Source organism: Diadema antillarum, unplaced genomic scaffold, assembly GCF_040938485.1.
Source record: "Diadema antillarum isolate AM-2024a unplaced genomic scaffold, OU_Dant_1.0 scf00000142, whole genome shotgun sequence".
Lineage (NCBI taxonomy): Eukaryota > Metazoa > Echinodermata > Echinoidea > Diadematoida > Diadematidae > Diadema > Diadema antillarum.
The window spans coordinates 384,304-672,661 of NW_027271031.1; the positions used below are offsets into that span (position 1 = coordinate 384,304).

A 288,358-nucleotide genomic window follows, 5' to 3' on the forward strand; every position below is an offset into this window, starting at 1 on the left:
GACGTAAGCAAGTGGCACATTTCCATCGAAGACACACTAATAGTAATACCAAAGATGTCGAAGCAGAGACAACTGTCATTGTGACATGCAGTCCACTGAGCGATAAGCCAGTTTGCATCAAGTCTAGGGACAATGGCAGAAAAGCAAAATGTTACACTTAATTACACTTCGTAGTTATTTCAATGACTGTGGCACCAACTTTACCCTTATATATATTTGGTGATGTTGTTTTTTATTCGTATCATGGCTGTCGGCTGAACTGCAAATTTTTTTTAATGCATGCAACAAATCTACAAAAAAATACGTTGACCGTTAAACGACAAACATCTTATTTCATTCAGCAATCACTTCTAATCTGCCATGTGATAAAATCTCAAATTTCGTTCACTTTAAATTTTTTGACAGTGTTTGCAACATGATATACGTCTTGTTTCCTTTGATCCTGTCTCTGATTTAAATCGTCCATGAAGTAAATATGGATGTAACTCTTTGTAGATATTTATGGAAAGAAAAAGTAAAATTGAAATTAACTGAACCGTCCCTGAAATGAGTGTTCAGTTTACTTATTTGTTCATTTCTGCACATTTCAAACACAAACATAACAAACAAAACTAGACATGATACCAAGACAAGTAACACTATACATACCTTCGAATCATAAGTAAATACGAGATACAATATAACATACATTGATACATGATTTTATTGGTTGACCACCATACCAATACCTTCAGTGAAAAGACTAGATGTGGTCAACGGTATATCTTCCTGTGCTGATAGCAGCTGAGTTGTGTTTTGCCGAGCTGAGGAAAAAATCGAAATCAATAGATTATCTAATTGCGATAGATAAAAGAAAACTTACGGATGTTAAAGATGTCTGAAGTTTAAATATAGCTCAGCGAGAACAATCCAATAGATGAATCTGGTATTTGCATGGCTCATTTTTGAGAGCTGTATCATTTGGGCAGTAGATTGACTCTCATCATTAACTTATTCAATATATTTAACCATATTATAACGTTATCACAATGATCTTATCTGACTACATATCTCCTTCTTTAGAGTGGGTTGCCTACTCGTGCTGTACCATGTCACACGGGTAAAGGCATAATTTTCTTTTCTTCAATTCAGTTGAATTATCTGAGAGTGCCTTCTGCCTATAATGCTTTCTCTATATTTGAACTATTTGTAGTTCCGTGAACTGACATTATTTTGGTTGATCATGGATAAACATAAACTTGGTGATACTTACAGAAAGGTGAGCGCATGTAAGTAGGAACTGGTACTGGTCGACAGACTGGTGCTGTTCCATTCCAAACGGGTACATACACCGATCCCTCTCCCTCAAGACACTGTAGAGTTGAAGTCGTATTGTCTTCCAGTTCGTAGCCTGTGTCACACTTCACAGTGACATTTGACCCATACCTTGTGTCATTTCCACGCCATACCCCATTAGTGACGTCATCAGGTTTTCCACACAGACCTACTGAAACTTTAAATGTTGATGTCTTTTTTATTGATCCAAACATTTCATAAAACAAAACCTGAACACATGCAAGTTTGAAATATAACAAGAAGTGCATGGTATAGAAAACACGTTGAAAACACACAACATAATAAAGATGATATCGATGATGTATGGAAACAATGTTGAAGTAAGCCTAGGGAAAGAGGAATTCAGATCAGGTTTTAGTGTTTGGAAATGCGATTTTGAAACACTATTTTTGTCGCTATATAGCGATACATCATTCCTCATCAATGTATGGAATAGCAATACACAAGTAAGAAAATAGAGTCAAGTATTAGGACTACTTATTAAACAAAAGTTGACCTTGGATACTGCAACCAGGGAGGTGAGAGGAAATCAAATATGCGTTTCAATATTTCTTTTTAAATCAAAAGTCTCTTTCTTTGACTCTTGTACGAAAGAGTAAAATGGTGAAATGTTGATAGTGCAGAAGCACATTTTCAATTGCGTTGCTATAAATGATACAACTGTGTTATTCATTTCTTAAAGGGGTGGTATAGTTTTGGTTGAGATAGGAGTTCATGTTTTAACTCTTTTGAGATAATTAAACACCAATTATATGAACTATTAAAGAGCATACCATTTTAAAGGGAATTCAAAATGTATTTGATTAAAATAGTTTTGAAATGGGATACGATATCTCGGGCATTTTAAATCGATTTTCATCAAATAAGCTTTGAATTCTTCTTAGAATTGTTTGCTCCTTAATATTTCTTTCAAGTGGTTTTTGATTATCCCACAAAAAGTTAAAACCTGAATCCCCATCTCAACCAAAACCATAGCATCCCTTTTGAACACAGGGAAAGCTTGTTGGATTCCATTTATTTGCTCACAAAAATGAGTTTACTTCTTACGGTATTGGGAAAAATGTGTGGGTCTTTATGTCAATGAATGTAGTGAACATATAGTCACGCAATTATTTCCACCGTTGGATATCATAGCTCTCCTGCGTTCATTTCCTTGAAGAAAAGTTAGCTGGTAAATAACTAAACCATTTTATTAAGAATTTTCCCCGAATGAATACATTTATGTTACTTTTGCATACATATCTTTGAAATAAAAAAAAATGAGCGCCAAAGTGGAAATGCATTACGATATGTTAGCATTTGCATTTACCGTTGTACACGACAGATTTTGAGCAGTCGTCACAGTCTGAGATCGATCCAAGTCCTTCGTTTTCATCGAGACCAGGCCGACAAAATTGATAATAGTTTCTGAGATCGATGTCAGATTCCTTAACGCAGTGACATGTATTCTGCCTGGTGTGTATGGCTAGAAGGGAAGTCTCTTCTCTCCTTGATTCACAGTGAGATATACAGGCTGTCACAGTGTCGACTGGTTCCCCCTCTGGAAGTTCGGTGCTCATATCAAAACAACCCAAGTAGCCAGGTTCTGCAGGAAGAAGAATACCATCATTATCGAAATCATCCTTAGATACCTCACCGGTTTTTGAAATGATGTAAAGATCCACAATTGAATGCATTCGTCGACACCTTTAAATTTTTTTATGATTTATATATCAATAAATATTTATATATAAACAAAGTCGTGTTTTTTTTTTTGATGTTCTTTTGTGTATCTTCTGTATAAAACTGATTTATGATTTCTGAAAATAACTTAGATTCCAATTCTACATGATTTGTAACAACGGTGTACGCGCGCCTACGGGCCTTATTGGCTTTTTATGTGTACACCATTTTCCATTTTACTTGTTGCCTGTTGTAATCTGGAACAATTTATGACTGTAATTCTGATGTCGTTGTGGTTTCTTTTATATGTCATTGTTTTGTATGTTCATCTGTAACACTGAATGCTTCATGTTGTTTTTATTGTGATTGAAATAGAAATAAACGAATTGAATTGAATTGAAAGAAAATAATGATAAGAGTAATTATATTAATAATGTCTTCTTTATCCAGGGTAGCCTCCTTAGTGTTGATACATTACCAGACGGCCCTGCTATTATTATTACACAGGCGTTGCCAGGTACCCATTTATACATCTGAGTCGAGAGGGACATGGTAGGTGAAAACATCTTGTCCAACATTGTCCAAGGGCGTAAGCACTGGGATGGGATTCCAACTTTAGTCCCCCGATTGGAAATCTGGAGTTTTATCCAACATTCGCCACTGTGTCTCCCTCCCCCTCCCCACTATATTTGTGAAATCATAAGAACTATAACCTTTTGCATGTTATCTCAATTTCAATTTGTTTTCATATTCTCGATGAAAAAACCCCCATCAAATATAACAAAATTAAATAATACATGACATCCAGCTGGGAGGCATAATAGAGTATTGCAAACATATAGAACATAGTGGTCGATCTATGAAAGTTGGAATCTGAGAGTGAATGCTAAAGAAATATGATGGAACCTAAAAGCAAGCTTGTCGAGCGTAGATCCCGCGTTGGAACGCTTGCCTTGTTTGATCTGGATTTATACTTATGAAAGTCATGTGCTATAGCAATGTTGCGCTGGTTACTTAAAATGTCATTTGTGCATTGTAGTCTGAGCAATAAAAATATTTGCTTGAATAAATGTGACACTTGCAATTGTATAAGTATACGGGCCATTTATTATTATTATTTTTTTTTTTGGGGGGGGGGTTGGGTATTGGTTAGTGTCGTTTAAATCCTCCATATATTTCACTGTGTCTAAGCACATCTTTGGTATGTTTGATAATTATATGTAAATATAACCATAAAGATGTAAAATTTACGAATACGAGCGCAAACTTAACGTTCACACAGTTATTCTAACAAGCATGTTGTTGAGGAAACGGTTTGTATAAATGCAATTGTCGAAAGTTAACTTACTTTGACAATAAATGTCGACAGTTTTCCATAATACATTGCACTGGCTGGTGGCTTGGGATGTGCAGTCTTGTAATCGAAAGGTGTCTGCGTTGAATGTCGAGGATGAACATGATGAAGACATATAATTCATACTTGTCGATGAAATTTCAAGTTAATAATGTAATGAGAGTGATATGAATGATTATATAATCATATAGCATGTATCAGTGTGAACATTACTTATTAATTTCATATGCATATCTACATATCTACATATGTATACATACATACATAGTACATTATACCAGGGAGGTGTCTCACCTCCCTGATTATACATATATATGCATATACATGTACGTTCATATCAAAAAGATATAGCATCTTCTGATTGATCACGTAAAATCACGTAGAAATTCATTAAAAATCAATAAGTATGATAATCGTTTAATATAGGTTTTCCCGGTCAATTTCATACTTTTGTCATTCAAGTTCCTATTCCGAGCATTCTATTTCACGCATTCCACGCTCGCAGCACTGAATCAGCAATCAAATTCAAAATCCGGTCATTCGAATTCACTTTCCGAGCATTCAAATTCACTGTCGGAGCATTCAAATTCACTATCGGAACATTCAAATTCACTATCGGAGCATTCAAATTTAAGAGAGGAGCACGCATTTCATCAATGAGCAGTCAAATTCATGTCAAGCTGGCGACGGAATCTCGTTGGTCATTCAAATTCGTGAATAGGCAACCATGTTCCAAATAACTGCATTCAATTTACAAGAAGTCCTGAATTTAGTTGGTTTGGAGTCGTGTGATGTATGTGTTTCTCATTTGGCTTTCAATATATTGGGATTTACGATGATTATTTATTTTGCAGTAGAGGTCCACCTGCTCATTGACAATTTTGAACTCGCGCTTAGCAAATAGGAATATGCAGGCACATGTCCCTCGGATTGGACATAAAATGGAGGTCCCATGTGTAAGAGAGTCACAACTCATGCACGTAAAAGATCCCACTTCATTTATTCATCGCAAAGAGCAGAACATCAAACTGGACCCCATCTTATGGAAGACCAGCTTTTGCAGCTAAATATGGGTTATCCAGCCATCTTCTTTGATGGAAAACGAAACAAACAAGCAAAAATTAGGCACTGTATAGGCCTACAGACGAGCATAATACGGAGGGTTGGTTGACACTTTCGAGGAAAAAAAACAACAATTTCGACTATATTGAAACTGATACTGAACATTTTATACGTGTTGTTTGTTGTGTATTGCTGCCTTGATTTACTTTTGCGGGACTATGTGAGATCATTGTGTGTCAGTTTGTCTTTAAATTGATGAATTGTCATTATCATGATTATGTGGTTGGTGTTTGGGCGTTGTCAGCATGCAGTATCACCAAGAAATATGATTACAAGTCGTTGTGTTGTTTGGATGCACTGCTGATTGGACATTGCAATATGAAATTTATTGAGATGAAAAACAAAGAATACATGAACAGTGAACAATGTAGAACCTGTAAACAACCATAATTACACTATATGCAAGCCTTTATTGGTTGTGTCGGCCCTTTTCCCTTTCTTAAAAGTCTACTCCATTTTCCTCGTTAAATTGATCGCACGAAGTAGGAATTTGATCGCCTAAAAATGAATTTGAACGCTCCAAACAAGCTCATTAGGACTATCGCGTGACTATCGCATGAATTTGAATGCACGAGTAGGAAAGTCAGTGCTCGCATTTTGAAATTGAATGCCCAATCGTGAATTTGATTTCACGAAAACGAAATAGAACGCACATAAATGAAATCGATCGCTCGGATTCTGAACTTGAAGCCCAAATATTTTCGCGTGCGTGCGCTACGTGAATTTGAATGCACATTAATGAATTTGAGTGACAAAAGTATGAAATTGACCGGGAAAACCTATATATACAATAGGTAAATTATTGCATCACTGAAAGATGAGATTATTTTGAAAGACATAAGTTCCTTCCTTTGCAATCTTTGAAGGCTTGTGCCTTTTTTATTTTGGTGTGATTGATCCGAATGTTCAGTTTGTCAACACGCAATATTTTGTGGCTCGATTATACGATTTTACAATACAGTCTAATAAATTTGATTTAGTCGCAGTTTAATCATCTAAATGATTGCATAATATCACATAACGTAAATATTTACGAACTTACGCTTAGAACATGTCACGTGTGTTACCAGAGGTGCGTCGTCATTCCGGTACCCACAACGTTTTCTTTTACATTTCCAGCTGTGAATAGCACGTGCTCCAGGGTAGCCGAGCTGGTTACACACGGTGGCGGCTACGAGGAGGTTAGCACTACAGAGCTGGATGATGTGTGTACCGTTTCTGATAATCAACTGACCTTCATCTGGAGCAGCACCGCTGATAAGATCAGGCGATAATTTTTCATCTGGGGAAATAAGATTCGAGGGTTTGCTTGTTTGTTTGATTGTTTTGTGTGTGTGATAATTTTGGGGAAGGGGGTGTTTTTTGTGGGGTTTTTTTGTGCTTTTTCTTTCATTCATGGCTGCGATATAAGCGAGTAAACCTCAGTAAAGCACTTTCTCCCTAATGATTATTTGTGACCGTGCATCTCAAAACGAAAAAAAAAAGTCGCACACACTGATTTTGCGTGAGAACTGAAGGTAAGTGAAATGGGTCAACCTAGCCGATCTTGATTTTTTCATATTTTCTGAAAGAACAAGTATTCTTTTACATTATGCTAAAATTTGGGATCATAAAACGGACAGAAAAGTGTGTTTTTAAGCAGTTTATCTCGGAACATTTTTGGTAGAATAGTGCGTCTTTCGAGTCCCCTTTTCATTTCTGAAAACCTTGTACACACTCTTCACTTTCAACTCTAATAACTTTTGAAAGGATAATGCTACTGCTTTGAAACTTATCATTTATTATGGACAGAATGTGTTAATGAGCTATGCTCAATTTCAGTGTAATCTCATAATCCCTTCATTGTTGTTACTCCAGTGGTTTACTTCCTGTCTTTTGTCCCATTCATCGCACGGCCAGCACGGCTTGGTAAAGATTAACCGCTTGAATAGACACTGTACTTCAGAGCCTCTTTTCGTAGTTCATACTTTTCCTGAGTTTGTGCTTTCTTTCCAATATTTAGATAGGTTTGGAGAGTCCATTTGATTTGAATTATACACCATTTTAAAGCTTAAAGTCTGCTCTTTCAGAATATGGTCTTAACTAAAAATCCATGTCTGGCGACTTTATGTTCGTTTTGAGGTGCAGGGTCTCATTTGATAATGAATAACGAATGAATGTACCTAATATGTTCCCCTGCATACACCCCCCCCCCCCCTCAAAACAAACAAACAAAGACACGACAAACCAACGACAAGTCGCCAGACATGGATTCTGTTTTAATAGATAGGGGCAGGTTCTGAAAGAGCATGCTCAAATTTTGAAGTGATGTACAAGTATAACTCAGTAAAAATGGACTTTTCTAATCTGCCTAATAATGGAAAGAAAGTAGGACCTATACACTCTGGAAAAGTGTTTACTGAGAAATGAGGCTTCACCAGGTTGTTTTGGGACAATGGGACAAAACAAAAAATAACAACATGTAAGACTCTATAGAAACCACAATAAAGGGGTTGTCAGATAAACCAAAAATTAATGATGTACTGGCCCAATTTGATCAAAGCAATAGCATCATAGTTTCAAAAGTCATCAGAGTTGAAAATGAAGAGTGTGTAAACGGTTTTTTAACCATAGTTGATCATACTATTCTTCAAGAGCAGATGTTGTAAAAAACACCCCAAATCACCCATTTTTAGTCCTCACGTAAAATTTGGCGGCGCATATGTGACTTTTTGTAGGTTTTTATGATGCACGGTTAGATATGAATGCTATGCGTATATTAGGAGATCTCCTGTAATGTAAATACTTTAAATCCCAAAACAGATGATTTATCAGAACCTTTACCGACATACTCATTTTATACATCAAAACCATTAATAGGTAAAAACAAAACAAAAACAAAGTGAAAAGGTTTCACATTTCGTGTGAAATGTGAATTGTCGCGTTCCAGTTTCCTTGATTCAAAATAAGGTCTCTCTAGGATCATCCCCTGCCTTTTATTACCACCACCAAGAAAGACTACCCACGAAAATTAAATAGTTCACTGATTTAATTAGAATTTTTGATGCGATTTTGATGCAATTTTTAAATATATGTATAGTTGCTTTATAATACGCTTTGCAACTTTGCAATCATGTTATGAGTGCATTCCTTAACTGTTATCTTTATGTCATTTTATGTGAAGTCACATTGTTAACATATAGTATTCGGACTCTTGGTGAGTAAGAACAATAAAACCAAAATGAATGATCTTGATAACCAGACCATCATTTTCATAGAATGAAAAAAAGAAAAGAAAAAAGAATCGGTCCCTGAAATTGAAAATAAAAATCTCAACAGAGGTAGATTTCCACAAACACTTGTAAACTGCATGATTGGTTGCCTACTAGTATTAAACACAGTTCAAATTTTCGGGGTTTTTGCAGTTGTTTGGGGAGAGAACTAAATGACCTGACTAATATGACATGAATAAGACAACGACACACTACAACCCAACCTCAAAAGTCAATTCAAAATGGCACTAGCAACTCGTTCCAAAGGTTAGAACAAAATGTTATGAACAAAGATCATTTTGAATAGGACGCTCCCACACGGTGATATACCATCCCACAACATATTCGTCTACGTAACACAGATAAATTTTTGTACATCGACTATCCAATTTATAAGAGTTGATCCTTTAAGGTAGTAATTAGGAGTAAGTTATGTATTTTTTTGTACATATGCTAAACCAATATGATTTGTCAATTTGTATGAATTTTGTACCGAAACCACGTAGATAACATCAATCTGTTATTATGTGCAGATGGTAAGCATTAATTCATTATATATATATAATTATTGTTATTATTATCATTATTATTATTATTATTATCATCATTATTATTATTATTATTCTATCAAACACAATGATACTGTACGATTTATTTTATCCGCTACTATGTTATTGGAAATGGATTAAAGCATTCAATATGGCCCAAACGTTTTTGAGCAACTGAAGCAAGCCTGTACTTATACCAATGTCCCATGATAGCCACAACGCATTAGCAATGTGTATTGCACTTTTGAAGTGGAACTGTCGGTTGTTATAGTAAGAATATATTATACTAACCTCGCGGGCTGTAGCAGTCCACAGTTAGGTTGAAACCAGTCCTTTTGCCACTGTAGTCGGACAGAAATCTGAGAGTGATGCCATCTGAAAGGGACAGGTACGGTGGGAAGGACATCTGAACTCCAGTGTATGTTGTCTCTCTGCCGAAGCGATCGCGGATTCGGAGGGAGTCAGCACGTTCCATGTCAAAATATATAAATCTCACGATAAGTCTTGAGGATGGAGTGGCAAAAACTTTCCAAGTCCTATCTTCGTTATCATTGTAGCGATTTGGGAAGTTCGGTGACTTGATGTTCATCACACTATGTTTGTTGCAGTTGAGACGGTGATCTATTTGAAGTAAACGGACAGAAAACAAACCGACAGTGAGCAATGGGTCCTGGAAAGTTTCAACAGTCAACAATAGTTTGGATTCTCATGTAAGAGAAACTTGAATTATAGACAATTATCACACATGATGATTAGACATATAATATCTTATCTATATACTTTTTATGATATTGATGTATTTAGTTTCAGATTGTGACAAGAGTCATGTATCACGGAGTTCTTTGAAAAGATTTAAAGCAGAGTAATAGATGAGATAAAAAACCAGATATTTAGAAGAATGATGGTAGAATCTAGAAGATCACATAAAACAAAAATAGCTGAATGGCAGTCAACAATGGTAGCCACTTCTCAGGAAGTTCTTTAGAGAGATATCAGACTGAATTTGCTTAACGCTTCCTGAATGTCATGTTTTACTTTCTTAAAAGGTAGCATGACTTTACCGAGGCTTTTAGTAATATATTATTTTATTACCTTCTCGCATATTCTTGACAACATAATACAATACACACTCTCCATCCTACATATTTACGGGCAATCTGTGTGTGTGTGTGTGCGCGCGCGCGCGAGTGAGAGAGAGAGAGAGAAAGATAGGAAAAACAGTTCAAAATTGTTTGAAATTACAGTCATCCCATTTTCTCTGAATTTCCGCCGACTTCGTCTGGTTACACTTCGTTCAAGTATTATCATTCATTTATTTATTTCATTTATTTATTTCAATATTCTTTTAGCAGAGCATCCCTTTGAGTTGGTGAGCTCTTTTACCAAGGGGCCCTGCCCACATTATGTACAAATAAAAATGCCATGAACATCAAAACGGAGTACAAATAATAAAATAGCGTACACTACGAATCAACCGCAAATGCCCCACGACTAAAATACAAACAAACTCAAACACTATTACAGCTTGGTAGGGCAATCATGAAAGTATTGCCACTTTACCTACCCCCTCCCCCTCACAAAGTAGAGGTAAATATGCCAAGTTTGTGTTGTATCTACTTCTGTATCAAGAAATATATTAACTAACAATTTCCGTTTTTTGCCTTCAAATTAAAACTGCAGGTTAAAAAAAAGGAAACGCTAAAAACACACTGAAAATTACATTTTCCAAACCCTTGCAACGGTTTTTTTTAAATAATTTTTTTATAATTAATTTTATTATTTTATAATTTTATATTATGATCTTATAATTTCTTATTGATTTTTATTGATATGTTTTAAATACTAGTTTACTGCAAACGTCTTAGCACTACATTTATATCTAAATAATATAGCTCACACCTGTAGAGATGAAGGTTCCCGGTTGAAACGATGCATACACGATGATCGCTGTGATCAGTAACGTGTGACTCCAAGAAGTCCAAGACATGGTGCCGATTCAAGCTCTACCTACCATCTGATTAAACAATGAAATTCACAATGCCGTGTTGTATGATATCATAATGGTGTTACTTTAATTGCTGTATATATGTTTAAGTCTCTATTCCCCACTCTGTATACCAATATCAAAACAAGGCATTACCGATTTTTAGATTCAAAATCATATTCTACATACAGACATCTAAGCTTATACCGTTATGATTGTACAGGCAATAGTTTCAATGATTAATATTGTATGACAAAGGTCAAGAGTTCCATGGTCCGTTGCATAATAGCTGTTTTGTGAAAAACGCTTTTGAGGTGGCTCACTCGGAAGCGTGTCTGCCTTTCAGTGAAATTGCTAGGGTTCGGGCGCGGGTGGAGCGCAGGTTTGAATCCAATTGAGTCTTAACTGAGAGATGTTTGTGTTATCATAATGCCGTCTCTTCTAGTAGAGACAACATACACTGTCCCTCGGATTGGACGTAAAGGGTAGGTACCGTATGTGAGAGGCACAAAACATCAAATTATACGTCATTCATCGTAATGTGCTCAACCCGGCAAGGCTGTCTGCACCAAGCACCTCACAATAGGTAGGTAGGTTGATTAAACCCTACGGTATAGCTAGTGTAAAAATGGGCAATCAAGCCACGATTATATACACGTCAGATGTAAAGTGAAACAAACAAACAAACAAACAAACAAACAAACAACGTTTCCTATTATTTCTTTTTTTTTTGTCCTGAGATAGCCTTGTTGCTTGTTTCTCTTCACGTTTTCACTTTTTTTTTCTCTCCACTCCTTGACCATTCCTTCTCTTCTTTATTATATGTGACCGTGCATTACAAAACAATCAAAAAGTCACCTTCCTTGATTTTACGTGAGAACTCACAAACTGTGAAAGGAGTCAAGCAAATCAATATTAGGTTTTTCATATTTTCTGAAAGAGCTACCCTTCTTCTACATTATTCTTAAGTTTGGGATCATAACATGAATGGGAAAGTGGGTTTTCAGCTTTTGTAGAGTAGTGAGATTAGGTATGTCTTAGAGGCCCCTTTTCAGTTCTTGATAACCCTTTGCACACTCTTCACTTTCAAGTCTAGTAACTTTTGAAGGGATACCGCTACTGCTTTGAAAGTTGGCATTGATCATGGACAGAATGTGTTAATAGAGCATGCGTAATTTCAGCCTAATCTGATAATCTCTTCATCGTTGTTGCTCCCGTGATTTCACCCTATTTTATTGTCCCATTCATCGCACAGCTAGCACGATTTGGTGAAGATTAAAGGGGATGGCTAGTAACCGACCAATGGGAATCAGTGGGAATGCTGAGGGACGATTGTTCCAATCCTTGTGTGATTCATTTAAGAGTACATTACATATCTATTGTTGTGTGAAAATTGTTTGCTTCAGAATGGTCTCATATGCAAGTAACGTGCAGATTAATGCCCCGTCACTGACCAGGCACGCTCACCTGGAAATATCAAACTGCACATTACTTGAATATGAGATCATTCTGAAGCAAATAATTTTCACACAACAATAGATATATAATGTAATCTTAAATGAATCCCACAAGGAATGGATCAATCATCCTTCAGCATTCCCACTGATTCCCACTGATCAGTTACTAGCCATCCCCTTTAAGCGCTTGAATAGACCCTGTACTTCAGAGTCTCTTTTCTCGGTTCACACTTTTACAGAATGTGTGCTTACTCTCCAAATATTTAGAGATTTACGAGAGTCTATTTGTGACCGTGCACCTCAAAACGAACATAAAGTCGCACACACTGATTTTGCGTGAGGACTGAAAATAAGTGAAATGGGTCAACCTAGCCGAACTTGACTTTTTCATATTTTCTGAAAGAGTGGGTCTTCTTTTACATTATGCTAAAATTTGGTATCATAAAACGGGCAGGAAAGTGTGCTTTTAAAGCAGTTTATCTCGAAAATTTTTGGTAGAATAGTGTGATTAGGTGTGTCTTTAGAATCCCTTTTTCATTTCTGAAAAACCTTGTCCACGCTCTTCACTTTCAACTCTAATAACTTTTGAAAGGATAGTGCTACTGCTTTGAAAGTTGGCATTAATTATGGGCAGAGTGTTAATGAGGCATGCTTGATTTTAGTTTAATCTGATAATCCCTTCATTGTTGTTACTCTGGTGGTTTACTTCCTGTTTTTTGTCCCATTCATCGCACAGCCAGCACGGTTTGGTAAAGCGCTTGAATAGACACTGTACTTCAGAGCCTCTTTTCTCAGTTCACACTTTTCCTGAGTTTGTGCTTTCTTTCCAATATTTAGATAGGTTAGGAGAGTCCATTTGATTTGAGTTATACATCATTTTAAAGCTTAAAGTCTGCCCTTTCAGAATCTGGTCTTAACTAAAAATTCATGTCTGGCAACTTTTTTTTGTTTGTTTTGAGGTGCAGGGTCACATTTGACTCGAGTTATACATCATTTGAAAGCTTACTAGAGTCTCCTCTTTCAGGATCTGCTCTTAACTAAAAATCTGTGTCTGGCGACTTTTTGTTGTTTTTGTGATGCAGGGTCACATATTGTTTTATTTTGTAAATGATAATTAAGGTTAACTTTATTGTGCAATAGTTATGTTTTTTAATGTATGTTTGTATGTATGTGAATGCATTCTTGCTAATCTTTGTAAAATGTCCGCAATTTAGCCTACGGGCTGCAATAATCAATAAGACCTTCAATTCAATTCAATAAAGTATAAAAAAGTCGGCAATTTTAATGAAGACCGGTTGCATTCTGTCTACGATTGGTTGTTAATGACCGTTTGGCGCTTGGCAACAGTTTAAACAGTACTACATGATTACAGAATAAGACCCTGTTTTAACAGACCTAAACACGACGACATCCGGAGAGCAAAATTCCTTGCCTCGAGCAATAAAACCTGCAGGAGAAAGCGGGGGATGCGGATTTTACAGACAGACACCGAAAACCTTCTCCAGGAAGGTTTCCCTAACAACCTACCGGTTCATGCGCGAAGAGGGTGTGGTTGCAGTCCATGCATGTGCTCGGCCTGCGCTGTGTTATTCTGATTGTCGGGGTATTGTCAGGGTAATATCGGGGTAATGCTCCTGTAATACCGGGGTAATATCCCTAGCTGATTATTGTACAATTTGGCAAAAGATACCGCGACAACGTCCGGGGACCGTTTTAACAGGCAGGGTTAAAAACAAACAAACAAACAAACAAACTAAATCAATAAATAAAAATCCCTGACGTCACGGTAATTATAGTTTGAAAGGCTCTGTTTTAACAAGGGGCTTTAGACTGCTCAGAAGTATCAATATTCCACAAGCTGTCAACGAAAAGTGAGTTTGGTTTTGCCAGAGCATGTCAATGTCATGTATTTACTGAAGCGTTTGATCAGGAGGAAGACGATACCGCGGTAGACGGTACCTCGGTATAGACGGTACCGCGGTAAACGGTTGACCATTTGCAGATGTAAACAAAAAACAAACACCCCCTAACAAAAACATGAAATAAACTTCCGACAACTTACTGCTGATTTGCGATTTCAGCTATCTTGGAATGGCTGGCGACAGGTCCTGGCTTAAATGAGAACTGGGCTTAGCAATGCTTTTACATTTTACGATCATGTTTTTATACAATAACTTTGGAAGAAACGCATTGCCACACATTCAAGTTGTTTAAATTAATAATATCAAAAGATTGAAAGAAATGAAATAAGAAACGGATTTAGAAAGTTTAACTTACCAGACGGAGAAATTCCAAATGATCGTGGTAATCCACATCTGCATGCCACGAACTGGTGACCGTAGTTCGCCATAAACAAAGACATAATGATATCACTTAATCCTTGCCAATGTTTGTGCTGTTATGGTTTTTGCCACTTACATGCATATGTAATACATTTGTTCTTTGGGTGTCATTTGACACAATTATATTCTAACCGTATCGAATAATTAATATCTCCTGTAATATGCCTCTTTCACTTTCTTTATTGTTTGCCCCACAGTCACACGTACTTTCTCGTTAAAGCCCCCGTTCCACTATGCCGTTCTCGCTACGATTTGACAATTTTCTCAGGTCGGGAAGGACCGGGTAAAACCTGACCCGATCTGGACACAGTATAACATGTTAGAACGCTTTAAGTACGCGGCAGTTACGACTACCAAGTGCTTGCTACGCTCTTACTACGATGATTGGGAATGAGACATTACGATCTCTGCCGCTGCCGGTAAGCTTTAGAACAATGTAGCTACGCTGTCAGTGCGATGTTGCCGATGTTATCCGATCGATGCACGCTGTATCTACGCTGTGAACGATCTATACGATCTTATCACGCTTTTACCCCGTTCAGAGAGATGAAAAGTGCCCGATGTGCCCCGATGTACCGCGATTCGACTGTCGGTCTGCAGTCAGCCAACTTATTAGCATGCAGAACCGAAGAAATATACTGTGGACCTCGAAGAGGCTTCTCAACTCACGGTTCTTTTGCAGCAATGCATTGTATAAACAAAGACGTGCTGATTTTTTCCAAGGCTTTTTCTTGATGTCCTTGCTTTTATAGTCCGTCTTCCTCTAGTTGTAGATGATTTCATATTCTTCAAAATTCTGCTATGTCCTTTTCCTCCTCTTTCAGCATCACGCGCAGTCTCTCTTTCTTCGCCTTTTGGGTAGCTGCTTCGCTGCTTTCTTCTCTTCTTTTTCTTCATCTCTTCTTCTTCTTCTTCGAAAATTACAGCTGAAATTACTTCCCGTTCTTGTGCCGATGTTACTACGCTCAGAAAGAGCTTGTTACGCTCATCCATCTGCGTTTACGCCGTCACTACGCTCTCCCCGCTGCGTTTACGCTGTCACTACGCTCTCCCCGCTTGCCGTACGATTAAAAATATGTCAATTTTGAAGATCGGGAAGAAATTTTGAACCGGTTCAAGATTTCTTCCCGATCTGAAAAAATGCCCGCTCCAACCCCGACCTCCACACGCTGCTGCTACGATGCTTCCGATCCCCGTACGCTTTTGCCGCTCTCTCCCGATCTGCTAGATCGGGACAGATCGGGGTCCAAATCGTGATAGTGGAACGGGGGCTTTACAAATACACGCACACACATACATTAATATCCACATGCGCACGTGCGCACGCAAGCATTTGCTCTTTACTTTTATTTCTGATTTATCCTTTCTTGTTAATCTACGCTGCTCGGAATCTCGTAATCCCCACCATGTCTCTCGCACATCTCGCGCACAAGGCTCGAGACAATTAGCTTTTGTCCTTGTTTTTTTTTTTTTTTGTATTAGCTTTTTTTTTCTCCCTCAATGCATCTCAAAGTTTGATACACCAAAGACGACATGATTGTAAACTGAACTTAATATCAAACCCGTAAATCTAGAGAGTGGGCAAGTCAGAAAGAAGATAAACATCGAGTATAGACTAGATGATGGGCTCTAATTTCCTCGCAATCAAGTATGACTTGTAAGGTTCTGGTTTCGTAAACTAGCGATCCTATATCCGAAGAATGCCCGTGGACGCTCCAGGACTGTAGGAAACTATGCACACGTCGTGTAAGCGAGACCAAGTGGAATACAAACAGAAATCGATGTTACATGAAAGGTAACATGATAGTACGATACCCTCTCGAACCTTTCATGGGTATTCCCTGCAGCAGCTCGTACTACTGCTAGACTGAGATGGATTGTGCGATGGCGACATGGCCGACCACGCCGGCGGTGCTTGGAAGTACTTCCACAATTATTTACAATAAAATGGTAGGTGTGTTCGAGTACAATCGGGCTAATAGCATTCTAACCCTGCAGGAGGCTGCAGCCTTCTGATGATTGGAAGGGCAGCCCTCTGGAAAATGTCAACAGTAGGTAAGGTGACAACATTGCGTGGTCGGTGATTCCAGCCTTGGGTAGAAGGAATATTTTTGGGTGCACGTCACGAGGCCGACACCCACGAGTCATACAACCAATGAGTCATACAGCCCACGAGTTATACAGCTCACGAGTTATACAGCCCATGAGATCGACACTAAGCTAACAAAGCCCACGAGACTGACACATTAAGCCCCGTGTTTTATCTGTCGAACTCGTGGGCTGTTTTTACCTAGTGTCGAACTCACGGGCTCTAATTGCCTAGTACCGAACTCATGGCCTGTATGACTCGTGAGCTGTATGACTCATGGACCTGTTTTCAATGTCGAACTCGTGGGCTGTTTGACGTGGGTGTCGGTCTCGTAGGGTTGACCCCATATTTTTTAGTGGTCAATTGAAGCATCATCATAGTATTCAATGTCAATTTCAGTAATTATTATCAATCGTTATCTTCTCTCGATTATTGATTGTTAGAAACTATCTCGTCTTTTCTTCTTTTTTCTAATTCAAGTTAAGGTTACTGATCTTTCACTCTACCTGACATGCTATCTATATCAATATTATCTTACTCATATCCCTCCTACGCATGGACACTTAGGCATCTTTTCAGTAAAATGCAAAGGCATTCACGTATCATGTTGTCACCGACTGAGACTATAATTGTTATTGTTTGGAGACATCTTGTGTGTTTGCGCGCGCGTGTGTGTATGTGTGTGTGTGATGGAGGGAGGGGGGACAGTGAAGAATACGTTTATAGTTTCTGTCAAACTTGAGCAAAAACAACAGCAGCAACAACAACAACAACAACAAAATACAGGTATGAATACAAACATTGGTCATTGTCGAAATTACCATTATACGCACTTTTAAAAGCGCATCAACACACCTATATAAAAAAAAATATAACAGCAGCATTTGATGAAATAGCAAAGACGGAGAATGACAAGCCGGATGTAGAGGGAAAAAAAAGAGAAATGCAAGCTCCTGGGGAAAAAAAAAACACAACCAGAAAGCATTCATTTAAGGAAACAAATACCTGCTTTATTTCTCACCCGAATGGAATCATTATGCAAACGGAATTCAGTGCACAAACTTGCACGCACAACCTAGTATTATTTTATTGCCTCTATAGTAAAGCATTTTTATAATCTTAAATAACAGCATACATTATCATGCAATTCGTGCATGCTGTGTGTCATGCACTATACTGGATTAAAGAACGACAAATAGGACCTACCAAATAATCCGGTGTGCCGTTTTGTTTCACCGAGCGGCTGGCCGATGTAAAATAGAACTGCACGAGAGATAATTTAGTTTTTGAAGCTCTATTGTCCAATACTGGCGTATCAACGCGAATAGAACATTCACTAATTGTTATAGAATAATATAAAATAGACCCTTCGGTTTACCAGCATTTTCCGTAGGTGCGGACCCTACTTCATCTACTACTGATTTCGTGTAGATCTAAGACACATATGTTTCTTACCTTTCATTCAAAATTAACTCTAAAATCAAAATGTCACTTCTTCAATGCTGGAACACTCACACCAAAAACCTGGTATTGAATGCTGTGAATGGGATTTCCCATGCCAAAATTAAGCGTATAGGGTCACGGGGCGTGCGATATACCGAAATCACAACGCATTTATCGTACTTGACCTATTTACTATAATGCTATAATCATGCATGTCTGAGTAGATATCTTTTAATTTTCACTTCATTTATTAAGTTTCCACACATAGACATTTTGTAACATACATCAACAGTTCAATCAAAAGTGATAAGCATCTGAAAATTAAGTGTATACAGACTGAACTTTACAATTAAAATTTAGTGATTCAAAGTGATTTAAATCAGTTCTGTATAATGAAATATTATCTAATAATGTTTCAAGACACAGAACTGATTTAAATCACTATAAAGTATGTCATATTCATATTGGAAAACTGAGATAATCTTGCGCGTAGATAGCGATGAGCGTTCAGAGGAAGAAAATGATGTAACTAAATACATAAACAGGCGTTTAGCATTCTTATGCTGAAATGTTTATACTACTTACTTTTAGTTGCAAATCAGCTTCAATTACTCTAAGCAGGTTGTAGTTGTGCTGTCAGAATAATGCAAAACGATCAACTTCAAACTGAAAGGTAAAAAAATCCACAGGTTTTGCACACAATTCTCTTCTTGCTTGAAAGCAATGTCCAACTCATCGAAACAGTGATGTCTCTACTTATCAAGTGGCATCGTGTCTTCGATATGACGGTAATAGACATGCCCACATAGAATAGCGCATAAAAAAATGCCTCTTTTGAGGTACAAGTACATTATAAACTGTTTCGTAAGTGGTAAGTTCTTAATTGTCGTAAAATTTGGCGAACGATGTAAATGGGACTTTCATAAGTTCGGTGTTTTCCCAGTAATGACACTGGCACGTACAATGGTAGCTAACTCTTTAGATATAACATTTTTTCTTACCAGCCTTGACGATGAACAATACAAATAAGAAAAACAAAAACAAAGCAACATAACCACTCAACAATGACAGTCTCATGCAAGTTTGAGCACTTTAGTGAATGGTCATGCCAAATATGCACTGACATCACATTGCACGCCAGTACACTTAAGGTACTTATCAGTGTATTAAAGACCGGACACACAATGTACAATAATGAGATGCAGTCTGATTCAGTTAGCTGGAAATAAACGCTACACTAAGTATCGAGCGGAAGAGTATCGGTGTTATTGTGATATAATTGTTGGATCAACACAATAGTGCATTGTCACACCACAGAAACCGACTCTCCTACTTTGAAAAGTTAATAGGATGAGTTAATAGGATGTGAGTAACAGGAAACATTGATGAGTGTTTAGCGTTGGATGCAAAAGAAGAAGCTTATGAAGCAGTAGTTACTGGAAGTCCGTTAAAGTCACTTTATGGGCTTATAGATACAGAGTAAGGAACATTTGTTGTGTGTGTGTGTGTGTGTGTGTGTGTGTGTGTGTGTATGTGTGTGTGTGTGTGCTTGTTTGTTTGTTTGCTCATCAACACTTTTAGATACTTACTTTACTACCAAATCTTATCTCGCAACATTTTCTTGTCGCGTGACGCAATGTCACAACAATCATTCATCATCATACACGAAAGTCAACTAACTTTCTCTTCGATTTGTGATATTGTGTTGTGACCAAATGTTACTATACCGTATGTCCCCCCCCCCAAAAAAAAAAAAATACAACGGGATACTCCGCAATGATAATTTTAAAGATAGTGAATCAATTCAAATACAATTTCAGGGTACGAAACTATAACTCATTGCCCACATCTTACAGAAAACCCCATTCGATTTGCTTCAGTGGTCAAAGAGAAAATAGGAATTTGGTAGAGCATGTCAGGAATCTCTTCCCTCCAAGTTCTGTCTATTGTGTTCACACACAAGAGCATCAAAGTGCTAAACTTGAAGAATCATACTCATGACATGCTTTACAACAATCCACATTTCTCTGTGACCGCTTATATGGGGTTTTCTGCAAAATAGAGCTAAGATGTTATATCTTAAGACCCAGAAGTAGCATTTAGACAGTTTAATCACATTGGGTGTTATCAATGCGAAAATCTGATTGTAATTTATTTATTTTTTTTTTTATTTTATCTATTTATTTATTTATTTATTTATTTTTTTTTGGGGGGGGGGACATAATGTAATGTTGCGTCATTCACTCTCGCATCTGTACATGTTGCTAAACATGAAGTCAGGGACGCTTGCGTATCCATCTTCGTCGCCGCACGATTGCGCACTTGAGTGACGGAGACTTGGTACGCGTAGACGGGATACCTCATCAATATGACCTGGGGTTTCTGCGGTGAACACGCTGCTGTCGGCCTCACACGAGAAGTCACCCTCGATGCAGTAGTACATTGCGTCGTCATTGTCGCTTGCGACGTCCTGGTCGTCCAGGTAAAGAGAGTGGCAGCGGTGCTCATCTTCGTGTTCGATTCCATACTGCCTTTTCAATCTCGTCATGTACGTAACGGGGTTTGCCTGCAGGACATTGTTATGATATCAAGTTGAATGTTGTCTTCTCTCGGAAGTAAATTTTTATATTCCAGAAGTGGATAGTTGCATGTGTTCATATTTTGCTTTACAAACCCTGCTGTAAAGAACACGGTGCCCACAGTGTGGTCACATTGTGTTCACATAGTCGACGACGTCAAAACGCTGTGAAGATTATTTCACACTGTTGTGTAATTTTTCACGGGGTATTCAAAATATAGTAATGTTCTATTTCACACTCTGAGTTGATTGTTCACAATGACTGTGTTCACACAGGTAAATTCAACATTGTGATGAGATTTCATACTGTGCTCTAAACGAGTTCACACTGTGTTTCACATCGTCTTTCACAGTGTGGCATACTGCATCCTTTTCAGTAGGGAATGCTTTATCATTGTATTCTCCCTAGTTGTATTGAAACTAGGGCAATCTGGTTTACTGTTATTGTTTTTTATATCCATTTCATAAGCATGGTTTAAAAGAAAATAGAGGGAAGAGGAGTCTTACGATTGCGCTTCGTCGGGTTACTTCATGTCGCAGTACGAACGCCCTACGCAAACCACAAACCAGTACGGCGAAGAAAACCGATGATAAGACGGCTATGAGAATAATGTGGAGAACGTCAAGTGAAGGCTCTAAGACGAAATGAAATAATCAATGTACCCTATTAGAAGAAGAGTAATTAAAGTTGAGGAAAGTGTGTGTGTAATCGTGCGTGTGTGTGTGTGTGTGTGTGTGTGTGTGTGTGTTTATTCATACGTATGTGTGCGTATAATGTGTATGCAAGGATGTATGCATGTATGTGCATAATTGTAGTCCCCTCGTCACGAGTTATTCACTATGACTGTACATTATAATATATGAGAGGCAAGAGTAGGTGATGATGTAATCCAACTCTTGACGGGAGTCGGGTGTATCATGGCATGTACTATCTGTTTCCGAATTCAAAATGATATACAGTGGGGGGGGGGGGGGGGGGGGGTGGCACCTTGTCTTCATTTCATTATAGGGAATGTACAACTCATCACAAATAACTGAAGCAATTAAACTATAGAACACTTTTGTAAGGCTTTCTGATACGTCAAGGACGTCGAAACTTTAACTCTGAGGCTGTAGTTAGCTTATGTTTAATCGTTCTTTTTTTGATTTCGATATCATAGTTTCTTTAGTTATCTACAACGCTAAACATGGCTCGCAGTATAATTATTCAAACACAAAAGCAATACCTTCAAATACACATACACTCAGACATATACATCTACAGTGTAAAGGACCGACTCACAAACACTCCTCCCATTTACCACTTTTTAATTTACACCGTAGCAACTAAATCGGAACATCAGGCATTATTGGTCAACATCAAAGAAGGAAAAGCGCACACACACATACCAACAGAGAGAGAGAGACACGCACACACACACACACACACACACACACACACAAAATGTGTCCTTTAGAAACTCATTTCGAATCCCCTCTCCAAATATTAACTGGACCTTTTCCGAGATCCTTACACAGCAACACACAAACGCACATCACCACATATTTTATCTAATGCTCGTTATTTACTCTCTTTCTCTACTTTTGCAACCTTTCAATCGTTCAAGTGTTCGCAATTTCCGAAACACTACAGAAATTGGTATTAAAGCACTCATTCGAAAAAAATATACATTTAAAAAAGTCGACAATGTATTCTAAATTACATTACCACAGATTAAGATAAAGATACTAGGTAGGCTAACACTAAATTGCATGGACATATAAGATATCACGCGTGCTCCAGGACCAAGTGTATACCTTGTGGAGTTATGGGATTGCCGAAAGTTCCCACTGTTGAGACGTACTCCACTGTTGCCGAACCTGATGTCGAAGAGATCCGAGCTAGAAAGATGAAACATTCACAGCTGCATGATTTGGGTTGCTATTGAGGACAACAGAATATATGAATTTAGATGGAAGTGACACTGAAGCTAAAACATGAACAAATTTGAATCGGTTATTCTCCAAAATGGAGTAGTATACCTTGTGGTATCTCAGCCGAAACCATAGCATCCCTTTTAAATACAGGGAAAGCTTGTTGAATTCCATTTATTTGCTCACAAAAATGAGTTTACTTCTTACGGTATTGGGAAAATGTATGGGTCTTTATGTCAATGAATGTAGTGAACATTATAGTCACGAACTTATTTCCACCATTGGATATCATAGCTGTCCTGCGTTCAATTCCTTAAAGAAAAGTAACTGGTAAATAACTAAAACCATTAATTTCATTAAGAATTTTCCCCAAATTAATACATTTATGTCACTTTTGCATACATATCTTTGAAATAAAAACAAAAGTTGAGCGCCAAAGTGGAAATGCATTACGATATATTAGCATTTGCATTTACCGTTGTACACGACAGACTTTGAGCAGTCCTCACAGTCTGAGATCGATCCAAGTCCTTCGTTTTCATCGAGACCAGGCCGACAAAATTGATAATAGTTTCTGAGATCGATGTCAGATTCCTTAACGCAGTGACATGTGTTCTGCCTGGTGTGTATGGCTAGAAGGGAAGTCTCATCTCTTCTTGATCCACAGTGAGATATACAGGCTGTCACAGTGTCGACTGGTTCCCCCTCTGGAAGTTCGGTGCTCATATCAAAACAACCCAAGTAGCCAGGTTCTGCAGGAAGAAGAATACCATCATTATCGGCATCATCCTTAGATACCTCACCGGTTTTTGAAATGATATAAAGATTCACAATTGGATATATTCGTCGACAGCTTTTATTTTTTTTTATGATTTGTATATCAACAAATTTCAACAAATATTTATATATAAACAAAGTAGAATAATAATAATAATGATAATGAATATAATGATAATAACAATAATACTAATGTTTTCTTTATCCAGGGTAGCCTCCTTAGTGTTGATACAATATCCATTCTACCAGACGGCCTTGCCATTATTATTACACAAGCGTTGCCAGGTACCCATTTATAAATCTGGGTCGAGAGGGACATGATAGGTAACAACATCTTGTTCAACATTGTCCGAGGGCGTAAGCACTGGGCTGGGATTCAAACTCTAGTCCCCCTATTGGAAATCTGGAGTTTTATTCAATTCGCCACTGTGCCTCCTCCCCCCCCCCCCCCTCCCAAATTTTGTGAAATCATAAGAGCTACAATCTTTTGCACGTTATTTCAATTTCATTTTGTTTTCATATTTCTGGATGAAAAAATACATCAAATATAACAAAATTGAAGGTCCTGCTTACCTTTGAGAGCAGTGATTTGAAAATGTTCAAGATATCATTTTTGATGCATAATTACGTGTAGGTCAGTTGTATCACAAAACATCACACCATATACAATTTTTTCCAATAAAGCCTAGAATATTATTATTAAAGGAGATATCATTATTTTTCTCTTTAAACGGTAATTGTAGACGGTTTAGTCTGGAAAAATTTGTATTATAACTATTGTTCACATTTAACAATACATAACATCGATTATACAGGTTCAAATTTTTACAGTGGTTGTTTCTATTCCTAACTCACATTTAAGAATCATTTTGAAGCAGTATAGCTGGGTTCTTGTTCCATCTGCAAAGGGAAAATTATGCCTTTAAATAACACATGATATCCAGCTAGGAAACATGATATTGCAGAATGAAATAATACATGATATCCAGCTGGAAGGCATAATAGAGTATTGCAAACACATAGATCACAGTGGTCGATCTATGAAAGTTGGAATCTGAGAGTGAATGCTAAAGAAATATGATGGAACCTAAAAGCAAGCTTGTCGAGCGTAGATCCCACGTTAGAACGCTTGCCTTGTTTGATTTGGATTTATACTTATGAAAGTCATGTACTAAAATAATGTTCCGCTGGTTACGTAAAATGTCATTTTTGCATTGTAGTCTGAGCAATAGAAATATTTGCTTGAATGAATGCGACACTTATAAGTATACCGACTTTTTGGGGGGGAGGGGAGTTTGGGGATTGATTAGTGTCATTTAAATCCTTCATACACTGTATCCAAGTATACATCTTTGGCATGTTTGATAATTATATGTTAATATAACCATAAAGAGGTAAAATTTACAAACACGAGCGCAAACGTAACGTTCACACAGTTATTCTTACACCCATGGTGTTGAGGAAACTGTTTGTGCAAATACAATTGTCTAAAGTTAACTTACTTTGACAATAAATGTCAACAGTTTTCCAAAATACATCGCACTGGCTGGTGGCTTGGGATGTGCAGTCTTGTAATCGAAAGGTGTCTGCGTTGAATGTCGAGGATGAACATGATGAAGACATATAATTCATACTTGTCAGTGAAAGCTCAAGTTGATAATAGAGTAATATGAAAAATTATATAATTATATTGCATGTATCAGTACGAACATTACTTATTACTTTCATGCACGTCTACATATCTATACATACATACATACATAGTACATTATACATACATGTACGTTCATATCAAAAAAATATAACATCTTCTGATTGATTAGATTAAACAATCATGTAAAGATTCATTAAAAAATCAGTAAGTGCAATAATCGTTACAATAGGTTAATTAATTGCATCACTGAAAGATAAAATTATTTTGAAAGAAATAAGTTCATTCCTTTGTGATCTTTGAATGCCTGTGCCTTTTTTATTGGGGTGCGATTCATCCGAATGTTCAGTTTCTCAACACGCAATATTTTGTGGCTCGATTATACGATTTCACAATACAGTCTATTAAATGTGACAGTGCACCTCAAAACGAACATAAAGTCGCACACACTAATTTTGCCTGAGGACTGAAAATAAGTGAAATGGGTCAACCTAGCCAAACTTGACTTTTTAATATTTTCTGAAAGTGCGGGTCTTCTGTTACATTACGCTAAAATTTGGTATCATAAAACGGGCAGGAAAGTGTGTTTTTTTAGCAGTTTATCTCGCACATTTTTGGTAGAATAATGTGATATGGTGTGTCTTTAGAATCCCTTTTTCATTTCTGAAAAACCTTGTCCACACTCTTCACTTTCAACTCTAATAACTTTTGAAAGGATAGTCTTTTCTCATTTCACACTTTTCCTGAGTTTGTGCTTTCTTTCCGATATTTAGATAGGTTAGGAGAGTCCATTTGATTTAAGTTATACATCATTTTAAAGCTTAAAGTCTGCTCTTTCAGAATATGGTCTTAACTAAAAATTCATGTCTGGCGACTTTTTGTTTGTTTTGAGGTGCAGGGTCACAAATGTGATTTATTAGCACTATAATTATCTAAATGATTGCATAATATCACATACCATAACATCACGAACTTACGCTTAGAACATGTCACGTGTGTTACCACAGGTGCGTCGCCATACTGGTACCCACAACATTTTCTTTTACATTTCCAACTGTGAATAGCACGTGCTCCAGGGTAGCCGAGCTGGTTACACACGGTGGCGGCTACGAGGAGGTTAGCACTACAGAGCTGGATGATGTTGGTACCATTTCTGATAATCAACTGACCTTCATCTGGAGCGGCACCGCCGATAAGATCAGGCGAGAATTTGTCTTCTGGGAAAATAAGATTAGACGGTTTGCTTGTTTGTTTGTTTGGTTTTTGTTGTTGTTGTTGGTTTTTTGAGGGGGTTGTTTTGTTTTGTTTTGTTTTGTTTTTTGCTTTTTCTTTAAGTCATGGCTTCGATATAAGCGAGTAAACCCCAGCAAACCACTATCTCCCTGATAATCATTTGATAATCATTTTTGTGCCCCTGCACAAACAAAAAGACTCAAAACAAACAAACAGAGACACGAAAGACCAACGACAAGTCACCAGACATGGATTATATATATATATATATATAGGGACAGGTTCTGAAAGAGCTTACTCAAAGTTTTAAACTGATCTACAAGTTTAACTCAGTAAAAATGAACTTTCTTAACCTGCCTAACAATGGAAAGAAAATATTCACTCCGGAAAAGTGTTTACTGAGAAGGGAAGCTTCACCAGGTTGTTTTCCGTGCAATGTGACAAAACAAAAATAACAACATGTAAGACTATATAGAAACCACAATAACGGGGTTGTCAGATGAACCAAAAATTAACGATGTACTGGCCCAATTTGATCATGACTTATACCAACTTTCAAAGCGACAGCATCATAGTTTCAAAGTCATCAGACATCAGAGTTGAAAATGAAGAGTGTGTAAACGGATTTTTAAGAAATGAAAATGGGCCCATTAACCATACCTGATCGTACTATTCTTCAAAAACAAATGTTGTGAAAAAAACTGCAAGTTTTCTCCCATCAGTTCTAAAAAGTTCAAACTTTAGAATAATTTAGAAGAGAAGTTGTTCTTTTATGAAATATTGAACAAACCCACATATTGAATAGTATGACCTATATCACCCATTTTTAGTCCCCACGTAAAATTTGGTTGTGCATATGTGACTTTTTTGTTTTTATGATGCACAGTCACATACATAGATATGAATGTTATACGTACATTAGCAGATCTCCTATAATGTAGATACTTTAAATACCGAAAGTGATAATTTATCAAAACCTTTACCGACATATTCATTTTACATATCAAAACCATTAATAGGTAAATTAAAAAGTAAAAAGGTTTCATATTTTGTGTGAAATGTGAATTGTCGCGTTCCAGTTTTCTTGATTGAAAACAAGGCCCCCTAGGCTTACTTCGTTTCATCGGGTGATCGCGTTCGGGTCGGGTGGACGCGATACACAACCTTTCGTAGATTATGTGCCCGAATATACGAAGGGTCGGGTGGAGCATTTGAGAATTAGACCCCTATTATTTACGAAGTATCGGGTACAGCTTACCCGAATCTTCGAGAAAAAGCCAGTGCAAATTTACGAACAATCGCGTGTTTTATCTCCGAATACGCGATTGTATTCCTACGTTTTTAATCTGAAAAAAAAAAAATTATCACGAGCGTTTGTATACAAGGCTAGCAGCACATACTGCTCGCCGTGCATAACTATGGCAAAGCGATACGCTCGCGTGCGATAAAGTGATAATGCAGGTTTCAATGGACGACCATTCATATTGTACAGTATGTGCGGCGAAAGTTTTAGTCGTCTCGACTCGTGGATCACAACAATCTGGTCCTTTCTGTTCTATCTGAACATCTTGACAACATTGTTATCGGCATTATCGTGGTTTCTGTCTCCACACATTTCTTCACTGCTGGTGACAGCTAGCTCATACCACCTCCATGGACTTTATTGGGCTGAATCGTGATATCGGTCCCCTCTAGGTGCGTGTGTCTTTACCATGTGCAAAGTCTATGGAGGTTGACAGCAGTCACCGGCTGCACTACGACGAAATACAAATTATGTACACGGCCTGCGGCCTGCATGGTTTAGGACCCCGCTGGAATTTGACACCTGAGCTCCATTGTCCTTGTGTGTATATTTTATATTCACGACAAAATTCTTTTAGCCCACCTTCCATTTATGTATTTATGCCAATTGTTACGTCATCATCTATACCTCCACACCCACTTAAATCCTTACAATCTCAGTCGTTGTTCTCTCAATGTCCTTACTTGTAGTAGGTTATAGTTGCAACATGTGACCTTTCAGTGTTTTATTCTGTATTTTATATAGCAACATTTGATTTGATCTTGTTCGTTTTAATCGGATCCCCCAATTATAGTATGGTCTAAAAATATCTGTACTTCCCCTGCTTCCCCTAATCTGATTTTACCACGGGACCTGCGGCTCTATACAAGCTTGCTTTTACGCAGGCCCCATCATATTTTTTTCGCATTATGATCTCAGTTTAACTCGCATGTATACAGACCTTGTGTATACCAAGACAAACTTTTGAACATTCCGGTGAAGTTCTATTTTGAATTATGTTCTGTATAGATTTCGTATCAATTTATTTTATATTGTGATATATGTGAGAAATATGAAAATAAATTGAAATGAAATGAAATGAAATGTACACTGTCTTGTACGTGTACTGAATGGCGGTGAATGGAGTGGGGACCTATTTCAGGATAAATGTCCTTTATTGTACAAAACCATTATAGTATCGATATGGAGACATTCTTTTAGATCACTGCGAATACTTGATTGTTTGACTGAAAAGATGGAATTCTTTTCAGATAGATCATGTTATTTCATGCACCGGTAACCAGATTCTGATCATATTATGATCAGAATCTGGTTACCGGTGCATGAAATAATCCTTTCAAAATCTGATAAGATTGTGAAACCTTTTTAATCCCTTTCTGAAATATCATTCGAAAGTGAGTAAGTTTGTTTAGTTGGTCAGAGTAGACTCACACAGAACTCTGATTAATTGGTTCAGTTCATGTTCTCTGCTTTACCATGTAATTCTATGTTTTGTCGACCCTAGAGACTGTGCAAAATGCCAACTTTGGGATTGAATGAGGATAGCTGATTCTGTGTACCGTCGTGATCTTGTTGCAAACATTTTAACATAATTTAGCCATGTCCATATATTTATCTGGTTGCCATAGCGAGCGTACACTGACAACCATGTCTGTAAGTTGTGTTTTACTGTTCCATAGGACCTAATAGAGGATGTTTTCGGAAGTTTAAATACAATGTATTTATATTCTCCATCCTGTAATGTTATTGTTTTATTTAGCCATGAAATTATGTTTCTGAGGATATTTTATACTCTTTTATTTGTTATTGCCATTTTTGTGCTATTTTGTGGCCTGTTCGATGTCTTTTGCTTTGGTTTATTCACTGGTTTCGCCGTCCCTGATTCACCCGATACTTCGTCACTTGAATGACACTTTTTTACGTATAGTCGCGTTAAACGATCAGCCTTATGTCAAGGATTATCTGTATTAAATTGTGATTTTTTTACCCATCCTTACCCGACCCTTCGTAGATTAGGGCACCTAATGTACGAAATGTCGGGTAACGCGACCACCCGACGCGAACGCGACCACCCGAAGGAACGAAGTAAGCCGTCTCTGTAGGATCGTTCCCTACCTCTCAATACTGCCACCAGGATCGACTCCCCATGAAATAGTTCACTCATTTCAAATATAATGTTTGATGTGAGTTTGATGTAATGTTTTAATATATGTATATTTGCTTTATAATTATGCTTTGCAACTTTGCAATCATGTTATGAGTGCATTCTTTAATTGTTATGTTTATGTCGTTTTGTGTGAATTCACATTATTAACATATAGTTCTCGGACTCTTGATGAGTAAGAGTAAATACAGCCAAAATGAATATATGAATGAATGAAGTTGGTTTTATTTTTCTCATCTTGATAAACAGACCATCATTTTCATATAATGATAAAAAAAATGAATCTGCCCCTGCAATTGAAAAAAAAAAAGAATATCTTAACAGAGGTGGATTTCACAAACACTTGTAAACTGCATTGTTGGTTGCCTATAAAAAAACAGTTCAATTTTTTTTTTTGGGGGGGTGCAGTTGTTTAAGGGGGGTGCTGTTCGTTATTCCGAAGGTTCGCTATTCCGAAGGTTCGTTATTCCGAAGGTTCGTTGATCCGAAACACACAAATTCCCTATACCTAGAGGTTCGTTAATCCGAAAATGAAAAAGGGTTCGTTAATCCGAACATTTGTGACGTTATTCCGAAGGTTCGTTATTCCGAAGATTTGTTAATCCGAAAATGAAATTCGGAAAAACGAACCTTCGGAATAACGAATCTTCGGACTGAAGAGCCTTCGGAATAACGAACCTTCGGAATAACGAGTTGTAACCGTTTAAGGGAAGGAACTAAATCACCTTGACCGATATGATATGATAAGACAACGACAAACTCCAACCCACCTCAAAAATCAAATCAAAATGGCACTAGCAACTCGTTCCAATAGTTGAAACGAAATGTCATTGAAAAGATCATTTTTGTATAGGACGCTCCTACATCATGGTGAAATAGCATTCCACAACACATATATATAATATTCGTTTATGTTACACAGCTACATTTTTGTTCATCAACTAATCAATCAAAATCCACTTGATAAGAATTAAACCTTTAAAGTAGTAATAAGTAGTAAGTTGTGTATTTTTTTTCTAGAGCAACATAATTTGTCTATTTGTATGAATTTTGTACCAAGAGCACGTAGAAAGCATTAATCTCTTATTATGGGCTATGGTAGGCACTAATTCATTATTTTTTGTAATTCATCAAACACAATAATATTGTACGATCTGTTTTATCTACTGCTATGTTATTGGATAATGGATGAAAGCATACAATTTGGCCCGAACGTTTTTGCGAAATCGAAGCAAGCCTGTACTTATACCAATGTCCCATGATAGCCACAACGCATCAGCAATGCGTATTGCACTTTTGAAGTGGAACTGTCGGTTGCTATAGTAAGAATGAATTATACTAACCTCGAGGGATGTAGCAGTCTACAGTTAGGTTGAAACCAGTCCTTTTGCCACTGTAGTCAGACAGAAATCTGAGAGTGATGCCATCTGAAAGGGACAGGTACGGTGGGAAGGACATCTGAACTCCAGTGTATGTTGTCTCTCTGCCGAAACGATCGCGGATTCGGAGGGAGTCAGCACGTTCCATGTCAAAATATATAAATCTCACGATAAGTCTTGAGGACACAGTGGCAAAAACTTCCCAAGTCTTATCTTCGTTGTCATCGTAGCGACTTGGGAAGTTAGGTGACATGATGGTCACCCCACTACGTTCGTTGCAGTCGAGATGATGATCTATTTGACGTAAATAAACGGAAAACAAACCCTCGAAAGAATACTGAAAAGTTGATAATCAAATAATTTTGATTTGATTCTTATGTCAGAAAATCACTTCATTATCTAGAATTATCAAACATGATGACATATACTTATTACTTTTTAATCTTTTATATAAGTTTTATGTTACTGTAGTAGTTTAAGATATTGACCACAAGGTTGTTTGAAAAGATTTAAAACCAGACCAGAGAGATGAACGATAGAGACCAACATATCTAAAAGTATGGTAAAGACCTAGAACATCACTGTAAAATAAAAATGGCTGAATTGCAGTCATAAATGATAATCATTTCTTATGAAGTTCTAGAGAGATATCTGACTGCATTTGTTTCATGCGTATGCATATCATGCGAGTCAATTATATCTTAAATCTTTATCCTAAAGGGTAGCATGACTCTACCAAGGATTTCAGTGATTATGTCTTTACCTTGCATATTCTTGACAACATAATACACACGCCATCCTACATTTTTCTCAATCTCTCTGTGTGTGAGAGAAATAGAAAGAGAGAGAGAGAGGGAGGGAGAGAGAAGAAAACACAACGTCCAAAATTGTTTGAAGTTACATCACATTTTGTCTCAAGCCCCGCCGACTGATTATATTTTATTACAAGTGGAAATGAATATTATCAAGTTTGTGTTGCATCTACTTTCTTATTGTAAAACATATTCATTTACACTTTTTACATCATATGGTAATAAAACATGATAATTGGGGATCAAGCTCCCGGTCCGTCACTTTGTAGAAAATCTAAGCACATTCAATTTACAACTGCAGGCAGAAATGAAAAAGAAACACTAAAAACACACTGAAAATGAGATATTCCCAACCCTTGCTCACGGGGTCGCCTCTCAACCAAATTTTCTTTGATAGGTTTTAAACAATGATTTACTGCAAACGTCATAGCACTACGTTTATAGATGATATAGCTCATACCTGTAGAGATGCAGTTTCCCGGTTGAAACGATGCATACACGATGATCGCTATGATCAGTAACGTGCGACTCCAAGAAGTCCAAGACATCGTGCTGATTCAAGCTCTACCTGCCATGTGATTAATCATTAAAGGCACGAAATTCACAATGCTGTGTTGAACGATATTATAATCATGTTTTATACTTTAATTGCTGTATATATTTTTAGTCTTATTCCACACTCTGTATACTGATATCAAAACAAGGCACTACCGATTTGTAGATTTAAAATAAAATTTTACATTTAAACAACTAAGCTCACGTCATCTTATATCGTCATGACCGTATAGGCAATAGTTTAAATCTTAATACTGTATGACAAAGTTCAAGAGTTCCCCGGCCCGTTGTATATAGCTGTTTTGTGAACCATGCTTTTGAGGGCGGCGAGGTGTCTCAGTCGGTAGCGTGTCTACCCCTCAGTCAAATTCTCGCTATCCCCAATACGCGAAAAAGTACCCGGATGTGGCTTTTTCGTCAAGATTTAGTGCACTTCCGGGACTCGGGCATTTCCGGTGCGGGGCATATAATTGCACAGCTCTCGTATAGCGTGCGCGTACGAGTACGTATCTAGCGCCGTGCCGGCCACGGATAGGCGCCAGTACCCGAGCCAGGCCTCTGATAGCTAGCCCCCGTATTTGCCCTAGGCCGGCCCGGCCTTGCATACAAGCTATCGGTTAGACATACCGTATGTCCTAAAAAAAAATTACAACGGGGCCCTACACAATGATATCTTTAAAAATATTGCATCAATCTAAATACAAATTCAGGGTATGAAACTATAACTCATTGCCCACATCTTACAGAAATGAAAAATTTTGTAGAGGATGTCGGGAATCTCTTTTGTCCAAGTTCTGTCTATTGCTCACACACAAAATCATCGAAGTGCTAAACTTGAAGAATCAGACTCATGACATGCTTTACTACAATCCCCATTTCTCTGTGACCGCTTAACTAAATCGAATGAGGATTTCTGCAAAATAGAGCTAAGATGTTATATTTTAAGACCCTGAAGTAGCATTGAAAAAAAAATAATCATATTGGATGTTATCAATGCGAAAATTTTATTGTAATTTTTTTGGGACATACTGCAGTATGTCCCTCAAAAATTACAATCAAATTTTCGAATTGATAACATCCAAAATGATCGACCTGTCTAAGTGCTGCTTCGGGGCCTTAAAATATAACATCTTAGCTCTATTTTGCAGAAAACCTCATTCAATTTGGTTAAGCGGTCACAGAGAAATGTAGATTGTTGTAAAGCATGTCATGAGTCTAATTTTTCCAATTTTAGCAATTCAATGCTCTAGATAGTGCGTGAATAAAAGACAGAACTTGGACAAAAGAGATTCCCGACATCCTCTACAAAATTCCTCATTTCTCTTTGACCACTGAAGCAAATCGAATGGGGTTTTCTGTAAGATGTGGGCAATGAGTTATAGTTTCATACCCTGAATTTGTATTTAGATCGATTCACTATTTTTAAAGATATCATTGCGGGGGGTCCCGTTGTAATTTTTTTGGGGACATACTGTATACTGCTTGATCATAGCGACCGACTTGTATATCAATCATCTCTGCATACCCCACGACAAGGCTAAAAATAATACTATAATAAAATATTCACCCACCTGGATATCGTCATGTAATGTCCTTCTCGAAACTTCGACAGAATGGCCGTTCCCCAGCTGAAAGCGTTTTTGACCGAAAGAGGTAATTCTTGTCATGGAAAACGCAAGCCTGACCTCGAATCACTGACAGTGAAAGCATCTGAAATGTACAGTGTTCATCCGGAAACTTTACCGACGTTACTTCTCGCATCCAGGGCTATTTCTGTTGATTTTTTTTATCGTTTATTATCGTGCGGCAAACACATAGCAGCTTCGCAGTAACGACCCATAGTCGTATTTACAGCAATTTCTCTAGAATGGAGAAATTTCAAATCATATAAACGCTAAAAAAGCCGAGGAAACAGTGAGTATGCTTGGGTGACCCGCACCTCGTCATAGTTAATGTTTATGCATGTTTCAATCACACTACCTGAGCTACCAAGTCTCACGCATTCTGCGTGAGACTCAAGCATCTAGGGTCTGTCTCACGATCTCACGCATGGCACCCATTTTTCTCACGCATCTGGTGAAGTCTGCAATTTGGGCCAAAAATAAGGAGCATATAGCTCAAAGGATCAAAATGATAGTTGCAATTGAAGGTATATTTCCCTTTTGCCTTTCAAAATTAGTAAAAAATAGTCACTTAAGTATGCACCAGATCGCATCATTAAGAGCTAATATACACATAATTTAAAAAAGCTCCATACCATGGCAGGGGGACATCCCCCTCGTTCGCGCGCGCATGCGCGCTAGCGCCGAGATGCCGAGTCATAAAAATCTCACTCATAAAAGTTTTTTGAACTTGGCATCTCTGCACTACGTCACTGAAATTCTATGAAATCCCACTCACATAATGGAAAAAAATGCTTAAGATTGTAATGGAACCACAAATTCAATGATCGATACCGGAAATTTGCAGCAGTCGTCGTCAAACGCGAACGATGCGGGATTCATGTGCGCTAAGGAAAGGGCCCGCACCTCGCCACCCCGCTCTCCCATAGACAAAGCACGTAAAAGACGTGTGCGGGTGACCATGATTTTCAAGAAAAGCTTTATGGTTTTTACCTCAGTTTGCTTGGTTGTGGTAACCCTGCAAATTTTCAAGCGTACTGAACACAGTCCTGGGCGTAATCCTTTTTTTTTTTTTTTTTTTTGTTTAGTGCGCTTGTAGCAATTTTAAGCAGGGTGACGGTATTCGGGCCCCTGACGAGGACTCAGTGTGCGAGCACCTCACTATACACGCAAGAATACAGTCGGCCGGCTGTATAGCTGTGAGCTGTATGTATGTAAGGAGCATTCGCGTATCACGCGCGTACGAACGGAAGTGACTTGGCTCCCCAAACTATCCCATAATGCACCGTAAATTACGCTTAAATCAACATCCGGGTACTTTTTGCGTATTGTTGATAGTGAGAATTGCTCGGGTTCGGACGCAGGTTGGAGCGCAGGTTCGATTCCAAGTGAGTCTTACTGAGACATGTTTTGTGTTATCATGCCGTCCATTCTAGCAGACCTAGCAGAGACAAAACACTCTGATAGGACATAAAATGGAGGTATCGTGTGTGAGAGAGTCACAACCCATGCACGTAATACATCAAGCTACGTCTTTCATCGTAAAGTGCTTAACCCGGTAAAGTAGTCCGCACCAAGCACTTACAATTGGCAGGTTGATTAGACCCTATGCGGTAGCTAGATATAGTGCAAATGAGTATGGGCAATTGAGCCAAATATATTCACGTCAGATGGAAAGTGATACAAACAAACAATGTTTCCTATTCCTCTTTTTGTCCTGTTGGCCTTGTTGCTTGTTTTTCTTCACGTTTTCACTCTTTTTCTCTTCACTCCTTGACCATCCCTTCTCTTCTTTATTGTAAAGTATAAAAAATTATAGTATTCGGCAACTAAGTTTGACGCTTGGCAACAGTTTAAAGAGTACCACATGATTACAGAATAAAGCCCTGTTTTAACAGACCTAAACGCGACAACATCCGGAGAACAAAATTCCTTGCCTCGGGCAATTACACCCGCAGGAGAAAGCGAGTAATACCGTTTTAACAGACAGACACCGAAAACCTTCTCCAGGTAGGTTTCCCTAACAACCTACCGGTTCATGTGCAAAGGGGGTGTAGTTACAGTCAATGCACGTGCTCGGCGTGCGCTGTACATCATTCTGTTTGGACTATTGTCAGGGTAATATCGGGGTGATTATTGTAGAATTTGGTGAAAGATACCGCGACAACGTCCGGGCAACATTTTTCGGGGACCGTTTAAACAGGCAGGGTAAAAAAAAAAAAAAAATCGCTGACGTCACGGTAACTATATTTTGAAAGGCTCTGTTATAAAAGGATGCTTTAGACTGCTCAGAAGTATCAATATTCCACAAGCTGTCAAAGAGGAATGAGCATGGTTTTGCCCAAGCAAGTCAATGTCATGTATTTACTGTATCAGGAGGAAGACGAGGAAGACGTAACCGCGGTAGACGGTCGACCATTGCCGACTTTAATAAAATACAAGCACCCCCCCCCCCCCTCGAAAAAAAAAATAGATTAAAAATGAATAAACAAACTTCCGTCGTAAAATGGGTGGCGACAGGTTTTCGCCTATTCAATGAGACCTGGGCTTAGCAACGCATTTGCATTTTACGATCATATTATTATACAATAGATTTCGAGGAAACGCAATGCCACACATTCAATTCGTTCAAATTACTAATATTAGAAGTTTCAGGGAGGTGAGAAGAAAATCACCTCCCTGGAAGATTGAAAAAAGATAAAATAAAAAACGGATTTAACTAAAGTTTAACTTACCAGATGGAGAAATTAAAAATGATCGTCGTAATCAACATCTGTACGCCACAAACTGGTGACCGTAGTTTGTCATAGACAGAGATTATGATATTACTTACAGTAATCCTTGCCAATGTTTGTGCTGTTGTGGTTTTGCCACATATATACACATGTATTTAATTATTCGGGGTTTCATTTTGCACAATTATATTCGAACCGTATTGAATGATTCATCGCCTGTAATATGCTTCTTTCACTTTCTTTATTGTTTGCCCCACAGTCACACGTACTGTCTCGTTTACACATACACGCACACACATACACCAACACCCACACGCACGCACGCATTCGCCTTTTACTTTAATTTCTCCATTATCCTTTCTTGTTCGTCTACGCTGCGCGGAATCTCGTAGTCCTCTTATGTCTCTCGCACATCTCGCACACAGGGCTCGAGCCAACCAGCTTTTGTTCTTGGTCTTTTTGTTCTTTTTTTTTTTTTGGTCTTAGATTTTTTTCTTCCACACTGTATCTCAAATTTTGATACGCCAAAGAGGAGATGATTGTAAACTGAACGTAATACATGAAGTTCGCAAACACAGTGAGATTGAGTAGGTCCTAGATGATGGCCTCTCATTTCCTTGAAGCAATCAGGTAGGAACTTGTGCGGTTCTGGTTTCGTAAACTAGAGATCCTTTATCCGTAGAATGTCTATACATCAAATGGACGTTCTCGGACTGTAGGAAGCTATGCCCACGTCATGTAAGCAGAGACCAAGTGGAATGTAGACAAAAGTTGATGTTACATGAAAGGTAACATGATAGTATGATATCCTCTTGAACCTTGAATGGGTGATCCTTGCAGCAGCTCGTAGAAGCTAAACTGGGATGGATTGTGCGACGACACTGGCCGACCACGTCGGCGGTGTTTGGCAGTACTTATACTATTTACAATAAATATATTAATGGCAAGTAAAATCAAGCTATTAGGCTGATAGCATTTTAAACCCTGCAGGAGGCAACAACCTTCTGATGATTGGAAGGGCAGCCCTCTGGAAGATATCAACAGTAGGTACAGTGACAACATTGAGTGGTCGGTGATTCCAGGCTTGGGTAGAAGGAATATTTTTGGGTGCACGTCACGAGACCGACACACACGAGTCATAAAGCCCATGAGTCATACTGTACAGCCAATGAGTCATACAGCCCACGAGTTATACAGCTCACGAGTCATACAGCCCATGAGATCGACACTAAGCTAACAAGGCCCACGAGACTGACACATTAAGCCCCGTGTTTTATCTGTCGAACTCGTGGGCTGTTTTTCCTAGTGACGAACTCATGGGCTGTATGACTCGTGAGCTGTATGACTCATGGACCTGTTTTTAATGTCGAACACGTGGGCTGTATGACTCGTGGCTGTCGGTCTTGTGGGATGAACCCATATCTTTTAGGGGTCAATTGAATCATCATCATAGTAGTCAATGTCAACTTCAATCATTATTATCAATCGTTATCTTCTCTTGATTATTGTTTGTTAGAAATAATCTCTTCCTTTCTTCTTTTTTTCTTATCGAAGTTAAGGTTACTGATCTTTCTCTCTGCCTGACATATCTGTATGAATAATATCTTACTCATTTCGCTCCCACGCATGGACACTTAAGCATCTTTTCAGTAAAATGCAACAGCATTCACGTTTCATGCTGTCACCAACTGAGACTGTATCTTGTTATTGTTTGGAGATATGTATGTATGCGCGCGCGTGTGTGTATGTGTGTGTGTAATGGGGGGGGGGGGGAGTGTGAAGAATACGGTTATAGAGTCTGTCAAACTTTGGCAAAAACAACAACGACAACAAAATACAGGTATGAATAGAAACATTGGTCCTTGTCGAAATTATCATTGCACTTAAGCGCATCAACACACCTATACAGTAAAATATACCAGCAGCCTTTGATGAAATAGCCAAAACGGAGAATGACTAGCCCGAATGTAGAGGGAAAAGAAGAGAAATACAAGCTCCTGAAAAAAAAACACAACAGGAAAGCATTTATTTAAGGAGAGGAATAGCTGCTTTTTTTCTCATCCGCATGAAATCATTATGCAAACGGAATTAAGTGCACAAGCTTGCATGCGCAACCTAGTATTAATCTATTGCCTTTAGTAAGCATTTGGATAATCTTAAATAACAGCATACATTATTATACAGTTAGTACATGTTCTGTGTCGTGCACTATACTGGATTATAGAACGACAAATACTAAATCATCTGGTGTGCCGTATTGTTTCACCGAGCGGCTGGCCGATGTGAAATAGAACTGCACGAGAGAAAATCTAGTTTTTGAAGCTCTATTGTCCAATACTGGTGCATCAACGCGAATAGAACATTCACTAATAGACCCTCCGGTTTACATGCATTTTCTGTAGGTCTGAACCCTACTTCATCTACTAATGATTTCGTGTAGATCTAAGACACATATGTTCCTTACCTTTCATACCAAAATCAATTCTAAAAATGTCACTTATTCAATGCTGGAACGCTCTGAGCACCAAAACCTGACATTGAATGCTGTGAATGGGATTTCCCATGCCAAAATCAAGCGTATATAGGGGCACGGCCGTGCGATATACAGAAATTTTCACATGATCACCTGATGCAACCTTACCAATCACACCGCATTTATCATACTTGACCTATTTACATCATCATGCATGTGTGTAGATATCTTTTAATTGTATTTATTAAGTTTCCACAGATATACATTTGTAACATACATCAACAGTTCAATGAAAAGTAATAAGTATCTGAAAATTCAGTGTATACAGACTGAACTTTAAAACATGTTAAGTTTAGTGATACAGAGTGATTTAAATCAATTCTGTATAATGAAATATTGTTTCATAATGTTTCAAGATACAGAACTAATTTAAGTCACTATAAGGTATGTTACATTCATATTGGAAAAGTGAGGTAATCTTGCGCGTAGATAGAGATGAGCGTTCAAAGGAAGAAAATAATAGACTTAAGATTACATGATGTAACTATTCATACCGTAACAGGCGATTAAAGCATTCTTATGCTGAAATGTTTATACAACCTACTTTTAGTTGCAAATCAGCTGCAATTACTCTACGCAGGTTGAAACTTTGCCGTCAGAATAATGTAAAACGATCAACTTCAAAAAAATGAAATTAAAAAATTCACAGGTTTGCACGCAGCTTTCTCCTTGCTTGAAAGTAATGTCCAACTCATCGAAACAGTAATGTCTCAACGCATCAAGTTGCATCGTTTCCTCGATATGATGGTAATAGACATGCCCATAATAGAATAGCACATAAAAAGGGCTCTTTGAGGTACAAGGACACATTAATTGTTTCGTAACGATAAGTACTTATTGCATCAATAGCGTGCAATCGGAAAACAATGGAAATTGAACTTGATGTTCATCACTTCGGTTTTTCCCAGTAATGACACTGGCATAATAGTAGCTAATTCTTTGGATATAACATTTTGTCTTACCAGCATTGTCTATGAACAATATAAACAAGAAAAATAAAAAACAAAAAGGCATACACACTCAATGTTAACACACGGAGAATTATAATCACAGAGGCACGAGTACACTCATGCGTACACAACACGTATACTTATGTAGGTGCAAACTTTTTTAGTGATCTCCAGCATTAACGTTAGCTCATCTAAAATTGCAACTTCACACAATATGATTTATCACTCTCTTGCACAATTAGCCTCTCACGTTACTTATTTTTTCCCTTCCCCACTTGCTATTGAAACTGAATATGGGCTATCCAGTTATCCAACCATCTGAATAATGGGCTGTCCAGCAATCCAGTCATCTTCCCAAATGGGCAAATGAAACAATCAATCAAACTCACCTCAATTGTTTAATCATTGAGTCAGTACAAGTCAAGTTCCAATTTTACATTTCCCATGTCTGCATGTATTCATTTTTGTCTACGTGATTTTTTAAACTCAATTTTGTTCATTATCAAGGCCCTGGTAAATATGGCAGACTCCTACATCGTTTTCTCTGTCTATAACTAGAAATGCGTATATTGCTGGTTACACTTTGATTTCATCAAAAGTCTTCAGATTCTTTTAAAGATTATCGTGATTATCATACTGTGAATTTTTTATGTACACTTTTGTTAGGAATACACTGTACATGTACAATATGTATGATTTTCTTGGAAATATGCAGAAATAAAATAAAACGAAATCGAACTGATCTGAACAGCTGTGCAGGCCGGCTGAGAAGGGAAAATGTAATCATTTGATTTGTGTGGTGTGTGTGTGTGTGTGTGTGTGTGTGTGTGTGTGTGTTCATTTCTTATTGCTTTTTTGTGATTGGTATTGGCTATTCCTACTTCCACCACATCATTATGTTAATGTTATTCCCCTTTATTTTCTAGTCTTCAAACAATACATTTGACAATGTATGATTTTATTTTTCTCGGTAGGTAACGTAACAGATACATACAGATGCATACAATATATCAAAAGAAAAGGTAAAATATCATACAAATCAGTCTACGATTTCTGAATGCCGTACCATCAGTGACCAAGGTAAAACTGTTGTGAAAGAAATAACATATAAAAATACCGATAATATAAATGTATTATTACTTAAAATAAGTGAGAGAGAAAACACTACAGGACAGCTCAACCATTGTTCCGAGAGAGACAGGAACAGTGAATTGGACTTCAATTTTCTCCTGTGTCTTGCGTCATCCTGCCATCCTGTTCGAATAAATTTTGTAGGCAATCATCACTTATAGTCAAAAGATGCACACCACACGATGAGTTTTGAAAGCAGATTGGCTTGAAAACTTTTAAGTCATGATAGCGTTGCAGGGTTAAAGTTACACATGGCAAGGTTGGTGACGTGAATGTGCACCTCACGATAGGGGTGATGAACTTTTCGAGAGACAAGATGGAAAACAAACTCACGTATGCAATGATTATGACGAATGACGTAATTGGCATCGTCTATACAAGTTTTTAGCACTGTAGTGCCTGGACATGCCAAATATACACAGCCATCACATACTACGCCAATACACTTAAAGTACTTATCAGTGCATTCAAAACGAACACACAATATACAATCATGAGATGCAGACTGATTCAATGAGCTGGAAATAAACGCTACACTAAGTATCAAGCGGAAGAGTATCGGTGTTATTGTGATATAATTGTTGGATCAACCCAATAGTACATTGTCACACCACAGACACCAACTCTTCTACTTCGAAAAGTTAATAGGATGAGTTAATGGGATGTGAGTAAAAAAAACATCGATGAGTGTTTAGAGTTAGACGCAAAAGAAGAAGTTTATGAAGCAGTAGTCACTGGAAGTCATGTAAGTTACCTAATATGAGCTTATAGATACAGGGTAAGGAATATTTATTCGTTTGTTAGCTCATCAACTCTTAACAACTTAGGCCCTTACTTCGCTATCAAATCTTATCTCGCAACATTTTCTCGTCGCGTGACGCAATGTCACAACAATCATTCATCATCATAAACGAAAGTCAACTAACTTTCTCTTTGATTTGTGATATTGTGTTGTGACAAAATGTTACTGTATATGACGTGATAATGCGTCATTCACTCTCGCATCTGTACATGTTGATAAACATGAAGTCAGGGACGCTTGCATATACATCTTCTTCGCCGCACGATTGCACACTTGAGTGACGGAGGCTTGGTACGCGTAGACGGGATACCTCATCAATATAACCCGAGGTTTCTGCGGTGAACACGCTGCTGTCGGCCTCACACGGGAAGTCACCCTCGATGCAGTAGTACGTTGAGTCGTCATTGCCGCTTGCGACGTCCTGGTCGTCCAGGTAAAGAGAGTGGCAGCGACGCTCATCTCCGTATTCGATACCAGACTGCCTTTTCAATCTCCTCATGTACGTAACGGGGTTTGCCTGCAGGACATTGTTATGATATCAAGTTGAATGTTGTCTTCTCTCAGAAGTACATTTTTATATTCCAGAAGTGGATAGTTGTGTGTTCATTTATTGCTTTACAAACCCTTATACAGTGTCCACAGTGTGTTCACAATGTGTTCACGTAGTCGACGATGTTAAAACGCTGTGAAGATTATTTCACACTGTTGTGCAGTTTATCACGGGGTTCTCAAATTGTAATGTTCTATTTCACACTCTGAATTGATGGTTCAAAATATGTTCACACAGTTAGATTTAACAGTGTGGTGAGATTTCACACTGTGTTCACAATGAGTTCACTCTGTATTTTACATTGTGTTCACAGTCTGGAATACTGTATGTGTTGTCTCCAGTAGGGAATACAGTAGATCATTGTATCATTCATCTCCACTTGATGTATTGAAACTAGGGCAATCTGGTTTACTGTTCTTGTTTCTCATATCCATTTCATGAGCATGGTTTAGAGGTACAGTTTACCTTTGGGAACAGTGATTTTAAAGATTTTCAAGTTATCACATTTGATGCATATATTATGTAGTCAGTTGTATCACAAAACATCTTATCATATAAAATTTTTGCAATAAAACCTAAGATATAGGGAGATATCCCTGTGTTTCTCGTTAAACCATAACTGTAGACAGTTTGATCTAGAAACAATTTTATTATAACTATTGTTCACATTTCGTATATTTAACAATACTTAACATTGAATATACTGGTTCAAATTTTTACATTGGTTGTTTCTATCCCTAATGCACATTTAAGAACTGTTTTGAAGCACTAAGGATGGGTTTTTGTTTCATCTGCAAAAGGTAAATTATGCCTTTAAAAGGGAAAAAAGGAGGGGGGGGGGGAGTCTTACCATATCACTTCGTCGAGTTACATCATGCCGCAGTACGAACGCCTGACGCAAACCACTAGCTAGTACGACGAAGAAACTCAATGATAAGACGGCTATGAGAATAATGTGGAGAACATCCAGTGAAGGCCCTATATGAAATGAAATAGTGTATTCACTATTAGCAAAAGAGCAATTGAAGTTGAGTAATGTGTTTATGTGTGCGCATGTGTGTATATGTATGTGTGTATAAAAGTATGTGTGTGTGTATGTGTGGGTATGTGTGTGTATGTAAGTAGGATGTAAGTGTGTATGTACAGTATGTGTAGTCCCTTCTTCACGAGTTACTCATAATGACTGTATGAGAGACACGAGTATAGGTGATGATGTCAACCAATTCTTGAAAAGTGTATCATGACATGTGCTACTAGTATCTGTTTCCGAATTCAGAATACCTGGGGGTGGGGGAATGGCACATTGTCTTCATTATTTTCATTATTAGGAATCGCAACTCATCACTTCAAGATGAAGCGATCTAATATAGAACACGTTTGTTTAGGTTTTCTGATACGTCAAGGACGTCGAAACTTTAACTCTAAGGCTATAGTTAGCTTATGATTATCCTCTCTTACCTTTTTCGATTTCGATATCATAGTTTCTTTACAGGACAAGTTCACCTTCATAAACATAAGGATTGAGAGAATGTAGCAATATTAGTAGAACACATCATTGAAAGTTTGAGGAAAATCAGACAATCCGTTCAAAAGTTATGAATTTTTGAAGTTTTTGTGCAGTAACCGCTGGATGAGAAGACTACTGCAGTGTATGAATAACTTAGATGTCACATGCGTACAACAATATAAGGAAGATATAAAGAGAATTTCAGAAAATTCCATCTTTTGAAAAAAGTACACATTCCCCCGACTCGTTACCGACAAATGTTATGGGTAATATTATTCCCCCTGCCTTTAGAAAGAGGCAAGTCAAGTGCTCTTTTATTATGCGAAAAAAAGTGAAAACATGTTGAATTTTCTGTTACATTTTCTTTATACTGCTGTACGCATATGACTCACAAGCTGTAATAGTCTCCTCATCCAGCGGTTCCAACACAAAAATTTTAAAAATTCATAACTTTTGCATCGATTGTCCAATTTTCCTCAAACTTTCACTGATGTGTTCTACTAATATTGTTGCATTCTCTCACTCCTTATGTTTATGAAGGTGAACTTGTCCTTTAAACATCTACAACGCTAAACATGGCTCGCAGTATATCTAAACACAAAAGCAATACCCTCAAATACACATACACTCAGACACATACATCTTATAAAGTGTAGAGGACCAACTAACAAACACTCCTCCCACTTACCACTTTTCAATTTGCACCGTAGCAAATAAATCGGAACATCAAGCATCACTGGTTAAGATCAACGAAGAAATAACACACACACATACCAACAGACACACACACACACACACACACACACATGCACACAAAATGTGTCCTTTAGAAACTGATTTCGTATCCCCTCTCCAAATATTCACTCGCCCTTTCCCGAGATCCCTACATAACAACACAAAACGCACATCACCACATATTTTCTCTAATGCTCCTTTTTCCTCTTTCTCTGTTATTGCAACCTTTCAATCGTTCAAGTGTTCTTAATTTTCGAAACACTACAGAAATTGGTATTAAAGCACTCATTCGAAAAATTATACATTTACAAAAGTCGACAATGTATTCTAAATTAGATTATCACAGATTAAGATAAAGATATTAGGTAGGCTAACACTAAATAGCATGGATATATCAGGCGTGCTCCAGAACCAAGTTTATACCTTTTGGCAACCGACCTGGAGTTATGGGATTGCCGAAAGTTCGCACTGTTGAGACGTACTCCACTGTTGACGGGCCTGATGTCGACGAGATCCGAGCTATAGAGAGATGAAACATTCACATATGCAGGACTAGGGTTGCTATTGAGGACAACAGAATATATAGATTTAGATGGAAGTGACAATGAAGCTAAAACATGAACAAATCAGAAATCGGTTTTTCTCCAAAACGGAGTAGTATACCTTGTGGTGACGAGTCTGGAGATATGTGGTTGCCGAATGTTGGCACTGTTGAGATATAATCCACTGTTGCCGGACTTGATGTCGACGAGATCTGAGCTGCAAAGATGAACCATTCACAACTGGAGGATTATAGAGTTGCTATTGAGGACTTTTTACCTTCACGAAATGCCAGTTCATATATAGAATTTATACTTATATATATATATATATATATATATATATATATATATGTATATATATATATATGTATGTATATATATATATATATGCATATATATGGGTCAGAATTTTGAACGATGTACAATTGAGCCAAAACGAGGCAAAATTTAAAAAGTAGGAAATTCTTCAAATCATTCATCTTACCTGAAAGAGTATAACTCAAGCTTTAATATGAACCCAATTATACTAGGATTTTCCCAGAGGAACAAGTTTTTATTCACCGCTGAAGTTTACCATGTCCAGAGCAGCGAACGTCCGTGAGGAATAGTACTGCACATACATTTGAATACCATTTAACATAGTTTCCAAAGATCGGATTCAGTTCAAAATCCTAACGAAATATCTTAATGGACATGTGTACGTGATTGCAGAATATTAAGCTTGTACTCTTAACCTGTACGTAACGGTAGACAACTGATGATTTAACTCAATTCGTCATTTCTGTGGAAATATTGCTCTTCCGCTAAACACTTTCTTAACTTTACGCGCATTTTATAGAAACTCAATATTTTCACCTCTTATTTCACTATCCCATACTTTAATCCTCACTCCAAAATAATAATATGCCTTTTTAATATGTATCTCATCTGGGCAGTCTCTATAACCCAACAAACACAGCATAGTTTTCATCACGGAGGTTCGCATGCAGCTCACGGACGTTCGGTACAAACAAGATATTGAACAATGCAGCTCTCTTGAGTTGGAAACGCATTCTACTCACAACAAACAGCAATTTCATGTCGAGAACAAACTCCTCTGCAAAATCCTGAATAGATATTATCAATTCTCAATATAAGCTTGTTTATCTTTTCACACTGAGGAATCAAAAAAACAATTTTTCCGTCTCTCGTAAATGAACGTACAAACGTACGTGTAATCTCAGTGACGTAGTCCATCCTTGAGAACGAATATATTTATCAAAATTTCGTTATCATGAAGTAAATATTCAGGTCCTAAACTTGTTATATACTGTCTACAATGCAAAATTTGCTTTTTATATAACGAACATGATCACAGCTAAAATTATGACAAAGAATTGATAGTGAAAAACAACAGAAATGTGCTCCGTTATAGAAATACGAAGTTTAGCTGGGGAGGGCAAACGAATACGTTAGGAAGAAATCCCTCTGTGTTTGCTCATTGCGTTACACACTGTTACCGAGGAGAATTTGTGTTATTATATTAGTCAGAAATGATAATAGGTTCGATACTGCGAAGTTTCGTCATAACAAGACACAATAAGTCCATATAACTTGGATGGATGTTTGTGACTTCGATATTATACAATATGGTTTGTTATAACAAACCTTTTGTAGCGCGTCATTTAGGAGGCTCGTTATTCATACAGTTTGTCAATACGAAAATTGATAGAGTTCGTATAATTATGAAGCTTTTTTATTCGGTAAATGATAGGAAGCTCCGAAGGTTAACCAAAAGGCTTATTAATTGGAACATGAAAAATTATGTTCGCTTATCCAAATGTGGAGAAACAAGTTAACAATTAAAATCCTCCAATTTCAAAACCTCATCATAACCGTTTTCACTTAAACGAATATCAGGCCCATTCCACTTTTAGAAGAACGGACCTAAAAATAATAATCCTTAATATCTATTTTTCGAAGAAAATTTCTAATAACAAGCCTCCTGAATTAACTACAATTTTTTTTTTCCATTTTGGAATAACAAACCTTTGGACATCGGAGTAACGAATCTTTGGAAGAGCGAACGTATCAAAGTGCAACCTTAAACCTATTCTTAATCATTACTTTTTTTTAACATGTGTTTTCAAAGTAAGCACAAAAGCACAAACAAATTGACGATCTCTCTGTCTCTTAAATGGAAAATGAAAAAAAAAATCTTGGAAAAATTACAAATGAATATTGCTTTTCATTGATGAGTATGAAACAACACCATGTGATGATAAGCGGAGGATTTGTGTGTTTTCATCAGACAATAATTGTATACTGCATGATTTGTGTTCGCTTGTGACGGCATTTCGATGAATAAAAAACATAAACAAACAAACAAAAAATTATCCAGAGGAATTTGGTATAACGGGAGTGCACTGGCAATTCTTTTTTCTGTGTGTTGGAGCTCGATCCCTTCTCTGTTTCTCAGTCATTTCATTCAGCTGCCTCCACGTCCTTTTGAAACTTTTCCTTTTCTTATTCGACACATGCTCATTACAGACTTCTTCCGTCATTATCCTGAATGTGATTGCGTAGCGCTTTTCGGATTTGTTTTGGTTTGTTCTGTTTTGTTTTTGTTTTCTGTTTGGTCGCAGCATGTTCAGGCTATTGAGGGAATGAGAGAAAAATTGTCATGAAGAGAAAAATAAGAATGAATTAAGGCATTTAATATCATGACAATTACAGCGAACGTCCGTTATGGAGACCAAAACTGGATGTGTTCTATTTGAGACGGCAGCTATCATACTCAAAAGATAAACACTTAGAGCACCTGTCACTAAAAAGTGGCACTGATCCTCTTTCTCCTACTATGTAATCCACTGACTTATTCAACCAACGAACATCCGTGAAAAAAAGTTTTCCGTTTGTTATGACAGGTAAATTGAGTGCTGAACGCTATTCACTTTCGGGTATGAGCGGCTCGGTGATTCGGTAATATTTTCAGCTAACATTAATCTTATGTGCAGTGATATATTTGTAATTGTCAGAAATTTCCTTTCTCGGACAGAACGTCCGTGAGCGAAACTTTCAGAACCTGTAACAGAACAAATTGTCTCCAGAACCTCAGTAGAAAGAAATTTAAACGCACAGAAATTATAGATTACGCAAAATTCCATTTTCCTATAACTTTGTTTTAAGTGTTTAGCTGTTTTTTGTATAATTAGAGGGAAAACAAGCGTAAAATTGTGAGTAAATTTTCAACTGTTTGTTCATCATGATCATATAACGCCTTAAAAATTCTGAAACTATTGCTCTAAACTCATTTTCTACTTTGTAAAACTTTATTTGTCGATATTCGAGCCAAAAGTTTTAAAGAATAAAGGACACTTTCGGGACAAGCTATCCCTATCGGAGGGATTGCATACGTCACGGACGTTCTCTGGAATTATCACGGACGTTCGTTCTACCACTAGGGTCATGTTCCAGGACGGATAACTAATCGGCAGAGAGTACCCAGCGTTCCTAACTCTTTCAAAAATTTGAAAATGTATTGTCAATGCAAATTATAAGAAATTTGACATCCTTACAACATATGTATTGCTCAGAGGGGGATAAGGAGGTGAATTTTCAGAGAAAATATTAATTATTTGCTTGGTTTTTGGTGAATTGCATGGTCCAAAAACTGCGGACGAACCTCAGTCCGCTCCAAAAATGGCATGCAGCTCCTCGGCTAGAGAGCCAAAGGTAAAATGCACCATCGCCATCAAAGCAAGATGGTGTCCCACTCGAAAACGTTTTAATCATCACGGACGTTCTTTTCTTCTTGGAGGTTCATCTAAAAATATAATTTCGGTTCCTATTTGACAAAGGATGGACAGAAACTCAAAACAAACATATTATCGTGTTGCTAGATCTTAGTTGATTACGACTCAGAACAATATCGCCAATAACGTTTCATGGGCTATGATCTTTATTAGAAAATAGCGGAGGCACGTCCGTGACGAAAACTGAGTATAATTTTGCATAAAAGAATATTACGTCCCACGTACAGCCAGCAGACGTACAATTTTTGCAGGATATGTTCATTAGGTGGAACACCAAATTTTCGTATACGTTACAGTTGGGACAACAAAGCAGAATTTGCAGCAGCGATAGAAATAAAAGCATCACGGACGTTCGTCTGTTTAGGACTTTGATATTTTAATTGTTCTCTGTAATTTTATACGTGCTCATAAAGTTCTTATAATTTTGTGGTACATACCCATGATATGTCAGATCCAGAACATGGTCAGATATTAAATGCCACGTACCATTAAAAATGCACATCATTAATTTGAAAAACAAAAATAATTGTGAAAATAGCGTTTTTACCGTATTTTTACGCTTTAAGTCCTTGTGAAATGAAAAATATCAGGCAAAAGTCAACCAAACCATATATTTCCTGAAAGGAAATTTACCAATCTTTGAGATGACATGAAAAAATTTGGTTTCTTAGATCATCCTGGCGTGTTCTAAGGGAAAGAATGTCATAAGGTACGAAAATTGGCAATTGTACATCGTTCAAAATTCTCACCCATATATATATATATATATATATATGTATGTATATATATATATATGCATATATATATATATATATATATATATACATATATATTGAAACAAAGAAAGGGTAAACTGACCAGATACAAATAATAAACAGTGAAAACTTTGAGCAAAGAAAATGGGTTTTCAACGGGATTCGAACCCGAGACCTCCGGATTACTAGACCGGTGCTCTACCGACTGAGCTATTGAAAGCCCTAGATCGGTGTTCGTCCCAAACCCTTAATTCTCTTTGCTCGTGTGGTCAGAAGCTATAGTGTGTGTATGTGTGCCACACACACACACACATTAAAAAACGGGTTAACCTGACATACAAATGTAAACCCAAAGGATGTAAATCAAGTTTGGAATAAATGCGAGGGATCACCGAAGCGATGCAGCTTTTCATCTTTTAACCCATGTTCTTTGCTCAAAGTTTTCACTATATATATATATATATATATATATATATATATATACATTATAATATAATATATATACATGTGTATAATATGTATGTATATATATGTATATATATATATATATATATATATGTGTGTGTGTGTGTGTGTGTGTGTGTGTGTGTGACCGTGAATCACAAAACCAATAAATTGCCGCACTCACTGATTTTGTGTGAGGACTGAAAATAGGTGAAATACGTCAACCCATCCAATGTTGAGCTTTTCATATTTTCTGAAAGAGCAAGTCTATACTAAAGTTGGGATCATAAAACGAACAGGAAATTGTGGTGGGTGGTTTTTTTTTTTGGTATTTTTCTCGAATACTTATTGGTAGAATTGTGTAATTGGGCGTGTCTTTTAGAGTACCCTTTCATTTCTTAAAAACAATATCCATACTCTGCACTTTCAACTCTAATAATTTTAGAAAGGATGGTGCTAGTGCTTTGAAAGTTGGCATCAATTATCTATATAATGTGCTACTTTATTTCAGCTTAATCTGATAATCTCTTAATTGTTGTTGCTTGAATAGTCCCTGTACTTCAGAGCCTCTTTTCTCAGTTCACACTTTCCATAGTGTGTGCTTTCTTTCCAATATTAGGATAGGTTAGGAAATTCCATTTGAATTGAGTTATGCATCATTTTAACGCTTAGGGTCTGCTCTTTCAGAGTCCGGTCTTAACTAAAAATCCAAGTCGAGCGACTTTTTGTTGGTTTTGTGATACAGGGTCACATATACTGACAATAAAGCCTGACAGCATGAACAAATAAGATCCCATTTAATATCAAAGATCGAGTATAGATACCTTGTGGAGACGAGCTTTGACTTATGGGATTACCGAATGTTGATACTTTTGAAGAGTACTCCCAAGTTGCCGGATTTGATGTGGACGAAATTTGAGCTAGAAAGATGAACAGTTCACAGTCGCAGGATTAGGGTTGCCATAGATTTAGATGGAAGTACATAGAAGATAAAGCTTGATAACATGAACAAGTGCATATTAGTTATTCTATAAAATCTAGTTGATTCCTTTTGGTAACTGGCTTGGAGTTTCGAGATTGCCAAATGTAGTCACTTTCGAGGCGTATTCCACTGTTGCCGGACTTGATGTCGACGAGATCTGAGCTGCAAAGATGAAACATTCACAGCCGAAGGATTAGGATTGATATTGAGTACACTACAATATATTAATATAGATTTAGATGGAAGTGACGCTGAAGCCAAAACATGAACAACTTAGATATTGGTCATTCTCCAAAATGGAGTTGTACATCTTTTGGTGACCGGCCGGGACTTTCGAGATTGCCGAATGTTGGTACTTTTGAGGCGTTCTCAAGTGTTACCAGATTTGATGTCGACGAGATCTGAGCTAAGGAAGATGAGCCATTCACAGCCGGAGGATAAGAGTTGCTATTGAGGACATAATACTTTCACGGAATGTCAGTACAATGTATAGAATAATCAGTCAATATCCACGGACAATAAAGCCACAGCATGAGCAAGTGAGATATCAGTTAACATCAGCTAAGATCGAGTGGATACCTTGTGGTGTCTGATCTGGAGTTATGGGATTGTCGAACGTTGGCACCGTCGAGGCATACGTCACAGCAAGTGTTGCCGAACTTGACGTTGACGAGAAATGATCTGGAAAGATGAAGCATTTACAGCCGGATGGTAAGAAACGTCATTATTGATATCACTGATTGATATAACTGTCAATGTAGATCCTGAAGACAGAACTTAATGAACCGGAACTATTTCTGTTTCAGGGATTGCCGACACCTTGTACACTTAACAAGTTTCCTGTGATAACAGCATTTCTACACAGAAGGTTAACTTTCATAGCATATGTGTGCAATTAGGGGGAGGAATCGGTGCACTTCCAGGAACTGTTTGCTTTCAACAACAACAACAACAACAACAACAACAACAACAACAACAAAATGGAAAAAGAAAGAAGACAAACAGGTAGATTTACCCGAAATATTAAGTGGGTAACAAACTGGGGATGTGCCGTTCCAAGCAGGCTCATAGGTTGACGTCTTCCCAGGCAGACACTGTAGAACAGAGCTCTTGTTCTCACGCAGTCCATAACCCGTCTGACAGACGGCCTTCAGGAGAGAGCCAAAACTGGCGTCAGAGCCATCCCATCGTCCATTTATGACGTCATCAGGATTCGGGCATTGACCTGCTGACACTGAATTTTAGATAAAAGTTTGTGTAAATAAAAGGTAAATTGTTAGAAACCAGGAGTATTGCAAAGTTTTGCATGATGTCTAAAAATGTGCATTCAAAGTAAGGACACACAAGTTCAAGTTCAAGTTTATTTCTATTTCCATTGAATAAACAGGGAAAATAATATACAATGCATTAACAGAACATATTTCTTACAATTTCAAAGAAAACGTACATGTGATCACGAGTAACAACAGAAATTCCTTTTCTAGGGTATATACATGTACATATACATAATACAAAGATTAGAATGGAAATGGAGGGTCCCACTAAAAAGCAAAGCTTGTAGGGTAAGTCCTGCTACTCATAAGTCTTGCTAGTCACTGGAAAGTACCAGTAATCTTGTTCGAACGGCTCAGAAATGAAACCTTTATCATCAAACCCGTTCCCCTTCGAAATTCTGAGATCCAAGTAGACTCCTTTTTAGCAGGGCATTGAGACCAGACCAGACGATTTTATTGGTTTATATGGTTTTGCTTTGGGGAAAGACATGAACTGAAATAAACTTTCACATTATCTATCCTAAAATCCTTATTAAATAAACAGACCAAATTTGGGTCTGTCAGTGCTGTTTGGTTCATTTGTTGGTCTTTCTTTGTTGTTGTTGTTGTTTTTCACACTGTGATATCCTTGGCATAATAAAAAATGAAATAATGTTCTGTATTCGGGATAGCCTCTTCCCTCTTTAGTGTTGCCACTGCCAGTATTACTAGTACTATCCTATGATTGCGATGTATCCATTTTCAACACTTGGGTGGAGAGGGACACTGCCGAGGACGAAACCACTTAGCGGGATTCGAATTAAGGACCTCCGACTGCGAACAAGTAAGTAGTCATGGTAATATATCACCAGATGATAATACCTCCTTTTGCAGGGGAAGAAAATCAATCAAAACTGCGTTAAACATTCCCAGTTCAGTGTTTCAGCACTTAGCAATACTGAATATTTTATTTGGCAATGTTTGGACTTTACTGAGGATATCTTCTATTCAACTATATGACTTAATACTGAGGGCCTCTGTGAATTACAATGTTTGTAGCCACTGTCATTAGTACCCTACTGAAAGAAAACAAACAAATTAATAAAGAGATGAATAGATGAATAAATGATGTAATGTTCACTATGTTCAGAACTTTAAAAAAAAAATGTTCTGCCAGTATCTGCTTATAATGTGTTTTGATTGAAGTGATATGATTTAACTTAAAAAGTAAACATCAAACCGGATAGTAATTTGATTTTTTTTTTCAATTAATTGTGATAGCCTTTGTTCAGATGCCAAAAACAGCGGGCTGTTGCTGTGAGTGGAAATAGAGAAGTTGTTTGTTTGTTTGTTTGTTTGTTTGTTTAGCCTGGATGCCATCACACTTGGGGGTGGGGGGGGGGTGCTTTATCTGAGGGTTATGTTAAGTAACTTATGTATGGGGTAAAGCTTCAAATAACCCGTATCCGCAAGGAAAACGTGACCATTGATTACGGGGTCTTTTTTCTCTATTGTGACTTTAATGCGATTTTTATAAAAGTCTGAACTCACGAAGCTACAACGATAATGCCAAGATAAGTACAGGAAGGAACTGGAATGGTGCTATATCACAGCAAATAAAAACAAACAAACAAACAAACACAATGCACGGATCAACATGTTATATTGGAACTATGACCATTTCAAAGGGTGAAAAACTATGTCTGTCATTTTGATCTAGCTATAGATTGTCGATAACACATGAGTAAACATACGTTGTTGCTCAAGGAATACTTTACATCTACACGTCAGATATCGAAACGGATCGTTGGTGAAAAACAACGTACAAAATGCTCCTGGAAGAATTTGACTGATTACCATCGTAAACTGCAGATCTCGAGCAATTGTAGCACTGTGAGAGGTCCCCGTTTCTCTCACTTTCGGCAAGCCCCGACTGGCAGAGCCGATCGAAGTTATTGAGATTTACATCGGACTCCTCTATGCATGAACAAGTTATTGGCCACGTGTGTACTGCCAATATGGAAGCGCTATTACTCGTCGACTTGCAATAAGAAACACATTCCTCAGGTGTATCTACTGTCACGCCATCGTCAGCAATTGGGGAGCTAATGTTGTAGCATCCTTCGTAGCCAGGTTCTGTGAGAGAGAATATTAAAGGCATAATTTACTATTTGCAGATGAAACAAAAACCCAGCATTTAAAGTGCTTCGAAATAGTTCTAAAATGTGAGTTAGGGATAGAATCAACCAATGTAAAAATTTGAATCAGTATAATCGATGCTAAATATTGTTAAATATACAAAATGTGAACAATACTTATGATTAAAAAAAGTTTTCAGACTAAGACGTCTACAGTTATGGTTTAATGAGAAAAATAGTGGTATATCCTAATATTTTAGGCTTTATTGCAAATATTTTCTCTGCTAGGTTGTTTTGTTATCCAACTGACCTACTCATAAGCATCAAAAGTGATATCTTGAAAATGTTTAAATCACTGCTCCCAAAGGTAAACAGGACCAATAAAAGGCACAAGCATTGTGAGATGTTTTACCGAAGAGTTAAAGTTTGACGAGATAGTCCAGCTTGTCAAGTAAACTTTCTATTCATATCATGCCATCGTGTATCTAATTGTGTTCCAGTGTAAATTTGTATGAAGGAAATTTGAGAGGTACAAACGTCAGAGTAAAAAAACTACTCCTAAATCTCAGAAGTACACTCAGAGGATAAAATGTGAGATATGTCATTAATGTAGGAACAACCTTCCGTGCAGAGTTTTAGGATGGATACCTGAAAACCGTATTCAGTTGAACTGACTGTTATCAGTTCTGTAGGCCTTTATTTTAAAGGCTTGTAATAATTTCCCTTTTTTTCCCCTACATTTTACTTTTCTTTGCGTGTGTGTGTGCGTGTGTGTGTGTGTGTGTGTGTCGGCTAAAAGCCATCCTCTATGCTACTATGTCTCAACAAATACACTTATAAGAAGAAACAGTGTGTACTGTATACCAGTGATGTAAGTTGACAAAGACACTGACAAAATGGGTGCATTTCTTCCTTTCCCTTGTGATCAATTTATGGTCATATATTTCTCTGCATAATTTGTCTTTGGAAGGGAAAATAGTGAAGGAGAAAATATAGTGAACTATATTCTTCAGCACTTGAACACTCGGAGAGCAATAACTGACAGAAATAAAACCACAAGACGAAAACCAACCCACGAACAAAGAAAGCAAAACAAAAACAAAACTCGAAACTATATATTTGACTCACTGTGGCAATGAATGAAGAGTTCTCCCTTTGTTTTACAAGATTGAGTGGGCTGAAAGACACAGTCTTGAAAGCGGAAGCTGTCTGTGGGGAGCCATAAATCAAGTTGGAAGCGCAAAAAGCAAGAGTTATAGACTTCAAAGCTTGTAAGATGACAGCGACAGACGATTTTATTTAATATAGAAGAATCCACATTGCTTTCTTGAAGCCTAATTAAAACACTATATGGCAACATGACAACTGCAATAGTGTCTGAATCTTTTCTTTCTTCGTGTACCGTAGGTCTTTTCCTACTTGCCTTCACTTTGGTAATCTTTTTTTAATTTCAAAGTCAACCAACTACGTTCAAATCCTAACATGCTTTCTCTGTATTGTCTTGACATCATTAGTTTTGGAGAATTCCTAATGGGAAAGAGCAGCATACGGAAATTTCAAAGATGCAGAGGATTTGACTGGATTGTCCAATTGTCCGATAAGGAGACTTCATCAAAAAGATACCTTCTTTTACTTTTTCCTCTTCTCTTCCCTCCACTACGCTTCAATTTCACTTCTTCTTCTCTTTTCACTCTCTTCTTACTTTTCTTGTCTTCTCTTATGTTGCTTATTTGCTCCTCTTCTCTTCCAAACAGACTCCCGAAAACAGACCTGTTCATGTCTACGCACATGGTGAACCATTATACCCTATAACGTTACATTCCATCTGTCATAACTCCTTCAATGAACATCTCATCTATTTATCTTCTGTCTACTATTTGTTGTGTGTTGGCATCATTATTAAGAGCGTGATGAGAAAGAATTCAATAAACCCACGTTGCTTGCATGTGACCAGCCAGAACGGGTCGTCATTTTGGTCACCACAGCCGGTCGCCGGACAGTTAGCCTGCAGGATCGAAGCTGCGGCGGGATAGCCGAGTTGGTGGCACACCGTATCGGCCAAGACGAGGTCCCCGCCGCATAGGCGGAAGGTTCGACGGCCGTTTCGGACGATCAGTCTACCTTCGTTGGGAGCAGTGCCACCCACGAGCACAGGTGTTAGTGCCTCACCTGAAATGAACATTTTGTGTTGATTAACCCTCTCAAATTGGAAATATATTCTGATTATACAAATGTGTGAATTAAATGTCAAATACAGTATCCAGGCTATGGTTGAATGTACTCATATCTGTCATATAAGAAAATGATAATAATCCATAATCCGGTAGAAATGTTTAAATCTTGGAAATAAACGAATTATTTCAGCTCACGATGGTCTGTCAAATTGTGGTCAAAGTATAGGGAGAAGTAAGTGTCACACTATTTTGCATGGATTTGAATAAGGTTGATCGTCCATCTATAGAGATTAAATTGCATATTACGTGTTAGATGGGATAATGAAACCAGACAAGCTTTTACTCACTCATGGATAGAAACGGAAAAAAAAATAAAGAAAATCAAAACGATCTACATATTTCCAAACAAATTTTTCATAATTGTTTGCTTTCAATTTCGGATTTTTGATTTGATTTCACTGGATTTATTCACAAAATGCATTATACGTACATTATGATATAAGAATATAATAGTTTGTATATGAGATATGTCCAATACATAGGTAGAATAAAGATTCAAAACATCAAAAGCTAAAAATCATTATTGTTCAACCCAAATGTTTTCTTCAAGCCTACTAGGGAAAAAAATCAGTGCAACCGTCCATGGGTTTGTAGGTAGGGCCACATCTATTCTTATTTACAGTTTTAAGTTAACTTTTCCTACATCACTTCAGCCTTCTCACCTTCTGACTGATAACATCTTGCGGTGATGTTGAAACCTCTTCCTGAGCCGCTGCTGACCAACAGGAGCACGAGACGATCCGAAAGGGACACGTACGGGGACCACGATACCTCATCACTTCTCCCTTCATAGGCTGTATTCTTGCCATCGCGATCAAAGATGACAAGTCTATCTGGACTTGGGACATCGAAGGACTCGAAATTTACACGAAGTCTCCATGGCGACTCCGCGGATATCATCCAAATTCTCCGGGTATTTTGCTCGTACTGTCCCGGGTAGTTTGGGGACCTTATACTCAAAACATCTCCTCTACTGCAGTCGAGGTGGTGCTCTGAGCGGACATTCAGTGCATAATGGAGAAAAATTAAGAGTTAAAGTCCAAAGAAGTCCAGTTTCCTAGCCACATTTTATTAGCCACAGTTTCTATACTAGCCCAAGTGAGATGAATGACTTGAATGAAGACATTGATTTTGAACTATAACTTCCGATATCTGTAACGCGATAAACATCAAACCTCTGTCGCTCTGCTGCCAAAGAACACGTTGGCAAGTTGATGTACAGAAACAATCGATATCAAAAAGCGTTTGTATTCAGAGCCATGATTGTATTTCAGTGTAACTCCTCCGGGTCAAATGCTGGTAAAAGACATCCCTCTTTTCCTTCCCGATTTTTACCTGTCCGCCGTAAAAAAAAAAAGAAACAGAAAAGAAAATATCCTTGCAGCTTGTGGCGCATGCCACTCTCTCATAAACTGATGTGGTTGTTGTTTTTGTTGTGGTGTGTTGGGTGTTGTTGTTGTTTTTTTTTTCTTATTACATTCAAATATTTATGCTGCTTTTTTTCTATCAAATTTGTGGCTGTTTTGCGGCTGCGTTTGTGTGTGCACACATTACATTTAACATCAATGCAGAATTTAATGACACTGAGTTTGTCGTTAGACGTAATACTAAATTACAATTGTCTAAATAATTGTATATACTATCACCGACGCTAAATACTATTTTACAACTCACCAGTCGCAAAGGAGCTGCAGGAAGTCAATAGCAATACTACTGTCAGCATCACTCCCCTACCAACGAATTTCAGAGTGGGCATCATGTTTGCCGTGCATCTCAAGACAAGATTTAAAACATTAGGTAACTACCCACATTATCTTTTTTTAAAAGAATCAAAGTCCATCTCAGTCAAGTGATGACACTGATGGTATCCTCTTTCATCTTGTTCCTTCCAGGCAGTGCAATTTGAGGAAAGAAAGCGAATCAATGTTATAAAGCGATTGGGCTGATCCAGAATCTTGCACGTTTATAGCCGAAAGATAGCCCAACATTTCCCTTCAGATTTTCTTCATCTGTCGTTATAGGCCTGAATGTTTTCCTGAACCATCAAACTCAAGATGACTCTTCTCGCAGCGGGGAGGGAAAGAAAGGGATTGATCCATTTTATCTTGTGGTATTCATAGAGTTCTGAAAACTCTTTGTTCAAAGGGATGACCCATTCTATTCTGTGGTATTTACAGAGTTCTGAAAAAGTGTTTATTCAAACCACAATATCTCACTTTCGATTTTTTTTCTTTGTCTCTTTCTTGAAGGCATCGTCTGGTATTTTTGTTTCTTTTCAGAAGTGGAGAAGTATACAGTAGGCTGAACTGTCCACAAAGAGTCATCTTCATATCAGGCACTTGCAGTTAATTGCTTGTCATGATATTAGTGTTTTGTTTCATTCTCAAACCTTACATAAAATCAAATTGCGCAAGTCATAGCATGAGAAGCGTGATGCCTATTTACGTTCGACTGCACTTCTTTTCGACATAATAACTCCTTCATTAATGCTTAGTGAATTTTGTCCTAATGTACAAGTATTGAATGAAAGCAAAATAGAAGACTAGTGCAAAACATTAGCTAAACTAAGTGGGCCTAAATCACATTTATTGCACAGTTTCATGTGTAATTTTTTCAGGACGTCAGAAAGAAGCTTCTTAGCTTTCTCTCTCTTGGTTGAGGACAGGTTTTAGTCTCCTACCAATTTCTCATACACAAAGACTTTATAAAACAAAATAGATGGGAATATATTGAGATCATATATACACACAAAAAAAAGAATATGTTTGTAGCCATGGGTACATAAAAAGAAATGTATGTAACAAATCATATATATTCAAGGCCTCTTCATTTCGACTCTAAAGTGAATGATTGTTTGTTGTTCTGTTTTGTTTTGTTTTGTTTTGTTTTTTACTTCAGTCAATTTTTAGTTTTACGTTGGATTTTTCTGCTCAAAATCAGCACAGGGGCAGGCATTTAAAAGTGAATACGTGTGATTTTCATAATTTGTGTGGCTAAAAAAAAATCAATATCAAAACTATTCTTGGTGAGACTTGCAGCATCAGGGAGCTTTAGATTTTAGACGCACGGACGTTCAGAGGGGAAAAAAAAAAACATGTTCTGAGCGTGCGCAGAAGCGCGCGTCAAGTCCATCTATTTTTAGCTTGCGTCGCCTGAGTTTTACACTACGCGTATACTTGGGTGACCCGCACCTCGTCATAGTATACGAATAATTTATGAGTTGTGAGTGCATAGGGCACGAATATCGCACGAGGCGCGAGATGAGCCACTGGTCTATTCAACAAGGCGCGTAGCGCCGCGTTGAATAGACCAGTGGCGAATCTCGCGCCGAGTGCGGTATTACGTGCCCCAATGCACGAACAAAATCATAAATTATTCGTTTTATACAACACCTTGTCCACAATCACAGTACTAAATTAGTGACCGCCAACTCAGGAAGGCCCAAAAATAAATGTAACAATCAGGCAGAGAATTGTAAACCACCCTGTGTACTGCTTTCAAACACTCGTCATGATTCGACCACACAGTCACAGGAATCACAAACTCCGCAGGGTCTATACCCATTATACGCTTACGTTAGATCGAGTTAGGCCTGACTGTTAGGCCGATCTGAGATGTCGGTAGATCTAGTAGTAGGCCTAGGTCTAGACTTTGTCTATTTCCGAAAATGATTTTGTATAAAAACACAGAAAAGTCATCAAATTACGGTTTCTCAACTTGAAATGAAGTCTAGATTTTGGGATCACTGTGGTCCACGTAGCAGATCAGAGTCAAAAGTAAAAACACAGCAGTAGGTGTAGGGTCGCGATACATGCAACTAGCTAGGTAGCTGCGCGTACACGTTAACGTTGCAACATGCAGTACTCCGCCGCGCCTGGTATGTGAGACTTACCGGCAGCGCATCAGCGCAGCCGGCCATCACGTACAATGTACACAATGTAGTTTGCTGGAGCTTTGCTACGGGTGGGTGTGAGCCACAGAACTCAGCTCTGTGAGCGGCCATGCATTAGTAGCCCCCGCGAAGCCGTGCTATAGTACCTTCGAGCCATGCAATAGGCCCATGCCAGGGGCCTATTGTATGGCTGTCACTCTCAATGAGTTTGATAGGTATTTTCTATTGAATGTCATGTGACATGTTCTTGGCCAATCACAATTCGACATCATTCTGAGGTGTTGTATAATTAATATTATATCCCTCGTGTAAAGCTTCTTGCCATAGGATTGTACAGAGCACGAACATGGTGTAGTTTTACTAGCTAGCTACGAGCAGCTGGATGCGGTGCAATTGGTTACTAGCCAGCGGGATATAGTACTTTTGGGAATCCACGATCTGCACCCAATCGTGATCGTGTGATCGATATCAACATTTCTCACTTAAGAATGTACGCAGTGCGCGTAGTAGCGATACTTTTGAGCGACAGTCCTGTGCGTGGCTTGTAGCTAGCGCTAGCAGCGCTTTGAAATTGCGCGACGGCATTACAGAAATCTGTGGTGCGATGGCGTGTGTGTGTGTGTAGACCATTCGTTAGTGTGATCAATGCAGTTCAGCTCATTATTGACAAAGTGACTGCGCTTCAAGTAACGGAGGAATGATTGCAGCAGAAGGACACCATATCAGATCAGGTACGAATTAGGAATAAACTAAAAGCGATTTTGAAGATGATGTGGGTAACCAAGCCGCTTTAGACCTACTTCTAACGCTTAACGTAGTCCTGGACCTCCTCGATCTTTCGGAGTTTTGCACGCTGTAGTGTAGCTCGTGTGTAGGAACCAACGGTGTCGTTCGGTACGCGCTGCACGCACTGCTGCTGCACTGCTACGGCCTAACGTTAGATTTAACGTCAGGAAACCTGCACATTTTTCCAAAAGGGAACCATCATAACTCTAGTAAAATGCTCGAGAGGGATATAAAACAAATATCGACTGCTTTATTTCGGGCCATGGTAAAACTATTTGACCTCGGTGATTTCTCAACAGTGCCATGTCCCTCGACTTCGTCTCGGGACATAGCACTGTTGAGAAATCACCTCGGTGCAAATAGTTTTACCATCTCCCTCTGCAGCAGTCGATATTTGTATATTTGCGCATATTTGAATCACATGCCGCCACTGAAATTCGTTGAAATCCAACTCACATACAGGAAAAATGCTGAAAATTCCAATGGAATCACAACTTCCACTGATCGATATCGAAAATTTGCAGCTATCGTCGTCAAACGCTAACGATGCGGAATAGTTGTGCGCTCAGGAAGGGGCCCGCAACTCGTCACCAGCGCTCCCATATAGACTTAGCACGTAAAAGACGTGTGCGGAAAACCGTGATGTTCCCATAGACAAACACGTACAAGATGCGTGCGGGTGACTTATAACACGTATTCCTATTAAAATTTCAGATTTTCGCGAAAACCGTTCGGTTTTCACCACAGTTTGCTTGGTTGTGGTAGCCTACCAAGTTTCAAGCGTACCGAACCCAGTTCCCGGCATAAGTTTTTGTTTAGTGCGCTCAAAACAATTTTAAGCGGGGTGACGGTATCGGGGCCCCTGACGAGGTGCGGGCACCTCACTATACTGGGCTATTATTACGTCCGCACAGTTTGCAACGTAGAGAACTACTTCATGCACCGCTCATATGGGGGGGGGGGGGGGGGGGGGCGATTTCATGTTTTATACGTTGCGTCCCAGCGTAATCTAAAGCTACTTTTCAACGCGACGCAGGGGAGAGGAGAACGTCCAGCGCACTCGTCTCGAACGTCCGCGCGTCAAAATCTAAATCTCCCTAAACCCAACGGTACAGTGACCCGTCAGCTCGTGCGGTATCGCTTCCTTGTTTTCTTCGACGAGGCTATGGTGACGAGAAGTATCGAAACAATGGTTGAAAGTACTTCCCCAAAGCACTTATTCAGATAATGGTGTCAGCAACAAACGGATGGTTATGCAGAAGGGTTGATTGGATTCAAAGGAATATTATGGTACGTTCGAAACCTTTTCAGCAAAAGGGGTGGAATAAACCTTCTTGTGTAAATCAAACTACCATTTTACCAGAGAGAAAAAAAAAGAGAATAATTTGTCCAAAAGACAACAGTTCCCTAAGTTGTAAAAATAACTCTCTGAGCTTTCGTGTTCTTTGTATAAAATGGTGTGTTTATCTGTACTATGAAAAGCGTTTCCCAGTTCATAATGATAATACATGTAATGATAGTAATGGTAATGACAATGATAATAATGATGATGATATTGATGATGACGATGCTAATCTATATTGTTACTACTACTACTACTAAAAATAATAATAGTAATAATAATGATAATAATAATGATAATAATAACAATAATAATAATGATAATAATAATAATAATAATAATGCATGTGATTATTGTTATTATCATAACCATTATGATTCATTATTTTCAACATTATTATTACATCATGTTGAAGGATGTCTGTGAATTTCCGATGATATTGTTGTATGGATGGCTAAAGTCGTAATGTCAAGACAAGTCATAATTTCTTCTGCATATTCACGCCTTTACAGCTCAAATACCTCGTCCTTTCAAAAGGTGACAGAATGAACTCAAATGTGGGACTCTGTGGCCCGAATTCACGAAAGTGGTACAATTGAAACCATGGTTTAAACCATGGACAAAGACCGTTGTTTTGTATGAGGCGCCAAGTGTCGCATGGCCTATTTCGTTACAAAATCAGTCATTTCGTCAATTTCGTCGACGAAATGTTAACATTACGTGGACTGGGTTTTTGCACTCTTTATTGATACGTGTCAATATCATTACTCTTATCATAATCATCATAATTATCATTTTTCTTATCACCATTATTTTTATATAGGTATTATTATCATGATTGCGCCATAACGTAACCCTACCACTGTCTTCACTACCATCTCTGACGGAAATTAACAGGTCAACGAGGAACATTCTCTGAATTCAACCTAGACAGGGGATATTTGTGGCTTTGTCGCCCTCTCGTGACAAGACAACTCTTCCGTCGTGCAACGTCTTGTCTGCTTGCCATCAACTTCGCGCGGCACAGCCGTGGGGTGCACTGAACTCTTGACTGTGGTGGTGTCCCCTAGTTAATACTTAAATGTCAGGTTATAGGAACGATAGGGTGGGCATGTTTGGCGCATCTGAAACAAAAACAACATTCATGGAGTAAGTAAAATAAAGGTTATTTTTACACCAGCTGTTTTTTTTTTTTGAAACTGAGTTTACTGCTAATCATAACCATGACCAGCTGATGACATTAGGTTCTTTCCAAAGTAATGAATCTATCTCATCTATCTGTCTATCTTTTATCTATCCATTTGTCTATCCATCCATCCCTCTATCTACTTATCTCTCTATTTATCTATCTATCTATCTATCTATCCATCTATCTATCTATCTATCTATCTATCTATTTATCTATCTATTACACTGGCCATTCCCATTTATCTATAATTTTGTCAGGACAAGGCATGTCATATAAGATAAAAATGATGATTCCTATGGAAGACAGGATGGACAGTTTTTTAGAAAAAAAATACACTCAATCAAATCAAAAACAATTTCCAGATCACCGTTAGTGATGATAAATAGCACTACACTCGCGAAAAAAAAAAAGAACCCGAAAGGTATTGAAACGGAGATCTTCATAGATTACAGATGAACGTTACAACTTATTTAGACGGGAGTTTTTCATTTTTCCGGTTGTCGAAAGTCATTCTGCATAGTGTAAGATTATCAAGACCACAATAGAAGTTTTGACACCTTTACAAAAATCATCAGCACTACACAAACTAGATATTATCATGTTACATAGAATATAGGCCTACTATTATTTCGTAGTTTGTAATATACACATGTATTGTTGGAAAATAAAAGTAAATATGAATGAATGATGAAAATTGCTAATATATAAATGGCAGATACAGAATCTCTTGCAACAAAGTCATTTCAATTCAATTCAATTCAATTTACTTTTTGCGCTCGCGCGCGCGCGCACACACACACACATACACACACACACAAACACACACACACACACACACACACATCAATAAGTACATTATGTATACAGTAAAAACAATAACAATACCTGGGCGATACATGCACTTGTATAACAAATCCAAGCCGGGACTCCTTTGAAGCAACTAGTGCATGCGAGTGGGTCCAAAACAAGATTTATACAAGGTCGATGGCTGAGTTTGAACGTCAAAAGAACGGAATTAAAATAATGTCCGAGTGGCCTTTTAGAGAACTTTTGTGTGTTGTCTGCGAAATGTTTAGAGGCGATATCTAATCATTTTTCCCATGTTTTTGCTTAACATGTACTAGACAGCACACAAAGTCATTGTTATCTTTTTAATGGGAAATTATAATGCATTTCACAAGAAATTTCCGAGGAAGTTTATTATCAATACAAAAACTACATGACTAAAACACAAACATATTTTGTCATTCATCTGTGTTTCTAAGCAGTTCTTCAATAGATAGTTTATTACTGCACTTTCAGTTTTTTTTTTAAATATCTTCTATAGGAACTGCATGCCCAATGTACCTTTTATATATTTGTATTTTCCTCTTCTTTTTTCCCCCCTAACATTTCGTACACCTAATGTTCCGGAGACAAATTGTTTATTTTTGTATTTACTTATAGATATATTATGTATATATTCATTAAATCTTAATTAATTTTAACTATTTATTTTTATTTATTTATCTTATTTTTTATTTTTCTTAAACATTTTTTCTTATTCATTATTCATTTTAGTTAAATATTTATTTATTCATTTAGTTTGTCATAATTAAACAGAGTAGCCCCCTCAGTTAATCAACTGTTTTCCAGAGGAGCCCTGTGTACAAATACACGATGAAACACTGGAATGCAATAGACTTCATAAAAATAACATGCAAATATAACACACACAAAAAATAACATGATTGCGAGCTATAAAAAGATACTGCAGTATAGGCCTACATCGATACAAGCCTCATAATCATATGTATAGAAATTAACGTAGACGAATGAATTATTCAAAATACATCGATATTTGTGCTCCAATAGGTTTCTATTTACCTTTTCCATTCCATACTTTCCTCCTTTCATCGCTCCCTTGGCGGATTGATGTGGATTGATACCTCAACACGACTTCAAATCTTTCTATCTCCCTGCTTGGATTCCCTTTATAAATGTGCAGAATGGATTGCGCTGAAATAGCAGGCATTTTTTGGCGTTCTCGTGTTTGTCTTGTCAACTGCTGGAAAGTGCGCCGACTTCTTACTTTGACGTCATCTGATACACCCTAGAGGGTAAGTCCTGATCGCTGTTATATACGTCGACATACTTCTTGTAGTTTGCGTAAACGAACTGTAATTGAGTCCGCTTATACTTGACGACTGCAGAGCACAAAAAAAGGCGTTTCGGGAAATCTTTATGTGAAGAAAGTCCATTTCCTTGATCCACTGTGTCTCTGCTTGTCTGTCTGTCTCTCTTTCTCCCTCCCCTTCTTCCTCCCAAATTTGCCAATTAATTTGTATTATTGTATTCACTTATTCATTTATCTATCTATCTATCTATCTATCTATCTATCTACTATGTTTATGTCTTATATCTGACTACCTGTATGATCATTAACATGTTATTTGCAAAAGTTCTCATGTAGCTGTCTATAGTTGTCTTTTAGGCAATTTATTTTTGTTTTCCATAGAAAGTGTTGGTTTTAATACACACATACACACAAACACACACACACGTTTTGATACATGCACACACACACCCATGCACAGGCATGCATGCACATCACTCAGCACACACGCACCTAATGAACACCCAGTTTTTACCGTACCTCCAAATGATTACACCTGTCTGTCCAAGAAGATATCTTAAAATGTTTCAATCAGGGTATCATGGTATCAACGGATTACAGTGTATTGCCATTTCGACTGACTTCTGTGCTGACTCGCACATAATCTGTCGGGTTGAGGGTCGGTCGAGAGAGGGCCTACGACATCATAAAAAATGGTGCTAGTACAATTTTACGGGTTATGTTTCGGCCACCTTGTCCAACAACGCTGAAATCTACAAAAAATTGCAACAACTCCTCATAGTTTTAAAGAGAATGCCTGATAGGACAGATACGTAACGATCACTTGTCAAGAATATCAAGTGAGTGCGGTTTTACTTCTTACTGTTGGTACAGCATAATGATTACGGTGCGATCGAGACAGACAACCTTGTTTGAGAGTACAAAATGTGTATGTGTGTGTGTGTGTGTTTGTGTGTGTGTGTGTGTGTGTGTGTGTGTGTGTGTGTGTGTGTTTATACAAGAAGTCAGGGCAAAATGTTATTAAAGAAGGTAACGGCAACAGCACACACATAAGCACATAAGGTGACTCAGGTTTTACTTTTTACTGCTGGTACAGCATGGTGCGATGCAGACAACCTTGTTAAGAATACAACATGTTTTTTAATACAAGAAGTCAGGGCAAAATGTTATTGAAGGTAACGGCAACAGCACACACATAACACATTAGCACAAAACGGCTGGAATTGGACACATAACTTCCTCTGGGGGCATTCTCATTCTGATTAGCCCCGTAGCATGCTTTCTCTAATCTCACAGCATACCTTGCAAATTCCACAATATTCTTTTCAAACCCAGTGTTTGGTCCGATAGATAATCGGAGATAAGCCGTTTTCAAGGTGCCGTTAACTACACGTAACATGAAGAAAAAATAATAATCTCTATGGAAACTCCTAAAAAACAACAATGAAGACCGGTTTCTCTTTGTACTTATCTCTCTCTCTCTCTCTCTCTCTCTCCCCCCCCCCCCATTTCTCCTCTCCGTCACTACCCCTCCCGTCATTCTCTTCGAAGGTACACATCTTCATAATAACAGAATTGACACTTCCCCACCCCTCCCCCCTAGTACATCACTTTCTTGACAAGGTAATGTCCCATGCTTTCATATACGAAAACATAAAGATCTCTACTCAATTTTTGTTAATGACAAGGTTACAAAGATGTTAGAGTCGAGGCCAATCTCGAAACATTCTGCCGATTTTCGAGAAGGAACAAAACGGTGTGGCAATATTGTTCCTGGAATGTATAACTCATTCCAACAAGACTTGCGATTATTGTTAAAGAAAAACAAGAAAAGGAAAAGAAAATGAAAACATTGTTTTCGTGCTATACTTGTCCCTTGCAGCTGCTGAAAACATGAACTTGAAACAGCGTAATGCGTAATATGGCAGCCTTCCTAATACTCAATGATTGTCATGATTTTACCCAAAACATACACTGGCCGGATTCTTAGATTGCGGAATTATAATGAGAACACAAATATGATATTTAAGGAAAGTCTGTCAATCCACTGGAAAGTGATGACTCTCTAAAGGTTTGGTTTATTTCATGGGAATTCATGCTATAATATATGATAACAATGAAGCATGTTTGGAGTAAACGATCATTTAAAGGTATTGTTTGCCATTGGGCAGTGATTTGAAAATGTTCGCGTTATCACATTTTGATGCATAATGTGTAGGTCAGTTGTATATAACAATAACACATTCTACCATGTATAAATTTCGCAATAAAGCCTAAGATATAAGGAGACATCACTATTTTTTCGCAATAAAGCGTGCTGTAGATGGTTAACTGTGTGTTTCTATCCCTAAATCACATTTTAGAACTATTTTGAAGCAGTAAAGCTGGGTTTTTGTTTCATCTGCAAATGGTAAATAATGCCTTTAAGTTTGAATGGGACAGGGAGCCAAAAGAGCAGCTGGTTCGCCAGTCTAAACATAGATGACCTGACTTGTATTAAGACAGTATGAGTACTTCCCAGATCACTGTCACAAACCGATGCCAAATGAAACCTTTGTAGACTGTGTCATGCTGTGGTTTGATTGGAAATCTATGCTTTTGTCACTGAGGAAGTCAACGTTGGAGATGGAAGTCTTGTGTCACAACTCAGACACGAACTTTTCAGACGTGTTTCATATTTCTCTCTCTGCACGCATGCTGTAGGGCTGCATGGTTGAAAAAGAAGAAGAAGAACGGGTCACATTGAGAAAAACGTAAAAACAAAACAAATGGACGCCGTGAACTTCCCATGACTCATCCAGTGAGATATCCCCTCTCTGCAATAAGAAGATAAGAGTCGCTGCTGTGAGCAAAGTCGATTCATTCGAGAAAAGCTGCTCAGGGGAGAAGGGGCGACAACTGCAGGAATATATTTCACAGCGGACCAAGCGTTTCACCTGTCCTGTACTTAAAGCTCTTTTTTTCTCCCCCCCCCCCCCTTTTTCCCCTATGATTTCGTTTTCCACTGTGTCGCCCTCTCGCTTTGGTGGGCACTGATGCGCAGTGGGCTGGTCAGCTAGACAAAACAAACTGCACGGATAATGAAGACATTTTCAGCGCACTTCCGAGCTTATGAAAAGTTTTGGGATTATCTGTCTGTTTGCGAGGCAATTTAAAGACTATCGCCTTTCTCTAACCTCCCTCTCCTATAAATCTTTTACACGCTATTAGGTCGTGCCTAGTACGCGTTCTACTTGTGGTTGCGGTTTCTGCCAACTTGCCATCTTGCACTTTTTTTTTAACACCGGCACCCCTGCCTGGGCTGAAGATATAGGGGACACAGGCATCAGAAGAGATAGTTTCACACAAATCCGTCGGGGATCTGTGAAGGGACCTTATCCGGCAACCTGAAGAGGTTGCGAATCTCTCCAGACAGGGGGATAATCCGTCCACAGTGTTCGAACCTGGAGCCGGGGGATTTCCTACGAGCTTCTCCATTGTAACCAGATGTAATAGGAACAGAAACCGCGTTCCTCATCGTTCCTCTGCGTTATCGTCCTCCGTCGAAGAGCGAAGGGGAAGGCCGGGGAAACGAAGGATTACCTCCAACTGCACGGAGCGCAGCCGTGAGGACCTGGTTTAGAGATCAGACACATTGTGGGTGATTCTTCACCTGTCATCGGCAAGTACACCCAGAATGATCTCTCTGCCAGATAGGCGAAACCCGAGCCAACTGCGCGAGGGCCGTCGACAGCTCACACCGCTGTAACCAGCGAGGCGGGAGAGTTAGAAGCTTGGGGAAAGGCAGGGTGGGTCTGCGGCGAACATAACTGAGCTCGCGCGAACACTTTCATGGACTATTTTTTTCTTCTTTATCTCTCAGCTCAGTTGGACCGCGAAGAATTTCTGCGATGTGACGCAGAGCGAATGTGCTGAGAGCGTTCTACAAGTGGAGAAAAGTCGGATATTATTGCAATAGGCGTCTCTTTCAAACTTGTCTATCGACAACTTTCAGTCAATGTGATTGTTGAAAACAATGGCTCTCTGCGGAGCGGTTACATTGCATTGCCAGCACTTCTTTACAATTTTCATCTAGTTTATGCCCAAACTAAAGCAAATTTTCAGTTTTATTTTCTTTTTTTTATACTCTTCTTCTATTTGCAACATAATATACCTTATATCTGTGTATGTGGTCTTCCAAGTTCTGTTCAGTATTTCTCACCGCAGTTTTCGAAAACATGTTGGCAGGGATTACACAAGGACGACTTGCAACGTGAGCATTTCAACCGGAATATATGTAAACAGAAACTGATTTTGTCACAGAAATCCCATGAGCAAGCCGCGAGGACAGTTTTGTATAACGTGAAACGCAGGTCGCTGGTATATAACGTTGTTTCAATTGACGAAGACGTGGAGGAATATACAGTATATATATATATATATGGCGTGCTTGTGAAAGTGAGGGGCATTTGATCAGCCTTTAGTTATGTTTCAAAATTTCCCGACGACTACCGAGGAGTTATTCTTACAGGGACTAGTAACCCACATCTGATCTCTTTATTGGCGAGGCCAACCAACCAGTGACTATCGTTTTCTATGATGATGAGCTTTATAGGGAGCAGGCTTGCGCCAGCGGACACGATGCGTCAGATCGCCCCAAGCCGTCGGGCAAGCGGTGACCCAGCGGTCGCTTCGCGACGGGAGGCACAACCCACGTGGAAACTACTACTTGTGTCGATTGTTCTTGTTTTGGTTTCGTCGACTTCCCACACCGCCGCACAGTCTGGTAAGTTGATAACAGGTCCTCCTTGCAATCTTTCTGACGCGTGTTTGATGCTCTTCATCATAAATGAACAATGACTAATTAGACCTATTGCGAATTGGTGAACCTTTGCAAGTTCACCCGTCTTTTGCTTCTGCCATTATGCATTTGAACTAAATTTTGTACGTCATAATATGCTGTGATAATACATGTAAAATGTATTAATATTAACTGTGTGTAAAGATCATTACGCAGTAAACACGATGTGTATGTATTGCACGGAAGTGAAGAGCCTAAACTATGTGCAACTTATCACTGTGTCATCGGGTACAGTCACAGCGTAGGACAAACTGTGCGTGATTTTGACGGCTGTGTAAAAGACTGCCTGCATGCTGTATCCGTGATGTGAAGCCCGTGCGCATATACCGCATTATGACTTTTATGTGACCTTGCCACAGTTATGTTGAAGTCCCCAAAATATCACCAAGTTCGACGATGCGAGGAAAGGGCTACGGAGGTAGGGAGAGAGGGGTGGGGGAGGGGAGTTCTGAGGGGAAAGTGACGCATAAGTAGCGAGCAAAGAGAAAGGGGGAGGTGAACGTCGAAGGTTGATGAACAGGATACACACTTGCAACGGGCTGGATCAGCTCGGAGAGAGGAAGCAAAGGGAGCGATAATTATGAGATAATTGAGCAAAGCGAATCATGGAATCTTTTCGGCGAAAGGCGAGCGTCGCCCATCACCAAGAGAGTAATCATCTTCCAAAATGCAGCACGTTCAGCGCACAATATACTACAATACCAATAGAATCGAAACAGAATAACACCGTGCACATCTCCCAGTGCCATAGGCCTAAGTTACTATACAATGATAGCGAAATCTTCGCTGAATATAAGTAGTCTTTTTATTTCCACGTTTGGTGAGATTTGCTGCACTTGTAGAAGTATGGGGCTTGTAATTATTGTTACAGAAAATGTGACTAGACACACGCTGAAAATACGGAGTTGGGGTCTTGTCGCTTCGCGTCTCTCCCGTCTCGCGGCTGTCCCTTCGCCCCCCCCCACCCCCGTCCCCTCCCTTTCTTCTCACACTTTCATCTCACATTATCTTTCTTACCTCCGCCCCCCCACCCCAACGCGCCAATAGTAATAGTAACGAATTCAATTAAGCAAACATTATGATGATAAACACCAAAATGTCACACCAACCAAGGATGTTTACACAGGAACATTCGTTCCATTCACAGAGCGTTTTTTTTTTTCTCTTTCTCCCGAAGGTTTGATGGTGTGAGGTCTGTCAAACTATCCCTAGAATCCACTGTAACCTCCAGCAGATTTCCGGGCACAGTAAAAATGTTTAGGGATTTGCCACAATGGCGGGAGTAAGCATGGATCACAATAGACAATTCATTAACTAGTTATTCATGCGGAGGAAACACATGTGATGAACGCCTTAGGGTCGAGAGGGTGAGAGGGGGAGTGGAAAAAAAGAAAAGTGCTCTAAATTTTGAAAGTGAACATTCCTCGCCACACATTGAGAATTCTTCGGGACCACAATTGCCGGTAATAAAGCGGCGATTATAAGATGAGAAAGGAAAGTCGCGAAAATGCGAGATAATTACTCGAGAAGGCGGATCATAATGGGACAGCGGTAGAGCTCGAGAGCTAACAGAAAGACTGGACTGCTTTTGTTGCCAATTTGCGCCCAATTACGCTGAGAAAAAAAATGGTGCAAATTGAGCTTGCGTATTGGTCAGTTTATGTTGCGTGAAATTACAAGGACGTGAAAAGATGTTTGCGAAACAGTAAGGATTTCTGTTAGTCGATCTTCTTACATCTCATTGATTTTTATTCATTGAAAGTGAGATGAAAGGAAAGTGGGGCATCTAAACGGGGTCCGCTGCTACTGGTGTGGTACTGGTCAACAGGTTCTCGCGTAAAGGAACGTCAATGAAACCAGGGAGGTGAGGATGAAACCCAAAACAAACGCAGCGACTGTGCATTGTGTGTGCCGTGCCACCAAGGAAGCACGAAAACAGAGTGTTTGTGTGTGTTGTTTGTTTGTTTGTTTGTGAGGGAGAAAAGGAGGGGGGGGGGGTCGAGGGATGAAGAAAGTTCAGGCAGGTTGAGTTCTTGTTCTCCTTCCGTACTGCTGGATTTGCTTGAAGTCACGTTTAATGAGTATCTCAAAAGGTTGAGATGTAAATTATTTCGCGTTCTACTCTTCCTCACAAAATGACACGTTTTGCTTCGGTACAGCTGTAGCATTCAAAACCACAAATTAGAAACAGACATTTGAAAAGGTATATCATCTAGATCTACTTAGCATTAGATCAGCTAATGTTTGACCACACATTAATTATGGTTCGACCTTTTGATTAATAAGCAAGCGCTCATAAAGTTTCATATCATTTAATTGACTTATTTTATGGTGCCTCTGGACTTTAGTCCTTTCACCATATCTTATTTATAAAAGGGGACATTTCCTCCCCACTATTAAAATTGTTCAAGGGAGTCAAGTTAGATAACCACCAGGATCATTGTCATTTATGACGACCCGATTCGAAGTATGATCACTATCCCTTTTTTAAGTTTCACGACTTTTACTGAAAAGGTTCCTTCGAGAATTCCCGTTGATTCTTCGCGTTCAATGACATATGCATTGCCTCGTCAAGAAGTAATACTGCACCTGTACTTGGTCTTATCAAAGAACTATGGGCTATGGGTAGTAGCTCTTTGGTCTTATAACAATGCCTTTATTTTGTATAGATGTATTATGATAGACAAGGAGGTTATAGGCGGATAATGGCAGCAACGCCGTGGTATGTGTAGCAAAGTGAACTAAAACGTGGAACGGAAGTTTTTGCTCTTTAAAATGATTCTGTCATCGCCCGGTCACTGTTCCCACGAACTGTCCGACCCCGTCAGGGAACCGTGTCGGCCCCTGTCATATTTTATTCAGCTGCCAAGGAAACACTCGGCGCATAAATGGAGGAATTCGTCCTCCGTCAGAAGTCCGCCCGATGGATAGCCTGAGGAGGCGAGGGAGATGTTCCATCGACACTGTACCAATCAAGACGCAGAATAAACATTTTCGCCGCACATCCCAAGAATGTTTACATGTTGATGATGATATTGTACCACCTCGACGAATGCGAATTGATCGCTAGTAGTCTGACGAATCAGAGTCCGCCGAAATGAACTAACCCTGAACTTTATAGACGGGGGATATTAGTTCAATGAACAGAGTTTCAATGAACAACTAGGCCTACACATTGTAAGTTATGTACCAGTTGATCTTACCAGGGAGGTGATCACCTCTCTGATCTTACCGTAGTTTTAACATGGAGCTTGTCTAGTAGCTCCCTATTTTTAACGAGGAGGTACTAAGGCTTGGTTTTAATGGGCTTATCTCGATACGGTGTTATTTGCACTGTTTGCTCTCTGGTAGTGGTAGTATGGATATTTATACTGCACTGCAGTTATTCAGTGTACTACATTGTACGTTCAACCTTGTTTTTTGTTAAGAACATGTGTAATTGGTTACCGTCCCTTTGTGCGGAGTTTCAACAACTAGTCGAGGACATGGCCACGTAGTCACTGGCAGTGACCCTTGACCCGTAATGAGTAATCCAAATGTTGAAATGAAAGATGGGATATGTCCCCACCTACAATTTTTGTTTTCCAATAACGTTAGTCTCTGCATCAGTCGCGCTAGCCAGTGAGATACGTTTAAAATCAGCAAGGAGCTTCAAACAATTTCACGCAATGTTCAAGTTGGCTGTGATTTGTGCAATACAATCAAACAAAATGGAATTTTGTTTGAATCTAATTTTGCGGAATCTTAAAGTGGGCATGTTCCACGACACAGAGATATTTGAAGCTGCAACATATTAGTATGTAGAGCTAGTGGTTATTTGCATAATATTTACATGTTACGCTGATACGGAATGACATGTTCCAGCACGACACAGGGATGTTTGTAGCTACCACATGTATAATATTGTGGTAGCTATTGCATGATAATTGTATATGATTTTCATCTTTTCACTTCTTCTCCATCCTTGTTATATTCATATGTTCCCCTTTGTGCTTCAAATTTGTTTGCATTTTCTTTTATTCTCTTCTGGTGACCGTTGAAACTAAGTAGGCCTATACAGCAACAAAACCAAATTCTTTCGTTCTCTCGCACCTGTCATCTCCGTCGTGCGAAAAAAAAAAATAGTGAAGATAAATTGCCTGATCAAGATGTAATTTTTGAATTCCAATCGGAGTGCAAATATCCGATGTGTTGATCTCCATGGCGATTAGATAAAGGCATGTACGAGATAAGATAGCTGAGGTGTGAAGTGGGCCGCGCATTGAAAGGTTTCCTTTATGGATCTTACAGAATGGTGCTTAAAGTAAAACAATAAAAAAAACCGCAAAATAAGAAGAGATAGATAGATAGAAGATAGATAGAGAGGGACAGACAGACAGATGGACAGACAGACAGAAAAAAAAAAGGCCTTGCAGTTAGATACAATTAGCAGCAGTCAATTAAAAAGTCACTCGGTTTCTGCATGGGCTGTCCTATTTGCTGTGAAGTTGTGTTTATGTGCATCTTTATGAGAACGAATATGTTTTATCTATGCAGTTTTTGTAGGCCTAATTATTACTTCGCATTTTTCTGTTCAAAATGACATCTTCCAAATGATGATCTTCTTGCTGAAACCATCCCATCCGTCCTCTGCTTACAATATCTGACAGTTTACATTTAATCAAGATTTGCGTCGATTTATGCATCATCCATATACCGCTTTTATCACTACAATGAGTACAAAGTCGTCATTACTAAGGATGTTTTGATGTGTGTGCATTTTGTATGATTTCGAATGCGTATGGCCTCCGTGGTCATCACATTTTTACGTCATCTATTAAAGGAAACCAAAACCTAAAAAGAAATGTGGATTGAGTGAAAGCAGCAACATTAGTAGAACAAATTAATGAAAGTTTGAGGAAAATCGGGCAATCATGCAAAAGTTATAAATTTTTAAAGTTTTGGTGTTGGAACCACTGGACAAGGAGACTACTTGAGTTTATGACATCATGGGTGGACAACCATATAAAGAAAATAAAGAAAATTCAACATGGTTTCACTAGCATAATAAAAGAGCACTTGACTAACCGTTTTCAGAAAACAAAGGGGGAATAATTATTACCGTTAACATTATGTCAGTATCAAGTTGATGGAATTTGTAATTTTTATGAAATGAACTAATTGAATTTGTGGAATTCTTCACATGAGTGGGGGCTTACATATTTCAGAAATTTAGCAATGTAATTCCATTACAATACCGCTTGCTAAACTACAAATTGAAGGTCACCTGTAGAACTTATGCAATGTTTTCTTCTGTTATCGACTACTTCTTTGAGCCTCCATCTCATGCAATACTTATGGTGAGGCTGAGAGGTGAGATGTCATCATCCTCGTCATTGTGATTTGTTATAAATTTTGAAAACTTTCTTATTCCTTATGCCAATTACTATAATTTCTGAAACTCTGTACGCAGTATACTATACCAATACATAGGTGTCCAATTATGTAAAAGTCTGAAAACGCGTGAAGCTGAAACCAAACGACATTTTTTCCGAGACTTTAAAGGTCCTGCTTACCTTTGGGAGTAGTGATTTAGAATTGTTCAAGATATCACATTTGATTCATATGTGTAACTCTGTTGTATCACAAAACATCTTACCATATAAGATTTTCGCAATAAAGCCTAAAATATAGTTCGGAGATAACAATAAACCATAACTGTAGACGGTTTAGTCTGGAAACATTCTTATTATAACTATTGTTCACAATTTTGTGTATTTAACAATACTTAACATCGATTATACGGATTCAAATTTTTACAGTGGTTGTTTGTTTCTATCCGTAACTCACATTTTAGAACTATTTTAAAGCACTAATGCTAGGTTTGTGTTTCATCTGCAAATTGTAAAATATGCCTTTAATGACACTTCCACGGCCATGTTTGTTTTGTTTTACTCTCCTTATCAAAGTCAAACTTTGAAGTAGAGTTCGCGGAGTTTGTCTTTAAATTGTTACATTTTGTGTATTCGGGTAAAAGGTGAGGCAGATTGTTCTCACCTGAACATGGATGGTATCGCAGTTCGATGTGTGACTAAGTTATCTCCTTTGTGATATCATATCTCGTGTAAATGTTGACTGACATCCTTAACCGATGATCGTTGTTCGTCACTTTATCTTGAGATAGATTATGTGACAAACGATTTCGAAAGACAACATGAACGTAATTATATTAATGATATTTTTCCTGTCTTTTTGAAATATCAAGTTGAGTGTGACGACTGGGCGGTATTGAAACAGTGGTTACTATCAGTAAAACCTATACTTCACCTCAAAAAAGAAGAAGAATAATCTCTATTTCACAATGTGGTGTGAATAGATAGTAACCTTTGCTTGTAGTAGCCCCTAACCTCCCTTCCAGCTCCCTCTCCCCGTCCCCCGTCCTACAATATTTGATTATTTTCAAGGCATACCGTTCGAAACAGGACATCTCCACCTATACCTGATAAAACGTATTGCTAACAAATTGTACTGCTAGCCTCCAGCTAACTGCAGTAACACTAGGATAATCAGCTTTGTACAAGGTATAGTAAAGGCTTAATTCAGAGTCAAATTGGTACTAGCATAACTTCTCTGGCTTAATCCAGTAAAATCAGCGGCAATGACAAAAGAACAAAATGGCAGAACGACAACAACGAACAACAAACTCAACAGCAGGGGCATCCGTGGCGACGACGACAACAAGAACAAGAACAACAACAACAACAACAACAACAACAACACCACCACAACAACAACAACAACAACAACAGCGTTTTGATTGAATTGCATAGGGGACATTTCTTTTGGCAACGCTGCTTACTATAACACTTCCAAAGAAAGGACTTGCGTAATCATCCCAGCCCCACCCCCCCCCCCACACACACGCACACACATCCCGACTATCTTTAGACATGCGAATCAAAATACAGCATCGACGAAATCTTGCCATCTAGCCAGATGAGATGGTGTTCTCCTCTTGTTGCCTGGTGATAGGAATGACCTCCCTGGTGCTAAAACGAAGATAATTCAAAGGTGATGCGTTAAAGAGCAGTTCTAATGACTGGAAATGAGTGTTCCTCGTCTTCACACTTTTTGTGGAGCGCGTCAGTTCGTGCAAAAGCGAAGTCACGCCATTTCCACTGAGACGGCTAGATTGATACGGGGCGGTTTCAGCTGGTCTTCTTGTTTTGCCTCCAATCTACGAGACAATTAAACGAGAGTGGAATGTCCAAATAATCGACTTTTCCGGATCATTAATTCGGCTTAGAATTTTAAACGATGCCGTTCACCCTTGTCAAATCCGTAGAACCCGCAACCCAAATGGCTGCCGCCGGAACTTGTGACCAGCCAACGAACCATCCCCTCTACCATAAATAACGTTTTTCCTTTACTTGCATCGCCAAGAAAATCATCAGAATCTCAGAACATACACTTGTCGTCCGCCCTTCCTGTCTCCACTCCACACCCTGTGATATTAAACTGCAATTCCACATTATGTATGTTGAAGTTCACTTCAATAGAGAAAGTGAAATTGGACGAACAGTATGATGGAAGCTTCACCAAAAATCGGACATAGCAGTTTAATGGGAGTTGAAAATCTTCAAGAAACAGTGACAACAATATGTAACGTAGATGAGGTGATGACATGTCCTCACAAATCTCCCGCTGACTTATGTAAAAATCCTTAATACAATTTCCTCTTTTTGTTGTATGATGTTATCAATAAAACGCAGACAACTTAAGATTGATGATTTCTTTGCTAAAGGTAGGTAGAGAATTGCTGAGTCATCATGATAGTTCAATGATGTATGTGTTTACAAACCAAGAATGCAGATATATTGTATAGGAAACGGAATGGGCTGGTACCTCTTTGGTAATACCAAGTACTCTCGAGACAGCTGTTAGAAGATAGAGATAAAGTACGAATACATGTATGGTCATCAAATTTATCATTGGTTATTCCTTTAGTTTCATAGTTAAAGGATAGGACATAAAATGGAGGTCCCGTGTATGAGAGAGTACTGGCAACTCATGCACGTAAAAGATCCCGCTTCATTCATTCATCGCAAAAGAGCAGGGTGTTTAACCCGGTGAAGTGGTCCCACCTCACATCCAACTGGACCCCATGGAAGACCAGCTTAATGTAGCTGAATATGGGATATCCAGCCATCTTCGCAGATGGAAAATGAACAAACAAACAATAAAAAGATGAATCAAACTCCTGTGCCCTTTTTAGCTCACCTAAGCCGCGAAGTCTATTTTTCACGGGTAAGAGTCTGCAAAAAAAATTAATGCATGAAAGGTGAACTTGCGATACTCAGGTGAGCGCGAGACCCCCGGGTCCCTTGTTTACAATTTGAATATATGTCACACTGATCTAACCTGCAATTAGAATGTTGTCTTGATTTAAAAAAAAAAAAAAATACGGCAAAATTATATTCCTCGCTTGTACGTCGCTTTCTAAAGGGTCTCGTAAGTGTCTGAGCTCATTCTTTTGACGATGCGTATAGTTCAGGTAAAAAGAGGAGGAAGGCTGAAGCCTTTCCGTTCGATATCTTTGGACCCATAGGGTCTACCTGAAGGATATCTCTTCCAGGTAAACGTTTCTCCACACACAAGATGCGTAGAGTAACTGACCTCGCCAACAGGTCAAAGGTGACACGCGGTAACCAGCACGTCATACGTATTCCGTCGGGGCTTCCCCCGTCATAGTCTCAAGAAACAGACCCGCATTACCAAGTTTAGAGTTGTTAGACGTACAGATTGTAAACCAGAAGAAATTATATACTTTGAAGGAAAATATTTTTAGTTTGCTTTTCTACTTATTTTTTTTACCTATTTCTCCGAAGTAAATAGAAATATAAATATGTAGGCCTATAGAAAAGGCTAAAGGCAAAACCCAATCAAAAGTAAAGACTATATTGCAAGGATTCCTTTTCTTGATCCGGCAGGTTTCAGTTTTTGAAACTTCCCCAGGTGCGCGATTCATTCCAGCAAATTCATAGACTGCCCATCCGTTACTTCTTGAAGACTAATTCGTGTTCGTGCAAAATCGGATTTTTGAAAGTTCGCCTGATGGGATTTGCAATAGATGTATCCCTTCAAACTATAGTTAGGAAATATTTACCTCTGTTTTCCTGTAATCGTAACGTCATGTGTTTAAATTGTCTAATTATTTGTTTCCTTCTTCTGGTCCCCTCCCCCACCCTCGTATGTGTCATCACACCGCAAACCGATAGATATTGTCATGATAATTACCATAATGATACGTGGCAAAGAGTCTGATCTCTACATTTGTCTGTTTCGTTCATTGTTGCGTATGAAGTTACTTGCTACTAATATTGTGAGAAATGATGTCGACTTTAGATATTGTCGTCGTCTTTGTTTGAGAGCTGACTTTGTATTCACTGCTGAAATGTTGGAGGGAAATTAGAAAAAAAAAACAGTTTTCATAATAATAGTCAAAATTTGATTGGGGACAAAACCCCTTTGAAGACATAGGCCTAGATGACAGAAGTTATCCACAAAGGCAAATGTTTTGGTTGACCTTTAACAGTGTAAGCATTGTAGTCGTCCAAGTAGCAAAGAAAATAGGAGAAAGAAAATGTTAAACGTCTTCTTTCCAAATCATAATCACTATTGGTATTAAATTTTCATGGGAAAGTCTCAACAAAGTATTCGTGAAATCATGTTCTTTGGGCCGTCTCTCCGAATCCTATACACTGTATAAAGAACTCATCCGTCAACACACTATCAAAAGCCGGTACAAACAGATTTCTCTCAAAAGAGTGCATGTTATTTTTGTGGCCTTTTTTGTTTTCCCCAGGGGATGGGAGTGTTTTTGCTTTTCATAATCTCGCTCTTTGCACGATTTTCGAACCGAGGGCCTTAGTCGTGGGGATTAGTCTCCGTCGGCTTGTGTCAGTTGTTTGGCTCATATTCCTGACTTTGAATCCCCCTGAATTGACTCGTCGAGTAAATCCCGAATATCTCTCCTCACACTCGAACAGGGAGATCGGGGGGGGGGGGGGGGGGGGGGGGGGGGCGTCATGCCGTCGATCGACGTCGCCCATAAAACGTCAGAGCCGCGATCAGCGAGTTGCGTTCGTTGCTATACTGCCAAACCGGTGACAGACAACAGAAGACGTGATCAGCGTATATGACTTTTTAGATCTAAAATCTGTCTGTTTGTTTGTTTGTTTCATTTTCCCTTTCCTTTCAAACTCTGTCAAACCTTGACAACTGATTGATATTCCCGAAGGACGTTTGGACTTATAAGGATGTTATCATTTATATTTCTATGTTGTAAAATTCACTGGGTAGAGACCCCTTCATATCGTATACTGTTTTTGAGGTTTGGAAAGAACTTATTCCTTGACGACTCGCTGCAGCTGTTAAAGTTACTAGAATGTCAGCTTACGACCCCCTTCAGATTACTTACTTTTTGCGTATTTGTTATTCAAACACTTAAAGTGCAATACTACACGATGTTCAAGTTGGTGTTAGAGAGAGATTAAGACTGAGATTGAGAACAATAGATATAGTAAAAATTTGACGATCAGAACGTTGGAAAGTTTCAGCAAAATGAGTCATAAATTGAGAAAATCGCAGGATTTTAATGTTTTACACGTTTTCACTGATTACCTAATACAGCTCGGAGGCGATGGTATATATGATCACCTCACATATTTCACATTGGTTTGAGCACAACATAATTCTTAAAAGTGTAATGTATGTGATTATGGGCCTATTTTATGTCGATAATTTAGCAACTGCCACCTCTGGCTTTACAAAACCGCAAAAATTTGCGAAGAAAGCATCCTAGGTATCATGTTAATATCATGTTAAGAAATAATATAGTGATGGTATGTGCACAGCTGAGTGGGAGTTCAGTTTGAGCATGCGGTTTCGAGTAATATCTCTGACTTTTGTGGAAAACAGTGGACTCTTCAGAATTCCACACAGGGTTCTTAACTTCATATAGGTCCGATAATGATATTACTCGGAAATGAAAACTTGACCATTTAAGAGCGTATTGCCCTCATCTGTTCGACGAAGACAGGGAAGTAACAAAGAAAATGTATCTTTACATTCATGGCAGTTACATTGTGGTGTAGCATTTTGGATATTTCTTTATATTTGACGACTGAATAGAGTAAGAAATAGTGAATTGTAGAATACAGAGTGAGAGCTTATACGTTCTGCGTGAAGTCCGTGTCAAATGAAGAGGAAGGGAAAGAACTGAGAAAGTGACATACAATTGTTTAGAAGACAGACAGACATCAATGATGAAGAAAGAAAGATAGAATGAAAGATGGAAAGAATGGAAGGTATCTAATGTACGAGAAAAATAACATGTCTGTCGGTGTCAGAACGCCAGCTGAATTCCGAGTAAGAAAATAATTATTTAAGGACATAATTTCGTGGGGGGTGGGGGGGGGGGGTTGCAGTTTGTGAGCGAGAACGACATTTTAAAGGACAAGTCCACCTCTATATACATGTGGATTGAGTGAATGCAGCAATATTAGTAGAACACATCAGTGAAAGTTTGGGGAAAATCGGACAATCCGTTCAAAAGTTATGAATTTTTTAAGTATCTGAGTAGTCACTGCTGGATGAGAAGACTACTACAGTGTATGATGTCATATGCGTACAACCATATAAAGAAAATAAAAAGAGAATTTCACAAAACTTTACTTTTTGAATAAACTGCACATTTCTTCGACTTGTTACTGACATATGTTAAGGGTAATATTATTCCCCCTGCCTTCTGAAAGAGAGAAGTCAAGTGTTCTTTTGTTATGCAAGAAAAGTGAAAATATGTTGAATTTTCTTTATTCTTTCTTTATATCGTTGTACTCATGTGACATCACAAGCTATAGTAGTCTTCTCATCCAGCCTTGAGGGAGCAGAAACTTCAAAAATTCATAACCTTTGAACGGATTGTCCGATTTTCCTCAAACTCTCAATGATGTGCTCTACTAATATTGCTGCATTCACTCAACCCACATGTCTATGAAGGTGAACTTGTCCTTTAATGTTGGCATTTCTCCTGTTTCGCATACCATCTTCCTCTTCCCCTGCTGGCTGTGTATTCATGTTGCCCTATATACTTACCTTTCAAGATTTGACAGACGTTTTGTTGAACGACCCACTTTATGCTAGGTTTACGAAAAGGCTTATAGATATCCGAGATGGGTTTAGTGTGTAAATCCATGGATCTGTGGTAAGAACATTGAGACTGTAATGCATGTACAGCTATCAGAAAAAAAAGGAGCAGAGAATTCCAGCATTCCCATTTTCCACGAAACTTATAGCGTTTATTTTCGATGAAGAATTACGTTATTTTTTTTCTTCCTCTTCCTTTGAATGCGGTATTTATAGGCGTGTTAACGTCTCACTCTCTAGATCTCGTATAATGCCGAGATGAAATACATGGAATATTCCTGTTTCTTAGACTCAACACAGGTCTTTATCCTGTCAGACTACATAGCTCAAAGAATAATATCTGGGACTTGTGATGAATAATGCAAGTTCAAGAAGGTGACCGACAGATGTTTGGTTTTCACCCGTTGTTGTTTTCTTTCATCTTTCCGCATACTACACTTGCATTAAGGAATACATGCAGTATACATCATACGCTTTCAATATTTGCAGTCTAAATATGAATCATATTTGTAATTAGCGCATGGTGATGATAGTGATGGTAAAAGAGATTCGGATAATTGTCATCTGGAGAATTAAAGGTCGCCTTGTCATTATTAATAGCACCATCTATATTTCTTAGCATTGATAATTATTGTTATTGCTCAGAAGATGAAAAGTAATTATACAAGTAAGATTGATGATAGTTATGATCATAATATTTTTATTCTTATTATCATATCCATCATTGTTCCTTTATTGTAAAAGTAAAGGTAGCATGCATGAAAAAAAAAAATATGGTATCTATAGTCATGTTTCCAGTATTCCTTACTCTTCTTTATCACCTTGTTCTCTTTTCACTGTCAACTTAATGCAACGCCAGGGAATGTTTCACAAAGAATTGAAGTCGATCTTAAAACTTAAGGACAACTTAAAATCATGGAATACCGTGTGTGTCTTTAACGAAAGCCTAACTTCCAATTGACATTTTTGGAGGTTATTACATACAGCCATTGATATGCAAAATAAACGAAGTGATAGGGAATTATTCTGTAGGTCTTTATTCTGATAACAATTTGAAGTGAATTCTGAAAACATTAAATGAAACTGAACAGGGCAAACCAACGGCATACCATGATTTTAAGTTGATCTAACTTTTAACATCGATTCAATTCTTTGTGATACACCCTTCTGGACTTTCACATCGTTTTCAATAGAATCTGCAAAAGGATAGTTGGCTGTGTGCCCAAATGTACGTGATTATCAACACCCTGTTTTTGTATAGGCCTACAAGTGCACAAGAGCTAATACAGTATTATATTAACGTGTAAGCTAGGGAAGACATGTTGAGGCACAGTTGGGAATCTCGGCATCGATACAATTTACCTGGAAAAAGCAAGCAAACGAACACACAAACAAACGAACACAACTTTCAGAACACTATAGTTAAAAGCAAATAGTATGTCCGTCTATGTGTAACATGCTATGTAAGTATTTGAGGGGTACTGTTACCCTCTAGCTAAGTTACTATACCACAGTTGATTTCTGTGCAAAGTTAAGTCATCATCTTGGAATGATATTAAAAAAAAAAATGCAGCGCCACAATTCTGTGTCCTTTTCGTCAACCTCTTGTGTTGATCGCGTTATTTCCAACCGAACAGTAGTGCGTCCGAATTTCTAAATGGGCCACGGTTCCGCGTAGTGGCCGTAAATGGACACAAAGGCGAGGGGAAAATCTGATTGTGTGGCTTAATCCGTCGTAGCTCAGCTATCATGAATATGAGGCAATAAACTAAGGAGAGGTGAGCAGGAACAAGTCTGTTTTCAAACTCTCTCTTTTTTTTTTCTTCTCGGCGAGAGTGTTGGCAGTGATTAAATTGCGCTGCTTTTCAATGCTTTTCGCTAATCCCCTCCAAACGTGAGGGAGACTGGAATTTTAAAAGAGAAGAAAAGAAAAAATAGCTGGTCGTGTGCAGAGATCACGTCGGTGCCTCTCACGAACGTCTACGAGCTAAAGAAGAAAAGGGGGAATTGAAAAAAAAAAAGGAGAAGGGAGCACAAATTTCCGGGGTGTGCAAAAAGTCAACCGTCTCAATTGTTCGCTCGTCTGGGAGATCGGAATACATGTGTTGTAAAACCATGGAGCTACTAAACAGTAGTTCCATGGTAAAATCAGACATTCGCGGAATGAAAATGTTCGCATATTGGAGCTGATGGCTTTCTTCTTCTTTTTTTTTTTTCGGGATGAAATTTACACGAATTTCAAGCGACATTCAAATGCATTCTGTAAAACGGGAACTTAGCGTTTATTCCCGTTCATAAACTTTCTTCACAATATCATAGACTCTGGTAGCATGTCTGACCATGTACATACTGTAGATCAAATTTTGATAACTGGGAAGCATTATTCGGCAGCGCCACTGAAGAACAAGCAGAACAGGAGAAAATTATGTCTTAGGGTAGGTAGCCTATGACTTCATGTGCGCCTTTAAAGGGATCACACAGTTTTGGTTGAGACCTAATTTCAGATTTTTAACATTTTTTTTTTTTTTGGTGAGATAATGAGAAACCTCTTATGAAATATGAAAGAGCGTGTAATTCTATGAGGAATTCAACCTTTATTTGATGAAAATTGGTTTTGAAATGGCTGAGATATCAAAAAAGAGCGATTCTAATAAAGTGTGGGACCCACACTTTATTACGATCGCTTTGTTTTACTTTGTTTTTGGATGTTTCAGTCATTCCAAACCCGATTTTCATCAAATAAACTTTGAATTCCTCTTAAAATGGTATGTTCTGTACTACATCATAAGTGTTTTCTTGGTATCTCGCAAAAAGTTCAAAGCCCAGTTCACATCTCTACCAATACTGTACTATCCCTTTAACAGTTGTCCCTGATAGCGCAAGTCTAGCGTAGTAAAGTATGAAGAGCATGTTTAGTTGTTGTACATGTGTATGGCTCTGACTGGTGTGCCAATTTCAGTAATATCACAGTGCATCCTTAACGTTCAGAAGAAATATCCGGCGGTTTTCTGAAAATGATGACTCATTAGCTCAAAGTGCAGAAGGGGGTAAGGGGAGAAAAACAAAAACAAAGAAAGAATGGGGACTCAGTGGCGTGCTGAAACAACACAACGCGTGAAAAGTCTGGTGGCGTAGACTATTGAAGCTATTGGGTCCTGTCGTCGGAGCAGAGTGCCCCTAGGTTTCCGGAGCGGGATCATGGAATGTGTCATCCCAGCTAATCGCCTCTTGCCGATGATGAAACCGATGACGACATAATAAAGATGATGGGCTTTGACAGATTCGAATCCGCCGCTGACTTTGCACTGTGTAAACCCCTGATGGGTAGCCTATATTGCGGGCAAGACGTCGAGGGTCAGAGTTTTGTTTCCAGTCATCAAGAGTACTCGTCATCTTTTGAGGAGGGGGAAGAAAGTACGAAATAAATAAGAAAGGGAATAGAAATGTAGAAGGTGTCTGCATGATGACTGTATGAATAGGCTGACAAATATTACATGTAGTATTTGTGTGTGGAATACATATGATAGGCCTATATGATATAATATGATATGATATGATATGATATGATATGATATGATATGATATGATATGATATGATATGATATATGATATGAGATATGATATGATGTGATATGATTAAATATGATATGATATATGATATCTGATATGAGATATGATATGATATGATATGATATGATATGATAGTATGATAGATTACATTATATAATATTAAAGTAGGCCTGTAATGTAAAACATGTCTGTAAATGTGTAATATAATGAATTATATGAAATATATGCATTTTATGTGCGTTTCGTTTCACTCTCAGTTTTGAAGCTCCTCTTCTGCTGTACTCGATTGTTCTCATGCATGTCTTGACAATCCGACGTTTTCGCTTTGTGCTATGTTGTTGATTTCATGAGCAAGCTTACGTATTAACCTTGACAGACGTGCAGGTAGCTATCGGTTGTGTTGTTATTTTCTTTTCTAGCGTTTTCCATTCAGAGTAAATATATACGGCACACAACGTTGTTATTAATTCTGATTCTGTAATTTATTAGACAAATATTCACTATTTTCGGATATATAATCCCCCTTTTCGGCCTTGAAGCTTCAGGCGATCGATCTAGTCCTCGTCCAGTTTGTGTTGGATTTTTTGGTGTCAGTATAAAGTTCTTCGGTAAAGCGCTGTATAGGGAGATCTAGAATGAGCGAATAACGGATGTTTCTTTAATTGCTGTTGTTGTTTTGTTGTTTTCTTTTTTTTTTTTTTTTTTGCTTAGTAGACACAGAGAGACATAAGGGAGCTACATATCAGAACATCGTCATTTTTTTTTTCAGTCTTAGTAGCAAGCATTATCGATGACGATCTTAGCATAGTCGGACGGAAATAAGGAAGTTCCGTTGTTTTGTATGCCAGTATTTCATACGTGACAGATTAGCTACGAGACATGACATAAAGAACGTGCGATCATCAAGTGACTTCAGACTTTACAGTTAATACGCTTACTTCTTTAAACTGCCCCTGCATTAACCCTCCGTAGTAAAACAAACACAAAAAGAGGCCCGAATTCACGAAGGTGGTACAAAATATGAAACCATGGTTTAAACCATGGACAAAAACCATGGAGCGCCAAGTGTCGCACAGAATATTTCGTTACGGAATTGGTCATTTCGTCGACAAAATGACTGTTTCTTTAACGAAATTATCATTTCGTGGACGAAATGTTCATTTATTTACAAAATGTTGTCATTTCGTTACAAAGTAATCATTTCATCGACAAAATGACTAATTTCGTATATAACGAAATATTCCATGCGACACTTGGCGCTCCATGGTTTTTGTCCATGGTTTAAACCATGGTTTCATTTGTATCACCTTCGTGAATTCGGGCCAAAATGTAAAAACTAACAAACACAAAATGTTAATGTTTTTTTTGTTTTTTTTTTTGTTTTTTTTTTTTGGGGGGGGGGGTTGTTCAGTGATATATAAATGGTGAAAATTGATAATGAAAAAAAAAATGGATCGGATCGTTCTGCCCGTACCACGCACGCCAAAACTTATACAACCAGGTGCTCAATGTGTTTGTATAATTATTATCTATTGTTGCACCTCTTCAGCAAATAGATACTCAGTAAAACCTGTACAATACTTCAGCTCCCGTGTTAAAACTGCAGCCTTGTCTTACATTTGGGAATACAACAGCAACAACAACAACGACAACAACACTAAAAAAACACTTGGCGGGAGAGGCCCTCGCCTTCCTGGATACATGAATAATAATGATAATAATAATAATAATAATAATAATAATAATAATAATAATAGTGATAATAGTGATAATGTAATAATATAATAACGATGATAATAAGGTTATTATTATTATTATTATTATTACAATCATTATCATTATTATCATTATTGATGTCATTGTTATAGGGGTAGGAACCTATAATTTTAGTAGTAGAAGTAGTAGTAACCTCATTACTGTCATTAGCTTCATATCTTTAAGGATTTTTAGTGTTTTGTCATTTTCCTCTTTCGCGAAAAGTGTCTTGGGGGATTTAGGCCCACCACCCCCCCCCCCCCCCCCCCCCCAAAAAAAAAAAAAAAAAAAAAAAAATCTGCGACAGAGTGGGGACAAGACTAATTATCACGAGAGTCTCTGTTCATATTGCGTGAGAGAACACCAATCACAGGCCCTGTAAGCTGTAATGAAAAGTTCTGTGACCTGCAAACGAGAATAATGTGCATAATGTAAAGCGCGAGCCCCATGACAAATTGAAACCTCGACTGTCCCTGACCACTGGTGTTAAGGGTCAAGTAGAGGCCCCTCATTCGAGATGTTCACACGCTATGCATGTCAGGTGACTCTTTCCGGAAGCAACAATTTTAATTAGGTGATCCGAGTATCCTCTCGGATCACCTTCTGTATCTGTACGGATTCTTTGTTTTTCTTCTTCTTTATTTCTCCTCAAAAGTTGTGCAGAGGTTAGCTCAGAAAGTCCGCTGCCTGTCAATTTCAAAATTATATCATGTATGCATCATGTCCCAAAGACGGCAAATCTAATGTATCATTGTGATCAGTCGACCGTGACGTCACTATGACGTCATTATATGAAAACACATTCTCAATCATATCTCATTAATGAAATAGAATTTTTCAATGAAATTTACGTCACATATATTTAAAGTTATGCGCATTCTACTCATGTTCTCAAAATTCATATTTTCTCTTAAAACGTGCGCGTACGCGCGCGTTGAAATATTTGTATGCTCCAATCGAGCTCAAAATTTTTTTGCACACGTTTCAGACCATTTGGAGCATTTTTTGAAAAATTGAAAAAATCGGACGGACGCGTACGCGCGCGCGCATATACGCACGCACAGCTCATATGCAATTGAAATTTCCAGTTTTTTCACTTTGATCGCATGTCTGAAATGTCAAGGAATATTTATACCACGTTTCAAGTCAATCCGACTCAATATGACGTCATACGGGGCCGTCAAAGTTGAAATTCCGCGCGCGCGTCAATGGCGATATACAGTGCAACTATGCCAAAAAACTGCCAATTTTAAATCCGATTTTACTCGTCAGGATGGACGGTGACCCCCCATTTTCTTTACATATATTGAAAGCTGATGAGTTGTACATGTCATTTCATGGGTAGGCAATGCTGACAAAATGATTAAAAGATATCAAATTTCTTAATAAAGTAAAAAAAGTAAATTTTCAAAATGACGTCATCAAATTACAAGTCTACTCGAGCGTATCTCACTTATCCTCTGCCAATTTTCTCCCATATTTCAGTATGTTGTAGCTTATGAAATGTTCTTTCATTAATGTGAAAACAACATTTTGATTGGATGACGTCATCGCCTCGTAAAAATGGATTGAATGTATCCTTGTAGAATTTGACCAGTTTACGTGTTATCTCTATGGGAGAGCAGTTTTTCTGGCAGTGAAAATTGACATGACTCTCTTTTTCGAGCACTAGCTCACTTTTGCTTCGGTGAATTTTTCCCAGATTTTAGTATGTTGTAGCTGAGACTTTGGGCTATCGTAAGTGTGCCCTTCATTTTTTCATACGACGTCGGCATCACGTCGAAAAACTTGGTTGAAAATGGCACGTGGCTTCGATGCAGCGTCATTTTGCTTAATACACAGGGCCTATGGAGCATGAAATAGGTCATTGCATAGCGCATCCGCCTCGTAATCCTAAGGTCCCTGGTTCGAGGCTCACCCCTGCCAATATTTTTTTTTTCATTTTTTTAAACACTTTTTTTCTTCTTTTTCTTTAGTTAGTCTTAATCTCCCTTCCTAACTTTATCTTTTTCTGATTTTTTTATGCTTCTCCTTCAAATTTCTATAAAATAACATATTTTTTTTCTTTATTTTTCTTTCTTTCTACTACTTTCTGTGCAATAGATGAACAACAACAATGGCTATCAATCCCATATTTTGCACATGTTTAGTTCATGTCACGTACATTATTTCATAAAATAACAACTACTTGATCAGACACCATCTGGGGTATGTAAATTAGGGTCAAAGGTCATAAATGTTTCATCCTGTATCTTGGTGAATACATGTCCTATCTTTCCCATATTTTGCACACACAAAGACCATGTAACAAGGATCATTTCACAAAATAACCACTTTTTGCTCAGACGCCATCTTGGGTGTGCAAAGTGAGGTCAAAGGTCATATGTACTTCTTTCTGTATTTTCGTTATGACGTGTTATCTCTATGGGAGGGATTTTTTTTTAATGTGAAAATCGACATGCTTTTCTTTATCGAGCACTAGCTCTCACTTACCCTTCGGTGAATTTCTCCCAGATTTTATGTTGTACCTAAGACTTTGCATTTTGCATCTTTGTGAATACATGTCCTATCTTTGCCATATTTTGCACACGAATATAGACGATGTCGCAAGAATCATTTCACAAAATAACCACTTTTTCCTCAGATGCCATCTTGGGAGTGTAAAGGTGGGTCAAAGGTCATATGTATTCGTTGCTGTATCTTCGTTATTCAGTGTATACAGAATTGGTACCAAAGATGGCAGATATGACTCCCTTTTCTAAATGAGAATCCAAACCTCACACGGCCAATGTCTCTAAACACAGATGAAACTTGTATTGTCATGCCTATTACGATCAGGACTCGAATCATTGATTAAAAAAAAATCGGATCACCTTAATTTGTCAGTGATGACAAATTACAATCTCTAGTTATTCCTTGACGTTGTCGTTTGTTTTTTTAGATCAAAACAAGCAAGCAATAAACTTTAATGGGCAAAGTCAGGAAGTATTAACCAAGCTGCAACCAACAAACTCATACTCTTCAATGGAGCCGTAGTTGGCCAAGAGATGCGGGTAATTAATTAGATGTTTTATCGCCGTATTCACGTCACCTGTTCTCGAAATCTCTGCCAAGATGGCTGCGTTTTTGCAGGCGTTTGTTTGATTGTTTGTCTTTTAGCAATATTATTGCCCTCTGTCTCAAATCTGTCCATATCGTGTGTTTAGTCCTGTGTGGCAGGCAACATCTTGTAGTGAATTTAAGAGTCGAGATGTCAGTACATGTATAACGATCAGTAAAAAAAAAAAAGAATCGTTAGACAATACCTTTTTTCTGGCACCAATAAGGAGCAGATGAAAGATCAGCATATTATCTCTGTCCATCTCACGGACTATAGCATGCAGACGGAAAGAAAGGTAGGCCTAATTTCAGTCCATCCCAAAAAGGGAACTGACGACCCAAAGGGATATTAATCAACCCTTGCCTCCATTCAGTCTTATTTAAAGCGGCTTCCGTGTCAGATCCACATGGTATTCATGTTTGCTGTCAAATAATCTTAGCTTAGGCGGAAATCATTCATTTTTTTTTCTTTTTTAGTGTGTTTCAGCCCTCTGAAGGCGATCTGTAATTTATCGGCCGGATTTGCACGACATCACCTTTTGTTGGCGGAGATCTTTGCCCCAACGTGCCAATTCTGTATGACACGACTTTCCGACGCAAAATGCCACGTAATTATCGCTGATGATACAACTAAGTCACTTGTCCTACATAACACGAATGTACATGCTTTATTAGGAAAGAAACCGTCATATATAAGGGAGAGCTCAGTCGCGTGTGTGAAAAAAAGAGATAAATTTAAGGGAACGACGTGTAAACATTCAAGTCTCCTGATTTTCATTTAAAGTGCATTATGATATATCATGTTCAGAATGTCATGGAGTGTACTGTGGACTGAGTAAATGCAGCAATATTAGTAGAACACATCAGTGAGAGTTTGAGGAAAGTCGGACATTCCGTTCAAAAGTTATTAATTTTTCAAAATTTCTGCTCAGTCTCTCTGCTGGATGAGAAAACTTCTACTGCAGCTTGTGATGTCACATGTGTACAACGATGTAAAGAAAAAATGATATAGGAAATTCAACACATTTTCACTTTTCTCGCATAATAAAAGAACACTTAACTTTCCTCTTTCAGAAGGGAGGGGGAATGATATCACCCTTAACACACGTCAGTGATAAGTCCAGGACATGTGCAATTTTTTCATTTTTTTTTTACAATTCTCTTTATGTTTTCCTCATATTTTTCGAACGGATTGTCCTATTTTCACCAAACTTTTACTGGTGTGTTCTATTAATATTCCTGCATTCACTCAACCCACGTGTATTGTGAACCTGGACTTGTCCTTTAAAGAGGACCAGACTGGTAGAAGTTTTCCTAAAATCACTTATGAGACTCGGAAGTTGACCGCCCCTTAAATTTACCCTTGTTTCCCGAAATAGTAACCTGAATAACCATTTGTGACCCTGCACCACAAAACAAACAAAAAGTCGCCAGACATGGATTTTTAGTTAAAGGACAAGTTCACCTTCATAAACATAAGGATTGAGAGAATGTAACAATATTAGTAGAACACATCATTGAAAGTTTGAGGAAAATCAGACAATCCGTTCAAAAGTTATGAATTTTTGAAGTTTTTGTGCAGTACCCGCTGGATGAGAAGACTACTGCAGTGTATGAATAACTTAGATGTCACATGCGTACAACAATATAAGGAAAATATAAAGAGAATTTCACAAAATTCCATCTTTTGAAAAAAGTACACAGTCCCCTGACTCGTTACCGACAAATGTTATGGATAATATTATTCCCCCTGCCTTTAGAAAGAGGCAAGTCAAGTGCTCTATTATTATGCGAAAAAAGTGAAAATATGTTGAATTTTCTTTTACATTTTCTTTATACTGTTGTACGCATATGACTCACAAGCTGTAGTAGTCTCCTCATCCAGCGGTTCCAACACAAAAATTTAAAAAATTCATAACTTTTGCATCGATTGTCCAATTTTCCTCAAACTTTCACTGATGTGTTCTACTAATATTGTTGCATTTTCTCAATCCTTATGTTTATGAAGGTGAACTTGTCCTTTAAGAGCATAATTATTGTGAAAGAGCAGAGCAGACTTCAAGCTTTAAAATGATGTATAACTCAAATCAAATGGACTCTCTTAACCTATCTAAATACTGGAAAGAAGGCACACACTCCAGAAAAGTGTGAACTGAGACAAGAGGCTCTGAAGCACAGGGTCTATGCAAGCGTTTAATCTTCACCAAGCTGTGCTACCTGTGCAATGAATGGGACAAAAACAGTTTTGAAACCACCGGTTTAACCATAATGAAGGGATTATCAGATTACGCTGAAATTAGGCATGTTCTCTTAAGACATTCTGACTATAATAAATGCCAACTTTCAAAGCAGTAGTATCATTCTTTCTGAAGTTATTAGAGTTGAAAGTAGAGAGTGTGTAGGTTTTTTTTAAGAAATGAAAGGGGGACTCTAAAGACACATCTAATCACACTATTTAAAAAAAAACGTTCCAGATTATCTGCTAAAAAACACACTTTCCTGTTCATTTTATGATCCCAAACTTTAGCATAATGTAGAAGAAGATTTGCTCTTTCAGAAAACACACAAATGCCAAGATTGACCAAATTGACCCTTTTCACCTATTTTTAGTCCTCACACAAAATCAGTGCGTGCGACCTTTTTGTTCGTTTTGTGGTGCACGGTCACATTTATTGTCATATTATTGTCCAGCTATATAAGGTGGTGTCATCACCTTCCATCTCTTTCATCCGTTTGTGTATACAGAATTATTACAAGTGTCGTGTCTTTAGTCGAGAAGCTTATAGCAAGAATGACTCTCCTCACCACAACCATCCCTTTTTATTGCCACCATTCTATCCCAATATTGGAACCTATGAAGCTCTGTAAAAATAACACTGGGACTCCATGTCTAAAAGGAAACTGACAAGGTTAAAGGGATCGTATAGTTTTGGTTGAGACCTAATTTCAGGTTTCTAAAAATTTTTTGGTGAGATGAGAAACCTCTCATGAAATATAAAAGAGCATGTAATTCCGTGAGGAATTCAACGTTAATTTGATGAAAATTGGTTTTGAAATGACTGAGATATCCAAACAGAGCGATTTTAGTAAAGTGTGGGACCCACACTTAATTACGATCGCTTTGTTTAACTTTGTTTTTGGATGTTTCAGTCATTCCAAACCTGATTTTCATCAAGTAAACTTTGAATTCCTCTTAAAATGGTTTGTTCTGTACTATTTCGTAAGTGTTTTCTTGGTATCTCACAAAAAGTTAAAAGCCCAGTTCACATCTCCACCTATACTGTACTATCCCTTTAAAGGGATGCATGCAATCATATTTCTCATTTGACTTTTAAACATCATAAATGTGTTTTTGATGATATTTGCACTTACATCATATGGGAAATTATCCATTCAAGGGTTATAAAGCTTCTCAAAGGGACACTTTTGAATCTCATGCCCTTTGAGGTTTTTTAAAAAATAAAAATGTAGTGTTGATCAGTTCTTCATAAGATGAATACCTAGATGCAGGCAGTAATCTTTGATAATGGGGGTGTCATCATCACATTATTGCCTACAAAATACTTGAAAAGAATTTGTTTTGTCAAACAGACTAACTTTATGAATTTTGACCTGTTTCAGTGGTAGCCAAACAAAGAAATACATTAAAATAACACAGTCATTCAAAGTTGTGTGGTACTGATGACTGCTATGTACAAAGATCTGTCTGTACCACAACATAATAAGAAAACAAATTGTAGCCAAACAGAGTTGGGGGGGGGGGGGTAGATGAGAGAGGTAAGGGGGGGGGGGGTAGGAAGGGGAAGGGGGTAGGGAGGAAGAGATCTGACACAATAGATCAACATAAACCAGCAGAGTTTGTATGGGATGAATACTTCCCATAGACTTGTGTGCATTGCATGCATCCTCTATAGGGCTCACACCCATAAATATTTCCCCATAGGGATGTGTGTTAAAAATCAAATTTCAAAAAATTCTGTAAAATAGCTGGGAGAAATAAGGTGTTTCAGCTTCACTAACCTGGATAAGTTAGATATACCCTTTCATCCATCAAATTCTCAGGGTGGATAATTCAGTTCAAATTCTGTTCAGGGGTCCGCAAAGCCAGACTACGAGTTCTTGTCACTCAAAATATCACCCATTTTCCGTACACGTACCCAATGAAATATAGTCCCCTCAAATTCCACCAGAAAAGCTTTCATCTTCCAACCAAAATGCAATTTGTAGAGGAATTCATACTCAATATCTACAGCTATTCAGTTTTTTGCCAAACTACATCATTGATTTTTAATTAATTTTTTTCTTCATTTATTTTGGTATCTTTGGTACGAATTTGTGAAGGGGTCTGGGACGGTCCATTGTATTTACGGGTGTGAGCCCTGTAGGCTCTTCGGAAGGAACAGGTCCGAGCAGATAATTGTGAATTGATTAACGCTTTTAACCGACTGTTTGTCTGTAAAGGTTCTTACTTCTTGTCCTACCTTTTCCTTCCTTTCTATTTCTTCCTTGTGCCTCATTTCTAGATAATTCTTCGTCACGGTCTTTCCTCCACCTATCCATTTCATCTCCAATCCTGTCCTATTGCTTTCTTCCTCAACTTATACCGTGTGGCTCTTTCTCTGTCCTTTCTGTACGTACAGCTGGAAATTGTAGAACTCAAAATGCAATTTCGAGGAGACGTGTAAAACAGCCACGGATAATAGGGACTGGCTGTTTTTACTTTGCTTTGTTTTATTTGATTTTTTTGAGAGAATTTATGAGAGGATGCTTGTATGACCGTTTGTTTGTTTTTCATTGCCTTTAACAATTATGGTCTTTCCATTCAATAGTGGTACCCCTGCTTCGCCGAAAGTTCCGTGAGGGCATCCTTACGAATATCTCTTTAGATGGGGTTTCCTTGGCGTGGTTGTTACGAGGAACGGAACACGGGTTGGGTTTACCCATGGAGCAGTCGTGGAGCTTTAACAACGCAGTCTCCCTGGTACAGGTCTGCTCTGTTTCCTTCCCCATCCCCCATCACGTCACCGCTCGGTTCACACACAGTGCAAGCAAAAGAGTAGGACATTCGAATAGAAGTAGGTCGGGCGAGTACCAAATGATATACGCGGTCCAGTCCAGGATACAGTGTGCCCAAAGGGACTTTGAACCCCATTTACAACCTACACACATCGTGCCGTTGAACAATGCTGGACCCCCTAACCGCAGCGACCCGGAACGGACCCGTAACTGATGCTGTCCCACGACAGGAGGGACAGGGGGTGCGTTGACCGCAGGCGTGGTTTCGCATCGCTGTTCGCCAGGGAAGCCATCCCGGGACATTGCTCATTCAGGTCGTACGGAGCCCGCTAGTGAAAGACAGTAATCACCCTGTCGTATTCATGGTGACACTCCATTGACGGGAGTGGGGAGAGAGAAGGGGGAGGGGAGTGAAACGAGCGATTTGTCGAGAGGCCGTGCGGATAGCCTCACTTTCAGCAGGGAGGTGTCCCACCTCCCTGATTTCAGGCATCTTTCGTCACTCACAGTCAAGGCTGCATTCACACACTGTTCATAGGCCTACACTTGCAGTCCAGAAACAATAATTATGCGTGTCTGTTCAGCTGCCAAATATCAGCATATTAGTCTTTATTAACCAAAGTTGAATGACATTTAACTTCAAATACTTCTTTTTGGAAGATGGATCTAGTTATGGTGTTACATGAGGTGAGGTGAGAGAAAGAAAAGGGGAACCGATTAAAATTCCTTCCAAGAAACATAAAACAAGTTTAACAATCTTGGAATGGTAGGGGGAAACACATGAGAGCACTGAATAATGGTTGTAGTTCAACAATATGAAAAAAAGGTCGTTGTATTAACTTTCCCTTCGCAAAGTTGAATTTAAAGAGTACTAAAGCCTAATCCTATTAAATCAACCATACACTGCTTCAAGGGGGTTCCGCCTTTAATGTGCAATATACCATGAGGTCAAACTGGGATGACAAGCTATCGTGATAGGCCCTACTCGCAAAGAGGGACGACATCTATTTTTTCTGCGACTCTGCAATTTCCGGGAAAAAATAATGTACTCTCAAAGCTACGAAGCAACTTCTTGCCCGAATATCGCTCCTGGGGTTAACCGGACATTTCAAAGCTCGCTGTGCCTGGTCGGTTGGGTCACTGTTGGACACCTCCCGGTACTTTGCTGCGTCATGTTGCCCAATGTAAAAAGGCGCATTAATGAGGCCCACATTCCCTTAGGCGTGCTCCGCCCTAACTGCCGCTACATTAAAACCACCTTCCAACTGTTTTTGTTCCTTTTTTCCTTTTTTTTTTACCTTGTGCGAGTCTCGAGTTATCAATAGCTCTCAGGAACCTAGGATTGTTAATAGCAGGAAATTATCTATTAGAATGAAATGGCATGTTACAAGACAGAATCGCATGCCTTTGCGATTACGAACTGACGTCGGGTATCGTGTCGGAGCGAGAGAGGGAGAGGAGAGAGATGGGAAGAATATGGCAGAATTTAAATGATACTAGAGGATAACTGTCAGAATTTTCGCATAGTCACGCCTGTTTACGTCCTTGTTTTGATAATATACAGCTGAAGCATTACAGTATTGACTGCTGAAACATATCAGGGAAAACAAAGGAGCTAACATTTGAAACAAAATGAGCCTATTAGAGCTGCTGTGTGTGGCCCGTAGCAGTTGTGAAATCATCTTCAGATTTCAAGCGGTATAATGAATAGGCCTATTCGCTTTAGATGATAATTATTTTTTTTTTCATTTCCTGGACTATGTACTATGAATGAACAAATTAGGTTGATCATAATTTTTTTATTGGTGCCTTCACTGTCATTTGGAATTTGATAACTACCTTCATTTAAATTTCCCCCAATGAAACCGATACATTTAAACCAAGAACAGTCGAAACATTTCAAATTTTCAGAGTGGAAGTAGGCCTATCTTCTTCTCTCTCTTTTTTTTTTTTTTGGTTGTTGTTTTTAAGGCGTTATGCGCATCAACATTGTTTACTCTCTACTCAAGATGTCTAAAGTCACTATGTATCAAATTGTTTACAGACGTGGTTTTACACGGGTATATCAAAATCTAGTTCTCTTATCTTGATTACCAAGATATCATACATTTTTTTTATTATTTTTTTTTAAAGTAAGACTAAAAGATAGGAAAAAATACAAGTGGGACTGGAAGGAAGGCTACGCGACTTCGGCAAATGCCATCAGAAGAGAGCTGATCAGTGTCAACTGCGATTCGGTTTTGATCGATGTACTACAATAAAAGCCGTGATAGCGCATACCGCGAATCGTTCAGGGTTTAGACTTGTTTTTCATCCGCGTCGTCTCCGTTCGGCGGCCTCAATATGACGAGGGGCGTGTCGGGATATGGACACGGCTATGAAAATCGTTTCGACGGACTCGTCGTTGACGAAAGAGCAGACTTCTCTGGCGATGTGGGTGTCGACCTCCTTTAATATTACTCCCGCTTGCATTAACTCGGTCATTGCCGCTGACACTATTGTACGTACTAGTATCTCATTACGCGGCATAATAAGTCAAAGGAATCGAAAAATCATTGGTTTTGATAGGGTTAAGTGAAACCGCAGAGTTCAGCTCCAGGAGTACTCATCGAGGTTCACATCCACTTGTATGGTATACGGGCATGGACAACAATTCCTTTCATGTACAATCATGCACTGCAGGGGCATCCCAAATATTTTAGAATCTGTAATTTGCCATTTTTTTTTTTTGTTTTCTCTTTTAATTCAGATACCGGAGGTCTCACCTTACGATTTGGATTTTATCCGATGCCGATCCTGCTTAAAGGACAAGTTCATCTTCATAGACATGTGGGTTGAGTGAATGCAGCAATGTTTGTAGAACACATCAGTAAAAGTTAGGGGGAAATCGAACAATCAGTTCAAAAGTTATTAATTTTTAAAGTTTCTGCTCAGTCACGGCTGGATGAAAAGACTACTATAGCGTGTGATGTCACATGAGTACAACGATATAAAGAAAGAATAAAGAAAATTCAACATATTTCCATTTTTCTCGCATAACAAAAGAACACTCGACTTCTCTCTTTCAGAAGGCAGGGGGAATAATATTACCCATAACATACGTCAGTAGCAAGTCGAAGAAATGTGCACTTTATTCAAAAAGTAAAGTTTTGTGAAATTCTCTTTTTATTTTCCTTGTATACAATTTAGTTGTACGCATGTGACATCATGCACTGTAGTAGTCTCCTCTGCCAGCAGTGGCTGCGCAGATACTTAAAATATTTGTAACTTTTTAACGGATTGTCCAATTTTCCTCAAACTTTCACTGATGTGTTCTGCTAATATTGCTGCATTCTCTCAATCCTTATGTATATGAAGGTGGACTTTTCCTTTAAACACAGGACTAGTGAATGTTAACAGGGGGGTGAGCTCGTCTCACCTCCCTAATGCTAAGCAGTATCATGGAGCTATAAAACCATTATTTGTAGCCTCAATACAGACTATTGCTTTAATAGCGTTGTGTACAAAGGGATGGATAAATATTCTAATTAGATGTAGCTACTATCATGGGTACAACATGCAGAGACCGCAGTGGCAGTGATGATTATAGTAACAGCAATAGTAATGATAATAGTAATGATAGTGGTAGTATAGTAGTAGTAGTGGTAGTAATGATGATGATGATAATAATAATAAAAATAATAGCAATAATAGTATCGATAATAATACTTCTCCTTCCGTTTTCCTTTTTAATAATGTTACTAGTATAAAATGAAGGGTAAATACTGGCTCTGTCAATCCAATCATCCCAGTCCAGTTTCATGAAATAGAACGATAAAATGCAATTGCAAAAGGAGTGAAATGTGATTGCTTCGATAAACCATGCTTGCCGAGAAGGTAAGCATTAGATTTGTAATAAAGTTATATTGAGGAATAACAATTAATGATTGACAATAATAACAGAGACACTATTATTATTATTACTACTCCCACTATTACTATTACTATCACTATTACAATTACTATCACTATCACTATCACTATCACTATCACTATTACTACTACTACTACTACTACTATTACTATTACTATTACTGTTAGTATTACTGCTACTACTACTGTTGCGATTTCAAATGATTATAGAGATAATGATAATAATGATCGATGGAAACCCGATAGGTCCCTAAGCCCAATGCCCACTGTGCGACCTGAGCCTGCGAGCTGGTAGCGAGCTGGTACGCGCTGTATGGGGCGCCAGGTGTCGCATGGCCTATTTCGTTATGAAATCAGTCATTTCATTACGAATTTACAGCTCGCACCAGCTCGCCACCAGCTCGCAGGCTCAGGTCGCACAGTGGGCATCGATCCTTAACTGGGCGGGGCATTCGAGCACCGATGGCAATGTAGGCCTACAGCGGTGTGCAGGTGTTAAGCGTATATTGATTCGTCATGTTTCGGCGGGAAATTGATCAAACGCGGACACCTTCCATTAACCTCATCTGATCCCATTTTGCTCGGCTCCTTTCAAACCGCTTAAGAAGTTTCCTTGCCTAGAAAAGAAGCTGGTAAACTTGATACTGAGAGGAAGTAGGTCGCACGTCAAAGCGCCATGAAATATGCACTAGTCAAATCTAGACATTGGGTTTTGTTTACCGCGTCGCTCCCTGGCGTTTTATATACCCGGTGCGCCTCGAAAAAAAAAAAAATGTGCCGCGTGAAATTCGAGCCAAAATGTATTTACCGCCCTCCTTTGCGCAGCGTAAATATACGATGCGTCAAAATGTTACAGATCCGCATTCCTTTCCTTTCCTGTCCTGTTGATATCGTTCATACATGCCGCCATTATTATATTTGCTTGTAGCTGTCATTACACTTGGCATGACTGGGTCAGCCTGTTAAGAATGTCCCCGCCGTGTAAGGTCGCTGACCCCTTGTAGGGACAACTGCGACCTTCGCTGTGTGATGATGCGTGGGGCGTCCTTCGGAATGTCGGATTTCAATTTTTCCTGTGTTTATTTCGTTTTTCTTCTTTTTCTTTATAACAAAGGGCTCTTCCTCGTCCAAATAGTCATCGACACTTCGCGTTCAAATCTAAAACAATACTAGTATTCCATATCATACCTAGGACAAACTAGAGGTACAGACATAACAGTGCAAATACGACCAAGAGGGAAATAAAACAAAGAGTGGTTCACCTCACATCGCGAAAGATGAGGTCGCAAAGTACGACGTCGCTTGAGGGGGAGTAAGTTTGCGCCTGTGCCCAGCTTGTCAAAGAGTTGGCGAGATTATGATTACATTGGAATAGTGTGTGGTCGTCTGTCAGTAGTGTTTCTCCATGACACTTTTCAGAGAAGTTCCTCTTTCTCTGTTTTCGTTTCTTCCATTGTTCGTTTCTATAATACTATACATAATGTATGATGTATATATATATATATATATATATATATATATATATATATATATATATATATATATATTATTTGTGTGTTTGTGATTATGAGAGAGTGTGTGTTCGAAGATGATCATATCACCCGTCAAGTTATGAAACATAGATCGACAGAAGCCACCCACTGTGACTGGTATAATCTTTCTAGAGGATGAAACAGGAAAAAAAAAAGTTTCCAAACTTTGTGGACCAGAGTCTTTTGTGCTTTCCTTTGTATCTCTCTCGAGTGGTTGCTCCAAATTAACATGGGATGTCAACTCCCCGCCATCACGGACATGCTTTATCGTGGGAATCATAATCATTATAGGAATATTGTTGACACATAGCAGCTGTGAGATCGTGTTTTCACTCTCTCCTCTGCCCAAGAATAATTATCCTTTTCCCTCTCCTCTCTTTTCCTTTTTTCCTCCCTTTCTGCCTCTACTCAAAAATGTGATGATCGTTTGCGTAGTATTTGAAGGCTCAGCCCGAGCTGGGTTAGGGGCCTGTTGATTTTAAATCTTGAGATTAATTGAATTTAAAATCTTGGAAACTTACCCGCACCCTTCGTATCTCCTGAGATTCATCTTGCAAAGTTCATCATAATAAGAAAACAGTAACACAAGGAGATTGTTTGTTTGCATGTGCAAACGCCCATGTTGTTACACTGTCACGAATTAAAAACTCACCAGCATTGAATACATTTAGATTGAATTAAGAATTTAAATGTATGTTAACTGATTTAAAAACAAATTGGAAAAGATAAACAGCATGCTGCCACAGCGTCTTTATCATCTTGAGTTGAGGCAGGAAGGAAATGTACACTTGATGAAGGTAAAAAACTAAATTTGTTCTCGGAAACGCCAGTTGAACTTTGGGGTAGTCATGACCGGTTCTTGTTCAACCTTGAGACCATGCGTATCTATTTCGTGTACATCTTTGATACCCTTTAGAATTGAATGATTTTACTCTCCGACAACATCCTTTTTTGAAATTTGGACTGAAATTGTCATGTGACACTTACATTCTGATTGAGACAATGTTTTGCCACTTGGCTCCGGGCACCGAAATGGAAATCTCTTTTTAAATGTCACGTGTGTTTGTCATTCAGTCCTCAGAGACACGGTATTTCCCGCCAAATGCACGTAGGCCAAGATTAGGCGCGATTTGCTTCACGTTGCCATGGCCACGGACGAATGTTCCGCAACGATGGCGAGAATGATCATGATCTTGGTTGAAAATGGCTCGCACAACGTGGGAGAAGCGGGATGGGAAGAGTGACTATGCTGCGATGTGTCGGTACTGTGCGTGTAGGACGGCATGTGTGCACGCGCCTGTGACTTACAGTATAATGTGTGATCGAGTCTGTCTGTCTGTATGTGTGTCACTGCAATCTCCATATCATTATCAAGCATCGACCGATTGTGGTTAACTGCGTAACAAACTGTGGACAGCAATAAACCAACTTCAATACTGACCGTTACTTGTTTTATAATAATTATGCACATTTTGTTATATATTTATTCATATTTGCACACACACACACACACACACACACACACATACCCTTGCTGTCTGTCTGTCTGTCTGGCCCTCCCTCTCTATTTATTTTTCTTTCTCTCTAATTATATTTCACCTGCCATCAAATCAGGTGTTCATCTCGAATGTCTTTGTGATTGCAGCTGACGGACGCGCGATGGCGAATTGTCCTGACGAACCCCCAGCAGCGTTGCGTGCTCACATCGAGTAGCCAAAAAAGCACCTGTCCCTCTGATCGTGACGGTTCAGACGTCACGTGACCCACATGTTCTGTGACGCTTTACTACCTCAAGTGACACGCATTCTCGGGTCATTGAGTTCACACAGTGTACCACTGTTTTGTTTGTATTTGGTTTTGTTTTCTTGTTTTTGTTTTTTGTTATTTGTTTAATGCATTCTCCCCCAGAAAACTATCATCAGCTGAATGACCGAACTTGTGTTTTATTTGTTTGTTTGTTTCTGTACGTGTTGTACCCAGTTTATAGTTAAAGACCTTTCCAATATAAAATGCCTTGTATCTCCGTGCTTGTAACATGATCATGAGGGGGGGGGGGGGGAGAAAGAGGGAGAGAGAGAGATAGAGAGATGATGGGGGGGGGGACGCAATAATTATTTTAGCTCCATACTCAGTATTTAGGAGGAACATTAAATTGATAAGTAGAATCCAAATTTAATTATCTGGAGAAAAAAAAAAGGAAGTGACTATAAGCAACAGTCGCGTGAAATTAGCGTGCAAAGTAATATTTTGCAGTGTTTGGATGTAGATGACTATTCGATTCCCCAAAAAAGGGAGGAAAAATCAGCCGCTTTCATGACGATCGCTTCACTTCCAAAGATTTTTTTTCCATGATTCTCTTTATGTTTGGGTGGGACGTAATGGTGAACGGGGAAGGGGAGTGTCAGATTGGGGTGCAGTAAAACACGCTGAAACTGGACGGGGGATCCCCTCGGAACCCAATTAGCTACCTCTTGCTCCTTCGACAAACGAATTGTATTTTTCATGAGAACACTCTTGTTCCGTCATGAACACTCGGCGGGTTGGAGTATGAAATTAAACTCGTGTAGTACCTCCTTGATTTAAGATGGTACATTTATTTTCTTATGGTTTCACGTGGGAAACGAAGAATCACACCGTTTGGATAGTGTATATCCTTCTTTTCAATCGGAATTTTATGTGCTGTATATGTTTCAAGAATTGCGCGTTTTCAATACAGTTCAAACTTTATTTTCACTTTTTTCAACTCAGATTCGACGACACTATCATGTTATCTTAATGATGTCTTCACATTTTTTTTTTACTGTTTATAGTATGTGATTTGGCAAATACGTGTAGTTAATTTCTGGTATTGTGAAATAATTGTTAGATATCTATATCTATATACATCTCTATCTCTATCTATAAACACAGTTGGCTCTGTAATATATCTGCGTGCTTCGAAATACTTGAAAAAGTAAAAAAAAGTACAAAAAGTGCACTTCAATTCACGTATCTATGTCCCCTCACATCAGCTGTCTTGTTAACTCGGCCAATACTTAAAATATTCTTCATTTGGTTTTCTTATTTTCCGTTTGCTTTGTTCGTTTGTTTGGTTGTTTATATTTAAAGGGTAGTCACTATTCTGATGTGTAATGCATAGTTTAGTAAGCCTGAGGACCCACTACCACCCTGATTGCAAACTTTGACAATTACCTTGACCTCTAACATGTCTAAAGACACGTTATAATAGCATAATAACAACCGACACCCTGATTACAACCCTTTACAATGGCCAATTTGTCATGGTGTGAAAGGTTGATACTTCGGACCAATGTTTTGAACATTTCGATCTTTGGAGCGTTACTGCATCACGTTTGTAACGACACAATGCTTGTAGCCGCATACACCTCCGCGGTATGAAGTCATGTCGTCACACCTATCTTCCCCACTTGACAAAACTTTTGTTCCAGTGAGATATAACGACAGAGCGAGAGAGAGATCGCTGACCCCAATCACGCCTGTTGATGTCTTCCGTAATTGCCAATTTTCCTTTGCATCAGCTGTTCACCCGTCACGAATGTGGCATCGGTGGTCGAGCACGGATCCAGTCCAAACACAAATCTGACAGCTCACAAACTTAAAAGGCATAATTTATCATTTGCAGATGAAACAAAAACCCAGCTTTAGTGCTTCAAAATAGTTCTAAACTGTGAGTTAGGGATAGAAACAACCAGTGTAAAAATTTGAACTAGTATAGTCGATGTTACGTATTGTTAGATATACAAAATGTGAACAATATTTATGATAAAAATGATTCCAGACTAAACCGTGTACATTTATGGTTTAATGAGAAAAAAAAGTGATTTCTGCTTATATTTTAGGCTTTACTGCAAAAATTTCATATGGTAGGATGTTTTGTGATACACCGGACAGTCACATATGCATCAAAATGTATATTTTGAACTTTTTTTTTTAATCACTGCTCCCAAAGGTAAAAGGACCTTTAATGTAAAACGTTGTCTGTCACGGTACTTTTTATTTCCACAAGCAATCAGTTGGCTGCGTCGTGCAAGTGATCTGAAATATTTACAATTTCTTCACAATACTAGTTTGGGGGGTTTTGTCGCTGAGGGACATTTGTTTGTTTTTGTGTTTGTTTTTTGGTTTTGTTCTCATGTTGAGCCACGAATGGGAAGCAGTTATGTTTCAACCCCTCCCCCCCCCCCCCCTCCATCCAACATTGAGTGCATTGAAAACGGGCGTTGCCAAGAAATGAGTTCCCACTTGCATGGTTCCGTAAGTCTGTATGTCCTTGTGATCTGTATCCGGAGAGTTAAATCGACCGGTTCGCCGCGTCTTCTCCGCGCGTCGCCATTCCGTCAGCTTCGCTTCGCGTGCTCACTGGCTGACTCCAAGTGGTGATTTTTCCTTTTATCCACGTCCCAGACACCGTGGAGAGAGCATGGTGCATTTATTGTTGTGGTCCCTTAAATTCGACCTTCAAGTCCTCGTGTTAATGTCCTTATTTTGCTAATAATTAAAGGATTTCTATATATTGTCACTTTTCTCCCTCAAAACTAACGTTTCACGAGTAAAGGAGAGGAAGAGAGGGAGAAAGAGGGGATAGGGAGGGGTGTATGATAATGTGCTCATTGAGGAGAAATAAGAAGGTTCAACCATGTCTCACTAGTAAACGCACTTTCTCTGACTGTTCATTTCGATCACCTCGCCCTACCGAGTAAACTTTTGAACTCGCGTGCCGTTCCTTTACAGTGGTAACTATTGAGGAAGGTGCCATGCTGGTTCGGGCGTGACTCCCTGGCGAATGCCTTCATTGAAAGGCCACGCTTGTGATAAAAGTGAAATGGACTCTGTGATTGACAGTGGGATCGAATTATCGTAGAGTTATAGCATGTTATCTTTTATCATAACCTGTAACAGTGACTGAGTTGATACACGTGGTATACACTTCCAAATTCCGCGGCTTTTGAGAGATCACGGGAATGCAGCTGTATCTCGCTATGATGAAAAATGCATATTCAACAAAAGCCTTTTGGAGTCCAAACACAATCGCTTTAAACTTCATTGAACTACAATTTGCATTATACATAGTAGGTCTATAATGAATATTGAATATATCACCTCATATTTTTGGAACACTTTTACATTTCATTTCAATTCGCTTATACTTTATTTCCATCAAACAAAAGGTGATGAATAATACAAAGTATCATTGGGCAAATATTGCTGAACAATATTTGTAAGAAATAAAAGTCATAAGATATAATGCAAAATGTATATACGTGTGAATGGAAAGGGAAAACTCATGCTTTGAAGTGAGTGGTGACAAATAGAACGGCAATACATTTACATGATAATGTTGTATATAATTGTCATGTATGATTTTCTTAACTTTAGTTTCAATCCCTTTCAATGCAATAATACTTTATATACGTAAAAACGGTTATGCATAACACAAATTATACATTTGACAAATTATATTGTTTGACAAATAGAAGAAGGACAAATCATAGGGTATAATTACATAACAAAAGTATACGAGTGAATGACAAATGCATACTTTGCAATTGTAAAAAATTGTTTTACTTTGCGGGATGTTGAGAAAGAAAATGGAACGTATTGCGTCACAACCCAGAAAAATCTGAATGTATACAGGTATCATACCAGTCTTTCTCGAAGGCCCTCTCGTTTTAGTACAACTGAATGAGAAGCAAGCAGGTATTCGTCTCACAAGACGGGAGTCGAGCCGCCAGAGAGAGAAACCAAGGGGGAATCCTGGGGATGCTATAGTTGTTCCGCTCTCTTCGCTCATAAACGCTCCTGACAAAAGCTGAAGGGTCTTTGAAAAAGACTACTTAGCACTTTTAATCTTAAACCTTACTATTCGATAATACTTTATGCTATGTTATACCTATCGTTTGGTTTTGATACAGCGTATCAATTTCTTTATTTATTTGTGGATTCAGTTTGCTTAGTTGTATTTTTTTTTTCAAGATAGTAAAGGAGAAAAATAGATAAGGAATGACTAGGGATTGTGATGATGGTTGTTTGAGAAGTGCTAATGGCGGGGGAATCGGGTGCAGAAGAAAATGACAACAGACTGTGGCAACGCGAAACATTATGGCCGCAGGGAGATGGTGATGTAGGCCTATATAGGTGATTGACCGGTCACATAGTCAGGATAAACATGATACACGTATAGGTGCCTACACTGCACATGATGAGAGTCTGTTTTTGTTTTTGTTTTTGTTTTTTGTCATTTTCCACATGTCACATTATTCACAGCATATGATATTAGACATCTTCGAGATATGGTTGGAGGACATTAGTTGCATGATAATCTCTGTGTATATGTCATTCCACTTGTTGTTCTAACTGTTTCCTGAATTTGTTGATGAGGTATATGTTTAGTATATTAAAATACACATGCGCTCGTGAGTTTGAAGATTTTTCTAATAAGTCATTCGTCATCCCATTTTGTTCACTTCCACTCTGGATTCAATTTATAATCTTTTCATCAAGGTATAATTCATTCATGTATATTTTTATCTTATAGCCAGGTTTTTGGAGTTAGGGTCACATGGGTTGGGACCACGTCTGAGTTACGTAAGGCTGTGACCATTTTAAGAGGCTTGAATCGATTAACACACCTATACAAACAAACAAACAAACAAACAAAAGGACCACTATAGTATTCATCATCATTAAAGATTTACCGACCATAAATTATTTTACTGACATCGGAAGATCCTGTTATCAGCGAGATTCCGTTTGACGGGGTGCTTTGAGATTAATTACCGGAAACACTGTTATCGATACACACACATTTTGAATTTTGTTTATTTGTGCTTTTGTTTATGCCTTTGGGAAATACTGTTGTAGTACGGAAATGCATTTGTTTGCCACAATGGGTTGTATTTCCCATGGGATGCATTAGAATAATGGGAAGATGTATAAATCATTAAAAAAAAAAATCGCACGTGTTATACCCAAATTTGATGACACACAACCCGCGTCAAATGAATAGCAATTTATTATTTGTTGTTGTTTTTTTTTTCGTGCGAACAGGTTCCCCTGTCCACAGGAAACCGTATTCCCAACATGTAGGCCTACAAAATGTTGATTGTCACGCAAGAAAAAGGGCTCACCGGGGTGAAATATGGTGTACAGGATGAAGAACAGAGTGAAAGCATGTACATCATCATCTTTTTTTTTTTTATTTCGTTCATCTTTCCATCAAAATGTATGTGACCATGTATATTACACAATTAGTGCATACATTATTGCATTTTATGGTGCTCAACTATGTAATCACAGATAATCCAGACGGAAATGCAATACCACTCCATACACATCGACTGTATTATGGAAGAGGTGTCATCAAGGCGGGAGTTGTCCTTTATATCCTATATAGGCCCTACATAGTTTGTAGCGAGCAGTGATATAATAATTATTACCATATTGCCCATATTGCTATATTGGTATTGTTTTATGCGTGCAGATGACGTAATGTTGCCCTTACCTCACAAAGTAACAAACATGGAAAGAAAGTTCCCAACAAACATCAATGGTTTAACTGCACATAGAATATTGTACGTTCATCGATGTGAGATTGATATGATATTTTGAGAGATGAGCAAAGTTGAATCGTTTAATCATCGTAAACCGGGATCTCTTTAAAAGCAGGTCTCCCGGAAAAGAACTGTAAATCATTAAATATCGCCCCTTGGAATTAAGTATATGAGACGATTATTATGTAGACCCCAAACTATAGGCCTACTAGATGACATGAAATCGTATTGCAACCCTTCACTAGTTTCACTAAATTCGATCTCTACTGAGTCTATGTACGGGTTGTGAAAGAATCCTCCTGCCTTTTGGGGAAAGAGCGCGGCATTGAACGAAAGAGTGCGACCCTGAGAGGCGGAAAGCACTCGGAAGTCAATATTGGAATCACGTCCATGGGAACTCATTGCACGCCAGGTTTAATGGATTAATTTAAAGGCGGAATCAGCATTTTTTCTTCTTTCAAGGAGAAAACATCCGGGTTACTCGTTCATCTCAACACACACGAGCGTGACCTCGTTCATTAAAGGTGTATTGAAACTCTTATTGTTGATGATTAAAGGGGATAGATGCGAGTATGACAAAAAAAAAGTTTATAAAGCAAATCTTCTTTCATTTTGTCACACATTAGTAGCATTTTATCAATAGCCTATTATTGCCACTAACTGAATGGGAAGCAAATAGAGCAGACTACGTTACCTTCTCTAAGACCTTGTTTAATTTGATTAAGACATCGAATACCATGTTGCAGGACTGACTGATATTTCTTATTATATCCCTCATGTAAAGCTTCTTGCCATAGGATTGTACAGAGCACGAACATGGTGTAGTTTTACTAGCTAGCTACGAGCAGCTGGAGGCGGTGCAATTGGTTACTAGCCAGCGTGATATAGTACTTTTGGGAATCCACGATTTGCACCCAATCGTGATCGTGTGATCGATATCTACATTTCTCACTTAAGAATGTACGCAGTGCGCGTAGTAGCGATACTTTTGAGCGACAGTCCTGTGGCTTGTAGCTAGCTAGCTAGCGCTAAGAGAGCGCGCGGTGTGATGTGCGACAGCATTACAGAAATCTGTGTGGTGCGATGGCGTGGGTACCGGTCGGTGTGTAACGTGTGGACGTGTGATACGTGATCAATGCATTCAGCTCAATTGACAAAGTGACTGCTTCCAGTAACGGAAGAATGATCGCAGGAGGACATATCAGGTACGAATTAGGAATAAACTAAAACCGATTTTGAAGATGATCTGGGTAACGAAGCCGCTTTAGGCCTACTTCTAACGTAGTCCTGGACCTCCTCGATCTTTCGGAGTTTTGCACGCTGTAGTGTAGCTCGTGTGTAGGAATCAACAACAGCGCAGCGGTGTCGTTCGCTACGCGCTGCACGCACTGCTGCTGCACTGCTACAGCCTAACGTTAGATTTATCGTTCACGAAACCTGCACACTTTTCCAAAAGGGAACCGTCATTACTCTAGTAAAATGCTCGAGAGGGATATAAAACAAATATCGACTGCTTTCTTTCGGGCCATGGTAAAACTATTTGACCTCGGTGATGTCTCAACAGTGCCATGTCCCTCGGCTTCGTCTCGGGACATAGCACTGTTGAGACATCACCTCGGTGCAAATAGTTTTACCATCTCCCTCTGCAGCAGTCGATATTTGTATACTTTCCCAACATGTGTTTCGTTTCGTTCCTTCGTTCCTGCTTTTCAAATCAAAACAAAACATGATTACGTGGTTGTGAAAAACTGAAACAAACATAACCAAATAACAAAGGATCAATACAAAGTGCAGTTTATACTATAGAATGATTATCATAAAATATTTCCATTTGCATAATATAAGTCAAACAGACAGTTATACATTTGATTCAACAAGGAAGCAAGAGACCGTCAGCGTAGGCAGGACTTGACTGGGCTGACGGCCTCATTGGGAATGTAGCTCAGGTTTGCTTGTCACAAAACGACTAGAATTCAACTGGTGTTTTTATTGTTTCACTGTAATAAGCTTCGCTCCATTCAAATGGGAATTCCACCCCAAAATCTGCTTCTTTTAGCTCTCTGTCATAAAATACCAAGGCATGTTACCGTAAAATTCTTTGCGTGCCAATCTTCCCCCTGACTGTCGTAAAGTTACTTATTGTGGCTTTTGTTGAGATTGCCATGAATGTCACCGCGGTTATTTTTATGCTTGTCGAGATTCTAAAAGTAACACTCTCCGTGAGTTTGAGTGAAATTCATTCTTGTCACGATATGATTGCCGTCATGAAGAAGGCATTACCTCATCAATGTTTCTTTCTTTGTGAGAGTTAAAGGCCTTGTCAGATTGTCCAGAATTGTAATTGTTCTTTAAAGGCATATAGGCCCTATTTACTATTTGCAGATGAAACAAAAATCGAGCTTCAGTGCATCAAAGTAGTTTTAAAATGTGAGGTAGTCAATAGAAACAACCCACGTAAAAATGCAGTAAGTACATGTATAATCAGCGTTAAGCATTGTTAAGAATACAAAATGTGAACAATAGTTATGATAGAATTGTTTCTGTAATAAATCGTCTACAGTTATGGTTTATTGAGAAAAAATAGTGATATCTCCTTATGATATTTTTTTTTTTGTATAGTTGGATGCTTTGTAAACGGTTGGATGTTTTGTGATACAGCTGACCTACACATATGCATCAAATGTGATAACTCGATTTTTTTAAATCACTGCTCCCAATGATAAGCAGTACCTTTAGAATATATTTCGTATCGACTTTACTGTTATTTGCCTTTGCGGTTGTGGAGTGAAAATATATGCAATGACAGAAGCGAAGTTGAACCCAGCTGACATTGACAACGGGAAGCGTAACGGAAATTGATTTCCGGGAATATCCCGACTTAATGAGAATTACACCCCTCGGCGAGCTAGGACTTCATAACATTATTAAAAACAGAAAAGGAAAAGACAGTCTGAGGGTGAAAATAATGTATGCATAAACATGATAAAACCCAAAGCTATGTAATGTGAGTCAGCACAAATACAAGCAAGATACATCAAAACATCACATTCTTTTTTTCCCGAAATATTCAGCTGTTACAAACGTACTAGCAAAAAGCACCGTTTGTTTGTTTGTTTGTTTGTTTGTTTGTTTTAAAGGGATCGTATAGTTTTGGTTTAGACCTAATTTCAGATTTCTAACATTTTTTGTGAGATAATGAGAAATCTCTTATGAAATATGAAAGAGCATGTAATTCTATGAGGAATTCAACGTTTATTTGATGAAAATTGGTTTTGAAATGGCTGATATATCAACAAAAAAAAGGGCAATTCTAATAAAGTGTGGGACCCACACGTTATTACGATGGCTTTCTTTTACTTTATTTTTGGATGTTTCAGTCATTCCAAACCCGGTTTTCATCAAATAAACTTTGAATTCCTCTTAAAATGGTATGCTCTGTACTATGTCATAAGTGTTTTGTTGGTATCTCGCAAAAAGTTAAAAGCCCAATTCTCATCTCCACCAATACTGTACCATCCCTTTAAGCGTAACGCCATGTCAGCAATAATGTGAATATCGACATGATGTTCATTATTGTTCACAAAAATCAGAAAGAAATGCCGTGTATTGTTTGTTGTTGGCGGGTTTTCTTAATACCCATCACGACAGACAGCTTACCACCACCAAGACCACGTTTTTCTAACGTACCCTCCACCTCTCCCTCTCTCTCTCTCCCTCTCTCACCTCTCTTCACCTCAGAATGTTCCCCGGAAGAACATCGTATTCTGGACAGTCCCTTCCGGAGCGTGGAGTACGCAGCATCCGCCATGACCACCAAACTGTGCGATAAATCGATAGAGATGGGCTGGTATCGATTCACCATATATGGCAAATCGGCCGAAATGCCGACTGAGTGCGTCAAGGTATCGTTTCTCTGACTCAGACTAATCTTCTTTACATTAGACCGCATTCATTACCCCTTCGCCTCCCCCTTTCCAGACACATGTATGACTCGTCAACACGTTACTCTGCATTGCAGACATTTAAGTTGAAAAAAGAAAACACCTTCAAACTGGAGGGGGTTGTGCTTGGTCTTATTTCGTTTGTATTGCACCATTGTATTCATCATTCTAGTAAACGTATTATAAATATGAGGTATCATGAGTTTTTTTTTTTTTTTTAAATTTACCTGCCCCCTGCATTTCAATGTGTCACTGCCGGCAACCAGGGATAGCCTGGTGGTAATGTCGCTGTTCGGAAAGCAGTACATAACAGGTTCGATTCCCGCTGGTTCCCTTTTTTTCTCCGACATGTCTGTTAAGAATGTAGATCAGCAGTTGCGATCTAACAAATTGCATTTGTAAGATTTGTATTTTCGTTTGATATGACACATATAACGCAGCCTATGTATATGCATACAACCTTGTGAAATATTTGTAGTGAGATGTATCAATAGATTAAGTGTATTTTAGTCTTTGTGTATATTTTTCACAAGATGTTGTCGGTGAGGTTTAAGATTATATTCCTTTATCGTCATGATTCATTGCAAATTTGATACCGCTTTTGCCTGAAATCTGCCTCTCTACTGCTTCATCGATGATCAAACGCGTTCGGTTGTTGTCTTGATAAGCAGGCCAAATGCAGAACTCCAAACTGAAAAACAAGAAACAAAACAAAACAAAACAGAAAAACAGACAAGAGAAAAACACAATTTAGCCAACTGGAGTGGGCCAACAATGCAAACTTGATACTACCCATCCAGGAAAGCCCCTGGCAGTATCAAAAAATATCCAATGATATTTAGGTAAATGTCTCTATCTTCTTGGCCTTCAGATTTACGTCCTTAATTTATCAGCAAACTAGCAATAAATGCCCGATTCGTTTCATTCTTATTGGGTTGTCGAGAAAAACCTGGACCAGATGCGACGGGCGGAAATTGTGAATTTTTACTGATTGCCAAAGGAATTAGTGGCCTCTGAATTAGATTATTCTTGGCATGAAGACGGACTGGTTTCTAAATGTTCTACAAGTATACCACGGGAAATGCGGTACTCCTTGGGGCAGGTTGAATTTCAGTTGCCTTGCGAGAAATTAGCCCAGGAACCTATACAAACCTTATCATGTCGTCAAACATGCGGCACTTTGTGATTGTTTCATATTGTTGTTGTTGTTGTTGCTTTTACATGAGGACACATGATAGGGGAAACGCACCTATAATGAAATCATGTCAGAAGTCGGATCATTTTTCTTATCTTCCACAGATCAGATTGAGAGTTGTCCTTATACGCACGATATATATTCAAGACTATTCGTTACATGCAGAAGTTATATCATGATCTTTTTAAAGTAGACGTGATGTCATAGTATATTTATGGCGAAATGACGTCACAATCTGCTCGTTGATGAAGTATGTATGACGAGTCATCAATTTGTCGTTTAATGCCTGTTTTATACTAAAATGGTAATATTGTACCATCAATACCAGTTCTGTCATCGAGGGTTGTGTCAATCTTCGTCAATAATTTTTGTTCCTCAGTAAAGTTCTGCTCAATTTGTGGTATTTAATGATTAGGCCTACATGCGAATATAAGGTTTTAAAAAATATCCAACTTCCTCTGTAACAAAGCAAAGATAAAAAGTAAATTCATACTGACTGTACACGAAGAGAGGAAGTATCATTGTAACGTTTTAAGAACATAGCGGGCATACAAGAACTATCTTCATTTAAAGCAAAGTTTGGCTAGGAATACGGATGCAAAGTAAAATAATTTTGTTTTTACGTTTTAGCAGCTAAACAGGTGTCTCCGTGATTTGATGTTACAAGTAAACTTACAACTGAAGAGTTTGTTTGCAAAAACCTATAAGTCCATATTTGCCAAATGGAGTTATTTGCGATTAAAGGTCAAGAAAAATAAAGAAAATGATAAGATATTTTTGCTTCTAGTGGCCATAATTCAAAAATGTACCTTTATATGTAGTGACCAATATATCATTTAAAAGGTATTATTTTGTACTTTATGACAGAGACGGTACTTCAAAATTTTCAAAAATGGACTTATCGGTTTTTGCAAACAAACTCTTCAACTCTACTTCAAAGTATTATGATTACAAGAGTTCGATTAAATTTATAAATACAACTTTTTGTGTATCATATGATTATGTTATATAATATTTATAAATGTAATTATTTCATTTAATATATTAATTTCCTGGCCAGTTAGATAATTACGAAATCCTTTTTTTCTTCTTAATTAAGTCATGTCCAGTTGGAAATCAAGTAAGCCAAATGGTAAAACATTATGCTATTCCATCAAGCACATAGTTTTACAGAAACACAGCCTGACGGCTGAATGCTATAGTTTTCATCAGTATCAAACTAGATTAAACAAAGAAATAAAACAAACCATAATATGTTAATGGAAATAGGAGACATCATAGTTGACAGCATTGTCACTCTAGCTATATTTAGGTTAATAATGATTGTGGTCACTAAAGTTATTCTTGAGATCTCAAGATTCTAGCAGTTTCTCATTGTTTAATCCGATATTAGTGAAACTTCTGGCATTGTTTATACCTACTCCTATTCTTCAAAGTCCAATGGAAGATTGAGTGACGATCTGAGAAGCAATCACAAGCTTGACTGCATGTAAATGTTCTGCGTCATGTGAAACCTAAAATCCAAAAATGCTATCTAAGTGTAAGACTGTTTTGCGATGGAAGAGATGCACATTCAAAGAGGCACCCCTACTTAACCCCTCCCCCCATGTGCCTTTGTCGCTCAATTCAATCATTTCCATTCGCATCAACAATGCATGTATTTAAAGTCCAATGCCGATGTTCTCTGCGTAAGATCAACAGTAAGTCTCTGTGCTTTGTGGAAAATCATACTACCTTTTCAACGCTCATATTACCTTCTCAACGCTCACATAATACCCGGTTGTCTCCCCCAGGTTAATCAGTGTGGAACCGAGGCGCCCATTTGGCTGGACACCAAAGGAGACAGCCTACCACCCCCAGGGGAGAGCGCCCGACACTCGGCCTGCGTTTCGTGGACACCGTCGACCACGCAGGCCTGCTGCATATTCACCTTTCCCGTATCCGTCACTAACTGCGGGGACTTCTTCGTCTACTTCCTCCAGCCCGCCCGGGGATGCAACCTGGCCTATTGTGCTAAAAGTGAGTTCCAGACAGTTCAGATCGAAACCAATCAAACGCACAGGAGACAACGTGCGTTCAAAACTTTATTCTAAAGGGCTTTTTACACTTGTAAATTTTTGCTTAGTCCCGTACCAACGGTGGGGCTAAGCCCCCCCCCCCCCCCCCTTAGCCCCACCGTTGGTACGGGACTATCCTTAGCCCACTTTCTGTTTACACTCGTTTTTGCCAAAGTGGGCTAGCCCCACCGATAATCCCATACTATCTGGCCCTACAAAATAGCAGGGTTAGCACCGCAATTGCGGTGCCAAGCAAGTGAGTGTAAACAGAACGAAAAAATAATCCTGGGCTAAGCGACGGAGACGAAGTCCGACCCTCACTGACCAATCAGAAACGAGGTAATCAAGTGCTGCCGGTGCGTGCGTGTACGTGTACAGTACACAGCGTAATCATGAATATTCATGTGGTTTGGAAAGTCCGGGGCTAAGAAATACGAGTGTAAAAAGGTCAGTTTTCTCCTTAGCACCGGACAAGAGATAGTACGGGACTAATTGGCGAGTGTAAAAAGCTGAAAAAATTGGTACGGGACTAACGATAGTCCTGGGTCAGAGAAAGTCCGGGGTTAAGAAACACAAGTGTAAAAGGGGCTTAAGAGAGGGTACAAAGAGAGAGGAGGGGGGGGGGAGGGGAGGGAGAAGGGTGTCTGCTAGATCGATATTCGATGAACTAGGATAACTTCATCAGCTGTATATAGCTTTTCAGTTTTAGCGCGCTGCATAATTTAGATCACCAGAACAAAGTACGTCCTACATTTTACTTGTTTCCAACTGGTAAGGAACTATACATCCCCAGAAGATCTGTGAAATTTCCTGACAACGTCGTGAGGCGCCGAATAGAAACTTTTTTGTTTGGTTGTATTTTTTTATTGTGTATTTTTTTTTTTGTAATGCAGAGGTGAACTTGAACGGAGAAAGTTTGTGCTTACTTGGATAGATAACATTTTGTTTGTGTTGCTGTTCAAAAAATGCTACCCGAATGCAGCCAAAGCGTCCTTCTTTGGCACAATGAGGAAAGAGACAAAGTTCTATAATGTCTCATGCCACATGCATGGCGCGTGGGGAAAATGCGTCATAATACTTTGGCATCACTGCCACATGATAATGTCTTGGAGATTGAGAACATCTGCCCAAACCTTGTCATCGAACATGTCATTGTCTACCTGCTGACACTCGGTAACCCATATTTCGATATTTTTTTGTTTCCCCAGACCAAAGTACAGCAGGAAATCTTTGTAAGGGCAATTTGCTGTCTGCTGTAGATGTTAAAGTCGGGATAGTCATTGGGGCATAATTATATCCTTTTTGCTACCTCGCAATTACTTAACCACTATGACAAGGCCTAAAGAGTCGGTCATGAATAAAATTATATGCATATCGTTACCTTTATTTGCCTGTTGATGGGGGTATTCTGTCAATATTTCATACTTCACACTAAAGATTTTAAAAAAAGTAGATATGACTGCTTTCTACCCAGGATTAATAGATATAAGGATCCTATTCGTATTTGTGCGTGTTTCCTCTTCTATACACTTTTCTCGCATGAAAACAAACAAACAAATAGAACACCTTTGATGTCAGTGGTTGTAGCGTAGCACCATCGACGATATCAATTTGCGACTTGACACGCCGAACTTAAACATCTGCAGCAGTTTTGTACATATTGCACTTAAATTGTACTTTTCCTAATTTAAGCAAGTTCTACAAGTCGCGGTGCGGATACTAAAGGCGTGGAAGTATTTGTCTTTAAAAACAGACAGATATTGATGAACACTTTCCTGGTGCTTGTGTTTGTGGGTATACATGTAGTTGTATGCATTGATATCGATGTTTACTAATGTGTTAAAAGAGGATGGGCGGAAAGTTTTGCGGATGCCAGTGTATCTGTTTTTCGTATTAGTTTATGTTCATGCGCGCTTGAGATAGGGGAAATATGTCTGTGTCTGTGTGCTTGCGAATGTTAGTGGGTGTGTAGTATGTTTGTGAATCCACGTGGGCTGAAAACAGGGAGGTGAGCTGCCACCTCCCTGCCCTGGTGAATCAATGAGGCCGACATGTCTAGCTGTTCTAGGCTACACATTGCAGGTCACCAGACTTTGTATTCAGACGGTATCCCACTCTGCAATGGTGAGAGAGGGTAACGGCCGATGATCACAGTTATAATAGTGCCAGCAGACTGAGTTGGGTTGGGCAAGTTTTCACGCGGTCCCTCCGCTCATTAAAGAGACAATAAGTCGCAGATGTGATTCTGTGACTAATGGTGTGGAAAGCTGAGTCGCGTCATGCTATTTCTCTCACTTGTGTGTGTGTGTGTGTGTGTCCGTCCGTCTGTCTGTCAAGTTTTACTACAACCTGGAGATGACAAAGCTGCCATGACATTGCAGGTTGAGTCCTTTTTACCCACCCTCACGAAAGAGCTCATTTGAGACAAGGTTGAAGGACAATTTGATGATCCATGGGTACAGAAGATTGATTCATTATAGGTTGAGATGCAGAGGGCCTGAATTTATCATTATACTAATTCTTGATTTAACTTGTAATAACGAAACACGTTTGGGTTTAATGGCTGAGTTTCGGTTTGAATCCTTGAAATGAAATGAAGTTTATGATACAACCTACAAAAGAAAAAGAAGACAAAATATTTCAACGCGCGATAGGCAAAAATACAAACACATTAATGCATTAATGGGTCTGTGAAATATGATGATAACACACCCTGGTCACTTACTGCAGCAAAGTTCTTGGTCATTATCCTCTGTCTTCTGCATTGCCAAGTATTGTTTCTTCTAAGAAAATCATAAAACATAATGGTGCCGCAAATGGTTCCAATTTCCTTGACATGGATTTGCTTGAAAGGGTATTAGAACGTGAAGCTTAGGGCTCTGAACATAACTTATTTAACAACGAAGCTTTCGCATGGGCCAGGTTGTTTAAACGCTTTTCAGGCTTGATAATGATGGAAAGCGGTATTTTTAAAAGGTGTCGTATCCTCCTCCTTCGTTGAACTTCAAAGTCATTTTTGTTTGTCGTTCCCGGAAATTTGTGGCATATTTCGGCAACGGGCCTGGTATTCTGTCCCCTGTGCTGTTTTTGTGTGTTCGCCTCGTGTCCGTTATTTTTACATTCTCGCTGTTTGTGTATTCGGAGTGTCTTTGTTGTCTTAGCCGAGTTGACACTGAGCATTTGTTGAGGTCTCATGTCAAATTCAAGTGTGATAGATGGGTACACTGGTCGTGAAATTTACACACAGGGTCAACCGACAGGACCGCAGCATATCATGTAGCCTCCAACGAGGATTTTGGAGGAAAAGTCCTCGAAATAAAGAGTTATACCTCCAAAACGCACGGCAATATACTTTCTCCCGTTGTTTAGACTGAAATATAAATCACACTATCTTACGCTCCATCTTATCTAGTCTAACATGATCTCCTTTAGGTCCTAAGATTAGACTTTTTTGATAGAAGGTCAACCCCCCCCCCCATATTTCCATAGAGTTTGAATTTAATTGAGTTTATGTATTCTGTAAACCCAAAACTAGAGCAATCTGCCCATGATACAGGCGCGAGTAGTAATGCAATTTTTGAAATTTTAGACGTCGTCACTTTCAAATACTCCTCATGCAAGATGCAGAAAACGTAGTTTGACTTGGATCAGTCTTACCGGGGATGAATTGATTTGATTTGATTTTAATTTGATTTACTTATTTTCTGTATGACACATCATTTACACTTCATTCTTCTTTTTTTTCTCCAGCAATATCATCAAAAATAATACATGCATATGATGTAAAGATGGCAAGGATCTTTACATTCGTCGTATAGTAGTTTATTTTCTTTTTATAAACTTCTTTCCCCCTCTGGTTTTGGAATTTCCTTCAGACAGACGGAAGAGGAAAATACTGTTGACGCTAGTTGTCCTTGATATTTCCGCTGTAGGCCCACTTCTTTACAGATTTCAACGACTAATGCTTTCGTTGTAGTGATTAGCATAATAAATAAATATAGGATTTAAATATTATTCAAATCCAATGTAAAACAAAATAATTACAAAGTGGTTGTTTGTTCTCCGCACTTTTATTATGACTTTCTGGATAAAAAAAGAAAGAAACAAGCAAACAAACAAAGCAAAACAAAACCAAAAAACAAAAACTGCCCTAACATATCGCTCCGATACGTATTAACTTTTATTATAACTTAAATTGTTCTATAGGATCATTCAAGGAGGTTGGTTCAATTGAAAGAGTCCCCTGAAATGGTAATGCAAGCATTCTTAATTACAACTTGCAAGAATGGATTAGGTAAGAAATAATGGGATTTCAAAACTTATTTAGCACTCTTACCCTCAATTCTCGATAATACTTTCTAGTCTAACTTACTTGTATTCCTTTTTACACTCTTTTGATTGCTCTTATGCAGTCTTTTGGAACTCAGCAACCTTTTGCTGTCGTATGAGGTTTGGAACAAGAAATGTACCCCATTATCTATACACAAGCTATTCAACTGTACAGCTGCTGTTGCTTGGCTTATATTTTCTTCTTCTTATTTGTTGTTGTTGTTGATGTTGATGTGATTTAATTTAGTTTTTCTCTCGAAAAATTACATCTGCGCCGGTGTAGTAAATGCATGAGCTCACTTAAATGGCTGAAGGCGCCAAAAGCGATAACCTGTTTCCTTCAATGCTTTTACATGGCTCGGCAATCACGCCTGACCATTAAACAGTGAGCATTCTGCAAGTACTGCGTTTGTACAAGTTTTATAATGGGCTAAGCACCATTGAAAGATAAGCGAAGAAAGTAAGTCCTTTGTCAGATCTCACTTGAAACATAAAGAATAATATTCTTCAAGTTATGATTGAAAATATCTTATAGGCCTATATTATTATTCATTTCAACACGACTAAAGTTCATTCGTTTTGCGATAAAACTCTTCAAAATTTGAATTGAACAAAATACTAAAATAAAAACACAATTTAACAAAAGGACAGTTTTTGTCTGTGCTTTGTATACATACAGTAGGCCTATTCAATTTAATTCAATTCATTCAATTCATTTATTCTCATTCTCATTTTCTTCCAACAAAACATAACAGAATAAATCAGTATCATAAGCATACATACATTAGATTGTGCGAAACGATAATTAATTCGGTGCCTTAGCTACAGGTATATACGCCAGGTTGCTGATGTTAGGAAGTGTTTCAGAGAAATATCACTGAGTGCATGTTTTCCTTGAAAGCCTTGTAGATGTCTCTGCTCCCATGTATTATTATTATAAGATTATCCTTCACATCAAGCATGTTAGAAGGACTCGAGAAGAAACGGACATACCTGGTACCATACAGATACAGCAATGTTATTGCGTCCTTTTAGAGGGAAAGCGTAGTTAGTCTCGATCCCTGTCTCTTTGAATATATCAACAGTGTTATTACGGCTACCACAGGACACTGAAGGCCTACTCCTGACAGGCAGACCAGTGACGGGCAAGAAACTTGTGACAGGACAGACTAGACTAATAATATGCAGTGGCATAATATCGAAATCTCGATGTGCCAATCAGATTCTCTGTAGGCTCAACAGGCCGTATATTAACTCGAGGTTACTCACTGTAATGAAAGAATACATTATGTGAGAAGATTAAACTGCTTTTTTGTTCCGTTCAGACATGATTTATTTTGTTCGAACTTCTTTTCAGTTTGAAGAGGATCTGTTATGAATGAATTGGAAGTAGAGCACTGTAAAAGTAACTTAAAGAATGTATGTAGCGTCAATCTAAGGCACTATCAAAATCTTAAAAATCACAGCTACTCGTACACAAACCCACAAAACAAACAAACAAACAAACAAAACGAAACGAAATATGTCGCCTCTGCTTAATAACATTAGGTGTAGGTTTGTGAAACAACTGGACGGAAGACTAGCAGCAGCCCAGCCTGAGCCCACCGCTCGCGGGTCAATGGGGGGTTGGGAGTTCAAGCCCCAATTTCCGGGCTTGTTAGGCGTTCGTCAACAGTGTAATTGGGCTTCGCTTTGTCCCCCACTCTCGGGGACCATTCCCGGGTCCTCCCCGGTGCTTGGCACAAGGACTGCCATGCGCGTGGTTCCTGGAATCCCAGAGATGCTTTAAGAGAAACATCAGCCTATTCTATATAAATAGCAAAACAATCCAACGACAAAAATAACCAATCAATTTGTGTGATATCAAAAAGACAGACCTGCATTAAGCCAAACAAACTATACCTTCTACGGAATTGTCACGCATTTTCCCCAAAAATACCAAATTAGGCGAGGCAATAATGTTACAATCTCAACACCCTCCAATTTGTCGAAAACATTTTGTCGCATAATCCAGTCATATTTATTTGCAGTTTGTGATTACGCAACTTTAACCCTTTCCCCGGAAAGACATCCTTTATAGGTTCTCAAAAAACTACAATAATTTTACATCAGAATAATGAAATGAAACAGAACTTACTCGTATGGATCAGATTTTCCCTAAGAATGATAAATGAAGATATTTACGCAGTTACTGGAAAATTTATGAGATGATAACATTATTAATCTGTCAATTTATGCATACCATTGTGACTGATGTCATGAATTTGTGAAAACATAGGGAACTCTAGGGAAGAAAATCGAACCCTATCATGTTATCAAGTCCGCTTGTGATTGAACGCATACCATTTTTTGTCTGATTCTACTCCTTTCATTAAGTCCAACTTGAACATGATGTGGAATTTCACTTTCAATGACTGCATACCTTCCCTCGATCAGTATTGCTAAGATTGCAAATATCAGGATTATTATAGTACTACAAAAATGAAGTTTGAACGATACGATGGATGCGGAAATAATCTCATTGATTTCATTAAGATAAAGTGAATGGAATATTGCATTCATGTCAGTTGGAGATTTTTGAGGAGTCGACATTGCTATCGTTGCGTGTAGATTGTGGCCTATATTTGCGGCTTGGTAACAACATGTGAAACTTCAAAATGTCATAACTCGACTCGCATTGTCATGAATATGCAAAAGGACTGTCATGCAAATTGGGAAGGGTTCCGAAAAATGGCGAAGTTCAGTGTAGTTGACATTAATTTTGCTCAACTCTGCAAATCCGCCTCTAAGTCGTTAATCTGTGACGTCCATCAAGAGATGGTTTTGACTGGTGATCGTTTGTTGAATGATTGTCCGGCTTGCTATAATCCCCGGACAAGCCCCCAATTACTAGGTTCGGGATGGGGGGAGAGGAGCAAGTCCCATCCACTTCTCTTTCCCACCCCCCCCCCCCCCACACACACACCTTTTGTGAACATTTCTAATCAAGTCTCTCTTGGTGACAAATCTGTGACAGCTCCATGTCCCATGGTCCTCCCTAGCCACCCCGGACGCGGGGCTTCGCGCCGCCCGAATAATTGAACTCAAATTGCAGACGACTCCCCTGTAATATTGATGAAGTAAGATAAAAACTTTTTTATGTAACTTAAGGAGAGAGAGAGAGAGAGAGAGAGAGAGGGAATGATGGCAAAAGGTGGCGTATGTCTGTATGTAGTTTGGGGACTTCTGTTTCTTTTGGCGGTTGTTGGGAGTATAAGCCACGGCTGCTGCGGTGAGAGAGAGATGAGCAGGACAAGAAGAGAAAACGTAATTCGGTCTAACAAGCAAATCGGCTGAGTAATCGGCAGGATGGAGGCGGTTTATCACCGTGGTTGGAGCTAGTGATGGAGTGGACATGAACTCTACCGAAAGGTCAGGGACAGGATTTGTCGTGAACTGTCAGTGGAGAGGGCTACAGAGCTGACGTTTTACTGTCATTGCCAGAAATCAAAAGTTTCAAATTTCTCCAAACACTCGTCCACTAAAGTGAAAAGTGGAAACAAAGAGAAAACAGATACGTCCGTGACATCAGGGAAACCTCAAACTCCCTGCGCTTTAATTTTAGGTACATAAGAAATTTGCTTGAAGAGAAAGGATGCCAAGGACAGAACAAAAGCCTTACTTGAGAGCAAGGGGAGGAGGAAGGAATGAAACCTTTTCTCAGATAATTCGATGGAAGTCCAATTTGCCGTTTTGTTTGCTTTTCCTTTTACTCCTCTTGTCTGTGTTCATCAAATGTAAAGTTCAATTCACTTGCACAGGTTGATAGCGTGGGCGAAATACAACTTCCTTAAACACTCGTCCCTTGTTCTCGTGAAGTAATCTCATGAAGCGGATCAAAGATATCAATGGTCGTCAACATTTTCAGGAGGATATTCGTGTTGAATTGACTTCATGTAGCATGGAATCATATGATAGGGTATAATGATATATGTTTTAAAATCATTTGCAGACGAGTCATAGTGTTAAGTGTTACTCAGTTTTCTTCCATCTTCGGTGTTATCTTTTACTCTGTTGTAAAGCTGGTGTCGCATAGCGACAAGACGTATGAAAAGTGGGTTTGGATGAGACGTTATTATCGAGAAAGACTCATTTAATACGGTGAAGTCACTATGGAGAATATCGTACTTATTGGTGATGGTATGTTGAATAAGTTGAGGCGTATTTTAGAATGGAATGCATGTATTGAACTCTAAATTACTTTCCCATCATGCATTCGTAACTATCGAAAGATTCTCCCTAAGGAGTTCATTCACCCATGCATGCGTTGAGGCACTACCATTATTCAATGCTTGCAATTACTTAATGAATACAGTCAAAAGAAGACTGAAAGACTATATGAAAGAGGATTCTGATGGGAACTTCTGAAGATCAAGAATTTCAACGTTTGCAACTTGAATTTGCAATTGCGTTCTCTTTCCCCGAGAATGGTTCGTCGCTTGTTACTAGTAGGCCCAGCCTGTATCGGGGCTACGCATGTCGCGAAAATAAAACGTACTGTTATCTTTTTTTTTTGTAAATAGTCATGACAGTTGGTGAAAATGATACACAGTATTAGAGTAAGTGGTAAATGAACATGGTGTTGAATTGCATTTGGTAATGACATATGCCATTCGAGAGAGATATATATTGCGAATAGTAATGTTTCGTACTCGCATTGTCACATTCTCTTGCCAAGCGAGTTACGTGGGAAGTTTGGAAATCGAGGGTACTGTCTGTTGCCTTGTGTCAATGTCCTGTAAGTGACATGGACGGGGTCCCGCAGATTATGATTTTGACACGCCGAGGGTATGTGTGGTTTGTAAATTCCCAGAGACCTCGAGAGCGTCATCGCAACATGAAAGCAGGACCATCAATCGGCCTGACAAGACTATCGTACAACTGCTAGCTTCATTGCTTTGAACCCAGCCAGCCTATGTGCTTCTATTTAAGCCATGTTGAAGTTAGAGATAATCGAAGTAAGAATGATAGAGATTTCGTCTCAATCGGAAGGAACATTATTTTTGTTTTCGTATTTACTTTCTAGTACATGTAATTATTTCATCCAGCTGTGATATTGGACCCATTAATAATTACGGCAATCTAGGAGCAGTAATGACATCATTTTACCCTATTCATTATCATCATTGGGAGATGGGACATAATCGTACGTTAGACTGGAATGAGCTAGAGATGGTATAGTTTTGGTTGAGCTGGGGGATTCAGATTTTGATTTTTTTTTTTGAGGTGATTAGAAACCACTTGTGAAATATTAAAGAGCATACAATTCCAAGAGAAATTAGAACTTTATTTGATGAAAGTGTGTATTGAAATGGCTGAGACATAAAAAAAAAACAGAGTAAAACAAAGTTTATGGTCTTAATATGACCTCTGTATTTTTGGATATCCCAGCCATTTCAAAACAGATTTCAACAAAAAAAAATACATGTAATAAAAAAACACCATTGAATTCCTCTCGGAATTGTGTGCTCTTTGATATTTAACAAGAGGTCTCTCGTTATCTCAAAAAAAGAAGTTAGAAACCCGAAGACCCATCTCAACCAAAACGATACCATCCCTATTACTATTGCAAGGAGAGGACAGGTTGCTGGAACTTTTGTGGGCGTGGTTTTGTGTCCCCTTTCAGTGGCTCTCTTCAAACAAATTAAATGGAGTTTCGGATCGATTGACCGGGCTTCGCCACTTGCTTCTCAGCGAGACTGGAGAGTGACCCACAAAACGAAATGGCGTTGACCTCTCCCTCTCTCCGCCCGGGGTCAGGGGTCATTGCAACCGCTGACTGAGATTCGGGTGAAAAGTAGGTCGCGTGCGTCGAAGGATAGCACCTAGAGCTAAAGAAAGTGAACCGTGACAATTTTGACAGGCCGACTTGTCATATTTATGTACATCTCAATTTGCACATGAAATGGTCTTCACCCGTCCCGCTGTCTGAATAACGTAAACATCTTCCGGGTTGTTTCTACTTGTTTAACTTGATGGACGCCATTTATAGTTGAATTCGTCAACAGATTGGGCGGTCTTGTTATGGACGTCGTGACAGGAATAGTATACATCTTCATATTTTGTCCACGTGTTTTTTGACCTAGATGGCACCCCCATTTTTGTTGCGAAGAGGTTTTCATGCTGTTTTGTTGTCTGAAATAGCCGGTTATACGTTAGTTTCGTTTCACAGTTCAAAGTAGAGAAGGCAACATTCAAAAGGTGGCAGACTTTTGGATAAATGAATAAAAAGTAAATGAATAAATAATAATATAAATCTCTCTCTCTCTCTCTCTCTCTCTCTCTCTACATATATATGTATATATATATATATATATATGATATATATATATATATATATATATATATATGATATATATGTGCATATATTAATTTATTTATTAGATAACGTTGGCCGTTTTCTGCTACTTCGAGTCGACACCGTTCGGTGTTGACCGTTAATGTCGTCATCTGGCTTCCCTCTGTCATCTTCCCTTCTGCGGACTGGTGTCCTCTCAAAGGGCACTGTCATCCTTTACTCACAACTCTACATCCGAAAGAGAAAAAAAAATGAAAGGATTTTTTTCGTTTTGTAAAAGTAATCCCAAGCGAGTGATTAATAGGCGGCCATCAGTGGTAATTAACGAGGCGCTGTATGTGTCACGTTTGAGTAATTATTGCGCGCTAACAGGATGTCTAAAATACACATAACATAATTCAATTACGTTCTAATTACTATACCGAGAATCCGAATACGTGTACAAAGCAATGACGTTGCGCGAATCTTTTACGATCGTACCGGGAGACACCAAGTAACCAGCCGATCGTTAGCCGTACAATAAAATCAAAAGTGGTTTAGTGTGTTTTATGTTGATATATGTTTGCGCCTTACCAATAAAGACGTATGTAAGTGAGCCAATCTGTTATCAGCGAAAATGTTTTCATTTCTTTCTTGATCATAATGGTCTAGTAAAAAAAAAAATCCTAAATAAGACAAAGTTTAAAGATACGCTTAAAAAAAACAGAAAAGTAAGCGAGATGCTTTAGTTGCTGATCATTATTTATGCAAACTGTGGTCAGCCAATATGGGTAACCTGTAGGGCCTTTACAGAACAAATAGATTCTGTGAACGTGACTCCGCGCAGTAGAGTGTCTTGTGTTAAGCTGTGACGGTTGAGACCCATCGGTTCTGCTTTGACAAGTGTATAGACGCAGAGTGTTGATCGTGGAGGCGTCCGACTATTTTACTAGACATCAGGTACAATGTATCTACCTTCCGTCTAAGTATTTGCCCCTCTGGTCTTCAAAGCCATATCGATAGTGGGTAATTGTCGTGATGATTGTATGCGATTTATCTATCAAGTCTGTTATTGTTATTTTGTGGGGGTAGGGGATGAGGGAGTATTCCCTTTATACAGGATTTTGCAGTAATGACTTTCGATAATCTCATTACTGCAGACATTGAGTCCCTAAAAGACAGTGGGGTATAGTTATAGGGGAGTAGTGTTCATCATTTTTTTTTTCAAAATACAAATAACGAGTGCCCAGCTTTTAAACCAGACTCAACAAGTTTAATTTCTCCCACGCATTGTTTGTCCGCCAATGAACTCCGCCGTGATCCGACTATTACAATATTATTACGCAATGCACCTTGCACAATAGGATCCGTTATGCCAAAACACTGAACGTCTGTCTTTCGAATACTCCTGGATTATTTGGATATTTTTTGCATGAAGGGCGAGAGAATTTGACCGCTCAAGAGAAAGGCAAAAAGGAAAGAGCCTGAGAGATGAGGGGAAAAAAATACCCCGAACTAGAACGGTGCAAGCTCTTAAATCTCAAAGTAATAGATAATCTGCTCAAGATTTAATCAAAATTTCTGAAAATTTATACAAAAGAGTGAAACAAACACTTCCGTAGTCCGAAGCTTTATAAGAAGGGCCTACAATTTGAGACCTGCAATATTGTTGAAATATACAAATTTGCAATTGTGATCCTGGGGGCTTAAACTGTGTCAGTTCAATAGTAATATGCATGCTCTGGTTGTTCCTCTGTTCTGGGTAAGAGCCGTTTTTACTCTCTCCCACTGTCCATCACTATATCTTTCTTGTTGTTGTCTCTTTCCCTCTCCGTCCCTATCCTACACGCTCCACCTGCACTTCTCTTCTTGGCGAGACGAGCTTTTACCCTATAGGGTACGTTGTTGTTACTGTTGCTGTTTTGTGTTCCTATAAAAACTTTGGTTTGCTTCGCAAACCCTGCTCCACCTGTCATATTAAGCAGATAGATGAAACATCCGCATGACGAATACGAAACACACAAGGAATTGTCAAATTAATCATCGAAATCATCGGAAATGCCCGTCTCACACCAGTTGTATAAGTCATGCCTCGGCCGAGTCTCCCCGACCGAGGGAGGTGAAGTTTCGGTGAAACGACATCGTTCTCTCTATTTTTTGGTCGACCTGGATTTGTCATTAGTGTGTATGGAATAGTCGGTCACGAAATCTGTGCGCGTGGGCCGTAAAGCTGAGCATATGTAGTTACTTTCAAAAAGGAAAAAAAAATATTTTATCGACTCTTTATTTCTTTTATTTGATATATTTTCTTCTTCCTCCAGTTCGTCCCCTCCTGTCATTCATTATCTTTTCTTTCTTCTTTCACCTCTTGTGAAGTTCTCCCCAGAAAAAAAGAAAGAAAGAAAGAATAATGTCGTCACATTGGTGACTATATACAGAGAATCGAGTGTCAATAATAGCAATAATAGTAATACCTTATTTATCCAGGGTAGCCTCTTCAGTGTTGCCACTGTTCTACCAGAGGACCCTGCCATTATTATTACCTTCTCGTTGCCAGGTACTCATTTATACACCTGGGTCGAGAGGAATATGGTGGGTAAAAACATCTTGTCCAAGGACGTAAAGCAGTGGTACGGGAATCGAACTCGGGTCCTCCGACTGGGAGTCGGGATTCTTATCCGCTAAGCCACCGGGACTCCCGCATCGTTGTTCTCTCGATATTTCACGGCGAGGACTTATTGGAGGAGTGATGATATAGCCTCACATTTCTTCGATTTTGATTTGATTTGATCTGCTTTGACTGTTGCACTTTCTGACCACACCATCAAATTATGGAAAGAAAACGAAAAAAAGAAAAGGGAGTGTCCTTTAACCAGGCATTTTCTAGACATCAAGGATTGGCCATAGACGATCAAGGTCTTTCTTTTATATTAAAATGATGCAGCTCTGCCATCCAGCTCACCTCTTATTTCCTCTCCTACTCCCCACCTCCCTGGCTTCCTGTATAATTCATCCCCCAAGCCCTTGATAAACCATTCAGTCTGCATGAACATTATCACTTTGTCGTATGTACCCCCAAAGTAGTTGTCAAAGAGATTGAAGCGCAATGCCTCTACCACGAGTTGCATAAACCAGAACATGCATCAATAAGACACCTCCCTGAACAAAGGTTGCGGGTGGCTGGTTTGTAGTGGATGCTGTAGTAGTAGTAGAAGTATCTGAAGCAATAGTGGCAACATTGAAAGCAACAGATGTGGTATTCGTGGCTGCTCTAGTCAGTAGTAGTACTATCAACAGCGGTATTATTTTTACTATCATTATTACCATTGTCATTATTATTACCATTAATTTCGTAAATTTGTTATTCTATCAGCATCGTCAAGATTGACATTATTGTCATTATCATCACTAGTAGTAGTAAAAGTAGTAGTGGTAGTACTAAGCGTAGTATTAGCAGTAGAAGTAGATTCATCATCGTTATTTTTGTTGTGTCATATCTATTCAGATGCACGGGAAAAATGTGGACCAGGAGAAATCTCGCCTGATGGCTTCGTGCCGTGTAGGGGTAAGTAATGCAGAAATTTAACCACTCAATCTCTATACCACTCCGATGACTGTCTCAATTAGTTGCGCCTGTTGTCATGGTAATTGTATGAACGTAGTATTCATCCTCCCTCATCAACCTCCACATGAACTCCGCTTTCCCTCTTTACAAGTTTTGTGTTATACTCTCTCCACTTTGTTCTATCAAAGAAATTAAAGACAAAGAAATATACAAACTTTTTTATGGGGGGGGGGTGGGTATCATTATGATAACGATAACGTTGGTGGCATTGAAGAGTGAAACGAAAAAAAAAAGAGAAGAAGATAAAGATAACCAGGAAAGAAAAGGGGAACGAGAAAAGGAAGACGAAAAAGGAGGAGGAATTAAGGAGAGGAAGGTGAACAAGAAGACACAGTAGGAGAAGAAGAAGAAGAAGAAGAAGAAGAAGAAGAAGAAGAAGAAGAGAAGACAAAGGCGAGGATGACGAAGAAGAAAGAGAAGAAAGCAGGAGGAGGAGGAGGCGGAAAAGAAGAAAATGATGACGAAAGGGAAAATATTGGCCGAGATGGTGGAGATAAAGTTAAAGCAGGAAGGAAAAGAGAGGTGATCATGATGACTACAATGATAGCACAAGGCTACATCCTTGGTGTTGTTGATGACTATTCTCTTTGACAGTGATGACAAAAATGGTGATGCTAGTAACGTAGGAATAATGATATAATGTAGGCCTTCAGGTAGGATGTAATGAATGATGTAGGGTAGTCACGAAGTTTATGTTGGAATTGAAGCTTCGAAGCAGCTTGCGTTCGTGTGACTAAGAGAGAACAAGCCTTTAATGGAAGTATCAAAAATTATTTACAGGCGTCGCTTTTTATCATTTCAAATGTTAACTGGAGACAAAATAAAATCTTGTGGAGGAGTTATCAGCACAATCTGGGCATTTTTTTTTTACGCAGTCGTAACATTTGTCCACTCTGCGACGACAAGATTTTTTTTTTTGTCAGGAACGTGGCTTACAAATCACAGGAAATTGCACATAAACCAGAGAACCGTGCCGCGTTTTACGCTATTTTGGAACGGTTGATACGAATCGAAGCTGGCATTATTCGTTATCACATTACGAGTGTATTTTCCCCTTTCGTTTGTTATCTGGCAACGAACCAAATTTTGCGAACACCCCGTTGAAAAAGAAAGTGAGATTAATAAACTACGCAGCTTGTGCGTTCACAATATGCTAACGAATGCACTGAGGGTTACATCAGGAAAGTGAAATCAATCGCAATATTCATGATATCTTAGGAAATTATCACCCTCAATAGTACATGATATCAATGTCTGTGGGCAAAGTGCACCATCCCAATCAACGGTCTGAAACAAAATTTGTAATTTTTAGTTTTAGGCATAAGGTTGATTTCCTTTTTTTATTCTTCGGGTGTCATCACATTTGATTCAGTTTGATTGACTTGATTTATGCGTTTTCAAAACGAGAAGGAAACATTCAATACGCTTTGATCAAGATTTTAAAAAAAACCCAAAATGAACAAATCTGCCATCTTGAAAAGACAATACATGCGTAGAATATTTCACTATCTAATATCTTATCTTATATTATATTTATCTTATCTTATCTTTTTATATTTTGCTTTACTCTGTCCAGAATTTTCATTAGATAAAACATGCGCCTATTTTCGTCTTCGCAGTCATGCACACACATACTTCATCCTCTTTTTCTTTTTTTTCTCTCTTACTCTGTCGCTCTCTTCTTCCTCTTTTTTTCTTTTTTTTCTTTTTTTTTTTGGAAGGGGGGGGGGGGGAGAGTGGTTCCTTTCCATTCGTAATCCGAGTAATGTATTCTGAATAAAGATCGTGCCTCGTGGCGGAAATAGCGTTTAGAATACCTTGAAAGGAGTCTAAAAATGCATTGACAATGATGACCTAGAGTAAACCGTCTCCGACGACGGATTATCCGGGCTTTGCGAGCAGGTGAATGTGACCATGATTAGTCTCTAAAGAAGTCAGAATTTAGTTTTCTCACAACAGACCAGTCAGTGTATGTCTGTCTGATTTCCCCGTACAATCATTATGGCTTATTAACAGCTATGCTCCTCGACTGCAAACAACAGTTAAAGGGATGGTTTAGTTTTGGGTTGAGATGGGGAGGTTCTCATTTTTTATCTTTTTTCTTTACGAGATTATAATGTAGCTAGAAACCACTTATGAAATATGAAAGAGCATACAATTCTAAGAGGTATTCAAAATTCATTTGATGAAAATCTCTTTTGAAATGGATGTGATATCCTTAAGCAAAGTGAAACAAAGATGTCCTAATAAACGGTGGGTGCCACCTTTTATTAGGACCTCTTTGCTTCTAGATAGATATCTCAGCCATTTCAAAACCAATTTTCATCGAATAAACTGAGTTCCTCAAAGAATCGTAAGTCCTTTCGTTTTTCATAAGTGGTTTTCCATTATCTCACAAAAAAGTTGGAAACTGTGAAGCCCCATCTCAACCAAAATTATACCATCCCTTTAAGGGACAAATTCCTTCGAGTACTTCCGACTATTATGAGTTTTGAGGTAACTTCAGTGAATCCTGAACAAAGAGAGAGAAAGATTTGAAATGAATGGGTGGATTTCTGTTTTGTGTTTTTGAAGGTAAAAAGAACAACGAATGTACTGTCCGCGGCAGTTTTTATGAGTCCGCGTATGTACAGTGTCCGATACAGTTTTCATGTTAATCCACTTTTGTATGGTGCGTGGGATTAAAGCACGTGGATAAAAGCAAAAACTTCTGAGCAGAATGTCTAACTTTCCTCAAACTTTCCCAATGCGTTAGATTTTGAGTCAATTGATTTCAAACCATGGAGCTACATGTTCAAACGTCGATAATCAAGGCACTGGAGATTTCCAAACAGAGAAAGGATAACATGGGGGGGGGGGGGGGGGGAGGAGGAGCTAAACAACACTCGTAATTGAACGAGGTAATCGAGGAAATCAAGTAGAGAGCGGTTGCATAGACGAAGGGGGTGGACATGGTGAAGAATAAGGAGTAATACAAAAAACACGGATGGGGGTTGCTGGACATGGTGAAATCCCCGCGCGAAAGTGATTAATTTGGTGAGACAAGATTGGAAAGAGACGAGATATGCATGGGAATGAAAAAGAAACAATAGATAAAAACAGAAATTGGGAGAAGACAGAGCTATGGTTAGGGAGACATCACAGCAAATATCGTAATTCGTGTCATTATTATTATTATTGATCAATATCATCATTATTATGTTTAATAATAGTGATACATAATTACTATGTTAAATTTGTTATGATGATGAAACCTTCGTCTTTCACATTTTTCCTTAATTATTATCATTGGTATTATTATTGTTATTATTATTATTATTATTATTATTATTATTATTATTATTATTATTATTATTATTATCAACATCATTATCATCATCATCATCATCATTAGTAGTAGTTGTAGTACTGTAGTTATCATTAATGTTATTCTTTATGGTAGTGAGATTTTATTTTATTTTTTTCCTGCTTGCTATGGATGTTCTCATTGCAATTATTTGATTTGAAAGATGTGGGTTTCTTTTTTTTTCTTGAGGATGTTTGTATCTTTTATATTTTACGCTTCAATGTTCTCCCATTCTGATATTGGTTGTAGAAGGAATTGATGCGATTCCGTTATCAAAGAGAGATTGGATGAAAGTATCTGAATTCGATTTCTGACCTTACCATACGAACAATAATTCCAGAGGAGGTAATTGTGCTCTAACAATCAAAACACATCGCCACAAAGTGAGATTATCATTTGGCGAAAATCGGCGTCGCCTGATCTTCCTTCTAGTTTTGCAGACTGCTACTACTAGTACACGCGGATGTTTCCTTCGCAGCTCACACATTTTTTTTTTTCATTTAAGCGAGATACGACCTTCTGCAATGCAACTGAACGGACGAAAATATAGAGCGCGGTACTAACAAACAAACAGACAGCAGACAGGGCTCTCACAGGAGACAAGTTTCAGCCAATCAAAGCCATTGTTACATGACTTTAACCCAGCACAAAGAGGAGACGGTACAAGGATACCATCTTTTTAACATTTTTTTTTTTCTGAGGCCCGCCCCCCTTTTTTTTGTGTGTGACATTTTCCACCCTCCAAATGCCATAAGCTGTTTGACCTCTTTCAGAAGCACCGAATGGATGAAATCCGGAAAACAGAGACAAAAGTGTGTCACTACTGGCAAATACAAGAGTCAATCAGAGCCTTCACGGAGGTAGTGTATGATTATTGGCTTTTGCAGCCACTTAAGTGCAGCAACTTTCTCTATGAGACTGTGAGAAGGGGAGAATGGATAGTCTAGAGAGTTTTGTGAATGGGCAAACTGGCATCGTTGAATAGAAAACAAATTGCCCAGAAATTGTTTTGCCAATTACGCAGTTTATAACTTTGCCTACTTCTCTTTTCAGAAATCTTGTTTTTCTTCCACATTTCTGACCAAATGGAGGGTCCATTGTAGAATGTAAAAAACAAATTGCCTGCAAAGAGACAGTTAGACATGTATAATATGCAAGTAGCAGGTTTTTCAAATCTGAGCGAAATTGAACGAAATAGAAGGAAAATCATGAACGTTTTAATCATGTCAATTTTGTTTGCCATATTTGCTTCCAGTGTCCATGATTTTGTGAAGAAACCAAACCCATAAAAAGTTGCGGTTAAATCTAATCGGCAAGCGAATGATAATAACAATAATCTTGATAAAACATGTAGGTGAGTAGCCCGTTGAGGTAGGATAAATAAATACTTAATTGCGTTATCATGGATGCGATATTTGTGTATACTCCATATTTGTCGGCGTAACTATTTTTTTTTTCAGTGGCTGGTATACGTCGTTAGCCATTCATACATCATCTAGCAGTCAGCTAATGTGTGTGTGTGTGTGTGTGTGTGTGTGTGTGTGGTGTTTTTTTGGGGGGGAGGGTTTTTTTTTTTTTTTTTTTTTTTTAACCGGAGAGTCTTCTTTCTACCAGCCCCATCCTCATCAAAATGGTTCGACATTTTTTTTTTTGAGATAACATACAGTGTAGCCATTCACACCGCGTTGTTAAAAAGTATTAATGGTGTTGTTAGTTTGCTGCTTTCGTGATCTGTGTGCGATTGGTGTGCGTGCTGCATGCAATACTCAAGAAATGAAATACTTGTACAAGCGGAATCCTGACTAGTCGCAAACTTGGAATGATTGGCAAAAAGAGCAAATATAATAATATATGATATGACTCCGTTGCGGACGTGTTTATCCCTCCATTCCGTCGATTGCTCTGAGTCTCATACCAAACCGTGTTTGATTTATGTTCTTTCGGATATTCGGCTGGTAACGTTCCAAGCTTGCGCTCCCTCAGGTGGCGGATATTTCGGATATCCTGACCCCGATCCCCCTTCCTGCACGGTCTCACGATTGTCCCCTCCAGACCTGTTTTGTCTAGCTTGATTGGTAACCTCCTCCCTTACCCCCTACACCCCATCCGAGACAACCCCCATCATCTCCATGCCTGTTCCTCCATTAGCAACATTTCATCGCCCCCTTTATCCCCCGATCTCTGTATCGGCACCCCTTATCACCCCGCTGAATAAAACCCGTATCTCTTGAAGCCACTCGCAGATTCAATCTCTCCCGAATTTTGGACACAATCAATTAACGAAATCACTTGCACGTTCAGGTTTAAATTCAATCCGGCCTCCCACTACTCATATTGATTACCTTCTTCTCACCTCCTTCTCACTTTCTACACGTTTCCTGTTTCAAATCCATGTTTATCTCTTACTTTGCTGCTCTACATTTTTTATCTCTTTCTTTTTAACCTGCAAACTCTTTTAACTACGTTATCTCTCGTGAGACACAAGTGTCAATGCAGTTGCAAACAACAGTAACTGTTCTTGTTTTGTTGTTTTCGCGAGAGATTTGAAATGTTCTCCTGGTATGGTGTCGTTTCTAGGTTGTCTGGTAAATTGTATGCAGGTGTCTGCGATCAGATGGCGATAACAGTTCATTTTACGTTTTACACACGAGAGTGACATTAAAATTACACCAGCCGTAAATGTGGACCTCATTCGAAAAGTGATTAGAAAAATCTTCAGAAGGGTAGATGGGAGAGTGTGTTTTTCCTCCTTTGTGCGGCCTAATACGAAGAGGCATGTTAACCAGCGAAGGAAAATAATAATTTCAGAGGTCCTTGATTGGCGGTGCCAAGGACGTATCACACCTCCTTTGTAGTGCAGTCACCCCAGCTTAAGGTGCACTAATTGTGCTCACCTGTGTCATGAGGAGCGTTAGTGGGTAGAACATCCCGTCAGAAGATGTAGGCCCACATGTATCAGCGCGATTCGAACCCAGAAACACATATTCATTTGTCTTAAAAGGGTGCTCTGGACCAGTTGAATGTCCGAAAGGAACTGGATAAGCACAACTGTGACAATTATATTTTGATTAAAATCGGACTAAAAATGAGGAAGTTACAAGTTGTTTGTGTGCTTGTTTGTTTGTTTGTTTTTGGTTGTTTCACTAATTTTCAAAACAGTTCTCTAACAGTTGATATGAATATGCAGTGAGTGAACTTGTGATTCATCACCACAATTCTTTTGATTATGTACAAAATATTGACGAAATGAAATTATCCTACGATAAAGATGTAAAACATACTGATATTCCTGGCTGAATAACTTCAAAATAGTGATCAGTCAACTATAGGATTTGAGGCTGAAATATGATTGCGTTAAAAAAAAAGACAATTCAAGATTTTATGTACAAACACTATGGCAATTTTAGTTATCAAAGCTTCAGCATTTCCTTGATAAATCTTTGTCCGATTTCCATCAAAGTTTACTGTTGTATTTGCAAAACTTTAGCCCCCTACTCTTTATTTTCAGACTAATATTTAATTGGTTCAAACGTCCTCCGCACAACATCGCCTATCACCATTGCGTGTTTTCATTCATTTGTTTTTTGTTTGTTAGTACTATATTGTTGTTTATCAGGTCTTTCTCGAGCGGAGTTTTCAAACAGAAATTGTTCTCCTGTGTTCTAGAACTGATTCACTCTCATCACATGTTTCATGTTTACTTTCGCAATGCGAATCATGATTATGACTATTAAGGATATGATAGCTCCAGGGGGGTGGGCCATAAGGACCATGTGAGGACGGGGTATTGGCGGATGACTGAAGACAGGGAGTGGGAGGGAAGGGAGGGATGGGAGGGAATTAAGGGAAAAGAGGAGGTTCTTATGAGATGTTGCAGAAAGAAGATGAGATGAGTTTGAGGCGGGAAGGAGACGGGGGAGGAAGAAGACTGCATCACGTTCGTCATTCCCTTTCTCTGGAGTTGGGCGCTTGTTGATTCCGGTGAAGGTTTTTCCTGCCCGACGTGACTTCCCCATCCTCCAAATACAGCCAAGCCACATTAGTTTTCACGCCTTCAAATAGAATCAAGCCACGATAGAATAAGGACGAGTCCATAAAGTGCCCTCCAGAACATTACGTCTGTATGTTGGAATAGCGCTAAATTTTTGATAATTAGCTCAGAAAACAGACACCCATGCATCTAATTTACATGATTTATGCATGTATCACCTTTTCGTTGTTGCTCAAGCGAAAAAAAAAGTTGTAGAGCTTACATTTTATTAATGTACATACATCATGTGAGAATATTATTGTGAAGTTTGAAAGTCAATGGCCATTCTATTCCGATTCCGTATCATTTCTTTGGACACAATTTGATAATTCTGTTTCATTTTTTTTTTTTTTATAATGCAATCTTGAACATGCGGTTTATTGTTCGTGATTATCTTAAAGGGATGGTACAGTATTGGTGGGGATGAAAATTGGGCTTTTAACTTTTTCGCGAGATACCAAGAAAACACTTATGAAATAGTATAGAGCATAGCATTTTAAGAGGAATTCAAAGTTTATTTGATGAAAATCGGGTTTGGAATGGCTGAAACATCCTAAAACAAAGTAAAACAAAACGATCGTAATAAAAGGTAGGTCCCACATTTTATTAGGATCGCTCTGTTCTGAATATATCAGCCAATTCAAAACCAATTTCTATCAAATAAACGTTCAATTACTCATGGAATGACATGCTCTTTCATATTTCATAAGAGGTTTCTCATTATCTCACCAAAAAGATGTTAAAAACCTGAAGTTAAGTCTCAACCAAAACTACATGATCCCTTTAACGCCCGGAGAGGAAAGAGTGGCAAATGTGAACCTCAGAAGGGAATCGAGTCAACCTAGTTATCTTCTATTAGTTGGCTACAGTGGGAGGAAGGACATTGTAGATACTATTCGAGATCAGTTGTAGGGGGAAAAAATGGTGGATCTCGGTATTTTTAGATTCGTAACTTTCATTCATCTCGAATAACAGGAGAAAATGTCAGCAATTGCTTGAATGACGCGATATTTCCACTCTCCCGCACTTTTGTTAACGCCCAAGGTGAGAGATAGTGAGATTTTCTTGCCCGAACTGGGTCAAAAAATCAGAGACGAAAACAGCGAGTGGATGCCAAGACTTGATAGTAGGCCCCTCGGTGACATTCAATACGAGAAACTCTTGAATTGGAAATTCGACGACTGTTCAACAGTTTTCTTTTTCTTCAAAGAAGAAGATACACAAGAACAAGAACAACGAATCGCGTGTATCATGTATCCCCCGAAGATGTTTTCTGCAGGAAATGAATCAATACGCAGACAGCTTTCTGTACATGGAGAATCGTTACTCATTATTTCTTTTTCCTCTCTAACTTTGAGAGAGAACGCAAGAAAACAAACAAAATGCCAGTCGAACATCATTCAAGCCGAAATGTCTTGGGGAATTGACGCGCGCACACATTCACGCACGCATTCGCATACGGACGCACTTCCATAAAATTATTCGCCCATTACTGGGAAACACATTCGTTGATATGCATCATTACACACAAAAGCGAGATGGACAAAGGTGGGAAACAAAGGTGGGAAAGGACAAGATATGAAAAAAGGAATCGTTTGACCATAGACCTAAGTCATGTATACTAAGTAGGTCTATGGTTTGGCAGTGCATGATGGTAGATGGTTAACAATGATTTTCGATTTGTTAACGTACACATTGTGTGTGGGTGGTTTAGATTATCTGGTAGCATATGCAACATGATTTTTTTTTTTTTAATCCGACCGATATTTCGCCAAGTCGGTCAAATGGGAACAATGGAGTCACTTTTTTTCGAGTATCGTTTCTAGCTTGAATAGTTTCAATATAACGATATCAAAATACAAACAGCTAATCTTATGAATGTCATTATTCAAATCATCAGAACCATGTTCATATATTTAATCACAGTTGTAAGTATTGAGATTATAAATTGTATCTAAAGTGAACACGACAATGAAAATAGTGAGAAAGAACGGAGTGCATAGGGTTTTGACTTGTCAGTGTTTGAGTGATATTTTTATTGCGGTGAGAGGGAGAGTATGTATGGTACGAGTAAGTGCAGGGTCGTGATAGTGGGTGCTGTTCGTTATGCCAAAGGTTCGTTATTCCGAAGGTTCGTAATTCCGAAGGTTCGTTAATCCGAAACACACAAATTCTTTACCTAGAGGTTCGTTAATCCGAAAATGAAAAAGGGTCCGTTAATCCTAACATTTGTGGCGTTATTCCTAAGGTTCGTTATTCCGAAGATTTGTTAATCCGAAAATGAAATCCGGAATAACGAACCTTCGGAATAACGAATCTTCGGACTGAAGAGCCTGCGGAATAACGAACCTTCGGAATAACGAATCTTCGGACTGAAGAGCCTTCGGAATAACGAACCTTCGGAATAACAAGCTGTAACCGTGATAGCAGTACTCAGTGCAGGTAACTGAATCTTCAGAAAGTTGTGAATGTCATTCATCTATCATGATCCTTCTCTTTTCCTTTTTTTTCCCCATCTCAGAAAGTTTCCCGGCAATTCTAGGTCTTCCCCAAATCACTCCAACTCATTTCGGACGCACGGTGGAACTGCGATGCTCGTTCAGGGGCCTCGAGTCACGTGAGCACTCGACCAAGGGATACACCGTCACGTGGTTCAAGGTTTGACAGTTCACTACATCCTGCTTAACTCTTACCTGTAATGTCTGATTTGACCTTTGACCTCGCAATCTCATTTATCCTCATATGAGATTGCAACCTGCAAGCATTAGTTAAGATTTTATTCAGTTAGTGACAGAGATGGTATTTGATACAGGTTACTTTCATGCAAGACCTTGGAGCTTAAAGGAGACCTCCGGATGATTTTCAGATTTTTACATTTTGAACAACTATAAGTTAGTTATACTGAGGAAAGAGTTTCAGAATTTGTGATAATTGGGATGAAGAATAAGAATATTTTCAAAATTTAGAACAAATTGCAATGAACAAGGATGATGACATGGCAGAGTCACCATGAGAATGCATGTCAGAGTTGGGGCTCAAGGTAAGCAGAACAAAAGAAGAACGCATGCATAGATTATTCACAGGTGAACTCGCAAGCAAGCGGTATTGTAATGGAATTACACTGCTACATTTCTGAAATATGTGAACCTCCTATGTCATCATCCTTGTTCAGTGTAATTTGTTTAAGGTTTTTCAAAGTATTGTTTCTCTGCTCAAGAACCACAATAAATTCCACAAATCTATATTTTATGCAGTTGTCGATTTATGTACTACATTATGTTAAATTATGAAAATCGTCTAGAATGTCACTTTAAAGCGCATAACAACAGTTGTAAAAAAAAGATTCATAACAAGATAAGAATTATAAAATTGAAATTAACTAGCACAGTCAATTTCAATTCAATTCAATTCAATTCACATTTATTTCGGATATAAAACAAGGTAAATATTACAGGGATTCATTTGGGTGACACCTATAAGAAGCAAACGCTTGTCGGGTAAGGTGCACCCTATTGCAACTGTATAATAAACATAAATAATGATATAATATACAACATAAAAGCGACTAAAAATAAAAAAGATACATGCGTACATACATACAAAATACATTCACAATACAATTTTGTAACGGAAGACGCAGCTGGAATACTTCGAAACGAAAAGATCAAAGATTGTTAGATTGTTGGTCTTTTTTGTCAGTCCATCAATGTGTGGTTCCTTTCGAAGTTGTACGCATGTCAGAAATAGTCACGAATACAGGGAGAGAGGCTGAAATAGTGAATTGGTTTATCATTGCTGCTGTAAATCCATATCCACTGGTATCGCTAGATGCATGTACAGTAATAAAATCAATTCGGCATAAACAACTCTTACCATCATCATTGTCTTTAATCGCATGATTATGGCGAATGGTGGACATTGATTTGGGATTTGAATTTTTTCGTGTGTGTTGGGAGGAAATGGTGTGCGAAACACTGATTACACTTTCCTAATGTTTGCAGACATTTTGTAATAAATGCCTTTCCGCACGGGATTAACCGTCTGCTAGTGCTGCTCGTCTCTTCTTTAGGACAAAAGCCTGTCGGACCGTTCAGAGAGGATCACATTTATTCGTCGTCAACCGTAAAAAAAAGAGCTTAAATCCTTTCTGACCTTTGACAACAAACCGTCCTCTCCCTCTGTCTCTTCCTACCAGATTTCTTTTCATGGAAAATTGTTCTTTTGTTGCCCCCTACTCTTTCTGATAATTTCATTATGATTACCAGTTTGGAGATTGTAAGGTAAGGCGCAGTCGGGCCCAGACCTGCTTAACCCTACCTAGTTCCCCTTAACTTACTACATGAGTGGGAGAGGGGTTACAGCTGTATTTCAGAACTGTAAATCTGAATTAAGTTACTTACGCTGGAGAAATGCGTAATTGTAGTTGTCTTTTTTTTTCTCACCATGTATATCTTTCCTTTCTTTTTTTTTTATTGTAGCAAGGAAAAAGGCAACGTTTGCTTGTTTTGCACCAAGAAAATCTCAGAGGAAAAGCGTATTTGTCAGAAATCAAATTAGAAAAAAAAGCAAGGTGGCACCTGTGATATTTTGATTTGTTTGTTTATTTCATTAGAGCCCCGACTTTTCTTGTTTCTTGATTAAAAGGGTATAGGCCTGTAGGGGCAACTCATCCCGTCGAAAGAAAAAAAAAAGTAAAGCGTGACTGTCGATTCCGTGAAGCGGGACTGTCGATTCACTTGTATACCTTTTACCCTCAATAACCAAACCAGTGCCTGGCACAAATTGAAACGCTAACCAGCCAAGTAGGCCCTACTTCTACAGTTGGTTGATAACTCAAGAGGTATAATGATTGCTTGCGTCATGGAGGTGTTCGTACTGTCCCAGATTATTTTGTTTACGATTTCTTTTTAATCATGTGCTCATTTGCAAAATAATCATTACATGGTTTGCGTGGTAAATACCAAACAAATCCATTTGAAAATATGGACACCTTGGCACTGATGATATTGATGAGAACTTGTTCATCTTCGTTTGGTCAAACCAAAGCTATTTTCCAAGCAGACACAGTAGGCTTATAATATAAGTTTTTGTAGCGGCATTTAAAAAAAGTTTCTGCAAGTTGTCCTTGCTGAAAGTTTCTCGTTCAGTTTATCGTAAAGGAATTCGCTCTTCTCCTGGACTTTTAAGACTTGCTAATTAACTTACCAATAACTACGGAACTCCTGCAACTAACACCGTTAATCGCCTCAGAAACTAAGCTTATTAAATCAGTGCAATTCCAAACTTTGTTCAAATTGGCCTTAATTTGGGTGTGTGATGAACTGACTGGCTGAGATTTTATCACAATCGGACTCTTTGTATTTCACGAATTAATGGGATGAATCGCACGCACATAATCGTACTCTATTAGCAGAGGTGATTAGGCCTATGTCATCAACTCAGAAACCCCATTAAAGTGTAGGCCTACTCAAATCTAAACTATCCCTTTTTTAACATAAAATGAGTAAGATGTATTCTTGACTTGATCATGCTTTTGAATAGGCCTACTTACTGCTGGAAGAGTTGTGAAATGATGGCATTATTGCCTCTCGTAAAGTGCGTGTGCCATTGCCACTAACTGACTGTGATACCTCCTTAATATTAGCGAGTTTTCAGATCTGCGACTCTTGTGCTTATGACGCGCCTCCTCCCCGGTTGGAGGATGGAAACACCTACCATGGACTACGCATGTGCAGAATAACATTTGTATTTTTTTTTCCTCACAGCCAGCCGCATCTTCATTAGCATGTGTTTCAAACATCTTAACCAAGGCTGCACACTAACCCATTTTTCCCCTACTTATCAGACCTTTCTGTCGGATCAGTTGGTACCCAGTTTTTTTCATTTTTTTTTTTGCTGGTCCATTAATGAAAAAAGTTACTGGTCCGAAAACGATTTTACTGGTCAGGAACTGTCCGACCAGTACCAATAAGACAACACAACTACTAGCCATTTTGTCTTAGTTGGAACGTGATAACGAATGCCAGTGATGTTTCCTTTTCTGCTGACGTTTGTGTACATTCCCAATATCCCTTATGAGCTCGTTAAAATCCTTTATGAGAGAGAGAGAGAGAGATTCAGTGGGTGGATTTTGTGCATAATACGACAATCATTTGGCACCGTGATGATGGATTAACAGAAGCCGCCGGTTGATATTAGTGACGCTTTTAAACTTCTTATCACCAGAAATTGCTCAATTTTTAATAGAAACTACCCTCCCCCGCTCCTCATCTATTTCCTTTACTCTCTTGATGTCCACATCACATTTCCTGCGCAGTCCTGATGATATAGATGTGATTTACGTTGGGGTGCGATTTCCTAGTACTTTGGCGAGTGACAACTTAAACCTGCGCCTTGGAAAATTGGGACATGCTGTCTCTCTTGGGAACATTTTTATGCTTTCTTTGCTCCCTGAGTTGATTTACTTACAGATGATGTAGAATGTGTCACGCGATAAATTGTTATCATAAATTCACTCCCTTGTCCCCCGAAACAGAAGCAATTAGTGTTGAAGAAATTATCATTCAAATTCATTCAATAATGACTAAATATTAGTAACTCGTATTTTTCTTAAAGGGACGAAAACCTGTCATCAGGGAAATGAATGTCATCTGGTATATAGATCGGGAAATTGCATGTTGGTATGTTGGCATCGAAGCTGGTAACCGTAAATCTCCTGCTCCATATAAGCTTTACTGGTTGGATCCAAAAAAATGTCAAAACGGACCTCGGAGTTAAAGGGTCGGCCTAAAGAAGCCCGGTTTCATTTGATTTGTTGTGGGGGCTTTCCAATCGAACCTCGTTTTTGTTTTTCAACCTGAAATTGCTTGTCCCATATTTCATGCCATCGTCATCTATTTCAGCGAGCTTACTCTTGCGTATAATTTATTGAAATAAAAAGAGAAAGAAATGAAATGAAATGAAATGAAATGAAATGAAAGAAATGAAATGAAATGAAAGAAATGAAATGAAATGAAATGAAATGAAATGAGATGAGATGGAATGAAATGAAATGAAATGAAATGAAATGAAATGAAATGAAATGAAATGAAATGGACTGAACTGAACTGAACTGAACTGAAATGAAAGGAAAGGAAAGGAAAGGAACTGAACCGAACTGAACTGAACTGAACGGAAGTGAACTGAACTGAACTGAACTGAAATGAAATGAAATGAAATGAAATGATAACACTGTTTAAACGCATTAGTCGTAATGATACTGCTCCTGCTAAAAATCATCGTCATTATACTCATGATTACAGTTACAAAAATGTATGCAATGTATGTAATGATGAAAATCGTGCAGTCTAAGGATTGATTAAACGGGCAGGACTCGAATGATCCAGGAGCACTACCCACGTCGCTTACCCATCAGAGAGTTTCCGGAAGCGAGGGGTGAAAGTTCAGGGAGATAATGTATTACTCAGAATGTCACGATACTGCCATGAATAGAAAACATGCTGGGGGCGGTGGCACTCTTTTTTAGACTTCTCTTCAATAGATTACCGTAATGAGCACTCCCCAAGGTCTTAGTAATCACAAGATACCAGGGGGATATTACATCATTTCCCATTTACCGGCCCTCTCCCGCCGTCATATGTTAAAGGGGGTATGTCACGCCATGTTCATTCTCCTTGAATGGACAGCGAATAATCAGACATTTATATTTTTGAAAGTCCTTGGAATACGGAAGTTTCTGGGGTTTACCCAAGGCGGTACTACTAGTACCTCCTTGGCTTAACGAAGCTGTGATGGTACTCACAGTATTATTGGTTAACGCCCCATTGTGACGAATGCTTACTTGCCCAGTTATTTCTGTTTATTTGTTTGTTTATTTGTTTGTTTGTTTGTTTGTCGTTTAGGGGTGGGTAGTTTTTTGTTTTGTCTCATTGACCTGTGTTTGAAACTTCACAGATCTCATGTGTGATTTTTCCTGTATTGGTTATAGAGTCGACCTGAACTTCAGTTTTATATAGCAAGTTTGTAGGTTTTCGTACTAAACAGGTGTTAAATCTACGAAGACGTTGCTCCGTGACGATTGTCGCTTTTATTCCTTTTGCTCTTGATGTCTAGTTGTTCTGGCTGTTCGATAGCATCACCTGATAGATTTGTGTGATCATCACCTGTTGTCTAGACGGCCACCTGTTTCTCGTTCCTGGTCTCGTATAGTTCTGACTCTCACCTTTTTCCCCTGTTGTCCTCAGGCTGGGTTCGTCCCCTCGTGTGTCTTTCCCCGACAAAATAAAAACAAAACAAAAGTGCTTCGTCGATTACAATTTGATTTTGGATTGTTGACAACACGTTTGAAAACCAAATAAGAATCAAATCCCCAGGTGGTTTACGGGGAACCGAGGTGACAACTGCAATTACAGAGTCATATGCTTCAGTCAAGCACGGCCGGGTAACAAAGCCCTTTCAGTAACTCATGCATTTTTGGCCAGCTCCTGGCCCGAGCTAATTTGGCCCGTGCCAAGCAGTAAAAATTGCGTTCAGTAACTACAGCAGAGCCGCGCTTTTACAATGACCCATTCACGAACTTGGCCACGTAAGGGATAACTACCAAGGCAACTGAACGCGCGCTCCGGCGGAGGGCATGGCCAGGTAATTGTGACCTTTGACCGTGCAAGAAATTTGGTCCGAGCCTGGTACTGCTACAGTTATCATTCATAAACTCTTCGATTGGCACCAGGGCCGAGCCTGGCCCGTGCCTGGTGCTAGCTTCAGCTGCGCCAAAATTGTCCGCTCCTTGCACGGGCCACTTTGGCCCGACCCATTCATAAACTCAAAATTTTACGACTTAGCTCGGGCCTGGCGCTAGCCAGGGGAGTTTAGGGGTATTAACTAAAATACGTACTTTTGATACAGGGCGTTGATATGGTTGTTGTGTAAAATCAGTGTATGACAACGTACTTCAACTATACACCAGCCATACGCATACTCAAATCTGTCCGTTTCTTTATTCCAATGTTGAAACTGTTACGAATGGATAACTAATGAATAAGTAAACCATTATGTCACAGACTGAACTATTACTTAACTCATTAAGGCGAAGAATCAATAATAACAATGAAAGATTGAATGGGTATGTCACTGCATGGGTCAGTGAAAGACCTGGTATATGTTTCATCATATAAACTTTAATTCTTTGGTATTTGCTACATGAGTTATTTATAGCAATTACGTCATATTATCTCTTCACCCTGTCGCCTTCCGCCTGTTTCCATGACGATATTTTTGTTTTTGTTTTTTCTTTTTCTTTTGTCAGGCAGGACCAGATGAAATGTACCAAGAACTGACGTCGAACGACACCTATGATAACTTCGCCTCGCTGGACCTCAGATCTCATTTCTCTCTTGGGGACAAGGTAAGAATCATGGGGGCAGATATAATAATGACCCTTCTCCCCCCCACCTCGCTTTCTTTTTCTCCTCTTTCTCCACCCCCCCCCCCCCCTCCCAGCTATTTCAGGGGATCACACAAGTACATTCCCATGCTCTAACACGCACACACACATGAAACTATGGCACTGAAAAATACGTAAATGAAAACTGACAGAGCAAGAAGGTGACACAGGATATTGTGCTGACATCTGCGACAGATTTTATAAGCAACATGTCATTGATATTTCCCTATTTATGTGTGCTTAATGCGTTAATGAACTTCTTGTGCCGTCTACACGAAAGTAGTCATGAGATGTATCTGTCACTATTATGATCATGCGTGCAATGATGCTCGGACCTTCTCGTGGCTAGTGTATAGTGATACAAACCATTTTCATGTTGCTTGTCACGCGTGCTAGTCTTTCCAACTCGCCTTCTTTATTTCATTTTTTACTTTTTGGGGGGAGGGGGGGGGGGCATTGCAAGTTTAAGACAATGCAAATTATATTGTCTAAGACTCTAGGGAAGAATTCCTTACGGGAAGAATTGTAGCACTTTGTCACCACGTCCTCCAAAGACGTCTATAGTTTTTTCTTTTCGCAGCAAAACCGCATACATCACACTTTTGAGAGAATGATGACTTTTGTCTATGATTGTTGTTTGAGTGGCCCCCACCCCTCTTGAGACTACACGTGTTGTCTTGTCTTCCTAATCACATTTAGACACGGTTTCGCATTTGCTTCTCATTTCGCACTTGTCATCTTCGTTTACTCATGCGCACATCCTATTCTTCCATCATCCCCACCACTTGCTCTCGAGCACACTCTCCTCTGATTTCAAACCTTGGGCTCCATTTTAGAGTTTTGCTTATAATCACACTACCTGTATTCCTTTACTTGTTTCTGTTGGTTTTTTTCTGGGTGGATGAAAACACATACGTACCTCTTTTGTCTGTCTGTATGAACGTTTCATTCTGCCATGAGGAGGAAGTGAGAGGGTAAGAGGTTTTCTTTATTAGGTGAAAATAAAAAATATCATTAACTTTATATTGAGAGTATAGTACATTTTTCCTCTTATCCCGTACCAGAATGCTGTAATGAAGCTTAAGGTGCAATAGTCGACATCGTTGGGACTAACCAAATTCCAAGTATGGAAAATTCATATCGCATTGTTTCAAACTCTTTCTGCGTTGGGTGTTGAAACACGTTCCGGAGCTTGTTGTTGTTATTTTCGTTTTTAATACACGAACACGGTCCTTATCCCCTTCCCAGTATCCTTGGACCCATTTCACTGCATCATACTCACCTGGCAGTGTGTAACGCTGCTACTTCTTACCCCTCATCTCCAAGGACCTATGGTTAGGGTCACGGTTGTGATAGGGTTTTAGGTTTAATATCATGGGAGGATTAGGATTAGGGTTAGGATTATGTTTGTGAGGAATAACTTATGTTTGGCTGAGCGTGCAGATATTTCATTGGAACAATTGTCACAGAAGCAAATGTCATGGAACCATCTCTCCCTACACATTTCAAAACGTGTACCTCTCTGTTCTATTCAATTCTCACACTCTTGTGTTCATTATGCCTTAATCAGAATTATAATCGGGTTTTTCACCCCGACCTTCATCGTCGCTATCGATGTTGTTCTTGTCATCGTCATCATTCATCACTATTATTGATCACCTCAATCATCACTGATATCATCATCGTCGTCGTCATCAATAACATCCACAACTGCTACGGCTAACGTAGCAAAGGCATTCGTCCAACTGTCCTGTTTTAGCTCTCGGCCATTCGTCATCCAGGTTACCATGGTAACGAATAAATCTCACTCTCTCCGTTTCCTCCCAGGTGATCTGCACGGTCCAGGCGTTCTTCAACGAAACGCGGCAGCTGAAAAGCCCCCCGATCGAGAGCGATCCGTTCCACATCACGATCACGGTAAGAACACTTTTCCCTCCCAAGGGAGAGTTTAGCGTTTCATTGATACCTCGTCACACCGAAGGTCACGTCAGTTGCATCATTAGATGAGTGAGCTATCCGAGATACCTTCCACTTGACCTAAAAAAAAAAGAAAGATCGCCAAAGGAGCCGTAAGGACTCATTTTCTCTCCAAACGAACTAAATAAGGTAATGACGGGATTGGAATATTCATGATGACATGAGTGTGATGACTTCTTCATAGTCAATGGTAGTTCAGATGATGTGTTGCGCATTACCCCAACAGTAGATTGTAATTACAATGTATGACTTGTATTGCGACATACTGTTCGGTATTCTACCATTTTTTTTAGGCGAAAGTCTCTTTTTCAGATCTTGTTGAGATCGAAAAGCCTGATGTGAGTTCACATTTCTCTGAAATTTAACTTAACGTCGTTTGTGTGTTTGTGTGTGTGTGTGTGTGTGTGTGTGTGTGTGTGTGTTTCCGAGACAAAATGAGACTGTGTCCTTATAGTGTCATTGATAATAAGCGGCGCCTTCTTTCAAAAAAACAACAACGACAACAGTCAGTCTCGTGTCACACAAACGGTTTTTCAGTGAGAGTTGAAGAGCTTCAAGAAAACACCTCGTTGTTTTACTTGTTATTGAGTATATCTGTAACTGTAACCATTTGGTAACTGTCATTATTTGTAGTTTTGGACGACGGCCCCATTCAATACAGTAACACATTGTATAAATCCCTGTGTGTTTCTTGAGCGAGAGTTGCATTGACTGCTTTCTGCACTCTAAATTTGCTTCTAACTTTGTTCAATACCAGCCAACAAACAACAAACAAATTACAAAGCAACAAAAGCTATGCAGCACACCCATGTGCACGTGTGTTCCAACAAGGGGGTCAAAAATCCAAAATCCCATTCCTCCACCACCACTGTCACCACCTTACCCTCCCATTCGGATTGTGTGTGCGTGTGCGTGTGTGTGTGTGTGTGTGTGTGTGTGTGTGTGTGTGTGTGTGTGTGTGTGTGTGTGTGTGTGTGTGTGTGTATGTGTGCGTGTGTGTGTGTGTGTGTGTGTGTGTGAGCCTGTGCAGTCGTGAAGGTTTCCTTGAGGTTAATTAACTCGTCATGACGAAATATTCAGGCTCTAATGGGTTGCTGGTCCTGAGTTAATCAGGGTATTAATGAGTCGATTTCAAAATGAGAATTTTCGACTGGAAATCCGTCGTGGTCTGGTATGTGCAGCTTTGCCACGAGACAACCTTGGTGAGATTACATCATGACTGTTTCTCAGATGTCCTGGTATTTATTAACAGTGGTCAACATGGCATATTACATTAAAAATATCATGCAGTATTTCCTATGACATACTGTGCTGCCAGCTAGTCACCGTAGGTTCAGATATTTATATAGCCATAAGAGTGGAGACTGGAGAAGACATGCATTGTGCGTGCGTTGTTATGATTATACCAAACGTATTCGGAAGTACAGAACACGTAGAAGCAGCTACCACCTGTCAACAATAGCACATACAGCCTTGGCTTCTGCGAGGCCACAAATTACCATGCATTATGAAGATATTTCCTAGACAGAAAGCAGTACATTCCGAGAATATATACCAAGGATATTAATAGTCCTTCGTTTTCCCTCTCTGTCTCTCTTTCCCTTCCTCTTCTTCTTTCTTTCTGTCTGGACTATCCGTGTATGAACCTTAACAGTTTACCCTCCCCTCGTCCTCCATTCTGTGTATCCATCTCTCTATAATATCTATATGTCTGTCTGTCTATATTCTCTGTTTCCCTGCCTTCGGCCTTGGCGATAGCGTTAGTTTTTACAATGGTAGTCCCATCAAGTTTCGTCTTCCTTGTGTCTTTCGAGGGACTGTCAACTTCACTATAATGTGTCTTCTCACCTACATTTATAGCACAGTTAGCCTTCCATCGCCACACTGGTCAATTCATTGTACTTCCACCACCTTGCAATGTGTCTCTCTGTACAGGTGTCCCCCGGGACGCTGGAAATTGCAGAGGATGGACAGCGCCATCTAGTGGCGTTCGAGAGCACAGTACCCATCCACTGCGAGGACGCCAGTCGTTCGTGTTCGGTGCTCATTCCGCTTTCGACTATTAGTAATGGTAACAGAAAATAAAATCCATACAAATCACTCCCTTACGACATCAATAGATCCCCATATATTGCTTTTTGTTTTATTATTTTTTTTACAGGACTCTCAAAGCCATGCTAAGAACTACGACATAAAAACTGAGTTGTAATATCTGCAATTCGACGGGATGTGTTAAACATCTTCCAGATATGGCATTCCCAAGTGTTGTTAGTCACGTGTCAATAACGTAAATCAGGGAAGTGATGAGTGATTCGAATCCACAAATGATGCTAACAACGGTAGAACTGACTTCAAGTTCTTTAAAGTGGCCTGGTTTGCATTGAATGATAAAAACTAATGATAACAGTCATTTCCTTCTAATTTCTCACCCCCGACGAAGACGCCCAGGGTGGATACGATATTGCGCTGTCGGAATGTTTCGTCGAGTTTCGGCCCCGATCGTGCGGCTCTTCGGACGCCAGATGCAGGCAGGCCTTCATGTTCGTCACGGCCGTGACAGATTTCCAGCACGACGGAAGAACTCAGAACGAGATCGTGACCGGCCCCGTGATTAGTTCGGATCCCTTCTGGAGTGGCTTTTGTTGTTGTTGTTGTTGTTGTTGTTGTTGTTGTTGTTGTTGTTCCTGCTGCTGCTGCTGTTGTTGCTGCTGCTGTTGCTGCTGGAATCTGCTGTTGTGTCGATGACGTGCATGATATTTTGAAAATGGATTGAGGTCACACACATAAAGGAGAATGCAATTTACTGAGAAAAAAAAATGAGACGCGGTCTTTTCCTTTGAAAATCTAGTAAACAAAGCTAAACATCAGAGCAATAAGAGTAAAATGAACAACAAATAAAAAATAATAATTTTGAGCGTCAGTGTCTTTTTTTTATCTGTGTTAGTTCAGCTAGAGAAAAAGAAAAAGAATCAGGGTTGGAAAAGAAAGAATCAAGGTTTGATAAAAGAAAACAAACCCGAAAATATGCTTCCAAAAAGAGTGATAATTTTCAAGTTACTCAATTTCCCGTAGTCAACATGGTCAATATATATTCCAAAGACAATCGAGAGCATTACAGAATGAATCAATCAGTATTCACCGTTCAATAACATGTTGGCATCTATTCATAAAGCTCTTTGGAGGGACAATACCATCATCAAAAACTGGTAGATTCTAAAGTGATTTCTAATTATATGCATTCGAACATCATTTCGCTGCTTGCGTTCTCGAAAATGGCCACTGCACTTTTAAACTGGGTGTTTATATCTTGAGTTGCATACTTTCAGATTGCAAATTTTCTGTTCTTTTTATGTCTTCAGTGTTGTTATGTGTTTGCTGGAGGGGAAAATGCGGAAAGTCGAGAGTTTTCGCGGTAGTATTCTGAACATACGTCAATCAATTCATGCATTGAAATCAAGGGCATCGTTAAACATACAAAACACAACAACGAACGTGTTCGTGTCAAACTGCTCATGTCTGTCTGACCTTAAGGGATGAGGTCATACAAATGATTTGTGTGTTGATGATATTCAGCTCTATTCTTCAAGTTTTATGCATGGTTTTGCTCTAGTTCATTAGGTTTTATTTTCTACTGCGGGGGTTGGAAAAGTTTGATAACAATTTAATTGGCCATATTCGCAGGCCCTGAAAGACCGCCATGAGATTTGGATGCGGTTTCCATGGCTGCGAGGCATCCTGCGTTCCCTGACCTCACTCCCTAATGAGTTGGTTCTCCCCCCTCTTGTTTTCTCTTCCCTTTCCTCCCAGGTTCTAGTGAGTGATGTACCCACTGCGCAGTGCTACTCCTTCACCGACCCGCACTTCATCACGTTCGACAGAAAGTAAGTGCCGCAGTGGGACCCTCTGTGTGACTTTCACGCACCGTTTGCGTGTCCCTTTCCACGATGCCCTAACTCTCTGCACTCCTTCAAGAATGCTCCTACCCCACCCCTTCCCCTCTGTTCCCCTCTCCCTCGCACTATCTACATGTACTTAGTTTTCCCCCTGTTTTATTTTTTTTCCTCCCGTTTGCTTCAGCCAAATTACCTGCCCCGTCTCTATTTCCTTCCATCTTCCTTCTTGTCATGTCGACACGAATGTCTTCGTTGAGCTCATTCGTGTTTGCACGCGATTCGTCACGGCAAACCTTCCAGACGAGCCGGGCTAGACCAAGACATGACCCCCTGGCCTGTAAACGTGTTGCTTGTTTTATCAATATTTGTCAGACGCGGCAGACTTCAGACTTCATCGCTACTCCCAATTTGCTCCGCCTTCCTCCCAATCACGGTTCATTTGATCGTCACGAAAGAGAAATATACCCTAAAATAAAAAGCAAAAATATATAAGTGTATGTTATGATTGCATTGAGATGAGCTGAAAAACAATGTCGCCCTATCGCTGCGCAAAACGTTAGTCGAACAAAGGTAGTCACACACGTTTGAAGAAACTGAATGATAGAAACTTATGTAAGATTGCATGGGAGACTACTAATAACAACCTTGTTCAAGCTGCCTGTGAGCTATCTTGCCCGAGTGTTTCATGTTTTGCATAGTATGAAAGAACCACTTGATAGATTGACTTGGATGAAGAGAAGTCGGTTCCTCTTATTAGGAGGATTATGGCCTCAATTTTCTCTCGAACTCCTAAGCAGATGAGTATCGAGACTTGGGCATAATGAGATTTAATACATAACCCTCCCAAAATTTAAACGAAAGTGCTGCATATGCGCGGTTTCAGTTCCGCAGCCTCTCTTACTCTGTCGAGATGACCAACTAGGATGGGTGGATGGTCAATAGCTCATCAGACAGTCGCGGAACTGTGGTGGTATTTGTTTTGAATTCGATCACATTTTGACTAATTTGCTTCTTGTAGTCCTCTGCGACTAAAGCTAGTTGTAACGATCACCTCCATCATATCATGGTCACAAGTGTACACAGATTTAGCCGGGATTTGACTTAGGCTAACTAATTATTCTAACACTAGTCTGCCTCAAATACGATGATGACGAATGTGATGTATGAAGATGAATAAAAATCACTGATAATGCTGGTGATAGCAACAATGCTAGTAGTACAACCGTAGTAGTAGTAGTAGTAGTAGTAGTAGTAGTAGTAGTAGTAGTAGTAGTGATAATAACAACAATAACAATAATGATAGATGTAACAGTTATGATATTAAGAAAATGAAGAAGAAGATCTTAAAATCACCATCCCCCCCAAAAAAAAATGTAAACATATTGATGATATTGATAATGAATAGTGAATGATGATAACAAGAATTAATTGGTATCTGGAAAATGCTGTCATATCTCCCTTACCTTACCTCTGTCTTTGTTCCATCTCTAGATATTTTTTGTTCCAATATCTCACTCTCTTTAAGGTCTCGTTCTCACCGTATTACCTCCCAAGTCATAAATTCCGTGCAGTGACTTCACCATATCCACCATCCCCCTGTTATTTTTCCGTAACTCCTTACTCACCATTCCCTCCCTTTGATTTCCTCGATCACCACGTTTAGTTAAGTCCCGTTTCCCCCCGTAACATCCTTCCTTAGTTTAGAATTCCCCAGTGTATTGATAATCGACGTTTGAAATTAATTACCTCATTCCATGGAAAGTTATCTGCCGCTGCTGTAATTATTAGACCGGCAGAGTTCATTGAACCGGGCCGTGTGCAAACTTGACGAGGTATTTAAGTACGTTGCATCTCGCGGTGCCAAAGGGGTAGTGATATAGAGTACCCCATTGCTTCTGTCTGGCCGCTAGAAGAACAGAATTCTGGCAAAATGTCCAAGCAGTGGTCTTTAAATAAATTATTCGAAATATATGCAGTGAATTTTTTACTTGCTTCGCAACATCACTGACTTCTCCTCACAATGATTCAACTGATGTGAAGGTGCTCTCTGTGATGTCAGAGAAAGATCACATGTTGATGTCTGTGATATTTGCTCATGTTGTTCTTAACATCCTTGACATCAAGTCTACGTAGACATCACAGTGTCATTTAAGGTCAAACTCGATGACAATTGTATTTCAATCGTGAACCGTCTGGTCTCTTTACATTAACCGAAATAATGCAGGGTGTCATCAAAACAGCGAATGATGGATGCCATGACAAAAGATTTATGTTTTCATTGTCTTTGTTAATAAATAAAGAGAACATCTGTTGTTTTCTCTCTTAGTTTCCTTGGTTTGGCAGGGCTATGAAGCAAGGATACAAAATAAAGCTGTTTTTCAATAAAGAGAGGAGGCACATCGTCCTTCTTCTACAATTCGCGAGGTCATTTGGGAAATTGGGGGTATCCCCTGGAATTATCACGAATCTTCGTGTTGATCACAAAAGTGAGCCCTTCATTGCCATTCGCCCAGGTGAGATTACGCAGAATATGAATCGCAGCCGGGCGCGTCTCTCATCGCGACCGGCCAAGAAGTCGCCAAATGTCGTCAGGTTGCTCCGCGAACGAATCTGACCTAGGTGTCGCCGGGCAATTTCCCCCTGTGCTGCACGAGCATGGTCAGCGGATGCTGCCCGATGAGGAACACGCGAGCTCGACGCAACGTCCTATTTTACCGCATTTTAAGAGGAAGAACCAAAGCATCTTAGCAAGGAAGGGTGCTCTATTTACTTGCTTGCGTTTCTCCACGAATTCACGTTTCTCTCTCCTCATCCTTTTCAATCTTCTCTTTATTTTTCCCCTCCTCCACCCTAGCCTTTGTCAAAGACCATCTTACTCTTAACGGATGGTATAGTTTTGGTTGATGTGGAGATTCAGATTTAAACTTTTTGCGAGATCGTAAGAAACCACTTTTATTAAGTATGAATGAGCATACACAATTCTAAGAGGAATTAAAATGTTTATTAGATGAAAATCCGTTTTGAAATTGGCTGTGATATCAAGTTGTAATGTTAAGGTGGGTCCCACCTTTTATTGGGATCTGTTTGTTCGGGCCTTTGTTGACAGATGCCACCGCCATCCTTCCCCGACACAATTTCCAACGCAAGCTCGGTTTCAGCTGGAGGCCTTTTTATGTTGCCACGCCAGTCTTTAGGAGTTTCCCGACTTTGAACACTTCCTCTCCAGCCACCGTCTGTTCTTGCCCAAGAGGCGCTGATCCCCCTTTTGTTGTTTGTCCGTTTTGCTTTCAGTCACCGTTCCGTGCGAATGTGGAGCAGCGAAATATGCCTTTGCCGAAATCCTGTGGTTATTGTAGGATAGTAATAATCATATTATTGTACTTCTTTCCTGTACTTCGATAATCATGGATTTATGCAATTTTGGTTTGGTCAGGATGTTTTTCTCCCTAGAGAAGTAGTTATTGTCTAACCTCATGGACGTTCACCCGGTGAGCTTAATCCCAAGTGCGAGTAGTTCATATTAAAAACGATCAACGAATAGAGACGAGACTAGAGCGATTTTACCAACCTTGTAGGAGACCTATTATAGTAGATAAGTTCTTGTCAATTAATGATTCTCCCTGTGCTAAGAAGCAAACGAAGCACACACACACGCACACACACACACACACACACACACAAACCTTTCTAGATATGTCTAAATTTCAGTAAATAAAGTCGCGTTTACGCGTTCTTCTCTTACCAACGAATTCATTCTCACCTCGTACTCAATGTGTCATGACAGTGTAGATGGGAATCTAGGTTGTGAATAAAACAACAAGTTGGCGCTTTGCTCTAATAAATCATTTCGACTCTTCCTCTCGATGATCGTTAAGTTCAAGCGACATGTAGGCATGCTATGATGAAAACCTAAAATGGCATTAAAACACCCCATCCTGTTGGATTCAGGTTTTCCTCACAGTATTGATTGTATATATTTATATTCATATTTACACTGTTGTATATAGTCTTGTTTGTGTGTTTGTACCCAAAAAGTAATAAACATTTTATCACATCGGACGGCCTCTGGAGATGGGGAAATTGATGGCGAGAGAGAAGGAAGGATGTTTTAATTGATCCTCAAATTCTTTCACCTTCTCACTTTCCACTTCCTATTTCCACCGCCCTCGGTATGACGGTATATAGACAACATATGGTGCAAAAGGCCAGTGTCTGTGCTTGGATAGAAAGGAAGAAAAAATATCCGATGCATAATGGATTAAAAAAGAAAATCTTGCTGGCAAGGTGTCACGACAAGGTCAAAATGTGGCTGCATATGATGAAACACATGCCCCAACATTTGATTCGCGGTTAATTAATACGAACGTGTGTGCGCGTCTCATCTGAATCTTGATACGCACCTTCTCTCCCCCCCCCCCCCCGCCTCTCCCTCTCTCTCTCTCTCTCTCTCTCTCTCTCTCCCTCTTGTCATTTTCGTATCTTCCTCTGTCTCCCTCTCTCTTTATCCTTCTTCTTTTTCTTCTTCCTCCTCTCTCTCATTCTGTCTCTTTCTTTCACAATCTCGCCATCTTTTAAGTAGTGTTTCGACAATTTCGTGTCTCGATCATCGACGTTTCATAGGAAGTTCTAACCCCAACACGTACAGGCACTTTGAAAAGGGGTCATCCCACGAGCCCGCCACCCACGAGTCATACGACCCACGAGACATCGACATTGAAAAGAGGTCCATGAGTCAGACAGTCCATGAGCTTCACACTAGGCAAATAAGGCCCATGAGTCCAACACTAGGCAAGGAAGGCCCACGAATTAGACACAAAGCAAAAAAGGCCCATGAGTCCGACACTATAGGCTAACATGGCCCATCACGAGACGGACACTGCGTACATAAAGCCCCGTGACGTAATGAGTGTCGGACTCATGGGACCTATTTGTCTGGTGTTGAGCTTGTGGGCCTTGTTTGCCTATTCTTAGAGGGATGGTACAGTTTTGGTTGAGATGGGGCGTCGGGTTTCCAACGTCTTTTGATGATTTTTTTTTTTTTTTTTTTTTTAGATAACGCGAAACCTCTTCTGAAATATGAAAGAGCATGTAATTCTAAGACGAATTCAAAGTTTATTTGATGAAAATTGAGTTTAAAATGGCAGAGATATCCAAATCAAAGCAATCCTAATAAAAGGTTGGCCCCACCTTTTATTGGGATCGCTTTGTTTTACTTTGTTTTTGGATATCTCCAAATATCCAAAAAACCTCTTAGGATTGTCTGCTCTTTATTTCATATGTGGTTTCTAAGTATCTCACAAAAAGTATAAGGCTGAATCCTCACCTCAACCAATACTATACCATCTTTTTAATGTCGAACTCATGGGCCTTATTTGCCTAGTGTCGAGCTTGTGGGCTGTATGACTCATGGGTGTCGGACTCGTGCCGTGCACCCCTTTGAAACAATGTTTTCAGTTTGAAAAAAAAATCTGAGCTGTATGAGTCTCTGATATTGTGTTAACATGTAGCTATGGAGCTATGGAGTTAGAAATAATTATTATGCTATAAAATGCTTCGAAACATGAAAATTAAACAAAAAGGGAAAAGATCAATAAACGGTTTATTAGCAGGAAATTTGTGCTCAAATCTTGTGGTAGTGGTAGCATAATTTGTGTGATGTAGAGTTTTGTCATGCATTTCATGTCATATTTTGCGCACTGGAAACAAGCACAGGGTAAATGCATTAAAACATTTCAGACCTCGCAAAATACACAATACGATTACCAGAACATGTTGTCTTCATGGAAACAGCTTTTCAAGTCAGTGCAAAGACTTTCTTATAATAAGATGATCTTGCACGTAAGGTAGAGCTTCGTCCTTTCTTATCCCGTTGCCTGGGTAACCACATTCCGGAAGCAAACCATTCACACGTCATCTTGCAATGCCCAAGACTTCATGTCAAGCAACTACTTCACTTGTCATCATCCAAACAGTCGCTCTCGTAATATTGGAACATGAAACACGCAACAACATATGACCCTTTTGTCCGTTGAGGTCACGACGAGCTGTTGTCGGCGTTTCCGGCTTGTTGTGGATGTGACTGCTTTAGCGCTGTTGAGGTTGTCATTATTTATTCGTTCTTTTCAGGCGTGATTGCCTATCGGACTGCCTCAGTCTATTACTACATAACCGACGATTCTACAGCAGGAAATGATACTTGAAAAATGATGATAGCAAAGAAAAGGGCGATGTTAAGAGGTCGAGCACACGATGTTGTCACTCTTGTTAATGATTCATTATTTTTTAATTCTTGCGTATCCCATCCAGAGCAGTTGTGTCATCACCTATTAGTCCATGCCGTATCAAAATGCCGTATTTGTCTCGGTGATCTATGTGTGTTCAATGCTCAGCGCAGTACAAATTGTGTACATATTTGTTTTCATTGCAAGATTGTAGGTTGCAAGAAGTGGACCCCTTTGAAAATCAGCCTTGCTGAAAGGGCTGTCCACCCTGTTGCTGGAAATAAATAGATCAATTGTTGTCTTTTTTCACATCATTTTAGTGGCGCACGTATTCGCATCCATTTTCACACCGTCTTCATTTCCCACCTCATCCTCGCTGTCCTCACTTTATTGATAGCCTTTCCTCTATTATTGCCGTCCTCTCCCTCCTTTCACGGTTCTTCAACCACTTTGAGATCTTCTCAAGAAAGCGTGCAACGTTTATTGTTCGAGCATGCAGGTGTATCAGAAGTAATCGCGACCGATCAAGAGGCTCTTTTGTATTATGCTCTCCCCAAGGCATACTGAAGTAAATCCCGCACCTGAGAGGTGATCATTAAAATCCTCAGCTCTCGCTTTCTCCACCATTCCCATCCCCATCCTTTACTCCGAACCATCCCCCCCCCCCCCCCCACACCAACAGCCCTCCCGTTCCCCCCGGGGCCGTCACCACCACCTGTTCGCTCTTTTCCGACTCAAGACCACAAAACGCGCCATTATTTTGGCAGCGGATTCATGGAACATGTAATTGATAAGATTTTAAAGGGCCGGCATTTTCATATTTGGTCGACAAGAAGGCCATAGAGCATTCTTCATTGGAGGATAAAGAGATTACACGTATTGGTAATATTTTGGTGGAGAAATGATGGTCGAACGTCTATTCTTCCTTTCGTTTCTTTTCGTGTTCTCTCTTAACCACCGTCGTGAAGATGCCGATTCCTGGCATTAGGCAGCATTTTTTTTTTTTTTTTTTGCGCAACATTTTTTTTTTATTTGAAAGCCTCCTCAGCGAGATTATTTTCCTTTTCAGAATGAACACAAGTCTTTGATCATGTTTGATATCTCCAAGGAAAAGATGACTCTCACCTCGCACTTGAGATGAGGGAACGAAGACTATGAAAATCTACACCCGTTTCCTCCCATGTTAAGAGATTTTGTTTTACAGTTATTACATGCTTTACAGTTATTACATTGTCATCCCTTTGCTACACTCCTCCTCTTCCTTTTACTACTTCTTTTTATGATAAATAAAGGTACAAAACTCTTTTTATGATTGCTGTGTTGCTGATTTATATTCATTTTCACCGTTGTAATTATTTCAAATAATATTACAGTTATCAATATCAATATTCAGATTAATTATGTGGTAATACGGATATTGGTAGCAGCAGCAGCAGCAGTAGTAGTAGTAGTAGCAGCAGCAGTGTAGTAGTAGTAGTAGTAGTAGTAGTAGTAGTAGTAGTAGTAATAGTAGTAGTCGTAGTAGTAGTGGTATCATCACCATCATCTTCATCATCATCTTCATCATCATCGTCATCATAAATAGCGTCAGCATTAGCCTACTTTGAGATGTTTACACCAGTGAAGGTCATTAATTAAAGACATAGGTATTCATTCTTTGCAGGTATATGCGCAGAAACGTGACAGAGAAAGAACAAAGCAAAACAAAAACAAATGGGCCAACACCTTTCCCCTTGGCAGGTGTTTCGTATTCCCTTCAGCGTCACACTTCACCGTGACATTCTTTCGTGGTACGTCAGTTCCCTATATTTATATGGAGCATTTTCTTACAGATACATTAAGGGTGCCAAAAACGATGTCGTGCCAAATTTGTACCAAGGACGCACGACAGGAAGGCGCTCTCTCAAGTTGAAAGCTTTCTCAACTGTGAAAGTGAATAAAGCAGCTCAAGGAGAGATGACTCTAAAGATAATGTCATGGATGCATTTTTACTCGCAATGTGGTGATAGAGAAACGCGGACTTCAGATGCATCTTGCGAACATGTTCATTTTATTGTTGTCCATGTAAAACACACACACATACATGCACACACACACACACACACACACACAAACCCACGATAAAGTTTTGACTTCGTTATGGGACAAAACAACGAAAGTTTCATGCAAATATGTTTGTTTTGGGGGTATTTTTTTATAGAACAGATGCAGGTATGTGATGCAAACATTATGCTGTGATGATATGATTTTCTCTCAAATCGTTTATTCGCTGACACGAAATTTTGTCCCTAAATGTCCTTTTTGGCTCTGAATTTCAGAATAAGAAATCATATCATGCACATCACTCTTTACTAGCATTTCGACAGTTAAACGATTAGCGTGTTTACGTTTGATTTTAGTTGTATATGTGTGTGTGTAAACCCTGTGTTAGTGCGTGTGGTGTGTATTTTTTGTACTTGTGATAATTTCAATGAAGTTAAACGATGTTTCTTTGTGTCTGCTCTCGCTTTTTTGCAGGAAGTATGATTTCTACAAAACTGGTACCTTTGTTCTGTACAAGAGCTTAAGTCGAGAATTTGAGGTAAGTGTTTGACGTATGTTTACGTAAATGACTTTGCAAAGATGAATTATGATCATGAATTTGAACATTTATTATGTTGGCACATAGGAAATTCCTGAGAGAGTATGTACTGTCATTATAATTGGAATAATTGAAATCCCGCGTGTTCTCAACGACTCATTTGAATGTATTTATATGGAAAGTCACTACCAGCAACGCGGGCAACGTTAAAGTAGAGCTTGCCGGTGTCTATAACATCCTCTTCATATTAATACGACTAATGTTAATATACTTTCTCTTACAAACTATGAGAGAATGAACAATCAGGATTGACATACTAAAACCGTGAAGACTCACCACGAAACATGCTACAGGGGCACGAAATACAAGATGATGAGGTAGTACTATGTTTGGATGCACGTCACGAGCTCTACACCCACGAGTCATACGGTCCACGAGTCATACAGCCCACGAGTCATACAGCCCATGGGTCAAACAGCCCACAAGTCGTACAGTCCACGAGTCATACAACTTACAAATTATACAGCCCACGAAATAGATACTTAAAAGTCATCAAGGCCAATGAGCTCGACATCAAGTAAAATATGCCCACGAGCTATAACGGTCCGCCAGCTCGACACTAGGCCGTATGACTCGGGCGCTGCATGACTCGTGGTTGTCGAGATCGTGAGATGGCCCCGTGTCTCTGTACCATTTACCGGTTGCACACTCCGCACATCTCTTTCCAATGGATCACCTCATCGGCCTTATGCCAAAAGGGCCTTAACACCATATACTTTGTACACTATTAGTTCCCTTTTGGCATGAGGCCGACGACCTGTTCTCTGTGGTGTATCGCTTTACGTATTATATTGTGTGGAGGAGTTACATACTCAGAGGCAATATAGAGACAGGAACTTCACCCGATCGTAGTTGGGAGGATAAGTGATCTTTATTGGTGAATCTTTCTGATTTATTACATGTCTGTACAGGCAGTTGCACAGAGGTTCAATTTAGTTAAATGTTAGGATGAGGGGGCGAGGTGATGTGGTTAGTCTACTTTGAAAGTGGTCAGCGATGCTTATGCCTTATGTGATGTCGTTGGTCAAGAGGTAGTGGTTGGATAATAGTCCTGACAGTGGAATGTGTGCTGGCGTGTGATTGATGAGGAGTGATGATGACAGAATCACAACATTCAATGGTCAGTGGATATTACACTCTCCTCGTGCGTCTCTCCAGATCATGTATTGCCTGACACATTGCATGAAACTCATCTTCATAACAATGACATGACATGGTATTGGTGTTCTCTTCCACGTCATTGTCTGAAATGTCAGCGCATGCGTAATCCCACGTCGACGACGACGATATCAAACTCTGAGCAGGTCGTGGACATTTTCTCAGTCTTTGTTGATAATCGTGTCGACACTGATTACTCATTGCGCAACGTCAAGATCATATTTCAGGTTAAATCATTTTGAAACAGACGCTGTGTCAAGAAGCCAATATTGTGTCAGACGCGAATTAGAAATGGAACGTGTCCTCGAATACCTCTCGAGTATTACAGGGTGTCTTATGTCAAATCATTCCCACGCAGTGGGTTGACAAGTCTACCCCCCAAAGCAGAGATAACTCATGTATGTACCCTCTTCATTTCCCCTCCCCTTCCGTTCAAAGAAAGAAAAGAGCAAATAAAACACATGTTCTCCGTCATATTACAGACACGCTGTCCGTGAACACGCACGTACGCACGTGCAGAATAAAGTGTTTGGCCTTGTAAAGTCCAGTCCAGCAATCCATGTCCATATCTGAGTATTAACAACGTCCCTACAACATTCTTATAAGTTATTTATGAGTTATCTTTGATCTCGTCGAGATTATAATACATTGTTCATGAATATGATGTCAATGCCGTGAAGTCCACCCCTTCCCCATCCGTCCCTGCTCACCCTGTTCACAGCTCTGTCGTCTTCACCATCTCTACTTTCCTTTACTAGGAAGATTGTTGCGTGATCTTCGGTGCTTTGTCTCGTCTTCTCATGGCCATAAACAATCCTGTCATATATCTTCCCACCAATCAACACTTTCGTTTCACGTTTGTAGGTGTTTATGTTTTTGTTTTGTTGTTCTGTCTAACTCTGTTTGGTCCTTGGGGTTTCGTCAGTGGCAAGTCAGCAAATTCTCAGAGGAAGAAGGCATGTGGCATGACCAAGAAGTCGTGAATTTAACCAATCAAGGCTACCGAATTGAAATCAGGTCTGATAATCGGTGTGTCAATGGCCCCTTCTCTCCTCGTAAACTCGCTGCAGGTGCACAGCCGCATCTGGAACTGCGGAGGAATCGGCGAGCAGGTGTCCTGCAACTGCGGCTTCGTTGCTAAGGAGGACAATGACGTCATCTCGGTGGACATGTGCGACGGCAACCTGCTGGAGACGCGAGCGGAAGTTCGGGTCAAGAGTCCGCTTCCGCTGACGGATGGGGTCAAAATAAAAGAGGCGAAGAACGGAACTAAAATTACGGTGAGCTGCTGACGAACAGCTCTTTCTCTCTCGAGAGAAGGAAGGGAGTTCGTATTCCGCACCAGTCTGGGTGAATAATAAAACCTTGCGATGGAGGACGGTCAGCTGTATTTTGGGCGACTGGTTGATAATTTCCTCTAATGGCTGATTTAACTTTAAGCCGAGACGTTCGCGACAGCTCTGAGATTAGGTTCAGGCTGGATTCGTGCGATAAGGGGGCACAGAGAAGAGCATCTGTTGTGCGTAAGTGCATCAGGTTCAGCAAATACTGAAGCAAATAAATTGAAATGAAATAGATGAATTCAAGTAGATAAACAAGTAGGTAAACGAATAGATATTATGATAATGATATGTAAATAAATATATTCAATTTAAAGGAAATCCTGTTTGTCAAGATGATTCATTCCTGTGTAAAATTATGTCAAGCAAGATTTGATTTTTAAAATTCTAATTAAACTTCTACATATTTCGGATGATTTGGATTCAGGGTTTGGTGTGTGAAGAAGTCTATTTTTATTCAGAAGGAAGAGATAGAAAGTAAATGGTGGCAGGTTATGATGATATTTTATATGTGATCTCAGGTACATCGCAGATTGTTGAGCATTTGTTTTCTACCTCTCATGTTCCAACCATCTTCCTCCTCTTCACATAGCAAATCAATGTTCTGATTTCGAACAAACATGTGGCTCCAAATCACGCGTTGTTTAGCATAATAGCTATAAAGACATTACGTCCATGTGTTATGTCATTACCGATGTTTACTGCAAAATCAAACTAATGAATCAAAAGTCAAAACATTGCTTAATAGCTTATTGTTTTAGAAATCCTCTTTCTCGGAAGTTAGATGTTAATACCTGGTGAGAAAAGGAAAACCAACAAAACAAAAAGCAATGGCTTGGCATACTTTTCCTTTTACAGGTGGAGTTTTCGTCTGGTGCCTTCGTGCGCGCCGACATCTCCGATTGGGGAATGAGCATCACTGTGCAGGCGCCCTCTCTCGACTTTAATAGGACAGTCGGCCTGTGTGGCACGTTCGACGGCAATCCAGACAACGAATTTCACGACCAGACGGGTCGGAGCTTCGCCATGGCGATGCGCTACGGACAGATAAACGAATTCGTAGAAATATGGAGGTCAGTCAAGGGGAGTCGTTGCGACATTATTGTTGTTGCATTATTAACTCCGAAATGTCTTATTTCTGTTTCACTTTTCTATATCTCTATCACTTTGATGTATATTTTACTGTGCATGTTAAGAAAATGAGATGAAAATCACGGCAGGCGGTTTTACATAACTCAGAGGTCCATAGTTTGTTTTTAGAATTTTGAAGCAAGAGAGGACAGCAAGAACTTTTTGATTTCAAATCATAGAATTTATTGATTTCTCGAAGCAACACAATTTTACAGAGGATAAATTAATTACAAAGTTATTACTTCAACACAAAATCATTTCTTTGGTACAAACAATTTAAACACTTGTCTGTGTTTTTTATGGGTTTTATTTTCAAATATTTAAATAACTCCTTACTAACAAACATACTATAAAGGGTCGTACATGCGAGAATACCCACTAAAGCAAAACATGACTGTATATACCCAACCAAAAATGGTTTGGCAGAGACCTCCAAAAGCATCTGATTATGACAGCCCCCCCCCCCCAATAGTGTAGAGAAAAGTATTCTTCATTATCATAATTATTCAATTCCATTTCGAAAATAGGATAAAATAACTCTTGGCAGTCCGAAAGCCCGCCCAGGCCCGCCCGACATGGCGACGACGAGTGCACATTGAATAACTTCCACAGGACCATTGCAATTGTAAATACGAATAGGCCCCATGGACAGAAAATTTAGAAATTAGCAAACCACATTCACCCGCCGTCCCCACGCTCAGGCAGGCCTCCAGCGGACTTCCGGCAAGCCATAAGAACTTAAGCAAGAACTTAATTGATATCGAAGGATGTTGTTTTAAAGATGTAGCCCTATGTATCCTTTGTAATATCCCTTCCGACCAGGGAATGAAATGTTTTGAATGGTATTCTTTCTGTTGACATCAATTAGGTTACGTAACGGTGGTATGTTCAACACCGTCCCGCTCCCCGTGCCGTACCAGCTACGCTTGCCCGCCTGCTCATGTCTGTCACCCATAGTTCCCTCTAGCGGCGACCTTTATCCCATTCAGAGTATTGGGTGTCAACCAGGTACCAGCTGTATGCCTCGGTGCAGACGGTTCGACGACGTGAACAGGCGGGAACTCGTGCATTCCATGGATCTCACATCGTCGTACTCGAACCTGGTTGAGTCACCACCGCCGTTTGGGAGACGGAAGAGAGCGGCAGACACCCTATTCGATGCTTCGGGAGACGGAAATCCATCGCTCCGAGAAAGAAGCAAGCGACAGCAGCTCTCATCACCTGACTCTTCGCTTGACCCAACGTCACTGCTCGACTTTTTGAATTTGTTTGATTTGGATATCCCCGCTGATTGGATTAGCCCGACGAGACCGTCGAATGCGCAGAACGGGTACTTGTTCCTACCAGACCACAGGATCTCGGACCTGCGACCTCTTCAGGGAATGTGGCCAACGCCGAGTGGAATCTCCCGGCAGCAGGCGCGGGAATTTTGCGCGCAGACGATACGCAACACGACCCTCGCTACGGCGTGCGGGCTGAGCGGGTTGCGGACGAACATGTACATCGACGACGCAGTGGAGATGTGCCTCAGCGACGTTCAGCTCACGGAGGACCTTACCTGGGCCTCACAGACGCTGCCCCTGATCGAAAACCAGTGCGAGGCGGCCTACGTGTCGAACAGGACGCTATGGCGACCCGACGCCAATGCCGGAAACGAGCTCGGAGAAGCGCTTCCTCCACAGGGCGTGCTGAGAGCGCTGAATTGCCCGAACGAATGCAACGGGCATGGCGTCTGCACCGAAGTCGGCTGTATTTGCGAGAATGGCTACGAAGCGCCGGACTGCAGATGGACAAATGGTGAGAGCGTCGTCATTATACTTTGCAGTTATCGAGGAGATATTGATAATGACAATAATAAAGAACATACGCATATTGTGCACCAAACAGAACACATCAAAGCTGTTTAGGATCTTATCTTTGTTTTCTCTTTTTATTTTCTTCTCTCTTCGTGTTTCCCCTACTTCCAGCAACAACCCCCCCCCCCCCCCCTCTTTACATTCGAGATGTCCTATATAATGGGGCAGATGTGAAAAAAAGATGTTCACTTCCGGCGAAGAGTATGAACATACCAAGGGTATTTTGGGGCACTGATTTATTTTGTCATGACGATCATGTTGGAATTCACGATGGCGGCCGACCCAATGGTCAATTCCCTTGTTTCCAGCAACCTTTAAAATCAGTGCCCCAAAATACACTACCCTACAGTAGTCATGCACAATGTCATATTCCCCTTCGGATGTGAACATACTACTCTACCATGGGGCACTGATTTATTTTGTCATGACGATCATGTTGGAATTCACGATGGTGGCCGACCCTATGGTCAATTCCCTTGTTTCCAGCAACCTTTAAAATCAGTGCCCCAAAATACACTACCCTACAGTAGTCATGCACAATGTCATATTCCCCTTCGGATGTGAACATATTCTCTACCACTTTTTTCCTACATTATCTTCCCCACCAATAGGCATTTCTATTGAAAAAATGCTTCTCAAGAGATGTACCTGAAAATCTTGTGAATTCACATATAGATAGGCATCAATTTCATATTCATGAAATCCTGCAAACCCAGATGCCGCAAGGTAAGACGTAATTATAAAGTGGGCTTTAGAATCTCTGCAATCTGATTGGTCAATTGTCATGCATTGATTTTTACTGATCCACACTGAGCCATGCGTCCGGTAAAATCCGACTGCATGGCCATGCGTCCGGCATATGTCCGGTAAAATCCGAACGCATGGCTCAGTCTTGTACAGTGTTGTAGGTGTACCGGATGCATTATGGGGAAAATGGTTGTATTTCATGAATTTATGGGGCCATTTTATAACACAAATGATGCACAGACCCATTTCGTGGATCAATGAGAATTGGATGCTCTTGTTAAACGTCGGAACAGTCTAAAACCCACTCGTTGCGCTCATTGGTTTAAACAGTTCCAAAGTTAAACTCGCGCCTCCAACTCACCGATCCACTCTGTCCTGTGCATCATTTGTATACTGACTCACCAAGAGGTCAGTGACAGAAATGACACGGTTTTCACCGGTTGGGAACCAGTGCTTGTCTCGTCTCATTTTAGTGTGTGTTTGTCTCACTCTGTACGTGTCTGTCCCTCTCTGTCCCACAGGAGCCGCTCCGCAAATCGTACGTCTCGAGAACAACGGTTTGTGCGACCGGGGAACACAGCGGTGCGACTCGGTTCGAATCACGGCACGCGAATATCGCGAGGGCAAGTCGGTCACGTGTCTCTTTTCGCTGGTGAAGGTACGTACTTGTTTGTGCGGTTTGCTCCCCATTTTGATATCTTAAGAGCAATGAAGAGTGAGTCAGCGGAAGATTCCTTTGACGCCTGCTTCAGTCTTTAATTGAACAAGAAACCCAAGAAAACGGATTACAACGGAACCAAAGATGGACTGAGCTCTTGGAAAGCGATGATAACTAGAGATGTCTTTATTTATATAACTTGAACTGTTCCGTGTTTTTGAGAACTATCTGTTTGTTTGGGTTTTTTTTTCCACCAAATTGTATAATCAGGACGAGCAGGGGACGAGTATAATTGAGGCCAGGTTTGAAGCAATCTTATGAAAAACATACAATGAAGATGATTATTACCACCATTCTACCATCATCTAATTATGGCAATGACAGAAAATGAAATGCAAGGAGCTAGAATACGGAGAAATGAATGTTGACGAAAATGATGGTGGGATTTTTTTTTCTCAATAAGAGCAGGGCTGTTATTACATTATCATCCCCCTGTACTTTGTATGTTGTAGATTGGCGATGCATTCTGTAATTAAGTCTTTATCAAATGAACATAGAATGATACGTGAAGTACAATGACGCATCGTAAATTTCAAGAAGTGATCTCCAGAGTGTTATATTTTGTGACTTTCACTCCGAAGGACGGACTCAACGATGTATCTTCTGTAATCTACGCCCAGTCCATTGCAATACGCGTCAACCGAAAGACAGTTCTGTGCAATGTACCAACAATAGAGGGCGCTGCAAATGAAGACGGCACAATGCGTTGGGAGGTTCAGGTAAAAACCGTCCAGAGATTTAATAGTGAGGGTCGACTGGCTAGTTTATAGTAGACGCACATCACCGAACTATTATTGGTATCATGGAGCGTGCCTTTCGAAATTGTAATTGGCATTAAAACAGTTAAGTGTCCATATGTTGCTGTATAACTGGTTGCTATACATTTCTTTGAATAGGCCCGCTCTACTCCAGATATTTCACATAAAAAATAATATCCCGCAACGCTGTAATTCAAGATAATTTTCATCATGCATTCTCGTAGGTTATCACTGGCGCATGGTTAAAATGGTAGTTCATCATGTAAACTCTTCCACAGTGCAAACTTTAATATTGAATTTGTGGTTTTGATTCTGGTGTGGATGTGTCCGTTTACTTTATGCAATAGTCCCCCTTTCCACAATGATGACGCTCATGTGCTGTTCTCCGTTAACTCTCTTGATACAATAGACAACCTGTTCTAATACAATGCCAATGACATTTGGTTCTTAGAGAGTTAATTATATCGCATTCCATTCTCCTTGCTGGGCAGGTGATGTACGCCAGCTCCTCGCCGAGTAACACCATGACGTTGATCCACTTTGATTCCACCTGTCACGTGTGTAACTGGCTCGGTGCATGCATTGTGAAGGTAAGCGCACTTGACACATCAGGGCCCCGTTTTATCAAAAGATGTAATCGATTATAAATTTCCTTTCCACACAGACTGCCGTAGACTTACCATAGAAATCAACTGTATAATCAACCATAACTCTTCATAAAACAGGGCCCAGGCTTCAATTCTGTTCAGTGTGTAAGGTGTAGGAGTCTTTAAACAGCTTTCACATAGAAGATACAATCGGACCGCGTTAATCGCTGTCAACGCAGCAATGACCGAGAATTCATAGCCAGAATATCCAACAAGGAACAACTGATGCAATTTTTTTTTTCCATTGACTTCAGTGAATATTAGTGTATTATCGTTGTTTTGTTGCCTATTTGAAGTATACATACCCCTTATAAGTTGTCATCTGTCCAAAGGCAGATATGAACAAATGAATAATGTATAAATAACAAGTATAACATCTTGAGGGCACCGCACGGTTATAATGACTGAGTGGATATTTTGTACCGACGCCTACTAGAATACAGTAGAAGAGTAGAAGAGGGTATTGGGCTAATTACCAGACCTTACTGAGAATTAATCACACGAACATGTACACCTCGCTGATTTTTACCATCTTCGGGGTAGAGATCTATGGTAGACAACCATGCCGCAATAGTACCTGCTTTGAACGTTTGTGTGTCTGCAATCTTGGTCAGTAATTCCAAATCTGCTTACTTTCCCCACAGGAGAACGCATGCATCATTGACAGACGGTGTTTTGCAGCTGGTCAGCACAACGACAGGGATCGGTGCAAGCAGTGCCGGCCACTGGTCAGTCGGGACGAGTGGTCAATATCGGAAGGTCTGTCCGCGCAGAAAACTCTGCCACTTCAGTCTGTACAGCCTCGTACAGGGATAGGTTTACTTCTGAGGTCTTATGGAGAAGAGCGGACGTTTCCCTTTCTATAACTTACTTAAAGATTCTAGGAGTTTCTGAGCCTCTGATTGGTCAAAGGTGCAGTCACTATTTTTTGCTAAACTGCCCGGCAGTCAGCTAGTATTAAAGATGCGCGAGTGTATCTATTGCACATTGTGAAATTTTACTTTAATAATGTATTTTGTCTGACCGGTAGACAAACTTAGTACAAAATAAATGCCTTCTATAGAATAGCATAATTGTTTCAAACTGTTAAAGGGGATGCGGTATATAAAAGTTATATTGACTGCATCTTTTCGTGCCACGGTTAGACTGTTTGCCCTCGTTGATTTTTCGACTGTGCTATGCCCCTCGACTTCCTCCCGTGGCATAGCACTTTTTAGAAATCACTTCTGGGCAAAAAGTTTTAACCACACTCGTCGGAACAGTTGATATTTGTTTTATATACTCCACCTCCTATTACACTTACCACGCCCACCGCATTTGACTCAAGTACATACTACACTAAAACTACAATGTAACACTCCACACTTCACTGCAACACTCGTAACACTTGCCCGTACCACACTACACTCCACTTCTTCTTGGCTTTGCTTCGTAAACGAAGATTTAGGGGCATTGACGTCCACGTCTGGAGCAAGCTCGCTGGTGGCTGAAGAGGCCAATTCGTGACAGGCACAATCGACCACAACGGCTGCAAGGGAATGACAAGTCCGGGTTTTGTGTTGTGGCAACACGGTTCTTCCTCCTTCTTCGCTTTTCTTCGAGAGTAGCCCTACGGTTGTTCTCAAAGGAGGACACTGATTGGTGGACTGTTTGTCGTCAGGACCCTCGGTCAGCGGCAAGGGATGACCACTGCCGATAGTCGATGTTGCGGGTAGATAGAGACTTTTTCAGAGAGTCTTTGTACCTCTTCTTTGGTGCTCCTCTGTTACGGTTCCCAGTGGAGAGTTCACCATAGAGAGTGATCTTGGGTAGACGGTGATCCTCCATTCTCGTGACGTGCCCTGCCCATCGCAACTGCGTTTTCAACAGCATGGCCTCGACACTGGTGATCCCTGCTTGTTGAAGCACATCCAGGTTTGTGATGTAGTCGCTCCAATGGATGTTGAGGATAGAGCGCAGACATCGTTGGTGGAAACGTTCCAGGAGTCGTAGGTGGTGTCTGTAAGTGACCCAGGACTCAGAGCCATACAGGAGGGTGGTAAGTACCGCAGCTCTGTAAACACTGATCTTTGTGACACTCCGCTATACACTACACAAATCACCACACTGTGCATAATACTGATTTTTCACACACTAACTTTAATCTTATTGAGCACAGATCCCCACCATTCAGCATTTTAATGTTTGATGAATAAGAAAACAGTCGGCAACCTAACCTTCAAGGTTTGGGAGCGACAAGTAGACATTTATTGAATTCAACTATTTTCCAGGCTTGATTTTTGTTTTGATTTTTATGTTAGACCATGTGAAACTTTCTCCTTTTATGTTGCTCTCTTTGTTCGGGAATTTATTTCGTTTTTGCCCGTTGTCTGAATTTGCGTGTTTGTGGGGTTTTTTTTACTGTGTTTAGACAACGTGCCTCCTGTGCTGGGTGTCGACACACACTTGACAACATTCACGCGGCGAGTCTTCACCCACCAGCTCGACGCTATCGACCCCGACGGTTCGGCAGCAGAGGTTGTCGAGTTCACGGTGCAGGACCACGCTCCGGGTGCACCGTTCCAGGTCAACATCTCAACATTCGGAAGACTGTCCTGGTATTCCGACATTCCCGGCGAGTTTACCATCCCTGTGCGTCTGACGGACGTGTGTGGCGCTAGTGTGGCTTTCGAATTACAGGTATACCACAGCGAGACGGATAGCTTTGCAATCTAGCTGATTTCTCTGCATGTGTCGTTTTGCTGTCTGCTTGTATTCTGGACTTAACAAGACTCTCAAACAGCATGACGTCACAATATGTTTGTGTGTTTGATTGGTTCATTTAGATATTCTCTCTGAATGTTAAGGAACTGTGGCGATGAGAAATACAAGAGTAATTTTAGATCTTTCGTGTGGTAATGAAGATGATTTTCATATTATTCCCTACATACAGTGAACAGTACTCTTATATGAAAGCATGAAATGCAAGTATGCTGGTATGTACTCTACATGAGAGACATTTCACGTGTTCTATATTTCGTAATTGCCGCTGTTGGCTATGTACATTGTAATTGAGAACTTCTGAAAGTTGAAAAGGACGTTTAGATCATCGATACCTTGAACACTGGGATATCGACTTCGTTGGTATGAGGAGCTAAAAAGTTTGTAACTTCTTTAGTCAACACAACTTTGCGAGCCATATCTATGTAATTTGCCATACAAATGAAAAAGTAGATATAATGCTGGTAACGACATACAGATCAGAGGAATAGTCTACTCACAATCAAACGTCATTCGTTTTTGTCGTGGTTTAGTATAGTATGCAATATTTGCTCTCATGTCGCCAATCCCGTATCGAAGTCGCAGTTACGATACTGTTGTTTTCATGGAGAAGACACATCGTGTATAGGCTTGTGTAATACAGCATTCACCAAAATTATTACATAACAGGGTATTCCTCGGAAAAACAGGTAGTGCCCAATACCTTTCACGTTTGCATGACACCCTTTTACTAGGTGTAAGATCGTAAGAAATGCACTCTCTCTATATTCCTTACCTTTAAATTTCTCTGAAGTATTAAACTATTTTACCTGACCTCGAACGTTTACCATGAAGGCGCTTTGGTCCCTTGTTATGTGAATGTTGCACAATGAATGTCTGACTCCTTGTTGTTTGGTCAGGTAACCGTGCTGGACTGCCCATGTCAAAATGGCGGCGAGTGCTTGCCGGCTTCCCAATCGAACGTTCTGACGAATCCTACGCCGTACTTGTGTTCCTGTCCCTCGCCTTTCACGGGCGAGCTGTGCAGCGTTGATATGTCACCTGGACCCGGCAGCTGTGTGTCTAACCCATGCATGCATGGGCGATGTGTCGACAACGTGAATGGATTCATTTGCCTTTGTGAACAGGGTTACACAGGTGTGTTACCAATTTTTTTAGTAAACTGTGGATAGATTTTGATATTGTCGCCTTCTGCGCTTGATGATCAGACCATGTGCATATGAAATGTGCATGCGCACAATGCGAGTGTAATCCAGTGTGTTTGTGCGTGTGTGTATGATCTTTCGTGGGATTCAATTCGTGGTACCCACCCCTTCCCCGTTTTAAACTCTCTAGATGAAAGATAAAGGAAATGGGAACCGAATGAGACGTTTTGTAAGTTTTGAAGAGGAGAAATGAACAGGGCAAGAGGGTAATGAAAGCTCAAAGGCACATAAAAAAGGAAAGAGAGAGAGGAGGAGGAGGACGACGACGAAGAAGAAGAAGAAGAAGAAGAAGAAGAAGAAGAAGAAGAAGTAACCGAAAGATAAGACAATGACTGAAGGATGTTATATTCGTTGCTGCCAGATAACTCAAACCCGGGTCCTTAGGATAGATGGGCTATCTAATTAGATTAGCCTCAACACATACTGACCATTGACTCGACGGTAAACGGGCAATATATTCAAGCGTCTTTGATTGCATCGTAAAACATTCTGAAGATTAAAAGTGGATTGCCAACTGATTTAGATGAATTGAATAATCTCAATGGGAAAATGATGCAGTGGTTGAGGTCAAGACCAAGATTGCCCTTGTCATCATGAGTCACTGACGACGTACGTGGAAAATCATAAAACTGTTACAAATAGTCCAGGGGAGTGTTTCATAAAGTTTTCTTAAAGTTACGAACGACTTAAAGAACGACAGGTGATCACTTCCTGTGTTGAATTGTTGAAATTCTGGTAAGTATGGCACGTTAGAACATGTTCCAGTTGTTCTTAAGTCGTTCGTAACTTTAAGAACAGCTTTGTGAAGCACCCCTCTGATAACTTTATCTTGTCATGTCATGTCAAAGGAGGGAAGTGTGAGGATAGATGACTGTCATCTTTTCTTCAGAAGATGGGTTCATCTTTTGTATCTTATACCCTTTTATGTGTGTCTGGGTTTGTATCCAAACCGTCTTTGTTCATCTTTCACCAGGCTCTACTTGTTCCATCATGGAGAATGTGTGCAAGGACAATCCCTGTTTTCCTGGAGTCAACTGCACGGTGCAGGGCTTTGGATCGTTCTCGTGCGGAAAGTGTCCCGACGGTTACTATGGTGACGGCATCACGTGTCGAGGTCAGTCGCATATTATGAGGAGAATATAACATTTTTATTTGAAATGCGTGTTTGTTCTTTCATCTGTGTGTGTTTGGTTGATATCTTTATTTAGGTTTTGTGCGCTCTTCAACTTCGTATAAAGATATACGGTATTGCCACATTTGGATATCACCTATACATTGATTGTTGGGCAACATGCAAACTAGGGCATTTGCCAATGATAAAAGAATTTAACTATGGTACTCAGTTTCAGTGTATGTACAGCAATATCAATCCCCTACGGTATGATAAATACTCAGTACACTTTAAGTGTGTTTGCAATAATCGGAGCGAATTCCGTTCATGTTACAGAAAGTTGCAAATATTGAGTGATACCGCTGTGGTTTGACAACTTAAGTTCTCTAAGTACTTCACACTCTGGTTTTCCCCCTTCCGATATCTCCTGATTATACTCCTGAGTGCCATGAATTCCCGACTCCTTCCTGTTAATAGCATATTTTCTTTTGATGCCTCTTCCCCTTTTCTAGTTGTTCCCCATAGATTCAGTGATAGTCCAATCTCATTTAGAATGTGAAAACATGACGCTGTTGCTTTCTTAAGATTTGCCTCACGATGTAATGTTACTGATTAGTAGAGAATTGGTAGAGAAAACTCCATGGCGTTATATATACACTGGTCAAAGTCTTTGGCGCAGAAAGGGTTAACCCCATGTTTTGTTGCGTTTTGTATTAAGTTACTATTTTTGTTTACCTGCCACGCAGAATCGAAGTGTAAAATTCCCTGTCCGAGAAACATGGAGTGCGACCCCAACGTCGGATGCGTGTGCAGGGACGGTTACCATGGATACGCGTGTTACAGACGTGAGTAAATTAATGGATTTCCGTTTGCGAAGTGCACCGAAAACCTTTTAAAGATGGGAGATTCACGCAACGCATAGAATGAAATGCTGCTTCTAAGCATGAACACTATGGAATCCAATCACTTTCCTTTTCAAATATTGACGTATTGATGCACTCCATTTCATATTTCTGTGAAACGAGACTATGTACACTTCATTAGCTTTGCCCTTCCAGGTTCTTGAGCACACATGAAGGGCATTAATTGCCATTTGCAGATGAACCAAAAACCCAGCTTTAATGCTTAAAAAGAGTTCTAAAGTGTGAGTAAGGGATAGAGACAACCAATGTAAAAATGTTCATCAGTGTAATCCATGTTGAACTAAAAGTATTGTTAAATATACAGAATGTTAACAATAGTTATGTTAAAACTATTTCTAGAATAAACCTCCTACTGTAATGGTGTATTGAGAAAAATAGTGATATCTCCATAAGGCTTTATTGCAAATTTTTTACATGGTACGACATTGTGTGATACACCTGACCTTTACATGGGTTTCAAATGTAATAACTCAAACACTTTTTAAACCATTGCTCCAAATGGTAAACAATACCTTTAATTGACTGACGTATGAACTTGTAGGCTTTTGATGTATCAGAATGATAGTAAAAGTATACTAGTGAACATATAGATCAAAATCAAAAAGAAAAATGCTTAGACAAGATGATGAAATTGGAAGTTTCCTGTTGGTGATTATAATAATATCGTAGTAATGAAAAAAAATCGTGCTTATGTCATTTATCCCTTTTATTTGAGCATAAATTGTCATGACAATTTTAGAGTGCGAGCATTCGATGATGTGCTACATTGGGGAAACATAATATTCGTAATCGTAACTTTTTATGAGAAAAATGAACCACGTGGATATTCCGTTTTTTATATGACAGTGACATACAAATGTCAATTTGTCAATTTTCCCAAGTAGTTTAATAATTTTGTTTACATTGCTTTTGTATAAACTCTAGAAGCGTTATTTTTTTTTACATCACATATTTTACGCACAGCTCTATGCAGTCCACCGTGCCTAAACAACGGACGATGTATACGACCCAACACCTGCGAATGCCCCGTGGGATACGCGGGCCGGAGATGCGAACGAGGTATGGGAGTCTGCTGATCTCACAAAATTGAATTTCTTAACCTACAAAGTCATCTCCTCTTTAGCGCTTTTCTACTGCTTTCCTACTGCTTTCTACCACATTTTACGATCTCTATCTAAAGCCCATATCAATCTTAAAAAGGATCTTGATATTCTACTTCAGTCATTTTAGAACACAGAATCAATATTTCAATCTATTTTGTAGAGACCAAAAGCCCAGATACCGTGAAGTGGCTGGTAAAGCCTTTCAATTTGATGTTTGAATGTTATCATGTTAGCCCATGGAAGACGGGCGGATTTTGCGACATCATACATTTCCCCTTAGACACAATATGGCCGAGTATACGCGGAACTAGTCCCCAAAAAAACGGGTGAACAGTATTGTTTCATTTTTCCATCTCAGAAGATGGCCGGATAGCCCATATTCAGCCTAAATAGCAGGTCTTCCATGGGGTCCAGTTGGATTGAGGCGGGACCAATTCAACGGGATAAACACCCTATTCTTTGCGATGGATAAATGAAGCAGGATCTTTTAGTTGTTGCATGAGTTGTGACTCTCTTACACACGCGACCTCCATTTATTGTTCAATGTGACACGGGAATCGAACCGGGGTCCTGTGGATCTTGAGGCAGACGCGCTACCGACGGAACTAACTCATCGCCCCATTGAGGATACTTGATATCAATATTTTCTATGATAAATCCCACAGAAGTAGTAATGATAGTGGTAGCAGTTTGTAGTAGTAGTAGCAATATAGGTAATGAATAAGGATAATGATAATGATAATGATAATGATGGCTATGATAATGATGATAACTAACTAATAACGATAAAAACAATAACAGCATTCGAATTTGTGGTAGTAGTAGGAGGCTTGTGAGTATTAGAAGTAAAAATATGTTGTATTCGCAATGCTTTAACACTTTATACCGAGATGCCCAAGGCGCTGCAAGAAATAATTGATACACAGTTCAAAATTTAAAAAAGAAATATCTCTATGTGGCGTGTATCATAGCTGTCTGAAATATCAAAACACCAATGGAAGGTTTCAACCAAAATAATTCAGTTGTCATAACTTATTTTTTAATCGCGTCTGGCGCCCTCTATACTGTTCCTAAAGCTGAAGATTGGGTTCGAGTCGTTTCCACGTGGATCTATCAGACGTAGGCCTACAATGTTGCGACGTAAATTCTCGATTTTCTGCTGTACAACAGTGTCATGCCTGTCCAACCCCGCTCCTCTAACAGTACCCATCTCCTATTTGAATGTAATACGCCTTAATCGAGTGCAAACAGAAATAGGGTGTTGTTGTGGGTTTTTTTCTCTCACTAGATGGGTAACTGTTTAATGTTTGTATTACGTTGTATCTTATTGTTTTGTTTTTTTTTGTTTTGTTTTGTTTTTAAGTGACAGAGACAATTGATGTTGTTATTGATGGCTTTCTTGTGTTCTGAAATAGTGTATCCACTGTTACATTGTTTGTTTGACTGTTTATATTTTTGTATTTGTCTTGAGGCATTGCTGTTATTGCTTTGCACGTGTTACAATCATGTCAATTCTTTTGGAAGCCCAACAAAATGTATGAGCAGCCCGGTGTGACGATTGATCAAATCGCCTTTAATATTCATAACTCTCGCTGGCGAGTGAACTCTCCTTTTATTCTTAAAGGAGTTCCAATCAACTTGAAGGGACGTGTAGGCCCCTCAGCATAGAGGCAATTTGTTTATTTGTTTATTTGTTTGATTGTTTGTTTGTTTTGTGTTTGTTTTTGTTTTTTGGGGGGGGGGGGGAGGCACTAAGCGTATACTGTCAGTTTACTATAACCCTTGCAACTCGGCCACCTTGAAATATCATTTGCGCTGTATTCAGACAGCTACTTTTATGGTACTGGAGGAGTTACTCAAACATTCGTATACTGTAATACCCTGAATTCCTGCAACGCGATTACCTTACAATGGAATTATAATCTTGGCATTTCAGTGGCACCAGCCTTTTAATGCGAGGAAATCTAGCGATCGAATTACTCGTACAATTCGAGCTCGATGAATCGCGGCATTAAAAGCAACAAACAGTTACAAAATCATGTCACAGTTTTTGCAGACTCTGCAGTCCTTAGTCCACCCTCGGTAAGGTCATTTCGAGTTACTCGTCAACGTCCACCCTCAGATGTATTAATGGTCCACTGCATTTCAATCATAATGTCGTTTATGTCCGTATGATATCTCTTCGTGGGTCGAAGTTTTCTGTTCTTATCGCACAATCTCTTTGTATAAAGCTCTATGATAACAATCAGCTTTTATTTAACCATAGCGTCTCCTTGTTTTCGCTGTTAGATTTTCTTGCATTTTTTCGTTGCTTTGTTGTGTGCTTTCTCTGTCGCCCTAATACCACTACTGCTCTTTGCCTTTTCAACCTACGACGAAGAAGAGAAGAAAAGGGAAGTATATGAAAAGGTAGAAAAAGCTATATCATGGAGTAAGAAACAAAACTGTTATAATATCAATATAATGATATCCATGCGAATTTATTCACACTCCACTACAGCACTTTGTGAACCTGCGTGTTTAAACAATGGTCGCTGCACAGCTTTTAACAGATGCCACTGTTGGCCTGGGTTTTCGGGACGCACGTGTGAAATTAGTAAGTGCACCTCATAAAATATTTAAATGAAAATTATAAAACATATATCGCCCAAAACGACATTCATCAAATATAATATTCACGACGGCATGAGAAATCCATGCATTTTACTTCTGTCATATTAGTCACATCTAGCTAGATTTCAAAGCCATATCCATGCATGCGCTATCAAAATCTTATAGCAGCTTCACTCTCTCAATTTTGCGCGCTTGAATCTCAAGATGATGTTAGTTATTCGTTTTGATATCATCTTTTACTTGGTATGCTAGTCATCAATCATCATAAACCAATGATTACACTATTAGCACAATGGCATGATTCAAAAATTCCATAGCATTTATATGATAGGACCGCCCCGTGAGTTAAACGTGACAGTTCAAAAGGAGTTTTTGCCAACAAGCAACACTGAAGAAAATGAGGTGCTTTGGAATACGCACCCAATACACACGCACACAAACACACGCAATGGATAGAGATAGTAAAGTATATTCGGTTTGCTGCTCTGAGTAAGCGTGTAAGCTAGTGAATTCACCATTTAGAAGACCATTTCCGGTTTCATGCATGCACTCTGCACTAATTCGCACGTTTATTTTGCTGTTAGTTCGTTTCTTTAACTCCTCGTTACCATAACCAACCTGTCCGTATTTAAAGACAATAACATGCTTGAAATATTGGTGCTGATCTTGTTGAACCGAGCGTTTCGTTGGCCTCCCCCGTGGATCCTTTCTATTGATGTACACAACTATTACGCGGCCTGTTCGCATGCTCCTGCTTCTTGCTCCAGCTTTTTCGAAGAATTGTTTCCCAACGAATGCGCATGCTGCATCCAGTATAACGATCTCTCTGATTGATGCATGTGCAAGAAAAAAAAAAGAAGAAAGAAGGTTGAGCCAACTTCATTCCGAGAGAAAACTGTCTATCTTTGAACCATGTTAACCCCATTCTAACTGGGCTATTTGAGACCAAGTTTTTACTGAAGGGGGTCAATTTGACCCCCCCCCCCCCTTCAGATCTCGGCCGCTGATGGCGCGATTGCCGCAAAATTTTGCCTGAACATATAGAGCTGGATGTCAACTACAAGATTGCACAGTCATACAATCAAAAAATATTGAATTTCTATTTTTAGTAAATTAATTATGCAAATTTATGCATGAAATCATATCCCCCTGTAACTCCATTAAAAAGACTGAAGGATTTCTAAATTTTTGTGTCAGAATTCCTCAAGACACATTAAACAATTTTCTTGTAAAAAAAAGCACAATCCAAATCAATTTCTTTTGTTTTTTATTGTTTTTTTAAATTTCTTATGAATTTCAATGTTTTTTCAACCTTTTGTTTTCTATTGTTTTTCCCCAAAATTTATTGCAGGCACTCTTTCAAGCTTATCTACATTAGAATTTATTAATTTCAATGATTTAAAGTTGAAATAATCTAATTTATGTCAATTAAAAAAAAGACACACAATTTGCAATGGATTTGCACACGATATCATGAATTAGAGCTGTTTTCGGGTTGACATGCATGTGCAAAATATTACGTAACATCAGAACAAAGTACCCGGGCGTCGCAAATTTGGTCTCAAAATATGCGGGAGACTTCAATGGAAAAAGTCATGAAACGATGCGGCAAAAACTTTGCGCGTTGCGGAATCATGGCGCGAAACGTATCAATACGAAAAATCAAGCAATGCGACATGAGAACTATGAACGCTCGTTCTTACCCAACCGACTTAATCAGCTGTGTATTGTTGGCTTTGATATCATGGGATATCTTCTTTCGTGCATTTCAAAATATGTAATTAAGTCACTTTGGTAGATTTCGTGTGGTATTGTAACACCGGATGTTGGTATGATTATGAACTCCTTAAAAAAAATTTAAAAAGGACTCCAAAACACTTAGTCTAACTTTTGATTATGTTCTTTTTTTTTCTTCTTTTTAAGTGTGATCTGGAAGCAGACACACGCTGTGATATAAAATAAATTCAGCGTCTTAGATCATGGCAGACGTAAATTCTGAATGTTTTAGTATGAACCGCCTTTTTCTTTCATCTGATGAAATAATGCTATTGGCAAGATTGGGTTACGTAGAAAAGCGGTGTTTCCTCAGATAAACTTAATACATAAATGCATGGGCGTCACCAGGGGGGTGCGCTGGGTGCGAACGCACCCCCTTCAGAACCTTAAAAAAAAAAAAAAAAAAAAAAAAAAAAAAAAAAAAAAACGCTTCAGTCTGCGAGCGACCTCAACGCCGGACACTAAAAAATTGTTCTTTTTTCATTTTTCTTCTTATTTTTTTTTTCCACCAGGAGGAAAACTAAACAAAACAAAAACAAAACAAAAAACAAAAACAATCGCACCCCGGCTCTGGCAGCACTGATGCTATACATGTACATCACGTGTTTACTATCTATCGCCCGTACTGTATACGTAAGGTATATTTCATTCATTGTGCAACGGATTATCACTTCAGAAAATACAAAAGCTCCGTCGCATGGTAGGGAGATACCACGCCCACCCCCTCCCCCATTATAGGTCTCCAATCAGTGGCGTAACGGGGGGGGGGGCGGCGCTGGTTGAAAAAAAAAAAAGATCAAAATGGTAATTCAAGGGTTGGTAAACTGCTTTTGAAATTGACATGAAAGGGTGAGCAAGAAATTATTTTTTTTTTCTCTAAGATTTCTTTTATCCATAATTAAAGAGGCATCAATAGTGTGAAACATTGTTCAAAAAGCCCGGAGCCGACAAAAGATTGTGATTCAGCGTGATTTCTGGTTGGCATTCTGAATGATAAGCAGGATGGAGCAGTGTACTCAGAACATCCGAACGGCAAAGAGTCGCTGCAATGTTGCGCCATGTGATGTAGAATGTACACCTCTGTACCTTACACTTTGTTATATCAAAGCTAGATCACTGAGTGTTGTTTTACATACTATAGTCTATAAAAAAATGCCTTGCATTGCCAATAATAAGACTTGACCTGGGCTATTTCCCAACTTTTCCATGTATAAAACACACACACACAAACACAAACAATTAGGGGATGCTCTAAAGTGCAGATTTTAGACGTCCTTCCCCCGCTTGGTCACTTCGACGCCCCCTCGCTGGTCATACCTCCCCCAATCATGAACATAAACCGACATCCTTGACTATCAGTGGCACACCGCCTCCCCCTCCCCCCTAATTTCCAAAGCGAAAAAACATAGTTACAAACGGCAGTTTTGGGACTGTAAAATGTCAAAATTTTCACGCTCGCTCGCTCCGCTCGCTCGTTTTTAATCGCTGTGCCATTCTCCTGATGTTGCTGCCAGTATTAAATTGCCAGCAGTTGCGCCCGGTGCGCCACCCCTCCTTAATTTCCAAAGCGAAAAGGAATAGCTACAAACGGCAGTTTTTAGAGTGTAAAATGTCAAAATTTTCAAACTCGCTCGCTCCGCTCGCTCGCATTTTAATCAATTCAATTCAAACTTTATTTCATTTTTCGAAAAGAACATAAACATTTCACTTTCTTTGGTATCATAAAATAAGGTTGCATAATCAAAACAAAGTAAATTGAGAAAACATAATTGCGGAACCTTGGGGTGACAAAAACGTTGTAAGGAAAATTGATTGACTGAAGTGATACAGACAATGTAATCGTTATGCCATTCTCCTGATGTTGCTGCCAGTAATTGCCAGCAGTTGTGCCCTGTGCGCCACCCCCCCCCCCTTAATTTCGAAAACGAAAAAATATAGCTACAAACGGCAGTTTTTTTGACTGTGTCAAAATTTTAAAGCTCACTCGTTCTGCTCGCTCGCATTCAATTTTATGCCATTCTCCTGATGTTACTGCCAGTAATTGCCAGCAGTTGCGCCCTGTGCGCCCCTTAATTTCCAAAGCGAAGAAATATAGCTACAAACGGAAGTTTTTTTTGCCTGTAAAATGTCAAAATTTTCAAAGTGGCTCGCTCCGCTCGCTCGCATTTGAATCGTTATCCCATTCTCCTGATGTTGTTGCCAGTAATTGCCAGCGGTTGCGCCCGGTGCGCCCTGCTTAATTTCCAAAGAGAAAAATATAGCTACAAACGGTAATTTTTTAAATTTAAAATGTCAACATTTTCAAGCTCGCTCGCATTTAATCGCTTTGCCATTCTCCTGATGTTACTGCCAGTAATTGCCAACTGTCGCGCCCGGTGCCCCCCCCCCCCTAAATTTTCAAAGCGAAAAATGTAGCTAAAAACGGCATTTTTTAAACTGTGAAATGCCAAAATTTTCGAGCTCGCTCGCTTCGCTCGCTCGCATTTAATCGTTGTGCCATTCTCCTGACGTTGCTGCCAGTACTTGCCAGCAGTTGCGCCCGATGCGCCACCCCCCTTTAATCTCCAAAGCGAAAAGATAGAGCTAAAAACGGCAGTTTTTGGACTGTAAAATGTCAATAAATTTTCAAGCTCGCTCATTCCAATCGCTCGCATTTACTCGTTATGCCATTATCCTAATGTTGCTGCCAGTAATTGTAAGCAGTTGCGCCCGGTGCGCCCCCTTCATTTCCAAAGCGAAAAAATATAAGCTACAAACCGCAGTTTGGGATTGTAAAATATCAAAATTTTCAAGCTCGGTCGCTCCGCTCGCTCGCATTTAATTGTTCTGCAATTCTCCTTTTTTTTTCTTTTTACAAAAACTAACGTCCCTCCGTGGGAGGGGTATCCCCCTCTTACACCCTCTCCCGCTCGGTTGCTTCGCTCCCTCGCCGAGGATCTCACACCGTCACATAATGTACCCCCGTAATAGTCCTTCATGATATTTTTATTTTTCCCATGCTCTGTAAACGCGACTTTTACACTCTTGTTTTTTTTTTTCAAAACGTTCCTACAGTGGGAGGGGGTATCCCCCTCTAACACCCTCCGCACTGAAGGAGCGGAATGGATCATCGCCGAGGATCTCACACCGTCACAATAATGTACCCCGTATATAGTCCTTCATAGCGAAAGATTCTTGCATGTATACAATCACATGTATAATGTACAATATACAGAGTATGTGTAAATGTACATGATGACACAGGAGCCAATGAATCACATTAAAAAAAAATCTCACAGTTTACATTTACTGTCAAAACGCACCCCCCTTGAAAAAAAGCTGGTGACGCCCCTGCATAAATGAGCCATTATTCGTCTTCTTTTATCTCTAATAGTAAAAAAATGAAAGAACAAATCTTAACACGCCGCCAGATACTGCAAAACTTTCTTTTTCCCTATCAGTTGATCAGCAAGTTGAACGCATCAGTTACAGCGAGTGTCTTAACTCCTCCCCCCTCTCATATTCCCGCTAAGTCTTGGCAGTAAGAATGTTTGAAAGATATAATGTGAGCTTCACAATGCATGTCTTGGGGGAAAAAGAATTAAACCTTAAGTTGTCTGGCAACGCCCGTAATTACGCAGAAATCGGCATCCCTACAACTTGTCAACACACCAACTTGCCCATAAACATATGTATTTGGTTTGTATGATAGAGTGTGTGCGCAGTGCTGGAACCCATTATTAGGCGACACACAACCAGCTTGTTTGTTAATTCTACATTCTGACCTTGACAAACCATGTGCCTTGTTGACTACTCTGACTCGCCTTGCTCTAGAGCTGCCTTCAGTGGGCGAAAAAGAAATTAACAAAGAAAAAAAATGTGTATTTACGCAGCTGGAGATCAAAATTACCTTTAATACGTCATTCCTGGCCTTCTCAATACGTTCATTTACCATAATCATTCCTTTCATCTCCTTCAGCACATTATATTAATTGTATTTTCCCCTTCTTATTCATGATTATGTTTCTATTTAGGCCTGCCTTTGGCGGATACCTTTGTTGTTGTTGTTGTTTTCACTAAATTCTTTCGTTTTGCCCACTTTTCGTAATTTTCTTGTTTGGCTGTGTCCCTGGAGGGCATAAGAATTTTGAAGATAGGATTTTTGATTGAGCTATATGTCTATTGCTCATTTTGATACTAATTGTTTTATTCTAGAAACTATACGATAATGATCACAAACCTCTGTCTCTATCTCCCTAGAAAAAAGTCCTTGAGCGTACACTGTTTGTATAGTTCTTAAAGGGGAGATAGAAGGTTTTCAGACTTATAAAAGAGCTTGTTTGTTATCATGCTCTTCTAAACGTGATCGTCCAAAGTCACTGATAATTTGAACAATAAAGACGCGGTAGCGCTCCAGGGAGACATGGGTGGCACCGATTGAATCGATCTCCAATCGCTGCCCATCGGTGTACGTTCGAAAATCACAGGTGGCGCCCTTCAACGAATAATTTGCATCGAAGCATTCTGCTTGGTCATTGGTAGTGGTCGACTCGAGTCGAGATTCCTGGGCTGTGTGTGTACTTACATAGAGATCAGTGACAAAGCTATACACAAACCATTACGAGGATTCTCGAATATATCCAAATCGGGCCAACCTTCCCGCTCCGAGGTATCTCCTCGTTGATCACTTATGAAATCGACATTTCGTGCCACAGTTATATATAGGTTATCTGTATTTCATGATAATGATAAAGATGATGATGATAAGAAGAAGATGATAACGATGTCATCATATTATAGTCATCACCATCTTCATCGAGGAGGATGATCCTTCTGTCCACACACGTTTTCAAGAAGTTTCTTTACCAACGGTGAAGCTCTTCTTAGCTCTCTGAGAAAACTTACATGGTTCGACATCGATGAAATTGTAACAAACAAATGTAAAGAAATGAGCGTATATTTCAGCAAAACCTTACGAGTATTTGGACAGTTTCTAGGGTTACAGTGTCGGAATGAGTTGTCTATTGGCATGATCCATTTCGGGTCTCATCACCTTGACGCTGTTTTTGTAGAACGCCTCATTTCTTTTTCTCACAATGACATAATATAGTAATATAGTATGCACTTTAATATTATTAAAGCGCATACTACATAAGCTGAACATCTCTCACGCGCAAAGACATCTGAGGAGGATTGCGCAATTCTCGGTATTGCCAAGTTTTCTGCGGATGCTAAAAAGCTCTGTCACAGATGCATTGTGGGATTCCTCGGTGCCATTGTCACTTCCGGTTGTCTTGCGCGTGTCTCCGTGCTCATACAATTCAATGCAATTTTCATCTGATTTTCTTTCGTTGCTGCTTGCAGCTGGCTTGTTTCTTCGCTTAGAATAACAACTGAAAAAAAGTGTTTAAACATTTCAACATTTTACTGATTTTACGGAACGAACGTACTAGACACAATACCAAAAACCAGTGCAAAAGTTTGTACTGCGCATGGGAGAGATCATACATATTTATGAGCTTCTCATGAAACTTTTTATCCTGTGAAACTATATATATATGAAGAGTTTGTTTGCAAAAACCGATAAGTCCATTTTTGAAGATTTTGAAGTACGGTCTCTGTCATAAAGTACAAAATAATACCTTTTAAATGATATATTGGTCACTACATATAAAAGTTCATTTTTGAAGTTTTGGTCAAAAGAAGTAAAGATTTTCTTATTATTCTCTTTATTTTCCTTGACCTTCAATCGCGAATATCTCCATTTGACAAATATGGACTTATAGGTTTTTGCAAACAAACTCTTCATATATATAGATATATTCAGACGTTGGTGTACCGTAAAACGGGGTGAAAAGGGACGGCGAGGTGAATAGGGACAAAACCGAGAAAAGTTTTTTGAATGTGCATGTTTCAAATTTGCTTGAACTTTTTTTCGTATTTTTATCACAGGATGGAAGGACCATCCAACAGTGTCCAGAAAGTGGTCCACCTGATGTGAACAATTTTTTAAAGGGTACAGGAGGTCCAAATAAAAAGTTTTCAAAAAATCACAAAAAAATCAGGGCGGTCAAAACTTTTCTGCTCCTGTTGCCATTGATTAATAAAATTCGCTAAAAAGGTTCATGAATCTAGCCTATTAGGTCCTACAACACACCTTTAAATTTGAAATAATTATTTCAACAGGAATTTGTGACAGCACATTTTTTCTTCTCTTGGGCAAAAAATCAGTTAGACTGGGGTGAATAGGGACACCATAGTGTCGTTTGACTGGCCCTTTAAATTTTCTGTATGATTAAGTATTATATTGTCATAAATTGCTCTGAAATGTTTGTTATGTCCAGCTATTTCCAAATGTGTGAATTTTTATTCTAAATCTCTTGACAAGAGAGCAATAAGATCTTTGGATATGTGGCTTCACTTTTGTATACATAGATGAGAGTGAACTTTGCTGTCTTAACCCTAACTTGGGGAGGAAGGGTCTGGGAACCCCGGCCCCACCCACCCTCTTGGGAATTTTTGCACTGCCTAAGACAGGCTAGGACTTTTCCACTTGTATTTCATGACCATTTTCTCTGTCTTCTGCATGTTTTAATGCCAATAACACATCTGTTTGAGTCAGACCCCTACTATAGGTGCCAGCTCATAATTGCTGTAAGAACTCCCAAAATATCCCCGGCATCATAAGAGTCAAGTTACACTGAATTTAGAGTGTATGAATAAGATTGTACATCATGATTTGCCACTTGAAGAAGAAGTGGGTTAATATTTGAGTGCAATTCAATGGATTAGTAAAGTTTTGACTCATTTTTCAATCTTAACCTTTGACCTGATGGGTCACATTTTTTTTTGTATCAGCTCATTTTCTTGGGCTGTTGAAATTTTTGTTAATGATTGATTTAACAATGGAATAAATTGCTCTTAAATGTTTGTATATCATTTCTAAACTCTGTAGTTGTTCCCTTAATCCAATTCATTGGATGGATTGAAAAAAAAATGCCTCCAAACAGCTTTTTTTTGGATCAAAATTAGTGTTGTCCCTGTTGACCCCAAATTTGGGGTCAACAGGGACAGCATCATTTTATCAAAAAACATACTTTTCCCCCAAATATTTATTTTCTTTCACAATACCAAATCAAAGGTATTTTAGGTGGACATAAAATCCCCACATAAGATTGAGTCTCTGGGCTGCATGAAAAACTAGATATATCGCTACGGCGACTGATATGCCTCCGCCATAATGCATGGTTCTCCTAATAGGTCTGTAGTACAATGTCTTGACAATGTGTGATGACAGTTTCAAACAATTGGCAAAATATTAAAATGACAGGTTTGACACAAATGTGCTGAATGTTCACTTTCCTAGAACTAGGTTCAATTGGATGAATGATTAAAATGTCAGAGTGCAGGTATTTGGGGAACTGATGATTTTTACTTGACTTTGACCCTTTTATAAGTTTATGCATTGAGTGATTTTTCAAGGTATTGAGAAAAAGTATAATTTCAGTATCAAATGGGAAAATAGCATCATCTCAACCTGGCCTTTGACCTTTGACCTCACAGTTCAAAAGAGAATCACTGTTAGGTTGAACATGCATAAATATGTAAGTTTCATGATGATATCTTGAGTACTTTTGAGATATGGAGGAAAAAGTGCAATTCAGCACTTTCACTTGACCTTTGACCTTTGACCTTTTAGTAAGAAACTTCCCACAGAATATATATTGGGTAATACATGTATACATCAAGTTAAAAAAAAAAACCTTCATTCATTGCATAAATATAAGGAAAGTAGTGATATTTTGAGGAGTTGACCTTGACCTTTGACCCCCTGACCTTTGACCCACGACCCCCAACTTCCCTAGATAATCACTGCCCATCGGTACAAGCATATATACTAAGTTCCATGAAGATACCTTGAACCATTTGCGAGATATGGAGAAAAACATGAAATTTCAATTTTTTTTCACAAAATAACCTGTGACCTTTGACCTTTGACCCTGTGACCCTAAAATCCACACAAAGTATTATCCCCCAAGGATATACCCTCATACCAAGTTTGATGTAAAACCACCACACGGTTCTTGAGATATAGACAAAAACAAAACGGGACGGACGGACGGACGGACGGACGACCCGAAAACATAATGCCTCCGGCCACTTCGTTGCGGAGGCATAAAAATACAATCATTAGAACTTTAAATTTGTCCCTATTCACCCCGTTTTACGGTACATAGTTTCAAGTCAAGACGATGTCGAGTATATCCATACGGCTTCTGAATATACGATATCTCCGTGTGCACAGAAGCGCTGCATGTCAGAATCTTTTATTATAAGTGTGATTGCTTCACAGTGATATATTTTACTTATTTCTTTTCTTTAAACCCCATTTTTTTATTAGATAGTTTGATCAATGGTGAGTTTGCGGTCGTAGAATATTATGTGTATCATTTGCTGTTAGCTAAACTGGCGAACATGATACTAATGTCGTGCAGGAATGTTTTCCACTATGTCAATATATTCACTGGTATATCCATATACATCTCCCCCTCCCCCTTTCTCTCTCTCTCTCTCTCTCTCTCTCTCTCTCTCTCTCTCTCTCTCTCTCTCTCTCTCTTATATATATATATATATATATATATATATATATATATATATATATATATATACATATATATATATATATACAACGTGTCCCATAAAAAACGAAACCGAGTTTCGTTGCAACTCTTTGCGATCATAATTACATATTTGCTTTATGAGTTGTACATGGATTGAAAGATATTCTCTTCTTTCATTTGATACACAACTAATTGCTCAAAATTCGTGCATGACTGAGTTAGAACAATAGACAGTAGTGCTACTAAATTTTCATTTGCACGAGCAAATGTCGATTTTGAATGAGTCTTTCAGACTTTTTCAGCAATCTTTTGCAAAAAAATAAAATCATAGCCTTAATATCCATTCTTTTTCCTTTCATACGATATCCCATGCGTCAGAAAAGATCAACGCCTGCTCGTGAAAACTGAATTTGAAAATATACTTCCATTTTACCCAGATGGATAGATAGTAAATAAGAAGCCAGTTAGCTTTCCCGACATGCCCAACTTGACAGATAACAATGGCCTTCATGCTTCAATGAATTATACACAAACATGAATTGAGGGGGTAAAAGAGATTTTTACTGACGGTTCGGTTGTGAATAGGGTCTTAAATTAGCACATGATCATGAGCTTGCCTGACCATGCAGCTAACTACAGAGCAAAGGGTATTCATCAGCGGAATGTTTGGGAAGGTGGGGTCGGAGAAACGGACCGAAAAAACCTTCCGACCCCCCCCCCCCGAAAAAGACGACTTTTTGCCCTGCACTTGCACCTTTGAAATGTTAGAAGCGCACGTTCAGTGATAAATAAAGTGATGTACCCTATCTTTTTGCTTCGCTTCCCCCTTCAAAAACATGAAAACCCTGTCAGTGATGAAGGACTATCCACGCGTGAGGGAAATGTACACAGGAATGAAAACAGCGAAATTAGTTTGAGGTACAAAATCATCAAAATGTGTATCATTGTTGTAATGTTGATTTCCCATAGCCATTGGACTGAGTGCAGCCTGAACATACTCACGATATTAGTCTTCAGTAATTTTGGTTATGTCTCATAGCTTATTCTAAATAAATGACAACAGAGGGCTTTCCGTCTCATACAGCATTATCTGCAAATACCTCCTCCCCCCCCCCCCCCACCCCCGAGCAACATTCACTGTAGCACTGCGGCTGTTTTGTGTGAATTCAATGGTGCAGATGAGCCCATTGTCAAATGCTAAGTCGGGAGAGCTGAATGCTTTTTTTTCGACTATCCGTAGAATCGGTAGAAATGAAGCATGTTTTCATGCAAATTTTTCTCAAGCATGCGTTATTCATATTTGACGCGTTAGGTCTCATATGAAAGAAGGAAATATGAATATTTGGCTAACGAACTTTTTTTTTCAAAAACGTAGCATTAAAAGTCTGAAAAATTCACTTAAAGTCACAATTTGCGCGTGCAAATGAAAATTTGGTAGCACCACTAACTCAGTCATGCATGAACGATGAACATTAAGTTGTACATCAAATGAAAGAAGAAAAGTTTATCTGTTCATTGATGTATATCTCATAAAGAAAATGTATGATTTCGATAGTGAAAAGTTGCATGGAAACCCGGTTTCGTTTTTTCTAGGACACGCTGTATATATATATATATATATATATATATATATATATATATATATATATGTATGTATTCGGTTTCTTCTTTTCGAAATGATGCCTCGTAATGATGGAATGATAAATGGCTCCAAGGTATGTCGAATATTCTCCTAATCGCTCGCACTTTCTCTCTCTTTATCTCCCACAGTGTCTTGTCATTTGAATTGCATGAACGGGGGCTACTGCGTTACGCCGGATAGATGCATCTGCAGAAATGGGTACACGGGGCCGACGTGTTCTACTCGTAAGTCAATGTCGTTTAAATCTCATCTTCCCACATACATGTACATGTACTTAAAAACATGTTTGTGTCTGTGTCTGATGATGATGATGATGATGATAATGATCATGGTGATGATAATGATGATGATGATGATGGTGATATGGGTGATGTTCGTAAACATCTCATTCTCCCTCATACTTAAAAACGCGATGTGTGTTTGTGTGTCTGATGATGATGATGATGGTGATGATGATGATGATAATGATGATGATACTGATGATGATATGGTTGATTATCGTTTACATCTTATCTTCCCACTTACTTAAAAACGCTCTGTGTGTCTGTGTTTGTGTGAAAAATGATGATGACGAAGATGATGATGATGATGATATGGGTGATGTTTGTTATTCCGAAGTTTCGATTTTACCAAATCCGAAACTGAAATAAGGTTTCGAAGGTTCGTTATTCCGAAGTTGATGCGAAAATTAATGCGAAAATGAAAAAGAAAGAGAAAATTGTTAATTCGATCATTTGTGACGTACTTCAGAAGGTTTGTTAGTCCAATGATTCGTTTATCCGAAAAAGAAAAGAAGGTGTGTACTATTGGAACGAACTTTCAGAATTACGAAAATCATTCTATTTTCGGATTAGTAAGCCTTGGAAAAAAATATCGAACCTTATTTCATTTTTCGGATTACCGAACCTTCGGAATAATGAACTGTAACTTATGATATACCCGACGTTTTTGCATTTGTTTGTGAAATGTGTATGTGTGTCTCGTTTGCTCGGGCAAACAAAAGACGTAACTAAAGAGGGGAACTTTATATTCCAAACATCTTTGACTCTTATGTCATTTCCACCTTCTCCATCGATCACTGTTGTCACCTTCCAGTGACTCTCAAATGACTTTTTAACTCCTTGTGACTCTCACTTGATATCGGGTAGTTCACTCAATTCCTCGTGTCCTCTTGTGACTTCGAACACGTCTTTCCATTTTTTTATAGATATTTCGTTTTCTTCTATTTTAGTCATTTCAGTGCGATTCTTGGTAATTATTAGAAAACTATCCACATAGTAGCTTGCCATTTATTACACCGCGATACAAACCGATTCAAGTTAGTTTTAAGACAAGACGTTGGAAGGATATTGTAAAGACCATGAGTATTGATCTTGATTCTACTCATTCTCTCAATTATGTTGGATGATTTTAATCTGAATTTCGAGGAAAATATGAGAGTGTGGGTTGACGGACTCTCTTTCATGACTCTTTTAAGTCTGGCAAACGGCGCTGTAACACCAAGAGTGAATTTGAAAGAGCAATGCCTTCATTTACGCTGAATACTCTCATTGTGTTTTGATTTTTGGAATGAGGACTTTTGCCTATATGATGTTTAGATAGAAATTGGTGAAAAATTTGCTTTCAGGGAAAAATTAATCTGAGTCTTCGAAGCACGTGCTCTTTCAGAGACAACACCTTGTTTCTCTAGTAATTATCCATTGATTTACAACATGGCAGAGCCGTTTTCCGTTGCTTGTTTGAGTGAAGTTACGTATAGTGGAGATTTAGAACTTACAGGTACATAAAGACGGCAGAGTTGCTCACGAAAATGAAGGGGAGAGTAAAACTCATGTCGCATTAGTAAAAGGCAGCACAGAGGGTACTGGTGGGATGAAAAGAAGCACGAGGGACGGACATGAATGCAAAAACAAGAACGTGCTGCCGTGGCAACGTGAGCCCTCGGTCACGTTGGCGCCAAACTAAACGAGGAGCTTCCCCCCCCCCCCCCCAAAAAAAAAAGGGATGCAACGGCTTCATGCTAGGTACTTCAGGCAGCAATGTAACAAAATCGATGAGAGAGGCGCTGTGTATTAGAAAGGGGCCTGTCTATTCGAGAGGAATGAGCAACGTGCTCTGTACTATTGTTGTTGTTGATGATTTTGAACTCGTTGGCAATAAAGACTAATATTTGTGTATTTTCATTTTGTTGTTACAGCAGCTGCGTATAGGTTTGCTTTGGTGTAGATGTAAAAAGATTATTTGGGATTTTTAGAACTTTCTTGTGGCATAATTGCTAGTTAGAACAATAGACAGTAGTGCTACTAAATTTTCATTTGCACGAGCAAATGTCGATTTTGAATGAGTCTTTCAGACTTTTTCAGCAATCTTTTGCAAAAAAATAAAATCATAGCCTTAATATCCATTCTTTTTCCTTTCATACGATATCCCATGCGTCAGAAAAGATCAACGCCTGCTCGTGAAAACTGAATTTGAAAATATACTTCCATTTTACCCAGATGGATAGATAGTAAATAAGAAGCCAGTTAGCTTTCCCGACATGCCCAACTTGACAGATAACAATGGCCTTCATGCTTCAATGAATTATACACAAACATGAATTGAGGGGGTAAAAGAGATTTTTACTGACGGTTCGGTTGTGAATAGGGTCTTAAATTAGCACATGATCATGAGCTTGCCTGACCATGCAGCTAACTACAGAGCAAAGGGTATTCATCAGCGGAATGTTTGGGAAGGTGGGGTCGGAGAAACGGACCGAAAAAACCTTCCGACCCCCCCCCCCCGAAAAAGACGACTTTTTGCCCTGCACTTGCACCTTTGAAATGTTAGAAGCGCACGTTCAGTGATAAATAAAGTGATGTACCCTATCTTTTTGCTTCGCTTCCCCCTTCAAAAACATGAAAACCCTGTCAGTGATGAAGGACTATCCACGCGTGAGGGAAATGTACACAGGAATGAAAACAGCGAAATTAGTTTGAGGTACAAAATCATCAAAATGTGTATCATTGTTGTAATGTTGATTTCCCATAGCCATTGGACTGAGTGCAGCCTGAACATACTCACGATATTAGTCTTCAGTAATTTTGGTTATGTCTCATAGCTTATTCTAAATAAATGACAACAGAGGGCTTTCCGTCTCATACAGCATTATCTGCAAATACCTCCTCCCCCCCCCCCCCACCCCCGAGCAACATTCACTGTAGCACTGCGGCTGTTTTGTGTGAATTCAATGGTGCAGATGAGCCCATTGTCAAATGCTAAGTCGGGAGAGCTGAATGCTTTTTTTTCGACTATCCGTAGAATCGGTAGAAATGAAGCATGTTTTCATGCAAATTTTTCTCAAGCATGCGTTATTCATATTTGACGCGTTAGGTCTCATATGAAAGAAGGAAATATGAATATTTGGCTAACGAACTTTTTTTTTTCAAAAACGTAGCATTAAAAGTCTGAAAAATTCACTTAAAGTCACAATTTGCGCGTGCAAATGAAAATTTGGTAGCACCACTAACTCAGTCATGCATGAACGATGAACATTAAGTTGTACATCAAATGAAAGAAGAAAAGTTTATCTGTTCATTGATGTATATCTCATAAAGAAAATGTATGATTTCGATAGTGAAAAGTTGCATGGAAACCCGGTTTCGTTTTTTCTAGGACACGCTGTATATATATATATATATATATATATATATATATATATATATATATATGTATGTATTCGGTTTCTTCTTTTCGAAATGATGCCTCGTAATGATGGAATGATAAATGGCTCCAAGGTATGTCGAATATTCTCCTAATCGCTCGCACTTTCTCTCTCTTTATCTCCCACAGTGTCTTGTCATTTGAATTGCATGAACGGGGGCTACTGCGTTACGCCGGATAGATGCATCTGCAGAAATGGGTACACGGGGCCGACGTGTTCTACTCGTAAGTCAATGTCGTTTAAATCTCATCTTCCCACATACATGTACATGTACTTAAAAACATGTTTGTGTCTGTGTCTGATGATGATGATGATGATGATAATGATCATGGTGATGATAATGATGATGATGATGATGGTGATATGGGTGATGTTCGTAAACATCTCATTCTCCCTCATACTTAAAAACGCGATGTGTGTTTGTGTGTCTGATGATGATGATGATGGTGATGATGATGATGATAATGATGATGATACTGATGATGATATGGTTGATTATCGTTTACATCTTATCTTCCCACTTACTTAAAAACGCTCTGTGTGTCTGTGTTTGTGTGAAAAATGATGATGACGAAGATGATGATGATGATGATATGGGTGATGTTTGTTATTCCGAAGTTTCGATTTTACCAAATCCGAAACTGAAATAAGGTTTCGAAGGTTCGTTATTCCGAAGTTGATGCGAAAATTAATGCGAAAATGAAAAAGAAAGAGAAAATTGTTAATTCGATCATTTGTGACGTACTTCAGAAGGTTTGTTAGTCCAATGATTCGTTTATCCGAAAAAGAAAAGAAGGTGTGTACTATTGGAACGAACTTTCAGAATTACGAAAATCATTCTATTTTCGGATTAGTAAGCCTTGGAAAAAAATATCGAACCTTATTTCATTTTTCGGATTACCGAACCTTCGGAATAATGAACTGTAACTTATGATATACCCGACGTTTTTGCATTTGTTTGTGAAATGTGTATGTGTGTCTCGTTTGCTCGGGGCAAACAAAAGACGTAACTAAAGAGGGGAACTTTATATTCCAAACATCTTTGACTCTTATGTCATTTCCACCTTCTCCATCGATCACTGTGTCACCTTCCAGTGACTCTCAAATGACTTTTTAACTCCTTGTGACTCTCACTTGATATCGGGTAGTTCACTCAATTCCTCGTGTCCTCTTGTGACTTCGAACACGTCTTTCCATTTTTTTATAGATATTTCGTTTTCTTCTATTTTAGTCATTTCAGTGCGATTCTTGGTAATTATTAGAAAACTATCCACATAGTAGCTTGCCCATTTATTACACCGCGATACAAACCGATTCAAGTTAGTTTTAAGACAAGACGTTGGAAGGATATTGTAAAGACCATGAGTATTGATCTTGATTCTACTCATTCTCTCAATTATGTTGGATGATTTTAATCTGAATTTCGAGGAAAATATGAGAGTGTGGGTTGACGGACCTCTTCTTTCATGACTCTTTTAAGTCTGGCAAACGGCGCTGTAACACCAAGAGTGAATTTGAAAGAGCAATGCCTTCATTTACGCTGAATACTCTCATTGTGTTTTGATTTTTGGAATGAGGACTTTTGCCTATATGATGTTTAGATAGAAATTGGTGAAAAATTTGCTTTCAGGGAAAAATTAATCTGAGTCTTCGAAGCACGTGCTCTTTCAGAGACAACACCTTGTTTCTCTAGTAATTATCCATTGATTTACAACATGGCAGAGCCGTTTTCCGTTGCTTGTTTGAGTGAAGTTACGTATAGTGGAGATTTAGAACTTACAGGTACATAAAGACGGCAGAGTTGCTCACGAAAATGAAGGGGGAGAGTAAAACTCATGTCGCATTAGTAAAAGGCAGCACAGAGGGTACTGGTGGGATGAAAAGAAGCACGAGGGACGGACATGAATGCAAAAACAAGAACGTGCTGCCGTGGCAACGTGAGCCCTCGGTCACGTTGGCGCCAAACTAAACGAGGAGCTTCCCCCCCCCCCCCCCCAAAAAAAAAAGGGATGCAACGGCTTCATGCTAGGTACTTCAGGCAGCAATGTAACAAAATCGATGAGAGAGGCGCTGTGTATTAGAAAGGGGCCTGTCTATTCCGAGAGGAATGAGCAACGTGCTCTGTACTATTGTTGTTGTTGATGATTTTGAACTCGTTGGCAATAAAGACTAATATTTGTGTATTTTCATTTTGTTGTTACAGCAGCTGCGTATAGGTTTGCTTTGGTGTAGATGTAAAAAGATTATTTGGGATTTTTAGAACTTTCTTGTGGCATAATTGCTTTCTCTTTTTTTTTCTTCTCTTCCGTCCCTTATTATTCTGCTCTTTTTTATTGCGGAAATAATAACTATGAAACATAAGTTGTTGTTGTTGTTGTTGTTGTTCACATTGTTTTCATCCTGCAAAGAACATAATATGAGCTTTTAAAGAGAGAGAGAGAGAAGAAGAAGAATGGTTCATATTAGCTGCTGTTAGCAGACCAAGGGATAAACAATACTGACTTTCAGGGTAGGGGAATACAAGTACAGATTTACGTGGAGGTGAAGCCATATCTCTCCCTCTCTCTCCATAGATCTACTTTATGGATATAAATATCTTTATGCATCCATCTATTTGTCAATTTTTGTCTGTCTTCCTGTTCTTATATCTGTCTACAGAGATCTACTCTTCTATATGGTATATTTTATTTCTTCTGCTTTCTAGAGTTCTTGTCTTTCTCTACATGTATTTTTACATCCATTGGTTAGTTCGGAGTTATTCCCATTAGGTGTAATTCTTGTCTATTCTCATCATTATAAGTACCAATGAAGTCCTAAGTATTTGGTCAATTAAGGTTACCTTATTTGTTTTTGTTTTTGTTTTACTGTCAGTAGTCTAGTATTATGCTCATACTCTCAGAAAACGAAAGGCGTTAAAGGACAAGTTCACCTTCATAAACATAAGGATTGAGAAAATGCAACAATATTAGTAGAACACATCAGTGAAAGTTTGAGGAAAATTGGACAATCGATGCAAAAGTTATGAATTTTTTAAATTTTTGTGTTGGAACCGCTGGATGAGAAGACTACTACAGCTTGTGAGTCATATGCGTACAACAGTATAAAGAAAATATAGAAGAAAATTCAACATATTTTCACTTTTTTCGCATAATAAAAGAGCAATTGACTTGCCTCTTTCTAAAGGCAGGGGGAATAATATTACCCATAACATTTATCGGTAACGAGTCAGGGGAATGTGTACTTTTTTCAAAAGATGGAATTTTGTGAAATTCTCTTTATATTTTCCTTATATTGTTGTACGCATGTGACATCTAGGTTATTCATACACTGCAGTAGTCTTCTCATCCAGCGGGTACTGCACAAAAACTTCAAAAATTCATAACTTTTGAACGGATTGTCTGATTTTCCTCAAACTTTCAATGATGTGTTCTACTAATATTGCTACATTCTCTCAATCCTTATGTTTATGAAGGTGAACTTGTCCTTTAAGAACGTTAAGAAAAGTGATTTGAGATCAAACATATCATTACGTCGTACACGTATTCTGAAAGAAAGTTAGAAGGAAGCAGAAGGTCAGGTACAAAATAATGATACGACGGTTTGATCAATTAAAAGTTGGTAAACTCATCATTTTATGGGTTGTTAAATTTTGCTGGATACCACGTGACTGCCTCGTCATTTGTTCAGTGCTTGTCTTTTTTTTTTTCTTTTTTGTGCCAAAAGAAAGTCCTTCATTTCCAAATATCCTCACCCTCTTATCTTCGTTGAGATAATGTAGTAGTGATAATGATAAGGATGAGATAAATCATCTCGTTATAACCACGTGGACAGAATTATTTTTCCTTATACAATCATGAAACTTGACTTTGGTCATTTAGATTTACTTGGTGTTTTGATTACATCTTTAAATATTAGAGAGTGTACTTGTTTTTATAACCGCCTCTTCATGCGTATAGCTACGTACAATTATTTGGGCAAATTTTATCTTTACCTTCGTCTCGGAACAGCAACATGCTCACCCATGTGTCGCAATGGAGGTACGTGCGTTCGGCCCGGTGTGTGCGCGTGTCCGCGCGGGTTTCAAGGCCAGTACTGTCAAAGAGGTAGGTGTATGTCGGGACGTCTGCTTACAGAGATAATGATTATACTTGTAAAAATAATACTGATATGTTTTTAGATAAGGTATGTGTTTATATATGATATATGTCTATGTGTGTTTGTGTGTGTACGTGGGTATGACCACTGTTTATTATTGTTGCTATTGTTAAAGGAATATGGTAATTCGGAAGCTTTAGTGTTATGGTTTCCTGTTATCATAGACACTGTCTTGCAACAAAATGTTTGTAAATTTTGAACATGTGATTGTCCTTGAGAATCCTAGCTATGCTCTGTATAAACATGATGTTAATCATTAGCCAGTTATCATCAAGGAAATTATATAGAGATGAATTAACAGAATGATAATGAATAGAAAAAAAAATATGAAGTAAATCTGAGCCATAAACTGCTAAGAATGTTAGATAATCGAATGGAAAAATAAAATTTGAGATTCATTCCTAAATCGAAAAGATTGAAAGCTTAGCATGAATTTTCGTTTGCGAATGAATTTTATGCATTCGAAGCGGATGTCTCTCGGATTTACTTCACGTGTTCCCCGCGCGAATATGTCTATTTCTGTGTCGTGAAAAAAAAAAAGTGATCTGTTTTGACTAATGTCTCGCTTTTCAAAGGCACGTTTTCTGATCAATGCCGTCACGAAAAGTGTGTTCAGACTCATTTCTGAGATGTATAGGGACATCTCGCTATTCCTCGCGGGAGAGATATTCCATTAATATCTGTCTCACCGGGGACTATCTTTGATCGCTGGTGATTGATACAATTGTTTTATCTTGATATTTTATACTTTTGAAGAACAAATTATACATTCAACTCCCCTCTGTATGAAGATGCTCATTCCTCACTCACCTCCGCATAATTGTATATCTTTCCTTTCTCTCATTCTCTCACTTTCTTCCTCTCCCTCTCTTTCTTGTCCGTCTCCCTTAGTTTTTCTCTCTGTCACTCTATCTATCTATCTATCTATCTCTACCTATCTCTATATATCTGTCTATCTATCACCTATCTATCTATATCTATCTATCTATCTATCTATCTGTCTCTATCTATCATCTATCTATCATCTATCTATCTATCTATCTACATGTATATCTATCTATCTATATCTATCTGCATCTGTTTTTATCTTCTGTCTATCTAGCTATCTAGCTATCATCTATCTATCTATCTATCTATCTATCTATCTATCTATCATCTATCTATCTATTTATCTCTATCTATCCATCTATCTATCTATCTATCTATCTGTCTATCTATCTATCTATCTATCTATCTATCTATCTTTCTATCTATCTATCTATCTATATCTGTCTCTGTCTATCTATCTAATGTATTGATACGTCCGTCCTAGCTCTTGTTTACGTATGTGTTTATAAACCCTCTGTCTGTCTCTGTCTATAATCATCGTCTGTCGATGTATTTTATGATTTCTTAATTGTTGTCTTTCCTATACACATCTGTTACCCAGCCATGTGTGCCTTATCGTGTCGGAATGGAGGAACATGTGTGAGGAAAGACATGTGCTCCTGTCCAAAAGGTTACACGGGGAGAAGATGCGAGAGAGGTGAGAAAATTCAAGTGGTTCAACCATGTGATATGCATCTTTATCAAATGATTGGCCGAGAGCTGTCACGTGACCAGTCTTTTATATTTCCTAAAGGGCCCAACTGTACTTTCGACCGGACGTTATTATACTAATTACCGGTACTAACGACCGCTCGTAGGCGCTCAGCGGCATTGCTTGTGTATTATAAATACAAATGTTTGTGTGTGCAGTTCAGTTAGCCTGAGACTGGTGCTGGCGTGCGAGTTTTGCGAACTGGCTGCCACGGAATCCGAATCCTGTCATCATTTCATAAAACAAGTGCTGCACATTATTTGGTAGAATATTAGAGAAATTATCCACCCTCAATAACTTTTGAACAATCACACGAGGCGAATTCTGACTGTTCAAAATTCAAAACGAGGTGAAAAATTATTGTAGGCTGGATATTTTTTCATAGCACCTTATGTGAATTTATATTTGTATAATATTGTAGGTTATATCATATATTATATAACAATTTAGAATACATCATTACAGCTGTAAAAGGGCATGGTGATATTTAGAATGATACATAAGTCATGGCAAGAAGAGTATGTGTGCTAGGTCATTCAACTGAGAAATGACTGTATCAAACTGTACATTCCCAAGTAAAAGAAATAATAACGAGTTAGTGAAGTGTTATCCCTTTAAATGCCTCATCGGTCATCAACGATGTATGCGATGAGGTGTCGGTGTAATTTGCAGTATCGCCTATCAACCTTTTCATTCAAGTACGATGACTTTTCAAGAGACCTCCTTTCACTATGTGTTTTACTTTCATTAGTGCTCATTATTTTTATTTATGGCTTTAAGTCATAATAACAGTCTATCATTAAAGATTTATGGGATTGAGTGTCAATGTAAACCGCAGGTTCCCCATCAAGTACTTTTTGTTTTTATTAAAGTGTGATGACTATTCACGAGACCTTCTTTCACCATGCGTTTTTACTTTCATTGGCGTCCATTTGATATGATTATAGCAGTCTGTCATAAGCGATTTATCCGATGGAGTGTCGATGTCAATCACAGTTTCGCCTATCCTTTTTTTCAATGCAAGTGACGCTTGTGATGAAAATTCCAATTTCCTCTTTTACAATGCACTTTTACTTATATTAGTGAACATTCTATTTGACTTTAGTCGCAATAAAAGTACATTTTACTTTCTATATTTATGAGCTACGCTTTCCATATCCATGTAAAAGTGTGAGAGATGCTGCTGCAAACTTTTTTTTTTTTTAGTCTTCGTTTAGACCCGATCAATTCATGCGAGAATTACGGTTTTGAATATGTATGATATGTATATTCATTTATCCATTTACTTCATTCATACATTAATTCATTCATATAATCATAAATTCACACAAATAATATACTTTAAAACCTGCTTTTTTTCTATAAATTGACTGAGTATACATAATTGTATAAGCCGCTGTGCTGTAGTGGAATTAATTGTCCGCCTTTCACTTTTGATTATGATAATGTCCTTTGGACGTGCCTGATGTCGACAGTGTAGCCAGCAATCAGCCTCAGTGGAAAAAAAAAAAGGGATATTATTTTCTTGTTAGTTTCCATGAGCAAACAAATGAGCTTAAGCATTGACTAAAAGGCATGTCATGACTATAGTATTCCTACTTCATGACGTTTCTGCCCTGTTTGCAGCAACGTGTGAGCCGAGGTGTCAAAATGGCGGCCGTTGCGTTTCCCCCGGAAGATGTTCTTGCCCTTCCGGTTACAGGGGTCGCAAGTGTCACAAAGGTTAGTGGTGATAAGTAGTTCGTCTTATGTGAATTGTTCTTGAAGTTTACTCTGGCTTCGTCTCCTTGTCTGTCTGTCTGTTTCTCTTTATCCCTCTCTTTTTCTCTTTCCCTCTCTCTCTTGCTTTCTTTCCTTCTCTCTTTCTACACTAACATATCCATCCATTGCTTACAACAAAATTAGCAACCCCGTTTGTTTGTTTGTTTGTTTGTTTGTTTGTTTGTTTAATTTTGAAAAGTGTCAAATGTGGAACATTGATTATAATTATAACGGAATAAGTTGTTGTTTTTTATTCGTTTCGGACCGAAAGTGTAACGCGACCCAGAATTATCTCTAAAAAAAGTGTTCCACGAGATAGGAAGAGCTTGCTTCCAAAAGGCGCTAAATCCATTGAAAAAACGATGGATTTAGCACCTTTTGGAATCAAGCTCTTCATACACACACACACACACACATGTGTATATATATATATATATATATATATATATATATATATATTTATCTATATGTATATACATTTTTCCCCCTCTCCGTCTCTTCTTGTAGCAATATGTCCATCTGGTTGTCGGAATGGCGGCGAGTGTGTCCAACCAAACGTGTGCATGTGTAAGCCAGGTTACACCGGTTCCAGCTGTCAAACGCGTAAGTCAAATTTCGTATCAATCGCGCACCCCCCCCCCCCCCCCCCTCCGCAGGGAAGGCACCCACAAGAATAGAAAATGAATTGAAAAAAATTGAAAGCGCTAGTCTCAAACTACAAGAATGTTGATACTAATGAAAGAGGATTGTTGGATGGTATTCTCATTGTATAACTTGAGATGAATCATACTTTAAAGATTGGTAGGGGGATATAAGCGCTGTGCTTGAACTCGGGATAAAAAGATTAAAAGATATACATGTACCTAGAAACGTACATTGACAATGACAATGAATGATTCATCATATTATTTGATATTGTTTGATATGCTTTTATTTCAGGGTTTTTTTCTCCAAAAACCTGCCAAATGCAATAACATAGATACAAAGTATGCAAGGGAAGAAGAAGATTCGAAACAATCTGGGAAGTTTACGTCCACAACATCAGTGATTAGGTCAACACTGCAGCTCCTAGTATCACAACGTGATTTAGGACAGTAGCGATGTTGAAAACTAGAATCAAAATCAGTGAGATGAGAGAAAACAGTATCACCTGCATTTGAGCCTAGCTTGACGAGGTCGAGAACACAACGAATCGGAGATTCATATATAAGCATGTTTATCTTGGTAAGAAGTCCAGACGAATTGTTTGTTCCGAATCAAGGAGGGACCAAAATATAGCCGCTTTTTGATACAATGAAAGTTTGCATCTCGTAGAGAGGGTCTGATGTCTTAGTGTCTCAGTCGGGTGCACGTCACGAGACCGACACCCACGAATCATACAGCCCACCAGTCATACAGCCCATGAGTCATACAGCTCACAAGTTATACAGCTCACGAGTCATACAGCCCATGGGTTCGACACTAAGTAAACAAGGGCCACGAGACCGACACATTGAGCCCTGTTTTGTATCTGTCGAACTCGTTGGCTGTTTTTACTTAGTGTCGAACTCATGGGCTGTATGACTCGTGAGCTGTATGACTCATGGACCTGTTTTCAATGTTGAACTCATGGGCTGTATGACTCGTGGGTGTCGGTCTCGTGGGATGACCCCTCTCAGTCGGTGATTAGAGAAAGCCATTATCTGGTTGACGATAATCACATGTGTGCGCACGTTGTCATGGCTTCTTGCCACATGGATCCCGAAACGTTTAATGTGGATGATAAGTTTGCATTAAGAATAATAAATTAAATATCCATCAGAATCCCGTACATAGGCAGAGGTTATAGTGAGTTTTTCTTGACTAATACGACTATACTATACCATTAAGCTCATTGTCAGTACCTTGGCTGAAGAAAAAAAAAACTCTGCCTTCATCAGTAAATGAACGATAACAATCACAAGGAAGCTCAAGCTGTTTCTTCACCTATTTTTACTTCGCGTTTTTGAACAAAATTATGATCAGTTTGCAGGCCTTTTTTTCTTTCTGTGTCTTCATTTTTTTTAAATCAGGACCATGCATATTCTTGAAGAATGCATCTTCACTTTGCTCTTAATGAGGTAGATAATATGGCCACGTTTAATCTCTTGGCCTAATTTCACCCTTTAAAATTCCATGCTGGACGCGTACCGCCTCTTCAACTCGTCGTCTAGCATTTCCATAGTTTGTCCGACTACATGTAAAGCCAGAGCGTTTGGCGTTTTCTGTCAAATGAAAAGAATTGTTTGCTGAGCAAATCATCCGAACATTTTTTTTTCCGCAGTTTATCATACACTACTTGATGGTCTAAGATAATCCATTACTCCATCTAAGCGGATTACAGCGAATTCTTCCACTGGTATCATCGCCCTTATTCATCACACATTAAGACCATCCAGTTCTCAAATGTCGTACTGACAACATGGTGGATTAATAGTCATTTTTTTCTTTCGTTCATGCCATAAACTAGTATTTCGGTCAAGCACAATAGCCATAATTCTGTAAGAATGTTTGCCGAGGTTTTTAGATAGCTCACATCAGCTTTTTGACTAGCCTCGAGGAAAAGTTCAGAATTACTTCCTGCCTACTCCGGTACTCGACTGGAGACAATAACTGTTTTCGTCAAAAATCGTCCATGAATTCACCACATTTTATTTGCGTGTTCCCTTAAAACCAAGGGCAACACAAAGGCACGCACATGCACTCGCACGCGCACGCACAGACACACAGACACAGACACACACACACACACACACACACACACACACACACACATTCCAAAGGATGATATCAAATTACCTTTTTGGTGCAGTTTTATCCGGGGTAGGATATTCTCGCAATATTGATGGATGATTTTTAAACTTGTGCGATGTCGCCTTCGGTGAATTTGCCTGTATTCTATCTTTGTGTGTGTGTGTGTCTGTGTGTGTGTGTGTGTGTGTGTGTGTGTATGTGTGTGTTTCTGTCTCTCTTCATTGGAGTTCTCTGATGGGAGTGTGCCTGTGTCTGTGCGTAGAGGGAGGGGGGGGGGGGGGAGAGATGAAGATTCCAAAGCCTTCTTTTCCATGTCCGACTCTGACGAGTTAGACAGTTGCTTTGTGTACGAAAGTCAACTTAGACATAAAGTGGCGTTGTTCTGAAAGCGAACAGAATCTAGAGCAGTCGTCTCATTTTACTATCTATACTCTCAACTTGATACCAAATATCGACGTGTCATCGTGGTTTGGCAAGACCTTTGGCGAAGCTTCGTGGTCTCTTCTTGCAACCTATTCTGGCTACACTTTCTACTCTTTATCGAAATTAGAGATCTTCACATTTGTAGACATCATGAGGGCAACTTAATTAAAGATATATTCAAGGTTATGTTCTTACGACATAGTGATAATGACGGTATAATGTTGTTGGCACGCATTCCTTCTCTCTTCCCCTTTCCAGTTCTATCTCTGGTGCTTTGTCCTTTTTGTGCGTCTTTTTGTCCCCGCCGAACGAGTTCGAGCAGGGGACTATGAAACGGGCTCCGTACGTGTGTGTGTCCGTGTGTCCGTGTGTCCGTCCGTCCGTGCGTCCGTGTGTGATCAAAATGTTCAAAATGCTACTCCTTCGCCATTTCTAACCCGATTTTGATTCTGTTTGCTTTATATGATAGCACTACATGGGAGCTTTGAAATTTCTATACAGAATTTCAGTTGTGACCTTTGACCTTGACCTTTGACCTATATTGTACATTTTGCTTCAAAATGCTACTCCTTCGCCATTTCTAACCCGATTTTGATTCCGTTTGCTTTAAATATATGATGGCACTAGGTGAGGGCTTCAAAACTTCTACACAGAATTTTGACCTTTGACTTCTTTGACCTTTGACCTTGATTTTTTACCTATATTGTACATTGCCTACAAAATGCTACTCCTTCGCCATTTCTAACCCGATTTCAATTTCGTTTGCTTTATGTGATGGCACTAGGTGAGGGCTTCAAAACTTCTACACAGAATTTTGACCTTTGACTTCTTTGACCTTTGACCTTGATTTTTTACCTATATTGTACATTTTGCTACAAAATGCTACTCCTTCGCCATTTGTAACCCGATTTCAATTCTGTTTGCTTTAAGTGATGGCACTAGGTGAGGGCTTTAAAACTTCTACATAGAATTTTGACCTCTGACTTCTTTGACCTTTGACCTTGATCTTTTTACCTATATTGTACATTTTGCTACTAAATGCTACTTCCGGCGGGGACATATATTACGCACCGCGTAATTTCTGCTTTTCCTTGTTTCCTCTATAACTGTGTGCTTTTGAGTGTGAGTGTGTGTGTGTTTGTTTGTGCGTGCGTGTATATATGTGTGTACTTCTTTGTTCTTTTGTGTGTTCCAATTATTATAATATCATATTTGTACTTCTAATCCTTATGAGAGGCCCTACAATCCCTACATCCATACAAGCTTGAATTTTATACGGTCAATTCTCTTCCAATATCAAAAAGATTGTGTTCAAAACCTCGATACAAGTTCTGAACTTGCTTATTTCTTCCTTTCCTCTTTCAAATTGATGGGCATGTTTTTGTATAACATTGATACTGTGTAATCATTGTATTTGAAATGATTTAGGTGCTATTGGGAATCATTTTTCATTTGAACTGAATTGAATCAATTTGAATTAAATTGAATTGATTTCATTTGATTCTAATTGAATTGGATTGAAAAGTTAGTGTAAACAAAATGAGATGGAGATGTTAGCACCTCACAACTTTTCTATTGGAGTGTGTCTTCATTGATATTTGGTCAGTGCTGCAGCAACCAGAACTTATGAGGGCGCAATTAATTAATCGAACTGACATGACGTGATCATAATCACTATTACTGACAACAACAACTACAACAAAAGACGTAACTATGTGATTTAAGTTTGTGTAATATATCTGGCTTTTTTGTAATTTTTCGTTCTTTTGATTGTGTGGTGTGTGGTGGTGTTTTTTTTTTGTATGTGAGTGTTTGTGTTTTGTTTTTCATTGTATCGACTTCAACATGGAGGGCAGTTTGGTCTTTGAAAGTAATTACGAAAGTGATGATAACCCGTGGTCATATGAGTTACTTCTTTGTGGAAGACACACTTACAAAGCAGGGCGCGATTTCATTTGTATAGTTCTGCAGCAAAGAATAAATGTGTTACAGAGCCATTCCTTAGTGCAGAATTGATAGGACCTATAAGTTACAGTGTCTGTGATTGAGTTCTTATAGCGTATCTTTGCAACCAATGAAACCGATCTTGTATTTAGTATCATAATCATTGTTGGATCGGTAAATTAAGACCCTTGTGAAAGCTATATTGTAATCAATATCAGACTGGGCAATCCTTGGGAATGGAAGCCAACAGGCAAGTGTAAATGAATAAGCTGTACGATTTAGTTCCTGTTGCGCAAGTGGTTATCTTTCAATCTTAGGATTGATATTGATATAATATTGACCGGCCTTGAGGGGGATACGACATTTATTGCCCGAACTAGAATTGTAATGCTCGAGTCGAAGACGAGGGTAATACTATTCTAGTGAGGGCAATAAATGTCGTATCCCCCGAAAGTAGACAGTCCATATTATTATTATTTCCCATTTTCAGGCATTTGAGGCATCTTCGAGCAGTTGCTTTTAAATCATTTCAATGTAAACTTCCCGATTTACGGTAACAAAATCCACTCGGCGTCAGGTTGAACCCTACACCACTGCTCTCAACTACACCCACATGCCTGCACACAACCCTATGCACAATTCAGGTACGCCGCGCGCTCACACAGTCGCAGCTTTTTTTACGTGCTAACGTATGGGAATTTGCCCTTCATCGCGAAACCTTTCCACATGTAAACCCGGATGAAGGATGATGCCCACTAATATTGCCCGCTGGAAACTGGTCGTTTCCCGACCGATCAAAATACCAACTACTATTGCCCGGCAAAACGACCTTTTATGGGTAATAATCACTGTTAGCTCACATGATCAAAGAAGTCACAAATGTATAATGTGCTGTCGGGCTTGCCAGGGAATGATTTTATGAGGGGTCAACTACCGTATGTTAACTTTAGTATCATAAAAAGCCCTGACAAAACACCGCCAATAAAAGTTCCAAGAATTTGAAAGAAAGAAGAAGTGATTTTTGTCATAACTGTTCATGGAAATTAGTTGAATTTAGTGAGGTTATAATATCACAATTTTCTCATAAGTTACAACGTTGAACATCCCAATCTGTCAGTAATGTCAGCAGTATTATCAAATATGGAACTTCTTATGTCTTTTTTGTGTGTAGCTTAACCTTGTCTGTTTGATACGCTAATCACATGTTCGTGCTGTTCGTTCTTCAAATACGCAGCTGTGTGCAAGAACCCGTGCTTCTACGGAGGAAGGTGTGTCAAGCCGGGCAAGTGTGCCTGTCGAAAGGGCTACCGAGGTAATCAATGCCAGCACCACCGGTTATCGCGCACGAGGTGAGTAACTACGTAATTTTTGTGGTATAATAAATAGTAGACGCTCGAAGATTTGCGGGACTTTTGAACGGAAGATGTTGGGTTTGGATAGCGTCCACTTGTATTACTCAATATGTTGCTATTGACCGGGGATTTGTGGGTTGGTAAATGTTATCGCCGAGTTATAAAACACAAGGTGCACGCCATGCGCATCATAACCCATCGTGGACCCATCGTGTTACTTCGTGAAAATGCCGATTAATGTAGACCTATACAATCCTTGTGCGGTGTTTTTTTTTTTTTTACTTTTATTACTTCCACACCAAAGCACAACTGAAATGCTTACTTTGATTTACCCATATTGCAGTGTGCATTAAAACATGGCTGATTTCTTGTTTGCAGTCTTTTTAACTATGTTCTTATGCAATGGCGATATACATTGTATTTAAACGTGCTCATCATGATAGATGTAAGCACCTTTTATTTATTTGTTTCTTCCTTTCCTTCTTCCATCTTCCATCTTCCACTTTTTCCATGCAGGTTTAGACGGCGAGTAGAGGATCAAGTATAGGATCGTCTACTTCAAACAGAAGACTGAACGCTGTGCATAATGACGTCATCCAAAGCTCTATATATTTTGCAATCTCGTTACAATTATTGATGTAACAAGACTTGATGCTTTCGCTGTGTTAAGTTATTTGATATCACTTTGGCTTTTATCATAATGATTATTCTCATCATGACTTCAGTTTGGGGAGATTTTTTTTTCTCCCCCTCGGATTGGAAGAATATTGTCTTGACTGTTTGTACTTTTTCGACTTGAACTAAAACAATTAAGCTGTGTGTGCCTTCTTGTCCCTGGAGTGTGTATTATGTTTTGTAATTTGTACGTTTTCGTGATGCTTGGACCTTTATACGCACAATGTGGGTGCTGCTTCGGACATTTATTTTCTGACGAATCATTAATGTAAACTACATGTGCCTTCTTCTTGGACCTTCAGCAAGATAGGTCATCATGTTAATGGGCTCAATAATATCTCTTCTCTGTGTTTACATTAATTTTGAAAACGATGTTTATCTTTATCCTGCATTGTGAGTACACGCGGTAGCTCTTATACGCGTTGCGACTACATTTACGTCAAACATATTCATTACGGTGATTTCTTATATTTGCTTGACAAACATTGAAGATTTGCTTATCTCTTAAGTTACGATATTCTTCTTTTAACCTGGATTTTTTGTTGGAACTTTTAAACCCTTCTTTATATGCCACTATTCGTTAAATCCCCCTGTAGTTTCCGTTCCGTTTTTACTTTTGAAGGTAGCGTACAAATTCCGTTATAGTTCACTTTTGTGATAAGTTTGTCTTAAAGACTGTAGCTTCCAGCTGCATGCTTTGCTTTGAGTGTTCTCAAAGTCATTCTCAAGATTTTCTGTGAGTGGCATGAGTAGAGACTAGACTTTAGTCATGTAGTCATTACATCCGATGTCATCGTAACGCCACAAACTATTTTAATATCATCTTAAACTCTCATTCTATAACGTTCGTTTTAAGAAATTGGAGGTGATTGGGTGCATTATTGTATGGACGCGTCCAATGTGCACCGCTAATCATCCAACATGGCAACATGGTTGCCTTAACTTCGAGAAGCCTCAAATGATGAAGGCATTGATATGAACATGAATCTAGTTACATTGTAGAAATTAGAGGAGGTCAAATGTTAAACCGTTGTACAAGCGGCATGGAAGCTTTTAGAGACGACATCTTTTGTTTCTAAAAATCGGATAGAACTCAGTTGCCACCGTACGGTACCGATCTTTGTCTTATCTCTGTCTTCATTGTTGACACCATACAATCAAAATGTCATAGAATTATCATGGATGGGATAGTGATCTACAGGCTCTAGAATGGACTTCTATTATTTTTCCTAATGTAATTCCAGACAGGGATAGATCATTTAATAGTACAGTTGTAGTAGTGATTGTATGTGAGTGTAAAGTGCTTTCTCTTGAGAGAAGAAAGTATTCACTCTGGTACAATCGACTTGAAATGCCTACGTTATAGTCATTGAGGGCTATCGAATGTAAACGAGTTGTATATAGATAACGCCGAAGGGCGGTCGTGCAGTACTATTAGAGAATTACCGTTTTGACGGTTTGTCAATCTCTATGCAAGCACAGATGGATTTTTCAAGCTACATTGCCCAGACTGATGATATATTTTTATGTCTGAAATTGATTCGATCGACTCAAAACAAATTCTCCCTCATATTTCTCTTCAGGGAGTTCAGCAACAGTCCCACACACACTGTTTTCCCTATGTTAGAATCCACGCGCGCAGGACACAGCACATGAGTTCATCTCGTTTAAATCTTGATAATTGTCTCAAAATCGCAATCTCAATATGTTATCGGCATTGTATTCACACGGGTCACTGTAGTGAAGTACGAACCACGATTTGAACTTAATAGGCAGGAGCTACATTTGAATAAATTGATTGATTGATTAGATAGTTCGTACACAACTTACCTCCCGCAACGTATGAGGAAGTCTGGCACAAATATGATTGACAGTGTCTGCTTAAGTGCAAAAGCTCACTCTTCGATTTTACTGTATGTTACTGTTCCCTACACTCTTAAAACATCCGAGTCAGAACTGACCCGGAACTGGGTCCTTTGGGGTCACACACCGTTCCGGGTCAAAAATGACTTGGAATTTGGTCATGAGGACTCCGAATGGGGTAATCCTGACCCAATTCATGATTCTGAATGGGTCATATCTGACCCCATTCCTTGTCATTTTTGACCCGGAACGGTGTGTGACCCCAACGGACCCAGTTCCGGGTCAGTTCTGACTCGGATGTTTTAAAGTGATCGTATAGTTTTGGTTGAGACCTAATTTCAGGTTTCTAACATTTTTTTTTTTGTGTGAGATAACGAGAAACCTCTTGTGAAATATGAAAGAGTGTGTAATTCCACGAGGAATTCAACATTTATTTGATGAAAATTGGTTTTGAAATGGCTGAGATATCCAAAAAGAGCGATTCTGTAAAGTGTGGGACCCACACTTTATTATGATCGCTTTGTTTTACTTTGTTTTTGGATGTTTCAGTCATTCCAAACCCGATTTTCATCGAATAAACTTTTAATTCCTCCTAAACTGGTATGCACTGTACTATTTTGTAAGTGTTTTCTTGGTATCTTGCAAAAAGTTAAAAGCACAATTCTCATCTCCACCAATACTGTACCATCCCTTTAAGAGTGTAAGATGTCATTTATTCATACGTGTCCTGCCAAGCATTTGTGTTGTTCTAGGACACCACCACTGTTTCCTAAAAGAAAAAGCGAATGGCTCCAACTGTACGATTTATCTCTTTACAATCACATTATGGTTATAGCGCACAAGAAATCACAAATTGCAGATATTCGTATAAAAAGTATCTGCAGTACGGAAAAACGTAATAAAAATGGTTGGAGAGAAGGGAAAACATACCAATATTACCCACCATCTCACCGAAAAGCAAGGAAACTTGATTTGATAGTTTGGTCAATCGTTCGGAAACAAAAGATCTAAAGTTCGAAATTTAAACAGAATATCTTAGCTTTCCCGCTTTTCTGGAAGGCCTTGAATTATGTAATGTTATAGTTAAGATATTCCCAGACATCAACGTTGACAGGCAAATCAACCACGTGAAACGCTACCTTACTTGGTTCTATGTTTCTCTCGCATGGTAACCATTATTAAAGAATGGCGACAGCATTTTTTTTTTTCAACATTGTAAATTATCATCTCGCTCATCACCAGCCATCTGAATGGACTTGTTGGAATTCATCAAGCATGAAAGCTGCTCTGATAGCGAACGAGGACGATTCCCTACACGCCATAAGTGCCCAGGACTTTGAAGGATGCTCCAGTAATAGTTTGTTTAAACAGCTTTAGAATCGTGCCTCATCCACGTGTGTGATTGTCACTTCGGTCTGGGGCTCAGCCGGAGGAACATAACAGCTAAGCTTGTCTACAGCTAGCGACAGCGTGTGTAGTATGTGTTATAATCTGTGTGTTTTGTTTGTGTCCTTTCCGTCTTGAAAACAAAAAGAAAGGTACAAAATGTTGCTATTGTCAGAAACAAAGATCAGGCTGATGCCAATCAAGGTTATCAGAATCATAATTTCGTAATCCTCGAAGTAAACAACAACAACAACAACACAAACAACAACAACAACAAACAGACACACACAAACAATAGACTGTTTCACAAGACAGAAAAGACAGACAGAAAGTTTCACGAGCAGTTCTGTTCCACCTATATCCAGTCAGAAAACTTGTTTGATACAACATGCACTTTCAGTTAAGCAGATTTAGTGTTTGCAATCTGTCTGATCATACCAAACATTATAAACTTGTCCCTCAACTGAATACGCTGTTTTTGTTTTTGTTTATTCTTACTTGTTTATTCGTCCTCACTGTCATATACTCATATCAATGCTGCCCTCATCGTCAGCTGAAAAGCATGCAACGTATTCATGACGCAGAAAGTCAAAAATGGATTAAGAAGATATTCATATTTCCATTAAAGCAATCGTAACTACAAATGTGCCTTTTTTTCTGAGATTCACTTTACATTATCAGGGGTAATTGACAATTGTGTGTGTCTTGTAAGTCAATGAATATGAAAAGGCGAGTCAAGCAAGGATGATTTGACTCAATTTGTGTGTGAATATTTCTTCTTTGAGACAGACCAAAAAGAAAGTCTGGGTCATTGTGATATGATGTCAATAAATGTAAAGACGTTTGGTTACGTCACACATTTCATCTTTTTTTAGAGAAAATAAGATTTGGTGCCTTTTGATAAGGATTTTACTTCATCGTGCCTCACATTAATTGAAGTTACCATAGGAACAGCAAGGATAATAATTGCTGCATTAAGGTACATGTTAGATACGTGTTATTTTCTTTTCTTTTCTTTTTTTTGAAGACGTCTTTAGTACATTTACGCGCTGTGGTAGTTCAGTGCATAAGACCCGCGACTTGTTGGACAGCAGAATACAAACTTTATTCTTACAGAGCAAACAAACAACACTAATGTTATCAGAAACGCACCCGCGCGAGCCTGCTGCTGCCATTTGTGTACGATTACTCATTTTGTGTAGTTTGTGAAATATATCATAAAGGCGACATATGTGGTGTATTTGATCATGGTCCATAAGGTATACAAAATTCATAAATATTTATTGTAACTGTTATGCATATAGGCTGTCGTAGCATGAATGAAAAAGAATGCCGAGCTGCTATGAAAACGTTGCAGTCTTTGAATGTGATTATTTCAGAATGATTCGTTGAGTGTGTATGGGAACCTTTTACTTGTATTTCGATTTTCGATAGAGTTTATAACGAAGACGAGAAATGAAATGTCACTTCCAGTGATTGTTATTGCTGTTTGTTTGGGATTTTTTTTTTCTTTTAGCCGCTGAAACGTTGGTCGTTTAAGGACGCCAACCTGATCAAGTTAATGATGTCCTTATTTTCTTCTGTGTGTGTGAATAATGTACATTGTATAGAATGCGAAAAGTCTTACTGATCGGTAATGAAGGTTATCCCTTGAAATGGAAAAAAGTATGCAAAGTCATGATACAAGTATGACCGCTTAAATCAAAGTTTTGGGGACCACATTTAATGTAAACTCTTATTTGCTAATGTCTATGATCCTTGGTATTTTCCTTCCGAGTATAAGAATCAATCCTCCCGTCTGTCATGCACTCATTTTAACGCATAGAGTAAACTCATGAATGGCATAAAGCTGTCAAGAAATTAGGCAAGACATTATTCATTCGTTAGACCCTCACCCTTCCTTAACTGTGAATACATCATTTTGAAGTTCTCTCCCAATCGGACGAGCTGATAAATAAATTACTCTGGGCATCAGAATAATAACTAAGAAAGGTTACGTTTGCAGATAACAACCCGTTTAGTAGTTTGAGGACAGATAAAACGATGAGATAATAGGTTAATTCAACTGAAACAGTCTTTCAAGTTTGTTTACTTCTTATAACTCGTCAATGTAATGCGATTACTGTCTTTGAATGTTTTGTGTAGCGTACATATATATGAATATAATTATTCCTTATACATGTAAATGTAATACTACGTTGTATGTTACTGATGTGTGTTTGCGTTTTGAATATTGAGTGTGCGCATGGACTGTTCCATAAATGGAAGCCGCGTTGTGCATATAAGGCATTGATTTCATCTTTTAACTTGTGTTTGATAATGGAACCGACGCAATAAAAATTGTAAGTACTGAATTTGATTTTCCTTTTTTCACGTGAGTTTTAAAGTTTATCGTTGAAATCTTGTACTATAGGTGCCTATAAACGAAATAAGCGGAGCACGACACAATGTGATACTGTACTGAATGTTGAACCCGATGTGCTATTCATATAAAATTCTGTATGAAAGCAAAAATAAAAGTCTAGTTAACTTTCATTGATCGCAGGCCATTATGTTCTTATAAGTGTAGTTAATGGTATACAACTGATTTTTTTTTTGTTCCCATTAAACTTGAAACGTGGCAGCAAACTGACACTGCTCGCCACCTAGTGTTAACCATTGCTTTCATTATAGTATATTGTAGTGGGTTTAGAACGGTTGAACATTAAAAAAAGAATGTCAGAACACATGTTCCTTTGTGAATTCAGGTTAAGACTTTCCTGTACTTTTTCTAAGTTAACCCGTTCCATACTGAATTCTGAAATCCCCATAGACTTAATACACGGACCACCAGGTTCCCGTACTGAACGGGTTAAATGCATTAGAATACAACACATTCTGATTGAGGGACGTTTCACAGTTTTTATAGGAAACCAGTATGTATACCGTCATTATGTATATATATTATATTTCATTTGTGGTGCACAATGTTCTTCTCGTATGTGATGCTAAGTCTTTGTGCGTTCATATTTTGTCATCTTGTCAAATTATTATATCAAATAGTGTTGTCGATATGAACATGTATAAAGTCTACATAAAGTTATTTGCTATAACCACTTGGTTCTTATACACCACGTTATTTATTACCCATCCGTGTCTGTCGTTGGGTAAAGTGTGTGTTTGTTTGCTTCGAGTGAGCGCGCGCGCATGTGTGTATGTTTTCTTCTTTGTGTTTTGTTTTCGACGTGCAGTTGTACTCAAAAGTCTGAGGCTGACGCACTAAGGGTTAATAATTGGTCTGTATTTTGTTGTGTGTTTGTTTTCAATTGTGAAATACAATTATTGTATGCAGCCTATCATCACCATATACTGTACTAAATGCATGAAGAGTGTGAGCATAAAATGAGGTTACTCCATTCTCCGTTCTGCGTTAAGTTGAGATATTTGCGATTTAATCTGCTTCAAAAAAGGTTAAAAAACTGTGGTTTTCTCAATCATAGATTCAAGAATATTCATCGCAATGTCATAGCGTTTATACCATTTTCAATCAAACTATGAAGAGCTTGCTTCCGAAAGGCGCTAAATCCATTGAAAATGGATTAAGCGCCTTATGAAAGCAAGCTCTTCATATATATATATATATATATATATATATATATATATATAATTTGTATGAATACTCCTTACATGTGTGACACATTAACACTTTTCGTCACCTCGTGTCTAGCAATGAACTCGTGCTAGATGTTGGGATAGCCGTGAAATACTAGTAGATTATACACACACAACACATTATGTGTCTGCATTTATGTATGTATATATTGTAACATAAATACAAATATGTATATGTTTATATATATATATATATATATATATATATATATGTATATGTATATGTTTATATATATATATATATACATATATGTATATATATATATATGTATATATATACATATATATATATATATATATATATATATATATATATATATATATATATAGTGTATATATATATATATGAAGACTACAGTTTGTTCGCAAAAACCGATAAGTCCATTTTTGATGATTTTGAAGTACGGTCTCTGTCATAAAGTACAAAATAATACCTTTTAAATGATATATTGGTCACTACAAATAAAGGCACATTTTTGAAGTTATGTTCAAAAGAAGCAAAAATTGTTTTATTATTTTCTTTACTTTTCTTGACCTTTCAATCGCAAATATCTCCATTTGGCAAATATGGACTTATCGGTTTTTGCGAACAAACTCTTCATATATATATATATATATATATATATATATATATATACACTGAGACTTTTCATCGCCTACTGCTTATCGTTCCCACCATCCATCTCATGATTTAGGGACAGTCAATCTTTGAAAAAACAAAAGAACGAATATTCAAACCTCTCTTCTGTTGTGATTTCTGATCTTGAGCTACCTGTATTTTGTGTATGTGTAAGCGTGCAGCACGAGAAATAAATGCTTCAGTGAAATTGGGTATCTCATTGGCTGGAGACTAGATGGTGACCTGGTGGCGACTCGTGTCTCCGTGGTTGTACAAAAAGCCTCCTCAACGTCTCCGTGTCTCGTGACGTAATAGCTGGGTTTCCGGGGAGTAACTAAAAACTTAAATGTGTTCAAGTTTTTGGAGACCAACTTCCAGTTTATTGCAGGTCTCGAAGAGTTCTGGCGACGCACGTCATGGAGACTTATAAAATCTTCAACTGGGGAGACGCCTCCACAATGTCTCCATGACTACACAGCACTGTATTGCGGCGACGTCTCCACGACGCTGCTTGGCTAGAAACCACGTGACTGACCGCGAGCTACCAATGAGTTGCCTTCACTCCTGTACGGGGCGCCAAGTGTTGCATAGTCTATTTCGTTAGGAAATCAGTCATTTCGTCGACAAAATTTTCATTTTATTTCAAAATAAAGTCATTTGTTACGGAAGAAAGAAAGGGCTTCTTTATCAAATATAGTCATTTCGTCAAAAAATTGGTCATTTCATAATGAAATGAACATTTCGTCTACGAAACGACTATATTTCGTAACGAAATAGACCATGCGACACTTTGCGCCCCATGCTCCTGGTCCAAGTCAAGCTAGCATCTCGGTCAATATCTTCATCACTGACCCTGCTACTGCTGCTTCTCCGTGTAATGCCTTGTAAAAGACCTCATCATCTTGTCTTGCCAGTGACACACCTCATTATTCAGAGTGGTCCTGTCCCTTCACCAGGTTGCTCAAGGTCTGTGGACTCAAGGGCAAGAAGCGGGAAGGTGAAATAGTTGCAGCAGCTTCAGCACAGTTTGTGGATGCTAAGGCAGCAATTGAAGCTTGAGAAAATGGGGAAAAAAGGGCTCCATCGGCGAGATGACGAAATAACAATACCTGCACTGGCTGTCACCGTGTCTACCGACGACCCCCCCTTTTTTTTTTCTTTCTTTTTTTTTAGTCGATCGAGCCACCCGAATCGTCGCGATTGGGTTGCGGCAGTCGCAGCGAGGTTTCCGCCCATGAGATAGGGCTCTTTCCCCTTCTCGTTCTTTTACGAGATATTCTTCCTTTTTGTAGCTTGGTTGTTTGTTTACATGACTTTTTTTTTCTTTTTGTATTTCTTTTAAAGGACTATGTCGCACTCAAATACAGTGACGCAGGTGGTGATAATGCCTGTTTCCATTATTTGTGATTCTGGCTTTATTGCAAGTATGCGCGTCTATATCTGAGATCATTTTCATGAGAAGTAAATGAGCATCTGATTATCTGTTTCATGTATTTCCCCAATAAATGCTCCTTATTACAGAAAAAAAAATCAAATAGTTACATAACCAAATTCGCTGAGGTTATATTAAAGTCTGACTGGCATTCACCATCACTTAGAATTTGGGAATAACAATAAATTATTATGTATATATATATATATATATATATATATACATATATATATATGTGTGTATATATATATATATATACATACATATATACATACATATATACATATATATATATATTTATATGTATATATATATATATATATATATATGGGCCGTGACGCGAGAAAAGGGCCCTTAGATGCGCGCAAACGCCACAAAACGGCGCGGTAGTTTGACAAAGCAATATCAACAAGCTAATGCGCACATGCATATCAAAAAGTGACAGGATTTAGACAAAACATGTCTTTTTCAATGTCGTATTGGGGCATTTAGGACTATAGAAAAAGGTCTGCATATATTCCTCAGAGTTCCTTCTACAATGTGGAGGTGAAAAATCATTTTCCATATATACGCTAAGGGCCCTTTTCTCGCGTCACGGCCCATATATATATAGTGGTATTATTATCCGCGTGTTGGAATAAGAGCATGAAGACGATGAAGACAAACAAGTTGACATAATGCATTAGATTCCAACTTCATTTATTTGTAAACCAAATTTTCGACCCTTGCACGGATCTTCCTCACGGTAACAGTCACAAAGAATGTCTACGAAGAATATCTCGTTGTTATATATATATATATATATATATATATATATATATATATATATATATATTTATTTATTTATTTATTTATTTATTTAATCTTTATATGGGACATGGAAAATAGGAAGTAGCGACAAATGGAGGAGAAGGAAGTGACTGAAAAGAAAAAGAGTCCACGCAGAATTACACAGTCAACACATAAGCGACACACAGTATATGAGTATTATGGTCAGTGCCTTTGTAGAGGTACTTTGCACAAGAATTTCTCGAATTGATATCTTGATATCAATAACTATCTTCACCTTGATATCTTATGACTTTGATACCTCACAGGGCATTGTGTTTGGTTTCTGTCCTCATGATATCACAGCTATTGAAAAGTGATCAATGTCGTTGCTTTCGATGCGACCCTGATTGTGAAAAACAATGCGAACCAATCGCAAGAAAGGAGGTGCCTTCTGGTAATGGAGAGGAGTCAAATTGCCGCGAGAGTGTAGAGAGCTTAAGTTCCCATCATCACCCTGAAAGGATGAAATGTCAATTGCAAGTTGACAGAGCCGGTTGTGGAAGAGTTAATACACTGGTGATGTTTGTACCGATCCAGGGCTACAGAAGTGAAATATAAAAGTGCGAAGAATGTCAAAAGGTTCATTTCGTGCAGCCTTTGTCTTTCAGAATCCATCGGCAAAGAGAATTCTTCATTTTTTTTAATATATTCAGCGGGACAGAAGGTAGGCATTCTTTGTGACTTGTACAGGTGTCGTAGTTAAACCCCAACCACTCGCTCACAGGTAAACTATGGGAAAAGATGCCTCGCTCTAAGAATTTTGTATAACTTACGTTCATAGTGGAAACAGATAGGTTCTATAAGTCCTCCTGGAATTCAGTATGGAAATACATTTTCCTATTATACGAGCTAATACAGGGCTTAACATTATTGATGACTCAGTGGCCCGACGGCACTTACATTTGGTACCGGGATACCAAATTTATCTTTTGAGGGCTCGATTGGAAAACTGAGAGTCAAAATGAATTGTTGTTTTAGGTTTTGTGTCGTGTGCACTCCAAAAAATTGTTTTCAATTCTTGTTTTCTTTTTTTTTTGGGGGGGGGTGGTATGATTTGTCAGTTTACATATCATTTTCACAAACTGTGTGAAGTTGTTAATATCAACTTATGAAATGTGGAGGTTGGTTTTCTTTTTTCATTCTCCTAAAAGTTGGAACACTTTCGACATGTATTTTTCAAAACAAAAGACCACTCTGCACAGGTTTGATCTAATAATACCGTGATTTTCTATTAACTTCATAATTGTCGAGATATTCTTTTTGCTGATGAACTTTCCTGAGGATCGGTGATCGATTTAAATTTGCAAGGCACTACCATGTCATCATATGGTTGGCACAAAATACTGAATTTTTGAACATTTTCAAATCTACAATTTGCTAGATCCTCTTACAGTCCTTTTTGGCTTTATATTACTCTATTCATCACAATGATATTGCATACTCCATTATGTGTTATCGTTCTATGAGGCCACTATTGTTTTACAAGTAAATAAGCCTGGTCCAAACTAGCTATAAACAAAGTAAAGGCATCAAATTCAAGTAAAATATCGGGTTGGCTGCATCACACATTTTTCTCTCTTTGATAATGATTAACAATCTTAACTCGGCTACCTGGCTGGTGTCTCAAATGCACTAGCACTACAATCTGTATTTCTATGAGAAGAGTCGTGCTGGAAGTGTGTGAAGATACAGGTGTTTTATTGGTCCATTAAGCAACAAAATTAGACAGCTATTGTATGTAAAAGTGTTTGTTCTAAAATAAGGTTGCCTTTTACATCAAATCATCGCCCTTATTACATTACAAAATGCAGCAGCAGTGTTGTAAGGGTTCCCTTACTGTCACTAATTGTTTCAACATGTGTTATCATGTAAGTGTATTACATGTGTATAAAAGGAATGACACGAATGTATAGTCCTATGCATAATATGTTTAAAATATCATTCTTTTCCTATAGTAGATAAATTTCTAAATACTTTTTAAAAACAATTTGGAAAGATGGAAATAACTGTAACATTACTGTGTGAAAGACAGTAACAATGAATAACAAAAAAATATCATCCTGCATTTTTTTAACATTGATGTTCACAGGTAAAATTTGAAGAAAAAAAAATCCTATGTCGTCGCATCTGATTCCATTGAAAGTTTTATTTATCTAGATGTTAGTCCTAGAAGACAATTTGAACAGTGAGAGCCATTAATCTGTTGTTTGTAAAGGGATATGACATACATTGTAGAGAGAACTTCATCAAAGGTAACGTTATTTTTATAACATCTGTAAACATTCACAAAAACAAACCATGCGCACATATACAGTCCCAACTTTAGGTTAAAGTTTACTTTGAGTGATTGGGTAGGAATCAAGTAGGCAGGATGATAAAAATATATATATTTTTTTTAAATGTAATTAACCCTGCACAGAAATGATTATTTTTGTCCTCAGATTTATAGGCTCAAATGATTTGACGAAACAGTAGGTATAATTGTCAACCCACTGTGTAGGTTGTGTCGGGGAGAGGGTTGACGGTTATCTTTTGCATCACTTATTATTCAAGTTGTTGAGGTACTAGGTAAGGCTCACTTCTTACGGTATATTGACCACAACATTATTACATGATTAAGCACCGTTTTCAGTTTTCCATGTCTTACATGTAATGTCACCTCATAACTAAAATTACAGCAGTACTGCACACATTTTACACGCTGTAAAAGTTTAATCGATTGATGTGGTTCTTCTCCTTCCCATATCATTTTTCTACACATTGTTTCAGGCAGAGTTGCGAAGGGGAGGTTGCATAGAGGCGTGAACAATATTCCTTTCCAACGTTACATCATCAGCAACAATGTCACCACCAACCAAAGGACTCCATCGCCAAGCCTTCACAATGAATTCTATATTTCTAGCAGGATTCCTTCCAGTTCTCCTTTTCTGCCCATGTAACCCTGCGTTTACGAATCAAGAATCGCGGTCATTGACCAGAGAGTTTTCCAGACGTTCATCCAATTATTCCTGCACGTTCTGGCACGAAGGTGAATGTGTTTGAAGCTCCTTGGTTTGAGGCAAGGTGTAGCAAACGCGGCCTTCGGGAAGTTCCGTCTTATCTACCGCCAGATTTAACGAGTCTCGACCTGAGCCTGAACAAATTCGAAGTACTCTCCAATAAGTCTTTCGTTGAAGTGCCTGCAGTAATGAGACTGAAGCTGTTGAAAAACCAGATAAAGCATATCACGAAGGGAGCTTTTTATCCACTTCGAAGCCTCGAACAGCTAACCCTGGGTTTCAACCATCTCATCAACCTTGATGCAGGGACATTTTCAATGAATTCAAATCTCTTTTTTCTTGATTTTGCTCATAATAAGTTCAAGACGATTCCCCTTACAGCACTAAACCGACTCCAATCATCGTTAAAGGTAAACTTCAATGGCAATGCTGGAAGCCAATTTCGCTTCATAGGATGTCTAACTAGGATAAACATATTCTACCTCGGGATGAATAACATCACAAGCATTAGCATAAATGACTTTACACCGTTATCTACTGCAAACATCTCCCGACTAGCGCTACATGAAAACAATATTACAGACATTCCATTTGGTGCATTTCAGTGTTTGAAGGGAGTAAGAAGGTTGGATCTTGACAGAAATAATCTAGAAAATTTGACGTTCAATTCATTTCTTGGCATGGATTCATTGGAATATCTGAATGTACAAGGCAGCAAGATTGTCCGAATAAGCGGCTTCCAACTCAACACCACTCTCCAAGTTCCTCCCGTATCAATCTTATTTCTGGCAGGGAACAGATTGTCATCTTTACAGGGGCGTCACCAGCTTTTTTTCAAGGGGGGGGGGGGGTGCGTTTTGACCCTAATGTAACGAGATCTTTTTTTTTTTTTTTTGGACAGACATTTGGAATATAGGAAGCTCTCAATCCCTAGACTTTTACTGTTTTTGAGGGGAAACCAAGCGGGGAAAGGGCACCGTCGTAGCTAGAATTTCATCTTGGGGGGGGGGGGGGGGAAGGCGTTAGTATGCGAGGGAGCGAGCAAGGGGGGAAAGGGTGTTGAAGTGCCTGTTGTCCCCCCCCCCCCCCCCCCCCCCCCCCCCCCGTGAGAACTTTTTGCATTTTGATGTTGTAAATGGTGCAATTTGATGCACGCTTTTTGCGTGTATTTATCGACTTGAAACAGTCCCACTTGTTTAAGGTAGCAGTACATTTTGATGGAATTTGTTGTTGAACAATGTGGCTATAAACTTTGTAATTTCAATAAACTTCTTGTATTGATTCTTACACTAATGTCATGAACGCGACCGAGCCCGAGTAAGCGGAGAGCGCGAGGGGGGATTTGATGCATGTTTTGTTTGTTTTATCGACTTGAAACAGTCCCACTTGTTTAAAGTAAAGCCGTATATTTTGATGTAGATTATTATCGAATAATTTGCCTGTAAAATAGTATCATCCAAATAAATTTCCTGTTTTAATATTTACACTGAATATCATGAACGCGGCCAAGCAAGAGCGAGAGGAGTGAGCGAGGGGGTAGGATGTGGGAAGGAGTGTCCCCCTCCCACGGTGAGCACTTTTTGCATTTTGATGTTGTAAATGGTGCAATTTGATGCAGGTATTTTGCGTGTTTTATCGACTTGAAACAGTCCCACTTGTTTATTGGTATCAGTACATTTTGAAGTAAATTGTTATTGAACAATTTGCCTATAAATGGTATAATTCAAATAAACTTCTAGTAATAATTCTTACACTGATGTCATGAACGCGACCATGAAGCCCGATCAAGCGGAACGAGCAAGTGGGGAGGCTGTGGGAGGGGGTTGTCCCCCTATAAATGGATTATGGAATGACGGTATGAAACGACAAATTACTAGCAGCAATATCGGGAGAATGGCTTAACGATTACATGTGAGCGAGCGGAGCGAGCGAGCTTTAAAATTCTGACATTTTACAGTCCCAAAACTGCCGTTTGTTACCATATTTTTTTTGCTTTGGAAATTAAGGGGGGAGCACCGGGCGCAACTGCTGGCAATTACTGGCAGCAACATCAGGTGAATGGCATAACGATTAAATGCGAGTATAAGCGAAGAGAGCGAGCTTGACAATTTTGACATTTTACAGTCAAAAAACTACCATTTGGAGCTATATTTTTTCGCTTTGGAAATAAAGGGGGAGGGCGCACCCGGCGCAACTGCCGGCAATTACTGGCAGCAACATCAGGAGAAAGGCATAACAATTAAATGCGAGCGAGCGGAGCGAGCGAGCTTGAATATTTTGACATTTTACAGTAAAAAAAACCCCTGCCGTTTGTTGCTATATTTTTTCGCTTTGGAATTTAAGGGGGGCGCATCAGGCGTAACACCTTTCAATTACTGGCAGCAATATCAGGAGAGCATAACGATTACATGCGAGCGAGCGGAGCGAGCGAGCTTGAAAATTTTACATTTTACAGTCCAAAAGCTGCCGTTCTTAGCCATATTTTTTTCGCTTTGGAAATCAAGGGAGGGGGGCGCACCGGGCGGAACTGCTGGCAATTACTGGCAGCAACATCAGGTGAATTGCATAACGATTAAATGCGAGCGAGAGAAGAGAGCGAGCGTGAAAATGTTACATTTTTCAGTCCAAAAGCTGCCGTTCTTAGCCATATTTTTTTGCTTTGGAAATCAAAGGGGGGCGCAAGGGGCGGAACTGCTGGCAATTACTGGCAGCAACATCAGGTGAATTGCATAACGATTAAATGCGACCGAGCTTGAAAATTTTACATTTTACCAAGGAGCTTCAATGAAGCTCCTTGATTTTACAGTCCGAAAACTGCCGTTCTTAGCCATATTTTTTCGCTTTGGAAATTAAGGGGGGGTGGAGCGCATGCCACCGGGCGCAACTGCTGGCAATTACTGGCAGCAACATCAGTTGAATTGCATAACGATTCAATGCGAGCGAGCGAAGAGAGCGAGCTTGAAAATTTTGACATTTTACAGTAGAAAAACTGACGTTTGTAGCTATATTTTTTCGCTTTGGAAATTAAGGGGGGGGGGGGCTCACCGGGCGCAACTGTAGACAATTACTGGCAGTAACATCAGGGGAATTGCATAAAGATTAAATGCGAGCGAACTTGAAAATTTTGACCGTTTACAGTCCCAAAACTGCGTTTGAAGCTATATCTTTTTTTGCTTTCGAAATGAAGGGGGGAGGGGGCGCACCGGACGCAACTGCTGGCAATTACTGGCAGCAATATCAGGGGGATTTAAATGCGAGCGAGCGGAGCGAGCGAGCTTGAAAATTGTGACATTTTACAGTCCAAAAACTGCCATTTGTAGCTATATTTTTTTTTGCAGTAAGGTGGGGGGCGCACCGGGTGGAACTGCCGGCAATTACTGGCAGCAACTTCAGGAGAATGGCATTACGCCTAAATGCCAGCGAGCGGAGCGAGCGAGCTTGAAAATTTTGACATTTTACAGTCCAAAAACTGCCGTTTGTAGCTATACTTTTTCGCTTTGGAAATTAAGAGGGGGCGGGGGGGGGGGGGACGCCCGGTGCGCCCCTCCCCCTCTGATCCGCCACTGGTAGTCAAGGGTGTCGGTTTATGTTCATGACTGCGGGAGGTATGACCAGCGAGGTGGCGTCGAAGTGACCAAGCATGGGAAGGATGTCCAAAATCTATCTAAATAGTAAACACTGTATAGATTACTCTTGTACTAGTACACATGTATAAAATCAGTGCTGCCAGAACCAGGGGTGCGAATTGTTTTTGCCTACGATTTTTTTTTTTTTTTTTTTTTTGGTGTTGTTTTTGTCCCCATGCAAAATATTTTTAAAAAATAGATAAAAAATAATAATCATTTAGGGTCCGGCGTTGAGGTCGCCCGCAGACTGAAGTTGTTTTTTTTTTTTTTTTGGTTTTTTTTTTTTTTTTTGGTTTTTTTTTTTTTGGTCTGAAGGGAGGTGCGTTCGCACCCAACGCACCCCCCCCCCCCCCCTGGTGACGCCCATGTCTTTATCAGGAGTGTTCAAAGGTTTCAATGTTTTAGAGTCATTATATCTCAAATCATGCAAAATAAGACAATTACAAAATCGCACATTTCAGGGTTTATGGTCCCTAAAAATACTGGACCTCGGCAAGAATTTCCTGACAACAATCGCGGAACCGGTGCTGCGACATGTTCCAAATCTGCAGAAGCTGGCATTACACAACAACAAGATTTCTCTCTTGGACTTTCAGCTTTCAGCGAAGCTCCAACATTTAACTTTCCTACATAGATTTGTCTTCGAATCAAATCGAGCATATTCCTCCGGAATTTTTTCGTGTTGGCCACCTAAGGACCTTAAACATGTCAAAAAATCACATTTTTTCTTTGGCAGGCAGTCCATTTTCTTTTCTGTCCAACATGACATATCTAAGACTCACCTCAAACCCAATTCGCAAAATGCCCTCCACGGCTTTTTACGGTCTGGACAACCTAGACCACTTACATTGTATATCTGAATGATCTTGGATTCTTAGAACAATTGACATCCCCCTTCAAACATCTTCAACGATTATCATCCCTTGATCTATCGAATAACAAATTTGGAATAGGAATCACATCATTTGATGGACTGAACTTTCTTCGCACACTAGATTTGAGGTCTGCCGCCCTCACCCCAGACAAACTGGTTGTAAGTGTTGGTCCAGTACTAGCTACTCTTTCACATCTTGAAGTACTTCGCTTAGATCAAAACCCGCTTGGCATTTTGTTACCCGATACATTCGATGGCCTCTTCCAGTTGAGAGAATTACACCTTAGAAATTGTCGAATTCCAGTTGTTCCCATGCAATTACTTGCCAATTTATCTTCTCTGGTGAAGTTATACCTAGATAAGAACAATATCATTTCAATCAGTTGTGATCACTTCCGGTATTTAACTTCTCTGCGCTACTTGAATTTGGGTACAAATAAACTGAGTGGAAACCTAAATAAGGATATCTTCAGGCAAAACAACCAATTGTACATGGTCTCCTTAACTAAGAATGCTCTCACAGGCATAGAAGAAAACACTTTTCTGCCAATGAAATATTTAGATATATCCAAGAATCAGCTTGCGTGCACTTGCAACCTTTCTTGGTTTAGAAGTTTCCTTAGCCAAGGCGATGTGACGCTGTCAAACCCCGAGACCACTGTTTGCTCACCGCAATCTATCTCACAATTCGTCGGGAAATCCATTTTAGAATTTGACTCTGAAATTGTCTGTGGGCCGAACCTGACAGTTTACATCTCTGCAAGTGCTGTGATTATAATGTGCATAGTAGGTTCACTTCTAGTCTGGCGAAACCGATGGTGGCTGAATTACAAGTGCTTTCATCTGAGGCTTCTTATCATTGGATACTACGAGTTGGAGGACGCACGCGAGCGTCAGGATTACCGTTACGACCTCAACATTATTTTCCCCGATGAAGACGAAGGTTGGGTACATGAACAGTTTCTGGCAGCTGTCCAGGAGCATCTTCCAGACTTCCTTCGCAACAGGATCGTGTGCGGCGACGACGATTTGCCCCTGGGAGGTATGCGCTTTGATGCCATTGATCGGGTCATTGAGAACAGCTTTAAGAATCTGGTGATCGTCAGCAACGCCTCTGTCAACGATGCCAACTACCTGATGACGCTCCAAATGGCTGTGGCGCACATGAATGCCGTCCAACTAGAAAATGTCGTCATGGTTTTTCGAGAGGGCATTCCAGACAATCAACTACCCTATCTGATAAGACTGTTTCTCAGCAAGAATAAACCCTACTTCCAATGGAACGAAGAAAGATACCAGCAAATGCTTTTCTGGGAAGAACTGACAAAAACGTTGACGAGAAACAAGAAAATGAATGGCATTTTGCCTCTCTGACAGGCCAAAATCTAGCCAGAGAGAAATTTGGTCACAGAACACTATGACATAGATTAATCATTGCTTCGCAGCTGATGTTTTACAATGTTTCCCATGCCCTTGGATCTGATCTTGCAGTCTAAAAAAATTATATGAATAATGTCCGCTGTTACTGACAGTTGTTTACAGTTTTGAAGGAGAAATTATACCTTACCAAATAATACGTTACCTCAATGTCAAAAGAGAATACATTGTATTACGCTTTATACTACTTTATAAGAGTGTACGTAGATCATCATTATCTCATGGTATCTTCATTCTATCTCTTTCTCTGCGCTGATTTCCACGAGGATATCATTTCTTTAATACTTTCATCAGCGGATGCTAAACTTCTTTTAGATGAAATGGTTGAACAGGAGTGTTTACCCAAAGTAAGTGAACATTTTTTTTTTCACTTGGCAGATTAGAAGACATTTGATATCAAAACTCTTTTAAAGAGGTCTGAGAAAGTTTGCACTGTACGGACACACGAAAATACTGCAGAACATCTACAAACATCAAATCTCTTCTCAGAAATACCGTGTACGTTCCTTTGTTAAAAAGAAAAAAATGCGTTTGCTCTACTAAATTCAAGAACCTGATGACCTTAGAGAGTAATAAGGTGTATCTGCTTAGATCTAACATCTTGGGAAGAGAAAAGAAAATTATTCAGATAATGGCTATCCGGCAATATTTGACGCATATCTTAATGGGTGTTCTTCTGTTCTTGGTCAGATATTTGACCTCGTCTGAAACTGATGGTGAAAAACGATATCTTTGTGGGGTTTTTTGTCATTGATGAGCTGCGTTATATTAACGCAATAAAACTTCATTAATTAACTGTCATCTATCTCATTATATGCGCTGATTATATAAGCAAATTAAATGATTTTAAGCAAATGATTATCATGCCGTCACTATTGTGATCTCTGGTATCAGAATTATCATCACCGTAATAATGACTGTATTTTGGGCAGACAACTGGAATTGTCAAACTTTGACGCAAGAAAATAGTGGATGCCTCCGTCTCTTCCGATAAACGAGAAATGGTGAAGGATCCACCGTAATGCATTTATGTGCTATCTTTTATATATAAAACACAGATTAAAACATGGATAACACACAGTAATGATTTACTGCAAAACAAATAAACCAATTCACAATATGTAAATACCATAAACATAGAAAATACAATGTTAGCGAATTATTCATGTAAACTAAAGGATGCAATCTGACGGTACATAATATGATGTTCAATTTGACAAGATAATGCTGTTTGCGTTTGTTACATACTCAAAAAGCTGCATCACTTCGGTGATCCCTCGCATTTATCCCCAAGTTGAATTATCCTTCGGGTTTATGCCAGGTTCAAGTGTGTACGTGTGTGTCACACACAAACACACTGCTATACCTTCTGACCATTCGAGCAGTGAGAATTTAGGGTTTCTGGGACGAACACTGAACTAGGGCTTTCTATAGCTCAGTCGGTAGAGCACCGGGCTAGCATCCGGAGGTCTCGGGTTCGAATCCCGATGGAATCCCATTTTCTTGCTCAATTTTCCACTGATAAATAATAATCATTTCTGGTCAGTTTTTCTGTTTGCGTTTGTTACATACTCAAAAAGCTGCATCACTTCGGTGATCCCTCGTATTTATCCCCAAGTTGAATTATCCTTCGGGTTTATGCCAGGTTCAAATGTGTACGTGTGTGTCATACACAAACACACTGCTATAGCTTCTGACCTTTCGAGCATTGAGAATTTAGGGTTTCTGGGACGAACACTGAACTAGGGCTTTCTATAGCTCAGTCGGTAGAGCACCGGGCTAGCATCCGGAGGTCTCGGGTTCGAATCCCGATGGAATCCCATTTACTTTGCTCAATTTTCCACTAATAAAAAGTAGATATCGGTAGAAATTGATAAAATTGATACCCTTAAAACTAATAGTTTGTGCAGAGGAAGCCAAACAGGATAAAGAAAACTTTTGACATAGCCAGCAGAGAGAAACGTGGAAGGATATATCATAGAGGTCAATACAAAAAAAAAAACGTTCATGCCTGGAGATGAGAAAAGTGGTGTCAAAGAAAAAAAAGAAGCTGACTACACCGACACTAAAAGGCTGCAGCCATGGAATCATGTGTCTCAAAGTAACATGGATATTATACCTGCAGCTGTGTGGATAGATGTGTATATTGTCATAAACCTGCATTTGTGGATATTATACCTGCGGCTGTTTGGATAGATGTGTATATTGTCGTAAACATACATTTGTGGATATGGCCTGTTCGGACCACGTTGAAAAGAAAACAGGGATCTAGACTGGGACAATGCTGTTTGAGGTGAGGCAAGAATAAAGTTTTTGTTGCTTTAGGTTTGATATTATTATTGGTGGTGATTTATTTCGTTGTCAGATTGTGTGACATATGTTTGTTTGTTTTGTTGTTGTTGTTGTTTTTTGTGTGTGTCATATGTTGTTGTGCCACCAGTATTTCCCTAGTTTCCGTAATAATTGGGGGCTTGTCCGGGAACTGGACATTCAAGACATGTTGTGTTTGGATGTTGAATTTCGTCGACGGATTCGTCGTTGCGGAGAAGTTGGCTAATAGTCCAAGCTACGCATTTTGATGCGGTGAGTAGATTGTAGTCCCGTTTGTGGTCACTGGTATGCTTGATAATCGTTTGGTGGGGCGTTTGGTGTAATAGTAATTTGCCTCCGTTTTAAGGGTAAGGTGAAAACTTTATGACCTGGAGTTGGTTGTATGCATCTTTTCTGCAAAATTGTTGCAGGTGACGTTTTGTGACTAAGTCTATTTGTTTGGTCTCCCGGATCGACCCAATCGTGTTCGTTGTAATTGCTTTTCGTTTGTTTTGACGTTCGATTTGGTGGTGTGCATTTTGTACGGTCGTATTTACTTACGTAGTCATAGCATTACACAGTAGTTCACCGATTTTGATGTTGAAGAATTCCTTTAGTCAGGATTTGACAGTGACCGGATTGAAAAGGCTGATCAAGGCCAATTTGAGGACTGCAGCTAGTAGGCTAGGAGTAGATTTGACTGGCAAGACAAAAATATTTGATGCTGTAGTAAAGCATGAAAAGTTACGAACTGTGCCTACTGTTGTACTTTCAAGAGAAATCAGAACCAAGTGGTTTTGTAAAAGTGTCACGTTGAGTGTATGGAAGGAGTCAGAGTGTAGCAACCCAAACCCAGTGCATGAAGATGATGATGAGATTGATGAGAGGTACAAGAATCTTGTGTGTTGTGGTGTTTCTTGTACCTTATTGAGTTGAAGATTCAGCTTGTGTCTGGATCGGCGACAGTTGGTGTTAATGACAACATGCCGATGACAGGTATCTCTCTTTTGTTGGGAAATTATTTGCCTGGTGGTAAGGTAGTGCCATCACTAGCTGTGTGTTCTAAACCTGGCAGGGATTTAGTCCCAGAAACCTCGGAGGAGGAAATCCCAGGTATTGTTCCATCGTGCACAGTGACAAGGGCACAGGGGATGACAGAGAAAGCGACCATGAAAGGAGACGATGCAGCTGAAGTCACTTTGAGCGATGCATTTTCGCCGAGATGAGTGAGAGTATGGATGAACCTGTTCATTCGGGTGCTGTTCGTTATTCCGAAGGTTCGCTATTCCGAAGGTTCGTTATTCCGAAGGTTCGTTTATAATCCGAAACACACACATTCCCTATACCTAGAGGTTCGTTAATCCGAAAATGAAAAAGGGTTCGCTAATCCGAACATTTGTGGCGTTATTCCGAAGGTTCGTTATTCCAAAGATTTGTTAATCCGAAAATGAAATTCGGAATAACGAACCTTCGGAATAACGAATCTTAGGACTGAAGAGCCTTTGGAATAACGAACCTTCGGAATAACGAGCTGTAACCGTTCATGCAGGGCCAATTTTCAGTCAGTCTGCTCTGATTGAAGCACATGGAGAACATGCAGGTGGTAAAAGCATGAATGACTCATCTTGTGTTGCTGCAGTCCATGTACAGGATGTACCAAGTGATGCAAAAGAGTATATACCTCAAGTTGATTTGAAGTCAGGAATGATTCCCAGGGTAGACAATTCCAAAGGGATGTGTAATTCAGAGATATTGCTTGATCCATTGCCAGAGTCATAGATAGGTCGAGGTCGTGTGTTTCCATGTAGTGCCAGAGTTCAGGCGATTATCCAAATCGTGTTTTTCCCCTCCCCCCCCCCCCCCCACTCCTGCAAGAAAAAGTTTCTCCGATTTCTTCGAATGTGCGGTTTTTACCTCTCAAGAAGGTGATCAAATTTGATTGGTCAGGAGCCTGTGAGACATCATTCAACAAATTGAAAGCAGTGCTGATGTCGGATCCAGTGCCGGAGGCGCCAAACTTTGAGACACCTTTTCAGCTCGCCGTGGATGCCAGCGATATAGGGGTTGGAGCTGTACTCTTACAAACGGACAAATCTGGTCTCCTGAAACCTGTCAGCTACTTCTCCAAGAAGTTGAACAGACATCGGTAAAGATATTCTACCATGAAGAAGGAGTGCTTTGGTCTGGTGTTAGCAGTTCAGCATTTCGAAGTGTACCTGAACAACTCGTGTGAAGTAACTGTATATACAGACCAAAACTCGTCCACATTTCTCGAGCGATTTCGCAGTAAGAACCAGAGACTCTTTCGATGAAGTCTATTTCTGCAGCCATATGGACTGAAAGTGATTCACATCAAAGGAAAGGACAACCTACAAGTTGTGATTGCTACTTTCTGCTTGTTCTTAAATGATATGTAAATTCAAATGCACAGGGCACTGAGAATATCTCAATTCTAATGTTTGCTTGATGATGTGACAATCAAATCCTTAAAGATTATCTTGAATCAGAGACTTACCTGATCGCTGCATTTTTCGCGTGCACGTTACGAGTTCGACACCCACGAATCATACAGCCCACGAGTCATACAGCCCATGAGTCATACAACGCACGAGTTTACAGCCCATGAGTTCGACACTAGCAAACAAGGCACACGTGTTGAAATGTCGATCTCGTGGGCTGTCTGTACCTAGTGTTGAACTCATGGACTGTATGACTCATGGACCTTTATTCATTGTCAAGCTCGTGGGCTGTAGGACTCGTGGGTATCGGTCTCGTCGGATGACCCCACGAGTTAAAGTCGTTTTTTAATTGAAAACTCCTTGCTCAGCTTTATAATTTCGGGAAATTACATTCGACTGACGTGGTTCTTGCACAATTAGGCCTATATGATCAAGTATCAAATGTCTTAGCTGACCGAAAGCATGTTATTGATATTTTCATGGACTTAAGATAGGCATTTGATACTTTTGACAATTCAATTTTATTATCAAAGCTACATTTTATGGTATAAGAGGAACTGCTCTGAAACTGATCGCAAGTTCTCTTAGTGATCGAAAGCAATTTACATGTTTTGATTTCTGTAATTCGGAAACATTGTTCAAATGTGGCGTACCATAAGGGTCAATTCTTTGGCCAATATTGTCTTTGCTTTATGTTAATGATTTACCTATTAAAATGCATCAAGCTTATTACAATGTACAATACGTAATTTTTGCTGATAACACCAATATATTTCTCTCAAACTCAAATTTTCAATGTCTCATTAGATCTTTATAAATGAATTACCAAAATTGTCACGGTGGTTTAAAAGTAATATCTTATCTTTTGAACTTTCAAAAAGTAAAGTATATATATATATATTACAGATCCAAGGAAACTGATTTGTAGTGGTAGTGAGTGTATTTTGAATATAGATGGTATTCCTCTTGAGAGGACAGCATCCACTAAATTCTTTCGCATCAAGATTAATGAAACTCTCAGTTGGAATGATCTTGTGAAATATATTTCATCTCCTCTTGCTTGTAATGCCGGAATATTATGTAAACTCAAACATTGTTTATCTTTGGGTATTTTAATTATCTTTATAATGCACTCATCCTACCACACATTTCTTATTGTCATATGATATGGCCAAACTCGGTATCTGCCAGCAATACCATATTAAAATTGCAAAAGTAAGCTATTCGTATGTGTGAAAATGCTGGTTATAATGATCACACATATCCCCTTTTCTTCGGTTTCTGTTTACCTTTGGGAGCAATGATTAAAAAAATTTTTTCAAGATGTCACATTAAAACTTGATGCATTTGTTTAGGTCTGTTGTGTCACAAAACATCCTACCATATAAAATTTTGCAATAAAGCCTAAGATATAAGGAGATATCAGTATTTTTCCTCATTAAACCATAACTATAGACGATTTAGCTTAGAAACATCTTTAGTAACTATTGTTCATATTTTGTGTATCTAACAATACTTAACATCGATTATACGGATTCAAATTTTTACAGTGGTTGTTTCTATCCCTAACTGACATTTTAGAACCATTTTAAAGCACTAATGCTGGGTTTTTTGTTTCTTCTACAAATGATAAATTATGCCTTTAAAGGTAAACGATATTCACACTTTACAAAATGCACTTTAATGTTCCGCTTTGATACCGAGTTATTACCTCCTTCATTTATCGATATGTTCCAGTTTAACTCAGAAATCCATTCCAGTCCGACAAGGCATGCAACGGATGTACACTTGAATAACCCCACAACAATCTAAGCACACAAATCCGTACGACATATTTATGCTTGCCCAGAAATTGGAATAAATTTGCACTTGAGTAACGTAACATCAAGTCTATTTATTCATTTAAAACAGCAGCAAAGAAAATAATGATCTCACTGTACCAGTGATACTTCAGGTAGAAACCCTAACGACTCATGCTTTATTCATTGTTGTATCTATCATGTTTATTTCTCTCTGGGTATTTGCACTAGCGGATTCACCTGCAGTATACTATGTTCACCTGATCCACTTGGATTTATTCCTTCTCTGTTGTTCATTATTCATGTCATGTCAGGCAAAAATCATGGTCCTCTATAACGTCATGCCGTGAAAGGGCACATGAAATGTTATGCTTCGTTAACGATTGCTTTTTTTTTCTTCCTCTCCTCTCTCTCTCTGTCATTCAATGTGACTTCAATGTGACTATTCCATGACAAAAGAAACATTTATGTGATTACATCCCTGTAACTTATAAATATAATTATAAGCATGTATGTATGTGCCCAGGTAAGAGAAGTATGTTGAGTTAATCTGGCAAGACTAGTATCGGGTGTTTTGTCATCCCCTCCCCCTCCTTTCTTCTTCTTCTGCTTCTTCTTTTATTTTCTTTCTCTCTCTCTCTCTCTCTCTCCAACCCTTATTCCATGAGGATCATATCGGGCCCTTTTGTTTTTCTTCATTGTAATGGTATTCGTTGTAGGTTGCCCAAAGGCCAAGCTCTGTGCTTATTCTTGGCAATTATTCTGTATGCAAATTAAGACGTAATTCATGTAATCATATTGCAGATGTGTTGAATAATTGATGAAAATGATGATAATTGTTGAAATTATTTATACTACTGTTATTTTGTACTATGTTAATGAAATTGCAGAAAATTGATTTATTTGAAAGTAGTATACAGACAATAAATCAAATCAAATCAAATCAAATAATTCATTTCTCCTACAGCACATTGATTACTGTTCTTACAATGCAAATGTGCAATTAGCAATGATTTAACCAAAATTTTAGTTGTCAAGAGAATATTGCTAAAACACAATATCTCATTTTTCAATTTAAGGTTTTAACTGGAAGTTCATGAAGTGATGCTATTTTTATATATATATCGTTTTCATTGTTATTATGTTTTTGCTTTTGCTTTAACATTCAATTTGAATGTGCTTTTTTGATGCGTTGTGGTTGTTACGATATTTATACCCACAGGTTTGTATCACTTGAGTTCCCACTTTGTACTCTCGTGTTGTACGAATACAGGCTTCTTTCTAAAATCAAGCCCTTGGGATCTGATGATATTACCCTGTTTTTTAATAAAGCGCAATGAATAAATAAACAGATGTTTACCTTTTTTCATTATGGAATTGGTGCTCTCTTTTTAATCTTGTTTTAAACTTATTCATTTCAAATTGTATTTTGTAAACTTGTGTGCATGGCCTTCCTGAAAAGCGGCTTTTTAACTGCTCGGAGACTTTTACCGTGTTGAAATAGATGAAATCCAATTCAATCTAATCCACTCATAATCTAAGATAATATGCTAAATCCCACAACTGACACATTAAATAACATGCACATAAACTCGTATACAGATTTATATACATGCAAATTTAAGGATGTGAAAGTACAATGTAACAGCGAGAGTGAAGTATTTGATATAGAATTGTTTCAACGCATAATCACGTTCATAAACATAGTGAAGTAGTTGATATGATATTATTTCAAAGCACTACCACGTTGATAAACATTGATAAACAACGGACACACGGTACATAGGCATGTGATCGATACTGTATTTGAAACAATACTTTGCACACATGAAACTCGCTGGTTGCCATCTCAGTAGGTCTATTCAATTCAGAATGGTCATTGATGGTATTGTTTTGTCCCTTTGGATGCGTGAGAACCAATAAGGTTTATGAAACCGCAACTAATATTGTAAAGAAGTGACGTCCTTCTCATAGCGACCCAGATTTTTAAAAAAAAATGATACAAGTGAAAGCATTGTCATCGGGGACCAACAAATACATCATATGCACTTCAGAATTCAGTAGCAAAGGGAATTGCTTCTTCAAGATTCTACATTCAGGGAGATGCAAAGGTAGGAATTTCTTATGACTTGTATAGATGTAGTAGATAAACTCAAAGTGCCTTGTGGAAATATCATGAGAAAAGATATTTAACACACAGGCTCTCTTTCAACACAGATTAACTCTGGGATATATGCCGTAATATTCTACAACGTCCCATGGAAGACCTGCGTACAAATACCTTGTGGGTTAGATAGCTTGTGTCGGTATAATTCTGGCATTATGTTTTCTTCATTCTGTTGTAAGTTGCGCCATGACCTAGGAGTCTTTAATGGTACTGGGTAAGGGCTTTGGTTTTGCCGGATAAAAGATACGCTAAAGTTTGTTTGTTTTTTCGGGAGGGGGGTGCTTCTTGGAGAAGGACTGTCTTTTTCCTGGAAGGAGGGCGAAGGCAGCGAGCGTGCCAGCCGAGAGAGATAGTTTCTGGAGTACCAGGTACTGAAATTTGGTAAATATTCAATGCACGTGACTACAAAGAAGGGAGATTGTCTTACGAATGATGTTGCTCTGATCAATTTTTGAATAGATGATATTACCCTGTTTTTTAATAAAGCGCAATGAATAAATAAACAGATGTTTACCTTTTTTCATTATGGAATTGGTGCTCTCTTTTTAATCTTGTTTTAAACTTATTCATTTCAAATTGTATTTTGTAAACTTGTGTGCATGGCCTTCCTGAAAAGCGGCTTTTTAACTGCTCGGAGACTTTTACCGTGTTGAAATAGATGAAATCCAATTCAATCTAATCCACTCATAATCTAAGATAATATGCTAAATCCCACAACTGACACATTAAATAACATGCACATAAACTCGTATACAGATTTATATACATGCAAATTTAAGGATGTGAAAGTACAATGTAACAGCGAGAGTGAAGTATTTGATATAGAATTGTTTCAACGCATAATCACGTTCATAAACATAGTGAAGTAGTTGATATGATATTATGTCAAAGCACTACCACGTTGATAAACATTGATAAACAACGGACACACGGTACATAGGCATGTGATCGATACTGTATTTGAAACAATACTTTGCACACATGAAACTCGCTGGTTGCCATCTCAGTAGGTCTATTCAATTCAGAATGGTCATTGATGGTATTGTTTTGTCCCTTTGGATGCGTGAGAACCAATAAGGTTTATTAAACCGCAACTAATATTGTAAAGAAGTGACGTCCTTCTCATAGCGACCCAGATTTTTAAAAAAAAATGATACAAGTGAAAGCATTGTCATCGGGGACCAACAAATACATCATATGCACTTCAGAATTCAGTAGCAAAGGGAATTGCTTCTTCAAGATTCTACATTCAGGGATATGCAAAGGTAGGAATTTCTTATGACTTGTATAGATGTAGTAGATAAACTCAAAGTGCCTTGTGGAAATATCATGAGAAAAGATATTTAACACACAGGCTCTCTTTCAACACAGATTAACTCTGGGATATATGCCGTAATATTCTACAACGTCCCATGGAAGACCTGCGTACAAATACCTTGTGGGTTAGATAGCTTGTGTCGGTATAATTCTGGCATTATGTTTTCTTCATTCTGTTGTAAGTTGCGCCATGACCTAGGAGTCTTTAATGGTACTGGGTAAGGGCTTTGGTTTTGCCGGATAAAAGATACGCTAAAGTTTGTTTGTTTTTCGGGAGGGGGGTGCTTCTTGGAGAAGGACTGTCTTTTTCCTGGAAGGAGGGCGAAGGCAGCGAGCGTGCCAGCCGAGAGAGATAGTTTCTGGAGTACCAGGTACTGAAATTTGGTAAATATTCAATGCACGTGACTACACAGAAGGGAGATTGTCTTACGAATGATGTTGCTCTGATCAATTTGATTTCCTTTAACGTTTTATATTTGAGGTTGTAGTGTCAAAATCATAAGAAAGAAAAATACATCTTTCGATTTCACGTTGGCACGCAGCAAACCTATTTGGGCAATAGCAATATTTTCTTTGCACTTCTTGTAATCTAGCGAGGTCTATAGTGGGGAATGCTAATGCGGCATTCATCTAGTTATCCCTGCACGTTCTTCCACGAGGGTCCAAACTTTGTAGCCAGGTGTAGCCGTCATGGCCTTCGGGAAGTCCCATCTCATCTACCGGCAGAAATAACAGTTCTTGCCCTGAATCAGAACAAAATCGAATTCCTGTCAAACAGGTCACTCGTTGATGTACCAGCCGTAAAGACACTGAAATTATGGGGAAACCAGCTGAAGTATATCATGAAAGAAGCTCTTTATCCACTTGCAAGCCTAGAAGAACTATTTCTCGGTTACAATCGTCTCAGAGGGCTAAGTGCAGACACGTTTTCTATGAATCCGAATCTCCGGTTTCTTGATCTTTCACGCAATAATTTCTTGGTGATTCCCCTCAAAGCATTGAACCAGCTCAGCTCTATGCCGAACGTGAACTTTGATGCAAATTGTAAGAGCCACTTTCACTTCGCAGGACGTCTTCTTACAAGCATCAACAAGTTATACCTTACAGGGAAAAACATCACACGAATCTTTGAAAACGAATTTACCCCATTAGCAGTGGCAAACATCTCCTTGCTAAAACTATCGAAAAGTAACATCTCGTATATTCCGTATTGCGCATTTCACCGCTTAAAGCATATAAGAGGACTGGAACTTGATCGAAATAGTTTGGTAAACTTGTCGTTCAATTCGTTTCTTGGAATGGATAGTCTGGAACATTTGAACCTAGTTTTCAATAAGATAGTCCGTATCCAGGGCTTCCAAATAAACGTGACAAATTCCACTTTACATTTTCCTCCCCTAATTAGTTTGAATCTCTCAACAAACAAAATATCGTCCTTGTCAGAACGCCTATTTCAAGGTTTGGACCTATTAACGTCATTGCGCCTCAGGTCATGTAGGCTAAGAAGTTTACAAAATCACACATTTGAGGGCCTATGGTCCCTGGAAATACTAGACCTGGCTAGAAATTCATTGATTTCTATCGCTGAACCGGTGCTGCAGCATGTACCAAGACTGCAGAAGCTCGGATTCTTAGAACAATTGACAGTCCCCTTCAAGTATCTTCATAGGTTGTCATTCCTTGATTTATCTCATAATAGCTTTGGAATAGCAACAGCGTCATTCAGCGGGCTGACTTCACTTCGTAAACTAAATTTAAACTATGCCGACCTCACCCGAAACAAATTGGTAATAAATACAGGTCCAGTGCTTGCTGCATTGTCTCATCTTGAAGTACTTTTGTTGGGAAGAAACCCTCTCGGAACTCTATTTCCTAATACATTCGAAGGTCTATTCCATCTAAGGCAGTTACATCTTACACAATGTGGAATTACTAGCCTTTCCGGGAAATTATTTGCCAATTTATCATCGCTAGAGCAGTTACACCTCGACAAGAACAATATCCTTTCTGTTACTTTCGATCATTTCCGGTATTTAACTTCTCTGCGCTACTTGTATTTGGGAACAAACCGACTGAGCGGAAACCTACCAAAGGACATATTCAGGAAAAACACAAACTTGTACTTGGTTTCCTCATATCAAAACGGTTTCACTGGCATAGAAGAAAATACGTTCCTCCCAATGAAATATTTTGATATATCTCAGAATCACCTTTTGTGCACTTGCAATCTTTCTTGGTTTAGAAGTTTTCTTAGCCGAGGAAATCTGACACTGAAAAACGCTCGGACCACTGTTTGCTCACCTCAATCTCTATCAGAATTTGTGGGGAAATCAATTTTAGAATTTTACCCTGATAAGGTTTGTGGACCAAACCTGTCTATTTACATTTCTTCAAGTACACTGATCCTTTTGTTTATTGCTGGATCATTTCTGGCTTGGCGAAACCGATGGTGGTTGAATTACAAGTGTTTTCATTTGAAGCTCCTTATCATTGGATACTACGAGTTGGAGGACGCACGCGAGCGTCAGGATTACCGTTACGACCTCAACATTATTTTCCCAATTGAAGACGAGGATTGGGTACTTGAAGAATTTCTGGTAGCTGTCCAGGAGCATCTTCCTGACTTCCTTCGCCACAGGATCGTGTGCGGCGACGACGATTTGCCCCTGGGAGGTATGCGCTTTGACGCCATCGATCGGGTCATTGAGAACAGCTTTAAGAATCTGGTGATCGTCAGCAACACCTCCGTCAATGATGCTAACTACCTGATGACGCTCCAAATGGCTGTGGCGCACATGAATGACGTCCAACTAGAAAACGTCGTCATGGTTTTTCGAGAGGACATTCCCGGCAATCAGCTGCCCTATCTGGTAAGACTGTTCCTCAGCAAGAATAAACCCTACTTCCAATGGAGCGAGGAAAGATACCAGCAAATGCTTTTCTGGGAAGGACTTACAAAAACGTTAACGAGAAACAAGAAAATGAATGGCCTTTTACCTCTCTGATTGGCCTATAGCTAGACAGTTTAATCAGTAACTCGGGGATGGTATGGAATGCTTGATCTTACAATTTAGGAATTTGGCAGAGTATTCGGGTGCACGTCAAGAGATCGACACTCACGCGTATTACAGTCAAAGATTCGTATATAGCCCTTGAGTCCTACAGCCAACAAGTTATACAGTTCACAAGTCATGCAGCCCATGAGTTTGACATTATACACACAAGGCCCACGACACATTAAGCACTGTGTTTGTAGTAACGAACCTGTGGGCTGTTTTTGCCTAGTGTTGAATTCGTGGGCTGTATGACTCATGGACCGTTTTTTTTTTTTTTTTTTTTTTTGTGCGTCCAACGATGAACTTGAGGGCTGTATGACTCGTGAGTGTTGGTCTCTTTGGATAACCTCGGAAGAAATTACTTTATCAATTTATTTCAGCGAAATAACTTACACAATGACACTTACTGATTTTTTTTTTTCGTACTTGAAATTTTTGCGAATTTCGCGCACAGACAAGACGCACGCAAAACGTCTTCGTGATATAATGAATGCAAGTGGCAATTGAGAAAAAAAGGCCGCTAATATTTTGGTCTCACAGTATTCCCCATGTGATATTTTGTGTATAATCAAATTATATCTTTGGGTTGAGCATTGTAGAGAAAAAATATCCACCATGATTAAATGTTCCACTTTTTGCCAAAGTTAAAGCTTAAGAAATGTCTTCCAAATATACCGCGGATTTAAAACTTGTCAAGATATGTGAACTAAAATCATGTAGATATTACAATATAACAAAATGATTATCATTACAGTAGGTTTCCTGGCATATATCTAAGACTTCCTTCCTTTGAGGCAAGAAAAGTAAAATATTTGATGCCTTTGGAGCATGCATGCATGAGGTGGGCATCCAAGCCCCTATTATATACCTGTGATTATGTCAACTTATTCATGTACTTGGCAAGAACTAAAAAAATACAAGTTGAGAACGTAACAGATGAGGTATAAGGCATGAAACCACCTTTTCCAGCAAATACATATATATATATATATATATATATATGAAGGGTTTGTTTGCAAAAACCGATAAGTCCATTTTTGAAGATTTTGAAGTACGATCTCTGTCATAAAGTTCAAAATAATGCCTTTTAAATGATATATTGGTCACTACATATAATGGTATATTTTTAAAGTTATGGTTAAAAGAAGCAAAAATTTTCTTATTAGTCTCTTTATTTTTCTTGACCTTTAATCGCAAATATCTCCATTTGACAAATATGGACTTATCGGTTTTTGCAAACAAACTCTTCATATATATATATATATATATATATATACACGTAGGCATAAACAAATGGAAATAAGTGAATATGCAAATGAATGATATTATAGAAATAAATGTTTATCATTTATGTATCTTACTATCAGATAGAATGTAAGGGTGATGCAAAATAATTGCATCCTAGGTTCTCCACACACACATAAGTATTTTGGAATTTTACTCCGGGCAATATATGCATTCGTGTATTTGTAATATGTCAGCAAGTTTAAAGGGGGCCATAGATGTATAAATCAATTTATGCTCACACGCAATGTAAAAAGAGATTTTGATTTTTGTCCCTTTAATTATTGTTCCACAGTCCACATTTTAAAACTTAAAAGCATTATAAAATTGAACAAAAATGAGGAATTTACATAGGAGCATTTCTTGTCGTGCATAAACTCAGACAAGCTGATTGGAAATGAATTTTTACCTAAAATTTACAGTTTGAAGCATGGCAAATTATGAAAATGGATAACACATACGTTAAGAATAATTTTTATGAGAGAAGAAAAATGGACGTCGCTTACTTTGAAATACGAAAGGGTGACGTGGTCACGCGAGAAAGCTAGACATAAACAGCAAAGCAGAGCTAAGTCTAGACCCTATTATGTGCATACAAAGCCCAGCAAGAATTAGAAAAATCGCCACATATCATGCATATAGAAAAATGATTTTGAGTTTATGCTTAAATGAATTAGGAGAGGTGGTTAGATTAATTCTCTGTTCACACCATTTATGTGGAAGTTATTCTTTCTGTGCAAATACAGTTCGTAGGATAGTGATTTATATATTTCACTATTCTTAATGAACAGCTATAGAATCATACCAGGGACATTATTTATTTTAGTGATACATAATTCAACCTAGATGATTCAATGGTGAGATATTGCAAATTTTGTACCTGTACTATTCTACTGGAAAAAAATAAAGCGTTGGTGTCCAAGAAATGTTGCAAAATGTATTATTTGGTTTTCTCTTTGTTGTATCAAAAACATAGATTTCAGCCTTATTTTACACCAAATTCCCCATGCCAGAAACTCGTAACCTATTGCAGGCAAAGAGAATGTGGAATAAAATGTGTGCAAATTGTGCGTGGAAAAGTGCTTTTTAACTTGTACACAACACCTACCTTTCTAGAATAGTTTACGCAGAAAGTCAACATGAACTTTGTTGACTCGTAGCCGACATAATTATACAGACCAAGAAATCATACGGATTCAACTTGGATTCAAATCCACACCGTTCTTTAGAACATCAATTGTATACGAAAAATCATTGATTTTTCTAAAGGCTAATTTCAAGGTCCTGTTTACCTTTGGGAGAAATGACTTAAACAATTTTCAAGATATGACATTTAATGCATATATGTCGGTCTGTCGTACCACAAAACATCCTATCATATAAATTTGCGCAATAACGCCTGAAATATAAGGAGATATCTGTATTTTTCTCAATAAACGGTATCTGTTTAGTCTGGGAACATTTTTATCATAACCATTGTTCACATTTTGTATTTTTAGCAACACTTGAGATCGATTTTACCCTATGCAAATTTATACGGTGGTTGTTTCTATCCGTAACTCACATTTCAGAAGTATTTAAAAGCACTAACGCTGGGTTTTTGTTTCATCTGCAAATGGTAAATTATGCCTTAAATAATGACAAGTAATTCATTTGCCATTATCCACTTTAACACAATTTTTAATTCGGCATTGATTGTATCACAAGAACTTGCAGGTTTCGATTAGAGTAGAATATGCATAATCAGAGGTATCATCAACAATGATCGAGAAGCTATAGTGTACCCATCAACCCAGGTCATGATGCCAGTTGTATATGATATCTATCTATTCTATTTTATTTCATATTCATGTCTTCGTAGGGTGAGCATAACCCAAAGACAAGCAACATCGAAGGAATAGCTAATCAGAAAATTAACCAATACATGCCGCTGACATTCAGGAAATGCAAATATGTGTTAAGATACTACACATAGTACAATACTACACAGAAGAACACAAGCTTTTTGTATACATGAATACCTATTACCTTCTTTGGTAGTCATTCGCAGCAATGTGCTGTGTTTTCCAAATGTAATCTTATATTAAAACAGTAAATAAAGGTTTATTTTATGTGTCCAAAATAAGTAAACAAATACAGCAAATAAAAAAGGTCATCTTTAAGTCATTTTTTAAAGTTTCTGACAAATGGATAATTGCAATTTCGACCAAAAAGTTAAATTCAATACTACATTGAAGGGGAGCGTTAGCGAATGATCCTGAGCTGGACAGTTCACATGCAGAATGCAAATCTAGGCATGTAGATATAATTCACTCGTCTTGAGATTTGAATCAAGTTTGCCATGGTTAAGAAGTGCTGGATGTTCCTGAAAGTTCGACGTCTATTGAATACGAAAGGAAGAAGGCGGAACAGGAGCAGGAACAGGAGAGGAGAAGCATGGTAAATGGGTTAAGAGTGGCTTGTTGGTCCAGGACATGCCCGATAAAATACCTTTCGTCTCTAAACGATTCTTTTCAATAGAAAAGTTCCGAATTGACTCAAACGGAAGCAAATTAAGGTATATGGTACTGAAGATGTCAAGTAATACAAATACAATCATGCAACTGCAATATATCTCAAGCGGTCAACTTTCACCACGAAGATTGTAACAGCCATAATGTCAATTTACTTCATGTTTTATTTTCTTTTAAAATCCAAAGTTCATAAGTAGGATTCATTGTCAAACACAGCTTCACATAATGTGCTGGTCAAAGGATCTCTTTTGACACAGGTTCGTTGCTTGGACTTATTATGTTGGTCTATGTCAGAGATCCTTTCGCAATTCAATTAAGAAATACCTCAAATATCGATTGCATTGCCAATCAAATTATGTTATCCCATGCCCTTTTTCTAGAATGCTAAGTTACTAAAGTCAGAAGATCTTCTTGAATCAAAAATAGACGAAGATTCTAGAAGTTGTACATGCAGGGATATTAATATCCCATTTACCACATAAAAATATTATTAGATTTTATGCCTATGCAACACCTGTTTTCTTAAATCAGGGTGAATTCAAGTCTCAACCAATCCTTTTTTCAACTGATCCTTTTCAGATCACACTTTCAACGTATACCCTCTAGAAAATTGTCTTTATTTCTTTTTCACTGTTACAGTGCAAAATTTCAATGTATTTTTTTTTCTCTTTGCATAAAATTTAACCCATTAAACTTGTAGTTTTTTCCTAAAAGTTAATGTAGTGGGGGAGGTGAGGTCCTCTCGGGGGATTATTGCGGGGTGTGGGTGTATGTGTGTTGAACTGGATGATTTACTAGAAGTGTGATGGGGTGCTAGGTGTGTGAGTACGCCCTACTGGTTCTGTTGCGGGGTTCTTATGGCAATCCAGTGGGTAAGGGGCGAACACGAGGCACCATGAAAGATGACCGAGTGGGAGACGGATCTGCCTGTATAAAGTAATGGGAGAGGTCTTTATTAATACGATTGTACGTATGTAATGATAATATCATTACGAACAAACATCTTTGTCCAACACAAATACATGCCTTGAAATGCACTTGAAACACACTAACTCTCGGAACACTGTAGTGTACGATATCACGAAATCCGTACATGTTTAACACCAAAACCATCTTAGTCATAATAACACACAAATACCAAGTGAGTTATCATCCTTTAAGCCATGTAAATCCACAGGAGAGTATCAATAATAGTATCATAACTAGTGAAAGCATCTGCCGTCATCAGCTGTATGTGTCATAAAGTTAACTCTCTCTTTCTCTCTGTTGTTTCACTAATCATGACTTTTCAAAACCATTTATAATGCATTAAACAGACTGTAAATGGCTGAATACAAATGTTGTATTGTGGAACCATCTGATACATTGTAAATGTGTTACAACAATATCTGCTTTTTGAAACTTATACATTTTGTATGTTACAACACTGTAATGCCTATTCACATAGAAGGCTCACTCTACGAAATAAAATCATACTCTCCACACTTCATGACAAGCAGCCAGTGTCATGTCCACTCTGTTAATGTAATGTCAGACCCCATATACATGTAGTAGGATAAAGGCTTTTTACATCTGTGACTACCAGTCCTTGCATATAAAATATACAAAACATATCTCATTCATCATTATTTGTGAAAAGAATAATACCTGTTTTGTTTTAGAATCCAACAAAGATCTGACTCAAACTATGCTATTTTGGTTGAATGTCAATAATAATAAAAACACATGAGACAGCAGTTCTCTCTTCAGTAATTCCAAATTGCTGAACAGTTTTGCCCAAACGTAAATGCATCTATTATTAGCACTTTCACATAACCTTTCTTTAACCACATTTTGCTCTTTAATAAAAGTCACGCGATATCATACAGACAAATCCTCTCTTCAACCAACCATTCCTAACACATAAAAGTCACTTCGTCACAATCAAATCAACTATTGCTTAAAACAATTACAATCACACATCTGATCCATATAGGTTCTACTACATCAAATCTGGAATGTCAGCAAGGTAGGACGGCGGTATGATAATGCTGAAAAATTACATTATACCAAACTACTGCGGATCATGCAACTTTAGATCACAGGGTATACCAACTATAAAAAACACATGCAAATCTACACAATGTCTCAGCCTGACAAACCTTAAATGATGGTAACGGCAGTGCATTACACCTGTATTCTTAACTCCACCCTTGTGTGTGCCCAAACTATTATGATCGATACTCAGATAGCTACTTAACTCTCTTACTAGACAGCACATTTACAAAATACCCTGGTCCCTCCTATTAATACAGAATCTTACTCTATTAGGGGAAGCAAAAGGAATAATATTCCCTCTTACAACTTCAGTGGTATTACATTATAAACCCACAACATTGCTCTTACACTGTACTGTACATCTCTGAAAACCCACAAAATTATAGGGCCTACACGTACCTGCACTGTACATCTCTGACTCTATCTTTAGACTCTTCCACGTTACCAAAATCATATTACATAGTTGCATAATTAAACAATAGTCAATAAAAACCATCCATTTTTCCTATCACACTAAGCATTCTTTCTTTACTCATAGCACACTGACTCACTACGCTTATCCAACGTATCTTGAATTGACCGTGTACTCCAACCCCACTTAGGCCTACAGTCTTTACGTACTGCAGTATATCATACGCACAAGCCTACGACCGCAGTGACTCAATGCGCCTATACACAACACACATATCCGCAGGCTAATTCACACACATTACGACTGTGGCACTGACGTGCGTACTATACATACTAGGTGTTGCATCAAGCCAAATGTAAACCGTACTCCTAACACCAAATTATCCATCTTTAGAATAACATTATACAATCTAACAATAACACTTCCAAACCTGAAATATGTATGTATAATATGACAAAATGGATACTGCATGACATTGTGCCATAAACTGGTATTTCATGAAAAATGACGGAGTTCCACATAACGGACGCACTCACCTGTATAAAGTAATGGGAGAGGTGCCCCAACAAAATTGACAGAGACCCTCTATAGTTCAATGACAGCATATTGTGATCCATCACATTAAAAACATTTTTGACATTTTTAGGTAACATCAGGAAACAAGAGACTTATGTGATCTGATGTGTAATACAATGATGTTAGGTTCAATAAAAATCCATTCCCCAATAATGATATATTTGTCAGGATATTTTGTTCACGAACTTTTGTAGCAGATGCGTAAATACATGAATAGGAAATCTGGAAAAAAAACATGCAAAATTTACAATATCTATCACTTCTATTTTCCTAGCTCATTCCCCTTTCTGTTATATATTTTGTGTTCTCCATTTGTTACAGCCAACTTTAACATGTTATGGAATTGCCATATAAAAATGACAATATCACATGATCCAAAACGCTACGCACAAAGTAAACTCATTCTACTGGTCTGATTAAGCAATGTGCCAGTTGGCAGTCTCTGTCATGATAGCGATTATTTATCGACAATCTCAAACTGGAAAGCTTGTTGCTTGAAGGTACAAGTGTTTGTTTTATCAAGCGAGAAAAGTGGTGTACCTTCTGCACACAACGTCATGCCTATGTGTCATGAAATATACTGAGATTTCTTTCAATCACAATCAGGGCCCTGTTTTATGAAGAGATATAATCGATTATATAGTTGATTTCTGTGGTAAGTCTATGGCAGCCTGTGTGGTAAGGAAATTTATAATCGATTATATCTCTTGATAAAACAGGACCCAGATCTTTGAAAGTGCCTCTATGCCGTACAAATAAGTCACGTATACATCAAATGATATCAATATCTAACCTCGCTTTCAAGAGTACTTTCATGAATGGGAATAGAATCAACTAGACATTATGATCCAAATTTTATCAAAATCGCACATAAATTGTATTGTTTGGGGATTAAGTAGGCTTTTATAATATGCTAAGTTATTACTCAGCTCTTCATGAATTAGAATCTAAGGCAATGTTTTCAGATGGCTGCATATAAAATTCCGTGCAGTGATGTCATAATTGATTCCGAATTTTACCAATCCAGATTTAACCCATAGAAGCAAAGTTGAACATGGAGTGCTGTTACATTTTAATTGATAGAATAATGCGAAGCTTCATGCAAGAAGCTTCATCCAAATAGAGCATTGAATAATTGTCCCGGCCTCAAACATACTAGATAGTAATTTGAAAAACAGTACATTTGTCAACCATGACGGGATATTTTTTTGATGCATGTAGACATAAAAAGAAATCAAAAGTCAATTGCAATTCCACCTCGTGTTCAAATTTACTGAGATTACGGGTGGGGGTGAAGTTGACCGAACAAACAGGACAATGAATTTCACAGAAAATGAGAAAGACTGGGAGTTTATGCATTCGCAAGTTCTTTAGGAAACTGTCATATCACACTAAAAAACGATCTGCGTTGAAATCTTGGCTATATTGTGCTTCGAAAGGGGTGGCAGTTATTTCTTTACATTGAATAACATTGGTTGCTTTAATACGTACCAATCAATGATGAGATTTTACGCAGTATAAACCAAAACATTGTTTCCACAATAGAGAATATCACATGAACAATTTCAACCAGAAAATAGTTTCAAAACAAAGTTTTGATAGTTTGATTTTTTTCTTACAGCTGATAGGCCTATGACTTCAATAATACACATATTGCTATATGTAGCAATGATAAGATCTTCAAAAGACCGAAAGCTTGAATAAACGACATACGTTGATCACTAGCTACGTCCGCGAATGCTCTTATCTTCTCGCACTATATACATATCTATAATATATATATATATATATATATATATATATATATATATATCATATTTCTATACATATATATCTATATAGGCCTATTACATGTATACTAGCAGCACCCGTGGAAATCCACGGGTCAGATGGCTTTTATTTTCTAGTCTTTGTATTTGATTTTCCACATTTTTATGGATGAAGTAAAACACACATTTTCTCATTCCTTCATAAAATTGTGCTCCTCTCGTCTACCCACCACTTAACTACAGAATTTGAGTTTGGAGGGGTTAGCAGCATCCATTGAAGATATTTCCCTCACCTCCCCGCTCACACACACACACACACAGAGACAAGTTCGGGGAGAAACTACTGAAAACGCTTTGATATATCAACATTCCGAGAAAATTCTGCCAAAAGATTCTTCCCGTCGAAATGAGATTTTTACTTTGAAATTACTCTCACCCATCCCCGCGCATGTGCATCCATCGTATTACAGGCACCTGCGGAAATCCACGGCTCTCAGGGCCTCGTACAGTATGTTTTTTTTTTTTTTTTTTTTCCAGTCATATTTCTTACCCTACGCATTAGAATAGAAAAAAAAATCAAATATTTTTGCCTTCGTTTGCTTTCACCTTTTTGCTTGTTTTTTCCACCCAACTTTGTGTGATGGATCATAGATCCACCCATGTATATGTGCTTCAGATTGTTTATTATCATTATTATCAATCTCTCTATATTGTGATTTTTATCATTATCACTTTTATTGTTATTATATGTTGTTATCAACATTTGGGGGGGAGGGAGATCATAGTCATTAGATTCTTGGACGCATTAATATAAGGAAGAAAAACGGGGAAGGAAAAAAGTTAATTCGTCACGGATTGTGAATATCTGTTTTATTTCATTTATGTAAAAGGCACTCTTCACTTGATGAGAGGTTCAAATAGCTTTTGACACATTTATTTTTAAACACTAAAAAAATCCATCCGTTACATATAGTGCCTCTTCCGCTCAGGAGGCTTTTTATCATGCATGGGGGGGGGGGGGGGCCGAGTAGAGCCATTTAGGTTTTTGGACATTGTAATATATGTATACGTATAATTGTATATATATATATATATATATATATATATATATATATATATATATATTTATTTATATATATATATATATATATATATATATATATATATATATTGCTTGATTGTAGGGCTGAATCATGGAGGGATTGTAAATATCTTTCTTTTTCATCAGGTAAAGGTTGCTCTACTCTTGAATAAAAGGGTTTTCTTTAAACAATCCTGTGCAAAACTGCTTCACTGCAATCACATATACATTGTACGTGATCTTGTGCCGAGTAGGCATACGTCATTAAATTCTAGTGTTTGTTGATGTTGTTGTTGTGCTTTTCCCATGAAAAGTACACTCGCTATAATTCCACTGCTCAGTTCAACCAATACAAAGACAGAAATTGAGGGAGATAGTGAGAAAGTGATCGAGAGCTATGGATAGGCAAATTTCCGGAGAGCGTTATTTTCTTGGAATTTATTGTAACGTTTCAAGGCACATTCCTTCATCTCGTCACATTGCATTTACACAACCGATGTATACAGTAGCTCTATCCCCCACCCCTTTTTTTCCAAGTCTGTTTTTAGGAGCGTACTGTGTAGTCCAAGCAAGCGAGTCATCGAGTCAACTCTCGCGAGTGTCATAACATGTAGAACAGACAAAACACGTGAATGGCCAACACAGCAATTTACTATGCCCGTCACTTTGAGCTAATTCTGACATTACATTATCCTAAATTTAGGGAGGCAGCCTCTGGATTTGTTGAAGTTCGATATGATTCCGACACTTGGATCCGTCATGCATGCACAAATTTATAGGATTATCGCGACATTCTGGCCGGCTGCCCTAAAGCCCCGGTCACACAGCACTCCACGTCCAAATCACATACAAAAAGTTATGAAAATCTGGTGGACGTGGTCGTAACTGGTAATTTTTTGGTCAATTTTGGTTTGGCCGTGGTTTGTACGGGGTATGGCCGTTGGCGGCTGTTCCATTGCTGAAGCACTGCCTAAGCACGGCTAACCACGTCCAGCCATGTGTGTGTACGCGGAAAAATCTATTTGCCAGCGATAAGCCGCTAAACACGCTATTTCCCGTGATACCAACGCGTAACACGTGTCAGATGACCGTGCTCCTGCCCGTGACAGATCGCTAAACTTTCGCGTCTTTACCGCGTCTCCCCAAGTTTTAAGCACTGCCGGAACACGGATTATCACGTGTGTTTCACGTGTGTTGCACGTCTTTACCACGTGTGCCGCCCGTGGTTGTCCGCGGAATAAAATTTTGGGCAGTTGAAAACTTTTTGTCGCGTCCGACGCCGTTCAGATTTTCCCCCGCGTCCTGCAACGTCTATAAATCGACCGTAGATCGTCTTATAAACTCGACATCAACGCGATCAACATCGTCTGCTTCACGGGAGACCACTTTATGACGTGTTTTGGCCGTGATTAAGCCGTAAAGCGCTGTGCCTGTGTGACCGGGGTTTAAGCTGCTCATTCTGCAGCATGAATGGACTCGTGTGTTATATGCATTGATTTGATACAGCGCAGCGGCGCATGCAATCCCTGATATAGAAGGGCAACGACTGACGCGAACATCAGGGATGTCAAGTTCAAAAACAAAATATGAGTGAGATTGTCATGACTCGGCATCTCGGCATGCGAATGTGCGCACGAGCGAGGATGTGGGAGGGGTTTTTCCCCCCTGTGGCCTCCCACGGTAGGGAGCTTTTTCAATTTTTAGCTCTTAATGGTGCGATCAGGTGCATACTTAAGTGACTATTTTTTTACTTATTTTGAAAGACAAAAGGGAAATATACCTTCATTTTCAACTATCACTTTAATCTTTTGAGCTATGCTCATTATTATAGGCCCAAGTTGCAGACTTGGCCCGATGCGTGAGAAAAATGGGTGTCATGCGTGAGATCGTGAGATTGCCCCTAAATGCTTGAGTCTCACGCAGAATGCGTGAGACTTGGTAGCTCTGGAACATGTCCAAGTAAAGTAGACATTTAGTCATCCTAAACAGTCTGAGTACAATGACACCCGATTTGAGAGCAAACTCAATGACTTACCCGAGCTGCACAGGACCTTGCACTTGTGCTAAAATACGATAAAATACAGCAACCGCAGCTTTCATTTGGGCCTTATCATGGCGAATAGGCAAGCACCCGTGAATACAATCATCATGAACCCTACCGCGCCACGCTCTCTTTGAGCAATCAGCTGGGCGCTCGTGTGTGTATTATGTGTGCATTGTAGTGTACTGTGTGTCGATGTCCACATAAGATGATAGAGCGTTCGCGGCACCCTATTATCTGCTGTATCCCATTGTCTCTGCTGGCGAATAACTGGGTGATGTACTAAGCAGGAGTCCAGCGCAATCGCTGCATGTTGTTGTTTGTTCTTTGTTTTTTTGTGCCGCTCTCGACGTCGACACGGAGGAGGAGCGCGGCCGAAACCCGGACGACCGAATAGAAGAGACCCCCCTACTGCCGACGGCACCGGTCTGGGGGGACCGGAGCCGACGGCTTCGGAGGAGATAGCTCTACAAAAAAAACAGCTCTCTCTATTACTTATAAAAGATATATATACATACACGTAATAGTTCATTGACATGTATTCACTTCAATTCAGCATAGATCTACAACTATCTTTTTTATCAACAGCAACATTTTCAGGCTGACCTGTTAAAGGGACGTTTTGTATAGACGCCAACAACCCATTGTCTACGGCTTGTATTACATAATCCGCAAAGACGTCACGAGGTGCCCGGGCGCGAGAACCTTCACCATGAATTCCCTATTTCTGGCAAGGATAATCGCAATCCTTCTCCCCTGCGCCTGTAGCCCTGCGTCTGTGAGTCAAGACTCCCGCTCATTGACCAGAGAATCCGCCAGTCATCCATCCAATTATCCCTGCACGTTCTGGCACGAAGGCCAGCAGTTTGTGGCAAGGTGTGGCAATCGCTGCCTTCGGGAAGTTCCGTCTTATCTACCACCAGATGTAACGATTCTTGATCTGACTCTCAACAAACTAGAAGCCCTTACCAATACGTCATTCCTTGATTTACATGCAGTAACGAAATTATAATTGTTGAGAAACCGGCTGAAGCATATTATAAAGGAAACTTTTTATCCACTTCAAAGCCTCGAACAGATAATGTTGGGTTACAACAATCTCATCAACCTAGATGCAGACATGTTTTCAATGAATCCGAACCTCTTTTTTGTCGTTTTTTCACATAATAATCTCGCCTCAACCCCCCTTACATTACTGAACCAGCTTCCCTCCACTTCAAAGGTGAGCTTCGACGCAAATTCAGGGAACCAATTTTACCTCACAGGACGTCTCCTTACGAGGATCTATAAATTTTACCTCGCGGGGAATAACATCAAAAGAATTAGCGTAGGTGACTTTACACCGTTAACAAACATCTACCGACTTAAGATGTATAAAAACATAACACATATTCCGTATCGCGTGTTTCAGCGTTTGAAGCATGTAGTTGGTCTTGAACTGGACAGAAACAACATAGAAAACTTGACGTTAGATTCATTTCTTGGCATGGATTCACTGGAGTATCTGAACCTTCAAAGCAGCAAGATATTGTCCGGATCCGCGGTTTCCGATTCAACACCTCTCTCCAAGTTCCTCCCTTAGTAAACAGAATATCGTCTCTATCATCAGGAGTGTTTTATAGATTCAGTATTTCATTGTCACTACATCTTAGATCATGTAGAATAAGAAGTTTACAAAATCGCACATTTGAAGGTTTACAGTCCCTACAAATACTGGACCTGGGCGGGACTTTCCTGAATACTATCGCGGAACCAGCGCTGCAACATGTTCCAAATCTGCAGAAGCTGGTATTGTCCAACAATAAGCTTTTTCGGTTGGACTTTCAACTTTCGGCAAAGCTCGAACATTTGACCTTGTTAGATTTATCATTGAATCAAATTGAGCAGATTCCTCGAAGTTTTTTTCGGGTTTGCCACCCAAGGACCTTAGACATGTAAAGAAATCACATATTTTCGTTATCATCCGCTCCATTTTCCTTTCTGTCGAACTTGACCTATCTCATGTTAACGTCAAACCCCATTAGCCAAATACTCTCCAACGCTTTTAAAGGCTTGGACAATCTGGAACGCTTAGATTTGAATTATCTGGGATTTCGCACTGGTTCAATGGCCCCATTTAAATATCTTAAGAGGTTGTCATTTCTTGATCTTTCCCATAACAGATTTGGAATAGGAGGTCAGTCATTTGACGGGCTAACCTTACTTCAGAAACTGAACTTAAACGACTGTGAGCTCACTGGATACAAACTGGTAATAAATACTGGTCCAGTACTGGCTATATTGTCCCATCTCGAAGTACTTCACTTGGACAGAAACCCCCTCAGCACTCTATATCCAGGTACTTTCGATGGTCTCTTCAGGTTGACAGAATTGCATCTAACAAACTGCGGACTCACTAGCTTTCCCGAGCAATTATTCGCCAATATATCGTCTCTCGAGAAGTTATTCCTTGATAAGAACAATATCATTTCTGTTACTTTTGAACACTTTCAGTATTTAACTTCTCTGCGCTATTTGCACTTGGGTACAAATAAATTGAGCGGAAACGTTAATAAGAATTTGTTCAGGCAAAACAAGAAATTCTTCATGGGCTCTTTATATCAAAATGCTTTCACAGGCCTAGAAGAAAACACCTTTCTTCCAATTAAATATTTTGATATTTCTCAGAATCATCTTTCCTGTACTTGCAAACTTTCTTGGTTTAGAAAATTCCTTGGTCAAGGCAATCAGACCTTATCAAACCCCGAGACAAGTGTTTGTTCCCTGCGATTTGTCTCTGAATTCGTTGGAAAATCAATTTTGGAATTTAACCCTGATCTGGCGTGTGGGCCAAACCTGACCGTTTACATTTCTGCAAGTGTGCTGATCTTATTTTTCATTACTAGATCAGTTCCGGCTTGGCGAAACCGATGGTGGCTGAAATACAAGTGCTTTCATTTGAAGCTTCTTATTATTGGATACTATGAGTTAGAGGACGCACACGAGCACCAGGATTTCCGTTACGACCAAAATATTATCTACCCGGATGAAGATGATAGTTGGGGGCCTAAGGGCTCAAAATGGGTTGTTTGGTTCAGATTCTTCCAAAAGCACCAAATTTGGCTCATAGGCCCCTTGTACCATACTCTTTCGATTTTTGATGGGCGCCAAGACCAAAAACCCTTGGGGCCGCCATATTGGTGAAATCCAATATGGCCGCCATCTGGGTTAAAGGTCAACTGCAGTTATACATTGAAAAGGTTGATTAATGTTATGAATCCCATGTATAAGATTTTACGGGGTTAGAAAATGTGACTCTAAATATCATTTCTGCAATTCAAGGTCACTATCATCTCTCAAGGTCACTTTCAAGGTCAAATAAGGGTCAAATCAGGCATTTTGGGCATTTTTCGAAATGGCGTCTGTGAGCATTCAACTGCAATTCACTGGTACCCCTATTTTGTCCCATTTGTCATCTCTTCCATACTCCTTCAAGGTCAATTAGGGCCAAGAGCGGTTCCATCCCCCTACATATCAATAATGATTATGACAAATAAATGAAAAATATTATATTAAAGATATATATATATACACATATATATATTATATATATATATTGACATCTTTGAGCACAGAAACGGGCTTCCATCGGTTTCGTTTTCTTTTCTCATTTTCTTTGCTCAAAGTTTTTACTATTTATCAATTGTTTCTAGTCAGTTTTTCCTTTCTTTGTTTCAATATATACATATATATACATGCTTAAATACGGCCGCCATCCTATTCCAAGGTGCCGAATCAGGATGTAACGGCAAAGAGGTTAATAAACACGCCTAATCTTATTTTGTCTTCGTTTTTCCTTCTGATGAGATAGCTGGATAGCTGAAGCCCGTATGCAACTGGCTGATCAGTTGTATGTACTTGGGGTGGACCACTTTACCGGTTTATGCCTCTTGAGTTTTCAGATAACGGAATGCCGATTCGGGATCTTTTCATGTGTATGGGTTTGTGATTCTTTCACATAAGGGACTTCCACTTTTTATATCCAAGTGATGAGGTGCAAAGTGTTGTGCCTCTACTAGAGGGGACGGTAACGAATGACAACTCACACCATTGCTCAGCTAGACTTGAGATAAGTGGGATTCGAACCCGCGCCGGAACACACGTCTTTAGACCGCAAGCCATACGCTACCGACTGAGCCACCTCGTCACCTTTCATGGTCAATTATATAACTTTCCAGCTGGCAAGCGATATGATTCTCCTCCTGCTGAAATTGGTGTATGCCTGCTCTCCCTTGACAAGACAGCGTCTGCTTATTCAGTGAAGGAAGCAATGGCCGAAGCTTCCAGGGAATCGAATTTCTCAATCCAGGTCAGACCAGTATTCTAGGGGCACTTAACTAAATTCGATCATTAAAGTCCTTTAATGACAGTATCTTATCAGAGTAGGTGAAGACAATTCAGCTGAAGGTTTTTTCTTATCTTTTTTATTCTCTTTTTATCAAACGAAACCGTTTCTTTACTGAAAGCGCAAATGACTAGGGAAACTGAACACCTATTGATGTTGTATGGGATACTGATCCTGAAGAAAATAATCTTAACGTTTTTGCGTCGCAACACTGTGCAGTCCTCTGACAAGAGATGGTGATGGCACCACTCAAATCTCAAATTATGATTGGAAGAGCGTAGCGGCTTCCTAAAATTTAAGATTGAAAAATAAAGAACTGCCCTCATTTATCAGCGCACAGATATCCAAAAATAAATGGGACGGACAACTCATCCTGAGCACCTGATTCGAGACGGAAATATCCAACAGGGAATGTGACGTCACTATGATGTCATTATATGAAATCACATTTTCATTCATATCTCATTAATGGAATGGAATTTCTCAATGAAATTTACGTCTCATATAGTTCAAGTTAAAGGGACTGTACAGTACTGGTTGACATGGTTGAGGTAGGGATTCATGTTTTGAACATTCCTAAGTAAGATAATGAAAAGCCTCTTATGAAATATGAAAGAGCATGTAATTTTAAGAAGGATTCAACGTGTATTTGATGAAAATTGGTTTTCAAATGGCTGAGATATCCAAAAAAGTGCTAATAATAAAAGGCGACATGCCACAACTTTATTAGGATCTCTTTGTTTCACCTTGTTTTTGGATATCTCAGCCATTTCAAAACCGATTTTCATCGAATAAACTTTTGATGCCCCTTAGAACTGCATTTCCCCTTACATCTCATAGAGTGGTTTCTCAATATCTCGCAAAATGTTAAAAGCTAAATCTACACCTCGACCAGAACTGTACACACCCTTTAAGCTCTTTAATTCTACTCATATTCTCAAAATTCATCTCTACGCTTAAAACGTACGCGTACGCGCATGTTGAAATGTTGACATGCTCCAATCAAGCTCAAAATATTTTTGCACACATTTTAACAGATCATTTGAAGCATTTTTCAAAAAATTGAAAAAAAATGGACGGAGGCGTACGCGCGCGCGCACATACGCACGCACAGCTCACATGCAATAGAAATTTCCCGTTTTTTAACACGGATCGAATGTCTGAAATGTCAAGAAATAATTCTACCAAGTTTCAAGTCAATCCGACTCAATAAGACGTCATACGGGCCCGTCAAATTTGAAAATCCGCGCGCGCGTCAATGGCGATAATACAGTGCAACTATGCCAAAAAAACGCCAATTTTAAAGCCGATCTTATTCGTTCCCCCATTTTTTTTACATATTCTGAAAGCTGATGAGTTGTTTGGGTTGACGATGCCGGAAAAATCATGAAAAGATATCAAACTTCTTAATAAAATACAAAAATTCAAATTCAAAATGACGTCATCAAATTTCAAGTTCACTCGAGCGTATCTCACGTATCCTTTGTCGATTTTCACCCAGATTTCAGTATGTTAATTGTAGCTTATTAACTGCTCTTACATAAATGTGTTATTTTACTTTGATTGGATGACGGCATCACCTCGCAAAAATGGATTGAAAGTAACCTTGTCAAATTTGACCAGTTTACGTGCTATCTCTATTGAAGTGCAGTTTTTCTGGAAATGAAAATTGATATGACTATCTTTTTCGAGCCCTAGCTCACTTATCCTCGAGTGAATTTCTCCCAGATTTTAATATGTTGTAGCTGAGACTTTGGTCTATCGTCATATACCCTTTATTTTTTCTTACGACGTCGGGATCACGTCCAAAAACTTGGTTAAAATTGGCACTTGGCTTTGATGTAGCGTCATTTTGCTTAATACACAGAGCCTATGGGGGATGAAATAGCTCAGTGGATAGCGCATCCGACTTTTAATCTATAGGTCCCAGGTTCGAGGCTCACCCCTGCTTTTTGCTGTTAAAAAAAAAAAACACCTTTTTTTTTTCTTTTTCTTTAGTTAGTCTTATTCTCCCTCCCTAACTTTATCTTTTTCTGATTTTTTTATGCTTCTCCTTCAAATTTCTATACAATACCTTAACTTTTTCTTTATTTTTCTTTCTTTCTTCCACTTTCTGTGCAATAGATCAACAACAATGGCTATCAACCCCATATTTTGCACATGTTTAGTTCATGTCACGAACATCTTTTCATAAGATAACAATTACTTCCTCCGACACCATCTTGGGTAGGTAAATGAGGGTCAAAAGTCAAAAGTGTTTAATCCTGTATCTTGGTAAATACACGTCCTACATTTACCTTTCCCACATTTTGCACACGTAAAGAACATGTTGCAAGAATCTTTTCTTATGCTTCTCCTTCAAATTTCTATAAAATAACATAATTTTTTTCTTTATTTTTCTTTCTTTCTACTACTTTCTGTGCAAAAGATGAACAACAACAATAGCTATCAATCCCATATTTTGCACATGTTTAGTACATGTCACGTACATTATTTCATAAAATAACAACTACTTGATCGGACACCATCTTGGGTATGTAAATTAGGGTCAAAGGTCATAAATGTTTCATCCTGTATCTTGGTGAATACATGTCCTATCTTTCCCATATTTTGCACACGCAAAGACTATGTTACAAGAATCATTTCATAAAATAATCACTTTTTGCTCAGATGCCATCTTGGCTGTGTAAAGTGGGGTCAAAGGTCAAATATACTTCATTCTGTAATCTCATTAGTGTATATGGTATCACCGTCATATTTTGCACACACATGGACCTCGATAGATGGATCATTTTGTTAAATAACGACGCTTTGGTCGGACGCCATTTTGGCTGTGCAAATGAGGTATTATCTCTATGGGAGTACATTTTTTCTGGAAATGAAAAATGACATGACTGTCTTTATCGGGCACTAGCTAATTTTCCCTTCAGTAAATTTCTCCCAAATTTTAATATGTTGTAGATGGAACTTTGGGCTATCGTTCATGTGATTGATATTTTTATTGGAAGTCGGGATTACGTCCAAAGACCTGGTTGAAATTCACGCTTAGCTTCAATGTCGGGAGATATGTCTTTCTTTGCAATAGCTCAAGAAAAACACGCCCTTTCACCCCCACATTTTGCACATGTTTAGTCCATGTCAAGTTCATCTTTTCATGAAATAACAACTAATTCATCAGACACTGTCTTTTCTAGTGAAATTAGGGTCAAAGGTCATAACATTTATTTCCGAATATATAGGATCACCTAATATGTCAGTGTTGACAAAGTCCAAGTCTAGTTCGTACTTGAAATTTTCGCGAATTTCGCGAAGAGCCAAGTTCGCGAACGTCATGATATATTGAATGCAAGTGGCAATGAAGAAAAAAAAACATGCCGCTAATATTTTTGGTCTTTCAGTATTCCCTGTGCGATCTTTTGTGTATATATCTTTGGGTAGAGCATTGAAGAAAAAAAAAATATCCACCATGATAATTTGATATTCTTTGATAAATGTTCCACTTTTTGCAAATGTTAAAGCTGAAGAAGTGTCTTCCAAAAATACCGCGGATTTAAAATTGTCATAAGTGAACGAGAATAATGGAGATTAATAATATAAAGGACTTCCCTACTTTTACGCAAAAAAAGTAAACTGGTTGATGCCTTTGGAGCATGACTTTGGAGCATGCATTAGATGGGCTTCCAAGCCCCTATAATATACATGTGATTATGTCAACTTATTCATGTACTTTGCACGAATTAAAGAAATTACTAGTTGAGAACGTAACATATGAGGGATAACGCATGAAACTCACCTTTTCCGGCAAATATATATATGTATATATATATATAAACAGATGTAAAGAATATATAAATGAATGATTTTGTGGAAATAAATGTACATCATTTATGTTTCTTAATATCAGATAGAATGTAAGGGTGATGCAAATTAATTGCAGTCTAGGTTCTCCACACACACATAAGTATTTTCGAAGTATACTCCGGGCAATATATATATTAGGTTTGTGTATTTGTATTTAATGTCAGCAAGTTTAAAGGGGGGTCATGGACATATTGTTTCTCTTTATTTTGGTCCTACGTTGCATCCGTGCTCCTCATCTTTACACTCTGTTCAGAATTTGGGACCTACGCTCAACAAGCTCGCTTTTAAGTAGGTTCCGTCATATTTCTTTAGCGTTATACATAGAACCAAACGTACGATGATTGACCACTATATGTTTTATATTCTTACATTAATTTACTGTACATCCAAGCCGGATATTATGATTCACTATGTTTTTATTATATTTGCTGTACATTCCTTCATTGAGAAGTATGAAAATAAATTGAAATTGAAATTGAAATATAAATCAACTTAAGCTTACACGCAATGTAAAAAGAGATAAAACAGATTTTGATTTTTGTCTTTGCTAAGTATTGTTCCACAGTCCACATTTTAAAAAATAAAAGCAGTATAAAACTTAACAAAGATAAGGAATTTACATAGGAGCATTTCTTGTGGTGCATGAACTCAGACAAGCTGATTTGAAATGAATTTTACCTGAAATTACAGTCTTGAAGCATGACAAATTATGAAAATGGAAAACACATACGCCAAGAATATGACAGGAGAAAAAATGTTTAAATGGACGTCGCTTACGTTGAGATACAAAAGGGTGACATGGTCACGTGAGCAAGCTATGCATAAACAATAAAAGCAAAGCCAGGTCTAGGCCCTATATGTACATAGAAAACCAAGCAAGAATTAACGCCTAGGCAAATCGCCACATATCATGCATATAGAAAAATGAATTCAAGTTTATGCTTAAATGAATTAGAAGAAGTGATTGGATTATTTCTCTGTCCACGCCATTAGAAAAAAAAAAAGTTGTTGATGTGGAAATTATTCCTTCATAGCAGATACAGTCCGGACAGAAGAAAGACGAAAATTCGTAGGATAATGATAAATATATTTCACTATTCTTAATCGAACAGCCATAGAATCATACCAGGGACATTACCTTTGTTTTACTGATACATAATTAAGCGTAAATGATCCAATAGTGAAATATAGCAAATTTTGAATCTTTACTATTCTACTATTTTCCTGGAAAAACAAAATAAAGCGATGATGTCCAAGAAATGTTGAAAAATTCATTATCCGCATTACCGGGTGAGTTGGCTCAGTAGGTAGCGCGGTTGCCTCCGACCCTAGCATTCGGGTTCGAGCCCGAGTCTGGACTGACCAATGTTGTGTGTAATCATACTGTCCCCTCTAGCTATATAGAGGCACAGCACTCTGTCCCTCGGATAGGATATAAAATGGAGGTCCCGTGTATGATCGAGTCACGACTCATGCACGTAAAAGATCCCGCTTCATGCATTCATCGCAAAGAGAAGGGTGTTTAACCCGGTGAAGTGGTCCCGCCTCACAGGCAACTGGACCCCATGGAAGACCCGATTAGCATAGTTGAAAATGGGCTATCCAGCCATCTTCTCAGATGGAAATAAACAAACAAACAAACAAACAAACACTTTGTTGTATCAGAAACATAGAATTCAACGTTATTTTACACTAAATTCCCCATGCCAGAAACTCGTAACCTACAGTAGGCAAAGAGAGGGTGGGATAAGCTGCATGTAAATTGTGCGTGGAAAGTACTGCTTAACTGCATGGTACACAACACCTACATTTCAAGAATAGTTTACGCAGAAACTCACCATGAACTTTGTGAACTCATAGCCGACATAATTATAGGGACCAAAAAATTTTGCGCATTAAACCTGCATCCAAATCCACACATTTTACAAATGAGTTACCCTTTGTAGCATTAATTGCATACGAAAAAACCATTAATTTTACTAAAGACTAATTTAAGGACAAGTCATTAATTAGCCACTATCCACTTGAACACAATTTTTTTTCATTCGGCGTTGATTGTATGCACAAGAACTTGAAGGTTTCGATTAGAGTAGAATATGCATCATCAGAGGTATCATTAACAACGATCGAGAAGCTATAGTGTACCCATCAACCCAGGTCGTGATGCCAGTTGTATATGGTATCTATCTACTCTTATCAATTTCATATTCATGTCTTCGTAGGGCAAGCATAAACCAAAGAATAGGAACATCAAAAAAATAGTTAATCAGAAAATTAACCAATACATGCCGCTGGCATTCAGGAAATGCAAATATGCGTTAAGATACTTTACATAGTAGATTATTACACAAAAGAAGAACACACACTTTTTGCATACATGAATACCTATTACATTCTTTGGTAGTTATTCACAGTAATGTGCTGTGTTTTCCAAATGTAATCTTATATTAGAACCAGTAAATAAAGGTGTATTTTATGTGTCCAATAAGAATTAGATACATGCACACAGAAAAGGTCATCTTCAAGTCATCATTTAGTTTCTGACAAATGGATAATTGCAATTTCGACCAAATTTTGACATATCCTTGCGAACATAGAATATCGTGAATTTCACATTCAAGTTAAATTACATACTACATTGAAGGGGAGAGCTAGCAAATGATCCTGAGCTGGACAGTTCACATGCATAATGCAAATGTAGGCATGTAGACATAATTCGCTCGTCTTGAGATTCGAGTCAAGCTTGCAATATATAAGAAGTGATGGATGTTCCTGGAAGTTCGACGTCTATTGAATACGAAAGGAAGAGGCGACATGTACATTGTAAGTAACAGGAGAGGAGATGCATGGTAAATGGGAATTGTTCGTTCACGACATGCCCGATAAAATAGGCCTACCTTTTGCCTCAAAAAATTCTTCCCGATAGAAAAGTTCTGAATTGACTCAAATGAGAGCAAATTAGGTATATGATACAGATGTTAGCAATACAATTACATGCAAATGAAATATATTTCCAGCGGTCGACTTTCACCACATTTCCCCAGATTATGACAGTCATAATGTCATTCATTCCAACGAGGATTCTGTATGAACCAGGCCGTAATTTTTACCTTATGATGCCAGACACCGTCACAGAACATTGCAAATCAAAATATAGTAAGCGTGCGACTTGTGATCATGCAATGTACCTTAAAGCGAAGCAGCGAGATTCAAGTGGCATTGAGTGGAGGTGCTCCGTAAAGTGACATATTATACTACATTATATCTCGGTATCTAATGCTTTACCGTATTATTACTGTCAGTGGCTCACTGGGTAATATACAGCTTGTTACAGGATAATATACAGGGCATTGTTCTTCTCGTAAGGTAACTGCAGCATACAACTAGATGTAGAATCGTGTTATATATATATATATATATATATATATATATATATAGTGCATGAGACTGAATGCACTATAACAATATAAGCACCGACAAATTCTGAATTTGCCCCGAAGGCCAGTTATATTCAATGAGGCCGCAGGCCGAATTGAATATAATTGCCTGAGGGCAAATTCAGAATTTGTCGGTGCTTATATTGTTATAGTGCAATAAGATGTCATGCACTATGTGTTATATAAAATAGCATACATACCCAGGCAAGATAAATTGAAAGAATACGAAAGCCTAGATCATTTTAGACTCTACACGTGTCTAGACAAGCAATAATACCAGTTTCTTTGAACCTGTGTCGACAAAATCCTGAAGATCCAGGTCTACGTTGTTATATCTAAAGTTTTCTAGGCCCTACGATAGGTTAGGTCTAACGGTTAGGGGCCCTGGCCTAACGATACTACTTAGATCTACGTCACTTACGAGCGACAGCAGAGTTAACCTGGCCCTATCGGTCTACCATGGATCTAACAGTAACACGTTAGACGCCCTACTTAGGCCCTACTGCACTGTGGGTCCAGGACCAGGACTAGATGATGTTTTGTAGGATTAGGGATCTACTGGATTTTAACACAAGGCTCGTGCCAGGCATCATTGAAGTCACCATTGCTGCACATGTGGATTCCGAGAGTGTGTTGTAAATGTCATAGTAAAAGTTCATAGCGTAGCGTGATCAAAGAGCGCTTAGCGTATACTGTACACACGCTGCCCATTTCCACGGCGCACGTCCGCGTAGAATGTACGGAGAAAGCGGCACACTTGAAATCTTGGGTTGACTTGCTCAATATCCGTCGGATTGATTCCTTTCTCAGAACAGTAGTCCAAAATTCGTAGGGCGTATTTGATGGGATCCTTTGTGTCCTTATTGTCTAAGATACTGTTTATATAGATCAGTCTCTCTAAAAGTAGCGAACCTGTTCATTTCAGCTTCCATGTTTAAATCTACCGCTAAAAGTACAGTCTAGTTCCACACAGATAAGTTGCTGGCATAGCCAGCGAGAATTGAGAATAACGATAATATCGAGCAAAGCGTAGAGGTTGTGGCGCAATCGCGTCGATAAGGTGCAGGATTCAGTACTCGATGATTGAAATGAGGGAGCAAAAACCGATATCAAATCGATAGTGGATTATCGTTGGCAATCGTTATATTTTGCGTGCACTATAACTTTTGTCATGCACTGCCGGCCTGTATCATAAGTATGTATGCTATTTTATATATAGGCCTATATGTATATTATATATATAGTGCATGAGGCTGAATGCACTATAACAATATAAGCACCGACAAATTCTGAATTTGCCCTGAAGGCCAGTTATATTCAATGAGGCCGCAGGCCGAATTGAATATAATTGCCTGAGGGCAAATTCAGAATTTGGAGGTGCTTGGTACTTGTTATAGTGCAATAAGATGTCATGCACTATGTGATATATAAAATAGCATACATACCCAGGCAAGATAAGCCTAGATCATTTCTAACAGTTGCACGTGTCTACACAAGCAATAATACCAGACTGTGAGTTTCTTTGAACCTGTGTAGACAAAATCCTGAAGATCCAAATTCAACTATAGAGTCTAGGGTCTACGTGGTTATATCTAACGTTTTCTAGGCCCTACGATAGGTTAGGTCTAGGGCCCTAGGGGTCCTGGCCTAACGTTTTTATACTAGATCTACGTACACTGTACTGTACGTCACTTACGAGCGACAGAGCTAGTTAACACAGGCCTACAATAGGTCAACTAACAGTAACACGTTAGACGCCCTACTTACTGCACTGTGGGTCCAGGACCAGGACTAGATGATGTTTTGTAGGATTAGGGATCTACTGGATTTAAACACAAGGCTCGTGCCAGGCCCCATTGCTGCACATGCGGATTCCGAGAGTGTGTTGTGAATGTCGTAGTAAAGTTCATAGCGTAGCGTGATCAAAGAGCGCTTAGCGTATACTGTACACACCACACGCTGCCCATTTTCACGGCGCACTTCGACGTAGAATGTACGGAGAAAGCGGCACAAATCTTGGGTTGACTTGCTCAGTAATATCCGTCGGATTGATTCCTTTTTCAGAACAGTAGGAGTCCAAAATTCGTAGGGCGTATTTGATGGCATCCTTTGTGTCCTTATTGTCTAAGATACTGGTTATATAGATCAGTCTCTCTAAAAGTAGCGAACCTGTTCATTTCAGCTTCCATGTTTAAATCTACCGCTGAAAGTCTAGTCCCATCACACAGATAAGTTGCTGGCATAGCCAGCCTGCGAGAATTGAGAATAACGATAATATCGAGCAAAATATATCGCGGTTGTGGCGCAATCGCGTTGATAAGGTGCGGGATTCAAGTACTCGATGATTAAAATGAGGGAGCAAAAACCGACATCAAATCGATAGTGGGTTATCGTTTGCAATCGTTATATTTTGCGTGCACTATAACTTTTGTCGTGCACTGCCGGCCTGTATCATAAGTATGTATGCTATTATATATATATCATACAGATATTGACTGGTACGGGGTGGAATATAACATTCTTTGGACCGCCAGGGAGTTATATTTTCCCAAGGGATTATATTTTCCCGAAGCGCGCAGCGCTGAGGGAAAATATGATTAGATGGCCTTGCCCTTGATTGTGCTTTACAGAAGAGCCTAACCTATAGCCTAACCATGCATACGCTCGTTAGCCCGACCAGACGCTGTGTGCGCGCTGTCGCGATTTTGTAGTTGTTGTACAGCGGCAACTGGACTGTGTAGTGTAGTTGCTAGGCTCATGAATGTCCTCTAAAGACAGTAGGCCCTACTAACGTTAACGTTAGGCTCAAGTCAAGTAACGACGCTTTAGGGCCCTATAGTTAATTAGGCTCAGGTCCAAAAGATCAGCAGAAGTTTTAGGGTCTACTCACAAAACAAATCTAACTTTAGGCCTTAAACGTTTATGGCCTACTGGGCAACTTTTGTCATTTGACATTTGTTTCTACAGGTAGGCCCTAACATTAGAACCTATGTCTACATTCTAATTATGTTTGTTAAATGTTATAGGGCCTACTAGATAGACTCTATTCTAACGTTCGTCGTTAGTCCTAACGGGTTTCTAACGGTTTACGTTAGAGAGTTCTGTAGTAGTAGCGCCCCCTAGCGGTTTCACCCTAACCCCCCTGTCTACAGGGCCGGGGAGGTATAAAAGGGATTGCCTGTGTACGCGCATCCCTCAGTTGTGACCTGGAACCTGATTGAAAGACATACTGACTGAGCTACAAGACAAGTTACAGTTGCAACTCACCAGTAGTGCCGGTAAGTACTACCGTTACTACAACAGTTCTAACGTAAGAATATACACGGTCTAACTTTATTTGTCGTTTAAATGTTAGCGTCTAAAACTCTAGACACTAAGTCTAACGTTAGAGTTAGTGTCTAAACTCAAACTGTTGTGTTAGAAGGGCCTACATCACATGCGTCCAAATTGGCTCCCCAGTCCAGTGCATCATCTTTTTCTTGGCCTAACGTTATAGGCCCTACCCTGTGATTTTCAATCAATTTGTCTTATGCCAGGACCGGTATAATATAGACGTAGGCCTACCTTCTGTCATCAGGAATCTGCAGCAATTTCAAAATCAGTCTTTTTTCCCCTCTGTTGTAGAGATAAACATTGTAGAAACACAGTGATTTGCAAAAACCAGTCTGCTCGGTGTCGTAATTTTAACAGTTAGTCCTCCACTTGTGGTTTGTTCGATGTAACGTTAGGCCTGGATCTAACGTTAGTCTAACTCTCCTGGCATTTACGTCAATACAAAGATGCATGAATTGCCCTCGTTCTAAGAGCTGAACTGAACAAAATGTCTCTAGACTACAACTCGCTTGTTTTAGGTCATGTTTAGTGGAGTTAGAATCCTTATCCTCCAAAATCTTAGCTTCCCGAATTCCATCCAGGCAGGCCTAGTAGCGCATGACGCTACGCTGCGCCGCGCCGATGCCGTCTACTTGAGTACTATACTCTCTCACGTATCGTGTGTGTATGTGTGTGTGTGTGTGTGGTGGGGGGGGGGGGGGGGGCTGAGTGGGAACAGATTATATCGATCCAGACTGCAGTTATCGATAGTTAATCGTTTGCTCCTCCCAGTTGCCGACGTGGTCCCACACCCTTATATTGGTGTAATTGTTTGTTTTTCAACCGTAAGAGGGTGACACACATGGAAAAATATATTCAGTTGACCAGTTGGTCAATATAACGAGCTGGGAAAATATAACATTTGCGATCCTCGCAAACAGCATCACGTGATGAGCTCTCGACCAGTCACATACCAGAAACTGTCTAAGCCATCTATATAGGGCCTATATATGAAGAGTTTGTTCGCAAAAACCGATAAGTCCATTTTTGAAGATTTTGAAGTACGGTGTTTGTCATAAAGTACAAAATAATACCTTTTAAATGATATATTTGTCACTACATACAAAGGTACCTTTTTGAACTTATGGTCAAAAGAAGTAAAATTTTCTTATTATTCTCTTTATTTGTCTTGACTTTTCATCGCAAATATCTCCATTTGGCAAATATGGACTTATCGTTTTTTGCGAACAAACTCTTCATGTATATATATATATATATATATATAATGGATGCCACTGTCAAGAAAGATTTAAACAAACCTCTGCATGATCTGGAGAGGGGCAGTGGGAGCCATAGGAATGCGAATTGTTCAGTTCTTCCGCAGTGTTTTTCCTTTAAATGACCGTGCAGTTTAGCTTTTCTCAAGGCTAGTGCCTGGGTGATACCGTATGGTTGACTACAACGCACCCCCGTTATAACGAACAATGTTATAGCGAAATTTCGGATACAGTAAAGTATAACTTAGGGCCCAAAATTATCAAAACGATAACTTTATACACTCTGTCTGTTTGGGTATAACGAAATTTCGATCTAACGAAAGAAACCTGCTGGTTCCGAGGACTTCGTTATAACGGGAGGGGCCTTTATTCAAACTTGGGTTGAGCCACATGGGATCGACATTACTAAGTAATCGCCCATTTTCTGGTGTAAGTACATCCTTTGAGAAGACCACTTCTCCGGGTACAGCAAACTGTTCTTTGCGGTGAATGGGTGAAACAGGATCTTTTACGTGCATGGCTTTGATCCTCTCAGGCACATGACCTCCATTTTACGTCCTATCCGAGGGACAGAGTATTTTTGTCTCTTTCTAGAAGGGACGGCATGAATACAGGCAATATTGTTCATCTTCACTCAGTGTGACAGAACCCGAGATATTTGATTGCAAGACAGACCCCAACCGACCGAAGTATACATCTCAATGCTTTCCCATTCATTGACTTACAAGTCAGCGATGACGATTCCAATCAGCGACATTGACGGAGCAAAACGATCTCGTGAAACTCTTTTCACGGTGCTGTGTCTTTCGCCGAGATACCCATCATTTAACCATGATGAAATTTTATGAGAAAACTCTTTTCGCTTCCATTACAAAATAACCAGCCAATACAATAGATTCGATATAATTCCTGTATTTGTCATTCCTTTCAATTGTAAATACCAAGTAAGAATTTATCTCATATCCGCATATGGGAATCTACACCCTACAAGCAATGTAGATTCCTCATATTTCACATGTTTGATTGCTTATATGCTGTATTTCATAATTCACCCATGCATTTTTTGTTTGGTTATGTTTATGGTTTATTTGTTGAAACGTGGACCATGGAATGATAAAAACAAACAAAACGAAACAAAGGATTAATACACTAATAAAAGACGAATACGATTCGTATGCTCTACCACATGAACTTTTAGAGCCTTCAGAGAAATTTCCAACTAAGCCTAAACAAAGCATATTATGAGCATTATAATGTATGGAAACACAAAGTTAGGGAAATTCAGACCATTCATTGTGGAGTTCTCGACTGCCTACCTCTGCGGAACACATCAAGTTATAGTGAACACACGCTGTCACGCCCAAGTGCGAAATGCGCCCTTGTTAGGTGATCCGAGTATCCTCTCGGATCACCTTTTGATCTGTACTGATTCTTTGTTTAGGTGATCCGAGTATCCTCTCGGATCACCTTCTGTATCTGTACGGATTCTTTGTTGGTGGTTCTTCTTTCTTTATTTCTGGACAAAATTTGTGTATCGATTAGCTCAGAAAGTGTTCTTCCTATCAATTTCAAACTTATACCATATATGTATCATGTCCCAAAGACGACGGGTCTAATAAAATCATAGTGATCAGTCGACCGTGACGTCACTATGACGTCATTATATGAAAACACATTCTCAATCATATCTCATCAATGGAATGGAATTTTTCAATAAAATTTACGTCACATACATTTCAAGTTATGCGCATTTTATTCATATTCTCAAAATTCATATTTTCTCTAAAAACGTGCGCGTACGCGCGCGTTGAAATATTTGTATGCTCAAATCGAGCTCAAATTTTTTTTGCACACGTTTCAGACCATTTGGAACATTTTTTGAAAAATTGAAAAAATTTGACGGACGCGTACGCGCGCGCACATATACGCACGCACAGCTCATATGCAATAATAATTTCCCGTTTTTTCACACTTATCGGCTGCCTAAAATGTCAAGGAATATTTCTACCAAGTTTCAAGTCAATCCGACTCAATATGACGTCATACGGGCCCGTCAAAGTTGAAATTCCGCGCGCGCGTCAATGGCGATATACAATGCAACAATGCCAAAAAACTGCCAATTTTAAATCCGATTTTACTCGTCAGGATGGACGGTGACCCCCATTTTCTTTACATATTCTGAAAACTGATGTGTTGTAAATATCATTTCAAAGGTTGACAATGCTGGAAAAATGATTAAAAGATATAAAATTTCTTAATAAAATAAAAAAAGTAAATTTTCAAAATGACGTCAACAAATTGCAAGTTCACTCGAGCGTATCTCACTTATCCTTCGCCAATTTTCACCTAAATTTCAATATGTTGTAGCTTATGAAATGGTCTTTCATAAATATGTAACACAATTTTAATTGGATGACGGCATCACCTCGTAAAAATGGATTGAAAGTAACGTTGTCAAATTTGACCAGTTTACGTGTTATCTCTATGGGAGTGCAGTTTTTCTGGAAATGAAAATTGACATGACTATCTTTATCGAGCACTAGCTCCCTTATGCTTCAGTGAATTTCTCCTAGAATTTAATATGTTGTAGCTGAGACTTTGGGCTATTGTAATATGCCCTCCATTTTTTCATTTAATGTCGGAATTACGTCCAAAAACTTGGTTGAAATTAAAGCTTATCTTCGATGTATTGAGATATTCCTTTCTTTTTGCAACTTTCTTTGCAATAACTCAAGAAAAACATACTCTATCTGCCCAATATTTCGCACATGTTTAGTTCATGTCACGTACATTATTTCATAAAATAACAACTACTTGATCAGACACCATCTTGGGTATGTAAATTAGGGTCAAAGGTCATAAATGTTTTATCTTGTATCTTGGTGAATACATGTCCTATCATTCCCATATTTTGCACACGCAAAGACCATGTTACAAGAATTATTTAACAAATTAACCATTTTTTGCTCAGATGCCATCTTGTCTGTGCAAAGTGGGGTCAAAGGTCATATGTAGTTTTTTTCTTTATCTTATGACGTGCTATCTCTATGGGAAGGAATTTTTCCAGATGTGAAAATTGACATGGTTGTCTTTATCGAGCACTAGCTCACTTACCCTTCGGTGAATTTCTCCCAGATTTTAATATGTTGTAGCTTAGACTTTGGGCTATCGTGATTTTGCAATTCTTTACTTCATACGACGTCGGCATCATGTCAAAAAGCTTGGTTGAATTTAAAGCTTATCTTCGATGTTTTATGATATTTCTTTTTTCTGAAACTTTCTTTGCAATAACTCAAGAAAAACAGCATTTATCACCCACATATTTTGCACATGTTTAGTTCATGTCACGTACATTATTTCATAAAATAGCAACTACTTGATCGGACACCATCTTGGGTAGTTAAATTAGGGTAAAAGGTCACAAATTGTTCATCCTGTATCTTGGTGAATACATGTCCTGTCTTTCCCATATTTTGCACACGCAAAGGGCATGTTACAATAATCACTTCACTAAATAACCACTTTTTGTTCAGATGCCATCTTGGGTGTGCAAAGTGGGGTCAAAGGTCAAATATAATTCAGTCTGTATCTTCGTTAGTGAATACGGAATTCGGTACCAAAGATGGCAAGTCTGACTTCCTTTTCTAAATGAGAATCCAAACATCACACGGCCAATGTCTCCTCGACACAAATGAAACCGGTATGGTCATGCCTATTGGGATCAGGACTCAAATCATTGATTTTCGAAGAGATCGGATCACCTAATTTGTCAGTGTTCACAAATTCCGGTTCTAGTTAGGTGATCCGAGTATCCTTCGGATCACCTATAGTATCTGTACGGATTCTTTATTTATTTCTGGACAAAAGTTGTGCAGCGATTAGCTCAGAAAGTGCTGCTCCTATCAATTTCAAAATTATACCATATATGTATCATGTCACAAAACGACAGATCTAATAAAATCATAGTGATCAGTCGACCGTGACGTCACTATGACGTCATTATATGAAAACACATTCTCATTGATATCTCATTAATGAAATGGAATTTTTCAATGAAATCGACGTCACATATAGTTCAAATCAAGCGCATTCTACACATTTTCTCACATTTCAGTTTCCACTTAAACCGTGCGCGTACGCGCACGTTAAAATGTTGACATGCTCCAATCGAGCTCAATTTTTTTTGCACACGTTTCAGATCATTTGGAGCATTTTTTGAAAAATTGAAAAAATTGGACGGAGGCGTACGCGCGCGCACATATACGCACGCACAGCTCATATGCAATAGAAATTTCCCATTTTTTTACACTTATCCGATGACTGAAATGTCAAGGAATATTTCTACCAAGTTTCAAGTCAATCCGACTCAATATGACGTCATACGGGCCCGTCAAAGTTGAAATTCCGCGCGCGCGTCAATGGCGATATACAGTGCAACAATGCCAAAAAATCGCCAATTTTAAATCCGAATTTACTCGCCAGGATGGACGGTGACCCCCCATTTTCTGTACATATTTTGAAAGCTGATGAGTTGTACATGTCATTCCATGGGTTGGCGTTGCTGAAAAAATGATAAAAAAACATCAAATTTCTTAACAAAATTAAAAAAGTAAATTTTCAAAATGACGTCATCAAATTTCAAGTTTACTCGAGCGTATCTCACTTATCCTTGGCCAATTTTTACCCAGATTTCAGTATGTTGTAGCATATTTAATGGTCTTTCATAATTGTTTAAAACAATTTTGATTGATTGACAGCATGATCTCGTAAAAATGGATTGAAAGTAACCTTGTCGAATTTGACCAGTTTACGTGTTATCTCTATGGGAGTGCAGTTGTTCTGGAAATGAAAATTGACATGACTATTTCTATCGAGCACTAGCTCACTTATACTTAAGTGAATTTCTCCCAGATTTTAATATGTTGTAGCTGAGACTTTGGGCTATCGTAATGTGCCTTTCGTTTTTTCATACCATGTCGGGATCACATCAATAAACTTGGTTGAAATTAAAGCTTATCTTCGATGTATTGAAATATTTCTTTCTTTCTGCAACTTTCTTTGCAATAACTCAAGAAAGACATACCCTATCAACACCATATTTTGCACATACTTAGTTCATGTCACGTACATTATTTCATAAAATAACAACTACTTGATCAGACGCCATCTTGGGTATGTAAATTAGGGTCAAAGGTCATAAATGTTTCATCCTGTATCTTGGTGAATACCTGTCCTATCTTTCCTATATTTTGCACACGTAAAGACCATGTTACAAGGATCATTTCACAAAATAACCACTTTGTGCTCAGATGTCATCTTGTCTGTTGTGCAAAGTGGGGTCAGAGGTCATATGAACTTCTTTCTTCATCTTCGTTATGACGTGTTATCTCTATGGGAGGGAATTTTTCTAGATGTGAAAATTGATATGATTGTCTTTATGGAGAACTAGCTCACTTACCCTTCGATGAATTTCTCCCAGATTTTAATATGTTGTAGCTGAGACTTTGCGCTATCGTAAGTGTGCCCTTTCTTTTTCATACGGTGTCGGAATCACGTCCAAAAACGTGGTTGAACTTAAAGCTTATCTTCGATGTATTGGGATATTTCCTTCTTTCTGCAACTTTCTTTGCAATAACTCAAGAAAAACATACCCTGTCACCCCCATATTTTGCACATGTTTATTTCATGTCACGTACATTATTTCATAAAATAACAACTACTTGATCGGACACCATCTTGGGTATGTAAAGTAGGGTCAAAGGTCATAAATGTTTCATCCTGTATCTTGGTGAATACATGTCCTATCTTTCCCATATTTTGCACATGTATAGACGATGTCGCCAGAATCATTTCACGAAATAACTACTTTTTACTCAGATGCCAACTTGGGAGTGTAAAGGTGGGTCAAAGGTCATACGTATTTGTTGCTGTATCTTCGTTATCTAATGTGTACAGAATTTGGTACCAGAGATGGCAGATATGACTCCCTTTTCTAAATGAGAATCCAAACATCACACGGCCAATGACTCTAAACACAGATGAAACCTGTATGGTCATGCGTATTGCGATCAGGACTCGAATCATTGATTAAAAAAAAATCGGATCACCTTAATTTTTCAGTGATGACAAATTACAATCTCTAGTTAGGTGATCCGAGTATCCTCTCGGATCACCTATTGTATCTGTATTCTTCTTTATTTCTTTCTCCTCAAATCTTGTGCAGCGGTTAACTCAAAAAGTCCCCTACCTATCACTTTCAAACTTATACCATATATGTATCATGTCTTAAGGACGACAGATCTAGTGTATCAATGTGATCAGTTAACCGTGACGTCATTATGACGTCATTATCTGAAATCACGTTTGCATCAATATCTCATTAATGGAACGGAATTTTTGAATGAAATTAATATATCATATAGTTCAAGTCAAGGTCTATTGATATATTTCATAAAATTTAGTCACATTCATAGTAAACGAGCGAGTACGCGCGCGTTGAAATTTAAACATGCTCTAATCAACCTCAAAATTGTTTTGCACACGTTTCAGGTCATTTACAGTATTTCAAAAATAATCGACGGACGCGTACGCGCGCGCACATATACGCACGCACAGCTCATATGCAATAGAAATTTCCCGTATTATCGCACGGATCGAATGTCTGAAATGCCAAGGAATATTTCTACCAAGTTTCAAGTCGATCTAACTCAATATGACGTCATACGGGCCAATCAAAGTTGAAATTCTGCGCGCGCGTCAATGGCGATATACAGTGCAACTATGCCAAAAAACCGCCAATTTTAAATCCGATTTTACTCGTCAGAATGGACGGTGACCCCCCATTTTCTTTACATATTTTGAAAGTTGATTAGTTGTACATGTCATTTCAGGGGTGGCAATGCTGGCAAAATGATTAAAAGATATCAAATTTCTTAATAAGGTAAAAAAAGCAAATTTTCAAAATAACGTCATCAAATTTCAAGTTCACTCGAGCGTATCTCATTTTTCCTTCGTCGATTGTCACCCAGATTTCACTATGTTGTAGCTTATTTAATGTTCTTTCAAACGTAAATTTACAAAAGTTTGATTGGATGTCGGCATCACCTCGTAAAAATTGATTGAACGTAATCTTGTCAAATTTGACCAGTTTCCGTGTTATCTCTATGGGAGTGCAGTTTTTCTGGAAATGAAAATTCACATGATTTTCTTTCGTCCAAAAACTTGGTTGAAATTAAAGGTCATCTTTGATGTATTTCCATATTCCTTTCTTTTTGCAACTTTCTTTGCAATAACTCAAGAAAAACAAGCTCTATCAGCCCTATATTTTGCACATGTATAGTTCATGTCACGTACATTATTTCATAAAATAACAACTACTTGATCGGACACCATCTTGGGTATGTAAATTAGGGTCAAAGGTCATAAATGTTTTATTCTGTATCTTGGTGAATACATGTCCTATCTTGACCGTATTTTGCACACGTAAAAACCATGTTACAAGGATCATTTCACAAAATAACCACTTTTTGCTGAGATGTCATCTTGTCTGTGCAGATCGGGGTCAAAGGTCATATGTACTTCTTTCTGTATCTTCGTTATGACGTGTTATCTCTATGGGAGTGAATTTTACTAGATGTGAAAGTTGACATGATTGTCTTTATCGAGCACTAGCTCACTTACCCTTCGGTGAATTTCTACCAGATTTTAATGTATTGTAGCTGAGACTTTGCGCTATCGTAACGTGCCCTTCGTTTTTTCATACGATGTCGGAATTACTTTAAAAATCTTGGTTGAAATTAAAGCTTATCTTCGATGTATTCAGATATTTCTTTCTTTCTGCAACTTTCTTTGCAATAACTCAAGAAAAACACCCCCTATCACCCCCATATTTTGCACATGTTTAGTTCATGTCACGTACATTATTTTATGAAATAACAACTAGTTGATTGGACAATATCTTGGGTATGTAAATAAGGGTCAAAGGTCATAAATGTTGCATTTTGTATCTTGATGAATACCTGTCCTATCTTTGCCATATTTTGCACACGTATATAGACGATGTCGCAAGAATCATTTCACAAAATAACCCCTTTTTCCTCAGATGCCATCTTGGGAGTGTAAAGGTGGGTCAAAGGTCATATGTATTCGTTGCTGTATCTTCGTTATTCAGTGTATACAGAATTTGGTACCAAACATGGCAGATATGACCCCCTTTTCTAAATGAGAATCCAGACATCACACGGCCAATGTCTCTAAACACAGATGAAACTTGTACGGTCATGCCTATTGCGATCAGGACTCGAACCATTGATAAAAAAAAAATCGGATCACCTTAATTTGTCAGTGATGACAAATTACAATCTCTAGTTAGGTGATCCGAGTATCCTCTCGGATCACCTTCTGTATCTGTACGGATTCTTTGTTGGTGGTTCTTCTTTCTTTATTTCTGGACAAAATTTGTGTATCGATTAGCTCAGAAAGTGTTCTTCCTATCAATTTCAAACTTATACCATATATGTATCATGTCCCAAAGACGACGGGTCTAATAAAATCATAGTGATCAGTCGACCGTGACGTCACTATGACGTCATTATATGAAAACACATTCTCAATCATATCTCATCAATGGAATGGAATTTTTCATTGAAATTTACGTCACATATATTTTAAGTTATGCGCATTCTACTCATATTCTCAAAATTCATATTTTCTCTTAAAACGCGCGCGTACGCGCGCGTTGAAATATTTGTATGCTCAAATCGAGCTCAAATTTTTTTTGCACACGTTTCAGACCATTTGGAGCATTTTTTGAAAAATTGAAAAAATTTGACGGATGCGTACGCGCGCGCATATATTCGCACACACAGCTCATATGCAATGGAAGTTTCCCGTTTTTTTACTTTTATCGGATGCCTAAAATGTCAAGGAATATTTCTACCAAGTTTCAAGTCAATCCGATTCAATATGACGTCATACGGGCCCGTCAAAGTTGAAATTCCGCGCACGCGTCAACGATGCCAAAAAAACGCCAATTTTAAATCCGATTTTACTCGTCAGGATGGACGGTAACCCCCCGTTTTCTTTATATATTCTGAAAGCTGATGAGTTGTACATGTTATTTCATGGGTTGGCGATGCTAGAAAAATGATTAAAAGATATCAAATTTCTTAATAAAGTAAAAAAAGTAAATTTTCAAAATGACGTCATCAAATTTCAAGTTCACTCGAGCGTATCTCACTTATCCTTTGCCAATTTACATCCAGATTTCAGTATCTTTTAGCTTATTAAATGATCTTTCATTAATATAATTACAAAATTTTGATTGGATGACGGCATAACCTCGCAAAAATGGATTGAAAGTAATATTGTCAAATTTGACCAGTTTACGTGTTATCTCTATGGGAGAGCAGTTTTTCTGGCAGTGAAAATTGACATGACTCTCTTTTTCGAGCACTAGCTCACTTATGCTTCGGTGAATTTCTCCCAGATTTTAGTATGTTGTAGCTGAGACGTTGGGCTATCGTCATTGTGCCCTCCATTTTTTCATACAATGTCGGCATCACGTCGAAAAACTTGGTTGAAAATGGCACGAGGCTTCGATGCAGCGTCATTTTGCTTAATACACAGGGCCTATGGAAAATGAAATAGGTCATTGCGTAGCGCATCCGACTCGTAATCCTAAGGTCCCTGGTTCGAGGCTCACCCCTGCCAATTTTTTTTAATTTTTTTTAACACTTTTTTTCTTCTTTTTCTTTAGTTAATCTTAATCTCCCTTTCTTTACTTTATCTTTTTCTGATTTTCTTATGCTTCTCCTTCAAATTTCTATAAAATAACATAATTTTTTTCTTTATTTTTCTTTCTTTCTACTACTTTCTGTGCAATAGATGAACAACAACAATAGCTATCAATCCCATATTTTGCACATGTTTAGTACATGTCACGTACATTATTTCATAAAATAACAACTACTTGATCGGACACCATCTTGGGTATGTAAATTAGGGTCAAAGGTCATAAATGTTTCATCCTGTATCTTGGTGAATACATGTCCTATCTTTCCCATATTTTGCACACGCAAAGACTATGTTACAAGAATCATTTCATAAAATAATCACTTTTTGCTTAGACGCCATCTTGGGTGTGCAAAGTGGGGTCAAAGGTCAAATATACTTCATTCTGTATTTCCGTGAGTGTATACGGAATTCGGTACCAAAGATGGCAGGTCTGACTCCCTTTTCTAAATGAGAATGCAAACATCACACGGCCAATGTCCCGTCAACACAGATGAAACCTGTATGGCCATGAATATTTGGATCAGGACTCAAATCATTGATTTTCGAAGAGATCGGATCACCTTATTTGTCAGTGTTGACAAATTCCGGTTCTAGTTAGGTGATCCGAGTATCCTTCGGATCACCTTCTGTATCTGTACTGATTCTTTGTTATTTCTCCGCAAAAGTTGTGCAGAGGTTAGCTCAGAAAGTGCATTGCCTCTCAATGTCAAACTTATACCATTGAGGTATCATGTCGCAAAGACGACAGCGCAAGTAAAATCATAGTGATCAGTCGACCGTGACGTCACTATGACGTCATTATATGAAAACACATTTTCATGCATATCTCATTAATGGAATGGAATATTTCAATGAAATTTACGTCACATATATTTCAAGTCAAGCGGATTCTACTCATATTCTCAAAATTCATATTTATCTCAAAACGCGCGCGTACGCGCGCGTTGAAATATTTGTATGCTCAAATCGAGCTCAAATTTTTTTTGCACACGTTTCAGACCATTTGGAGCATTTTTTGAAAAATTGAAAAAATTGGACGGACGCGTACGCGCGCGCACATATTCGCACGCACAGCTAATATGAAATAGAAATTTTCAATTTTTTCACACGGATCGGATGTCTGAAATGTCAAGGAATATTTCTACCAAGTTTCAAGTCGATCCGATTCAATATGACGTCATACGGGCCCGTCAAATTCAAAATTCCGCGCGTGCGTCAATGGGGATACACAGTGCAACTATGCCAAAAAACCGCCAATTTTAAATCGGATTTTACTCGTCAGGATGGACGGTGACCCCCCCATTTTCTTTACATATTCTGAAAGCTGATGAGTTGTACATGTCATTTCATGGGCTGGCTATGCTGACAAAATGATTAAAAGATATCGAATTTCTTAATAAAGTAAAAAAAGTAAATTTTCAAAATGACGTCATCAAATTTCAAGTTCACTCGAGTGTATCTCACTTATCCATTGCCAATTTTCATCCAAATTTCAATATGTTTAAGCTTATGAAATGCTCTTTCATAAATGTGATTACACAATTTTGATTAGATAACGACATCACCTCGAAAAAACGGATTGAAGGTAACCTTGTCAAATTTGACCAGTTTACGTGTAATCTCTATGGGAGTGCAATTTTTATGGAAATGAAAATTGACATGACCATCTTTATCGAGCACTAGCTCACTTATGCTTCGGTGAATTTCTCTAAGATTTTAATATGTTGTAGCTGAGACGTAGCACTATCGTAATGTACCCTTAATTTTTTCATACGTTGTCGAGATCACGTGAAAAAACTTGGTTGAAATTAAAGTTTATCTTCGATGTATTGAAATATTTCTTTCTTTTTGCAACTTTATGTGCAATAACTCAAGAAAAACATACCCTATCTCCACCATATTTTGCACATGTTTAGTTCATGTCAAGAACATTATTTCATAAAATAACAACTACTTGATCAGACGCCATCTTGGGTATGTAAATCTGGGTCAAAGGTCATAGATGTTTCATCCTGTATCTTGGTGAATACATGTCTTATCTTCCCCATATTTTGCACACGTAAAGACCATGTTACAAGGATCATTTCATAAAATAATCACTTTTTGCCCTGATGCCATCTTGTCTGTGCAATGTGGGGTCAAAGGTCATATGTACTTCTTTTTCTATCTTCGCTATGACGTTATCTCTATGGGAGGGAATTTTTTAGATGTGAAAATTGACATGACTCTCTTTATCAAGCACTATCTTACTTATGCTTCTGTGAATTTCTCTCAGATTTTAATATGTTGTAGCTGAGACTTTGCAGTATCAGGACTCGAATCATTGATTAAAAAAAAATCGGATCACCTTAATTTGTCAGTGATGACAAATTACAATCTCTAGTTTTCTTCTTCTTCTTTCTTTATTTCTGGACAAAATTTGTGTATCGGTTAGCTCAGAAAGTCTTCTTCCTATCAATGTCAAAATCATACCATATATGTATCGTGTCCCAAAGACGACCCATCAAGTAAAATCATTGTGATCAGTCGACCGTGACGTCACTATGACGTCATTATATGAAAACACATTCTCATTCATATCTCATTAATGGAATGGAATTATTCAATGAAATTTACGTCACATATTTCAAGTCAAGCGCATTCTACTCATATTCTCAAAATTCATATTTATCCTTAGAGCGTGCGCGTACGCGCGCGTTGAAATATTTGTGTGCTCAAATCGAGCTCAAATTTTTTTGCATACGTTTCAGATGATTTGGAGCATTTTTTGAAAAATTGAAAAAATTGGACGGACGCGTACGTGCGCGCACATATACGCACGCACAGCTCTTATGCAATAGAAATTACCCGTTTTTTCACTCTTATCGGATGCCTGAAATGTCAAGGAATATTTCTACCAAGTTTCAAGTCAATCCGATTCAATATGACGTCATACGGGCCCGTCAAAGTTGAAATTCCGCGCGCGCGTCAATGGCGATATACAGTGCAACTATGCCAAAAAACCGCCAATTTTAAATCCGATTTTACTCGTCAGAATGGACGGTGACCCCCCATTTTCGTTACATATTCTAAAAGCTGATGAGTTGTAAATATCATTTCATGGGTTGGCGATGCTGGAAAAGTGATTAAAAGATATCAAATTTCTTAATAAAATAAAAGAAGTAAATTTTCAAAATGACGTCATGAAATTTCAAGTTCACTCGAGCGTATCTCACTTATCCTTTGCCAATTTTTACCTAAATTTCAGAATGTTGTAGCTTATTAAATGCTCTTTCATTAATATGATAACAACATTTTGATTAGATGACGGCATCACCTCGTAAAAATGGATTGAAAGTAATCTTGTCAAATTTGACCAGTTTACGTGTTATCTCTTTGGAAGTGCAGTTCTTCTGGAAATGAAAATTGACATGACTATCTTTTTCGAGCACTAGCTCACCTATGCTTCCGTGAATTTCTCTAAGATTGTAATATGTTGTAGCTGAGACTTTGGGCTATCGCTATTGTGCCCTTCATTTTTTCATACGGTATCGCGATCACGTCCAAAAACTTGGTTGAAATCAAAGCCTATCTTCGATGTATTTTCATATTTCTTTCTTTTTCCAACTTTCTTTGCAATAACTCAAGAAAAACATACCCTATCACCACCGTATTTCGCACATGTTTATTTCATGTCACGTACATTATTTCATAAGATAACAACTACTTTATCAGACGCCATCTTGGGTATGTAAATTAGGGTCAAAGGTCATAAATGTTTCATCCTGTATCTTGGTGAATACATGTCGTATCTTTCCCATATTTTGCACACGTAAAAACCGTGTTACAAGGATCATTTCATAAAATAACCATTTTTTGCTCAGATGCCATCTTATCTGTGCAGATCGGGGTCAAAGGTCATATGTACTTCTTTCTTTATCTTCGTTATGACGTGTTATCTCTATGGGAGGGAATTTTTCTAGATGTGAAAATTGACATGATTGTCTTTATTGAGCACTAGCTCACTTACCCTTTGGTGAATTTCTCCCAGATTTTAATATGTTGTAGCTGAGACTTTGGGCTATCGTACGTGTTCCCTTTGTTTTTCATACGGTGTCGGGAACACGTCCAAAAACGTGGTTGACATTAAAGGTTATCTTCGATGCATTTTCATATTTCTTTCTTTTTCCAATTTTCTTTGCAATAACTCAAGAAAAATAGCCCCTATCACTCCCATATTTTGCACATGTTTAGTTAATGTTACGTACATTATTTCATAAAATAACAACTACTTGATCAGACACCACCTTGGGTATGTAAATTAGGGTCAAAGGTCATAAATGTTTCATCCTGTATCTTGGTGAATACATGTCTTATCTTTCCCATATTTTGCACACGCAAAGACCATGTTACAAGAATCATTTCACAAAACAACCACTTTTTGCTGAGATGCCATCTTGGCTGTGCAAAGTGGGCTCAATGCTCAAATATACTTCATTCTGTATCTTCGTTATAGTGTGAACGGAATTTGGTACCACAGATGGCAGACCTGACTCCCTTTTCAAAATCAGTATCCAAACATCACACAGCCAATATCCCTAAACACAGATAAAACCTGTATAGTCATGCCTATATTGGGATCAAAACTCAAATCATTGATTTTCAAAAGATCGGATCACCTAATTTGTCAGTCTTGACAAATTCCGGGTCTAGTTAGTTTAGGGTTTCTTTACTACAAGTATAAAGTTCAACCATGGATTAGATTTAAAACTCAACGTGATGTAAGGCGTTCGCCACCTTTACTTCATGTTATCTCCTTTTTTATCCAAAGTTAACAACTAGGAGTCATCATCAAGTAACCCTGCATGTATAGTGCTTGGTAACAAAGTCTTAGATGGAGGCTATGTGTGCGTGATGGCTGTCAGGCATTTTATTATAATGGAGTATCTTCCTTCTGTCAGATGAGTGCAGTTCAGTTATAACAAATGCAGTGATACAGGCTTTGAGCTCTGTATCATTCGCATCAGTCGCACTTTCAAGTACTGTTAAATCCGAGACTTTCGTTTACAGTGGTCTCGAAAGTGTGGGGTCATCCTTTGCCAATGATATAAGCATGGTTTCAGATAGCACTATACGCGTCTTTAAACCTTCCACCCAAGTTGTCCTCCAAAAAAAAAGATGTTTTCGAGAATACACTTTAATGAAAGAAGATTATTGCAGAATGGGGTCTGTTAGTTTGTGGGGAGAAAAAGTAGCTCGTAGAGATCATACATTAACTGCAGGTTAAAAGTAATATGACTACTTGGTTTTGAATGTTCTCTGCAAGATAAATGCATTTTCGTGTGTGTGTGTGTGTGTGTGTGTGTGTGTACATTCAAACATTCATGATAAGGATGGGACATGACAGTTTAACTGGAAGGAGGTAATTGTTATCAAATTGTTCGAATGCATACTGATAATGATAATAATACAGGAAATCGTGATGCCGCCGACCGCACTCTGTCCGAGTGTTCAAAGGGTACGCTTCTGAAACAGAACAAACAAAAAACAGATAAAGAAACAAAGAGAGAAATAAAAATTAGGTTATTTATGATATTAATCATAATGCCAAATTAAATAGGTTTGTATTAATTGCTGTGTTAAAGGAGACTTTCGGATGATTTTCAGACTTTTACATTTGAACAAGCATTAATTAGTTAAACTGAGTTCAGAGTTACAGAATTAATAGAGATTTGGATGAAGAATAAGAATGTTTTCAAAATTTATAACAAATTGCAATGAACAAGGATGGTGACATGGCAGCCTCACCATAAGAATGCATGAGTTGGAGCTCGAAGAAGCAGAACAAAAGAGGAAGGTATGCATAGTTCATACACAGGTGAACTTGGCAACCGGTATTGTAATGGGATTACACCCCTACATTTCTGAAATATGTGAGCCTGTATGTCATCATCATTGTTCAGCGTAAGGTTCTTCAAAGTATTGGATTCTCTGCTCCAGAACTACAATAAATTCTACAAATCTATACATGGAGCTGTTAATGTATGTACTACATGATGTGAAATTATGAAAATCGTCTGGAATGCCCCTTTAAAATAATCAACTGACAAGAAAGTATTAGCATGGAAATTGGGCTAGCTTGTTCCAGAGAGGGATCCCAAATGATTTCTGCAGTCAGGAGTACAGTGTTACAAGTTCGAAGTGATCTTATTATACTCTTGACATACACTTTTGAGCACACGTGAATTAACAACGAAAAACAAGGGGTGACGGTTTCATTGGTAGAGTGACATGAATACAGGGATGATCTTGTATTTGTTTTATTATATTATTATGATATCATTATTATTATCATCATCATCATCATCATCAACGTTGCTATTATTATCATTATCATTATCATTACTATGATTGTTATTATCATCATCATCATTATTGCGTAAGGGCATAATAATTCTACTTTCAGAGTTTTGGATCTTTCCCCGTTGTGACAGCTGCCAGATGCCAGTGAGGTAAACCAAACGGGTGCACGTCACGAGACCGACACCCACGAGTCATACAGCTCACAAGTCATACAGCCCGTGAGTTATACAGCTCACGAGTCATACAGCCCTTTAGTTCGACACTAAGCTAACAAGGCCCACGAGACCGACACATCAAGCCCCGTGTTGTATCTGTCGAACTCATGGGCTTTATTTGCCTAGTGTCGAACCCATGGGCTGTATGACTCGTGAGCTGTATTACTCATGGACCTGTTTTTTTCGTGTCGAAGTCGTGGGCTGTATGACTCGTGAGTGTCGGTCTAGTTGGATGACCCCAACCAAACCTATTAACCGAAACTAA

General features: G+C 38.8%; 2 protein-coding genes and 1 long non-coding RNA gene across 3 annotated transcripts; 2 read left to right on the top strand and 1 right to left on the bottom strand.

Moving 5' to 3' along the window:
- Positions 1-729: 729 nt before the first annotated feature.
- LOC139721385 (uncharacterized) lies at positions 730-23,723 on the bottom strand. Its single transcript, XR_011710232.1, has 3 exons — positions 23,556-23,723; positions 1,253-1,492; positions 730-803 (listed from the first exon to the last, which is right to left on the bottom strand). It is a non-coding gene; the product is annotated as an uncharacterized lncRNA (long non-coding RNA).
- Positions 23,724-71,605: 47,882 nt separating this feature from the next.
- Positions 71,606-211,844, top strand: LOC139721374 (von Willebrand factor D and EGF domain-containing protein-like). The gene is made up of 32 exons (XM_071632688.1): positions 71,606-71,750; positions 114,205-114,368; positions 117,396-117,621; positions 131,810-131,869; positions 141,827-141,963; positions 148,610-148,708; positions 150,575-150,664; positions 152,660-152,795; positions 153,165-153,365; positions 154,263-154,282; positions 154,532-154,605; positions 163,356-163,419; positions 165,708-165,917; positions 166,836-167,050; positions 167,977-168,905; positions 170,233-170,369; positions 171,011-171,148; positions 171,679-171,777; positions 172,479-172,593; positions 174,245-174,513; positions 175,494-175,731; positions 176,773-176,913; positions 177,657-177,755; positions 178,797-178,892; positions 181,437-181,532; positions 193,696-193,791; positions 201,278-201,373; positions 202,855-202,950; positions 204,631-204,726; positions 205,273-205,368; positions 211,139-211,253; positions 211,773-211,844. Exons 1-32 carry the CDS (start codon positions 71,606-71,608, stop codon positions 211,801-211,803), a joined length of 4,824 nt encoding a protein of 1,607 aa, XP_071488789.1. The 3' UTR covers positions 211,804-211,844.
- An 18,145-nt stretch (positions 211,845-229,989) lies between these two features.
- LOC139721375 (toll-like receptor 13) lies at positions 229,990-230,586 on the top strand. Its single transcript, XM_071632689.1, has one exon. It carries the CDS (start codon positions 229,990-229,992, stop codon positions 230,584-230,586), a length of 597 nt encoding a protein of 198 aa, XP_071488790.1.
- Positions 230,587-288,358: the final 57,772 nt, after the last annotated feature.

What these genes read in the sequence shown, in the direction of transcription:
- LOC139721374 (XM_071632688.1), top strand. Translation starts at nt 71,606, where the DNA reads ATGCGTCAGATCGCCCCAAGCCGTCGGGCAAGCGGTGACCCAGCGGTC. An exon ending in CCTGGCCTATTGTGCTAAAA is followed by an intron (nt 117,622 to 131,809) that starts GTGAGTTCCAGA and finishes ATATCTATTCAG; the next exon opens with ATGCACGGGAAAAATGTGGA. An exon ending in GGGCCGGAGATGCGAACGAG is followed by an intron (nt 178,893 to 181,436) that starts GTATGGGAGTCT and finishes ACTCCACTACAG; the next exon opens with CACTTTGTGAACCTGCGTGT.
- LOC139721375 (XM_071632689.1), top strand. Translation starts at nt 229,990, where the DNA reads ATGTGCATAGTAGGTTCACTTCTAGTCTGGCGAAACCGATGGTGGCTG.